The 279,405-nt window shown below is 54.8% G+C and overlaps 6 protein-coding genes and 2 long non-coding RNA genes across 19 annotated transcripts; 5 read left to right on the top strand and 3 right to left on the bottom strand.

Moving 5' to 3' along the window:
• Positions 1–122,423: 122,423 nt before the first annotated feature.
• Positions 122,424–128,732, top strand: RPL38 (ribosomal protein L38). 4 transcript variants are annotated; one of them, XM_035721010.2, is made up of 5 exons: positions 122,424–122,572; positions 122,783–122,822; positions 122,964–123,024; positions 127,160–127,282; positions 128,658–128,732. In XM_035721010.2, the coding sequence occupies exons 1-5, from the start codon at positions 122,463–122,465 to the stop codon at positions 128,681–128,683; spliced, it is 360 nt and encodes a 119-aa protein (XP_035576903.1). In that variant the 5' UTR covers positions 122,424–122,462; the 3' UTR covers positions 128,684–128,732. The 4 variants fall into 4 exon arrangements, with proteins under 4 accessions (XP_035576903.1, XP_025323665.1, XP_025323667.1 ...); XM_025467880.2 differs by having other exon boundaries at positions 122,518–122,588; XM_025467882.3 differs by having other exon boundaries at positions 122,541–122,616.
• Positions 128,733–133,351: 4,619 nt separating this feature from the next.
• TTYH2 (tweety family member 2) lies at positions 133,352–169,907 on the top strand. The gene is made up of 14 exons (XM_025467883.3): positions 133,352–133,534; positions 140,760–140,932; positions 145,682–145,793; positions 151,039–151,259; positions 155,237–155,332; positions 155,880–155,952; positions 159,725–159,794; positions 160,056–160,111; positions 160,375–160,467; positions 160,710–160,802; positions 162,309–162,451; positions 163,120–163,305; positions 163,740–163,818; positions 167,927–169,907. Exons 1-14 carry the CDS (start codon positions 133,406–133,408, stop codon positions 168,005–168,007), a joined length of 1,605 nt encoding a protein of 534 aa, XP_025323668.3. The 5' UTR covers positions 133,352–133,405; the 3' UTR covers positions 168,008–169,907.
• Positions 169,908–176,295: 6,388 nt separating this feature from the next.
• On the top strand, positions 176,296–205,386 carry DNAI2 (dynein axonemal intermediate chain 2). 2 transcript variants are annotated; one of them, XM_025467884.3, is made up of 13 exons: positions 176,296–176,420; positions 181,822–182,015; positions 183,452–183,613; positions 184,627–184,748; positions 187,845–187,987; positions 188,971–189,084; positions 193,500–193,639; positions 195,493–195,615; positions 198,334–198,557; positions 202,149–202,284; positions 202,741–202,887; positions 203,623–203,847; positions 204,627–205,386. In XM_025467884.3, exons 2-13 carry the CDS (start codon positions 181,833–181,835, stop codon positions 204,702–204,704), a joined length of 1,797 nt encoding a protein of 598 aa, XP_025323669.1. In that variant the 5' UTR covers positions 176,296–176,420; positions 181,822–181,832; the 3' UTR covers positions 204,705–205,386. The 2 variants fall into 2 exon arrangements, with proteins under 2 accessions (XP_025323669.1, XP_025323670.1); XM_025467885.3 differs by having other exon boundaries at positions 176,312–176,420; positions 181,825–182,015.
• A 5,641-nt stretch (positions 205,387–211,027) lies between these two features.
• On the top strand, positions 211,028–237,591 carry KIF19 (kinesin family member 19). Of its 5 annotated transcripts, none has more exons than XM_025467887.2 (20): positions 211,028–211,186; positions 213,021–213,101; positions 223,871–223,981; positions 224,639–224,726; positions 225,041–225,177; positions 226,303–226,428; positions 226,939–227,133; positions 228,383–228,529; positions 229,921–230,043; positions 231,467–231,632; positions 232,495–232,669; positions 232,807–233,005; positions 233,604–233,874; positions 234,004–234,125; positions 234,599–234,732; positions 234,991–235,096; positions 235,270–235,366; positions 235,974–236,368; positions 236,577–236,736; positions 236,972–237,591. In XM_025467887.2, the coding sequence occupies exons 1-20, from the start codon at positions 211,148–211,150 to the stop codon at positions 237,100–237,102; spliced, it is 3,003 nt and encodes a 1,000-aa protein (XP_025323672.1). In that variant the 5' UTR covers positions 211,028–211,147; the 3' UTR covers positions 237,103–237,591. The 5 variants fall into 5 exon arrangements, with proteins under 5 accessions (XP_025323672.1, XP_025323675.1, XP_025323671.1 ...); XM_025467890.3 differs by lacking the exon at positions 211,028–211,186 and adding an exon at positions 212,061–212,100; XM_025467886.1 differs by lacking the exon at positions 211,028–211,186 and adding an exon at positions 212,285–212,356.
• BTBD17 (BTB domain containing 17) lies at positions 233,249–244,751 on the bottom strand. Of its 3 annotated transcripts, XM_025467891.3 has the most exons (4): positions 243,747–244,751; positions 243,501–243,669; positions 240,812–241,088; positions 233,249–239,429 (listed from the first exon to the last, which is right to left on the bottom strand). In XM_025467891.3, the coding sequence occupies exons 2-4, from the start codon at positions 243,589–243,591 to the stop codon at positions 238,355–238,357; spliced, it is 1,443 nt and encodes a 480-aa protein (XP_025323676.1). In that variant the 5' UTR covers positions 243,592–243,669; positions 243,747–244,751; the 3' UTR covers positions 233,249–238,354. The 3 variants fall into 3 exon arrangements, with proteins under 3 accessions (XP_025323676.1, XP_048969896.1, XP_025323677.1); XM_049113939.1 differs by lacking the exon at positions 243,747–244,751 and having other exon boundaries at positions 243,501–243,735; XM_025467892.3 differs by lacking the exons at positions 243,501–243,669; positions 243,747–244,751 and adding an exon at positions 242,448–242,920.
• Positions 239,551–252,486, top strand: GPR142 (G protein-coupled receptor 142). Its single transcript, XM_025467893.3, has 6 exons — positions 239,551–242,058; positions 243,560–243,647; positions 243,946–244,271; positions 246,918–247,351; positions 248,185–248,343; positions 249,016–252,486. The coding sequence occupies exons 4-6, from the start codon at positions 247,327–247,329 to the stop codon at positions 249,885–249,887; spliced, it is 1,056 nt and encodes a 351-aa protein (XP_025323678.1). The 5' UTR covers positions 239,551–242,058; positions 243,560–243,647; positions 243,946–244,271; positions 246,918–247,326; the 3' UTR covers positions 249,888–252,486.
• A 3,942-nt stretch (positions 252,487–256,428) lies between these two features.
• Positions 256,429–268,117, bottom strand: LOC118355837 (uncharacterized). Of its 2 annotated transcripts, none has more exons than XR_004819062.2 (3): positions 267,936–268,117; positions 260,221–261,402; positions 256,429–256,724 (listed from the first exon to the last, which is right to left on the bottom strand). It is a non-coding gene; the product is annotated as an uncharacterized LOC118355837 (long non-coding RNA). The 2 variants fall into 2 exon arrangements; XR_007412814.1 differs by having other exon boundaries at positions 256,429–260,415; positions 260,750–261,402; positions 267,936–268,110.
• A 241-nt stretch (positions 268,118–268,358) lies between these two features.
• Positions 268,359–274,983, bottom strand: LOC118355718 (uncharacterized). Its single transcript, XR_004818764.2, has 5 exons — positions 274,005–274,983; positions 273,609–273,761; positions 271,224–271,419; positions 269,929–270,315; positions 268,359–269,443 (listed from the first exon to the last, which is right to left on the bottom strand). It is a non-coding gene; the product is annotated as an uncharacterized LOC118355718 (long non-coding RNA).
• Positions 274,984–279,405: the final 4,422 nt, after the last annotated feature.

The raw sequence follows: 279,405 nt of genomic DNA, 5'->3' as shown, positions 1-279,405 counted from the left end.
CCCCACGCGGGGTGGTGTGTGGTACACCCCTGCAGGGTGCGCGCAGCACCCGGGAGAGTCGGCACAGACAAGCTCTGCTCTCTGCCCACTGGGACGGAGCTTCTCATACCTGAACGCCCGCCAGAGGCCCTAGGGATGTTGTCAAAATGCAGATTCTGATCCAGCAGGTGTGGGAGGGGGATGGAGGGTCTGCCGAGGTGATGAGTCCTCAGGTGACGTTGCTGCTGCTGCCGCTGCTGCTGATCCGTGACCACACGTGGGGTAGCAGGGTTTGGATGTTGCTCTGGTGCTGAGAAGTTTCACCTGCCAGGCAGAGCAAAGTCCCCTCCTGGGCTCTCAGGGGGAGCTGCAAACCCCCAAGGCCTGAGTGGCCTCTGATGGGGATTCGGATGCCCCCAACGAGGATGGCCACGAGCGATCGGTCCTCGCCATGGTTGGCACTGCAATTGCTGGCACCAGAGCAGCTTAGGGTACCAGAGGGACAGAGGAAAGTAATATCCTCACAGCCTGGGGGGTGTAAATAATGAAAGTCGGATCCATAAGTAATTACTTTTTAATTAATTAGGAATGATGAATAGCGAAGACCCAGCGACTCCGGGCGGAGCGGTGTTAACTGTAATAGCCTTGTTCCTTTCCCTGCTGAAATTGATTTGCTGGGGGAGGTGGCAGAGGGGAGGGGACACTCCCGGTCTGGGGGACAGAGGAGGGTAAGGCAAGGAGGGAGGGACAGTCTCCTCCTAAGGCCGAGCCCCAGGAGCTCTCGGCGCCCCACTGAAGTGTCTCCTCCCCGGGGAAGGCACCCGGAGAGGAAAAGGCCACACTTCTCACTTCCAAGCCCTTCACAGGCTTGCCTAATTAATCTTCACGCTCTTCCTGGGGAGAGAGCCCAGTGCTCCTTCCTCTCCGCTCAGCGGGAGCAAAGCCGCCGTCTAGGGAGACAGGGACCCGCTCAGCCCCACAGCTCCCGCTGGCTCTTCAACAGTTGGGGGGGCACCCTTCCCGGAGGCAGCCCCCAGGACAGACGAGCAATGTGCAGGCTGGGAGAAGGAGCAAGGCCAGGTGACCCTCCCACAACAGGGCAGAGGGGTCCAGACGGATCGTGCCCTCCTCCATGCCTTCCTGTCTCCCGGGGCCCTGAGCCTCCTAGACACCCTGGGGCCCCTGCCACCTGCTGCCAGGGAACTAAACCAGAAAGCAGGTTCACTCTGGATCTTAACCCATCCCCCCACCCCACTTCTGGAAGGCATCACATCATTCAAAGAGGTAGAAGACCAGACCGCTAAGCATTCTGGAGCCTCGGTTTGAAAATGAGGCAGCATGGGACAGTGACAGCATCATCACTGCTTGCATCTACAAGTGGCTCTGACCACCCCTGGGACCCTCCCCTGCCTCTGAGGACAGTGGGATTGGGGGGGGGGACTTCCCTTCCCTGCAACGCAACCAAGGTGAGCCCAACTGGGGAGGCCGGCAGGTGGGACGACGAGGGGTAAAGATTTTCTTAAGCATTTGATGAAGGGCTGAGGTGAACCTTTAGCACAAAATTCAAGGGGATGCCCCAAATCTCAGTATGCTTCCTTCCCAGAGATGAGATGGCCAAGGGTGTCGCCATCTGACACGTGAAGAATCATTGCACATGTGGGATGCTGAAGGACCAGCTGTCTCACAGGCGCGGGGGCAACCAAGCTTTAAGCATAATTGAAGAAGGAAAGGAAAGCAGTTCAGATAAGAAGGGAAGTCAGGACAAGGAAAGGATAAGAAGCTCACGTTTATTTAACACCTTTGCACACCCAAGAGGGAAGCACTTTTACCCCATCTACAGGGGCTGGAAGGGAGGCTGACTCAGTTCCCCCTTCCTCCCCACTGTGTAGAGTAGGCCTGAGCTGGAAATCTATGGGAAACAAGATGTCCAGGTGTTAGAGAAAGACCAGATCCCCCCACCCCGGCACTCACCCCCCTCCCCTAATCCTTGCCCAAACAGACCCTGCCTTCATTCGGAATCTGAATAATTTCTTCATCATGGACATCTTGGACTAATTTTTATTTTATTTTTATTTTTTTTAAGATTTTATGTATTTATTCATGAGAGACACACAGAGAGAGGCAGAGACACAGGCAGAGGGAGAAGCAGGCTCCCTGCAGGGAGCCCGATGCGGGACTCAATCCCAGGACCCCAGGATCATGCCCTGAGCCAAACACAGATACTCAACCACTGAGCCACCCAGGCGCCCCTAATTTTTATTTTTATTTTTATTTTTTTTTTTTAAAGAAACTTTTATTTTATTTTATTTATTTATGATAGGCACACAGTGAGAGAGAGAGGCGCAGAGGGAGAAGCAGGCTCCATGCACTGGGAGCCCGACGTGGGATTCGATCCTGGGTCTCCAGGATCACACCCTGGGCCAAAGGCAGGCGCTAAACCGCTGCGCCACCCAGGGATCCCCCTAATTTTTATTTTTTAAAAAATATTGCATTAAAGTACTATCCATCTGGATTGCTGAGATTTCATCCCCTCCCTTAGACCTAGCAGCAAGGGGAGGCCTCCCTTCCCTCTCACGGTCATCGTCCTGCTTGGGGGCCATTCGGGACGGGGAACAAGGAGCGCTGACATTATAATCAGACACAAAGCCAGGTCCAGTGTTGCTGCTACATCCAGCCCAGCCTCAGTTCCTCCTCCATCAAGAGGGACGAGTGAGGCCTCTGCAGGGAGAGGGTGACCGAGGCAACCATGCCACCCCAGCAGAGCGGCAGGCTCGGAGCAAAGGTCCAAGAAATGGCAGCAAACTTGGATGCCACCCCTCCCTCCCACCCTCCGCCTCACCCCCACCCCAGCCACTGGACCGCAGGGGACTGGGAGCCACGGGCCCACAGAGCCACCCACTTTTCAAAGTCCCTTCCGGGTCTTTTCTTTGGCAAGTCCAGAAAGGAACTACAGATTCAGGGGGAGAAGGAACACTGGTGTCAAACCAATTTGTTTGTGTTAATTACAGCCAATTAAACTTACCCTTTTTTAAGTTACTCAGGGTCAGGCTATCTTAGAGAAGTTGATTCCTGGCCAGATGGTGAGAAATGCTTTTATCCACCCTCACGTGAGGTGGAGGGAGAAACATGAATTTCAAAGGCCCTCCAAAATGATGAACAGATGGACAGAGGGCTAGGAGGACAGGCCAGATGGAAACGGATGACCAGGACAGGCTGAGCACCCTGAGGGGTCCTGTGTATACAGCACTGTTCGAGAAGTGCTGGTCTAAACCACCCTGAGATCCACCCACCCTGGATCCGTCTGCTCGGACACCAAATATCAAAGACTTCTCCGAATCCCCCCATCCATTTCCAAACACCTGGCTGTTCACTAAGAAAGGTCTTCTTAATGGTTACACACACACACACACACACACACACACACCCGATCCCCCTGCCCCGCTCTGCCCTCCTGGGGGTCCGGGAGCTGACCTCAGGTGTCTGCTTCCACTCACACGAGGGGAGGCCCTGGCTGGCGTCCAGAGCCGGGAACAGAGAAAAGCAGGGGTGTTTATTCCCCACCTTCTCGCTGCAGAACTGCAGTTTGGCAATGACTCCACTCCTCTCCATATGGCCACACCTGGCGGGCACCCACTCCCCAAGCACCGGCTTGTGCTGGCCTCTATCAGCGATGCCCCCTCCTCGGCCTGCGGCTCCCTGGCTCCTCCCCGATGGTTCACTGGTCCTTGCTGATTCCCTTAACCCGGTTGTTTCAGTTGGGCTGTTTCTGCTGGGGGGCGGGGAGGGGAGGGGATGCCAACTGCCATCAAAAAGTTTATTATACTCAGGGCGCCTGAGCGCCTCAGTGGGCTGAGCATCCGGCTCTTGATTACGGCTCAGGTCACGATCTCAGGGTCTTGAGATCGAGCCCCGCATCGAGCTCTGCGCTCAGCATGGAGCCTGCTTAAGATTCCCTTTCCGAAAGACAAATGCTATTATGATTTCACGCATATGTGGAATTTAAGAAACAAAACAGATGAACATAGGGAAAGGAGGAAAAATAAAATGAAAACAGAGAGGGAGGCAAACCATAAGAGACTCTTAATCATAGGAAACAAACTGAGGGTTGTGGGAGGGAAGGGGGGGTAGGGGGCTGGGGTAACTGGGTGATGGGCATTAAGGAGGGCACGTGATGGCATGAGCACCGGGTGTCTTATGCAACTGATGAATCACTACATTCTACCTCAGAAACTAATAATATGGTTTATGTTAACTAAATTGAATTTAAATTAAAAAAAATAAAGATTCTGTTTTTCCCTCTCCCTCTCCCCCTCCCTTCCCCTTGTGTGTGCACACACAAAGCTCAAGCGTGCTCCTCCCCCCAAAAAAAGGTTTATTATACTCATAGATCCCAAGGTACACAGCATGCCACAGGGAGGCCACATGGAGAAGCACCAGAGTTGGTCATGAGGCAGAGGGAGAGGGAACTGTGGGCACGAGTGGCTAGCCTGAGAAACTTCAGAGGGCTCTGAGGCCATCCCGAGTTGTCTGACACCAGCCGCTGGAGTGCTGAGAGCAGGTGTCTAGTGGCCTGGCGTGTGAGAGCCCTGGTAGGAGAGGTGGCTGGGGGTGTAGGCTCTGAATTGGTTGGTTTTCATTTGAAACATACGCCTGTAGGAGGAGGACTGTGCCCACTGGAGGTACAGGGGTGACGGGGGCAAGGCCAGGTGACTCAGGCTGTGTCTGGCCCGTGTGTGCAGGGCAGATGTTAAAGCATCAGGTTTACAGAAGCCAGAAACGTGCCTAATGCACCGACTTCTGCCTCTAAAATGTTCCTTCAGGGAACCCTGTACGGTTAACCCTTTGAGGGAGTCAGCCACTACCCTCAGAGCTCCGAGTCTAAAAGCTCATCTTCTTTGACTCTGCTTGTCTGCAGACCATGAAGACACCAGCGTCTTCTTCACCTGGACCCTGGGGCCCTCGGTCATTAACAACACCTGTCCAGAAGTGAAGGCTCTTGAGAACACGTCTTAGATGTGGGTGCGTGTCCACCAGTTATTTTCCGGGGTGATTGCCACTCGCAACACGCGCAGAGAAGCCAGAAGGCTTGTGCACAGTTACACGTGGCAAAGCAGAAGGAAGGGCTTCTCTCCAGCCAGGGGCGAGAGGTGCACCGTGGGGAGACACCCAGTCCTCTCCCATCCCCCGGAGACAGCAGGGTCAGCGCCCCTCCCTCTGCCTCATCTGAACTTGATGGTGGGGCCAGGAGCTGGGCATGTGCCAGCATGCTGTCTGCAGCTTGGAGGCTGAGAATGATCAGATTTAATAATTATTAGCGATCTGCACATTTTCTGCCGCAGATGAAATAATTGTATAGGAGGGCTGGTGGAAGGGAAAAAAACCCATAAATGCCTTTCCCTTTCAGCCTTAAATAGCAAAGTTACAGAGCTTGCCACAATTAATTAGCACTCTGTCTTATTAGCACCTTTATCTACTCATCCCCGTACAACGCAAATGTAGAGTAGCATCAGACAGCTCGCTGCCTTGGCTGCTGCCGATTCACCTAGAGGAGTCCCAGGCCTGGGTAGAACCAGGGAAGGGCCTTCCCGAGCACCGGGCTGGGGCCTGGGGGAACCGTGTGTTGGGCGGGTGTTGCCTAAAGACAGCTGTGCCTCCCACGGAGCAGAAGACTGACCCTCCTGGTGCTGAGCTGGGTGGTAACCCAGCGAATCTTGCCTGTGCAAAGAAAAGCCAACTGCCAGCAAGTGGCCAGGGACGTAGGGCGATGTGATTGCATTTCTAAGAGCACACCAGCTCCAAGGCCACCAAGACCAGCTTCATGGGCACATGACCTCAGCTGTCATATAGCGCTCCATGCTCGAAGGGTCTCATCTTAAGTCTTAATACTTTTACCTTTGAACTCGCCATTTATACATGAAGTCCAGTGGGACAATGAAGGGTACTCTGGGGACCTCCTTGCTCCCCCATCTCCCTGGGGGTGCTTCTCAGCTGCCCACTCTCCCACCCTTTCAGCAACTGCTGTGGCCTCTCATCCCTGATGGGGGCCTGGGTGTCGGGGGGCGGGGGCTCAGTATGCACACCCACACACCGAATTGTGGGATGGGGCCCCTGTGCGTCTGCACCCACCCACAACTGTTCCCATAGGGAAGGAGTGCTACAAGTAAATAGCAAATAAAGACATCCTGACCCATGGAGAGAGGCAGAGATGGAGAGACAGAGAGAAGGAGACTAATGAAAGAAAGGAAAAATCGTCCTTTCTGCTTTTTTTTTTTTATCAAGGAGGCTTGCATTTTCAGGTTGAACTGGGCTGTTGAAGACATGTAGCTGGCCTTCCTGCTGCTTCTGGGGCAGAAGTAGGGGTGCTTCAGAGGGCTCACCCAGTCATCCCCACAACTGCTACATTCCACCTTTTAATACACACATTGAGACCCCGTGTGGCATTATTTATAAGTAGTTTGGAATTTTCTGTGGCTGGTGTGATTGAGTCCAGGACTGTAGTTTCTTAAGGGAGCTGTGATGTCCCCCAACTTTTTTAGGCGGAGAGGGGCAGAGGGAGAGAGAGAATCTTAAGCAGGCTCTACACCCAGGGTGGAGCCTGATGCAGGGCTCAATCTCATGACTCTGAGATCATGACCTGAGCTGAAATCAAGAGTCAGACACTTAACCTACTGAGCTACCCAGGTACCTCAAGAGACCCTCAATTTTTAAAGATTTCATTTATTTATTTAAAAGAGGGAGAGAATGAGAGAGAGAGAGAGAGAGAGAGCAGGGGAGGGACAAAAGGAGAGGGAGAGAAAACCTCAAGTAGACTCTGTGCTGAGCAGGGAGGCTCCCACGGCGCTTGATCCTGCCACCCTGAGATCATGACCTGAGCTGAAATCAAGAGTTAGATGCTTAACTGACTGAGCCACCCAGGTGCCCCCTTTTAAAAAATATTTAAAATTTTGTTTGTTTATTTGAGAGACCCCCAAATTTTAAAGCCCGGAGCCCTGGCTGGGATGTGGGAGGTGAGGACAGAATGACATTGTGGAGACGGTGTCAGAGCAGCTCAAACCTGGAGCTACCCCGAGGAGGGTAGCTGGGCGGTCCTGTCTGTAGTTGGGAAATAGGGAGGAGCTCGAGTCAGAGCCGGTTCAATTCCTGCCTCTGTACTTACCACGTGATTTTTATAAGTCCTTTAAAGTCTTGGAGCTCACTCTTCTCACCTATGAGTGCCCTTGACTCAGACAAATGGTGGATTAAACAACACAGAATGTGTCGCACCCAGAGGAGGTTCTCTAACTGTCCCAGTGAGTCCAGGCCACTACGACAAAGTATCACAGGCCGGGGGCATGGGGAGGGGGCTTGTAAACAACCTGAAGTTATTCCTCACAGCACTGGAGGCTGGAAGTCCGTGACCAGGTGTCAGCAGGCTCGGGTTCTGGGGAGGAACCTCCTCCAGTTGCAGACTGCTGGCTTCTTGCTATAGCCACCTGTGGTGGAGAGACAGCAAGAGAGCTCTCCGGGGTCCCTTTTACAAGGATGCGAATCCTGTTTGCAGGACTCCACCCTGGAGACTTGGTCACCTCCTGGTTGAGAAATTTGCCCATGGTTGGGATCCAGCTGCTGACAGCCGAGCTCCAGAGCCCCTGTCTGAAGCAAAAGCACATTCTTTCCCTCTGTGAAATGGGCCCAACGACCTCTGTGCTGGCAGGCCAGGGCTTTGGCCTTTTTTTTTTTTCTTTTTTTTAAAATTTTATTTATTTATTCATTAGAGAGAGAGAGAGAAGAGGCAGAGACACAGGCAGAGGGAGAAGCAGACTCCATGCAGGGAGCTCGACGTGGGACTCGATCCCGGGTCTCCAGGATCACACCCCAGGCTGCAGGCGGTGCTAAACCGCTGTACCACTGGGCCTGCCTGGGCTTTGGCCTTTAGATGAAATCCATATAAAGGAGAAAGCAGGTGCTCGTTGCAGGTGCAGAGAACCATTGCAGATCCTGCTGAGGAGTGCCCGCTGGAGCAGAGAGAGGACAAGAAGCAAAGAAACAGAAGTCAGACCTTAGCAGAACCCCAGGCATTCATCCTCCTCGCACCCCAGCAGCTGTCACAACCTTCAACCTAGGAGCCCCTCGCCCCACCCCATTCCTGGGAAGGCGGAACAGGTGGGCACAGCCAGTGGACAAGGGCGCTGACGTCCGGACTGCTTGTGATAGTCAAATCCTTCCCTGGGACTCATCCAGGAGCTGCCTCCCCTGGTACATCTGAGCCACAGCAGAAATTAAAGCAGGTGGCATCGACGCAGAAGATCGTGACATCGGTCCTGCCGACATCCGCGGCCCTCTCTCCCACCCAACCCAGGAAGCAGGCCTGAGAGCCGACTTCTTTGGCACCACGGTGCAGCCCGTCCAAGGAACACCACCCTCCACCATCCCTGCCTGGGGAAAAGAGACCAAAACCCCCTAACAGAGCCAGTTCCTGGGCCTGGCCACATCCAGTCCCAGCCAAAGCCTCGAGGCTGCCCAGGACCACTTTTTAATTCTTTTGCAATCAGCATTTTCCTTTCTTCATTTGGTGGTTGAATAATGCAGCCTGTAAGAAAAGGGCCCTCAGCACAATTCTGGTGCTCGTTTACAATGGAAATTGGGAAACGGCAAAACGCATACTGCAAAATGCATTTAAAAGAAGATGATTCAATTGGATTTGGCAGCTCTGATATTCAGGACCAGAAGGAGAAAATCTGTCTATGATTTGAACATGTATAATTAAGATGAAAGCCTTAAGTACCGGGTGCATTTCTTAAGATGTCACCGGCTCTGTTGACTCCGGGCGTTCTGATCAGTGGTGCAGAGCATTTATTTCTGAAATCTCAATAGCATGAGTGAGATGCCTTTTTAAAACCAGCCCTACGAGCCAAGTCAGACCCTGACACTGTACAGCTCGTCGAGCGGGGCGAAGGCAGGGGGCGGAAGGCAGCGAGGGTAAGGAGTGCCTGGGGCCCAGCTTTAATCTGCTTCCCTGCCCCGGGATGCACCTCGAAACCTTGCAGGCTGAACTTCAGGCAAAACTGGATCCATTTGGCGTGTCCTATTTCGGTTCTTCTTCTGGTGCCAACTGAAGTGCCAGTGTCCTAGGAACTGTTCCGTCCTGAATACGGAGAGCTCACTGTGGCTGCTGGAACCACCTGGCGCCGTGAGGAAAGCCAGGCCACCGGAGCCAGAGATGGGGGCTTAAGCTCCATCATCACTCCTCATTCGCTGTGTGATCTCGGGCAGCTTCTTGGGCTCTCTGTGCCCCAGCTTCCTCATCTTCCTCATGGGGCTGAGCGTTAGAACCTCCCTCGTAAGCGAGTTAGGACAGCTAAGTGCGGTTATCGGGTAAGTCGCAGCACCCGGCACCTAGGTGGCCCTCGCTCTATGTGAGCTATTATTCTGATTCTCTTTGGGCCTCTCCCTCAAGCCACTCAGAGTGACCGCCACTAGTCCAGCCTGCCTGGCCCGCTGGGCCCTCCGAGCTTCTGATCTTCGTGGAAACCGGAATGTCACGACCAACTCATTTGCTGGTTTGAGATGACTGGGTGACGGAATTTTTGGCAGCCGGACAGCCTTCTCCATGGAGGGTTGGGAGGCTTCCAGAAGATGATTCATGGACAGAACCCTGAGGCTCAGGCAAGCCACAGGATCATACCTGACATGTGACTTGGGAGCTCACCCACCTGAGCAGGGCTGGAATCCCTCCGGGCCTCCTAGAGTCTCCTCTGGTCCTTTCCAGATGGGACAGGAAGGAGGAGACCTGGTCTGAGCCCTGGCCCCTTCTACTTAGAGGTCTGGCCTTCGCCGGAGGGACCATGGCCGGACTGTGTGTGACAAGGCGCTCTCTCCATCCTCTACCTGAGCAGCCCGCCCTCTCCTCGGGGTGAGAGGTGGGGAGGCAGGGAGGGTGCATTGGGAGCCAGTGCAAGGAAAGAAAAGGAAGAAGGTGTGATGCAGGGAGTAGTTGCAGATGCCATGCCCACAGACACCTTCCGGGCGGTTGCCAGGCCCCCAGAGTAGAGCCGGCGCTTTCCTCCGCCTACCTGCAGCCGGCCCGGTGGGTGCAGCCCAGCCCTGATCCCCAAGGCTGACAGTCCTGCATCGCATGACCAGAAGAACCCAGCCTCCCTGTTTCCAGGGAGAAGCCACAGCCTGCGGGGTTTTCATATGGCCTGCAGGAAGCCCCTTGCACCGTGGGCGGCAGCTGGCAATGAGCTCAGGCCAGTTCTGCACAGCGAGGGAAATTGAGGCCTGCTGGGGTTCAGCAGAGGCTCGGGGCACAGCTCGGATCCCACACTCCCGGGCCTCATTCGGGTGCAGACCACTGAGCCACACTGCCCGCCTGGGTTCCAGGACATTGGGGTTGTATGCAGGTGTCTGCAAATCCTCCAGCTCTGCCTCTTCCCAGCTGGTGAGCTTTGGGGAGTTCCCTAACCCCCCCGCCTTTGCCTCTGTTTTATCACCCGTAAATGGGGGGACAAGTGCTTGCCTCCGGAGGTGTGCAAAGAACCTGGCAGGCAGAGGAGGCACTGAATAAACGTGAGCTAACCTTGTCTTTTCCCTTTCTTGACTTGCCTTCCTGTCCCATCTGCTTTTCTTCCTTCCTCAAAGCCACTGAAAGCTTGGTTACAGCGTGTCCCTGTGACTGCTCATCCTTCAGCATCCCACACACGCAGCAATGCCCCCGCATCCGACAGTGAGCCCCTCGGCAGTTTCATCCGACGGGGAGGCAGGGGCTGGAAATGTAGGAGGAGACGCCCTCTGCATCTTAAGGAAAGCCCCAGGCTTTATTCCCTAGGAGAAGTGAGAAGGGGCCCGCAGCCCCCCGTCCAGAGCCTCTGATGTAGTGTAGTGTGAAAAATTAATGTTTCTGGTTTCACAAGTTTTGTTTCTTGCCTTTTACCTTCCAAATCAGGCAGAGCTTATAAAAACCAAAGCAATCACGACGAGCAAGGAGAAACGAAGGAAGAAATCAAAGAACACGCTAACCAGCAGAGCACAGAGGCTCGGCCTCTTAGGGAAGGGACACACCGCAGTCACTTCCCAGGGCGTGCCTGTCGTGATGCTCAAAAGGTGACGCTCAGGAGGGGCGGAGGGCTAGCCTGGCTGCTGTGGTCCCGTAGAGCTGGGACGATGGCCAGACGTCAGGCTGCCCAAACAGGAGGGGCCGCAGTGGGTGCCAGCAGCCAGAGGCAGCACCCGGGCAGCTCTGAGGGGCCCGGCTGACAGCTGGGTGGCCCCGGGACAGTCCCAGAGGCCGGGGCTGCCGTCCGGGGCAGATCTGCGAGTTTGTAGGCCTCCCCCGCCAGAGGTGTGGAGTGTCACCCTGCCATCAGCGATTTTGTCTATCAGGGAAGCTAGACCAGAAAACAAAAGAGGAAGTGCCCTCTGGGTGCTGAGGACAGTCCGCTGGGACTCTATTCTTTGGAACCTGATAAGCTTAGAGAGGAGAGAATAGAGACTCACAGCCCCCCTCCCACCCACCCCACCATGCTGCCTGGATCTCCTGATGTGATAGAACATAAAAACCTAACATCTCTGGTTTCATGTGTTTTGGGTTTTACTTTGTTTGTTTTAAACCCTCCAAATCAATGGAGTGAGCAGGATGGTGGCCATTTATTTTTTTTTAAGATTATTTATTTATTCATGAAAGACCCACAGAGAGAGGCAGAGACATAGGCAGACTCCCTGCAGGGAGCCCGATATGGGGACTCGATCCCAGGACCCCAGGATCTCGACCTGAGCCAAAGGCAGATGCTCAACCACTGAGCCACCCAGGTGCCCAGGATGCTGGCCCATCTCAAAGGACAGAAACTGAGCGGAAAGAGCAAGGAAACACATTTTAGAAATATTTCTTTCAAAAGTGGTTAAATGTGAGGGATTTTCCCGCTGAGAGGAGAAAGCCCCTCATAATCAGAAATGTTCTCTCATCCAGAACCGCTGATTCCCTGGTCACAGTGATAAAGGCCATAGCAGAACTTTGGGGAGGTTCTCTGTGAGGCGGGGCTTGCCGGGAACATGGGTTTAGAGGGGTGCTCGGGGTCCTGTGTGTGCACCACCTTCTCCCACCCGAGCTCTTTGGCCTCCGAACGGGGAGGCTGATTCTGGCTCTCCTTACTCCCCCACTGCCTAGGGAGGGAGGACTCTGCAGTTTGGCTTAAGAGTTTCAGAGAGAATGTGCTCTGGGGACAACACAAACACCAACCGGGCACTCTTGGGTGATGGTGTTGGGCAAGGTACTCCCGCCACCCTCCCACCCTCCTTCTGCAAAGACCACCTCCCGCCCCCAGGGTTAAAATCACCAGGGACTCCCTTCGCCAGTCCCTTGTAGCTAGGACTGGAACATGTGCACAGCCTGGACGATACCCAGAGGACTCCACTGGGGTCTCTGGGAAAGATTGCCTCCCCTTACTGTTTTGTTTTGTTTTGTTTTGTTTTATGGAGAAAGAAAGAACGTGAGAGAGAGATCCCAAGCAGGAGGAAGGGGTAGAGGGAGAAGCAGATTCCCAGAGCAGGGTGCCCAGCGCGGGACTCGATCCCAGGACCCCGGGATCATGACCCGAGCCAAAGGCAGATGCCCAACCGACTAGGCCACCCAGGCACCTGCCTCACCTTATTTTTTAAGAGAGGAAGAGAGGAGGAGGAGGAAGAGAGAGGGAGAGGGAGAGGTTGTAGAAGCTGTTGCCCGCTACTCCTGGCTGCCTCTCAACAGATGGGTGAGGAGGTGAGTCCTGGGCTGCTGCCAAAAGGCTGAGAAAACTCCAAGAGGCTGTCCGCCCAGAGCACGGGCATCACTGTGCTGACGCCCCCGGAACATGCACCTCCAGATTCCCGTGGGAGGAGGAAGACGCTCCCATCTGCCACTTGCAGCTGGGCGCTGTTACTCACAGCTGGATGCACACCCTTCCCAAGCCCTCGTTGCACAACCACAGAGCAGGGAGGAACAGTACTGGCCATGGGACAGCGTGGCTCAGGTCAGGTATGCGGGAGGTGGTCCCTCTTCCAATCAGCCAAACCTAAGCCTGGGCCCCCCCACCACCCCGACCCCGCCACTCCTGTGAGGCTACAGAAGGGCAGCTCCCGGAAGCCCAGCCCGGTTGCCAAAGTGGCCACCCCAGGGGCCAGGATTCAGGGGGGTGGGGGGTAGCTCACGGGTCCAGAGCATCATCCCGGGAGAGAGCACCTGCCCAGCGACCCCGGGAGGCAGGAGGACAAAGCTCGAGGTCTTAGGAAGTGAGAGAAAATGTCAGGGAAGCGAGCCAGAGGTCTCTGAACGTCTGACCCCTCCAGAAAGTGCTGCTGAGGCGAAATGCCAGTCGGGCTTCAGGCTTCATTTTCAGCCTCTGATTGCATTAATAAGATAATGATGAGTCATTTAACTCTGCATCCAAAGAGTGAAGCAAATTACCTGTGTCGATATTGCTTAATGACGGAGGTACTAACAGGACCTTTGCGGCCTGCTGCAACTCCAACTGACCTATCACGGGACGCCAGCTTACGCCCGTGGGTTTGCCACTTGACTGAAGCCACCCATCAGGCAGGGAATGCACCCCCACCGGGCGCTCCACATCAGCCCATGTCCTCCACCTACCTCCCTAATGGGCTCGGGCTTTCTTAACCTGACGATCCCGGTACCATTAGTTATTTCCCGGACATGAACCATGGGGCCCCCATTAGCCAAAGCTCGGGCGTCCGGGTGTGAAGTTTCCACTTTGGCTACCTCCCCCCAGAGAAGTGTTCCTCTGAGCCAGGTCTTGGACTCCTTCTCCCCACTGGCAGCAAATGCTGATGCCCGCCCCCCCGCCCCCCGCCCCGTGGCCTTCGGAGCAGGTGATGGAAGTAATCAGGACGCAGTCGACCACATGAGTCTTCCAAAGGCCAGAGAGGCTCTTTTGGGATTCTTTTTCTTAATCATTTCAGGGTCCATAGACTTTTTTGATTCATTTCCTTTAATTAAGATATTATTTCCATAAAGTTGACCCTTTTAAAAAGTGGAATTGCTCCGGGAGTTTTAACAAATGCATAATCTTGCAGCACCATCACATGCAAGATGCAGCACCATCACCCCAAAAAGTTCCTCCGTGCCCTCTGTGGTCAACTCGTACTCCCTCCCCCAGGCCTCGGCCACCACCCAGCTGTCTTTCCCCACCTCCCCCGCCCCATAGCTTGGTCTTTTCCAGCAGGTCATGTGCACTGGGCAGCCTTGAGTCTGGTTTCCCTTGCTTAGAAAACTTTGTTTCAGATGCATCCATGTGGTTGTGTGCACAATCGTTGGGTCTCTTAGTGCCCGGTCGCTCCCCCTGTGTGGATGTAGTGTGGGTGGTTTGTGGTGGGGGGGGGGAGTTCAATGGGCACTTACCCTACCCTAAGCCAAACCCTTGAACGGCTGTGATTTCACTTAATCCTCAGAAAAAACCCGAAGGCAGGCACCATGATCTCCATTTAGGAATGAGAACAAAGGACCACAGAGCCAGAAAGAGGTGAGGGTGGCCTGGGCACCATATATGGGGCTGTCCGTCCACCTTCTGTTCATTTCTTGAACCAGCAGTTCCAGAGTTCCTCCTGGGGGCCAGGCAGCCTACAGGGTGCTGAGGTACCATGGAAAACCACACAGGATCCTGCACCCAGCGCGTAGGGCCCAGATCATCCCTCCGCCAGCCTTGCAGGGTGAGTGCTCAGGGCTCTCCTGCACCTGATGCTGAAACCATCCCCCACCCCTCATTTCATGGGTGTGTGTCCCTAGAAGAATGACCCTCCTAGGCTGTGCAGGGAGAGAAGATTCAGCCGTAAGACCCTGGGGGACCGATAGAGGAAAGCAGAAAGAAGAGGCAATTCGGAGATGTGTTTTCCTGGCACGTCTGTGCTCTTGAGACAATGAAATTGCGGGTTTCACTAGACAGACATGCCAGCCATTGCCTGTGAGTAAATATAGTTCCCCCACGGCCTGCTGCCCTCCCATGCCCACTCTCCATCATTTGTACTTGGGCCGTGAAAACAGAAATGGAGGCGCAGGGTGGGGTCGGGGGGGCAGGGGTACAGACCCTACAGTCTGGGATTTGCTGCCACCCCACCCCATCCCCGGACCCCCCACCTCTGCCCCTCACTCCTGCTCCAGGCAGCACTGCCCCGAGGCCGCTGCCCCACCTCACAGCGTCCCGTTGTCAGCCCCGGAGAAGTCCTAGGGCAGCACAGTATAAGCAACTATTTGCCAATCTCCATGTCCCCAGGGAGATACGCAGGAGCGACCCAAGGCCCTGAGGCCCTGCTTAGGCCCTTGAGGGTTGGCCTAGCTTTCTCTAAGCACTGACTGCCCTCTTCACACTCCGCTTCTCGGCTGAGCCGTCAGAGGGTACCCCAACATGGAGGATTCAGGACTGGGGGAGCATCACTGCGGATCGTCTTCTCCTGGGGTCCCAGGCAGCGCATCCACTGGACTTCACTCTGCAGGAAGGTGGCCTAGATAATATTCAGGGTTTTTTCCTCCTCTAGCTTAGGCCTAGCTGACAAGAAGCATCAGAGCAATATTTAATGCAGAAGGAAAGGAAAGGAAAGGAAAGGAAAGGAAAGGAAAGGAAAGGAAAGGAAAGGAAAGGAAAGGAAAGGAAAGGAAAGGAAAGGAAAGGAAAGGAAAGGAAAGGAAAGGAAAGGAAAGGAAAGGAAAAGGGGAATGAGGGAGGGAGGGAGAGAAGCTTCCAGAAACCCAGTCTCAGTTTCTTATTTAGTTGAGAAGAACGTGCAGCTCTCCAACACGGTGAAGAACGGGAATATTGGCTTCTATCACCAGGTTGGATCCCTGTTCTGCCACTTGCTAGCTTTACAAGCTACTTGACTTTTCCGAGACCAGGTTTCCTTGTCTATAAGACACCCATGCGTGGCTCTCAAGATCCGGAGGACCGCATGAGATCATTAAAGGGAAGACAGCCAGCATATGCACAGAGGAGCTGCTCACTCACAAGTGGCAGCTACTACTGCCGATCTGGGTTTGGAGAGAGCCCTCCTGAGCGGCCCTGGTGTAGGCCGGCCTGACACAGCCTGCGCCTCCGGGATGGCCGTCCCAGCCAGAGGCTCCCCGAGCCTGTGTTCCAGAGGTTTCTCCTGGAACCAGGCCCATGGGGCTGCATTCGGCACCTGCCCCACCTGTGAGTGGGAGGCTGGGGTGGATGGGGATGTGCGGGCTTTGTGGCAGCCCCCGGTCCCTGGGGCGGGCATCTGAGGAGGGTGCAGAAGTGCGTTATTAAAATGGATGTCAGAGCTCCGGTCAGCCCTCATCCAGCAGCTTACGCTAAATTATTAAACACTGGCAAGGACGCCGGGGGCTTTCCCGCTTGCTAACAGATGGCTTGCCCCCGAATCTCTGTGCATCTTCTTGATGTAATACCGACAGGAGACTGCACAGCCCCCGGGGGCTGCAAAGGTGCAAAGGGGAACCCGCTGCAGACCCCCACGCTCACGGACACCTCCCCAAGGTGGGGACTGCCCACCTCGTCCCTTCAAGCTCCTGTCCTGATCCGCCAACCCGCATCTGAGGTCGGGTTGTCCCCTTGCCGGGGGGCTGAGTCTGGAGCTGCCACCGGAATAACTAATGTTGCACGAGGTCCTACTTGGCGCTCAGTATTTCACATGCATTGTTTCATCTTCACGGGACCCTCAGCAAGTGAGATGCCATTAATGCCCTTGTATAAATGAGTGGTTACCTGCCCAGCGTTGCACACTTGCTATGTGATGGAGCCAGGGCTGAGATCTTGGCCTCTGGCATCAGCAAGCCTGCTCTTAGCCTCCTGGACCGCCATCCACAGGCTCTGCAGGCCCGTGCTGGCTCCCCCTGGCTTGCCAATACCCCAGCCCCAGATTTCCAGGGTCATTAATGTGCAGGGACTTACCCATGGGACTTGGGATGCCATTGTCTTCCCGGAGACCCAAGAGAAGGAGACAGAGGTGGAACAGAAAACTAGCCCTCCTGTATGGAGGTCCCTTCTCAGGAGGGTGGGACGCCAAGAATGGAAATGGTCTGTTGCCAGAACCCAAGACATGCACCCTCTGCCTTGTTCCCTGGTCTCCTGAAGTGGTGTCCAGCCCAGCCCCTGTCACTCTCTGGCAGACATGAGCAAAAAGTGTTATTTAAGTCATTTCCCAAAGATTTGTCATAAGGGAAGTAGGGCCGGAGGAGCGATCTGAGGATGGCAAATATTTAAGCCTCTCAGACTCAAGGGCCTTGCACGGGCCATGATTTTATGTACTTTGCAACCAAACAGAACCATCTTAGAATGGAAATCCCAGGCCAGTCTCAGGCTACTCCCACCCTTCCTTGAGCCCCAAGCACCGGGGTCAAGGGTAAGATGGCACATGTCCAGTACCCCCGGCCTGATGAGACCCCTGGGAGGCCTCAGGAGGGTCCTCACACTGACCCCAGCCCCTCACCCTGACCAGAGGCCCTGGTGGATGAGAAGAAGACCTTCCATTGGGTATCTGCCACATTTCACAGTGCCCACCCCAGCTAGGCTTCCCTGGGCCTGCTTGACACCTCTCTCTGGGAAAACCCATTTCTCCATGGAACCTTCCTACTAGAGAATCCACTTCAAACCCCCTGGCCCAGAATCCTCGGCCACTTGCTACCTTGCAGGTACTCCCTTCATCTGTTCTTCTCATTGGACACACACACCTCATCTGAGCAGAGCACATCCGAGCCAGGCCTTGGCCCCTGGGTGGGAAGGGCAAGTCTTTCTAGAAGCTGCCTCTGCCAGCTGCTTGCTTTCCTCATCTCACGACTCCTGCAAGTCACTCCCCGAAGGAATTATTTTTAACAGGTGCCCCACTGCCCTTCCAAACCCCCAAGGGGGAAAAAATCCTAAGGCAGTTGTTTATTAACGGCACCCGGTGTCATTAACAGCCAGGCATGTGGTAAAATATAGATTAAAGCGGGGAAGGCAGGAATCACACTGCCATTTGTCCTATTCCGAATGTCATTATGCGTTCCATCGCGGCGTATTACCGAGATGATTAGTGGCATCAAATGACTTCTGAAAAATGATTATGTGCCATTAAAAGCATTAGTCTGTCTGAAACCAGCACAAACAAATGGCCGTGCAAGGATGAGTCATTAGCTGGGGAGGCTGGTGACGTGTTGGAGAGCTGCTGGTGTGCCAGGCAATTAGTGCTGCCAACAGGTTGGGGAGGCAGGGCCGCACAGCCGGGAGCCCAGAGCCCTGAGCCCCTTGCTGGGGTGGGGGAGGGGGTGGGGGGCTTAGGGGGGCAGTGGGAGGCAAACTGCTCCTGGGGAGGCCTGAGGATCTGGGTTTGCTTTGAAGGGCCCACCTGACCCAAGGCGGTGGCAGGCATTGCCACGGCCGTCCCCAGGACGACGGCCACGTGTGGCTGAGGCTCCTGCAGGCCGCAGGAACCCGCAGCTGGGGTGAAACAGGGGCAAGAGGTAGACAGTCATGGAAATGTCAGTATGGAACTCCACAGCGGAGCCCCCCCGAGGTCGGCAATGGGGGTTGGGGGGCTCGTGCGATCACCGCGTGATTTACAACAAGAGCATATAGGGAAGCTATCATCGGAGAGATTAAAAAACACTTCTCAAAACTGCACCAATAAAATGGCTTTGATGCGACAGCAAAAGAAAGGATAAGTGAAAAGGGTTGTCTTTATCTGCTTTGTTAGAGGAGCCCAGCCCCAACCCCCCATCCTTAGGGGGTCAACGGCGGCATTCGTGTTGATTTGGGCTTATGGGGTCAGAGGCCTGGTTTTCAGGAGTTGTCAGGAACGGGTTCCCTTGCCTCCCCTCCTCTCCCCCCTCACGACAAGGGGCAAGGCCTGTTCTGTGGGTCCCTCTCCCTGGAGGGGCCACCTCGAAGCACGCCAGGCACATTCTGTCACTGGTCAGCGTCTAAAGGCAATCCATTCTCTCATTCTCTGTCTTACTCTTTCCTTCCCTTCCTTCATTTTCTTCCCTTCCATTCATACATCCACCGAAGTGTAGGCACAGCCTGCCGCATACCAGGCCTTCGATTGGATGCCGGGTTCGCCAACCTCAACCCAGGACGGGCCAGCCCTGCGTTCCTGGAGCATGCAGTCCATACAGGGAACCAATCACCACTTACCTCCATGTGCCAGCCACTGTCCTGAGCATCCTGTCTGATCTCACCTGTGAGGCAGGTATGATTATCACCTGTACCCTGCAGAGAAAGCGGGCCTAGAAAAGTCACACCACCGGGAAGCCGGGCAATCGGACTCAAGGCTGACCCTGCAGACCTCCGAGCTGGAGCCTGCCGCCAGTTCACCTGGGTCCCTGTGGCCACTGCATCGTCCCATGCAGGCCTCCTTCCCCTAGGGCTGTCAAGGGGCCCTAGCGTGACCCCAGTTACAGGGATTCAATGTCCTCAGCTATTCCCAGTGGAGAGGTCTGGGAGCAGGCCAGGGTGCTGCCTGGTGTCCCATTGTCCCATTTTGGAGGGAGAGTCTTTAGAGATTGTCAAGGGTCAACGTCCAGCTGTGTAGACTCCAGGCCTGGAGACTCCTGGCCTCCACCCAGCTAGTGAGAATCTCCTGGGAAAATTTTGCACAACCAGTCATGCCCGGGCCCTGCCCCTCCAGGGAGGAGAAGCACTGGTCTAGCCCACCCTCTGCCTGTTACGGATGAAGAAACAGGCTCACAGAGGGGCCGTGCCGCCCTGGGCCAGAGAGCCGCTCCGGGTACCACCAGGCCAGGAGCCAAATGCCCCCAAAAGCAGGCTCTAAACCTCCTGCCTTGCCCCTCTCTTGAATCCCACTCCGAGGCGATTGCAGCCAAGGCTTGAGAGGCAGCAAAGCCATGGCAGCTGAACCTAGCGGCTGTCAATGCTGATTGACACCTGTCACAGCGGCTCCGTGCACCTCTGAGGCCCAGGCCCACGGCAGCCTTCATCTGCTGTTGCTGCGGCCCTTCCGTTCCTAGAGCCAGAAGCGTCCACCACCTCAAAAAAGTGGCCGATTTCCAAAAGCCCTTCATTTCTCTCCCCTCCAGGCCTCACTGGGGACACGCAGCTCATTCCAGAGACACAGACGTGCTGTTCTTCATCTTTATCGAACTTGGCTTTGTGGTTCTTATTGCCGGGGGTGGGGGGGGGGGCCTGTGCCGGTAGCTCAGAAGTACGGGACTGAAATTGTTTTGTTTTTTTTTCCGCTCCTTACCTCATTCTATTAGAAAAACATGAAATCTCTTTCCTCCGCTTGTTTGTTTTATCCACTGCCCACCCCTTGTTCTCGCTAAGACAGAGAACAACGCGATGTTGGATGATGGCTCTGTTTGCGTCTTGCTCCCAACAGGTCATGAATGTCTGTGAGGTGAGTCAGCTCAAGGCCAAGCCCAGCTGCTGCCGAAGATTAAAAGTAGCCATTTGTCTCACCCCAGCTTCCAGGGCTGCTTGGCCCCTGGCTACCTCTTCTTGACACCCGAAAGAAATTGTTAAGACTCCTAACAGCCTGGAAGTTCTTCAAGACATCACACATCAGTCTCTCCTGCTGCTACTCAGTCTTCCGGGGTCACACCAATTCCCGTCCTCTCTGCAGAGGTTAAGGATTCACACGAATACCACAGGTAGTCTCTCTCCCCGCAGCCAGCAGCCACCGGCAGCCTTGAACTCGATCGGGACACTGATCTCAAGGCCTGCTTTTCTGGGAAATGCTGAAACAGCATCTGGGATGCTCAAGAGTTCAAAGCACTCCGCACACATGTTGACATCCTCTCCTGGTCTACACAACTTGCCTCGGAACAGACAAGTGGACTCAGCCTGAAAGATCCGATCAGTGCACCTCTCCGTGCAGGATCTGCGGTGAGTCGAGAAGTCTGGGGGACACCCCTACCGAGGGGAAGGCCTCAGTTCCTAGCCATGTGGGCCTTTCAACACGGCAGCTCGACCCATCAAAGCGTGCAAGGCGAGCGGCGATAGAAAGAGCCTACAAATGAGAGAGGAGTCTCTTGTAACCTGATCACGGATCCCATCCCTTGTGCCAGGTTAGAGGCAAGCAGGTGAGCCCACCCTCAAGGGGAGGGGATGCCACAGGGAACAGCAGGGATCCTTGGGCACCATCCTGAAGTAGTAAGATCCATCCAGGACCTTGCAGGTCACCCCCCAGTCTTACTGCAGACACTGTTTGCCGCGACTGTCTGCCTGAAGTGCTGCCCCAAGTCCTCCCTGGGGGCAAGCGGGGGACAGGGGTGTACAGAGTTGGGGTGTGCAGTATGCAACCTGTACAGCCGTATGCAGCAGCCTCACATCAAAGGAGGACTTGCCAAGAACCCAAATTAGGGGGCTCTTGATGGGGAAGGATTTCAGACAGAGCTGATGTGCCCAGTACTAGTAATAATAAGAACTGACCCTCCGGTATCATATTAGTTACTCTATCCCGAGGCCTGGTTAAGTTCTTTGCACAGATTAAGTATTGGTTTCTTTCTCGTACCTGTCCTTTCAAAGAGTTACTTTTATTATTCCCATTTTACAGAAGAGGCACTGAGGCACATTAACAAACTTGCCCAAGGCCACAAGGTCAGCAGCAGAGCTGAGATTTGAGCCCAGGCAATCTGGTCTCAAGTGGTTTTTTTAACCACTATACCACACCAGGAGTGACAGCCTCAGCTACCAGGGGATCAGACCGGTGTGTAGAATTTTGGAAGTCTGACTGTATTGTGTATTGTTTGCAGTTTGAATAGGAAGGTTTACATATCCTGTATAATTATTTCCTTTAATTTTTACTGAAATTCTTTGGGGAAATTCTAGCTGATATCAGGAAAGGGGGAAAAGGCAGAGAGAGATATGTAGGGTAGGTGGATGGATAGATGGATGGGTGAATGGATGGATGGTGTGTGGGTGAATGGATGGGTGGGTGGGTGGGTAGGGCATGGTTCCTGGGTGGATGGGCGGATGGATGATTAGATGAATTGATGGGTAGATGGTGGGGATGGTGGGTGAATGGATGGAGGATGGATTATGGATGGATGGGTGAGTGGGTGGATAGTGGGTGGGTGTGTGGGTGGGTGTATGGTTGTGTGGATGGATGGGTGGGTGGGTAGGGGATGGTTCCTGGGTAGATGGGCAGGTGAATAAGAGGATGGTGGGTGGGTGGATGGTGGGATGAATTGATGGGTGGATGGTGGGTAGATGATGGGTGAATGGATGATAAATGGATGGATGGATGGATGGATGGATGGATGGAGATAAAGGGACATGGATGTCAAAAACTGAAGTTCTAGGGGATCCCTGGGTAACTCAGTGGTTTGGCGCCTGCCTTCGTCCCAGGGCATGATCCTGGAGTGATTGAGTACCACATCGAGCTCCCTGCTTCTCCCTCTGCCTTTGTCTCTGCCTCTCTCTCTCTCTGTGTGTGTGTGTGTGTGTGTGTGTGTGTGTGTGATGAATAAATAAATAAAATCTTAAAAAAAAAACCTGAAGTTCTAAATGGGAAGAAATGGGGAAAGGTTGAACCCCTAGGCCAGGCTTGGTGGTCACCACAGAGAACAAAAGAAAGATAGAGGGACACCCCCCCAACCAAGGTCAGCCAAAATCCTATTTCATTTCCAAGGCCCATCAGAATCATTGTGTGCCCAGGAGACCCTCTTGAAGCGGACATCAAATCCACTTAAACAGAAGTAGGAGGCTCTGGGACTTGGGTTACCTTCTTGCAGAAGCGAGTGCATGCTGGGGTCTGGCACCCTCCTCAGAGGTCATCATGACCCACCGAGGGCAGCAGCATTGCTGGCAGACGGCCAGCCAGTAAGAGCTGGCTTGTAGGAGCAGCATCTGGCAGGTTGCCGTGGGTTCAAGAGTCCTCGCTGACAGAGTGGTTGCCTTGGGGACGTTGGAAGAGGCAGCCTTTCTGGCCAGTCCAGGTGAGCAGAGGAAAAGCAGGGGAGAATAAGAGGGAAATTACCAGGCCACGTAGGGTGCACGCACTGTTGTTTATGCTGCTGCTTCGTTGGTCTCTAAGAGGGGCACTCCGTCTCCACCAGCAGGATGGGAAGGATAAAGGGGTTGGGGTGGGGGGAGTCCTGTATGGCAGCCCTGTCTGATCCAGCAACTTGGGTTTGAGTCACTGGAGCCTGTTTGGATGACTCAGGAAAATGCAGAGGCAGGGCATGATGAGCTTGAGTAGGAGCGGGGAGGGACGTGGCCAGCTGTGTCCTCGAGCCAGGAAGGACAGCCATCCCCTGCCTCTGGCGAGCTCCTTGGTCACACGTCTTACCTGATAAAGCCCACGGTCAGTTTTCCAAGTCATCATTGGTCGTGTGAGCCTGTGGTGAGTCGGTCTGGTTCTCTCCAATTGCCCAAGACTCAAAGCCCTCTCCCGACATACCCACAGAGCCCCAGTGCCCCGCTGGCCCCTGACCCCAGACGCTATGTAGGATCACCTCGCCACCCTCACCCACCCCTCGTCAGCTGGCCAAGGTGACTCTCCTGCCCTCCAGCTGGCTTCCCAGGAACCCAGCTAGGTCGGGCGAGTATAAACCGAGGATGAGGGCGGAAGGGAGCACTGGGGGATCTTTCACCCTAAGCATGCTGAGCTGCACGGTCAATTTGGATGTGGTCGTACCCAACACCTAGCTAGGCAAGCACAAGATGCAACGGGAAAGACGGAGGAGAAAGTCCCATGAACACTTTCAAACTATTTCTGCTCATCCTTAGGTCAAAGCCAGGAAGAGCGAAAGCTAGGAATGCATTTGCGGTTAAAGCTGGCTGGGCAATGCATCAGGTACGCAGGCTGCTGTCTGACAGAGTTCAACACTTACCACCTGATACGCAGTAGGGCCTTCCCCTTAGCAGGGCGGACCCACTTTGATGAGATCACCGAGGCTTCCTCCAGTCCAAAGGAATGGATTCAAGCTATCGGAGAGGCCACACAGCTGAGGGGCCAAGCTGACAGGTGCAGCATGGAAGATGCTGTCCCCAGAGCCACGTGTTCACATATGCCTGGCCCAGAAATAAGCAGCCACACTCATGTTCCCACCTCTCTTCTGCGTTCCCCCGACCATCCCCTTATGTGTCCTGACAAGTCCAAACCTTGTCTCCATGTCACTGGACTTCCCCAAGCTGGAATTCCTAAGTCTGTGGCTCTTCTCCACGTTGAGTGCACTTGGGGGATGGAGGGATGTGGTCACTGACATCTCTGGAGGCTCTTAGGACACAGGGCACATGTGGCTTTGCTCAGAGAAGTCTCCTCTTTGGTGCCAGCCACATGAGCCCCAGAGAATGCATGCTGCCTCTTGTCCCTCCCCCTACCTTCCAACACCTGTGATGCATGACCAGGACCATCTGTGACACCAGCAACAACACCAGCACCGTGCCTGTGACAACGGCCCCCTTCACTGTGCGTCCCCTGTGTGCCCAGATGTGGGTTGGACACTTTCATAGGTTTCTTAGAAATTCTCACAGCATCGCCTGGGGTATGCAGTCAGTATTTCCCATTTTGTGGATGATAAAACTACGGCCCGGAGGGGAAGTAAGTGGATGAAGTTCACGCCATTAGGACACTCGAGCGTGGTGATTATTTTGTGGTCTGCTTAGTGAACATTCCAATCGCCAGACGTGTTGAAGGATAACTTGGCCCAAAAGGCAAGATTGCGACTGTCGTACCTTAACACATGTTAAAGATTTTATTTGGCTTAATATTAGTGATGGAACCAGGCAGATGTTACAGCTAATCCAAAGGAAAAATCTAAAAGGCATAAATTTATACAGAGCAAAGGAAAGTAGATGTGAATTTACAAAGGCTGCAAGTGACTTGCTCCTTAAGAAAGAAGGAAATCAATTGAACCACCAGACAGAATTTATTTGCATGTCTATAGACAAGAGTTATTTCGCACTTCTCTCGGTTATCCACAATTTACAGAGTCATAAAACAGCTCCAAGACACGGAAAGGCTAGAACCAGCCTGTGAGAACATGTTCTGAACTGCCTGGTTTTCCATTGGTGACACCGGTGATCTTTGGGCTTATTCCAAATTTCCTCTCAGGGATAAATATTTGAACCAGGTCTAGGCCATCTTAGCATCTCACTTGGCCTGATGATAGTGGTTAACATCAGGAGCGGACAGTCAGAATCCTTATGGGGGATTGATGGGTTCATGGGCTCAGGGACAAAAATGATCTCAGATGATCTGGTGAAGCTAAGGCTGCCTGTCGCATGGAGGAAAAGAATCTGACCGAGGAACTCTGACTCCCAACTTGACTGAGCATTTACCACATGTCGGGCACTACTCCACACGCTTTATATATAGTAATTCATTTAATTCTCCTGTGAGGAGGAGGATTTAATAAACCCAGGAGGAAGGTTGTATCATTATTCCCCTTTACAGATGAGTAACAAAGGTTCAGAGACGCTGCAGGGCTTGCCCAAAGTCACATTGCTAGTAAGTGGCAATCGAGGTACAAACATGGGCAGTCAGATTCCAGAGACATGGCTCCAAGCTCTGTGCCATCTGGCCTTACAAAGCAACCTAGAAGAGAGAGCAGAGATAGACAGTGACAGGTGACGACAGACGGCAAAATTGCAGGTGAGACTAGGGGGGGCCTTCCAACCCCAAACGTGCTGGAGACTTTAGAAGGTTCTAGAACATTCTGGAAGAGTTTAGAGCCTTTCCTTTCTAGGATTCCTCGAGCAACCCCAATGTCCTTCCCAGCTACCAAGTCAATATTGCCACCCTTTTTTTGCTTGAGCTCCTTTGAGTTGTACCTTTTTCCATGAAGAATCGTGGCTTATATAGCATTCAGTGACAGAGCTGAATTTCAAACCCTCAGCTGCCTAAAATCCATAGCTATGTCTCTACATTTCCTCATCTGCAAATGGGACTATTATCATACCCATCCCATTGGTGTGTTGTGAAGATTAGGTACATCAAACCATGGAAAGCTCTGAAAAGGATGCCTGACACCTACCTTGGATTGGTACTCAGTCCAAGTTAGTTTTATTATCAGCTCCATTTTGCGAATGGATAAACTGAGACAAAAGATATTATGAACGTGGCCTAAGGTCATGAACTTCTATATTAGCAAGGGACCGAGCCAGCAACTGAACCCAGGCAGCAGTCAGAGCCTGTCTGCTTCACCTGCACCCCAGAAAGGCCCTGGAGAAGTCATCTGGCTCTTTCTTCTGTCCAGAGCTGATCCAGCCCCTGTCTGGTAGCCTGGGCCAGGGCGGGAGGGCTCCTGAGCCTGAACTGGCTCCTTTCCCAGCACTCATGCCGGAGCTCGAAGAACTATAGGCAGCTGGGGCCTTCCAGAACTGCACCACAGCAGCCAGGTGAACCCAATGGAGGGGCATCGGCTGCTACTTCTCTGGGATCCTTATGCAAATGAATCCACTCCCAACAGCCTTCCCAGGTGCCTCCGAAGCACCTAACCTGTTGATGCTGCCACCACCTCTTATCCCCACTGTTTCCACTATATGGAAGCATAAATCCATTTAATACATCCAAAAAAAAAAAAAACAGAAAAATCAAAATGTCAGATCTGCAGAGATGGTTCAATTGAAGGAATATTGATTGTCACAGAGAATATTCTCACTTTATTCACCTACTTAGTCTGCTCCCCTAGGCACATATAAATTCATCAAATATTGTCACAGCACATAATAATGCTCATTCCTGACATTGTTGTGACTGCTCAGGCTTCTGTCCTGCTCGCCTTGCCAGTCCCAGTTGGGATGATGGCAAGGGGGTGGGGAGGGAGGAATGGGATGACAGCGCCAAGGGGTCACACCATGGCATTTTCCTCAGGACAAGGTGCTTTCCCATATAGCATCTGCTCTGATCTTCAACACAACCCTATGACGGGGTCTTGGAGAATATAGGCATTTCCATCTTCCAGATGGGATCAGGAAGGTTAAGCAATTCATCTAAGGTCATGCTGCCAGCAAGCTAGAATCTGAACTTTAGTTTTCAGACTCCAAATTTAGGGCCCCTTCCACTCCACCCTGGTCTTTGCTGCAGGTGGTGGCCCTGATCCAGCCAGGACTGGAGCTGGGTGGAATTCTCTGTTTCTGCCCTGTTCAGTTGGCACTATGGGTTATGCACCCATCATTCATTCATCCCTGGACATAGACTCAAGATGATCCCTGATTCCCAAAGGATCTCCAGATCAACATGGAGAAGTGGATAAGATGTTTGGAGACTAACATACTTGACACTATCAGAACCATGGACTCAACTAGGCACCATGGAGACTTGAGCCCTGACCATTGGAGGTGGTTTATTGAGGTGATCCTGGCACAAAGTAAAGGCTAGAGAACCATGAGAAAATAGCACAAAACTGAGGAGCATCTTGGCCCATTGTGACCCAAATGCTGAAGAACTGATCAAGAAGAGGGGTCTGAAGGTCAAGCCCTGGAATGCATTTGCACAGTAAATTACAGGTTATTTCCAGACACCTTCCAGGAAAACATAGCCCTAGAGTGCTTAGACCAGCATTTCCTAAATATGTCCCAAGAAATTGGGGTTCTACAGCTCTGGAAAGTTTTTGTGATTGAATAAATTTGGGAAGCTCTGAGCTAATGAAAATTAACAGATTGTTTAGATTCAGGGCTTCTCAGATCCTTTATCATCTTGATGATATGATAATGATGATGACAATGATGGTATAATAATAATAATCACCCAAGGAGACCACAGTCCAATGTTCCAAGCACCGTACACGTCGGTGCTGTTTTATGCCCATGTTACCGCTAAGTAAACCAAGATGCAGAGAATAAGTGACTTGCCTGGGGTCAAGCATCCTTGGGTGATGGGATGAGATGAGAGCACTGGAATCCACAGGCTTGGTCACATGACTCTAAGAGCTGCATGTAGAATGCACTGTTTCCCAAATTTTAGTGGCTCTGAATCTACTCCTTTGTTTCATCCCAGAGCATCTCCTGGGATGCAGGCTCTCTGGAACATTTGAGAACTCTAGTTTAAACAATTGCCCTAACTGGCTAGCTCCAATAGTTCTTGAGTTCCCTTCAATGTACATTTGGAAGCAAGAGCAGGTTGATAAGGTATATGAGTAGCTACACTCATTCTTGTTCCCCATGGCATCTCCTGGAATGCTGCTTGCCTGAATCCAAAAGTGGGAGCCTCTGGAAAAATCCAGACATGCTAGCTGGGCTGAGACCTTCTTTCTTGACCACCTTGAAGCAGGTAGCTGACAAAAGCAGAATGGGCCTCACTGTCTGCCTCCTCACCACCACCCCTGGCTGAATAGTTGCTCTGAATACTCGTTTTGGAATCTCCCAGCCACATACAGTAAGGAACTTCCCAAGGGCACCTGAGCGGCTCAGTCAGTTAAGCATCTGACTCTTGATTTTGGCTCAGGTCATGATCTTGGGGTTGTAGGACTGACTGAGCCCCACATCGGGCTCCTCACTCAGCATGGAGTCTGCTTGAGATTCTCTCTCTCCCTTGCCTTCCGACCCTGCCCCCACTCATGCTTGCTCTTTCTCTCTAAAATAAATAAATAAAATATTTTTTAAAGGAAAGAAGAGAAAAGAAAACTTTAACTTTCCAGGGGTTAGATTCAGCCCAGAGGAAAAAAGACGCTAATCGTTTTGGGCAGCTGTCTCTCTGTCCCCACCTGGGGCTCAGCCACACCCACCCACAATTTCTCGCTTGATTTAATAGCTTGGCTGGTGTACTCAACAGGTGCACAAAGTGGGGACTTCACTCCCAGGAGCCTTTGCCAAAAGCCCCATTCCCTCAGAGGGAGAGTGGAGAATATGGCCTCAGTAGCATATCAATAGGAAGCTATGGTGAGAAGACATAGTTGGCCAGAGCTGGTGATGGGGTAATTAATTCTACTTAAGCAAAATGTTACTAATAATTAAATGTACTAATTAAGAAAAATTGGATCAGCTGTTGTTGGTGTAACACAGAAGCTGGAGCTTCACTGACACATTTCTTGGGCAGCTTCCGGCTAGGACTAAATGCAGCAGACACCATCATTACGGAGGCCAGAAGAAGCCAGAGGAGCTGCGAGCTGGCAGGGCCTTCACAGAAGGAAGCAGCAGGCTTGGGAGGGTCAGGTCAGGTGATGGGTCCAAGAAGAGATGCTGATGTGAGACAGACCGTGATGGCCAGGTCGGTGATGGGACAGGAGGAGAGCCAGAGCAGAGGTCAGACAGGGAAAAGTACCTGATGGCCCAGAGTGGTTAGAACTCAGGTCAGGTGAGCAGACATCACAGAAAGATCCAGAACTAGAAAACAGATACACTAGCTAAGGCCAGGTTCTTCAACATAACATCACTGATATTTGGGGTTTCTCTGTTGTAGGGGCTGTTCTGTGCACTACAGGATGTTTCATAGCATTGCTGGCCTCTACCCACTAGATGCAAGTAGCAACTCCCAATCATAGCAATCAAAAATGTCCCCAGACTTTATCAAATGTCCACTGGGGGGCAAAATCACCACTGAGCTCATTTTAAAAAATAAATCAGCAACTTAACAAAGGTTTATTGCTTACTCCTACTGAGGTGAATGGGCTCTACTCCCTGCGGGTCTTAGACTCCTTCCAACTCATGGCCCACTGACCCCTCGTCCTCAGGGTCCCTGCACTAAATCACTCACAGCCAGCTGCACAATGAGCTAAGGGACAGAGTGTAGAGGATTGTTCAAGAGATTTTTAGGGGCCGGCCCTGGGAGTTTCTGACACCATTGGCCTTCCCAAACTGTGAAGGGTAAATGTGGCCCAGCAATGTGCTAAGAAGGAGACCTCAGACATGGGCAAACATCAGCCCACCAGAGCCACATCACCAGTCCTGGCTCTGACTCAGCCGCAGATGGCTCATGTAACCTGGGCCAGCTCCTCCTGCAGCAGGCCTGTTTCCTTTACCACAAACAGAATCTGGTTTGTCCATGTGGTGGAATATTACTCAGCCATAAATAAGAATGAAGCATTGATGCACACTACGTCATGGAATCTTGAAAATATGCTAAGTGAAAGAAGCCAGACACAAGCAGCCATATAGTCCATGATTCCACTTATATGAAATGTCCAGAATATACAAATCCACAGAGACAGAAAGGAGACTAGGGGCTGGGGGGGCAGGAGGTGGAATGGGCTGACTAATGGTTATGGGTTTCCTTCTATGATACTGAAAACTGTTTTGGAGCTAGATAGAAGTACTGACTGTCCAACATGGGGAATGTACTAAATGCTACTGGACTGTACACTTTGAAGTGATTAATTTTAACTTTTGAGAATTTTACCTCAATAAAAAAAATCCCCTATAAACTCTAATCTTCAGTAGTTGCTTAAGATCTAGGCAGGACAGGAACCAGAGGAGGGTGCCCAAAAGTAGGAAGATGGGTTCTGTCCTTTCTGAAAACATACCCCAAGTGAATTTGCTTTGGGAGGACCCTGATGGCTACTTTGCCAGTCAAGCGAGTGCAATATTAGTGAGCTTTGTACACTGGAAAGCTCTAAATAAATGTAAGCAGGGGGCAGCCTGGGTGGCTCAGCGGTTTAGCGCTGCCTTCAGCCCAGGATGTGATCCTGGAGACCCGGGATCAAGTCCCACGTCAGGCTCCCTGCGCGGAGTCTGCTTCTCCCTCCTCCAGTGTCTCTGCTTCTCTCTCTCTCTCTGTCTTCCATGAAAAAATAAACTCTTTAAAAAAATAAATAAATGTAAGCAGGGTTGCTTGGGTGGCTCATTCAGTTAAGTGTCTGCCTTTGGCTCAGGTCATGATCTCAGGGTCCTGGGATCGAGCCCCAAATCAGGCTCCTTGCTCAGCAGGGAGTCGGCTTCTCCCTCTCCTTCTGTCCCCTCTCCCCTGTTCATGCTCTCCCTCTTACTCTCTCTCACTCTCAAGTAAAGAAAATCTTTTAAAACTAAAAATAAAGTAAATAAATGCAAGCAGACATTGTTACTGAGGCACTCTATCAGATCTCATTGGTATTCTCGTAGATGCAGCTGGGACAGGACTGGACACAGAGAGAGTGAGCTGCATAAATGTCTGTGCATTAAGGGTGAGGCAGCGCAGGAGTTCTAAACACAGTGGTCCAGGACAGCCATTATTATTTAGGAGGATGTAAATTAATAATGAAGCTGCTAGTCCCTGTTTCCTGGGTGCTCAGCACTGTAAAACACACCTTACAGGCACCTAATCAGTCTATCCTCTGGATAGTCCTATAGGATAGTAGGATCAGGACTGTTTTGCAGATGAAAAATGAAAAACTGAAAAGTTAAACCATTTGCTGTCTTAGTTATCTATTGCTGGGTAACAGTTTATCCCAAAATTTAGAGGCTTAAAACACACCGTTTTTATCTCATAGTTTCTGAGGGTCCACACCTGGTTCATCTGCATCCTCCACCTTAGGGCTGCAATCAAGGTGTTGGCCAGAGCTGTAGTCTCATCTGAAGGCTTGAGTGGGGAAGGGTCCAAGTCCAAGCTCATGTGGTTGTTGGCAGGATTCAGTTCCTTCAGGGTTGTTGGACTGAGGGTCTCAGCTGCTAGCTGACTGTTGGCAGGAGGTCAGTCCTTGCCATGTGAGCCTCTCCAACATGCCAGTTTGCTCCATCAAAGCATGCCAGCCAGAAGGCAATGGAATTAACAATCGGCCAACAATCAGATTGAAATCTCATAGAGCCTAATCATGGAAGTGACATTCCATCACCCTTCCTGTATTCTATTGGTTAGAAGCCAACACCTGAGCGGTGGGAATTAAACAAGCACATGAATATCAAGAGGTATGGATCATGCTGTGTGTGTTGGGGAGGAAGCCACTTGCCCAAGGTCCACAGGTAGTAGAGCTGAGCCCCATAAGCCCTGGGTGTTTTAAGCAGACTCAGGTTCATACCTGCACTGCATGTTCTCCATGATCTTCAAGGGCGAGCAGGGGACAGGAGGAAGCAAGGAAGGAGACAGACAGGCAGACAGACAGAGATCTTTTTACACAGGAAAAAGACTGTGCTGAGCTCTTTCTGGCCAGGCCTCACTGGTCCTCGCTGGTCCTACAGAATGCAGCCCAGAGCTAGGACTGCCCCCAATATTAATGGTGTCCTCATTAGAGCCGAGTGCAATGCTGCATTTTAATTGCCTGGCAGAGCCCTGAGCACCTGAAGAGAAGGCTTTCCACATCCTTCTCATCATGACTATTAATAGGCTGGGAACATTTGGGCCTCCTAAAGCCTTGTGTTGGCAGCCCCTCCCAACACTGGTGGTTCAAATCTCCTTTATACCAGCTCCATAGTTCTGTTGTGACTAAGGGCAGCACCTGATCTGTCCCTGAGGTTGGCACCCAACACTTGGATCTTCTGAGCACCTGGGAGGCAGGGATGCAGGACTCAACCTGTCTCCATCAGAGCTGCTCAACGAAGGACCTCGTTTTACCCTTATAATCCTGGCGGCCAGCACAGTGTGCAGCAGGTGGATGTGACATGAATCAATGGGTCATCTGTGCAGATGTAGTGTGACACCTGTGAAGGCAGGTGTGAGCAGCGAGACCCAATCTCCACTCACTTCTTGTTTCTCTTCAATTCTTGAGTGAATGGGACTATTGACCTTCTTGCGCTCCAGAAATGTCACTGTACAAAATATGATCCTCCCAGTAAGCTCCCAGCTCAGGCTGGCAGAAATGCTGTACCTCTGTGTACCTCCAGCCCTGGCATCCAGCAGAGAAGTGAGTGGCTGTGCTGATTCTCCCCTCACCCCCCGCCCCCACCCCCTTCCTTTCCTTTCTCTTGCAATAGCCAGTCCTTAACTCTTAAAAGCCTTTGTGCCACCCCCTTCTAGCCACAAAGTGAGGCCATTGCTCTTCAATTTCACTTCTAAATAAGACTCTTAGATGAGCCTCGGGGTCTGCTGCATTCCCTCCCCATTCTAAGAGGTGGCCATATCACTGTGGCTACATCCACAATGAGTTCTCTGACTTCTTTCTCACTAACAGAGAGATGAAAACAAATTTCATATCAGGCAGGGCATCCTCTACTACATATGTATTGGTGACTGTCACCAGCTATGGACCTGTAAAAGCATCTCGGTAACAACTTGTATAAACAGGCAGTCTGACAGTTGATGCCAAATGAGTGATCCAGAAGCCCCCCTTCACTTCCACTGCCTCCTTAGGTTAGCCTGCCTGGTAAATATAATATTCTTATTTGAAAGATTGGATTAAATCTTGGAGGATGTGTTATCCAAAGGCCATGGAGACCTCTTGACTCCTACAACAGGAACAGGGGGCAGCTGCTGGCCATGAGAGCCTTGCCCTGGGTGCTGGAGCAGCCCCGCCCACCTCTGCCCTCCCCACCCCATCACACGCCTCCCTTTCCTTCCTTCTTTCCCCAGCTGCTTCCTCCTGCTTCCTTAGGCCCGGCTTTGCTGTGCTGGGAGCAAAAGCTTTATTGAATTTTTGCAAGTACTTTGCATGGCGTCTGATTTACAATTCATAACCTGGATTATACTGCAAGTTCTGCCTTCCGGGGTCGGTGTAATTTAGATCTCGGAAATATTTGCCATGCTTTCAATTCCCCTGACATCTGAGGGATTGGAAATGGATTCCACCCTGGAGCTTTACAATTTGGAAGGGGTGAGGGAAGGGGAAAAGGGGGATGAAGCCGGCACACAAAATGGGGTGGCGGGGGGTAGCAGCACAGAGTGAAAACTGCAGGGTGAGAAGAGAAAGTTGAACATGAAAAGGAGGGGATGGTAATATGTATGAGAAAGAGGAAACAGGGAAGGTGTGATCATCTCCTCAGCACATTGCCTCCTTATATGGCACCAATCTGACTGGGGACATGGGACAAGGGTCAGAGGAGACAAATACTGTCCAGGGGAGTGACTTAGCAGCATGGAACCACCCAAGGCTGTCCATCTTCTGGTCTGCCTCTGGCCCTGCCTTGCTGGAAGATGGGCAAATCCCCAACCACTTTATTTTTAGTTTTATTGAGATATATTTCACATATCATGTAACCTACCTTTTTAAAATATCCAACTCAATGGTTCTTAGGTTATACACAGGGTTGTGTAGCCATCACCACAATCAATTCTAGAGTATTTTCATCACCCCTCCCCCAAAAAAGCCATGTACCCTTTAGCCACTATCCCCTGAATTAGTTTTCTGGGGCTGCTGTAACAAATTACCACACACTCAGTGGTTTAAAACAACAGAAATTGATTCTCTCACAGTTGTGGAGGTCAGAGTCTGAAATCAAGGTGTTGGCAGGGCCACATTCCATACAAAGGCTCTAGAGGAGGATCTTTCCTTGACCCTTCCACCTCTGGAGGCACCAGGTGCTCCTTGGTTTGTGGTCCCACTCCTCTAGTCTCTGCCCTCATCTTCACGTGATCTCCTCTATATGTCTCAGTTCCAGATCGCCCTCTGCCTTTCTCTTACAAGGATACGTGTCATTGGATTTAGGGTTCACCCTAAATCTAAGATGATCTCATCTTGAAATCCTTAATTACATCTTCAAAGACCCCTTCTTCCTAATAAGGTCACATTCACAAGTTCTGGGGTTATCATTTACGAGCCACCATTCAGGGGTGCCTGGGTAGCTCAGTTGGTTAAGCACCTAACTCTTGATTTCAGTGCAGGTCATGATCTCAGGGTCATGAGATCAAGCCCCAAGTCGGGGCTCCATGCTGGGTGTGGAGCCCACTTAAGGCTCTCTCCCTCCCTCTGCCTCTGCCCCTGCCCCCATTCTCACACATTCTCTCTCACTCTCTAAAACAAAACAAACTAACAAACAAAAACAGAACCACCATTCAACCCCATCTCCCTCAGCGCCCGGCAACCACTAATCTATCTATCTCTGTAGATTTACGTATTCTGAACAATTCATATAAATGGAATCATACAATATGCGGCCCTTTGTGATAGGCTTCTCTCACTTGGTATGTTTTCAAAGTGCATCCATATTCTGATATGTATCAGTACTTGATCTCTTTTTATTGTCAAATAATATTTCATTGTATGGATATACCACATCGTACTTCTCCATTCATCCACTGATGGACATATGGATTGTTTCTATGTTTTGGTTATTCTGTATAATGCTGTTATGAAAAGTCATGTACAACATCTAACCACTTTTATTATTGGCAAAGCTGAGACTCTCACGTCTGCCTCCCCCAAATCCCGTGGCCATGGAGACTGTGGTAGGCAGCTTCTAAAATGGCTCTCAATGGTCCCCATTTCCTGGTATTCATGCCTTATGCAAAGGCCTCACCTGGAATGTGGGCTGGACTCAGTGGCCTGGGTGTCTAAGGAATGGGATACGGCAAAGATGTCATTTTCAAGATTAGGCTATAAAACACTGTGACCTCCATATTGCTCTCACTCTCTTGCTTGCTCACTTTCTCATTGTAACAAGGCAAGCTGCCAGGTTGAGAGTTGTCCTGTGGAAGGACCCACATGGCAAAGAAATGAGGGAGGCCTCCAGCCAAGACACAGAGAGGGACCGAGGCCTGATGATAACCACAAGTGAGCTTGGAAGTGAATCCTTCCCCAGCCAAGATTTCAGATGAGACTGCAGCCCCAGCCAACAGTTTGCAGCCTTGTGAGACCTCCTGAGCCTAGGGCCCAGCTGAGCTGCACCAGGATTCCTGACACATAGGCTGTGAGATAATACTATATGTGTGTTGGTTCTAGCCACTAAATTTTAGGGTAATGTGTTATGTAGCAAGAGATAATACAGTAAGGATAGAAGAAAAGATAAGTGTAGGGGCCTCTTGGCCTCTGGGATGATGGTGGGCCAGAGAGGAGGTTTTTGGGAATGAGTTCCTGAACCAGAAAAGCTGGTGTTTGGAGGGTTGTGGCTGTGGATATCACAGTCTTGATCCCATAAAATGATTTGATTTTCTTCTTTTGGATGGAGAAGTGCTGAGCTAACCAGAGTGGAAAACTCAGTTGTAATAAACAATCCTTTTTCCTCTGAAGCTCCATAATTCTGAAGGCATGGAAATAGAGATGGAGCAGTGAATAGCTCCAGACTGCCTCAGAAGCACCACACAGAGTTGAGTCAAGGAACCAGAGTTTGTGCTTCTAGGATACTGCTCTTCCTAATGGACTAGATTTCTCAAAGGGTGGGGAGAGGGTATCGTCTAACCCAGTAAGTACCACCAAGGGGGCTAAGAGGCTGACTATCTGAGGACAAGAAAATATCAAGGTCTACTGAAGGGATAAAATTATGGAAGATTATATTCCAAAAATGGCGGCAACAGTATCTCCCTCCTACACAGTCTTCTCATGATGTGACTTGCCTTTCTCCCATCAAGATGAAGAGTCTCTTTCCCTCGAACCTAAGTAGACCTTAGTGACTCCCTCAATCAGCATAGTATGGCAGGAGTGATGCTATGTGACCTCCAAAGCTAGGTCCAAAAAAGGCAACAGAGCTTCCATTTGGCTACCTGGGATGCTTCCTCTTGGAAGCCAGCTGCAATGCTGTGAGGAAGCCCACGCCACATGGAGAGGTCACGTATAGGTGTCCCTGCAGGCAGCTCCAATTAAGGTCTTGGCCAAAAGCCAGCATCAACCACCAGACATGAGAGTGAGGAGGTCTTCAGGATGACTCCAGCAACTTTCTGATTGAAATCCAAGTGAGAACTGACTGGATAACCCCCAAACCATGAGAGGCAGCAAGAATAAATGATTATTGTTTTATATCACTAAGTTTGAGGTGGTTTGTCACACATCTATGGATAACATGAACAAGACAAAGATGCTATAACCATGAAGATGGTACCTAAACATAAATAAAGAGGAGAGACAGAATCCAAGGAGGATTTACTATGTGCCAGACACTAGATCAAGTGGTTTACTGACATACTTCATCACAATCTTATGAAGTTGTATTCTTTAAAAGAAGAAGAAGAAAAGAAAAAGAAAGAAGAAGAAGAAGAAGAAGAAGAAGAAGAAGAAGAAGAAGAAGAAGAAGAAGAAGAAGAAGAAGAAGAAGAGAAGAAGATTTAATTTATTTATTTTTGGAAAGAGAGAGAGCACAAGCAGGGAGAGGGGCAGAGGGAGAGGGACAAGCAGACCCCTCACTGAACTCAGAGCTGGGCTCAATACCAGGACCCTGAGATCATGACATGGGTCAAAATCAAGAGTCGGACACCCAACCAACTGTACCACCCAGGCACCCCTATTTATTTTTTTAAGTAGTCTCCACACTGGGCTTGAACTCATGGCCCTGGGTTGAAATCAAGAGTCAAACGCTTCACCACCAGAGCCCCCCGGGAGCCTCTGAAGCTGATATTCTAATTCTCATTTATAAATATAGAAACTTAGGTTCGAAGAGTTTCAACAACTTGCCTGAGGTCACACAGCTAGAGTGGAGCAGGTTCTCCTGCCCCAGAGCCCATGCAGGGAGCACAGGTGAGGTACAGGGGGCGGGGAAGTTGAGAATGAAAAGTGATAGAGGTCCTAAGCCTTATAAACTCAAGCAGATCTTAATCAAGTGGCCAAACCAGCCTGACCTCTTTTCTGAAAGCCTCACTCTAAGATTTTCGTGGAGCACACCTAGCCCCTGGGGACCGGAGGAGAACCTATTTCTGGACCTAAAAATGAAGAACCTGAGAAAGAAGGTTGCCAACGATCCTGTTGTGCCATCTTCTGTCCTGGAGAAAAGATGGCTCAAAGAGGACAAGCTGCTTGCTATCATTGTGATGGTGATAGTAGTGGTGGTGGTGGCGGTGGTAGTTAAAATTCATGGACTTTCTTTGTAAGAAAGGCCTCTGGCCAGAATCGTGCCAAGTCCAACAAAGGAAGATGAGTGTAGCATGTGACATCTGTAGGACACAGCTGGTTATAGAGTCATTCCCAAACTCATCCAAGCAGCCAAGAACCCTAGAGCCACTGACACTCAACTTCTCGCCCAGTTCCTGTGGCTCAGGGGCCATTTCTGATCCTAACTGAATAGAGTACCCCAAAGCAGAAGGAGAGTCTTTGTAGGTTTAACACAGGATTCCCAAGGCTCAGTGCAGTGCCTGGCCTATGTTAGGCCCTTGATACACATTTATGACTAAGCAGACCCTCAGCAAACCACAGTCCGGATTCCCAAGACCTCACTGGAGCGCTCAGGAATGGGTGTTTGAGGGACAGGAGCTGGGCAGCAGGGGCCTCCCCTAGGACAGAGATGGCCTCGCAGTCCTAAGCACAGAAGAAACTGTCTCATAATCACATTATTCAAAGACGGAGGGAGGTTGATTGCTGACTGAGCCTTTTGTGTGACCTGGAAGATGCGGGAGAACCTATCACCATAACACAGAGTAGCTGATGTTTCTGGTGCTTTGTGATGTGCCATTTTAAAACTTCACATGAATTTACTTATTCGATCCTCACGACCACCCTGTGACGTTTGTCACAACATCATCATCATCATCATCACCATCATCATTTTTAGAGGCAAACAAGCAGCAGAGAGCATAACCAGGGGTCTGCAGTCCCACAGCTAAGTTACTGAGGGGTAGAGCTGGGACAAAACCCCAGACAGTCTAGTCCTAACCCCGCTCCCCGGGTGCTCTCTCCAGGCCCTGCCCTGCGTTAGACACCTTCCCACACTTGTGGCATTGACCATCACCACCAGTCCCCTGTGGCGGGTGGATTGTCGGGGTCCTGGTAGGAAGCTGGGGGCCCACCTGAAAGCGCTGATGGAGGAGGGTCAAATGGACGCGCCATTGATGGAGGTGGAGCAAGGCTGAGGGGCCCAGGCAATGGGAGCGAGATGGACCCACTGGGGGGTACCAAGGACACTGCAAGGGAAGGAAGCCATTGCACACCCAGGGCTGATGACGCTAAGGGAGAACTTGGAGGCAGAGGTGGCCACAGGGGAAAGGCCACTGACAGCCTCTGCCGAGCCAGCCCTGGCAGGGAGAGCCGAGGAGCCAAAGTGCCCCCTGCTCTGGCCCTCCCTTGGAGCTCCGGGTGGCGCCACACTCCAGCAAGCCAGAGGCCAGCCTCCCAGGCCAGGCACTATGCAGGTGAAAAAAAAGAAAAAGAAAAAGAAAAAGCAAAAGAAAGAAAAAGAAAAAGAAAAAAAGTGGGGAGTGGTCTGGAGAGCAAACAGAAACAAGGCTTCCCGCACCCAAGAGAACTTAAGTTGAGACCAAGGGAGGTTCAACTGCTTGCCTGATGTCCCAAGCCCGAAGGAGGCAGGTGGCGGAGCCAGGTTGACTTCACTCCAGAAAGCTCTCCCCGGCTGCCTGTGTGGCCTGAGTCACAGCAAGGAAGGTTTCGGTGTGTGCACATTGGTGTAAATGATCATCAACAAGGCTGCCAGCAGCCTCTGCAGTGTTTTTATAATGGGATTTTAATTCTCTCCCCCCATCACCCCGCTGAGCTGAAAAGCGCTCCTGTTTGTCTACTTCTTGTTAGGCTGCTGCTTAAGACAGGGAACGGGAGGCAGCCCCTCAAGTCTGCTTACCTCTGGAGGGGGGGGGCATTGGTACTCTCAGGGCCAAACCTCTTCCTAGGGTACCCCAGCAGCTCTGCAAATGCTGCCAACCTCCCTGCAGCCAGGGAGGAGAGCCACCACCTGGAACAGGGAAGGGAACGGGCCGTGGGGCTTTGGAGTCCACTAGAACCCGATTCCCAGCCCCGGTCCCCGTCATTCCCACATCCAGAGGCACCACCACTGTGCCCCCATTGTCAGGCCAAAAGCCTGAATGTTCACTCTCCAGTCCTTTGTCCATCACACCCACATCCAGTCTTCAGTAAGTCCTGGAGATGCCAACCCGCCATCCCCAAGGAACCCGTCCCACCTCGGGACACGCTGGGGGTTGCCGGGGTGGTTGGTCTTCCTCTGACTATTATAAGTGGAATTCCCTTGATACAGTGGATGGGCTCCTGCGCATTTGTGCTTAAACAGCATTTTTGTAAATTGAATCCCAGCACGCCATTGGCTTACTGAAGCTCTTTCTGAGATTCCCTCCCCAGCGGATCCATTTTAACCCTAGCTCAACCACTGGAAAAGTCTGGACTTTTCCCAAAGGCATTTTGTTGCCATTCACTCTTGTCTGTGATGCGGGTTGTTCCGTGGGGTTTCTTTCTATGTGTTGAGCACCTGGGAGCAGTTCCCGGAGGGTGCCCTCCTGGTGGCTTCCCGTGGTGCTGAGAAGGAGGATGTCCTGGCCACTCTTGGTTCCATTCCTACCCCATCCTACCCCCTGCCCCCGGCTGCCATTCCACTGAAGGCCTTCTTTCTCCTCTCTGCTCTGCACCCCGGAAGGGCCCCCTCTACAGGCCAATTGACTGGATCCTCTGGTCCCTGGCTTCTAGGTGGGTTTGACCAATCGAAGGCACTGGCACGAGGCTGAGGGCAAGAGGAGAGAGAGGTTGGGGTGTTGGTTCCACCCCCCTTCTTCCTGGCCTACTGCCGCTCTGGAGCACCCCCCTTCTCCAGGGCTCCAGACTCCGCAGGCTCCAGTAAAAACACCCCTCTCCCTCACCCCTTTGGCCGTCCAGGTGGTAAAGCCTCCCCCACTGGTGCTGGTCCCCAGATTCTGCATCACCGTGTTCGTTCCCTTAGCTCAGCACACAAGTATGTACAAACGGCCCCTTCATCAGACTGTCTTCTCCGGAACCCCTAGCTGGTGCCATCTGTTCGCGCGGAGACCCTGCCTGGTACAATGATAGTCACGGTGGTGACGCTGCCAGGCTCCAAAAGTCAAAACCTGACTCCCAGCTCCCACCCAGGGCCCCCTGGTAACTCACTTCTAGCCCGCGGGTAGGTTGGGAGGAAGCCCAGATGTCCCCCTGGTAAGGCGGAGACACCGAAGCTGTCAGCTTGGGCACTGGTGACATTAGGGGCCAGACCGTTCTTTGTCACTGGGGGAGAGGGGCAGTCCTGCATGTCATGGGATGTTTAGCAGCATCTGTAACCTCTACCCTCTCAATACTATCGTGATCATCAAAAATATCTCCAGACATCCCCCAATGTCCCCTGGGGTGGGGGGGAGGAATAATCACCCCCGTTGAGAGCAGCTGCCCTCCAGGAGGGTGGAGCTCAGGCTGAGGGCTGAGCGGGCTGGTTTGCTCCTTAGGGGAAGCGGGAGGATGGAGCGGGCACCTCAGGACGTCCTGGGGGTTCTTCCAGGAACTCAAGAAAGGTTCCACGGTGGCTGCAGCACTTGCCGCTCCAGCCCTCACTACCGGCCAAGTCCAGGCTTCGTGCACCCCACTCCTCACGTGCAGCCCAGGCCCCGAAGCCTGAGCGGAAGGACCCAAAGTGACAAGCACCGCTTGTGCCCCCTCCCGCTGTCCCTCACTCTCCCCTCCTTCTCCCCTCTTACCCGCCTTGAAATGATTTTGGGAGGCAGCTGGCAGCAGGGGAGTACAGCTGCCGCTAAGTTATCCAAACGATTTATCTTAAGATTCATGCAGAATTCATTGTGTGGGAACCAGGGTGGGTTGCGCTTTAATATTCATGCAGATTTGGAAGAAATGTTAATCACGGGTTTGGGTAATTTGCACTTCTGCTTAATTCTCCTCCCGCCAGGCGTTGGCCGGCCCCCTAGCCCTCTCCTCTCCAGCCCCCTGGGCTGCCTCCAGCCCCGCTGGCAGCTGGGGCTGGGCTCAGCATCTGGGTGGGGGGGGACCACCGGCTCCCCGGCGGGCCAGCCCGCAGCACCTCCCAGCAGCAGGGGGAGGTTGGGTGGACAGCGCTGGGGAAGAGCCGTGGGAGCTTCTGGGGCATCTTGACGGGAAATAGATAACCTGCTATAGCAGCCAGATATGTGCAAATTAGCATTGATTATTCTCAAATTAACAGCTTGGGCATTTCAAACCCAAAACAAGGCCTCGCCTCGGCTCTGATCTCCTCCTCCCTCCCTCCTGCTCCCCGCTCCCCGTGGCTTCCCCTGCCCCGCAGTGCCCTCTGTCTAGGCTCGCAGGGGTGAGAGGCAGGCTCCCAGGGAAGGGGCCCCAGGGGTCTCCACCCAGACCTCACCATCGCATTCTCGCCCCTTACTTTCCTCCACCCGTGGAGGAGAGATCCTTCTGGAAAGCATCTGTGGTTCTGACTGCCCCCTCCTATTCTGAGCCCTGCATATATGGGGAAGTGGGCTTTAGGAATTAATGCCAAGCTGCTTGAGTGAGTCTCTCCCGCCGCTCACACCTCCCAGATGAGGGAGGTGGAGCAGCTTTAGGGGATCACAGGGGCGCTATTAGGGGACCAGGGGGCCCAAGGAGCCCCCAGAAGAGCATCTAGAAAAGCCCTGCGTCCCCTGGCAGAGGGTCCAGGATTCATCAGGGGCCACTGTCTGGCCTTTTACAGATAGGAATAGTTGAGTCCAGAGAGGGACAGCAACTAGCCCAAGGTCACACAGCTTGCTGTTGACAGAAGAGAATTTCGCCTGAGGCCCCACCAGGTGATGGCAGCATCAGAGGCCAAGCAGAAAGCAGATGCCACTCTGAGGGTCTAAAGGGGAATCATGCACATGGGGACGTGGCCACACAGGTGAAAGACAACTGAGAAGCGCGGCAGCGGACGGTGAGGGGACTCAGGAACAGCGCGGCACAAAGCTGCTGCATCCCGGGTGGGAGCCACAGGAGGAGCCGGCTCCCTCAAGCTCAAGAGAGCAGGACAAGAAGCAAACACAGGAGAAGAAACACCCCCCATCTCCACCTTCCTGCCCTCAGCTCTCCCTGCCTGGGCCTCGCTGGCCGCCTTCATCTGTTCGGGCTGTTCTCATGGAAATCCCGGAGACTTGGGATTACACCACAGACGGCTCATCCTCACGGTTCTGGGGGCTGGAGGCCAAGATCAAGGTGTCTGGTGGAGGCCCACGTCCTGCTCCATAGACGGCCGCCTCCTCTCCGTCCTCACCAGGTGGCAAAGGTGAGGGCCGATCTGGGGTCTCCTTGTAAGGGCACGAGTCCCGCCCATTAAGGCTCTGATTCCCCTGGTCATGGCCTGATCACCCCCCCAAGACCCCACCTCCAAATGCCATCACACTGGGGGTTGGTTTTCAACATAAGAATCTGGGGGAACAGGAACTTTCAACCTCTAGCATTGGCCAAAACCAGCCAGGAGCCAGCCGCCGTGGGCAGCCCCAGTGATGCTGAGCAGAGCAGGGGAAGCATGAAGGGGGGCCCTTGGAGCAGCAAACAGACACCGACCAGCATCGGGGCTTTCACACCTGACACCGCCCCCCCTACTTTGGCCTCAGTGGGGGCTGGAGAAGAAGGTGCCAGAGGGCATCGCAGGGCCGTCCGGGGCACCAGAGATAGCAGAGCCGGATTTGACAGAAGGAAGACCCAGCAGCCGGTGTCACCTGTCACTGTCTGTCAGCTTCCCCTACTGCCACACAGCTGCCTCTGTCTGGGCCCAGAATAATAATCAGGGAGCTGCAGACGCTGTAGGACAAGGGCCAGAGACACAGCAGTGGTCCTGAAGATCGCCCTCTTGCCCTGCCGCCCCCTTGTCTGTAAGACTGAGAGTCCCAAGCCTCTGACAGTCACCACCCTCACAACACACACACGGACACGCACATTCACACACTGGGGTGTCCTGGGACTATGGTGCCTGGGTGCCAAGGTGCCACAGAATGCCAGCTAAAGCACAGAATGAATGACGTGGCCATTAGGGGAGCATTTTAGAGCCACCTCAGTCTCCCCCATGCCTAGCGGAGGAGACCTTAGAGCACCAAGCACAGACCTTCTTTCCAGAGTCCCTTGAAAACAAGGTGTGAGCTAGGGATGACTTCACCTGTCCCAGGTAAAGCGGATCGACTCCCTAAGTCATCTGGAATAGATGTCCCAAGGAGCCCCTCAGGACAGGGCCTGGGACGTGGTGGGCATTTGGGGAAAATATTCTTGTCTGCCTAACATGCTGTTCCATCTTGGTTGAGGCTCTTTGGGGGAACTCATCATTGCTACATGTGATTCTAGGGGCTTCAAACATGGTAGCCCGAGTGACCCCGCCTACTGGTTACAGATGTGATCCTGTGACATCACACATGTGATCACGAGGTTGAGCTGTCATGCTACTGCATTGCTCTGGTCAGAGTGACTGGTTCCAAGAAGATCACATGATCCAAGCCAGCCAATCGGAATCTTGCTTGAGACAAGTCTATGGATCCCATTAGAGTGGATCCAGCCAAGCCTCTCTGTCACCACACACACAAAAGCCCCTCCCTGGGGCCAGAGGAAGAAGCCCAGGAGAGCAGGCCTGGGAGACAGCATCTTCTGAGGTGAGGAAGGATGTAAAAAGTGGGGTGCTATATCTGAGGATGGTTCTCACCATGGCCGTTGAGGGCAACCTCCTGCAAAGCAAGACTCACTGTCCCCATTCCATCCCCCGGAGGCCAGGAGGCAGCCCTGACACTCAGTTCAAGCCCCTTGCTGCCCTCACCCTATAGCCACATTCCTCAAGAACATGCAAACAGGAGAGAGCCATGCACAGGCCCCGGGATGCCCGACTATCACAGACAGGAAGAGAACCCTAGCCAGCAGGGTCAGCAGGTCTAAGCTAGAGGGAATCTCTAGAATGTTCTCTAAGTAGCCCAGGTTACAGACAAGGAAACTAAGGCCCAGCAGGGGAAATGAGTCAAGCAAGCCTCCCAAGGGAATCAGCAATGGGACCCAGCTGGCCTGGCTCCTCAGCCAGTATCTCTTGCCGGCATCCCCCTCCGCCCCGGGCCGTGTTGGATGGTGCTCTAGGACTCTTGGCACAGCCTGGCATGCTGGGTGGCCTTAGAGCAGGGTAGAGGGTGTCAGGGGCCAGGGGCTTCTCCACCCATGACCCCGCCGCCTTCCTGCCCAGGGCTGCAAGGCTCTGAGCCCGCGTAATCTATCCCCAAGCTTCTGAAGGCCGTGAAGCTGCTGAAGCTTGGACCCCGGGAGCGCAGACTCAGGGGGGTTGGGGTTGAGCGGGGAGGAAGGAGCAGAGGGGCTGAGGCAGGCTGGAGTGGGATGGGCTGGGAAGCCAGAGAACCCCCTGCCTGGAAGCTGGCTTCGGGCTCAGACATAAGCCCCTTCCTCTCCTCGGAGGGCGCACACACAAGCCACCTTCGACCATGGCTTTAACTGGAACCTGTCCAAGTTTTTCTTTTTCTTTTTTTTTTTGTCCAAGCTTTTCAATGCGCTCATCCCAGATGCCCCCCACCCCCATCCCATCTTCTCTGAGCCGGCAGCAGGGGGGCTTGAGCTGGGAGCTGGCCTGGGAATGAGAAGTCCGGCCCTCACGACTGCTCTGCGGGAGGCGGCGTGGTTGGGCCAACAGGCGGGAGAGGCCCACTTAGGCTCTGAGGTCAGCCTGCCTCACACCGTGGCCCCCCACCGGCTGGCTGCGGGAACCCCAGCAAATCACTTGGCGCCTCTGAGGTCCGATGTCTCCACCTGGATGGAAAAGGGCAAAATCCCTTCGGCGCTCCTCTCCTCTCCTGTCGCTGCTGTAGCAAATGGTCACCAACGCAGCAGTTTAAAATGGCCCACGTGTATGGACTCACAGCTCGGTGGGTGCAAGGTCCCACCTTCTCCGAGGGCTAAGATCGGAACATCAGCGGGGCTGTGTTCCTCCTGGAGGCTCTAAGGACAATTGCTTTTCCTCCCTTTCCAGCCCCTGGAGGCCATGCTCATCCCTTGGCTTGTGGTCCATCTTTAAAGCCGATGACATAGACCGTCTCTAATCATTCCGTTGCTGTCACATCTCCTTCTCCAGCCACCCTCTTTCACTTTTAAGGACCCTCGTGATGACATTGGACTCGCCCAAGTAATCCAGGATGAGCTCCCCGTCCCGAAATCCTTAACTTAATCACATCTGCAAAGTCCCTTAAGCCACGGAGGGTGACATCTTTACAGGCGCCAGGGATTGGGGTGTGGACATCCTTGTGTGGTGGCCTGTTCTTTTTGCGACATTTTAAAAGGGCAGCTCTGCCGGCCTGGTGCCCATCCCAAGCTGGTGGTGCCCAGGCACGTATGACAAGCTGCCTGCTTGCTCTCCCTCTGCACCACGCCTGCCGCTGGCACAACGCTCCAGATGCTGCTGTGCATTTTTCTTCTGCCCAGACAGTTGCATCTTCCGGCCGTGATACAGATGTTTGCACAGATGCTCACGTGCCATCGTACATGTGTGCACATGCATGATCTGCTGCTCGGGCTCGACGAAATGCACACATACACACTTGCACACAGGCACACAGCCATATCCAGACCCCACCAGACCCCTGCTCCTCCACCCGTGAGCAGCTCTTCCTGTCCCTAAGCAGGCCCAGCTGCCTCCATGCCCTGGGTGACAGTCAGGTGGTGGCGGGACCACCCCTCCCCAAAGCCTACTCTCAACAGCCACCCCCTGCAGTCCTGTCCCGAGAGTCACCACCTCCTCCCTCTTGCTCCCAGAGCGCCGGCCCCATTGATTGGCCTTGCAGCTCGGCAGCCGGAGATGTGCCCCAGCTGGAGAAAAACACTTGTAATTTATGGAGTGTCTGATTTTTAATCAGTTTTTTGTTCCTGTGCTGTAATTGTCCTAATTAGATATACATATTTTGATGAAGGTTTTTCCAAAATAAAAATTGTAATCGAATCTTGCTTGACATTCTTTACACCCACTCGCTCTGATCCAAACTTCCACTGCAGCGGAATCAAGAAATTATGCACACGGTTAGGTACTTGCACAGTCCTCCTTGGGGCCACCACAGGCTGGAAGGGAGGCTGCCACGGGGCAGGACAGTTTCTTTTTGTGCTGGGGGCCTTCAAGTGCTTCATCAGGGTGGGACAACCACTCCCCAACCCCCACGGGCTCGGTAGCGGGACCCCCAATACCTGCCTGGGAATGGGGAGGGTCCAGGAGCCTCAGGCACCCATGTTCCCTCTCTCTGTCTGTACTTCTTGCTCCCTGGGGGCCCTCCACCCCATAAAGTGAGGCCACTGCAGTAGTCTCGAGGTCAAAGACAGACTCCTGGGATCCCCCATTCCTCTGAATAATCACCGTTCCTGCCGCTTATCATGTGTCTACTATGTGCCAGGCACTGTGCTTTATATGCGTTACCCCCAAACTGCATGATGGCCCTCGGGGGGCATTGTACAGAGGAAGAAAATCAAGACTTGAGAAGGTAATTCGTTCCCTCAAGGTCACACGGCAATGAGAGGGAGTGTTGCCATCCTGCGTTCTCAATCTTAGCCAAATCGCTGAGAGGCCACGGCTGCCTTCCTAGGAGGACCCAGGGGAGCTGCAGCCTTCCCGCAGCTCCTCTGAGTGGTGGTGGGGGGGAACCCACACAGCTCATCTCACCTCTGCACCCAGCACCCGGAGCACCCCGCGGCGGAGCGGCTGCACCAAAGACCATGAACACTCTCTGGAGCCTGTCTTCCTGAATCTCTCTAGGACCTGGAGCCCTGGGCCAGGTGTGTCCCCAGGATGTCAGCCCTCAGACTGGCAGGGAGGCTGTGGACATGAACTGGCTCCTAGGGTGCTAGGCTCCAGAGAGGGTGCCTCACAGCAAAGCAGTCAGGTCAGAGGATTCAAGCTAAAAACTCTGCTGGTTCTGTAGCTGTCGCCACTCAAGTCCAAACTTGAGAGTCACTCTGAGCTGTGAAGCCCTGGGCTAGGACCCCATTTCTGCTCTGCCGGCGGTGCCCAGCTAGTTCCCGCCAGCAGGGGGCCTTCAAGGGACCCTAAGACAGGAGGGAGCCGGCTCTGTGTTTTTCTCTTTGCTCCTTGCTCCTCTCAAGGTCACCCTGGCAGTGAACTGGCTGGGTTCACTGGCAGGTTCCTGTTTGCACCACTGGCTCTGGTCCTGTGCCCTCCCCAGGATCCAGCCCTGACCAGCCAGCCCCTGCCCCTGAGCTGGGGGTGGTTTGTAACCTGGGGAACCCATGGAGCGAGGTGAGAAAGCCCAGCACATCTGCTCCCTGCAAGCACACTGCCTTTGTGCCTGGCTGGAAGGATGGAGGAGCACACGGATGAATCAGTAGATGAACCCATGTAGGAAAGAAGAGTGGTCGGCTGTGGAGCAGTCCACTCCAGACCCAGCCACACACCCCCTCCAGTTCTTACGGAGCCTAGTACAGTAATCAGTAACTTATATTAGCAGTCAGCTCCAAAATCTTAATGGCTTAACACAATAAATATGTATTTTCTAGTCACTCGAAATTAAATGTGGATGTCGCTGATTAATTAGAACGTTTGAGAGACTCTCCTCCAGGTGGTGACTCAGGGACCTAGGTCCCTTCCATCTTGAGGCTCAGCTGTGCCTAGGACATCCTGGAGGACCTCTGTTGGAGTCTCTGCATCCAGCTGGCAGAAGAAACCAGAAAGCGTGGAAATCTTACACGCAAAGCTTAACTAACTACCTTGACCCAGAAGTGACAGTCAGCATTTCCATTCATGTTCCATTGATGAGAACCAGCTGTGTGGTCCCACGTAGATGCAAGAGGGGCTGGGAAACATGGTCCCTGGCCAGACAGCTATGTCCCAGCAAGGGTCCTACACCATGGTGGCACGTATTTTTATTGGTCAGCTAGCCATTTATGCCACCCCAAGGCATGGTGTTGAGTTTATGCTGTGATGTCAGAATCATACTAGACATAGACCCTGCTTTTGAGGGATGCAAACTAGAAAGAGTAGACAGATGTAAAACCATGAAATATGGTGCATGCACTCTCTTTAACATGTAAACCGCACACAAATGCTGGACAATGGGTAAGAGAAGAAACAGAGAAGCTACATGTCTATGGTCCCAGGCCTCAGTATGATGGACGAGACAAGGTTCGTGCCAGTGAAACAAGGAGAGACCAGTCCCAGACAGATGGGACCCACCAGGGCCTGCAGGCCGAATCGAGGTTCGTAAATGACTAGACTAGCATTTGTGGTCCCCCCAACATCCTTCTTTTTTCTTTTTTAATCACAGTTGGTGATCATAACAAGGCCCTTAAAAATCCTGTTATTTCTAGAAGAATGCTGCCTCCATCCAAAAGTTGAAATAGACCTTTCTTTTCGTAAGAAAACCCTAGATGGCCCTCCTGCAGGTCAGCTATGATGGACATGTGGCCAGCATCCCTTCCCTGAGAACTTGCTCTCCCTCACCTGGTGTCCCCATCCTTCTCCAGTGTAGGGCAAGGGTAGCTCCATGATCCAATTGTCATAGCCCATCTCTGTGCCAACCATGATCACTGGAAGGAGATCCAAGTTGGACCAATAAAAATCCTTCCCTAGAATTAAATTAAAGATACTGGCGGGGTTGGGGGCAGGGGGTGGGTGTGGAGAGGAACAGAATACCTTTCCAGTTGAGGTCAATAAGCCAAGAGAATATGAATTTGGACTACTTATGGCCATTTTCGTCACCACACTGAACTTTGAGTCCTCGATCCCGTTCCCAAAGACCAAACTCCTGCTATCTCAGGATCCCTTGCAGCTCCTGGACCCAAACATCCCCTGTTTGCATAGGCTAGTTATGCTGGGTTTCTGTGTCTTGCAAACAGATGAGTCCTGCTGAATCCACTGGCTGCATGGTGCCCCGCCCATCCCGTCCCACCTACACACCTCAATTTTCCTACGAAAAAAATAGCTTATCAACAGAACTGGCTGTGCAGCTCTGCTTAAAAGTTATTCTGGGGCCTAGTCTCAGACTTACTGATCCAGAATCTCAGGGGATGGGCCCAGGAATGTGCTAAACACAATGCCAACTCTGATGCACACACAATGCCAACTCTGCAGCGTGGGACCGCTGTGTCCCCTTGGCTGGTCACGGGGTTGAGCCCCTCCAGAAAATATTTCTCTGACTGGGTATGAGACTCCAGGAGGGGCATTGGAGGGCATGAAAACCAGGCCGACGAGGGCTCTGAAGCCGTTCCACCTCTGATGTGCTTCTCAGAAATCAGGGTGTTTGACCAGAGAAAAAGAGAATGCACGAGGGACATGCTAACTGTCTTCAACGGTGTGAAAGCTGTCATGTGCAAGAAGAACAGATTGACTTTGCAGTGCTCCAGAGGGCAGGCCTTCAACCAAGGGCATCTTGGTGCCAGATTTTAGCTAAACAAAGGGAAGAACTTTCCAGCAATTAGAGCTGCCCCGCAGTGGAAAGGCCGCCCCACAAGGTAGTGAGCTGCCCGTCTCGGCAGCGTACATGCATCAGTAACTCACCATATGTCATTTGCTGTGGCCAAGCCTCTTACATTGGGCAGAAGGTTGGATGAACTGTCCTCTCCTTGCCAGGATTGTCTAATTCGAGCATGTGGTCTGGGGATGGAGGAGGAATTATTTTTATAAAGGGGAAAAAAATCCCAGATATTTCCATGTTGAAAAAGTAATAGAAATAGTAAACTGGCCGACACCTACCAGGCATAAATGCCGGAAGCGAGAAGGGGCAGGGGCTATGGATGAAGGGGGCTTTCACACCAGGAGAAGCAGAGTCCGGAGCCAGGAATGCCACACTCCTCCTGTCTCCTGGGTCCTGCCCCCTTGCCCTCAATGTCGGCATGACCAAGACAACGTGAGTCATGTCTTCACCCAAGGTTTCTCAACCTTGGTAGTGCCCAGACATCTAGAAACTTCTCTATGCTACTTCATATGCTACTTTGTTTCTGTAGCAGGGAGAAAGGCAAGGGCCCCATGTCTTATCAGCACAGGGAAGGGGAGAGGGACAGAGAGGCTTGAAAAACAGACATTTGATTCTAATCAGGAGGAGAGAGAGGACAATACGGGGAATGTATAATGGAACCCTGGCCACTTGAGAGAATGGGGACAGGTGGGTGGGCCAGGACATGGCCTGTGAAGGCCAATATATCACTCAGAACTCTAACCTGCACGTGACTGAGAATGAGCTCAACTAGCTCCAGCTCTAGTCAAAGTGGAGTTTATGGGCTCTTGTCACTGGGAGGATTCGGAATAAGAAGAGAGATCACAGGAACCAGGACTTCGGGACCAATATGGGCCCTGCCCGTGCCTCAGTCTTCATCCCCACCTGGCCCTGTCTCCTCACCCACCCACCCCTGTCGATGTGCACATTTGCTGGTCGTGGCCACAGACAGGCTGTCTCTCACATGGTGGTGAGGATGGCCACCAGGCCCCCCACACGCCCAACTCCCCACACTAGCATCTGAGCAAGAGACGGACTAGCTCCGGGGAAGGACTTTGGCCCTGCTCTCCAGCCCTTTGGCTGAGGGCTGGGGTCCTGCGACTGGACGGCGTGAGTCACACGCCTATCCCCAGGGACTTGGGAAGAGTGAAGTTCATTAACAGTGACCTGCGTCATGGTCTGGGTCTGGGCCCACCTTGGGAGGGTTGGGGGGTTGGGGATTAAGGATCAGGGATTTGGAGGGTGGTCGAGGAGGAGCTTGGTGCAAAGAGGAGGAAAAGCCTCAGTGGGCTGACAGTCAGGGTGGCCTTCCTGCCAGGAAGTCAGTTCTGCCTTAAATGTGGGGACAGGCCAGTGTGGAGCTGGCTGTGGGTCGGGGCTTGCCCTGGGCCTCAGGGGTGGGGCTCAGGGGATTCTTGATGCTGGGGCAGGAGGTCCAAGATCCACCCCCTATCCACACAGGCACACACACGCGGACATTCACACATGCTCTCACATACAGAGACACACCTACACACACTTCAGTCCACAATCCCTTAGAAGGCGCAGATCGGAGTCACCAAACTGCCTCCAGCAGCGGCCCTCCTGGGAGCACCCTGGGTTCCATGGGAACAGCAGGGAGCGAGGGGGTGAGAGGAGCCAGACTCCTCCTGGGAAGGTCTCAGAGCGGTCACTCCACCCCCCTGCAGACTGGATCAGCTTATCCTGACCCTCCTCTATGTCCAAGCTCCAGAGGAAGTTTCCATTTCCAGGAAAGGAAAGGAGAGGAGAGAGAAACAGGTGATGGTCCCTAAACCGCACCAGCGGTCAGGAGCAGCATCCCGGGACGAGCAAGAACAGGCTAGTGACCGAGTCACACTGGCTGCCTCCCCGTCCCAGGACTGCCTCACGAGGCTGCCTCCTGGCTCTGCAGAAAGGGGCCCTCACGTCCCTGCCTCCCTCAGCCCAACTCCTCACCACCCCCTCCCCTGGGGAGCCAGTCCCCCAGGCGGACTCCCACGCCTTTGCCCTACTGCTCCCCTCCCAGAAGGCCATTCCTCTCTTCAACTCACTCAGCCACACCTTTGCTAAAATCACCCCTCCACGAAGCCCCCTGCAAGCCCTGGTCCTTAACCCCACCCTCGGGGCACCCCTTCCTCTGTCCCTCACTCCCTGCCCGGGGTTGAGGTCACTGCCCGCCCAGCTAGGTCCAGGCCCTCCCAGGTGCGCGCTGTGGCGCGGGACTGCCTCGGTGGCAGCGCTCTAGGATCTCAGGACGATGCATTTGGATCTCCCTGTAGAGGCCAATTATGGGAACTGTTCCCTCGTCTCTCCCACCCAGGGAACATGTCAGCTCTTGGTTTCCATCCAAAACATCCACTCCTCCCAGAGGCCACCCCTTTTCTGTTAGTTGATATTTATGGGTAATAAGCCAAGCACAGCAAAACCCGGGGTGAAATGCTTCTTAAAATAAATACTCTCTCCAACAAGTCAATCCATCCAGGCAGCCTGGGTTCTGCTGGCAGCCAGGCAAGTGCAGGCAGGACTGTGGGAGGGGCAGGAGGGGGTGCCCATGGCTCCCCAAGACACTGAGGGATGGGGGCCGGGGTAGGGGGTGCCTTCAGGAAAAAATGGAAATGGAGCGCATCGCTTCTCAGGCTCCGACCGCAGCCAGGGATGAAGCAGGTCATTTGAAAGGCTGGCTCTGGACTGGCAGAGATGACGAGCAGTGCAGATGCTTCTCCATTCAAGTGGGGAGGGGGACGAGTCAAGGTCACTAGAAATCAGCAAAGCCTCCTGCTGGATGGTTCCAGGACATGGGAGGAGATTTGCTGGACTACAGGGGTGCCCAGGCCATGGAGGGGCTCTCCAGGGCCCATTAGGTCACCAGGGCCAGCCCCCTGCCTCTTAGCCAACCACCTCATGAAACCCACCCTCCGTGTGTCCGGAGGATGTTCCACGATGCATCGGCTTCCCATCCTTGGGGTGTCCGCTACCTGGACACGCACCCCATTGGCTGCATCCCGTCCGGGCTAGGGCAGCTGGGGGTCCGGATCTGGGTCTTCATCCCTTTTCTGAAGACAGGGTTCTCCACTGGACCAGTAGTGTGAGAGACCCCGTCTCACTCACAGACTGCACTAGAGGTCCCCTCTGCCTCTTCAGCCACCCGAAGGCCGGAAGGCCAGGGTTCCTCGGCTTCCTTTATTCTAGCCAGGGTGCGCTGAGGTGTCTGTGGTAGCAGCTCGAGCTGTTGAGCTGGTAAGATCTCCTCTGCCCCCAACCTCAGTGCTACCAAGGTGGTCCCAAAGTGGACTCATCCCCGCAGGAAAGGACTAACCAGATTCTAGCCGGCCTGAGAATAGGTGTTCAGTGAGAAATGTGGAGATCACGAGTGAATGAACACACAGCCCTTAAGGAGAACCGTCTTCTGGTTCATCTCCTTTATTGTCCTCTTTCTCTCCCCACCTAGAGGTTCCGTCTCCTCTCTTTGGCCTACCTCTTTGTTAAACTCCCCTCCGCAGAGCAGGCCCCTGTTGCTCTGGAGAACATGCTCCACAATTCCATCCTCTTTTCCACAAATCCAATCTGGGGAGTAGCCAAGAAGAGGATTGGTGGGGAGACCTGCTCATCTGCCTCTACCTCTCCTGGAGCTCCCCACCAGCACCCCAAGCTGGGCAGAAGAGAGCCTCTGGCCTGCCTTGCAATCTCCCACTGTCATCTGTGGGGGTCCCAGGGCTGCCCTCCAGCCAGGACCTCCTGCACTGAGTGAGGGTCTCCCCCCACCCCACCTCCACAAGCCTGGCTGAAGCTAAGACCTTCCCCAAATCGTCACACCCAGTCCCAGCCCCACGTACAGCACTGAAGTTGGAGAATCTTGCCCTTGGCCCCTCTTCCCCTCTTGGCCAATCCCCCCATACACACACCTTGCAGCGGAGGCAACAGAAACACGAGAAGAAGGAACCCTCCTCTCCCCAAAAGCCCCATCCTGAATTTGGCGTCCCAGAACTGCCTCCAGGACAGTGACCCATTCTCCAGACCTCTCTCTCTCTGCTACCACGCTCCCTTCCGCTTGGAAACCTGCTCCCTCTTTCTAGGAGCTGATGAGTAAGTCACGCTTATCTCACCAATAACCTGATTCTTGCCCCCCTCAGGACAAGGGGCAGATGCTTTCCACCCTGGAAAGGTCAATGTTTTCCATAGCCCCGCCATGTCCCACTGGTCCCGGATGCTGGAACACTGCAGACACAAGTCCTCTGAGCCACCTCTGGGCTCAATGAGAACGCATGCCCTGATTGATTAGTGATGTCTGTCACGGACCTGGTAGGGGACAGTGATCACAGGTTGGCTCGGTGTTTGATACTCTGCAATTAATTCAAAGGAACGTCAGTGGGATTTCAGAAGCATGGAAAGTGGGCTTTTGTGGGTGCTGCTCTAACCACACCCACGGGGTAACCAAAGCCTGGCTCAGGCAATTCTTGCTGCCTCTGCTGCTTCTCCAACTCTCCACCCAGTGCGCTCAACTGAAATGAGAGAGAAGGATGCACTACAGAAGCCCACAGAAGCACGCCGGAAAGATGGATGACCCTGGGTCAGGCAAAGCTGAGCTCTCTCTGAGCCAGAAAAGTGGGCATGGGTGAGCAGCCATGAAGGAAAGAAGCATGACTTGCAGTCTCCTTCAAGGTGAACCAGGAGCAGCGGTTCTCAGGGGTGGCCATGCACTGCAATCACAGGGAAGCTTTTTAAAAAACACACATGCCTGAACCCCACCCCAGAGGTGCTGGTTTAATTGACCTGGGGCACAGCCTGGGCTTAGAGATGTTTTAAAAGCTCCCCAGGAGATTCTGATGCACAGTCAAGATCAAGGCCACTGTGCTGAAAGGAACATTGAATAATCACCTAGGCCAGTGCTTCTCCAAAGCAATACACATTCAGATCACCTGGGATTTGCTAAAATGCAAAACTGATTATACCTGGGGTGGAGCCCAAGCTTCTGCATCTCTAAGTAGCTCTCAGGTCATGCTAAAGCTGCTGGTCCCAGGACCACACTTTGAGTAGAAAGGATTTCTTTTTTTAAGATTTCATTTATTTATTCCTGAGAGACACAGAGAGAGTGGCAGAGACACTGGCAAAGGGAGAAGCAGGCTTCCTGGGGAGCCTGATGCGGGACTTGATCCCCAGACTCCAGGACCACACCCAGAGCCGAAGGCAGCCGCTCAACCACTGAGCCACCCAGGCGCCCCGAGTAGCAAGGATTTAGACCAGTGGTTCTCAAAGTGTGGTCTCTGGGACCACTGCACCATTATCACCTGGGAATTTGTTAGAAATGCAACTTCTGGGTCCTATCCCAGACCTACTGAATCAGAAACTCAGGGAATGTAACCCTCAGGGCACGCCTGAGTAGAGGAATGAGAGATCACTGAAAGGGACCCCAAACCCCCACATCCAGGACATATCTGTCCCCCGGTCCGGTCCACAGGATTCCTTTAGAAGAGCCCACTGGGACGCAGCTTCCCTCCTGGTCCAGCCAGGTGAGTGTCTGGGGGTGAGCACAAGTGTGGAGGAATTAATGAGTCTATATGTCAACTTCTGGCAGGGAATAAATGCACACAGCAAATGCACAAATATCTAGTTTTCAGACCCCGAGGGAGAAGGGCGGGGGGGAAACATGTGAAACACACCAGAAATACAGAGATGAGTTTCAATTCCAAACTAAAAGTACACATTATTTATCATTATCTAGAAGGAGATTGGGAGAAGGCCATTAGCAAGTATTTTCTGGCTGGTGCTGTTTTCAATAGCACGAGCAGTGAGCCAGAAGGGCTGTTGTCCTACATTTCGTCTTGCTGCAGAGGCCCTGCACCGCTTCCTTCCACCAGAAATGATCTCCCATGACCTGGCCTCCTGGCCCCCCACTGGTGGGGAGGGGATCGGGGCTCGGGAGGCGCCAGCTCCCTGAGAGCAAGGGCCACCACCACTTCCCAAGACGGTAACTAAGAACCAGCAGTGCCGTCAAAGGCAGGCCTCCCCAGGACGGGGGTCTGTGGGGTGGGGGTGGGATCCACTCCTGGTATTTTTGCAGAGAAGCCTGGCATCCTGGATGTACCCAAGTCAACTCTAAGGCCTTGGGCTTGGCCAGGAGGAGAGAGGAGCCTCCAGAGTAACTCAGGGAGGCTGACCCTGCCCATCCCCTTCCTGGGATGGGGGAGGCTTTGCCCAAGGAGGTGGGCAGGTCGCCCTGGAACCCACGTGGCCAGGCAGATATGAATCAGGACTGACCTTGGAAAGTGGGGAAGGACCCAAGGAGAGGTGGCCAGTTTGATGTACAGAGGAGTCAGCGTGAAGCGTCGCTGGGCAGGGCCGAGAGAGGAGAGGAAAGGATGAGGGGCCGATTCTGCCCCCGAAGAAGCCCAGGGGACAACCCACCTGGGGAGAGAGAGGGTATGGGTTTCCCTACAGACTCCACCTGGGATGCCAGTGACCGAGGTCTCCCGTCCCTGGGCCCACCAAGCTGAAGGTCAGAAGGAGTCCCTTGTCTCCCCACCAGAGCATAAAGTAGTGGGTTTGCGTAAGAACTCTGGGTCAGACAAACACGGGTTCAGAGCAGACTCCCCCATTTGTCAGCTGTGTGCTTTTGGACGAGTCACATAACCACTCTGTGCCTCATCATTTTCTTACCTGTATACTGGCAGAAAGAACTACCTCCACGCGGGTTTGTAAAGCACGTAGTGGGGGGCCTGGCACAGAGTGGGCAGCTAAGAAGTGAGGCTCAACTGAGTAGATGCAAGTCCCCCCTTGATCCCACAGCCACAGCTGCTCCCTCAGCTCTACAGTCTCTGTGCTTCCTGTAGGAGGGGCCTCCTCTTCCCTCGCCTTGGCTGCCTAAGTGTGAAGGGGGTAGGGAGGGAAAGGCACAGGGAGGGCAGAGGAGGGGAGAGCCAGGGTGGGAGGGAGGAGTAGGGGTGGAGCAGAGAGAACCGGCAGCCGGCACAAGGCCCTGGAAAGGCTGGGCACAGCCCCGCAAGGCCACTCAAGACATGAGTCTCAGCCACCCTCCTTCCTTCCCTCCCTACTTGCAGAGTGTAGGTGACACAGCTGGCCCCTGGGTCCCGGGCCAGTGGGGATGGGCACCCCTGGCTGGGCTCCTTCGGGTTTGCAGGGCGGGAAGGCTGCCTGATGGGAGAGAGCGTGGGCCCGCCGTGGGGGCTCTGGGGCCACAGTAGGAATGGGAGAGGGTCCCCACTCTCATGTGCACCTTGTTGATCTGCCTTAGATGTGCCCGTCCTATCTTTATAGGGCCCAGGACCAGCCCCGCTCCCAGAGCTTCTGTGACCCAGAATGACCCCCTTCCAGCCTCCAGGACGCAGGCTGTGTATCTCCTCCTGCACTCAACGTGGTGGCTGGTAGCCGACAATCTGGCTGCTCCTGGGCCCGCTGGGACTCCCGCCTTCATATGGCCTCGTTCGTCCATAAACCTCATTACACGAAATAGCCCGAGTGAGCCTCTGGGCCTGACCATCTCCAGAACCTCTCGTGGGCTGCAGGTCGCTTCCTTAAAACGCCGCGATGAAGACAAAGTGAAAACCGGTCAACAAGGACTGAGGGGTGGAAGGCACCGAGTGAACTCAGCAAACGGACCCTTAGGCGTCTTGGCGGGGTGAGCGGGATTTGGGGGAGTCGGGCTGCCCCTCCCCTTGGACACCCCCTCCAAAGCCCCCGTTTGGCTCTGGGATGCCCTGGACAAAGCCGGGAGCTGGCAAGCCTGGCCCAGCAGCCTGGCAGGGGCCATGGAGGTGCACCCGGACAGGAGTGCACCCCCATAGCCCAGAAACCCAGTAGGTCCTTAACACTGGCTTCCCAGCAACCTCTTCATTCCAGCCGTAGACTGCACCTGATGCTCAGGCCACTGAAGAAGCTCAGGAAAGACCTGGGGTCGAGGTGGGGGACACTTCACAGAGTGGAGACGGGGAGGAAGGGGCTTGGAGTGGCCCGGGGATGCTGACTGTTCCCCCGACAGCGGCCTGCACCATGTGGTAACCCGCCTCTGCCCAACCAAGTGACCCTGAGCAGCAGCTGACTGTCACCGGCTCTGTCTGCCCACCTGGGTGGGATGACAATTATGGTTCTTGGGGTTATATTGGGGTTTTATTTTATTTTATTTTATTTTATTTTATTTTATTTTAAAGATTTTCTTTATTTATTCATGCGAGACACAGAGAGAGGCAGAGACACAGGCAGAGGGAGAAGGAGGCTCCATGCAGGGAGCCAGATGTGGGACTCGATCCTGGGACAGGGATCACGCCCTGAGCCAAAGGCAGATGCTCAACCGCTGAGCCACCCAGGCTTTCCTATATTGGGTTTTTTTAAATAGCACTTTGGTACTTCCTACTGTTCTTCACTATCCGTCCTGAGGGCCCCCCACTCCAGCCAGCTGGTGTCCCGAACAACTGGTAAACTATTAGACACCAATAATTTGCTTTCTGCTTTCCTGAGCTCCGACCTCAGGGGGCAGGAGGATGCAAAGGTCTAGAAATGCCTTAAGAATATATACCAGAAGACCCCATCCACCCCCAACCTACGTGACCAGGTACCTGCTCCCACCTCTCCGCTGGACCCGCTTTTACCAAGGACAGAGGGGGCTGCCTTGATGACAAGTGTAATGGGACCTATGCCACCCCTTCAGAACTTGTTCGGCTTCTGCGAAGAAGGGGTGGATGCTGTCAGCTTTCTGGGTTTTCTCTGTGATGGCCAATTTCCTGTGTCAACTTGACTGCGCTAGGGGATGGCCAGACAGCTGGGGAAGCCTTATTTCTGGGTCTGTCCATCAGGGGGTTTCTGGAAGAGATGGAGCATTCCATTCAGCAGGCTGGGGGAAGAGATCTGCTCCCGCCGGTGTAGGCAGGCACCATCCGGTCCCCTGAGGACCAAATGGAACCTAAAGGGGGAGAGAAGGAAAGGTGAGTTCTCTCTTCTAGAGCTGGATGCCCGTCTCCTCCTGCACTTGGCCGTTGGAGCTCCTGGTTCCAGGCCTTTGGACCAGGGCTGAACTACACCACCGGCTTTCCTGGGTCCCCAGCTTGCAGGTGGCAGACTGCGGGACCTCTCATCCTCCAGAATCACAGGAGCCATCCCCATCAATCTCCTCATATACACATATGAATATCCCATTGGCTCTGTTTCTCTGGAAAGCCCTAATACATTCTTCTTTCCTGTTTCTTATCACACGTGCTCTCCTGCTTTTCACCCCTCTGGCTGCTTCTTTCCAGTTACCTTTTAAAAAGTTGTTGTTTCTGAAGGTATCATTTAAATATCACCAAATTGGCCAGATGGCTGAGACCCTTCACCCGAGCTCAGGACTTCAAACTCAGGATGTCTCCAGTTCCACTCATCAGATTGGCTCCTACTCTCCATCCCCTACCTGAGTGGACAACACCCCTGCCCACCTAGTGCCCAAGCCAGGGACCACCAAGCCGTGGCTTGCCATGCTCAACAGGCCTGAAATCCAAGCCCAGCTCTCCCGCTACTCTTGCAAAGCCCATCACCATCACTCCGAGCCAGGCTTCCTGCGTGCTTCCACTCAATCTTCCATCCCCTACTCCTGGCCACCCACCCCGACCCCCAAGTGACCTCCAATGGCAGCTGGCAGCTAAGACACACATCTGATCACCTGAAAATCCTTCAGTGGCCCCACAGACCTGGGATCACTCCAGTCCCCTTGTTGGGGTTTCATTAGGCTCTGTGCCCAGGCACTTTGATGATGGGCCTTGTGACTTTTTTTAAATTTTTTTTTAAGATTTTATTTATTTATTTGACGGAGAAGAGAGAGAGAGCACAAGCAGGGTGAGCAGCATATAGAGGGAGAGAGAGAAGCAGGCTCCCCGTGGAGCAGGGAGCCCTGTGCCAGGCTCCATTCCAGGACCCTGAGATCGTGACCTGAGCCAAAGGCAGAGACTTCACCAAATGAGCCACCCAGGTGCCCCCCACTTGTGACCTTTAAATGCAATGGTGGTGGGTGTTCCCAGCTTCGTCCCAATGATGCCCACCCAGACCCTTGGTGGGAAAAGGAGTCTCAGGGAGGACTCAGGGCAGCCACCGGTTGCCCCATCTGCTTCATATTGTCCCAACCCGTCAGTCTATTTCTGAACTGAATGACCCGATCGCTGGTGGGGGCACTGAACTGCTCCAAGCTTCAGAAACAAACAGAACAGGCCTCTGGGACCAACAGTTCCCTGCACTTCCCTTTACCGCATCTGGATGCGGAGACAAATAGGCAGCTTACCTTCTCATTTTGTCAGTTGTCTTGAGAGAGACAGAGAGAGAGAGAGAGAGAGCAGCTGGCTTTGCATCTCCAATGGGTTAAAAAAAAAAAGGCAATTCCATCTATTTATAATATAGGATTACAGTTTTGCAGAATCCTGCTGGGGCCTGGGGGAAACTTTGAAAACACATTCATTTTGTTTCATCCTTATCAGAGCTGCCTTCTCTCCCTTCCCCCACACTGGCCGACCTGGGAGGGAGCAGCAAATCTCTCCCCATCCCTCGGGCAGTGCTGCTGACCGTCCTGGCTCACCCACATGCCTGGTCTGGCCGCTAGTGGGGGAGAGAGAGAGAGAGAGAGGCCCTCTGGAGAGACAGAAGCATCAGCCTTTCAGGAGGGCAGGCCTGCAGGGTGAGTTTGACCCTGCCTCCCCCCACCTCCCCCCCACCCCTAGACCTTAGCAGTGCACCCAACCTACAAACCTGGGAAGACTCCATCTCCCTCTGGGACCCTGTTTGTCTGCATGAGAAAGGGACAGACACCGGGGAGCAAAGCAAGGATAAGGGGCTCAAGCTCCTGTGAACGGTGCTTGGGCTCCCCTAATGACAAACGCGTCGGGCAAATTGCAGCCTTACTGTGAAACAACTAATCTTGATGCAAAGCCTCTCGTCCCTGCACCAGAGGGGGGAGAAACCACAGTAAACAGGAGAGGGGAGGGAATTAATCCTTAATGTGCTCTGTTCATTGAGTGAGAGAATCACAACCGAGTCTGTCCTTTCCTGTCTTCTTTTAGCTTTGCCTGATCCCCTATCCCCGATCCCCACCTCCTGCCCCTCTCTGTCTCTCCCTCTCTCCCTCTCCTGAGGGGCTGACTCTGCCTGGCCAGGTGAGGTGGAGGTCTGGAGGGCAAGCGGGAGGAGGCAGGAGGCCGTGACCTCTAACTCTGTTTATGGGGGGAGTGGGTACCAAGTGGGTCCAAGCTGGCGGGAAGGAATCACAGCTTTGCGAGAGGCTTTAGGAGGCATCCGTCTCCACTGCCTTATTTTACACAATAAGAAAATGCATTTCAGAGAGGTTGAGGCCTAGACCAAGGTGGTTAGCTTACGGGGCGGGCAGGAGAACCAGCCTATAAATGAGCTAAATGAATAGGGAGGCCCGGTGCCCCCACGGGTCCAGGGCAGGTGCCACCCTGACCACAAGGAGGCCGCTCCCACAGCTCCTTAGATTTTGCAGCCTGAGGTCGAGTGAAGAGCTTTTGGAAGAATAAAGGCTCGTAACTCAGGCGCTGAAGTAATGGAAGCAAGAAGGAAGATCACCTCCAGGTTCTAAATCTCTGGGGGATGGTTGGGGGTGGGAAGGGGAGAGAGTAATGGGGGCCTACGATGTCCCTGGAACAAACCCACAGGAAAGTGCTTCAGAACTAATCGCCTCTTCAAGAGGGAGGGGCTGCCCTTCAGATGGTAAATCTCTCTATTACCAAGGACGGTTCCTTTACTGCCAATTTGCAGGCTCATCCAGGCTGCGGCCCCAGGCGCTTGGCTTCTCCCTGGCTTCGGAGCCCAGCCAGTCCTGCCCCTGCCGGGCGGGGAGGTGGCGAGACCAGAAGGAAGGCTGGTCCCAGGCACCGTGGTGGGGAGTCAGGAGGACCCCAGCCCCCCCACCCCATGCCACCTCCCACCTAGGGAAGTCACCAATATCTAGAGTTGCCAGATTTAGCAAATAAAAACACCGAATGCCCAGGTAAGTTTGAAAAATAGCTCTACCTGCATGACTTTGGTCATGTTTGGGGGCCAAAGCTAAATATAGGACATTCAGGGGGTTCGGACAGGATCAATATGGGCCATAGGATAAAATCATTGACACAGAACATGTCAGGTAGACACGGATGCTCCCAACATCCCGAGTGTCCTGACCCAACACGGGAGTTTGTCCACTTCTTCCAAGGTGAGCTCCATCTCAGCATCAACCTACAAGTCTCACTGTCTCCTCAGTCTCCCCAAGTCGCCGGGGTAGGAGGCCCTGAAAATAAAGGGTTCTCAAGACCAAGCGGATAACTTTATCCCAGGAGGGCTTCTTGGTGGAAGCAGGCTTTGAGGAAGGGAGAAGAGGGTGGATTAACAGAACACCCCAGAGCTCCAGCATCTCCTACATTTAAAAGTGTGGGGATAGTCTCAGAGAATTGGACAACTAGCTTTGGAATTAAAGTAACAACTTGTTTATTGAGCAGGGCACAGGGTGTGGGGGGATCCAGGCTCTGGGCGGGGGGGGCGGGGGGGCGCTGTGCAAGCTCAGGCAAATCCAGCTGATCTTTCTTTTTCTTTTTTCTTTTTAAAGATTTTATTTATTTATCATGAGAGACAGAGAGAGAGAGAGAGAGAGGCAGAGACACAGACAGAGGGAGAAGCAGGCTCCATGCAAGGAGCCCGATGTGGTACTCGATCCTGTGACCCCGGGGTCACACCCTGAGCTGAAGGCAGACGCTCAGCTGCTGATCCACCCAGGTGTCTCAACTTCTTGGGTCTTAATGGTAACAAAAACTAATCACAATCTTCAAGAGCTCAGATCCCCCCAGCTGATCTTTCTGAAGCTCCACTTTCTTATTTGTGAACTCGGGGCTGGAGACAGGCCTGCGCAGGCCTCGGGTTGTTTCATTCCGTCACCTGGGATGATGGAAAGACAAAACCTTTTAAATAGTCAACTACTACTGGCAGAAATATCAGCCTTCAGTAACATGGGGCATGTGTTGGCATCGGGCTCCACGCTCGACATCATCTGTGCTTTAGCCTCATGTCTCTGGATTAGCCGAACCTTCACAGGCTTGTGGGCCAATCTGTTAGCTCATCACCTGCAGCTCAAAGAAGCTCAGACGTCCCACAACCGCCTGGCTCTGTGGCTGGTAAACAAAGACACCCTGATTCCAAACCCAGTGCTCATTCATTCCTTGCTGCGATAACTACCTCGTGAGTGTTCACTGCGTCTGAGCGGAGCCGGAGGCCTCAAGGATGAAGCCAAAATCCTCACTGACAAAGCATTTCCCAGGCTCCAGGTGCTCGACATGCCGAGGGGAGCTAATATTTTTCCCATTTTACCAACGTGAAAACCGGGGCTCAGAGAGGTTAAATGGCCAGCCCAAGGTCACACAGCTGACCCATGGTGTAGACGGCGGAGTCTGGATTCGAACCCAGGGCGCCCAGCCCCGTTATATTGTACAAACCCAAAGCCGCCACCACCACTATGATCTTTCTGATTAGCAGAAGCTTCACCTGGACTCTCGTGATCAGCTAATAAAATGCCATGTCAGCCTTCGGAGTCCAGTTTGGGAAGTTTAGAAGAAGAGAATTGCAGGGTGCAGACTCCAGAAGCTGCGGCGGTGGGGAAGGATCTAACGCTTTCCTTGCGGGAGGAGGTGAGGAGTGCAAATCCGAGGCTTCGGCTCAAAGACGAGGAGGGAGAGATCAGAGGCTTCACAACACGCTCTGCAACGTTTCCACGTCTCATCTCCCCGGATCCCCTCGGAAGAGTGAGTTCCCGGGAAGAGCGAGCCAGCAGCCATCTATCAGCCGGACCCAGAGGCCCCGGAGTCAAGGAGAGGAGGGCGCCCCCGTCTCTGGGCCCCCACCCACCCCGAACACACCCTCCCTGCTGCGGCTTATTGGGGGGGGGGAGGTTGAGGGGGGGAATGCCTCAGAAAGCCTGTGCATTAAGAAGCGTATAATTATGCATAATAAAAAGACGCCGGCCCTTGTGTATATAAACACAGCTTTGACTGAGTACCCTTTCCCAAACAGCCCTTCTGGCTCACAACAGCAGCAATCAAGCATCCTAAACATATGGTTGCCACCCAGGCCTCCAGGCGGGTCTGGACTGGGGTGGGGATGGGAGGAGCCAGGGCTGGGGTGAGGCGGGCGGGTGGTCCTTGAAGGCTGTTTTGTTGGGGGAAGGGGCTGAGCCGAGGGCTGGCGGGCCAGGGGTAAGGACACGACCACCAGGATGTGATCTGGGGCAAGGATCAAAGCCCCCACCCTATGACAGGCTGTCCTCCCTGCCTCTCCTCCCTATCTGTCAGCCACCCCCAAGGACAGCAGGATGCCAGGCTCTCCGAGGGCCCTGCTCCCGAAGAGGGGAAGGGGGCAGCCCGGGCCTGCCCAGCAGGATTGTTTCCCAATTTTGATGTGGGGGGTTTTGCTCTATTTCTACCCATGTTAATTTGAGCACTTGTTACCTGCAAGGCACTGCAGGAGACACATGGGCAGGTAAGCTGTCTGGTGAGTCAGTCCAGCAGGTGGGGAGGCCCCCACCTTGCTCAAGCCCCCAGGGGTCCAGCTGTGCGCCCTCCCTGCCCCACCCCAAGAAATATGAATATTCCCTGTGCTACCAGCAGCTCCTGCTTGGAGCAGTGACCCCTGACCTGGTGCTCAGCAACTCTGGCCAATTCAGAGTCTGTACAGTACACACACACACACACACACACACACACAGCCCCGCACCCAGGGAGGGCCTGCCACCTTCCCACTCTGCAAGGAGCTGGTCTGGACAGGAAAGCCCGGAGAGCCCCTTGAGCTGGTGTCCTGCTCTGTCCTCACCAGTGGGCCATCTGCAGCAGGCCCTTGGCCCTGTGCGCTCTGTCCATGGTAGGTGGGGGTGGCGGTGAAGGTGAGCAGGTGCCGGAGGACATGGCATCCCTTCTTCCCACCTGCATCAGGTGCCGAGATCTCTTTCTCTGCATCCCAGACTGGGCCAGACTCTTGGTCTCCATCTGGGTCCCTTGGAAACAGAGGCTGTGATGAGGACTCCTGTGCACCCAGGAAGCAGGAGGGAGGGTCCAGGGAGAGTGAACAGGAAGGGAGAGAGGCAATGAAGGGTCCCACACCAAGGGACACTGGGCTCCCTGCACCTTACAGCCGCCCTGCTGACCTAAGCATGCAGCCCACCTATTCCGTCCCCACTGTCGGGCATTAACCCTCTTGCGCCCCAGCTGTACCTGTCCAGACGCTTTCCTCCTACCGTGGAGAAAGCCCGGGGAAGAGACCAGGAGGGACGTCAGAACACAAATCAAGGGTGAACAAACAAATGAATGAATGAATGGGTAGTTGTAAGAAGGTTCTAGAGCATTGGCAGGGGGCTGGAAAGAGCCACCGGCCTCCCTGCCTGAGCATAACCTCCCAGGGAGTCTCAGCTTTGCCTCTGAAAGGGGGCAACCCCAGGCCCTGGCCAAAGGGCCCGAGCACGCCTGATGCTGCAAGAGTGAGACGTGACAGGCAAAGGGCCACCGAGCACAGCCTCCGTGAGCTAGGGACGAAGCAGCAGGCATGTGGCTCGGCCTAGGAGAGCAGAGCAAAGGGTTCGGGCAGCAGGGCAACTCTCCCAGTGGGTGCCATGCTAAGGAGTTGGAACTTTGCCAGGGAGGGTAATGCCGGGGGTCCCCTACCCCCCAACCGTACTCCCCAGTGCAGACACACCTGAGCAGTGACAATGCGACGGAGAATCACAGCGAGGGTTTCTAAGGAAAGGGTCCGTCGGCGCTTATTTCAGAAAAATCAGAGTTAAGCAGAGAGTGGCTGAACCTGGCGGCGGTGACGAAACACAGTGCATCTCCACCTGGGAGGTGCCGTATCCGCGAGGCACACGTAACCCGTTGGGCATTTGTCCTCCTTGCACTGACTGGGAGGGCACTGGGTCAAGTGCGCAGGAGCCAAGCACCCTGCAAGGTGCAAGGCAGCGCCCCAGTGAGAAAGAGCTGCTCCACCCAAATTCTGCAGCGTCCAGGTGGAGAAGGAAGCCACCCAGGCGCATGAGACCGAGGGGCGCAAGAACCTCTCCGGCCTTTTGCAGAAAGGGGGCGGCCACGTCTGCAAAGTTTCTGGCTTGCATGCCCAGCTGGCTCAATTTTAGGGGCATGACGGGGACACCAGGTTAGAGGTGCCCGGGGAGGAGGAGAGGCCCCACGTGGATGGAGACAGTCTTGCTGTGCGCCACTGGCCCGGGGTCCAGGGTGGGGCTGCCCGGCGCGCGCCAGGCCTCTGCAGGTGCAGAAAGGGAAACCGGGCGAAGGGAACCCTTTGCTCCTCGGTGGTCCCTGGGCAGCACGGCCACTGCATGCAAGCCCCGTGGCTGGGAGGCTCCGCACCAGGGGCTGGGAGAGGAGGGAGGCACCCCCGCGCCTCCCGACACCTCTCTTCCACTCCCCACCGCAAAGCAGCCTCCTTCCTGTAACCAGTAGCCAGGGGGGACTGGAGATGCTAATGCATTTCATTAGATCCCAGCAGCCTTCGATTACAGCAGGCAGGGGGGAGGAAACAGAGCTGATGTGTTTTAAAAACCGCAGTTTTGCGCCGTTTTTAATTTAAAGCTGCCGGTAGAAGATGCCGCCTTGGAGTCGCTAATGATCGTCGTGAATTATTTTGGTTGATTTATACACCCCTCCGACTTTAACGAGGTCGAGGGGAGAGCCGGGTCCCCCCTGGAGCTGCGAACCTACAGCTGGAACACAGAGACTGCGGAGACCCAGGGGGGTGTTTTTCTCTGAATTGTGTTTCCTAGGGGTGGGGCGTCTGGGGGATCCCCCCCACCCCGTACCCTCCACCTCCCATCACTGGGCACTTACAAACAGGGCACAGACTTGGGACACCATTCCTCTCGCACCCTCCCCTCCCTGTGCCTTGTGGCTCCTGCGGTCACCGGCCAGATAACAGCAGCGAGTGTATTTGGGGTCTGAATCCTGCAGCGGATCTCGGGCGAGGCGTTTTATCTGCACCAACTCGGAGGCTCACATCTACGCCAGAAATCAGTGCAATTTTCTCTGCGCCTCTAGAAGTTCCGTGAAGCCCTGAGAGGTTGGGGAGCCTGTTCAAGGTCACCCAGCTGAGAAGCGGTAAGACAAGGCTCAAGCTTACTTCCTCCGTGAAAGCCAGAACCTTCTAGTTTGACTCAAGATTGTACCTGCAGGGCTGCGAGAAATGAAAGAGCAAATGAACCCACTTGTCTAATTAGGGGTCAGTGTCCATCCCCTTAACCTCCCAACGTCCACTGGGCTCCAAAGGGACCGTATTAGCCACAAAGGCCAGGACCAAAGACAGAGAGGAACCGTGAAACCCTCCCTCCAGACCCCCAGTACATCAGTGGAGGCCCCGAGGGTCCTGCACCTTGCCCCGGCACCCCAGGCACGGATTTGTCTGCCAGGGGAAGCAGAGTTTGGGGGTCTGAACAAATTCTCGAAAAGAGCCTCCATTTATCTTGATTCACTGCTCATCCCCACCAGGGGAAACAGCTCCTGTCTGCTGGTGCCCCCTTTCTTTCTCCTTCTATTCAAAATAAAATTAGAGGCAGCCAGCAAGAGCTTTGAGCCCCTTCCAAATTTCCGTTCCTCATCCGTCATGTCAGGACCACAGCTTCTCGGCGGCGGCACAGGAGTGAGGTTCTTTCTGCTGGGAGCAGCAGGTGGTGGGCAGGGGCTGGGCAGGCACCCCGTTCAGGAGCCGCAGGGTTGATGGGGGGGGTGGCCCTCCATCACCAGGAGGTCAGGGCAGCCGCATTAGTGATTCCGCGCAGGCGGCAGGCTCTGAACCAGGCTGGGCCAAGACAATCAGGAAAACAGCCCGAATCATGAGCAGAGAAATAGAGGCCCCAGGAAGCCTCGTCACTTTCCCATCAAAGGAGAAGCAATCAGTGTGTATGCAAAGTTTCCTGCAATTTCCATCACAGGCATATCACTGGGCTCCTCAAACTGGAAAGAGCACAGGCTACGAGGCACAGGTCCTGGGTTCAAATCCCAGCTCTGCCACTGAGTGGCGTGTGGCCTCATCCTGGTTATTGAGCTTCCTTCAAATGCCGTTTGCCTGATGTAAAGTGGACCGGCCAGGATGCGGACGGCCCCTGGCAGCGACCGGAAAGTTGAGCGAAGGCACCGGGAGAGGCCATTTGCGGATCTGGCGCAAAATGAAGATGTAAGCCCCTTATTGAAAACGTGTTAAGAATTTCAAGATGATGGGGATCCCTGGGTGGCGCAGCGGTTTGGCGCCTGCCTTTGGCCCAGGGCGCGATCCTGGAGACCCGGGATCGAATCCCACATCGGGCTCCTGGTGTGTGGAGCCTGCTTCTCCCTCTGCCTGTGTCTCTGCCTCTCTCTCTTTCTCTCTGTGTGACTATCATAAATAAATAAAAATTTAAAAAAAAAAAAAAGAATTTCAAGATGATGGGGATCCCTGGGTGGCCCAGCAGTTTAGCCCGGGGTGTGGTCCTGGAGACCCAGGATCGAGTCCGGCATCGGGCTCCCTGCATGGAGCCTGCTTCTCTCTCTGCCTGTGTCTCTGTCTCTCTCTGTGTGTGTCTCTCATGAATAAATAAATAAAATCTTTAAAAAAAAAAAAGAATTTCAAGATGATGACAGGGCAGCATTTGCCCTCCGCAGGGGAGGTGCCTTCTGGGCAGGGTGACTGCACAGGGCACCTGTCAATAAAGCTGGCCCTGGAAGGGACCCTTGCCATAGATGGAGGCAAGGTTACAGGGCCCACCCAGGGGCAGAGAAACGCCTGGAAATGCAACGGGTGTGAGTGGCCTGGAGAAAGCCAGAGACGTCACCTTGCTGTAGACAAGGCCTCCGAACGGGGAACCAGAATGGAGCCTTTGATGGAGGAGCCAGCTGTGACCTGGGAGGGGGAGTAGGGGATGCCCAGTCTGCCTCCCGCCTTTCCAGCTGCTGCCCTCTGCAGCCCCCAGCCCAGCAGCTTGAGTCAAGAGAGCCTAGGGGATGCGGCCTGCATAGACCTGGCCCCCAGGCTCAGAGCAGTGGAGAAAGGAGGACCATGAATCTGGGGATTGGTAGTCCCTTCCTCCACGTAGTTAGGAGGACTTGGTGAGTTTATGTGCAGGAAAGCATCAAGCACAGAAGGAGCCCTTGAAGGGGATACCTCACCACCACCTGGAGGTGGGGGGGGTTGATTACTGTCCCTTGTTCTAGTTCTTGATGCTGGGCCTTCCTCTCTCAGCTGTAGGTTCCCACCTGGGGGCCTCTCCATGCTCCCAGTGGAATCTCCCAGCCTGGGACACGATGGGTGCCCAGCAGTGCCGGGTATGGCATGAATCTGGTTGCACATGTGGGTGCTACCTCTGGTGAGCTAGGACATGGGCGGGAGAACTAGTGGGGGACTGCAGCCCTTAGGACACAGCAGCCAGACACAGGGAGGTGATACAAGGGCCTGGGAGCAAAGCAGGAGAATTAGAAGCCCGGAGCTGAAGAGGCCCTGGGCAGAGGGGGGAGGCTGGGTGGGACTCGGGGAACCGGGCACCAGCCACCACATGGAGGCTTCTGCATCTCTCTCCACCTGCCACCTCTCTAGGAAAGCCGCCTGGAGGAGAGCAGATGCTCTCGGCTCTGGGTCGTCACGCAATCACAGGCGCCGACATGCTGGCAAAGTGTCATCCTGCCCTAGAAGAGCATCCTCCAGCGCAGAGAGCTTTCTTCGACTCCAGGTGGAGCCAGCTGCAGGCTGCGAGCTGGGGCGGCCAGCCTCACCCCCACCCCTCTCCCTTTTCAAGGAGGAAAGAGACCCCGCGGAGTCCAAGCTCCAGGCCAGGGGCAGAACTTCCCGATCAGAGGTCACCCCACCTGGTGTGGCTCAGCAACGCTCCAAAACCGGGACCTTAAAAAAAAAAAAAAAAAAAAAAGACCAGGACCAGCATTGGAAAGCCCACAGTCCTCCCTGCCGATCGGTGAGGGTCACACTCCCGGGGACCTAGCTCCAGGATGCCCTGTGCGCACTGCCCAGCCCTCCCTCCGGGCCACTCCCTGGCGTGGGAAGCCCTCACTTCTCCATCTCTCCCAATCCTGCTTCTCCACAGTTGTGGTTTGGTTCCCCGAGAAGCAGGTCCTGGGAGAAGGATTTGAGAAGTACGGGGGACCCGGCAGGAGAGCAGGGAGGTGATCCAGAGAAGGGAAGGCAGCCAGGAAAGCGCTGTTAATAAACTGGCTACCAAAGAGGGGGACCCGGCTTAATCCTGAGGGACTACTCTAAGAAACAGTACGAAGCACATGATCTAGAATGATCCGCCCCACACACTCCATGAGAGGTAATTGTCCCTGATTGAGGGCTCCCCGAGAATACTAATGCAGCCTCTTTCTGGCTGCACGTGAGGGTAACGGGGCCTTTTCGAGGCAAGGAGCCACCCTGCAGGCTCTGAGAGGCCGAAGCTGGCAGGTGGACATCACCCTGGAGGGGGGCCCACCAGAATACTTCCCGCGTCCGCTTCTCCTTCCAAGGCCCAGCATGCCTTTGTGCTTTCCGCAGCATTTATGGAGTATCTACAGTTCATGCCAGACTCAGAAGCAGACACAGAGAAAACAAAGTTGTTCCAGAATGTGCTGCGGGATCGGGCACAAAGCAAAGTCATCCCAGCGCAGCGTCACAGCAAAGGCCCAGGCCGACGTCTGACACAGCCTGGAAGGGGAGAAGACGGAAAAGCTTCCTCAGAGGGAGTCATCTGCTCTGGGTGGCTTTTAATATCATCTGTAGGGGCGCCTGGGGGGCTCAGAGGTTGGGCATCTGCCTTTGGCCCAGAGCATGATCCCAGGGTTCTGGGATCGAGTCTTGCATCGGGCTCCCTGCATGGACCGTGCTTCTCCCTCTGCCTGCATCTCTCTCTCTCTCTCTCTCTCTCTCTCAGTCTGTGTGTGTGTGTGTGTCTCATGAATAAATAAAGAAAATCTTCTAATAAGAAATATCATCTGTATATTGACTCCCAAATGTATATCCCAGCCTGAACCGCTTCTGTGACTTCCAGACTTGAAGATCTGGAATGCCTACCCGACATTTCCACTTGGATGTTTGATACAGATCAGTACTGATTACCCACTAATGACCCCGAAACTTAGCAGCTTAAAACACGCGACATTTGCGATCCCACACAGCGTCCGAGGGTCCAGAGTCCAGGAGCGGCCTAGCCGGGTGGCTCTGGCTCGACCTGCATGTCCACTCCCGTGGCTGCTGGCTGGAAGCTTCAGTCTCTTCCCACCTGGGCCTCTCCATGGGGCTGCTCATAGAGGGGCTGCTGGCTTTCCCCCAGAGCCAGTGGTCCAACAGAGAAATCGAGGCAGAGATTGACACCCACAGGAGGTACAGTGTCTCACAACCTAATCTCCGAAGGGGGTTGGGATCACTTCTGCCATGTTGCATCGGTCACACAGAGAGCAACCCTGGCACAGTGTGTGGGGGGGGGGGGGGGCACACAACGGTGGGTACAAGAAGAGGGGGACGCTGGGGTCATCATGGAGGCTGTGGACCTCAGGATCTCAAACTGAACGTGCCCCAAATGGAGCCTCTGAACCTCTCCCTTCGTGCACAAACCCTCCTCCACCATCTTACATTGTAGTAAAGGGCGAGCCCATCTTCCATTTGCTCAGACCAAACCCTAGGAGCCGCCTTGGCTGCTCTCCTGCCATCCCCCCCCCTCCCCCGTGTCCAAGCCTTCAGCAACTGCTGGTAGCTGTGCCTTCAAAATATAGCAAGATTCTGACCACTGTTCACCACCCCCATCACTACTACCCTGGCTGAAGGTACTGGGGTTAGCACCTGTCCCCGGGTCATTGCAGTGGCCTCCTAAGCGGTCTCCCTGGTTTCATCTTTGAGCCACAGCGATCCTGTTCAGATGTGTTACTCTTCCACTCAAAACCCCCACAAGAGTAAAAAGTCCTGGGAAGGGGCAGCCCAGGTGGCTCAGCAGTTTTGCGCCTGCTTTTAGCCCAGGGCATGATCCTGGAGACCTGGGATCGAGTCCCACGTCGGGCTCCCTGCATGGAGCCTGCTTCTCCCTCTGCCTGTGTCTCTGCCTTTCTCTCTGCCACTGTGTCTCTCATAAATAAATAAATAAAATCTTTAAAAAAAAAAAAAAAGGTCCTGGGAGGGGTCCATAGGTCTACGCAATCTGACTGCCACCACCCTGGTCCCATATTCTACTGTTGCCCCTGCACACACTCCATCCAGTTCCACTGGATGCTCCTCACACATTCCAGACACACCACTGCCACAGGGCCTTTGCACTTGCTGTTCCCTCCACCTGGGGACCCACGTGGCTGATTCTCTCATTTCCTTCGTGTCTTTATGCAATGCCACCTGTGTGGTGAGGTCTTCCCTGGCACCTGGTGCTTCCTGTTCCCTTGTCTGCTTCGTTTTTTTTCCCCACCACTATTTGATGTTTTTAAATATTTTATTTATTTATTTACTTATTGTCTGTCTCCCTTGCTAGAACATCATCTCCAAGAGGGTAAGGATACCTGTTCATTTCTCACTGCTCTAATTACAGCATCTACAGTGTGGCTGACACATGTCAGCTGCTAGAAAATGTTTGGTGAATGACTCGAAGGAAAGGACGTGAAGGCCATGCTTCATCCATCCATTGCTTCGTAACAGATCCCCTCCCCCAACTGGGAGGCTCCAAACAGCAATCATTTCTTTGGCTTCTGAATCTGTACTTTGGGCAGGACTCGGGAAGACCCCTCATCTCGGCTCCACACGGCAGCAGCCGAGGTGGTTCGCAGGCTGGGGGCTTGACAGCTGGGGCCAGGACCATCTGAAAGCTCCCTCACTGAGATGTGACAGCTGTCCCTGGGGCCGTGGGCCCAAACGCCACACTGGCCTCTCCATGTGGCTCTCGGCTTCCTCTCAACGTGGCGACTGAGGCCCCGGAGTGACTGTCCCACGAGGCAGGAAGTGGAAGCCGCCTGCTACTCAAGGACCAGGCCCAGAAACAGATGCAGTGTCACCTGTACCGACATCTGTAGGCCAACGTGTGACAGAGCCCAGATGCCAGGGGAGGACACATAGACCCCACCCTTTGGTGGGAGAAGCAGCATAAACAAGTTAAGGCCATGTTTTCAGACTTCCCACAGGAAGGGAAAGGGAGGCAGCACGGCCAGGCACCTGCTTTGTGCCATGCTCAGCACAGGATGCGTCTGTTCATCGGCTCGGGGGCAAGAGCCCACCCCCAGGCTGCACGGTGGAAAAGTGACACACATGTGGCATGTGGCATGTGTCTGCTCCAGAACACGGGGCCCAGGGCTCTCTAGGGAGCACAGCTTCCTTCCCCTAGATCACACCACCTTTCAGAGAACAGAGAGACATTCCTGGTAGCGGGGGAAAGTCTGTGCCAAACCCTGGGGCCCAGAAAGAGTGTGGGGAACAGGGGGTCCCCTGCGGAAAGGCTCCCCAGTCCATCAGGCTCCTGCTCACCTCTTCCCGTTCTGAGGTTCTGGTTCTTTCGGAGCCAATCTTGGGACTCTGCAGAGAATCCGTGCCACCCTGGGGTGGGGGGAGGTTTCTGCTCTTGGGCTGTGAGCCTGTAAAAGGCAGGGTCTCCCCCAGAGACTCTGGCCAAGTGCAGGACGCCGCCGGCGGGGCAGCATAAACGTGGTGACCAATGGGGGCGCTGGCCTCAATGATCTAGCTTTTTCATTCTAAGATTCAAGGAATCTCAAGCAGTATTCTTTCCCCCCAGAGAAGGGAGGATCTCGGGCCAGGGAATTTTGAGTCTTTTCCAAGAAGGACTCATTACAAAAGAGCCAAAAAGATTGGCCTTTAAGGCGTGCTTTGTCGCCAGCCCAAAGAAAGGGCTGGACCAGAGTTTCTCGACCAGGCACGGTTGACATTCTGGGTCACGTCATCCTTTGTGGGGGTGGACGGCCGTCCCGTGCGTTCACTGTAGACCTTTACAGCATCCCTGGCCTCTGCTCTCTAGATGCAAGCAGCAAGCCCTCCTCCCCACCAGCTGCCATAACCAAAGGGCTCCAGGCATTACCAATCTTCCCCTTGGAGGCAAAATTGCCCCCAAGGATTGGATTCCAGGATGTTTAAAGCAGCTTCATTTGCAATATTGTCTCAGTTCTGGATCAAATGCTTTCTCCTCCAGCTCAGTTATAACTCCCGGCCCTTTTCATCTTCTGGCCACCGTGAACATGTTCATGACCATGCAGCTCCTTGCACTCTGATTATTGGAAAACTTTGAAGCAAACCCAGTTCAACGTCTAATGCACCCAGGCATGCCTTTTTTTTTTTTTTTTTTTGGTCTATTTCTGCTCCATCCTGCTTCCTTTCTTCTTTCCTTCAAACTTTGTATTTACATTAGTCTTCTTATATTTTATTTTTTTTTATTTTTTTTGTCTTCTTATATTTTATGCAGTCGCTTTGCCTGCTTTAAATCTTTTCTAGTAACAGTGAGGATACAAAGAGCAAAATAAACAGCTACTGTCCTGGTAAATATCCAAGGGGATGATGTCACAGAGAAAGCGGACACTCTCCTGGAGGGAAATAGGATGATCAGTAATGACCAATGGGGAACCCAGCAAGTCCAAGCTGTTCTTCAGGCCAGATGGAAGGTGGAGAGTGGAGTGGGGGGGGGGGGGGGGGCGGGCGGGGGGTGTCACCCAGGATGGCCTTCGGGACAAATTAGACATAAGGCTGGGATGGCCAAAATCCCTCCCACAGGAAAAGGCCATGTTCTGCTTACTTTTTGTTCATGGGAAGGTTTTATGGATGGTGTTCCATGGCCAACGACCAGACCCAATTTGCCGGCTGTGTGAATGAATTATTTCAAGATGGATCTTCCAGCCCCATCGATGGATGCTCGAGGAGCAACAACGGGCTGTCCCCACGCTGCCCACCAAGTCCCACCCAAAGTGCAGGGTCAGGAGCAAAATAAATGCTACCTGTTTGGAGACACGACGTTTTAGAGTGGTTTGTTCCACAACCATAGGTAAGTAGAAACCACTCCAAGGCCATTTCCTTATCTGGATGATGAGCCTCGAGGAGACCATTGATTGAGTCCCTGGCATGAAGAAGGGACCCCACTGTCACTGGTACTATGAGGGTTAGTGCAAGGGAGGGCAGGGGCAAAGCCAAAACACAGCCCTGCCTTCAGTACAGCTGGCGGGCCAACCAGATAGAGATCACGGACTGTACACTCATTCGCTCAGTGCCGCCTTCTGGAGCGCATACCGTGTGCCTGGAGATGGACTGGAAGGGGTAGAGAATTGCAGGCAGCACACGGTGCGGCGGGGGTGGGGGGGCGTCCCCAGCGCCTGGCGCTGGTCCTCTTTTCTCCCTGTCTTCTTTCTCTCCAGGGCTCTCATCTCTGCCACCCCAGTCTCTGTGCCGTCTATCTCCAGGCAAAGTCTCTCTTCTGCACCCCAGCCTGAGCATCCAACATTGCCTCCTGGGTGCTTCAAAGACCCTGACCTCCATCCATCCATGTCCCGGCTTATGTACCACCCACCCACCACCGTCAACTCGACATTCTACTACTCTCCCCAGCTGATGAGTGGCTCTGTCTAGGGTCATGAATCATAAACTGACCACCCTGCCTCCTCCTCCACCCCCCATATCCCAAATGTCACTGAGTTCTGATGGCTTTGCTTCCTAAATACCATTCAACCCGGTCCACTGCTCTCCATCCCCACTGCCGCCCCCCTACCATCATCTCCTACATGAACTGTTGCCTTGGTCCCCTACTGGCCCTCCTTACCACCATCCTTGTCCCCTCCCACCTATTGTCCACACAACGACAGTGAGCTTTTCTTTTCAAAAGGCAAGTCAAATCAAATTGCCTCTTTTTAAAACTTTCTGCTGGTTTCCTAGTGATCTTAGGAAAAAGAACCATTCCCTGACACCACCTATGAAGGGCCCTGCAAGGTCTCGCCCCTGCCCAATTCACCCACCCCACCTCAATCCATTTCCACCCACACTGCCCTGATTGCTATATTTTGGCCACACTGGCTTCTTCCAGTTTCCCAAACTCTCTGCACTCCTTCCTACCACTGGGCTTTTGCACCTGTTGTTCCTTCCACAACTATAGGTAAGTAAAAAGCTTGGTCGTGTCACTCAACCTGAGTGTCACTTCAGCCTGAGATGCTTTCCCACTCACCTGCCTGAAATACCCGCTTTTAAGAAGACTTTTCTCCTCTCTCTGACCAGACCAACCCCTCTCTAACCAGCCCCACTGGTACCAACTGGTATCTCTCCTTCATGAGACTAACCTCTATTTAATTTTGCATTCCTCTCTGCAACTCTTTGATGGATGTCTTCCTTCTGCACTAGACTCCGAGCTCTTGAGGATTGTGATTAGTTTTTGTTACCATTAAGACCCAAGAAGTTGGGACACCTGGGTGGCTCAGCGGTTGAGCATCTGACTTCAGCTCAGGGTATGATCCCGGGGTCCCGGGATCAAGTCCCACTTCAGGCTCCCTGCAGGGAGCCTGCTTCTCCCTCTGCCTGTGTCTTTGCCTCTCTCTCTGTGTGTCTCATGAATAAATGAATGAAATCTTTAAAAAAAAAAAAAGACCCCAGAAGCTAATCCGGTGCTCTGGCACATGGGAAGCACCTGCCAAATATTTGCTGCATGGACAACAGAATGGAGAAGAGGATGTTGAGGGGCAAGGCAGTTAACGGTCACCTGAAAAGTCAGGCAGCACCTCATGGGATGGGTGGGACTTGAGCTGACCTTGAAACACAAATAGATTGTGTAATGATGGAGACATCTGGAAGGGTGTTCTGGGTGTGGGGAACAGAATAAACAGTGGGGGGGGGGTGGGAGTTGGAATGAAGGGTCAGGCTAGTGAAGCTACAGGTTAGGGAAAAGTGTGACAACAGGTCAGCTGGCAGGTAGATTACTGAGGATCTGGAAGCAGACCGAGGAGTTTGTATGTGGAAAGAACAGGGGATTTCAGAGCAGCATGGTGATTCCTCCAGACAGGGATCCCGCAGGAAGGAACGCCTCCTAGCAGAGGGAGTGGGACCCGGGGCAGGGATGGCTGGAAGGCCAGTTAGGAGGCCAGCCAGTGCCCAGGTGTGCTCTGCTAAGGCCCTGGGTGAGGGCAGTGGGCGTGGAGAGGCCAAGGTGGACAAGAAGAAAGCCATCCACCAGCCTGGCGACCACTGTCTGCAGAGGACCCCAACCCAGGAAGGGTCCTCCTCTGCCCCGGAGTGTGCAAAGGAGCCGGACTGTCAGACACAGGGCGGAGCAGTAGTGCGGACAGCACTGCTGTGATTTCCAGACCCTCCGCCCCGAATGTTCTGTGCTCTGCTCTGTGTCCCCTCCTGATCAAACAGATCAATACCAGCCATCTGGCCTGATGCAAGGGACAGAAAATCCAGTAGAGCTGGGCTGCCTGGGTGACTTACTGTTTATTAATAATACACATATGTAAATGTGAGAGGGCCATATTGATCCTGACACGCGAACCATCCATCATGAAGGTGAGGACCAGGGTGGTATAAATATCAAATAATAAGCCTGCAGCCGAAGACTTATCAATATAGGTGGGCTAAGGCCAGAACAGGCCTGGAAGCAATTTTACTAATGAGAACAACTCCCAGCAGCCCCACCCAGTGTGGGGGGTTACATGGGGCAGGGGCGATGGAGGATGCCCCAGAGGGACAGTAGATGGACAGACGTGTGCAGGGATTCCAGAGAAAAATCCTCTCCTTCTCCCCTTCTCCCCTTCTCCGTGGGCAAGAGGAACAGTCATCAGAGCCCCCCTCCCCATCTCTTACTCAGGAGCCTACCAGTCTGGAAAAGCACCCACCCAGATGTGAAGAGGGTCCCCATCTCCACTTCTGAGACAGCAGACCTCAGAGGTTAGGCATGTGGCCAACATGGGGTCAAATCCTGCCCCCATCGTTTACTAGCTTTTTAAGCTGTGAGGGTTTTTTTTTTTTTTAAGATTTTCTTTATTTATTCATGAGAGACACAGAGAGATTGAGGCAGAGACACAGGCAGAGGGAGAAGCAGGCTCCCTACAGGGAGCCCGATGTGGGACTCGATCCCAGGACCCCTGGATCACACCCTGAGCCAAAGGTGGATGCTCAACCACTGAGCCACCCAGGCGTCCCAACCTTCAGAGGTTTAACTGCAGTTTAACTGCATCCATTTACTCATCTGCAAAATGGGGATATTGATACCAACCTGCAGGGCTGTCGGAGAGATCAAATGGGGCAATGCCTATAAAGGGGGTATCCACGGTGGTCGGCGTGACCGTAGCAGAGCGGCCAGGAGCTCTCCACTGCAGCAGACCCCTCCCCACTTAGGGACATAACACCGACTAGCTCAGTCCCCGGGGCCCCAGGGCCACCCCAGCAGACGTGCCCAGCCTCACCAGGAGGGTTCCAGCATCGAGGAGGGAGCAGCCCAACCCTGGCCACACAGCTCACTCCTGAACTCAGTTCGTGGACACGCAGGGTGTGGGACTGGGGAAATGGATCTTTTTTTTTTTTTTTAACATTTTTTAAAATTTAAATTCAATTTGCCAACATATAGTATAACACCCAGTGCTCATCCCATCAAGTGCCCTCCTTGGTGCTCATCACCCAGTTAGCCCATTACATGGTCTGTCTTCAGGAATTCCAAGCTAGAGATGGGGGTAAACGAATGAGCGCCTCACAAGTGCCGTGAAAGAGGGGCTCGGTGCCCTGAGGACTCACAGGAGATGGAGGTCCTGTCCAGCTGAAGGGGAGGCCCCTTGGGGAACCCTCTGCAGGTGCACAAAATGGTTATTAGCTCTCGGGGCCAGGATCGGGGTGAAGGCCAGAGAAACGAGTTATGCAAGTGCAGGCCTGGATCATGTTTTTATTTAAATGTCGATATTTTGTTGGTCATAGATATTTTTTGGCATTAATTTTGGCTCTTTAAAAAATATTACCTTGGGATGCCTGGCTGGTTAAGTGCCTGCCTTCGGCTCAGAGCATGATCCTGGAGACCCGGGATCTAGTCCCACACCGGGCTCCCTGCATGGAGCCTGCTTCTCCCTCTGCCTGTGTCTCTGCCTCTCTCTCTCTCTGTGTGTCTCTCATGAGTGAATAAAATCTTTAATATATATATTTATTTATTTATTACCTTAAAATATTATTTATCATGATTACTATTTTGGCCACACCCTTCTCTTCTGTGCCCAGGTGATGCCTTCCCCCACCTTCCCCTCCTCCCTACCCTGCCAGTGGCCACATTTCCACAGATCAGCTTTGCTCCTCCCCATCCAGCATCCATCCCGTGTCCAGCTGGTTCCAACTTGCCACAGCACCTGCCCAGTTTTCTGTCTTGGGTTTCAGGGCTCCGGGAGCCACTGCATCATTAAATGCCATCATATCGGGGCAACAGATGCTCAGTGGTTGAGCATCTGCCTTTGGTTTAGGGCATAATCCTGGGTCCTGGGATTGAGTCCTGCATTGAGCCCCCCGCAGGGAGCCTGCTTCTCCCTCTGCCTGTGTCTCTGCCTCTCTCTGTGGGTCTCTCATGAATAAATAAATAAAATCTTTAAAAAAAAAGAGCTGTCATATCTTGGTGGTGTAGGAAGGGGGGACAGTGGGCATTGCTGAGAGAGAGCACGCCTCTGCCAGGCTTGGTCTGGCCCCACTGTCAGCCCCAGGCTGACCTCATTCCCATCCAGCATCCCCTACCTCTCACCAGACCAGGAATGGGAAGCATCCCTCTCATTGGGTAGGCGGGGGACCCAGGGCCCAGAGAGGTAGTAGGACATACCCAAGGTCACAGAGCTGGCCGACCAGTGATCAGCCTGGGATGTGACCACAGCTCAACGACTGAAGGAAAGTGCTTTTTCACCAGCACCCAAAGCGTCATCCCTGGAAGCCATCCTCCGTGGGCTGCAAATTCATGAGCCTTGAACCAACAGGCTTCACGGTCAGCGAATTTACCCTGCTGGGAGGCAAGGAGACCAGACGCATCAGCAAGCTCAAGGTTTGCAGAAACCTTGCATTTAAAAAATATATATATTTTGTTCTAATTTAGCACTTTCCAGAAGTATTGGCTACAAAACTCTTTTTTCACAGAGCACTTCCCTGGGCCAGTGTTCCACTTTGTGCTCTTCAGGAAATGCTCACCTGTTTTTTTAACCTGAGCGTTTCGGGGCTGGTTCAGGTGAGTCCTGCCAGGATCCATGCCTGAGCCTTCACCTCCACGCTTCACCCCTGTTCCCATCTCCCTCTACCTTGCAGATGGGGAGGGAAGAGGCAGGAGGGGCTTCAGGAGAAGGCAAGGGTGAGCTTTCAAGTTTGGTGTTAAGTGTCTCTATATCGTTTGACTGTCTCACGGTGGGCATGAACCCCGCAGGGAGGAGGGGTGAGGGAGGGAAGGAGAGAGGCAGAAGGACAGAGGGAGGGAAGACATGACACACTCCCAGCACCTGCTGCCCATCCCCTTGAGCTAATGCCAACCGGCCAAGGCCAATGTCGGGAAGAAAGGGAGATCCTGGGGGAGCGCACCCCCACTCCTGCCTCTCCCACCTTGCCCTCCGGCCTGGCCCACCCAGCCCCAAGGCCTCGGCCCCAGGCACTCACTACCTCCCACATGCTAATTAAAAGCCCTTCCTGGACAGAGGCTGTGCCCCGCCCCGTGCCCCCAGCACACCCACTTCCATGGGCAGCAACCTCCCTTATCCGCCCAGAAGGAGGAGAGGGTGCACATCAGAGTCCCGTGAGCCCCGCCCCCACCCCAGGCACAGGTGTCATTAGTATTCAGCACCTTCACGGCAACGGGCCCTCTTCATGCCGGTTTGATTTTATTATTATGCCAACACACTTGCTTAATTCTCTGCTGTCTTTCTTCTGCACTGTTGATTTACACTGTTAGTGTTTTAATTATACAATTCAGCACTCCTTAAAACATGAAAAACTGCTCAACTTTTCAAGCAATTAAATGGCAGCAGAGTATATCAGCAGATCCGAGACGAGATAAGTAAATCAAGCAATTAAAAAACTCATTTGGTGAAACTGCGGCAAGCCACCCAAAATGGGTGAGGTTTGTGGGGGCCTCCTGTCAAGAACTTCCAGGAGGGGCCCCTCCTCCACCTCCACCTTGTTTCTGGGGCCTCCGCTCACCTGCTGCCTCCGCTCTGTGCCTGGGGCTCCCCCTACCCCCCACGGGGCCTGAGCTGAGAGCGGCTCAGCGCAGAAAGCCAGGCCCTGGGGGGGTCACCCCAAGATCTGGGTTCTGACCCAGCCCGGGGGCAGCTCACAAACTGGACGGTCCGTCATCCCCCTCTGGGTCTCAGCTTCCCATCTGCGACAGGAGGCTGCGTCATCTACATGGTGTCCTGTCTTCATTTTTATTTTGGTAAAATACGCACGACATAAAACTCACGGCCTTAAGCATTTTTAAGTGTTGAGGCGGGAGGTATGGGGCACGCTGCTAGCCTGCAGCCGTGGCCCTGCGTCCCGAACCCTTTCCAGCTTGCAGACCTGGAGCTCGTAGCCGCTAAACAGGAACTCCTTTGCCGGCTTCCTGCATCACCAGGTTTCAGGCTGGCCTCTAGGGAGAACCAGGGGTGCCTCACAGCCTCGCGGAGGGCCGCCGGCCAAGGCAGGGTGAGCAAGCAGGGCTCGCTGTTCTCCTGTAAGTGGGGGCAGCTCTAGTTCCATCCGTTTGAGCCACTGGGTTGCTGGGTTGGGTTTCATTTGCGTCCAAGACTGCAGAGGATCTCGTGTGAAGTCTGGAGATACCTGAGCGAGAAGACCTCGACACCTCCCGGATTGGAAGGAACCCGACTAAGGGGCTTGAGGTGCTCTAAGGAAAGCTCTGTCTGCTGGCGGGGAGGATCGGGGCCCTGCTCCTCGGGGTCAGGCCAGGACAAGGCCCCCAGAATGGGTCGGGGGCACCCCGTGTCTTCGCCTCGTCTTCTCCCCGTGAGCCTGTGGCATCCTCACCCCAGGCTCCGTGGGACACGTGCGTGCAACCCGACTCTTCCCATCACACGTCGGCTGGAAGGTGAGGGTGGGATGAGGCAGGAATGGGGACAGGAGGTGGGCAGCCCCATCTGTCACCCCGGAGCCGGAATGGCCGGAGGTGCCCCGGGAGACTGCCTGAGGGACCAGGCTCTCTGGGGGCACCCTGGCCTGGGTGAGAAGGGTGGGGAGGTGGGGTGGGTCCTGGGCCCTGGGCCTGGCACCAGAGGAGGTGGAGAGGCGGGAGGCGGCCTCGATCAGCGGCATCGGGTTCAGGGCAGGGCCTCCCGGGCGGACGTGCTCTCCCCATCCCTCATCCACCACTGACAGGATTCTAAATGCCCGGTGGCAGCGCCCGGAATCCCAACCATGCGGGTCTCCACAGGAAGAGACAGGCCACTGACCCACGCATTGGCTCTGCAACGCGGGTTCAGGGCCCCCACAAGAGACAAGCGCGCCCAGGAGAAGTGTCTGGATGCAGTGCCCCCCTCCCCAGGGGTCCCCATGAAGAGGACACCCAGGCTCTCTCTCCTTCAAGGAAACAGCCTCACCACCACTTTCGTTTCAACCCGGGTCATTTCCCTTTCACAGCACCCAAGGGACCAGTCAATCAAGCTCTGTAAACAGTGCCCTTCTAGACACGGCCCTGATGTGCTGATGATCCCTCTCCCCTCGGGGTCTCTCCCAGGCCCCCGAGATCCCCCGGCCCCCGAGTCAGGTGGGAAGCAGGCATGGGGTGCGACCAGATGCGGCTGAGGGGGGCCGGGTGCGCACAGAGGTCCGACCCCGACCGTCCAGGCCCTGAGCCACATCCAAGCTGCTGTCCAGGTCCCGTCTTGCCTCGGGTCCACAGAATGTCCCCAGCCCCAGGCCCACTGTCTCCTCAAGGTTATTCCCTCTGAACAGTTCCTGCTCCAGTTTCTACTGGTTGCTCTTGGTAATTCCAGACCTTCCATTAATCATTCTTAAGCTCTTTGAATGCAATATTTTCTCTAAGAACAGAAATTCCTCCGCATCTCTGCACCATCCCGCCATCTCCAATTACCCGCTCTCATCAGTCATTAACATAAAGCATTAGCATACCTATGACTTCTAGCCTCCTTGATTAATCTGGCTCCCAGTGTTCCCAGTGAGCCCTAACTGGCTGAGGAGTGACCAGGTTGGGGGGGGGCTTAAAATATTAGAGCACAGAGTCCTGAGGTTATTAAATCCAATTCTTATTGCAGACAATGAAACTAAGATTGAAGAGACAAAGTGGCATCCTTCCTCCTCCCACCTCCCACTCCTCCCCTCTCCCTCCTCCTCCCCTCTCCCTCCTCCCCCTCCCTCCTTCTGCTCCTCTCCTTCCTCCTCCCCCCTCCCTCCTCCCCCTCCCTCCTGCTCCTCTCCTTCCTCCTCCCCCTCTCCCTCCTCCTCCTCCCTCCTTCTGCTCCTCTCCTTCTTCCTCCCCCTCTCCCTCCTCCCACCTCTTCTCTTCCCCCTCTCCCTCCTCCCCTCTCCTTCCTCCTCCCCCTCCCTCCTCCCCCTCTCCCTCCTCCCCTCCCTCCTTCTGCTCCTCTCCTTCCTCCTCCCCCTCTCCCTCCTCCCCCTCCCTCCTTCTGCTTCTCTCCTTCTTCCTCCCCCTCTCCTTCCTCCTCCCCTCTCCCTCCTCCCCCCTCCCTCCTTCTGCTCCTCTCCTTCCTCCTTCCTCCTCCCCCTCTCCCTCCTCCTTCTCCCCCTCTCCTCCTCCACTTTCCTCTTCCCCTCTCATCTTCCCCATCTCTCCTCCCCCTCTCCCTCCTCCCCCTCTCCCTCCTCCCCCTCACCTCCCCCCTCCTCTTGTCCCACCTCCCCATCCCTCCTCCTCCCCCTCCTTCCCCCTCCTCTTGTCCCTCCTCCCCATCCCTCCTCTGCCCCCTCCTCCTTTTCCTCCTCCTTCTCTCCAGCATGTTTCCTCCAAACTAGTTGCCAGAGATGCTATGCAAAAAAGTAAAAGCAGGAAGAGGCAAGAGAATGCATAGATCCCAGAGGATCTGCAGTCAAATAAATTTTGGAAAGCTTAAATATTTTGTACCCTCATGGTATGTGGCAGCATAATACATGCTTTTGAGAAGTCTCACAGTTAAAGAAATCTAATTTTGTTTAATTCTAAACTCCTTTAAACCCTATCAATCTACCTATGGATATATATAAATACAAATATATACTGCTGTGTAAAAAATTATTCTGAAACTAAGCAGACTAAAACAACAAATGTTTATTATCTCACATAACAATGTAAACATCAGGAATCTATGAATGGCTTAGCTGGGTGGTTCCAGCTGAGTCTGGCAGGGCCTCTGGGAGCCGATTGGGTCATGAGGGTGGAGCCCTCATGAAGCAGATTAGTGCCCTTATGAGAGTCACCAGAGAGCTCCCTCCTCCCTTCTGCCTTGTGAGGACACGGGGAGAAGATGGTCATCAATGGCCCAGGAAGCATGACACACCAGACACCAAACCTGCAGATGCCTTTGTGGTGGATTTCCCAGTCTCCAGAACCACAAGAAATAAAGTTCTCTTGTTCATAAGATACCCAGGCTGTGATATTCTGTTTTAACAGCCCAAATAGACTAAGATAACTATATACTGTATAATTTACATGAAATTCTAGAAAAGGAAAAATGATATGATAGAAAGCAAATCACCAGTGACTGTAGGAGCAGGAAGAGGATTGGCTAAAAGAGACACTTTTGAGGGGGTGATGGGAATACGGAGGAGGAGAGAGAGGGGAGGAGGAGGGAGGAAGAGGGGGAGGGAGAGAAGAGGAGGAGGGAGGGAGAGGAGAAGGGAGAGAGGAGGAGGAGGGAGGGAGAAGAGGAGGGAGAGAGGAGGGGGAGGGAGGGGGAGAAGGAGGGGAGAAGGAGGGAGAGGGGAGGTGAATGGAGAAGGGGGAGGAGCATGGAGAGGGAGGAAGGGGGGAGGGAGAGAAGAGGAGGAGGAAGAGGGAGGGAGAGGAGGAGGAAGAGAGATGAGGGGGTAGAGGGAGAGGGGAAGAGGAGGGAGAGGGGTGATGGGAATGTTTTATATTTTGGATGTGGTGGTAGTCGCATGGGTAATTACATCAGTCAAAACTCAGTAAATTGTACACCTAAAATTGTTGAATTTCATTTTGTACAATTCATACTTCAATAAGTTCACTTTTAAAAATCTGTGGAATGCCACTAAAACAGTGCTTATAGGGAGATTTATACCTTTAAACGTCTTTATTAGAAGAAGAAAGGTTTAAAATCAAATATCTAAGATCCTACTTTAGGAAGCTAGAAAAAGAAAAGGAAATTAAAACCAAAGTAAGCAGAAGAAAGGAAATAAAAAAGATAATAAAATATATAATGTAATAGCAAGAATCCATGAAATAGAAAACATTTAACAAGGTTCAAAATTTGCTTCATCTCAAAGATTAATATGGTTGATAGTCCCCTACCAAAGCTGATCAAGAAAAAAAGAGAAAACACAATTTACCAGTGTAATGAGTGAGAGGATATCACTACAAATCCTACAAAAACTCAAATGGTAATCATACACAACATTAGGAAAAAAGTTTATCAACTTACATGAAAAGGACAAAGTCTTTGAAACACAGAAATTATCAAAGCTAACTCAAGAAGAAATAGAAATGAAAACAGTTATATACCTATTTAAGAGATGAAAATCCTACTTAAAAAAAAAATCTTCCAACAAAGAAAGCTCTAGGCCCAGATGACTTCACTGGTAAAGGTATTGAACATATAAAAAAGAAATAATGCCAATCTTACATAAAATTCTAGAATATAGAAAATAGGGGAACATTCTTTAACTCTTTTTATGCGATGAGCACGATCCTATACCCCAAACCTGTAATAGATGGTATGAGAAGGCAAATTACTGATCAATATACCTTATGAACATAGTTTAAAAAATTAAAGCCTCTTAATAAATGTTGGCAAATAAATACAGCAATATATAAAAATGTATAACACATTTTATGTATATGAATGTATAAATTCAATCAAATATAATTTATCCTGGGAATGCAGGATTGGTTCAACATTCCAATATCAAGCAATTTAATTCAGTGTATTAATGAATCAAAGGAGAAAATGCTCAAGATCTCAAAATATTCAGAAACTCAACACCCACTCCTTACATAGAACCCTCAGCAAACTAAGAATTGCAGGATAAATACTTCAATCAGATAAAAGGCATGTACAACATACCTACAATGACGCTTAATGGCAAAATACTGAATATGTTCCTCCTAAGACAGGGGGAAACAAAGATTTCTGCTCTCTGCCCTTTGACTTAACATTGCACTGGAAGTTCTAACCAGAGCAATATGGCAAGAAAATTAAATAAATAAACTATCTACTTCTTGGAAAAGAAGAAGAAAACTCTTTTTAACACTTGCGATAATTATTTATATTTTTAAAAAATGAAAGAATCTAATAAAAATACTAGAACTAAAGTTAATTTAGCAAAATTGCAGAAAACAAATCAATATACCAAAAATTTGTTTTTTCTATACACAAAAAACCATTAGAAAATGAAAACAACGGATCCAATTAATAATGATATCCAAATATGTAAAATATTTAGGAATAAACCAATAAACCTAGCAAAAGCTGTGCAAGACTTTTATATTGAAAACTACAAAACACTGCTGAAAAAAAGCAAAGTTTTAAGATCTAAATAAATGGATTATATAGGGATCCCTGGGTGGCGCAGCGGTTTGGCGCCTGCCTTTGGCCCAGGGCGCGATCCTGGAGACCCGGGATCGAATCCCACATCGGGCTCCCGGTGCATGGAGCCTGCTTCTCCCTCTGCCTGTGTCTCTGCCTCTCTCTCTCTCTCTGTGACTATCATGAATAAATAAATAAAATCTTTAAAAAAATGGATTATATACTATATTTGTGGATTCAAAGACTCTGTATTTTAAGATGTAACTACTTCTCAAATTGATCTATAGATTCAAGACAATCCCTATCAAAATCTCAGCAGGCTTTTCTGTAGAAAATGACAAGGCGAGTCTAAAATTTATATGAAAATGCAAAGGAACTAGACTAGCCAAAACAATCTTTTAAAAGGGATAAATTGGAAGACTCATATTACCCAATTTTAAGACTTGCTATAAAGCTATAAGACAGTATGTTATTGGTATAAGGGCAAACAAATAAATCAATGACATAGTCCAGGAATAGACTCACACATACATAGTCAATTGATTTTTGAAAGACACAAAGGTAATTCAATGAGGAAAAAAATATTTTCAACAAACATGCTGAAATAACTGGGTATCTCTATAGAAAAAAAAACCTTGACCCTTACCTCACACCATACACAAAATTATTTGAGAAGGCTTATTGATGTAAACATGAAAGCTAAAACTACAGATCTTAGGGGAGAAAATCTCCTATAAACTTAAGATAGGCAAATATTTCTTAGAAGAGACACAAAAAGTACTAATCATTTTTTAATGATCAAATTAAACAGTATCAAGAAACACTTCTCATCAAAAGATACCATTAAGAAAATGGAAAAACAGTCATCACAAGAAAGAAGCTGTAACTATACATGTGGTGATGGATGTTAACTAAACTTATTGTGGTGATCATTTCACAATATACACATATATCAAATCATTATGTCATACACCTAAAACTGATACGATGTTATATGTCAATTATGTCTCAATCTTAAAAAGAAAATGAAAAGACTCAACATCCTTAATCATCAGAGAAATGAAATCAAAACCTATCAGGATGGCTAGAATCAAAAGACAAGAAATAAGTGTGGATGAGGATGTGGAGAAGTACAAACACTCGAGAACTGCTGGTGGGAATGCAAATTGGTGCAGTCACTGTGAAAAACAATATGGAGGCTCCCCAAAAAATGTAAAATAGAATTATCATATGATCCAATAATTGTGCTACTGGATATTTACCCAAAGAAAATGAAAGCATTAATTCAAAGAGATATAGGCACTTCTATGTCTATAGCACCATTATTTACAAATGTTAAGATATGGAAGCAACTCAAGTATCCATCCATTGATGAATATATATATATATTCATATATATATATGCAATAAAATACTACTCAGTCATTAAAAAATGAGATCTTGGGCAGCCCAGGTGGCTCAGCGGTTTAGCACCACCTTCAGCCCAGGATGTGATCCTGGAGACCTGGGATCGAATCCCACGTCGGGATCCCTGTGTGGAGCCTGCTTCTCCCTCTGCCTATGTCTCTGCCTCTCTCTGTGTGTGTCTCTCATGAATAAATAAATAAAATCTTTAAAAAAAAATGAGATCTTGCCATTTGCAACAAGAAGGTGTAATGCTAAGTGAAATAAGCCAGAGAAAAACAAATACAATATAAGTTCATTCATATCTGGAATTTAAGAAACAAAACAAACAAGCAAAGAAAAAAAAGAAACCAAAAACCAAATTCTTAACTATAGAGAACAAACTATGGTTCCCAGAGAGGGGTGAGGATTGGGTGAAATAGATGAAGGGGATTAAGAATATACTTATCATGATGAGCAGAGCACTAAGTAATTATAGAATTGTTGAATTGCTATATTGTACACCTGAAACTAATATAGCACTCGAAGTTAGCTAGACTTCAATTTTAAAAAAAGAAAATGAAAAAATAGAGACTGAGAGAACATATTTGCCATATATACATACATATTTTATCTCATTCTGTATTTTTTCTTTTCAATTTTTATGTATATGTATATATATAAAATATGTAGAAATAAAATATATAGAAATAATTTTATTTATAAATTTATGAATAAATGTATAATTTATACTTATATAAAATAAAAAATATATACACATATGTGTATATACATGGCAAATATATATCAAAAGATTTCCATCCAGAATATACAAAGAACAATATCATCAATAAAAGAAAGACATACAACCTAATAAAAAAATATGGGCAAAAGGTTTGAACAGACACTTCACAAAAGAAAATATAAGAATTGCAAAATAAGGGCCTCCTGGGTGTCTCAGTCAGTTAAGCAGCCAACCTCAATTTCACTTTAGGTCATGAACTCAGGGTCCTGGGATTGAGTCCCGAGTCCAGTCCAGCTCTAAGCTCAGCAGGGAGTCTACCTGGGATTCTCTCTCTCCCTCTCCCTCTGCCCCTCCTCCCACTCACTCGTTCACTCTCTCTCTCTAAAAATAAATAAATCTTTTATTAAAAAGAATTGCAAAAGAAGCATAGGAGAAGATGATCAGGAGAAGATGATCAATATCATGAGTCATGAGAGAAACGCAAATTAAGACCACAGTGAGTTATTACCACGCATTCACTAGGACAACTAAAATCAAAAGGGCAAGAACCAGCATTGACAAGAACATGGAGCAAATGGGACTGTCACCCACGGGTGTCGGAGTTTTATAAAGTGGTCCGATCACCTTAGGAAATTGTCAAGCATTTACCTACCCGGTGGGCCATCCTCCCGGCATTTACCCAGGACAAATGATGACGTGGGTGTGCAAGAACATCTGTACAAGAAAATGCAGATCCGCGTTATAATAACCACAAAGAGGGAACAACTGAAAAGTCCGTTAGCAAGAGATGAACCAACAAACCGTAGTTTATTTGTGCAGTGGAGTGCTCCTCAGCAGTACAAAGAATGGAACTGCTGAAACCTGCAGAACATGCGTGAGTCTCACAGGTAACACGCTGACCAAGAGAAGACCGACACAAAGGAGTACTTACAGTAGGATCTCATTTAAGTAAAGTTCAAGAATGGGCGAAGCTAATCAATGGTGATGGAAATCAGAGCTGTGATCACCTCTAGAGGGGGTGAAATTAACTGAAAGGCGGCACAAGGGAATTTTTATAATATATTTTTTAAGATTTTTATTTATTTATTTATTAATGAGAGACACAAAGAGAGCCAGAAACATAGACAGAGGGAGGAGCAGGTTCCTTGCCGGGAACCTGATGTGGGACTCGATCCCAGGACCCTGGGATCACAACCTGAGCCAAAGGCAGAGACACTCAACCACTGAGCCACCCAGGCACCCTGGGAATTTTTATATTCTGATTGGAAAGGGGTTCAGATACACCAGTGTTTTCGTTTGTCAAAACTCATCAAACTGGACACTTAAGATCTGTGCATTTCCCCTTTATGTAAATTTTACCTTTAAAATATATTTTTTTAAAAATCACAAGTTCAAGAAAAAATGGAAAACCCTACTCTCTGCCTGGCCTGCCTGACCCTACAAGGATCAAGCCATAACTAGACTCGGGCCCTGTTTTGCATAACTTAGTCGTTTACTCACCCAGCTTTTGCCCGACCAGCCTTCCTTTCTTCCGGTTTCACCCACACAGCAAGTCCATACCCTCTTAGGGCCTTTGCATTTGCATGGCCCCCACTTCCAGAGCTCTCCCCAGACCTTTGCATGACTGTGTTCCTAAGAGAGATACCATCAGTCAGATTCCTGATAGAAAAGACATGGCGCAGTCAAATTGGGTCATTGGAGGCCAGTTCAATAAGAGGACCGCTTCCAAACCTAAGGGTGTAGCTAGACTGCCAGGTATAAGGCAATGCCTGGAGCTAGTACCACCCCTGGGCCTGATGTGGGGGGCAAGGAGACAGAGCCATTTCCAGAACTATCTGCCAGAGTGTTGATCTATTTGCCAGAGTGGGAATCTTGGGAAAAACCCAGCTTTACCTCCCTCCCTCCCTCGTCCCTGCAGATGCTCTCCACAAAAGAATCGGAGTTTACTTCCACTCAGCCCCCTGGACAAAGTGGGAGAGAGAATCTGGGGGAGCAAACAGAGACCATCCAGCACAGACACTGTTCCCAGCTTCTGACCTGAATGAACAGCATCGTGTACATTCCCTGTTTATTTTCTCCATAGAACATTCCACTGTCTCAACTCCTCGTATTGACGTATTGGGTTACTTCCTTGGTGCCAGACTCCCCATCTCCGAATGTAAGCTCTGGGAGCGCAAGAACTGTGTCATATTTATTACTGTCTCCCTAAAGCCTAGAACAGAGCTTCCCGTTTAAAACCGACATGGAAAAAAATAAATAAAATAAAATAAATAAAAAAAAATAAAACCGACGTGGAGCGCTCCCACAAATTCTTGAGAGAAAACCATTGGGCGGGTACACTGCCCCCACCAGGCTGGGACACTATAATAGGCTCCCACATTCTCTCCATCATGGTTTTTTAATTTTTTATTTTTGGAAACTAATAGACTTTCTTTTTTTAAAAGCAATTTGCAGAAAAATTGATCAGAACATACAGAAAGTTCCCAGATAGCCTCTCCATCCATGCCCATAGGATTTCTTATTATTTATATTTTGTGTTAGTGTGGCTCTTGTCACGACTGATGAACCAAAACTGATAACGTTATCGTTAACTAACATCCATAGTTTACATGGGGGTTGACGCTTTGTAACCAACGTACAATGACATGTGTCCATCACTGCGGTCTCATACAGAATCTTGCACTGTCCTAAAATCCTCTGTGCCTCATCCTTTCATTCTCCTCTGTCTCCCTCAAGCCCCTGGTGACCCCTGATCTTTTTACTGTCTCCATCTTCTTGGCTTCTGGAGAATGTCATATAATCGGAATCGTGCAGCGTCTCCAGTGTTTTTGATCCCTGTGGCCAGGCACTGCACCTGTCTGGCAAGTATTCTCCAAATACACAAATGAAGGGGTGAAAGGACTCAGGGATGCCCCCATTCCTCGGGGCTCCAAGCACATCAGGAAGGAGTGAGCCCAGGCCTCGTCCTTCTTTGGGGTGAGAAGCCTTCATACCCATTCCCTTTGGCCCTCCCCCTCCCCCAGCCTCACTCCTATTCCCCATCTCCTTTAAATTACACAGAGATTTCCTCGTATGAAAGCTAATTTAGGCGCCATAACAGAGACTATATTTAATGTAAATGGAAGAAGTAGAAGCAGAAGGATTTATGGTAATAATAACCTGCTTGTAATAACACAGAGTGGGTCACCTGCTTAAGATACAGTGGATTAAAGAGAAGGAAATTTACCTCCCCAAAGAACGCGGTGTCACCAGAAAACTGCAGTAGAGCCAAATCTTGGATGATCTTATTAAATCCCATAGATCTTATTATGCTTTCCTATTGGAGAAGGCTACTTTCTGCCCTGGTTCATGAGAACGGCCAGTGAGGCCTGAAGTGGAGCTGGGGGCCGGAGGGTGGAAAGCAGTTCCCAGAAAGGCCTGGAGTCAGAGGCTCCTGTCTGCACAGGGTCCAGCACGGGGCCACATGCTGCTGGGCACAGCACAGTCCTGGGGGCGAAGGGGAACCCCCCGGTGCAAGGAGAACAGGAGAGCAGAGGAGCATGCAGGAAGCAGGACACGGGAAGCGCTCATTTGTGAGGATGACTCTGAGTCATCAATCTTACCCTGTAGGGGCGCGACTGATAGGGTGACCAGGAGGCCATCAGCAATCTTCCAGAAAGCAGGAACAACACATGCCTCACCCCAAAGGGTTTATCCATAGCAGGAGGCTTTGATGAACCAGTGAGCTCTGCACAGCTAAAGACACTTGGGTCCAAATCCCAGCCCCCCTGCTCATGGCCTGGGTGATGCTGAACCAACCCACTCGTTTCATTCATTCCCAGTCTAGGGATTCCCAGTCTAGGTGGGATTCTCAATCTCATTCCGTCCCCTTTGGACACTGACCCAGCTCCTCTCAGAGCTGCCCTCACCGGGAGGCCTGGTTCAGAGCCTGGATGTCTTCTCAGTGACAGTGGGACCAGAGAACCCCTCCTTGTCTCATGAGGGTCCGTGTCCCCGGGAGAGATGCCAGCCCCACAGCCCTTGCCTTCTCCCCACATGCAAGAAGCAGGGGGGCATGCAGAACCCGGTCTGCTGTTAGCTTGAGCTGTGCAGTTGGTGGCCCCTGCCTCAGCCCCCTCCCTCCTCCTTCCCTCTTCCCCTCCTCGCCTCCTTTCTGTGTTAATGGTTTGTTAGGAAATGGGTAATCTGGAGAGGATCATTAATGCAGTGAACAGAGATATTGCACAAAAGGATTATGGCAGCTTCCCTAGTGCACTGCGGCTTTTTTAATGTGTTTGCATGAAATCACCCCATTAGGAGAATGTCCTCACAGGGGATGATAGGGGGAAGGGGCACCATGCCTGAAAATGAAGGCAAAGTCACACGTGCTGAAGGGAGGCTTCCAAGAGGCCCCAAGAACCCAATTTGGGATCCCTTAAATGACCACGTATGCTTCTGAGGTGTCACACTAAGATGGATGCTGTGACTTCCTGGACAAGAGACCAGTCATCTCCCTGCAGGGAAAGGACCCGGACCGAATGGACTTGGCCCTGGACCTTCTTTTCCCAGGGGCCTGAGTGAGGACAGTGGGAGCCTGAGGTATCATTTGCCAATAAGAACGAAGGATGGGCCACCCCCAGAGCTCGCAGGGCAAGCCACCACTCACCTGCTCCCGCTCATGTGTCTCCTTCTCGAATTGTCCCTCCCCTGACCACTTACTTAATCTATATCCTGCTCCCCTGCCTCCCCATCTTCCCATATCACTTGGCTTCTGCTCTTTCTCTTCTTCATTGGCTCCCGTGGCCTCCTAACATACCAGGAAAGTGACTCCGTTATTATGACTGTCGCATTCAGCTCCCCAGGAGAAGGTGAGCCCCATGAGGGCCGCCACTGTTACCTGTTTTGTCCATTGACATATCTCAAAGGACTACAATTGTTTCTGGAACATAGTAGATGCTCAATAAATGCTTCTTAAATAAATGCATAAATTGGGCCCCCCAAGAAACTAAGTGAGCTGTTGTCCCATTTGTTCCTGTTCCACACTCTTCCGGGTCTCCTTGGAAACTTCTGTCCAGGAGCAGAGTAACCCAAACCTAAACCACATCTCCGGACTAAACAGCATAAGGTCCTTTCTAAACCCAGTGAGATACCTTGAGACAAACCCAGTGTTTGCTCAGATTCAAAATTCTGCCATCAGGGTGCCTGGCTGGCTCAATGGGTAGAGAATGCGACTCTTGATCTTGGAGTCATGAGTTCGAGCCCCACGTTGGGCATAGAGATTACATTAAGAAAACCCAAACTCGGCTGTCTCACCTGCCTCACGTTCTGGGTTGGTGTCCTGCCCCATCCCCCGTACACCTCCGTGAGAACCTCACCGTCTGCTGGACACACATTCCTCAGTGACCAGGATGTAACTTGTATGGACTTTCCCTGTCACTTCCCAGCCAGACGCCCCTGTTTTCTCCAAGGAGAATAACCAAAAGGACTGGTTTGCCAGGATGGAGGGGATGAGGCCAGGATGAGGCCAGGATGAGGTCTTTCCATGCCAAAACCAGGAAAATCCCAGGCAAACAAGGTTGGTCAGCCTATTTCTAAGACAGTTAAAAGGGAGCTAATGGGATACCCTTCCCTGAATACCTGGAGGCTATCCCAAAAGCCTGGACACCTATTTGCTACCTGAGAGGTCACCTGAAAGCACAGCATCCTGACTCTTCCTTTTCTCTCATTGCTCCCCACATTTGTGCCCTGCCTACCCCATGCACTCCCTTCCTCTCTCATCTGCTCCCTCCATCCTGGAGGGAAACAAAGGTGACAGGTTGGGTCAGCCCAACCTAGCCCAGGCACCAATGCAGAAGAGTGTTATAGGTTGAATTGTGTTCCCCAAAAGATACACAGAAGTCCTCACCCCTAGTATCTGTGAGAGTGACCTCACTTCGAAACCGGGTCTTTGCAGATGTAACCGAGTTAAGATGAGGTCTTTAGGGTGGGTCCTAATCCATTAGGACTTCGTTCCCCATGTGAGAGGGAAATTTGGATATAAACACACACATGGGTGTAAAATGGCCAGGTAGAGATTGGAGCGATACATCCACAAGTCAAAGAAGGCTAAGGAATGTGGGGGGAAGAGAGAAGGCAAGGAAGGGTCCCTCCCATGGGTTTAGAGGGAGCATGGCCACTGACACCTTGACTTCTGACTCCCAGCCCCCAGAACCGTGAGAGGATGCTTTTTTGCTGTTGTAAGCCACCCAGTCTGTGGTTCCTGTTACAGCAGTCCTAGGAAGACTAGCACGCTGGGCAAAGGAACGGATCAGACTGAGAAACCACAAGGAAAGTTGAAGCCAAAAGAGAAAGCGGGAGTGAGGGAAGCCATCCTGGCCCAGCTCAATGTTACAGAGCTTCCATGACCGTGTCGCAGGGACAGGACTTCAGCACATTCCCATGCTTGTCCAGGCCAGAGCCCTACCTGTGCAACTTCAAGTGGCCAGGCAGTAGGTGACCCCCTGGCGCTCCTGAGCCCAGGTCCAGAGGCTCGGGTCACTGTCAACCTAAATTAGAAGAGCCCGCTGAGGTCCCTAGGCACTTTTCATCTCCTGCTTGCTGCATTGCCCCCTGGGAGTACCCCAGCCCAGCCTGAGAACTGACCTGGACCTCAAAACCTTAGCTCCTCTCTATTGCTCTGTTCCCCCTGGTGACCCTCTGAAAGGTAGGCATCATAGCCTGGGTTCTCCCAAAAGTAGAGCCTGAGATGAGGACATGGGTGCAGATATTTTCTTTGGGAGATGGCCCCAGGGAGCAGGAAGGAAGGAAATGACACAGGGACAGACTAAAGCAATCCAAACAAGCCAGGCCACTGAGGTCTCACCTCCTCCAAGACCAGTCCTGAGAATAGTACAGACTGCTCCTTGGGGTTGTGCCCGGGTAGCACTAGGGGCAGGAGCTATGCCCCATTGCCCCAGCACGTCCCCTGCACACCACCCCCCACCCCAGCAGGGAACAAGGGCCTGCCGAGCTCCGCTAGCATCCTCTGCAGCACAGCAGCCCTGGGGCAGAAACACAGATCCGTGCCCTTGCTTGAGGCACCACAGCAGGAACCGGAGGAAGCCTGCGGGGGACTGTCTCCCTGCCGGCCTGGATCAGAGGTGGGGCAAGTGGATGTGGGTCAGGTACCAGATGCCTGCTCTGTAGATGAATCTTCCTACGGACCTTGGAGGAATGACTCATCACTTCTACCCAGATGGAAAGTTTGTCTTCCCCTTCCGGGTCTCGTTCAAGAAAGAAAGAGAGAAGGTGGTACATCAGAGAGCCTCCCGTCTCTTGTTACAAGCCCAGGGAAACCCCAGTGGCCCCTGGGCGCACACTGGTACAGAGCGGGGGGGGAGCAACCCATCGGGAGACTGAGCTGAACCTCAGGGGAGCCTGGAGCAGGGAACTCCGCAACGGAGGAGCTGGACAAGCGAGGTCATGCAGAGCAGAAAGCCCCGCTTGCCTGCACCTGTCTTCCTGAGCCCGGAAGCCAGCACAGGCTGTCCGTCCCCAGCTTGGGAATAGGCCTGACCCCAAAAGTGCTTTGAAAAATCTGCTGTTTGGAACCTGAAAGCTTGGAGCACATCTTCCCATTAAAACAACACTATGCAAGGTCCCTGGGGCCCGGGCCAGCCCCCCAGAAGCCCAAAGCACCCAAGCCCCAAAGCCCAGCACCATGAACAGGTCAGCGTGTCACAGGGTCCCCGCGGAAAGCCCAGTTGGGGCTACTCCTGGGGGTCCAGGAGCACAGAGTCCCCTGGGCAGCGAGCTCAGGGGTCCTCCCCTCCCACCCCCTCAACCACGGGCAGTAGGACCAGGCAGTTTCGAAGCTCCAAATTTCCGATCGCGAGTCCTAGAGGTGGAGCAAGCGGGCTGGCAAACGGGCAGGACCAAGCTGGTGGAGGTTGAGCTTCCCCTGAGGTTAGCAGTAACCTGGAGCTGGGGGCATGGGTGCGAGTTGGGGAACGGTGACATTGTGACCTCTTTCTGGCCCTGTCCAAGGCTGATGCGGGCAGCCCCTGCCCCAAGACTGATAATCACCACATCGTGGCCTGCTCCTTGGGGCCAATGCCGACTCCCAGGCCTCCTGGATTCTCCACCTTGCTTGCTCATCTTGGCTCCCAAGAGTTCCTTCCATGACATCCTTGCGTTCTCCTGGGATTCAGTCCCCACCCACCTTGCCTCCCCAAACCCATAGCGCCGATGGGCAGACTGAGGTCCAGAATTAGCCAGCAAGTTGGCGGCAGGATCTAGACCAGGAAACCCCTAGCCAGCCCACCCATTCGCCAAGAAGGGGAGAGGGGACCCCGTGGTCACGGGGTAGTAAAGGCTGCCCAGCCTCTGTCTCAGGACAGAGTCTCGGGAAGACTGGAGCACATCTTTGGGGAAATTACAGGTATCACTTTATTTTCCAGGGGAAAAATAACCATGGAAAGCATCTGCAATTACAGCTCATCACTGCTGACTGTGTAACCTGCAATCTAAGTACCTGGTAATCAGAAGACCGGAGACAATGAGATTTTGGCTTTATTTAGCACCTTTCCCACTCCCCTCCTTCAGGCTTTCCTGTGTGATGTGACAAGAGCTGGGTTTCTGACTCAAAGCAAGCTTCACCCCCTACACACACACACACACACACACACACACACACACACACACTCCATCTCTCTATACAAAGATCAGACCACCGACCCTTGGTTGTGCTCAGAAATTTCAACTTCTTTTCCTTCCCCAGGGTCAGGCTGAGTGTCACCGGGCCACCCGGCCCCTCTCCACCCCCCTGCCGTCCATCACTCATGGAAAAAGGGGCAGGTAGCACAGCAGTGGACGTGCCAGGCAACCCTTGTCCTCGTAGGGATGATATTCTAGGCTGGGAGACAGACCGCAGACAAGCCAACGTATGAATGCAGGAATCACAGCATGTCAAGGGAGCACGAAAAAAACACAGGGGTGAGGAGCCACAGAGGGCAACACCGCAGGGACCCTTAGATGGTATCAAGGCACCTCCAAAAAAGTGACGTGTCAACTGACACAAGGAGGATGGGAAAGGGCTGGTTGCCACGGAGCGTATCGGAGCAACAGGTGCTGAAGGTGCATTAAGAATAAGTGGACAGACAAGACCAACAGCCCCCCACGAGCACCCCCAGGTCCACTGCAGCATTATTCACAAGAGCAAAGATGCAGACGCCACCTAAGCGCCCATTGATGGATGGATGGATAAAGAAGGTGCGGGCCACGTGTGCGCTGGAGTACTACTCAGCCATGAGGAAGGGTGACACTCTGCTTGTCACTCTGCTCGATCGTCATCGCATCATCACACACCTGCAAACACAGCAGCACCAGTTAGCCAGTGGCCCCCAGCGGGGGTCTGAGCCTGGCTCCACGCAGTCGCCTCAAGCTTCAGGGGGGTCACGTAACCCCCCTCTTTTGTGCGGCCTGCCCCAGAAGTGATGGCCTCTCTTTGCAGTTCCTGTGTCCCTGCTACCTCAGCGTTCTTTCTCTTTTCAATCTTCCACTGCATGGGTAGCCAATACTCCATAGCAAATTCTCGCTGCTAAAATAACTGACGTGGTGTCTGTTTTCCTGACCGGACTTCGACTGGTACAGGCAGACAACGGTCACTTTTTATTAGAAGCCTCCTATACAATTGGAATTTTTTTTTTGGACCTCTCAGCAGGTACTACTTTTTATTAACCTCTTAGAATTCCTTGATATAAGCGTTATGAGAGCACAGCACCATGTAGAAGGAAAACCTTGTCTGCACTGGACGGACGGGTCATGGAAGACTGCCTGGAGGAAGTGACATCTAAGCTAAATTTGAATAATTAATTGGACCTTTGTAACCTTGGAACATTTACCTGAGGACTATGGGGATCGTTCGGGAGTTTTCTTTCTTTTTTTTTTCTTTTTCTTTCTTTCTTTCTTTCTTTCTTTCTTTCTTTCTTTCTTTCTTTCTTTTTTTGTATAAGTTTCTTCTTTGAATTTGAGTATTTTATTTTATTTATTTTTAATAAATGTATTTTTTATTGGTGTTCAGTTTGTCAACATATAGAATAACACCCAGGGCTCATCCGTTCGGGAGTTTTCAACCGAGGAGGGGTACGGTCATATTTGCCGGCAGCAGACACCCCCAATGTCATTGTGATGACCTTGGGCGCACTGGCCCTCACTCTCAGCCAAGGCACATCTGCCTCTGGTGTTGGCCCAAATTCCAAACCTCTTTGTCTCCCCAGGTACCTCCTCGGAACACATCTGCGGCCTGTGTCTCTTCCTCTCAGGAAACTTGTTAGGGGCACTAGTTAGTGTGATAAACTAATTCACAGTGAAATGTTCGCAAACAAAAGTGGTTTATCTCTCCTCAGGGTATTTTCATTTTAATGGAGACTCAGTTGACAAATATTTACTGGATGGTCTATTACATGCAAGAAACTGTATGTAAAACTCCTGGGGGTGGTGGGGGGAGTCATGGCTTGACCTAAATAAATCAGTCTCTAATAATAGAACTTCAGGCTCATAGGGAACATAGTGTAGGCAGCAGATAACTTTCTTATCTCTGGTTAAACCACATAAGCATCTGTCGGGTGTGCCCCAAGATGCCCCCATCTCTTCCAATGGAGGCGACCACCATCCAAGCGGTGTTGAGTCATCGCCGCTGTACTGGGGACCCAGGAGCCGATCCCTATCCCTGCCTCAGGCTCTAGGATCCTGAGGTCTGCCCCTATGCGCTTCGGAGCGCACCTCCCATTCCTGGCCACTCTCTACCTGCTCCCCTATTCCTCGGTATCAACGACCTCCACCAGGCACACTCACCAAGGGCCCCCTGGGCACCTGGGACAAGGCCAGGTCTGAAGGATACTTGGGGAGGGGCAGGGGGGGACTGGAAGGATGGACCTCCCCAAGAGAAATGAGACTAAGGCTGCATTTAATTCACTGTGGGATGGAATCTGCTTTGGAAGTGGAGCCTCCTCAACCTGGCTGGCTCCCTTCTCTCTCCCGCTGCCTCCTTAGCCAGCCAGACCCCCTCTGGGTCTTCCCGCTCCATGTTGGGGCCGCCTTCACCCTTACCGGATGTGACTCACCAGTACCACCCCTCCCCTCTGGCACCTTCCCACTCGCATGTGGCTGCTCCCATCCCAGGCACCCCTGCAGAGGAAGGTGCTAAAGAAACAGGCTGAACCTGGGGTCCCTTGGCTCGCTGCGTGTTATCCAGAGAAACCCTTACTTATGCCTTGGCTGTGTTCCCTGAACTCACCGTGCCCATCTCTAAAATGGGCACAACTCGGACCCTCATCCCTTAAGAGTCTAGACCGTCCCTCTTGAGCATCCCTGCTCCAGACGCCCACCCTCCATCCATTAAGAAACACCGCCATCTAGTGTTCCGCGGGGGACCTGCAGCACAGAGTCATCCTCCAGGTAGGACAACTATAGAAGTACCTAGAAACAGGGAGACCCCTAGCCCACGCTTCCCTCTGCAATTTCCCTCCCCATCCTCTTGAAGTGCCCCCACCAAGGCCCCCACATAGTAAGGGGGTCAAGAACCACTGTTGAGGCCTGGGTGGCTCAGCAGTTTAGAGCCGCCTTCAGCCCAGAGTGTGATCCTGGAGGCCTGGGATCGAGTCCCACATCGGGCTCCCTGCATGGAGCCTGCCTCTCCCTCTGCCTGTGTCTCTGCCTCTCTCTCTCTCTCTCTCTGTCTCTCATGAATAAATAAATAAAATCTTAAAAAAAAAAACACTGTGGAAAAGGCTGTGTGTAAAAAAAAAAAGAGAGAGAGAGAGAGAGAGAGAAAAGTAAAGGCCATGTGTGCCTTAAAGACGGCCCAGAAGCATTCCTGGGGGGCAAGGAGAGACAGACCTTGGACGGAACACGTCATGGATAATCCACAAAGTGAATCACAGGAGCTGAGCACAGGCCAGATTCCAGGAGCCGGCTCAGGGAGGGCCACAGACAGCAAGATATATGGAAGCAGCTTTCTGCCAATCATTCATCTGCCAGCGCTCCATCATGTGGACCACAGATGCTTATTCAGCAGTCCCAGGTGCCCAGCACTGTACCAGGCAGCTGACTGTGTGTGTGTGTGTGTGTGTGTGTGTTTGCACACGCATACACGCATGCGCACGCTGCAGGGCAGGTATGCAAAGGAAGAAGATGCACGCAGGGTGAATAACTGGTCATCATAAACAGGTGAACCACACAATAATCTAAACTCATTTATTCAACAAATGCTTCCCGAGGACCTGCTGTGTGCCAAGCACAGGGAATCACCTCCTGAGCTGCAGAGGGCTCCCACCCCACCGCCTGCTAGCTACCTAAGCCTCCCCCCTCCACCCCCCGCCACATCCTGTAACTGACCTACTTTCCATAAATGCAAGACGACTTCACCATTGTCTTTCGTCTCTGCATCCCCAGTACCTAGCACACAGGAGGTGCCTAATAAGTGCTTAATGAAACCATTAATCCAGTACAGCCCCCTGCCCAAAGCAGGAATCCCATCTGATACCGTCACTGAAGGTTGCTCACCCAGCCTCCTTGAGCACTGCCACCAATGGCTACTCATTATTTCATACACTGTTTGGCAGCAAGTGACAAAAATGAAACTCAAATTCAATCGAGCAGAGAAGGGGGGTTCAGTGGCCCCCATAGATATGTCGGGAAATAAGCTGCGGAGCTGGGTGTGGGCAGGCTGGATTCTGGGAGGATGGTGTCAGGTTTTCCCCCACTTCTCTCAATCTGTCTTTCTTAACCCCAATCATCACGTCCCCGTCTCTAGCTTCTGCTGCTTTTTGTCACCAGCCTTGCCCTGTAATACAGCATAACGGAGGGAGGTGGACACGGGCCTCTCCAGGGAGGCATGATCCTAGCTCAGGGTCCTGGGGGGCTCTCTCCCTCTCTCTCTCTTTCCCACTGAAGACACCCCAAGGAATATGTCAGAGGTGACTCTAAGGGGACTCAGATCCCCAGTCCTGGGATCCATTTCCATGGCCCGAGAGACAGGTTCAATCGCCCAGGGGTCATGCGTCTGTCCGTGTGGCCAGGCGGATGGTGAAGGACACAGACACTGACAGCCCACCAGAATCCTGAGACAAAGGGGGAGAATGGGGCAGGCGATCCCCCCGAATGAAGGTGGGTGAGTTACCAGGAACAGGCAGGCAGACGCTCCGGAGGTGCAGTGAGTAGAATAGCGTCCCCTGTCCGGCAGCAAGAATGTCCCGTCCTCCTCAAGGTCCTTCCAGCCAGACTAAGAATCAAGTTGACACGAGACAGATTAACAGGAGAAAATCAAATTTAATAGCATACGTGCAGGGAATCCACACAGACACGGAAGTACCAAAAAGAGTCAGGTGCAGTGAGGTACATCTGTCACCCTGAACTAAGGAGGAGGGGGTAGGGGTCTGGGACTTCAAGCAGAAGAAATGCAATTCACGGGAAGGTGAAAAGCAGGGAAATGCTTGCTGGGCCACTCGGAAACAACGGGACAGAGAGGACCTGGGTCCAGGAGGCCCTGCTCGCTCCCACCCTGCTTGGCCTCCCTGGTCATATCCTAATAAAGTTTTCCATGGTGACAGCGTTGTTCCTGGAGCAGGTCCTCTGCCTGAGTTCTTTTTAGGCAGTGGAGGGGGAGGTGGGGTAGGTAAGGAACTTTTTCTGAATCAGCCCGGTTTGGATTGCTTTTTAACTCAAGATAGTCTTCATGCCAAAGAGGCCCAACTGGGGGCAGCCTGCCCTGACCCCTACACCCCTAAAAAGGCACATCCACCGGAAACCCCAGAGTGTGGCCTTATTTGGAAACAGGGACCCTGCTCACTTCTCCAAGCCACACCTATTGACGCGGCTCACTGCAGGGGACCCTTTCCTCCTCCGAGTGCCTTGGCCATGCCCATGTGTGAATGGTCCTGGGGGTTTCTTTCTTTTTTTCCTGGGGGGTTTCTAATTTAACGCCACCCCCCTCCCTGCAACCACCACCACCACAATGGGTAAACAGAGGCCCACAGAAGCTAAACAGCCTGCCCCCATTCAGACAGTGTGAGGGATTTCTGAATAAAGAGAAGAACCCTTGATAAACGATCTATTTCTTTCTTTTTTTTTTTTTTTTTATCTGATTAATTAGGAAAAACTGGAGTGCTTGCTAGTCATCGCTGAGGACACTGGAACTGTCAGAAAGCTAAGCGCTCTGGGGAGCCGGCGAAGCGCTAGAGACAGAGCTGCTGGTTCCCTGGCCTAAAAAGATGACAGGGTCAGCAGGACGTAAAAGCCCTAGTGGGTCTTCGCCCTCCTCGTTTAATTGTTTGGAAGTCGGAGAGTGCAGTCACCCTCTGGTCCCTTCCTCTCCAGACTGAAATTTCCATTCCTCGAGACATTTCCTTCCTTGATAAGGTTTCCCGACCCTCCGTGTGCTGGATGGATGAGGCCCATCTCTGCAGCCCTCCCCCAGCCAGTGGGCCAGGCAGTGCCCGGGGACCGGGGCCAGGGGCAGGCGCAGGACAGCCCCGAGGCATGGGGGGGTGGGTACTGGGTACTGGGTCTTCTCCATCAGCACCCCCCTACCCCCGCTGCAGGAGCTGGGCCTCAGCCCTCCCCACTGCAAGTGGGACCCCAGCCTCCCAGCCCCGTCTAGACAGCCCCTCTGAACCGGCAGCCAGGCGCAGCTTCTCCAAAGCGGACCCTTCCTCGGCCTGGTTCAGGGCCTCTGATCTGCTTCTGGCCCCCAGTTCAGGGCTTCGAGGTGCTGACTCCTCTCGCACCTGGGGAAGCTGAGAAGAGGGGAGCCCCGTGTGCTGTCCTCTCTCTCTGCTCACCATCTTAGCAGAACCCAGGCTGCTTCTTGACTGATCTGGGACCCTTCCTGGGAAACGCTCTGAAGCTTCTTCAAAGCTGGTGGCATTGTGTCCCGTCACCAAGTGGCAGAAAAGCCCAGCGTGGGGTCAGCCCCTCAGGGACCAAAGGAGAGCTGAGAGGCCACAGTTTCAGGACTGCGCACCCGAGGTCCCTTCCTCGGCAGCCAAGCTGCCCCTCGCCACCACCCCCCCCACCCTCCAGCCATCCTCCCCCCTGGGAGCCAGGGAGGTTCTTCCAAATAACTAGAAGCTTCAAAAAGAACTGCTCGGGAGCTGGGGGCCAGAAAACCAAGGCTGTGGCTTCCTGAGTTATTAAGGACTGGGGTGACCAAGGGCTCCCCGAGCTGGGCACCAAGGAATGCAAATGTGCTCTGCCTGGCTGCTGTCTGTGCTCCAGGCTCGGAGGCTGAGCCCCTCGGTGGGTGGCCTCTGGTTCCAGAAGCCTGCAGAAGCGGCACAGCTCATCGATTTGGCCACAGCCCAGCCAGGGTCTCAGGCTGGCTCCTCATCCAGCCCCTCCCCTTGCCTCCACCTCTTTCCCCCGGATCCTTAGTTAGGAAGATGCAAATACTCCTTGTCCATTAGCCGGGATCATTTCAACAGATGCCCGCAGGGCGCAGGGAGGGCCCCAGGCCTCCTCCCGCCCACTCTCCAGCCCCAGACAATGAAGTCTGAGGAGCGACTGTGTGGGGCTGCGGAGGGGACCCAAGAAGGCAAGATGCTCCCGGAGCCATCTCTAGCCCACCTGCCCCCTTAAGAACCCGAGCCCCCTCCCCACCCTCCGGCCTTGGCTTCCGAGCCTGGGGCTGAATCTCATCAACAAGAAATTTGAAGCCATTAAAATACAATAAAAGAGAAATTAAATGTAATCGCTCTGTAAATTATAACTAATTGAAACATCAATTGTAATTTTTATGATCTGCATTCGGAGTGAGTGATGCTACGGAGCCACGGAAGGAAAGTTAAATGATGGTGGGATGTCCTGAAATGCCCCCCACCGGCAGCCTCCACCTCCCTCCTCCTGCCAGCCGCCTTCCCTTCTCTTCCAGACCCTGCCCTAATGCATGCTTCCAGAAGCTTCCCTGGTGTAGCTGCTCCTCATGCCCTCAGAGGCCTCAGCTTGCTCTTGTTTGGAATCCTTTCTATGTAGGGCCCCAACAGGCCCCCATGTTTCCCTAAAAACCCAAAAAAGACCAGGCATCCTATGTCCATCCTGGTTCCCCCCATTTGGACCAAGACCCCAATTGCCCAGTACCCAGAACACAAGCATGGAAGTTAGGAGAGGGTGCCTGGAACCCACAGAGTCTCCCAGAACTTCCTTTGTGCAAGCCACACAGCAGACTCAAGAGTCCAGAAGACTGCAGGGTCATCGGGTCCATCCCCCTGCCTCCCTCCCAACTGGGCCCTGGGGTTTTCAGCACCGGCGCCAGCTTCCCTCCCAAAGGTCTGCCCAGGCAGGGACAACGTGGGTGACCCTGCACAGGCATGGGCACCCCACCACACACATTCAGATGGCTCTTCCTGCGGGTCCCCCTCCGCAGACTTGTTCCCCTCCCTCGGCAGGCAGCTCTCCGCTCTGTGTGCAGGCAGAGGGGGGAGCGCACACGGTGCAGGATATGCCTAGCAGCTCTGCATGCAAGCGAGGTAGCTGCTTCCCTCGAAAAGTGGATTTCCGCAGGGTACCCTAGAAATAGTAACACCCACCGAGAGGCTCAGTGCGGGGCGGGGCGGGGGGGGGCAGGGTATGACAGTATTTGCAACGCCCTTAGCATAGAACCGAGGCTGGAGCAGGTGCCCACAACTCCAGCCACCATCGTGATTGCTGTCATTATTCGTCCTGGCTGCAGACCGACTCTGCTCTGCTCAGGGGCCAGCAGGCCAGGTGCTGAGCGGCAGGTAGCCCCGACTGCGGGTGCTGCCCACACCTCTTCCTGCCTGCAAGCTCCTCTGGATTTGGCAGAGCCAATGGAGCCCCCGCGGGGCAGGGAAACCAGCCCCTGGTCTCCCTGTCTGTGAGCAGCCCCGCATGCCTTCCTCATGAAGGAGGGAGCCAGGCAAGAGAGCCAAGGCCAGGCAGGCCCGTCCACTCCCACCCTCCCCAGAAACAGCCTTTTTTTGGAGACATGTTTCAGGGGGAGGCGTAAGGACCAACTTCCAGAGTTTCCCAGACATCCTTGTACCCCATTGCTGATGAGCTGACTGATGCCCAGAACTGCCCATTGGGGAGCAGAGCAGACATAAGCTGATGATGCCAATGCTGAGCTCACCGCCGGAAGACAGGGTCCCCTCCCCGTGGCTGGAGTTCGGTTTCCTCATCTGAAGGTGAACTGGGTCCGTGCCATTCGGGCACAGGTAGCGCAGGACCAGCTTTTCAGTCACCCACCAGTGGGGGATCAATACTCTAAAAAAAAATTTTTTTAAGGCATAATTCACAAACCATAAGGCTTACTCTTTTAAGGTGTGCATCTCAGGGGTTTGTAGTATTTTCATGAGGGTGTGTGGTCCTCCCCACTACCTAATTCCAGGATATTTTCATCCCCCCAAAAGAAACCCCACCCTCATTAGCAATCATTCCTCAGCACCCAGCACCCACTAGCCTGCTAACCTGCTTTCTCTCTCTAGACATTTACTGAGTCTGGACCTTTCACCAAACTGGAATCATACACCTTTGGGGTCTGACTTGCCTCACGTAGCAAAGTATGTTCAAGCTTCAGCCACGTTGTAGCAGGTGCTACTGGTACCTTCCTTCTTGTGGCTGGAGAATATTCGGGGCATGAGTAGACCACATTTTGTGTACCTGTTCCAGCTGATGGACATTTTATTTATTTATTCATTTATTTTTAAAGATTTCATTCATTCATTTGACAGAGGGAGAAAGGGAGCACAAGCAGGAGGAGGGGCAGAGGAAGAAGCAGACTCCTCGCCGAGCAGGGAACCCAACATGGAGCTCGATCCCAGAACCCTGAGATCATGACCTGAGCTGAAGGCAGACGCTCAACTGACTGAGCCACCCAGGCGCCCCGATGGACATTCTAGGTTGCTTCGCTTTTTTAGCCATTAGGAATAACAGCAATAAACATTCGTGTACAATGTATATTTTCATATATAAACCTAGGGTATATATAAACCTAGAACTGCTGGATCATATGGTAGCTTTAAGCAAAGAGGTCATATGTTTAACGTTTTTAGGAACTGCCAAACTGTTTTTCCAAAGTGTCTGTGCCATTCCTGCTCTGTGCAAATAGTATAAACATGAATTGCTAGAAAAAAAAAATTCAAATAATTCACAAAAAGAAGCCTAATTTTTGTTACTGTTAAATCAACAGGCATGCAATTACCTTGTCAGTGGCTATGGAAGTTTTGAGATGCTTCCTCTCAATTTCTGCCTTCACCTGGTGGAGGACAGGCAAGGAGCAGCTAGGGGACTGGCCCAGGCCGCAGCCACACCCTGCATCATGATTCCACCAGCCTTATCTCGTGTCCAGATGGTCCCCAGATGCCATCATGGTGCTCTCCCTGTGTGACCTAAGGTCTAAGCCAGGACATTGTTTAGGGAAAGGAAGAGCCGCTAGTTATTATGCCAGGACAGTAGACATAAACCAGAACTATCCTGGGCAAATGAGGACATGCAGTCTCTCTGTCAAGGAACCAAATCTCAGCCAACAGGGAGGATGTATGGAAAGGATGAGACAAGAACACTGGAGACACTCACTCAGGCCCCAGCTGCTGCTCTGCTGGCCCTGGGTCTGGTCATCCTCCTCCAAACCCCAGCTGCTGCCACGGCCACTGTCTCTAAGTGTGGACTGTGTCCCACCTCCCACGCAGTGTCACCAAGCCTTACCTCCTGGACAGATACCCACCTCCCGTCTCATCTGCAGGGTTGCTTTTGGCTTAGACTTTGATTCAGGGTTCCAACAGGCTCGGCCAAGTCTTGGAGTCACGGAGAGCCCCATAGAAGAGAAGAGGGGAGCCCCTGCGGCCCCTCCCCTCCGACGGGGACCGTGAGTGGAGCATATAGTTTAGCAGCTTTCAGAACTGAGTGTTTCCCCTTCCCACACCCAAGCCAGTGAGCCCTCCCTCGGTGTTGGCCATGTGCCCAAAGGGAAGGAGCCCTGCTGCCCCTACAGCAGCCAGTTAGATGTCCTAGAAGCTAAAGGAGCTCTGGCTCCTCAGGGGCCACAGGGGGTCCATCAGTCAGCCTGGGAGTTATCTTTTCCTGCTGAAAACTGGAGAAAAGAGCAATGAGAAGCAAAAACCGTAAAGCCAGGGGCTCCCCCGCGTTCCCGGGTAAGGAGTGGCAGGGTCTCCCTGGGGCTGAGATTTGTGGTTCCTGGTTAAATGCTGGGGTTTAATGGGCTTGCTAGGGAAAAATATCTTTCAGTGAGTGCTAAATGTCTCCCTAATGCCTGCATTGGTAATTACTTCAGTGGGACAATCTCTCCTTAACGTGCTCTTAGCCAGCACATTGTGGGGAGGGGGCTCTGGACGGAGGAATCAGGCCAGGAAGCTGTGGCCTGAGGGCTCCCCCACACAGGAACAGCGAGGATGACAGTGGCCTGGGGAACCGGGGCGTGGGGCAGCCAGGTGCAGGTGCTTAGGTGTGCGAATGCTTCCAGTTAGATCATTCAGTCATTCCGCAAACTTTCACTAAACTGCTAATAATAACACAGGCCGCGCCCTTAGGTGCCAGGCAGTGTGCTAAGTAATTTGAGATGGAAAAAAATATTTTAAAACCATATGCAGGGGCGCCTGGATGGCTCGGTGGTTGAGCATCTTCCTTTGGCTCAGGGCATGATCCCGGGGTCCTGGGATCAATTCCCTCACCGGGCTTCCTGCGTGGAGCCTGCTTCTCCCTCTGCCTATGTCTCTGCCTCTCTCTGTGTGTCTCTCATGAATAAATACATAAAATCTTTAAAAAATACATGTGGCAAATATCATTATTATCACCCCCTTACAAAGGAAGAGCTGTCTGGGAGGGATTGAAGGTTCCAGATGAAAGAGACAGAGGACTATAGAGAGAAGTCAGACACAGTCTCCCCTTGGATAAGGTTAAAATCAAGGGCAGGGTGGGCCAGACTGAACAGAAGCCAAATCTTTTTACTCTTTCTATCGAATTGTGAAATACACTCAGACAACACACAGATCGTAAGCGCAGAGCATGGCGCATTCTTGCCAAGCGGACAGCTCTGTGAACCAGCTCTGTGAACCAGCCCAGAGGCCCCCTCTTGACCTTTCCTGTCACTGCCTTCCCCAAAGGTAACCGTTGTCTGGACCTGTGTCATCCTGAGTTAGTATGATTTCCTGAACAGCTAGCTTGTGTAGGGGATGACAAACGCGGAGGAGACCACCTGTATATCACTGTGGAGGGACGCGGCACACAGGCCGTGGCACGGAGACCCCAGAAGAGGTGATGTCTGAACCAAGTCTGGGGAAGAGGGTGTGTGTGACCATCCAAGTCCGATGGCCCCAAATCTCTCACCTCTGGCTACTTCTGTCCTTTCTGTTCCACAGAAAGAGATGAGCTCAAGCAGGGCTCCAGTTAGGGTTCCCCGACCCGCACACTACTTCCTGCCACTTTGGGCGAAGACCACTCTTCGTGCTGGGAGTCACCCTGCACCCTGTGGGGGTGCTTAGCAGCATCCCCGGCTCTACCCACTAGCGTCAAGCAGAACCCCATCCTCCCAAGTTGGGGGTACCCAGAAATGTCTGCAGTCACTGCCCACTGTTCCTGGAGGAGGGGGACAGAGCTGGCCACCCCTCACTGGGAACCTCGGGGTTCACTAGGGGGAACTGTCCAGCGGCCAACAGGAGCCGGGCACAAGGGACCTAGTGTGCGCTCTCGCAGGACCGTGCCTGGATGCGGGGAGATAAACAAGCTTAGCTCAGCCCAGGGGGGTCCCGGCACCGGTTGCATCTCCCAGCAACCACGCGGCACCTGGGAACTCTCAGGGGGTCAGCCGGAGAAGCCAAAGTCCCCCAGCGGGCAGCCAGCCAAAGGCAGGATTTGCTCCCTGCTCCAGAGAGATAAGAGGAGGATGGCCGCTCGCTCGGAGGAGCCGTCCCGCTGCCGGGATCGGATTTCAATTACAATGATTAGCACCGTTTATTTAGACTCCACATACAATCTACTGTGCATACAATCTACCCTGCTTTATGGTGAGTTTAAAGGAATCAAGGAGGGGAGTGGAGGGTGGGCTGGGGAGGGGGCGGCGATTCAGCCCAAATTGAAAAAGTCCTTCTGTAATTACGAGATTGGAGAATATCCACTGAGGGGATCAATAACAGGAAATCTAAGTGCCACTGTTTGCCGAGATTACAGTTTGCGAATCGCTCCTTCTTGGATTTTAATTTTCTGTCTCATTGTCACGTCGCCACAAGCAGTGATTCCAGCCTCATCTCCCAGCTTGAGAGAGGCGGGCCGCGGGGGCTGGAGCAAAGCAGGTCCGTCCAGGCGTATCTGACCCTCTGTACGAATCTTTTATGGCTCGGTAACAAATTGCCACAGACTTAGTGGCTCAGAACAACACACGTGTATTATCTCGCAGCTGCCGTGGGTCAGGAGTCTGGTCGGGGCCTCGCCAGGCTGCACTCGAGGTGTGGGCTGGGACTGGGGTCTCCTCTGAGGCTGAGTCCTCTTTCAGACACACGGAGGTCTTGGCAAAATCCATTTCCTTTCAGCTTTAGAGCCCTGGCCGCTGGCTGCCTCAAAGCCAGCAGGAGAGAAGCCTCCGATTTTCAGGTTGGCTCTGAAGGAGCTCCCCTGATTACGTCAGGCCCACCCAGGGTAATCTCCATTTTAATAAACTTAAAGTTAGCTGTTTAGAGAGACCTTAATTACATCTGCAAAATACCTTCACCTTTGCCATAGTCTATGGGTTAGAAGGAAGTCATAGGTCCAAGCCATGCTCCAGGGAAGAGGATCATACAATAGTGTGGGTCAATGGAGTCATCTTAGAATTCCGCCTTCCACACCTACCATCGGAGCCTGCTCTCCAAGCTCTACAGATTCCCAGAACCAGGCCACAGGAAGATGTCCCATCCTGAGCCAGCCTCACATCTACAGGCCCCCCCAGTCCCAGCCTGAGGAATTGCCCCACAAACAACCCAGCAGCCAGCCATGGCCGACTGAGGGCCTTCCAACACGGGAGAGGAAGTGGAGAAAACACCCACACCCAGCAATCTGACACAATCTGACTCCCTGTCCAGTGCTCTTTGCTGCAGACCAGAGCTGCACTCACGGGTCTCTGGTCTTCTCTATGTCCCAAGCTCCAGCAAGGATTCCTGGCTGCCCTGGCCCGGCAGCCGTGGCCAGGTACCTTCCTCTTTCCCAGGATGCTGACCACAGAACAAGATGCAAGCAGGTCTTCCAGGCTGGAGGAAGGAAGGAGCCCAGGATTTGGGAGCCCAGTCACCATTCCAACAATTACTGCACCACACTACTCCTCATGTGCCTCCTCCCCCTTCAAGATCTAGCCTCGATGCCCCCCTGGATTAACCTCAGGCAGCCTGCTCAGCGCTGGCTTCCATGCTCTGCACTGTGCTGGTTTGCTCTTTACTTTTATGTTTGGGCCTCTCTTTCACAGTGGTACATAGATTACTTAGGATTAGATTCAGTTGATCGTTGAAACCTAAAATAACGGAAAAAAGAGTTAGAGGCTAATTTCCCTCTCCCATTGCAACCCAGGGCTGGTCGAGATCTGCTCTGCACAGTCCTCCCAAGACTCACCCTTCTTCTGACATGTTGCTCCCAGCTGGCTGGCTTCCAAGTCCAACTCCAGCCATCACCCCCCATAGTTCAACCAACAGGAAGGAGGAACAGAAGGAGAAGGGCAGGAGAAGGGCCACTTCTCCTTATACCCCACTGGCTACAAGGTAGACACATGGGCATAGTTAACTGCAAAGAATGCTGGAATGTGTAGTTGTTATTGTGGGTTGACCTGTATGATGGAAGAATGGGGGAGTGGATTTGGAGATTTCTGGAAATCTCTGTTCTGATATCCCTGTCTGTCTTGTGTATGCCACCTAAGGGATGGGATATTTCTTTTGCATCCAAATCCTTACCCACCCTTTCCATTGCCTGGCCATGATTCTATATCCATTGATTGATTCATCTAACACAGAATTCATGCATTCTTTCCCCAGCTCCTCTGTCTACTCACTTATTCACTGGTCCATCCATTTATTCATTTCTCAAGAGACTCTCTCATGGCTTGCACAGTGCTGGGCATGTGGTCAGTATCCAGTATCCACTCAAGGTGCTTACAAACCAGTAGGGAAAACAGCCAGGGAAAGGTAGCATTTTAGCACCTTGACATAGGTGCTACGAGACTGTGCAAAAGTTGGCATGAAGACGTCGTGGGCCCTCACCCATGTGGGGCTGCGTGCAAGGTTTCCAGGGGGAAGTGACCTCCCCTCTGAGCCTTGGAAAACCAGGGTGCACAAGGAGCATGGAGGACATTGCAGAGGGTGGTAGCGCCGAACAGAGCTGTGCCCTGTGCGCGGTGCTGGCCCGCGGGGCCAGCCGGGAGCCCCGGGTGGAGGTGAGGTCAAGCCAATCCCTGTTTCGCACCCCTCGCCCACTCTGGGCCGGCACCGGGTGGGCAGGTGGGAGATGGCACTTAGCTACACGCTCCTCTTCAGAACGACCTTCCCGTCCCCACTCTCTGTCTCGCCTGTCAGTTTGTGACCATTAAATCTCTCATTAGCAAACGAGATTTGGATGGGCTCATTAAGATGAGGAATGGCCCCAAGGTGCGGCTGGCTGGGGGTGAGTTAGGGCTCCTCTTCTCCCTCTTCATCAGAAAAGAATGCACCTCACATTCTGTACACCCCTTTCCAGGCCTAATACCCGGCTCAGACCCTCTGGGGGTGGTTCAGGGGACCAATTTAAAGAAAGGCCAGGCCGGAGGACAGCAGAAAGCCTCCAGCTGCTGCTTCCCACACACCCACTGTCACCCAGTCAGGGCCTGGGCTTCCGCCACCCCGAATGGAAGCTCAAACTCCCAAATGTGACCTTCAAAACCCTTCCTGATCCTGTCTCAATCCTCCTCCTCGTCCTCCCCACCTATCCTCCCACATGCCCCCCCACACCCCCCCCATTCAGGCAATGGCACATGACCCGATGCGTGCCCTGCTGCTCGTGAAAGCTGCTTGCTACACATTCAAAAGTCGACCTCACACAGACAGTTGGGAATCAGCTACAGGGGGAGCACTTGCACCGTAGGAACTGGCAAATGCTACAAATTAAGAACTTTTTTTGTCAGAAAGCCAGATTTTAGGGGCACCTGGCTGGCTCAGTTGGTTTAGCATCTGCCTTCGGCTCAGGTCAGGATCCCAGCGTCCTGGGATAGAGCCCCACATTAGGCTCTCTGCTCAGTGGGAAGCCTGGTGCTCCCTCTGCTGCTCCCTCTACTTCTGCGCGCTCTTTCGCTCACTCTCTCTCTCTCTCTCAAATAAATAAAATCTTAAGAAAACAAAGAAGAAAGCCAGATTTTAAACTGCCAGCATACCCATATCAGAAGGCCCTTGGGCATGTCATGAGTCTCTCCCCATCTTTGTATGTACTGTTCCCTCTGCTGGGTTCTCCTCTCAGTCCCTAAAAAGCCTCCTGCCTCTCTTCTCAGCCTGCTGAGATCCTATACACTTGCTGAGGTCCCGAGGCAGGAGCCCAGTCCCCTCTCCTGTGTTCCTGCAGTAGGGGGATCACATGCCCCAACCACGACCTCTACCTTAAGGATTATTCCATTTCCAAAAGTGGGAAGCAATTCAAACCAGCTGCAGGAAAAGGTGGGAATGTGGGGAGGGGACCTCACCGTACCTGGGGCAGAAAGTTCTGTGCCTTCCCCCCATCAAAGAAGGGGCCTTTGCCTGCTCATTTGCATGAAATCCCAGAACAATCCACCACACACTAGAGCCTCTCGATTTTAATTCCAAACCCAAGATTGTCCCCGGGTTAGTACAGTTATCTGAGGCCATGGGGGGCAGTCACACAGTCATGGGGAGCAGGGCACAGCCACCCCCACCCCCTCAGCAGGAGCTGCGGAGCTGGCTCTGAGAAGGGCACAGGGCAGAAAGCCCATCTCCCAGGCTGGAGGGCTAGCACCATGAGGACAAAAAAAAGAAAAATGTGTCCATGTCTGTGCATCTCTAGAACCTCAGTCCCTGTGCAGATGAGGCGCTCGACAAATATTTGCAGATTAAATGAGTCATCTCAGTTTTGGCCCTTCTTTAGCAACTGTGACCCACCCAGTCCTTGGAGAGAAAGGCAAAAGGCTTTCCACAAGGGAACACTCCAGGCCCAAGCAATGAGGCATCCTTTGGTCCTCTAATTACTAGCTGTATGGCCTTGGGCAAGTAGCTTAACCTCTCTGTGCTTCAGAGGCCTCATCAGTAAAATGGGGATTGGAATCCTGCCTCACGGGGGGTGGGGGGGTGTTATTGTAAGGATTATAGGAGATGATCTTCATGGACCAGCTGGTATGGCATCTGATGCCTACTAGGCAGTCAACACAGTGGTAGCTCTTGTTCCCTGGTCTTCCTGAAGCCACAGGGAGAGTTCCTCATTCATGGCTGTCCCACCAGGCCTCCTCTCCGGGTCTCATGTGGTCATACCAGTCAGCCACACACATACCCAGGCTCTTCTGGTCCCACCCAGGCCTCTGCTCTTAGAAGGTTAAATTCAAGGGTTGGGCCATGTTGACCATGGACTGCGGCCACTCAGACCCTCTCCCTGGAGGTCTGGGATGAAGATACAGTTAACAGGCCAACTGCACCTATCTTGCTCCACTAATAGATCAGCCCGTCCAGCAAGGGCTCAAAGGGAAGTTTGTTTGTTTGTTTATTTGTCTTAGATTTTATTTATTTACTCATGAGAGACACAGAGAGAGAGAGAGAGGCAGAGACACAGGCAGAGGGAGAAGCAGGCTCCATGCTGGGAGCCCGATGCAGGACTGGATCGCAGGACCCCAGGATCATGACCTGAGCCTAAGGGGGATGCTAAACCACAGAGCCACCCAGGTGTCCCCCAGAGGGAAGGACAGAGTGAAGGAACTGCCATGTCCCCTCCACCAGGGCTCTGAGAGCAGTGGAATTGGTGAGGAAACAGTCACCCCAGGACGTGGGCCGCAGCCCCCGGGGAGAGCCCCCTTCCCAGAGACTTAGCCAGGCAGGACGGTCGCCGGGGCCCCTTCTGCCTCCACCCTTCCTTCTCCAAAGACGCTGCCATCCCGGAGGCAGCAGGGAGTGGTGTGGCTGCGGGGAGCCTCCCAGGAGGAGGCAGTGGCAAAGGCTTCTCTCGGTGGGCACCCCTGCCACTTTGCTTCTCCTTGCTCACAAGCAGGCATGCCCCTTCCCCAAACCCTTGGGATCGAGTCTGACTTTGTACAGACTGGTTCTCTCCCTGTTTGCAAACCCCAGAGAAGGATCCAGGGAGGATGTGGGAATAGTGACCCAGTTCCCACCCTAGCTGTGGGGCTGCCAGCCTCCGTGGCTACAACCCTGGCATCTCCCTTCCCCAGTTCTGGCTTCCTCTGCGGGGGGCGGGGGGGCGGAACTCACGCACGTGCTCTGAGGCAGGTACACGTGCACGTGGTCCTCAGACACAGGCAGCCCACAGACCCCTGGAGCCCCTGCTTCCAGCCACGCAGCAGCCTTGAGCGCTCTCTGTAATCTCCTCCCCTTGGGAGGCATTGCAGCCGTCCAGTAATTGCTTTTGGAAACGCGGTCACCAGTTTAATTGGTAGAACTTGTCCTGGGTGACGTAACACCGTGAAGCTTTGGACCTGTTTCTCTGGAAGCACAGGTGGCTGTGTGGCTGTGCGTGCATGCAGCCTCACCTGTGTGCAGGACGCATGCAGATGGGCTCACCTGTGTGCAGGACGCATGTATGCGGACTCACCTGCACACAGGATGCACACGGGTGGGCTCACCTGTGCACAGGATGCATGTGTGTGGGCTCACTTGTGTGCAGCATGCACACGGGTGGGCTCACCTGTGCACAGGATGCACGTATGTGGGCTTACCTGTGCACAGAATAAGTAAGTCTGCACCTGTTGACACACACATTAACCTGGATACCTGGCCTGGGTTTGGGGGATCAAGAACATGGGGACTTGTTTGGGTGATGCGCAGGAAAGAAGACAGCCTTCTGAGCCCTGGGGAACGTCTCTGTCCTGGACCATGAAAAAGACCCATGGTGACAAGGCCATAGGTCATAAGGCCACCCCAGGGTGGAAGCAGACCCTCTGTGGGGAGAACTAGTGGACGGGGTATCTCCCACTGTCTCTGAATCAACACCTCCACCCTGCTCCATGCCCCAAGGGAGACCACCATGACCCTGTTTGGTTCGGCCAATGGGGTGCCCTGGCAGGAGTCTAGAGAGAGAGAGAGGGAAGGAGGACCAGGGAGAGGACAGAGAGAGAGCTCAAGCGATTCATTCTCCAGCTCTTCCTGAGAGGTTGCTGGGTTGAGCTCGTCCTTTGGCTGGAGCTCCACTGAAGGTCTGAGCCCCAGTCACGCAGCCCTATCCTCCCCACAGCCCCATCTCTGGAAAGGTGACACCCCCTCCCACCTGCCTCCCTCCTTCATGCACCTGCCCACGCCTTCAAAGCCAGTTCCTTTATTAAAATTATCCTCCAGTCACCCAGTGCTGCACCTGTTTCCTGTCAGGACCGAGAAGGATGTAAAGGTGGGGGTGGGGATGGAGTGGTGGGAAGCGGGTCTCCCCTGGAGCCGGCACCTGTCGGCCTCCCACACCCCCCATGGGGCTGGCTCTGGGTTTCTCTTCTGTCGACCCTCCCTGGGCAGGTGGGTCTTGGGGGTGGTGGGGAGCATGGATGGGTGGGTGGGGACAGGCAGGCCCTTGGCCCGCTAGCTCATGCCCTTCTAGCAGTGTGCACGGCAGCTGGCCCGCTCTGGAAGGACATGCGGACGGACATCCTCGGGCTCCCCCATGAGCTTGCCATCCAAGGGCCAGAAGAAGGGACTGAACCAGCCCCCAGCCCCTGATGAGAGGGGGGCAGAAGGCAACCATCTCTGAAGCTGCCGGAAAAGCAGGGCAGGACGTGGACTCACAGACAGCAAGAGCCAGACAAACAGACAGGGACAGGAGGGGATGTGGGCACCACCTAGGGAATGATGAGCAGAGGCCAGAGCTTCATGGGAGGGAGCAATTAGGGAGCAAAGCACTGCCCACTGCCTCTGTGCAGCTCCTACCATCCACAGACCTGCCCCCCACTCAGAGGACCCCTCACACCCCCCCACACCCCCACCCCAGGTTATAAGGGCATCATCCACGTCTCTCTGCTTCCCCCACCCTCATGCTCCTCCCCCCACTCACCACCAGCTCCTTCAGAGGAGGAGGCCTCTGAGAGGCCTGCCCACACCCCCCATCCCCCCTGGGGACTCCCACCTGGCAGAGGGGGCCCCAGACCCAGGGTCTCCCATCACTCGCACCCAGGACGCTCCCTGAGCCTCAGGATTTATGGACTTTAATTTTCCCAGATCCTCAGTTGCATTCCTTCCTTCCCTCTGGTCTGTCAGGGTGTTTATCTCCCACCCCTTCAGCCCCTCTCCCCCTCCCCTGGTTTTTAATTTGGAGCATCCGTCTGGAGCATCCCGAGATGGAGATGGGGACGTCTGCAGTGTGAATGCATTGAGCTGCTGACAGCTCCATGATTTTCTCTCTCCCGCTGCATAATGCAAGATACATACAAGCCGATAGGCTGGCCCCTGTCCCTCACTTTGAAGGGACTGTGCCCTTTCTCTCTCTTACTCCCACGTCCCCTCACCCCTGCACACGTTGATATATAGGGGGGGTGACTGTCCTTTACGCTCAAGATGGATTCCCCTCTGCCCGGTATCATTTTCTTCAGCAGCGGATGGCACCTAATCTCTCCTTTTTACGGTAGCGGATTGGACACCATGGAAGCGGTTCGCAGACTGAGGGGCCCGTGCGAGGGGGGTGGGGGTGAGGAGGTGTCATCGGGCGGGGCTCCCGCCAGAGAAGCCCAGGCCGGCTTTCCGAGGGGTGCCCTCCTCCACCTGCCTCGCCCGCCAGCCCTGGGGAGGGAGGGACGCCCGGCCCTCGGCCTGGCCTGCTCTGCCCCAGGTGGTGGCTCTGCAAATCCGCTGGCAGCTCCTGCCTGGGATCGCATTCAACTCACGGTTCCAGAGCCAGCTGCTGGGCTAAGCACTTTCTGTTCCTCGTGTCTTCTGGTTTCTCATAAGCAGGGCAGCCGCAGACGGTTGTGCAGGTTGCGCAAAATTGGCGCGGTGGCCCAGGAGGCTTGGCAGGAGCGCAGGGTGCCCCTCCACAGCGAGACCGAGGCTCAGAGATGCCGCCGAGGCTCTACGTCTCCCAGCCAGACACAGGATCTGAACCTGAGACTGTCTCCAGAAATAGTTGTTGTTGTTGCTGTTGTTTTCTTGTCTAGGCTCCCATTCCAGCGTGGAACCCAATGTGGGGCTTGAACACATGACCCTGAGATCAGACTGGAGCTGAGATCAAGAATTGGATGCTTAACCGACTGAGCCACCCAGGCGTCCCGAAACACCTTTCTTCCCATCCTATATCCCAATGCCTCGTCCAGGAAGACCTCTTGGATTGATGCCACCCAGTCTGATCGCCTCTTCCTTCCAGCCCTCCTGGAATTCATCTGCCTTGAGGGTTTGCACATTCTGGCAGGCTGATCTGAGGCTGCAACGGGGCCGGAGGCGGAGGGGGGGCTCCTTTCCCTTGTGAATCAGCGTCATGGTGCCTTCCTCCTGGAGGATTTCCCTGGGGCCGCCCCATCCCCAGCCTGGATCAGCGCCCGCCCCTGCCCCACCCCGCCCAGGGCCCCCTCCTGGTCCCACCATGAGGAGCACAGACTGCACTTACCACCACCGCCCGCGCCAGTCTGGGAGTCCCTTGAGATGCAGACAGATCGGCGGGATCTGTGTTGTCACACCTGCAGGGGCCTGGCACAAAGCTGGGCCGAAAGGATGTCGCTGTGACAGGGAAAGCGCCCCGCACAGGGCCTGGCTGACAGCGGCCTCCCGGGAACTGGCTGGAATCCATTTCATCCGTGAGCTCCCGGGGCAGGTGGCCCTTCACCCCCTTACGCACCCCTTAAGGTCGGGGCGCGGGGTGGGGGGCCGAGAGCCCTTTCTCCCACCCCACCCACCCCTACACCAGGCCTCCAACCCACTGAGGAGGAGAATCCTCTTCCTACTTTTGTGAGCTTCCGGCCCCTGGGGCTGCCCTGTGTTCCCCGCGCCCCCCTGACACCCCGCCCTGCCAGCCGGCCAGAGCCCCAGGCAGGCAGCAGAGGAGGCTGATCCTTGGAGCAGCCCAGACAAAGGGCTAGCCTCCAGAACGAGAAGTCAGGGGGATCCCTGGGCCGCTCAGCGGTTTAGCCCCTGCCTTCTGCCCAGGATGTGATCCTGGAGTCCCGGGATCCAGTCGGGCTCCCTGCATGGAGCCTGCTTCTCCCTCTGCCTGTGTCTCTGCCTCTGTCTCTGTGTGTGTATGTGTGTGTGTGTGTGTGTGTGTGTGTCTCATAAATAAATAAATTAAAGCTTTAAAAAAAAAAAAAAAAAACGAGAAGTGACCGTGGGGTCAAAGATAGTGGGCTGTGCCCAGAAGCAACCTGGCCACAGGCCCAGGGGGACCAGACACCCATCATAATAATGAATATTCTCCTGGTCTTGTCCTTCTAGGCCGGTGGCCCTCAACAAGAAGCGATTTTGCCGCCAGGGGACGTCTGGCCATGTCTGGGGATGCGCTTGTTCGTCAGGGTCGTGGGGGTCTGGTGTCTGGTGGGGGCGGGGGGCAGGGACTGCTAACCCTCCTAGAACGATCGGCGAGACGCCCGCCCCTGCGGAGCATGAGCCAGGCCCAAAGGTGTGTGGCGCCCAGTTTGAGAGATCCTGTTCCAGTCTGACCAGTCTTGCTCTGTGGCTTTCGGGTCAGGGCCCCTGAGGTTCTCTCCGACTTGAGGGTGGTGGGTGCTGGAGGAGGGGGTCTCTCACATTCCTATAGTCTCGCCATCATGGGACCCCCTCCAAGAAGCACCAGCCCCAGTGCCCACCCTGGGCTCCTTCCCTGTCTCCCCATCCTTTTCCCAGGTAACCGGGTTCAGCCAGAGGGACTGCAAACTACCCCCCGCCCCGCTGAAAACCCACAGGGTTTAATACAAACACCCCCCTGTATCCCCCACCCCTGCCCCAAGGTGTCTTGAGGGCCAGTCCCGCCAGCAGCCAAAGGCAGGTGCCTCCTGGAGGTTATTAAATGAGATAGTAGATACGAAAGCACCCCATCAGGGATGAAATACCGTGCACACATTCCTTGTCACTTATATGAGTACTCGCAGCCCCCAATTCTGGAAGGCACAGGAGCATTTAATTTCCATGTCCAGGCAGGGCCTTGGTGCCGCCTTCCGGCCACTGTCGGGCACTACATCCAGAGCCTGGGGCTGTTTGCAGACCTCCTGGAGCCGATCTGGACCGCCTGGGCCTTAAGTTTTTCATGTATCCCATGGAGCCTTCATAGAAGCCCCATGAGGAAGGAGAGAGGTCATATCACCCCACACACTTCGCACTAGAAGCAAGTACATGAAGGAGCCAAGCCTGGACCTTCCAGGACCTTGAGGGGGCCACGTATTGTTGGGAAAGGGTCCTTTATTGCCGTCTAATAAAACCCTAGTCATGAGACCCTTCCAATGTATATGGGTGGGTCATATGCTTGGGGGATGATTGCCAATATTTATCTTGCGGGGAGGCGGGGTGGAAATAAAATTTCTCTTTTTAATGTATTTATTCATGAGATACACACAGAGAGAGGCTGAGACATAGGCGTGGGGAGAAGCAGGCTCCCTGTGGGGAACCCGATGAGGGACTCGATCCCTGGACCCCGGGATCGAGACCTGAGCAGAAGGCAGATGCTCAACTACTGAGTCACCCAGGCGCCCCTCAAGGAAATTTCTAAAGGAATTTTTGTGTGTTAAAGTAGACTTACAGGAAAAGAAAAAGAAAAAAAATTTAAAAAAAATAATAAAGTAGACTTACAGGATCCTGGGGGTCAGGCCAAGATTGCCTTTTGCCCTATAGCAAAGTATTAGCATCGAGGCAGCTGCGTCCCTAGAGGAAGGTCACTCTGCCTGTTTTGTGGACTTGTCAATGGGCTGTAGGTAGCGAGGACATGTAATAATTTCTCTTCTGCCTTTGTTTCCCACATCAACGTCAGCAAGGAGTACCTACCAGATGATTGATTGATTGATTGATGATAGATAGATAAAATCTCCAGAGTTATCAACAGAACGCTGAGCCCCATTCTTATCTTCAAAGAAAAGTCAGCACAGATGTCTCCAAAGTTCAAACTGTCACACAGTTTATCAGGAGGTGTGTGCAAGGACCTGCTGCAGGAGTGATAAGTGACAGGCAGTGGAGGTGAAGGGTCCTGCCGTAGGGGGAGTGGAAGCTGGGCAGGACTTAGTATCAGTAGGGACAGCACAAGCAAGCGCCTGGAACCACCTGGAAGGGTGGCTGGCTGCCTGTGGCTGAGCCTCGGAGAACAAAAGGCCAGAAAATCCTCAGCCTGGGATGGAGGACGACTGGCAAAATCAGGCTGTGGAGTTTGGGGATGTTTTTCTCGGGTCAGAGCTGAGGGCCCCATGATTCCCAGACTGGACCCCGACCTTCAGGCAAGGTAAAGTTAGGCTCCTCCCCATGAACATTTCCTACTGTTGACACCCAGATGGATCTGGAGTTAGACACACACAGCTCGGCTTCTTTTAAGAGGCTCCCTACACCGTCGGAGCACTTTGTGACCTCCCTGGGGCAAGGACAGCCGGTTCATCCCTCCCTGAATCCCCAGTAAGTCTAGGAAGATGCTCCAGCTGGGACCCTCGGAGGGAAGGAAGGAGGGATGGAGAAGAGTGAGGTCAGTGTAAAGTTCACGGCGAGGCGGTCCATCTCTTCGGGTGGGCCGCCGGGTGATGATAAACACGCAGCAATTACATCCTGTTGTGCAGTTATTAAACTGGGGGGGGGGGACAAATAGAATCAAACGTAGACGTTTGTAGAGAGATCGAAACATAGAAATCAAAGGGGGAGATAAAAGTAAAATCGATAACCTCGGGTTTCCCGGAGCCCGCCTGAAAAGACGCTTGTGCGAGAGCAGAGGGTGAATGCTTGTGGAGAAAACAATCCAGACACGGTATGGAGCTGGGGGGACCCGAACCCAAGGGGCAAAGGCACCGCTGCCTTCCCAGAGCTGCCAGCCCGGGTCTGGTGCACCGGGTCCCAAAGCAGCCGCCAGGAGCCGGGGCCTGGGATCTGCCCTCTGTGGGCTCCAATCCCGGCTTCACCCCTTCCTGCAAGGACAAGCCTTCCTTCTCCCCGGCGGGCAAAATTGGGGTGAAGACAAGAGCCACCTCTCCCCGGTGCCCCTGGAGATGGGAGACCCCAGGGGATAGATGCCCCATTTAAGTGCCCCATGAATGTCAGCGACTGGGAGGTATTAATTTACCCTTATGCACACCTGTTCTTAAAGGAACTGGAAGAGGCAAGTGGAAAAGAGGACCTTGCTCGCTCGGGACAGGTTAGAGGTCTGCAGAAAAGGTGACCACAAGGAAATAGGAGAAAGCCCTACAGAGAGGCTCACAAATGCACACAGGGGGGATCCCTTTATTTAAATGCGAAAAAGAAAAATCTCTGCAAAAGATGCTCAGTGCACACGTCTAAAGAGAGTGGTGGATAATAAGTGTTGGGTCTTTAAACCGGATGTGAGATCAAGCCTAGCAAAGCGGAGGAGGGGGCTGGGGACGGGGAAGGAAAAGACAGTGGAGGGAAGGGCAGCGGGGAGGGAGGCGGCCCAGCATTTTCTTCCTGGTCGGCACTATTAGTCTCGGCCAGTAGGGGGCAGAGGCGCTGCCATGGGAAAGGACGAACGCCATCATGATTCTAGACCCTCGGCAGACACCGTACCCGGTTTCCTTCGAGGGCGGGGTTAACCGCCCGGAAACGGAAGTCTCGCTCTCTTCCGTTCTCCATTCCTGCCGCCTGCCGTGAGTGTCTCTGCGGGTAAAGGGAGCCTGGGGGGCCATCCGGGGTAATCCGCGAGTGGGTGAGGCCTGGGGGCCCCGGGCGTGGGCCGCGGGTGCGGGGAAGGAGGCTGGAGCGCGGCGGCCGGGGCATTTCGGCGGGGGGAGGGGAGGAGAAGCGGGGTCGTGGCCGCTCCCCGCGCCCCGCTGACGCCGACGTCGGTGTCCCCGCAGGTGCCGGCCGCGCGCTGACCCCCGCGACCCCGTTGCCATGGTGAGTGTGGCCCGCGCTGGACCCCCTCGGGGAGGGCGGGGGGCGGGGGCCCCCGGTTCCCGTGAGGAGCTGGTGGCGGTGCTCGGGTCACGGCCGGAAGCGGCGTCCGCGCGGCTCACCAGCGCTGGCTTTGCGTTGCAGCCTCGCAAAATCGAGGAAATCAAGGACTTCCTGCTGACGGCCCGGCGGAAGGACGCCAAATGTAAGTGGTCGGCCCGGGCGTGCGGCCCTGGTCTGTAACTCTGCCCCCCGCCCGCCCCGGCATCCCTACCCTGGTCCTTCCCGCGTCCCTCCCCTGGTCTGTAACTCTGCCCCCCGCCCCATCTCGCAGCATCCCTACCCCACACCTTCCCTGCTCCCTAACCTTGCACCTTCCCGCGTCCCTCCCCTGGTCTGTAACTCTGCCCCCCCTCCCCCATCTCGCAGCATCCCTACCCTGGTGCTTCCCTGCACCTTCTTGCAGTCCCTCCCCTCCCTGGTCTGTAACTCTGCCCCCCCCCTCCCCCCCATCTCGCAGCATCCCTACCCTGGTCCTTCCCTGCTCCCTAACCCTGCACCTTCCCGGGTCCCTCCCCTGGTCTGTAACTGCCGCCCCCCCCCCCAATCCCTCAGCATCCCTACCCCACACCTTCCCTGCTCCCTAACCTTGCACCTTCCCGCGTCCCTCCTCTGGTCTGTAACTCTGCCCCCCCTCCCCCATCTCGCAGCATCCCTACCCTGGTGCTTCCCTGCTCCCTAACCCTGCACCTTCTTGCAGTCCCTCCCCTCCCTGGTCTGTAACTCTGCCCCCCCCCTCCCCCCAATCTCACAGCATCCCTACCCTGGTCCTTCCCTGATCCATAACCCTGCACCTTCCCAGGTCCCTCCCCTGGTCTATAACTCTGCCCCCCCCCCCCCCCCCCAATCTCACAGCATCCCTACCCTAGACCTTTCCCGCAGTCCTTCCCTGTTCCCTAACCCTGGACCTCTCCATCGCACTCTAGATTTCACCCCATCTCCACCTTGGGACCCCCACCCTGGCCATGCCCTAGACCTTCCCGCAGTCCTTCCTCTGGTCCCTAACCTAACCCTGGACACACACACACACCGTCCCTGTCCTAGACCTCCCTCCAGTTCCTTCCTAGACCTTTACCCCCAGACCCTCATTTCCGGAGTATCAGACCGAGGGCGGCTGTTGAAGCCTATGCCTGGCTGCCAAGAGCAGGGATTTTCTCCTGTTTCCCAGAAGAAAGAACTTTGTTGAGTACTGTGTTCCCTTCTTCATTGTGAGCATTTTTTTTTAGTTGTGAGCATTTTTTAATCCATCCTTATTTCAGAAAAGGTACATGGTCCGAGCAGAGTCCTTAACTAGGTGCAAGTCTGGAAACGCACGTCCGGGAACCCTGACCTTGGTGCCGCGATGGGTTCTAGGCCCGCTTCTCCTGATACAGGCCCCGCACAGGGAGCTGTAGGAGTTAGTTTCCCTCGCCCATGAATAAGGAAAAGGGGACGATGCATCAGAAGCCTACAGCAGCAAGCTTTGGGTGGATCAAGTACCAGCCCCCGGTGCCCTGTGTTCTCACTGGTGCACCCCTGGTGGGAGGGGGGGCTCATGCCTCGTACTGTGTAGATCTTGAATTCACATGGGGGGCTGGGTAGTCCATAGTCTTCATTTGCTGCCACATCAAATGCTCCTTAAAGCTTCCTTTCCTGCTCACAGATGTGTCATCAAGAGAACATCAGTCATTTGTGAAAGTAGAGCCGTGTTCTGCTGACAGCTTGAGGTGGCCAAGGCCCTAATGCTCTGTCAGTGGAAGGATGAAGTGGTGGGAGCGTGGGGAGAGCGCTGTAGTTGGTTCACGGGGATGCGGAGGGTCCTATTAGTGTCCCTCTGCCTGTGATCCTCTAGGGCTGTTTGGTTGTCATCTGTGGGAACAGGTAGGAGCATCTGCCCTGTCCAATTCTTTTTTTTTTTTTTTTTTTTAAGATTTTTATTTATTTATTCATGAGAGAGACAGGCAGAAACACAGAGGGAGAAGCAGGCTCCCTGCGGGGAACCTGATGTGGGACTCGATCCCGGGACCCTAGGATCATGACCTGAGCCGAAGACAGACGCTTAACCACTAAGTCACCCAGGCGTCCCATGCCCTGTCCGATTCTTCAGAGACCAGTGACACTGTCGTGCTATAAAGAGGTTATTGTGACTGTCTCGTTCAGACTGGGGACATTGGGGTCACTGCCTGGCTCCAATCCTAATCCTGTCAGGTAGCTGTCCTCAACACATGTAAACACAACACTACCTTTTTCCTCCATTGAAGGGGGGCTGATAATAGCATCTGTCCCAGGTATTGGTGCAAGGCTCACATCTTAAGGACCCTTGAGACTCCTCACTATGAAGAAGAACTGGAATTCAGGATCCTGATTTTAGACCGAGTGGCCTGTGAGGGTCCGGGGTTATGGTCCTGTGGACACCGTAGAGTGCTCAGTGTTTGTTGAGTCAGCATTTCAAAACATTCATAATTATAAATAGGCATAACACAAGCCTCACTTAGGTGTACAGTCCACTGGCACTAGGGACCTTTCGAGCTACATTTTCTGAACTTGTGACCTTGCAAAACTGAAACTACACTCAAACACTAACTCGCCATCCTCTCCCTCCAGTGCCCGGCTTCCTCCATTCTGCTTGCTTTGTGGATCTGACTGCTCGAGATGCTCCAGTGAAGGAAATCAGTGTTTGTCCTTGCATGACTGGCTGGCTTCATCTAGCCAGGGTCTTGGGGTTCATCCGTGTTGTGAAGCATTTGTCAGTTTCCTTTTTAAGGCCAAATACTCCATCATGCGGGTGTGCCACAGCTTGTTCATCCAGCGTGGACATTTGGGTGGTTTCTACCTTTTGGCTATTTCGAATCCTGGTCCCTTGAACATTGGCGTACAGATTCCTTGTTTCTGCTAAGTGAAGTACTGCGCAGTACGGTGGTGTGGGATAAAGCTTTTTCTTTTAAGAGCTCCATATGTCTTCCCTTACAAATGTTCAACTTAATTGATAGGCGTCCGCCAGCTGCTAGGGGCCATGCAGTGCACTTAGCTTTAAGAGGAATGTTAAGATAGCAAAACAGGTTGATTTGAATGAATACCCAGTTTGTTGAATTTACTAAAACAAGCTGAGGCAGCCATGGCCTTGGGCAGGCTTGAGTGCTTTCTCCTGTGATGTGCCTCATTTCTTCAGTTTCCAGCAGAGATGGAGTTGTGAGTCTAGGTTAATCTCCCTGCTTCTGTGAGGGCTGAGTGCGTGTCTGGTGAGGCACACAGGCTGAGACGCTGGAGCCTCAGAGTGGACCTTAGCCACCTGATTCATGATTGGCACTTTAGTGAGTTTGTAATAATGGCTGTTTTTAAAGTTAGAATGAGTGACGCCTGGGTGGCTTAGTGGTTGAGCATCTACCTTTGGCTCGGGGCATGATCCCAGGGGTCCTGGGATCAAGTCCAACATCAGGCCCCCTGCAGGGAACCTGCTTCCCTCTGCCTGTGTCTCCGCCTCTCTCTCTCTCTCTCTCTCTGTGTCTCATGAATAAATACATAAAATCTTTAAAGATGAGTTTTGATGGATACATGAAATAACTAACTTTCAGGAAAGTCAGTGTCCTCCAGTGGCCAGAGCCTGGAAAATGGGTTTTAAAATGTAAGGAAAAGCTTTAGCGCATAACTCGGGCAAGGGGATGGGTATCCTAAAGGAAGTGGTTGCCATTGCCCCAGGGGCGGAGAACCTATTCCTATAATTAGAGAGGTAGAAAGTTCTTGATCAGAGCAGATAATCCACTTCCTCATTTGATGAGGTACTGTTAATCCTTTAAAAAAATAAGATGGATAGGGACGCCTGGGTGGCTCAGCAATTGAGCACCTGCTTTAGGCTCAGGGCGTGATCCCAGGGTCTGGTAATCGGAGTCCCAAGTCCTGCATTGGGCTCCCCACTGGGAGCCTGCTTCTCCCTCTGCCTGTGTCTCTGTGTCTCTCATGAACAAATAAATAAAATCTTAAAAATAATAAGATGGATACAGAATGTTCTCGGGTGGTGTTCCATGTAGCAGATTCCTATGTTTTTGTGTGTAAACCAGTTACCGTTAAGTCTTAGGCTCTGACACTGATATAAAGGAACTAGGTTTCTGACACTCTAAAATATTGAAGTCTTAGAGGACCTCTGGTTTTCTGTTTCCACAAAGGGGACGATACAGGGAGGTAAGCACAGCCCTGACCACGGTTGCTGCCACAAATGCCGCTTTTCTGCATAAATTTAAAATGGGTGAACTGCGTGATGGCTTTTCTGCAATAACTTTAATTGCCAATTCTGGTCTCTTTGGTAGCCGTCAAGATCAAGAAGAATAAGGATAATGTGAAGTTTAAAGTTCGATGCAGCCGATATCTTTATACTTTGGTCATCACAGACAAAGAGAAGGCAGAGAAACTCAAGCAGTCTCTGCCCCCAGGTAAGCGAGCCTGGAATCCTGGGGGGCTGATCAGAAATGTGGAAGGTGCGTGCTTCACTGTTGCGTTTCTTAAGTAGTCCCCAGATTGAGGAAAGTCCATTTTGCAGCTTGTCTTAATATCTCTCTTGCTGTTGGTAGTGCAAGGAATGAATACTTGTGGTTCTCAGAGTTTACATCCCATACCAGAATGTTTCCCTGGCCAGAGGACAGTTTGTTTTACTCCTGTCCGTCCTTTTCTGACCCAGAATAGTAACAGCTAACACTTACTCTGGATAATTCTTCCTTCTCCCCACAACCCTACAAGGTAGATGCTGGTACCGATCCTCAGTTTTGCAGATTGGAAAATTAACTACTGTAGGCCATGAGCCTAGGTTTAGCCATCCTGACTGCAGGGAGATGGCCTAGGGTGCAGAGTGGTCTCAGAGGCTGCTGCTTCCAGTGGAAAGGTCTCCAGTGCAGCTTGGCTTTCTAAGAACTTCTTGAGAGCTCTTCATGAAGGCCGAGAGAGGGAATGTGTGTTTTGGTTGTTTTTGTTGATCAAACACTAACTTGGTTTTATGTTTTACTCCCTTAAGGTTTCTTTATTTTATTTTATTTTTTTTTTAAGATTTTATTTATTTATTCATAGACACACAGAGAGAGGGGCAGAGACACAGACAGAGGGAGAAGTAGGCTCCACGCAGGGAGCCCGATGTGGGACTCAATCCCGGGTCTCTAGGATCACACCCCAGGCTGCAGGCGGCGCCAAACCACTGCGCCACCAGGGCTGCCCGGTTTCTTTATTTTAGAGAGAAAACATGGTGGGGGTGAGGGGGGCAAAGGGAGGGAGAGTCCTAAGCAGACCCTGCTGAGCGTGGAGCCCCACATGGGACGTGATCTCACAACCTTGAGATCACAACCTGAGTGGAAACCAGGAGTCAGATGCTAAACCCATTGCACCATCTAGGCACCCCTAACGCTAACTTAATTTTTTTCCCCTTTTTTAAAATTTCTTTTTCTTTTTCTTTTTTTATTTTTTTTATTGGAGTTCAATTTGCCAACATATAGCATAACACCCAGTGCTCATCCCGCCAAGTGCCCCCTCAGTGCCCATCACCCAGTCACCCCAGCCCCCCACCTTTTTTAAGAGTGAGCATGCAAGAGGGGCAGAGATTGAGGATCTTAAGCAGGCTCCATGCTCAGTATGGAGCCTGATGTGAGGCTTGATTTCACAATTTCAATTAACTTAATATTTTAAGCACAACCACCATTTTCTGCTTAATTTCTGAGTTTTGTTCACCCTTATTAGCTTGAGTACAAAGTCCAGACAAGCAAGAGTAACTAAATAAAATGTGTATGTTCGAGGTGACTCACTTTTGTATCTCTTTTCCTCTAGGTTTGGCAGTGAAGGAGCTAAAATGAACCTGGCCCACTGATTTGAACTGTATTAAAATTTTAAAAATTCTTATAACGTCTTTTGTCTTTGAGGGTGGGAAGGGAAATATTACTTGGTCATGGCTTTGGGTGGGAACGGGGGCAAGGGGGGGGTGGCTCCTGGTTGCCACCTATTTGCATCCCTCATCTTACGCTGTGACTTCAGTGGACAAATAAAACCATCCTCTTAGCCTAAGTTTGAAAATAAGTAGATGGAAACAGAGATATTTGTGGAAGTAACCCAGGATGCCCTCATAGCATTTAAAAGTCCATTAGGTAAAGTGAGCTTCCTATTAATGAAGATGATAGTTACAGGGTGGAGTTGATTAGCTTCTTGGAAATAGCTACAGGCTGAGCCATCCCATCCTCCGAACAGAGCTCTGCCTTCATATCCACCATGTAGGAGAGGCTGAGGCTTTTTATTCAGACTAAGACCCTTTGTTTCCTAAGTGCTGCTCAAGGTAACGTGGAGCTTAAGAACATTTAGGGTGTGATAAGATGATTGGTAAGAGCAGGTGAGTGTTAGCCCAGCAAAGCGGGCCACCCAGGGAAGAGGAACCAGGAACAAGATCTGGGACTGAAAGACCAGTGTGTTAAATCCAGGTGAAAGTTGGGGAGGAACCAGGGTTCTTGCAGGAAGTGTGACCCTGGGCCTCATGGCAGTAGGGTGAGGGGTGTGAGTGGCCCACTGCTCGTAAGGGCCCAAAATCCCAGCATGAAGGCAGCCCAGGTCCCAGCCAGCCCCAACTCCTTGGGGATTGAATCCAGGTTCCGCCTGCCAACTAGCATGCTCCCGAGAAATGACCTCACTGTTGAGCGCTGTGCACCGATAACCAGCCCCAGGGAAGAACTGCAAGTCTCTGCCCAGAGTCACGGAAAAATCAAGAAGGGGACAGTTATCAGAAGAGGCCCTGAGATCAGCTTTGATGGCGGGCGACGGTGCCCCACAGCCAGCAGGCGGCGCCTCATAGAATCCCCTCCAGGGGCAAGCAGTGGGGTTGGGCCTCCTCCTCCTTTTGGTGCACGTGGTTTAAGCAGAGGAAACCGGGAACGCTGCCTCCACGGGCCGGGCGCCGTGCGCAGGGCTGGTTCATAGGCGGCCGAGTGGGGTCCGCCAGGCTGCCTTTCCCGACGTTGCCCGAGTGTCCGTGTGGTTGTGGCACATCCGGCATTGACAACCTCGGTCTATCGTAGGGGGGAATGACCTAAGAGTGACGGTTCCGTCCCCTTGTGGCACCTGGCAATTTGGAGATGAATGCGGGTCATGTCTGGACAGGCCGCCAGGTGGCGACACACTCCAAGTGAGCGGTCTCCAGCGCGGGTCTAGAGATGGTTACAGGATAAAATCCCCTCCCAAGTAGCCTAGTGCCTGAATTAGCTGCGGTGGCTTTTTTTTTTTTTTTTTTTTTCTCCTAAAGAAGTTGTAAGGCTGTAAGGGAACCTGAATCCAGTCGTGAGAGGCGTGGGTCTCTTCAGGGTGCTCAGCGACCCACCCAGGATGGAGCGGCCTCCGTGGCTTCCAGGCCTCCCCGTTCTCTGGGTGTTGGAGATTCCCAGGCAGAGAGGGAAGGCTTGCCACTTGGGCTCCCTTTGTCCCGGCACATTGTGCAGAGACAGGCCCCAGCTCCTAGGAGACAAGCCCTGCGGCATGTGTCTGGCCTCCGTGCCTGGAGAAGGCACCCTTTCCTGCCGGGGTTCTCAGCCCTGGCTGGTGCCTTGGAGCCATTTGGGGCGCTTGCTCAAAATTCGCCACGGTGGCCAAGGCTGACCGCAGACGTTCTGAGTAAGTTGGTTTGGTGCCCAGGTAGATGTTGAGCCCTCAGGTGGCCAAAGCAGTTGCCGAGGTCCGCTTGTCGGCCCGGGTGAGCCCAGTGCTGCTGCACACGGGCTGAGTGGCCAGGTGTGGGCCGCGGGGCTGGTTGGGAACGGGCAGGAGTGCTGTTCCCACTTCAGCTCCGTGAAGAGTCCCGGGAGGTCTCCTGCTCCTGTGCTCTGCTCCGCAGGCTCGCCTGCCTAGGTCAGCAGGCCTCTGGGGAAGAAGCCAGAAGGATCACTGTCTGGCTGGGTGCAGACTGGCAGAGCAGGTTTGGGTGTTGGTTGCTGCACCCACTTGGCTGCAGCGCTGGTCCTGAGGGCGAGCCTTGGTGGTCTGTCTTCAAGCCTGTGTGCAGGCCTGCCCCTTGCCCCACCTCCTCCTTCTCTGGGACCAACCCCCACCCCCTTGGGCAGGACTCCCCTGTACCAGGTTCAAGGTCAATCCCCAGGGCCAGCGGCTCCCAGGAGCCAGACCCTCCCACTGGTATCTTGCCCTCCCTCCCCTGCAGGCTTACAGCTACTGTTGTGACTCTAATCTTCTAGAGGAATGCCAAATCCCCAAACTTCCGGGCGCGTTCAGGAGGCAGGATCAGCAGCTGGGGCCTTCTGTGCTGTTCACAGGGAGAGAGACAGGAGGGGAGACTGTGCATGTGGCACCAAGCAGGGCCCATCACGGAGGTGCCAGGGCGGCATCGTCATGCCGGGTGTCAAAGCTCGCCTGCTGAGGGGGCTCCCAGGACATTGGATCAGATGCGTTGTCCTCTGCAGGCGGCTTCAAAGACCAAAATCCTTACCAGGCCCTTGGGGGAAATGGCCCTTGCCTATCTCCACCCACCCCCGCCCCTCCTTTTTTAAAATAAATAAATAAATAAATAAATAAATAAATAAATAAATAAATAAATAAATAAAGGTATTTATTTTAAAGTAAGGTTTATTGAGGCAAAATTTACAGTGAAATTCACCCTTCTTGGTGTGCAATTCTATGACTTTTGACAAACACTTAGAGTTGTATAAACACGCCTGCAATCAGAATTTCTGTTTCCATCACAAGGAAAAGTTCCCTCTTACACCACTGCCCTGGAGGGGGGCACTCAACCTCTGATTCCCCTTCTACACCCTTACACCCCCACCACCCGATCTCATAATGTACTGTCTCTACGCAGAACCCTTGCCCAGGACACCCCGTTACCAACACCAGACCTGAAAGCAATGAGTAGCTCATCACTGGGGGGAAGAGCTGCCTTTCCTCCCCTGGTAAGCTCCAGACCCCATGCAGACAAGAACGCAGATATTTCGTAGGTCACTGAATTCCCTAGAACCGAGACGGTGCTCAGCTAAAGTTTGTTCAATTCATGAAAAACCCTATGAGAAAAGGAGGGGTCTAGGGCCTTCTGTGGCCCCCTCAGCGGCTCAGCTTTGGGCATGCGCAGATGATGAGCCAGCCGCAGTCAGGGTCAGGGAACTGGGACCACCAGTACAAGTGGGGATCCCTCTCCTGGCCCCTGGACCTCTGGTAGCGGTCCTGGTAGGGACATCTGTGGTCCACGCCTCCTCCGGCAGCCACCTTTTCAGGGCACCACACCCAGCTCCCCGGAGCTGAAAACTCAGGAGTTTCTCTGGAGTCCCCTTTCTCAGCCACGTCGCTGCCCTTGACCCTCATGATCACCCCCCAGACTGTGTCCAACTCCAGCCCAATCCCTGGGGACCCCTAACTCCTCCGCCCCCACTTAGACCTCAGGTGTCCCTTTACCCTGACCTTGTCCTTGTCTCAAGCCTCACCTCTCCTTGCCTCCTCCCCCTGCCGTGCCCCAATAACACCACTGCTGTTTGCAGTTCCAGAACCTCCTTTTCATGCCTGGGGCCTCTGTGAGTGCTCAGCATACTCAGGGCCAGGCATCCACAAGAGTTTATGGATCAGCAGCTGCCCTCAAGCGCATCCTGGTCCGCTGACCCTGCTCGGCTTTTGCTTTCCGCCCAAGTGCGCGGCCGCCCAAGCACCGTACCCCTGGCCAAGGGTTTTCATCTGCCCTGTTCAGTGCCTGGCACATAGTAGGTGCTCAGTAAATGTGTGCTGTGGATGGCCTCGTGTCTCCCCGAGAAGGCCAGCCTTTCCGGGCACTCCCAGGGCTCTCCTCCTCTCCCTCCAGCCTGGAGGGCCCCTTCCTCCAGGAGGCCCGCCCCGGGCCGCTTGCCAGGAAGAATCACAGCGCTTTCCCCAGCTCCCAGTGCTTCCAAAGCAGCATCAGTTAGCGGTCGGGGCGGATGCACTGGGCGCTCCCGGGACGGATCCACACCTGACTTCTCTGAGGCCACGTGGCTTGCACAGCGGATGCTCCATAAACGACTGAGAGTGAATTTACAACCAGCGACCCAGGGGCAGGCTGCTGCTCTGGGCAGTCCCCAAACTCTCAACTTACTTCCCTCTGGAAGCCCTGGGAGCGGCCGCGTCGCCCCTCAAGCCAGGGCTGACACGCTACCTCCTGATTGGAGAACAAGCAACGAGAAGCCCGGGACCTCGAGGCGGCCGGGGAGAAACAGGAGCGTTGGGGGCAGTTCTCCCTTTTCCTCCCACCTCAATTCGACCGCGGGGCAAGGAGGGAATCCAAAACAGGATTCTGGATTCTGCGGGTTCGCGAGGACGGTCCCCGCCCCTGCTTGCAGCCCGGGGGCGTGCCCGGGGCGCGGGTCGGGCCCGGGAGGGGCAGGGGGCGGGGCCTGAATGGGAGGGGCCTGAGATGGGCGGGGCTGGCCTGGGGGCGGGGCCCGAGGTGGGCGGGGCATGGGCAGGCGGGGCGGGGCGGGGCGGGGCGGGGCGGGGCGGGGCGGGGCCGGGGCGCGCGTCCCGGGCCGGGCAGCCGCGGCGGCCGCAGCAGGCGGGCGCACTCGGGCACAGCCATGCCGGCCGCGCGCGTGGAGTACGTCGCGCCCTGGTGGGTGTCGTGGCTGCACAGCGTCCCGCACCTGGGCCTGCGCCTGCAGCCGGTGGACAGCACATTCAACCCCCGCGATGAGAGTTACCGGGAGGTGAGAACGCGCCGCGCGGACCCCGGCCACGGCGGGCCCCCACGTCGCCGCGCCACCCGAGCCCCTGCCGGCCCGCCCCCTACGCTCCCCCGCAGCCTCGTCACCCCTGTCCCTTTCTCCCCCGGGACGCTTGGCCTCGGGCCTCCGGAACCTCGTGGGCCGGGGAAGCTGGAAAGATGGGCGCTCTGCCAGCGATGGGGAACCGGGAGGAAGGGCGCGGGGGCCGAGCGCCGGGGGAGGGGACCTTCGTGCCCCCTCGTGCCTGGAGCCGGGGGGGGGGTCCCCGGCGCGAGCTGTGGGGATGCCAGGGGCGCCTCGGGTCCCCAGACGGGCGCGCTCTTTCCGGGGGTGCGTGGCCGGGGAGAAGTTGGAGCAGAAGCTGTTCTCCGAGTTCGACTCCGCAGCCCCCTCCTGCCCAGCCCCTGCCTGCAGGGCGGGAGCCGCCGCCCGCACCTCTGCCTGGGCCCCTCCTGGACGGCGGGGCTGGGGGCCTCCCCCCCGGGGGGGAAGCTGCACGGCCCTGGACCCTGGGGTCCCCGCTTCTGGGCCAGCCACTCCCCCCAGCCCTGCGCTTCTGCCCTTTCCTCGCCCTGCGGGCCCTTCCCTCTGCCGTCTGTCCTCCCCTGGGTGGGGAGGGGCTCCCCGGACCTCGCAGCCGGGGCAGAGCTAAAGATGCTCGGGTCTGGCCAAGCCTGCTCGGGCCCCTGTGGCCCAGCTGAGTCAGTGCACTGTTGGGTCAAAGATTCAAGCTGAAAAAACCGGGAGGGAGCCCACGTGTTGAGAGCAATGAGAGCAACGCTGAGGTGTTGGGACTTTGACCCCCGGTGGCCTCTACCTGCCCCACCCCGCAGGTCCGGGAGCGGGGGCCTCTGCTGAGTCTCTGCAGGCTGAGCCGGGTGTCAGCTGTTTGCCTCTCCCCTGACCCGGCCCTGGGCTTGCAGTGCACCGGGGACAGGGAGTCTAATAATAGCTCCTGTGTCCCGGTGGCCCTCAGGCCGCAGGCACAAGGTGCCTGCCCTTCCAGAAAGAGGGGAGAATGAGGACCCCTTCCTGCTGTCTCGGGGCGGTTGGGCGGGCCAGGCCCCCTCCTAATCCGTGTCTGCCCTCCCTCTCCCGAGCTCTGCCTGAGGAAGTCAGCGTTCCCTGAGAATGCCGCCGCCTGGGGATAGCTCCAGGGAATCTTCCGCTCCCAATGAATGCATGAAAAGAGGCGGATATGATTTCTGAGACAGCTGTGTTGTTGCTGTGTGTGTGTGTGTGTGTGTGTGTGTGTGTGTGTGTGTTTGTGTTTCTAACCCTGCGCCCTAGATCCTGTACCTGGGGTCTCCAACCATAATTTTCTCCTCTCCTAGGGAGGAAATCCAAACTGGCTGAGTCAAGAACACCTCTAGATGTGCGAGGGGTGGTGGCCGGGCACTCCCCTGCCTCGATGGCCCCAGAGACAGCACCTGTCCAGCCTGCAGCTGTGGCTGGCGGGGCCTGAACCTCCCCACCCCCACTCATCCCCTGGAGAGGTGGCAGCTGAGCCAGAGGGACCCGCTCACAGTCCCGGCCCTGTTCCTCTCCGTGTAGACGCTGGCACACTGTGCTGGGCATCAGATGACTCCAGAGGGCATCCCCTTCCCGTGGGCCACTGCTCCTGGCAGCCCGACCCTGGGAGGCCCCTCCCGGCCCTCCTCCTGAGGGCCCTGAGTGGGATGTGGTTGCAGTGGGCCCGGATGCGGAGTCTGGCTTGACGTGGCTCCTGTTTGGGTAAATCGCCCATTTGTCTGACCGTGGGTCTCTCCCGAAAACTCCCTTCCTCCCACGTGGCAGGTCAGTTAACGCCATGGATGGGCACCTTCTCCTGTCAGTCATCTGAGTACTTAGCAAACTTGATGAAGGCCAAATGCTGTGCCAGACTCAGGGTCACGTGATGCCCAGCGCTGCCAGGGCCTCGGCTCCAGGCTCCAGCAGCTGAGTAGGTAGGGCTGGGGCTGGGCCATCCAGCTGTCTGGGTTGAACTCCCGATTGGTTTTACCACTTACTGTGTGTCGTGGCAGGCGTCCACACCTCTCTGATCCTCACTCCCCTCATCTGCAAGTGTTCGATGAGATGCTCCATGCAGCGTGCTAAGTACCTAGTAGCGGGTCCCGTAGCACGTAGTAGGACCCAGGGATACAAACCATGAGACGGGCTGGCTTTGGGGTTCAGTCATGTGTCCAAGGACAGTACTCCTCGGGGTGATACAGAAGGAAGAGACTTTCTTCTCCCGACAGCGATCAGAGAATGAACTCTGATCACGCCCCAAGTGTCCAAGTGAACGGTACCGGCTTGTGGTGCGGTGCGTGCGTGCGTAACTAAAGACCGTGTGGGGATGGAAAGAGGCAGGTGCAGGCCTGGAGGAAAGCTCCGAAGGGAAAAGCTGTGCAGGGATCTGGAAAAAAAGCAGGGGAGGGGGGGTGGTTTTAGAAGAGTGGAAATGACAGACTAGCAGCTCGCCTGGTGACCTGGAATAATCTGAGCAAATTCAGCTCCCAGAACGTTCCTGGGGAAGCAGGGGCTCTTCCTGGAGAAAACCACTGAGCTCAGCTCTGTGTCTTTCCCAGAACAAGCCACTGGAGTTCCCTCCTCCGGCTTCCCCACAGCCCCCCACCCCCGCCCCCATTACAGGGAGGCCAGGCGCTGATGAACTAATGTACTCGAAATGTCTTAGTAAGCTCCAGAAGGCTGTGCAGATGTTAACGGTTGCCTCTTTCAAAGTGCAAGAGCCACACGTGTGCTTCCTGTCCCACGTCTTTCCCTGCTTCGTGGACCAGCCATTCTTTGGGGACATGCATGAGGAGATAGAGACTTTTTTTAACTTTTTACATTTAGACATGTATTTTCATGCGTTAACTTTGGGTGGTTCCGTTCCTAGGCTCCCGCAGAGAGTCCCAAGTGTGTGTCCTCAGGCCAGGGGAGCCGACAGGCTGGGGCTAGCCCCAGCACCACTGGGGTCCCCCCACCCCCTGCCTTGGGGGCAGGTCTCAGGAGGAAAGGCCAGGCTGGGAACCCAGCCCAGGAGCCCAAGTTGGATGAGGAAGCCCCATTCATCCCGCCTGAACACTGAGTCATGGTCATCGGACAATCACGCTGCACCCCTCTCCCCTGCTGGAGGGCCATTGGGGGGGGGCTTAACCCCTCCCTCCAAGGGCTCCAGCTCCCCTCCCTGTGGCTTCACCCCTAGGCTGACCCCCTCTCTAGCTGTCTCCTGACCTCTTGGGATGGGGGGTGGGGGTCTCAGGCTACCACCTCCTCCCCCGAGTGCAGAAGTCCCTCGGGGTCAGCGTTCCCAGAGTGCTGCCCCAGCCTGGGCCTGGTTTCTTGCTCTGGGTTTCTCATCACAAAGTGGCAAACCAGAACGAATTGAAGTCACTTCAGTGAGGTCAGAGGCTGGAGGCCGAGCCCCGCGGTGGAGCTGTGGGCTGAGTGTTGGGCAGGGCAGGGAGGGGGCACCCAACTGGCCCGGTGGAGGCACACCTGGGGTGGGCACCTGCCTGCCAGGCTCAGTCAGCAGGGGACAGGTGAGCAGAGCACCCAGCTCCCTCTGGAAGGGAAGTTTGCTCTCCCCCCCCCCACCTGCCACACCCACAGGGGCTTGCAGTGTTAATTAGGGGCAGGAAAATAATTGCCTATTAGATGTTGGCAGGTGACACCCAGGTGGCAGGGAGGGGGGGGGGACACTTCTGCTGCTACCACTCCCTCCTCCCTCCAGCTCCTCCCTCCTCCCTTCCTTCTGCGCCCTGCTCCCCCACCCCCGTCACCCAGCACCCCATGGGGGAGTCCTGGAGGCAAACTGCGAACCAAAGGGCCCTGCATTTGGGTTTCCCAAATGGGAATGTGGGATGTGCACCTACTTGAGGCCGGCTGGCTGGCTGGCTGGGAAGGCCCTGCCCCTGGGACTGGGCTGCAGCAGGGGCGGGGTGCAGGGGCCCGAGCGGGCTCTGAGAACAGAAAGCAGGGGAGCTACCGCACAGACCAAGGACACCAGCTGGCTGTGCTTTGGGGAGACTGAAACGTCACCAAGCCACATCTAGACTGCTCCTTGGAGGTGCTTCCTTGCCGGGTGGGACACGTGGTAGAGTCGTGGCTTTTCCTGTTTGGGGAAAGACTGGGACTGGGACTGTCCAGACCAGCTGGGAGGAGGTCTGGATGCTGCCCACGCTCTAATGTACACAAAAGGTCTGTCTGGGTCTCTGTTGCTTTTTTTGTTTTGTTTCATCAGGAACCGCTTACAGGAAAGTGCACAGCCTGAAGTGTGCACCTGAATTGGTGCATGAGAGAGACCGTCCCCACCCCCTAGGGGCCCCTCACAGCCCCCTCCAGGGCCATCCCCACCAGGGGTGGCTCCTGTGCCCACCCGTCACTCACTGTAGGTGCCCTTCTCTGACTTGGTGCTTTGTGTCTGCCGCTTGGCCTGGCTTGCGTCCCCCACCCTCCGGGCCTGAGACCATCCGCCGCCCGTGGTGGCTGTGGCTTTCTTCCTGCGGCTCCGTGGTATTCCAGCTCAGGGCTTCGGGCCACAGCGCGTCCTGTGTGTCTGTTCTCCGGCTGGTGGACGCTTGTTCGTTCCTGCTCTGGGGCTGGGACCACTGTAGGAAGCTGCCGTGGACACTCGCGTGTGTGTCGTGTGGGGAACACGAGCCTCCTCTCTGTAGGGTGGATGACCAGGCGTGGCCTTGCCGGCTCGTGGCTCGTGGGGGAGGCACGTTGCCCGGTGGTTTGCAGATTGGTCAGGGGAACCCCGGGTTTTAGCAGAGGGGCCTCAGGGGCCTGCACGGGGGTGGCCAGGACAAAGTGTGGCATTGCTGTCCTCTCCTCGGGTAGAGGAGGCCCTGTAGAGCCGGGCTCTGCTGAGCAGGTCTGTGTCAAGAAATGTTAAGCTTCTGGAAAAGGCTTGAGAAAGTCTGTTGACACTCATCAGTGCTCCCCAGACTCGAGTGGGACTCTGGTCTCCTGGGATCATCTCTAGATGCACTTCTGATTCACTAGGGTCCAGAACGAGGCTTGAGACTCTGCACTTCTTTTTTTCTTTCTTTTTAAAGATTTTTTACTGGACACCTGGGTGGCTTGAGCATCTCAAGTGGTTGAGCATCTGCCTTCGGCTCAAGTCATGATCCCGGGGTCCTGGGATCGAGTCCCGCATTGGGCTCCCTGCAGTGAGCCTGCTTCTCCCTCTGCCTGTGTCTCTGCCTCTCTCTCTGTGTCTCTCATTAATAAATAAATAAAGTATTTAAAAAAAAATTTTTTGCGTTTACTCATTTGACACAGAGATAGAGCCAGAGAGCACAAGCAGGGGGTGCAGCAGAGGAAGAAGGAAAAACAGGGTCCCCGCTGAGCAGGGAGCCCTACGTGGGGCTTGATCCTAGGACTCTGAGATCATAACTTGAACTGAAGGCAGATACTTGACCGACTAAGCCTCCAGGTGCCCTGAGACCCTGAATTTCTAACGAGATTCAGCGCTCCAAGAGATGTCCCTATGTGCCGGATGAACTTCACTCTGAGTAGCCGGCCCCTAACGCCCGTCCTCTTTGGCCGCCTTCGCCTTGGCCTGGCACTCTCCAGTGAGGGGGCATGGGCTGGGGGGCGCCCAGGTGGCAGCTCCTTTTCACTGTCTCACCGGATGGGGAGGGGGGCCTCCTGCCTCAGTCACAGGACAGGCCGAATGGTCCAGGCCGGGAGCCCAGCCTGGCCACACCATGAGGACTTTGGGGACACTTCAGCAGGAGTGATGTGTTTGGGTCCACGAGGCCATCCATGCGGCTGAGGGAAGGAGGCAAGGTCCTGCGGTACCCGTGACATTTATCCCAGGTGGAGGTGAAGCTCTTGCTACGATACCTCCACCATCTCCCAAATGAGCTATCCCTCTGGCCCTCTTCTGGGCTGTCCCCACCACTTTGGCCATTTGTCCATGAGGCTCAGAAGCCACAGGTCCAGATGGTCAGAGGAGCAGAATGAATCAGGTCCGAAGGCCAACCCGGGGCCTCGCAGACCTCAAGACAGGGCAGGCCCAGCAGGTGCCCCACCACTGAGGGTCTGCCCGTCCCCCCAAAATGGCCCTGGCCTGAGGACTGCAGGCCCACCTCTGTTTGGCAGGGTTGCCTCCTGTGTGTGCACCGTCCGACCCAGGTCTGGTCTCCCCCTGAGACCGGGAGGTCCCGGCACCTGCCCGACTCTGCCCGTTGCCACCAGCAGCGCTTGGGTTCCCTGCAACAGGCTCCCAGCCCAACAGCCCGCACTAGAGTGCTGGGGGGCTTGGGCCCGGGGACTGCCCGGGAGCACGTGGGGAGCAGGGTGAGGCTGCCAGCCAGGTCCCGGCCTGGCTGGTGGCCACCGATCCTCGTGCCATCTGGCGTCCATCTGGCTGAATGGAGAGACTGGAGGGCAAGGGGGTTGGGGGTTGCCTCCGGACGTCCTGACAGCAGCTCGCTTTGCAGGACCCCAAGATGCTCGGCTGGCCCGAGACAGCACCTCCTGCCCCCTTCAGAACTGGGGGCTGAAAAAAAGAATTGGGGGCTTTGCTGCTACCACCGGCACCAGGGTTGGGGGGAAGCGGGGAAGGGATGGCTCTCCCTTTGTGGCTGCAGTGAATGGGACCCCACAGTGCATGTTCTGACTCCCCCCCACCCTCTCCAGCACAGAGCTGGCTTCTCGCTCCCCGGGAGGGACCCCAGCATCTAAAATGAGGCTTGGAGGAAGCAGGTGCGCCAGGCCTCCCTTCCTGGCCCTGTCCTAGGTTCCTCTCAGCTTCCAAAACATCCTGCCCAAACCGGAGTCCTCCAGGAGCCCACGGCCCTCGGACCCTTGGGGACGGCCCTCCCCTTGTCTGCCCCCAGCCACGCAGCTCAGCACCCACAGCCCTCACCGCCAGCGGGTGGTTCCTGCCTTGTCTCTTGAACGGCTCGGATAGGCCCATGGGGCGGGGCCTGGTCTGTGGCTTCATGCAGGGGTGTAAGCCACCCACCAGGACCCAGCCTCGAGCTGCTCCTACTTCCCGGCCTCCACCGTCCACGCGGCATCCACCTGTCCTCCCGTCCCTCTGCCCGCCGGGCCTGAGCGCCAGGCACTGTGTCCGGCCAGGAGCCTCAACCAGGGGAGGAGGGGGGACAGCCACAGCCCCAGTGGGAGCTCAGGGCCCCCGGACGGGGCGCTTCTCGAACCCCGCCATGGGACCAAGTGCTGACACCGAGCCTCTTCTCTTCAGTCACTGCTGCTGCTGGGGCTGGTGGCCGCCATCTGCCTGGGCCTGAACCTCATTTTCCTCGCGGCCTACGTGGTCTGCGTGTGCTGCTGCAGACAGGACGAGGCCGTGCAGACCAAGCGGCGCAACCCGTGCTGTGTCACCTGGACGGCGGTGGTGGCCGGGCTCATCTGCTGGTGAGTGTCCCTCTGCCCGGGGCTCCGCGTGCAAGGGGTCGAGGCAGGCCTTGTGCCCTCAGATGGAAAAGTCAGCTTGTGTGGGCCTGACCCTCCGGGTCTTGCTGGTGGTTAGTCTTTGACCCTGATGCCCTTTCCTCTCTCTCTGCTGCCAGCCCCCACTACACCCCCAACCCCAAGTGGCTCATCTGCTCCCCGGCCACATTCTCCTGACCAAGCCCCCAGGTACCTTGATGGCAGGGCCTTCCGTAGGGTGAAATCTGTCCCTGTTCTTGCCAAGCAACAGGCATCCGATGCATGGGGGTGGTGATGGGGTCTCCCTAGTGTACCTCTGCCCTGAGCAGTCGTGTTCAGCCTGGCGGCCCCACAAGGAACACCTTGAGCAGTTTACCAGATGGCATTCCTGCACAGAGGGGGTGTCTGCTGTTTGCATCCTGGGACCTTCCCAGCTGCGAGGTCAGAAAACATTCGACTGCAGTCTACATCAATTCCATCTTCTCAAGAGATCAGTATCTCTTAGTGCCATGAGCTGGGCCTTCTTTGCTTTGGGTGGCCCCTGAGGGTTTCTAACCCCATGCAAGAGCCCACATTGCCCAGGCAGTACCCACAAAATATGCTGGCCCCGTTTTGGGGAGTTGGTTGTATTTTTTTGTTTTCATGGCAACAGATTTTTCCAAAAGCCTTGGATCTACCCTGAGATCCACCCTGAGATGCTCCTGGAGGTGGTCACTCTTTTGGGGTAGAGACCCTCATTGCTAAGCGCCCCATTGCATCCAAGAACCCACAGCGGGACTTAGCTCTCTGACTGGGCAGCAGGACGAGCGGCAGGCAGGACGCAGTGGCCTGGGAGTGAGGGCGCCTGGGCTGCTGGCCTCACTTCATCTGCGGTTTCTTCTCCGTCAGAGCATGCTCACATCCTGTCCTGCCTGCAGCATAAGGGTCCCTGAAGCCAGGGTAGGAAGCAACCGGAAGCAGCGCAGCAGCAATGCCAAAGTGCTGAGCACTAGGCCTGGGTTCTGGGGTGGGGGTGGGGGTGGGGGCATGCAGCCGGTCCGAAATCATAAACAACAAGGAAAGACTTCTAAGCCAGGAGTTCAAAGACGAGTCTTGACTCCCAGCAGAGAGGAGCTCCCACCAAGTAACTGGAATAAAAGCCTCCTGCTGTGGGGGTGAGCAGGGGGGGCAGGAGACAGCTGAGACACCAGTTGTGCTCACTACACAGTGAGCCCTCTCTGTGTGAACTCAGATTTTTTTTCAAAAACACGGCAAATGACCGAAGAAAACTTTAGGAGAGTAAGAATGACTTTGGAAGGTCCGTTCTAATAAGTAATAATTACCGGCCGTTTAAGGAAAACAGAACAGAAGGAATGCATGTGGCATGATTCATTCTTCAAAATTCTACATGCTCTTTGTACCAGGCAAGCGAGAGCCAGCGGTAAGCAGCACAGGCCCTAAATCTGCCTTCTGCGGCTCTTGGTCAGAGAGGCAGAGAATCACACATTTGTTTAATTTGAGTAAACTAGGGAATAAGTTCAGAGGAAAGGAACAAGCGTAGCTGGATGGCCTGTTTGAGTCGGGCATTCCTGAGTGATGGACACCAAGATCCACAGGGGGACCAGGCAAGGGTAGGGGGCAAGCTGGGAGGAGATACTTCAGGCAGAAGAAAGAGGAGTGTGTGCAAAAGCCCTGTGGCAGGAGGGAGCCCAGAACATTTAAGGAACTGAAAGAAGAGAGAGCAGGTGAGGGGGGCTAGGGTGGGGGTGCTACAAGGGTTTTGGGGGACCAGCAGTAAGTGGAAGGGTTGCCAGTCACCTTCTCTGGAGTTGTGCTCAGATCGGAAGGAGTTGAGCGGGAGGGTCGGGGAAGGGGAGTAGAAGAGGTAAAAGTAGAGGGATCTGAGGTGACATTGGGATGATCAGGAGGGAGAGATCGAGTTGAGCTCTGTTAGTAAGAAGAGGGGAGATTTGACCCATAAGAGGAAGTACCAACCGCAGGTTCCCAAAATGGCCAGAGGGATAGGAGGAAAGCTCAGGATTTTATACGGGGAAAGATGGGCAGAGCCACCACCACATTTATCCTGTCTTTTCCCTCCACCAGAATGGTCTGTGTGGCCCCAGTAGGACCAGTGACTCCCAGAGAGGGCTGGGAGTCCCTCATGAAACAGCCAGAGCAATTTCTGGTCCAGGAAATTTCTGGTCTTGGTGCCCTCCTGGGCCAGCGCCGATAAATCTAGACTATGGGAAGGCAGAAAATTAGAATATCTCCGGTCTCAAAAACAGGGCTAGGGATGGAAAGGCTTTGGCTGGATGCTGAATCCTCAGAAAACACTAGATCATGACAGTGTGCTCACAGATCACCAGTGGAGGTTATAAACAGCAAGGAGCAAACGAGGTATTTTTTCAGAGCATAATAAAAAAATAATAATGATAATAAAATAATAAAGTCACTAAATAGAAGCTCATAGAGCTACAGTACATCTCATGCAGGAGCATCTCAGCTGGACGTGTGGTCCCCATGAGTGCTGCGGAGAAGCAGGGACTGGACAGTGGTGCAGCTAAGTGGATTCAAAGCCAGTTGAACATTCTGGTTGGAGGCACAGAATACACAGCAGGATGCCGAACGGTAGCCAGCGCATGTGCGTGCATGATAACAGGCGCTCCGGGCGACTCCGTCCTGTGGTCCACGCACCACTTCTCAAGAAACACTGAGCTCAGGGCTGAGCACCCCCCGGGGGGGAGGTTTCTCTAAAACGTCCCCCCCGGGGGTTCCATCCCAGATCCTCCCTCTTGAACAAGAAAAGAAGACGTGCGAGTGTGTGCACGTGTGCATTCGTCGCCCACCCCCGCCCTCCCTAAAGTTAGTGTTCTGGGTGAAGACTCAGGAGGCTGCTTAGTGAACCTCCAGATGCCTGCTCCCCGCCCCCCCCCCCCCCCCCCCCCGCCCACCATCACCCCGGTGGTGCGCATCAGATGAAACAAGGCAGATGACGTAGGCGAGATTTGAGATGATTTGTCCAGGCTGGAATGTTGGACGAAAACCAACTAGATGCAGTTTCACAGGGATAGACTGAAAGTTCTGCTTTTGCTTAAACAAAACAGAAACCAGCGCAGCGCTACAGGAAGCAGGAGAGGCTGGGCTCAGTGGTAGTTCCCGCGAGGAACCCCACGGGGGTTGTAGAGCCACAGGGTCAGCGGTGCAGAGAGGGGGTGCCAGGGTTGGCCCCCAGTGCACGGAGCTGGATGGACACCGGCTGTGGGTGCCTCACGGGGGGGCCACGTGTAAGAGTGACAGTGACCGGTCGGAGAGGGGCTTGAACGTGGTGGACAGTGGTGACGTGGACCAGGGTCTGGAGGACATGCGTCTGACCCGGATGGCAGGAGGGAAGGGGGACGGGGAGCCGCGTTCTGATGTCGGAAGGGCATCCCGCAGAATTGGAGGCTTCTTTCGGGCTGCCCCCAAGGACAGTCAGGAGCCAGGAGGTGGGCCTCGGCTCAGTGTAAGAAGGAACTTTCTCCCAGCTGGAAGTTTTCAGTACAGCAGGCCGCCTCATGGCTGCTGTGGGGAAGCCGAAGGAAAGGGTAGAGGATGGAAGTGGGGTCCCCCAGCTCCTGGAAGTTTCAGGAGAGACTTTGGTGGTCCTCGAGCCTCCCGATGACAGTCATCTGGGAGCTGGTAGAGGTACAGTTCCCAGACCTACTGCCGCAGAATCCCAAAGGCCAGGCCAGCAGCCCCCTCCCCTTTGGAGCTGCTGGACTGGAAGACGGTAGTAGTATTCCCCGCCTAAAGGAAATGTTCTGTAGAGCTAGCCAGCCAGGCCAGGAACCTGGCCAGGAACCTTCACCTCTACCCCCCCCCCACCGGGGTCACCTTCCAGAACTCCCTTCCCTCCCATACAGCCCAGGAAAGAGCTCCGTAGTCCATAACCGACTTTCCATGGGTATTTATGGCAGCTTCGTTCATGATCACCCAAACTCGGAGGCAACCAAGCTGCCCTTCAGCAGGCAAATGGGTAAATAAACTGTGGTCCGTCCAGAAAAATGGAATATTCTTCAGTGCTAGAGAGAAATGAGGTATTTAGCTACGAAAAGGCCTTACATGCAGATCACTCAGTGAGCGACTCCAGTCTGAAAGGGCGCCAAACTATAGGATTCCAACCATATGACGTTCTGGGAAAGGCGAAATGTTGGAGGCAGTAAAAAGATCAGGGGTTGTGGGGGAGGGGGGGTGGAGCACAGATTTTTAGGGCCTGGAAACTACTCTGTAGGCTACTCTAGTGGTGGAGACGTGCCTTACATTTGCTCAAACCCACAGAATGCACGAGCCCAAGAGTGATCCCCAGGGTGGACCGTGGACTCTGGGTGATACTGACTTGTCGGTGTAGGTGGATCAGTGTGCGGAATGTACCGGTGTGGTGGGGAGTGGCGGGAGTGGGGTGGCTGTTAGGGCAGCAGGGGTATATAGGAAATCTCTGTACCTCTGCTTAACTTTGCTGTGAACCTAAAACTACTCTAGGAGCGCCTGGGGCCGGGGGCTCAGTCAGTTAAGCACCTGACTGTTGATCTCAGCTCAGGTCTGGATCTCAGAGTCATGAGTTCAAGTCCCACGTTGGGCTCCACGCTGATCATGGCTACTTATGATAAAATAAAATTGCTCTAAAAAATACAGGTTTTTTTTTTTTGTTTTTTGTTTTTTCATTTAACAACTTTCTCTGGGAGTCGCCTCTAACTTTGTTTGGGGTCTTGCCTGCAGTGCTGCGGTGGGTGTCGGTTTCTATGGAAATAGCGAAACCAACGACGGCGTGTACCAGCTCATCTACTCCTTGGACAACGCGAACCACACCTTCTCCGGGATAGACGCGCTGGTAAGGCTCATGGGCGGCAGCGGGCCGGGCCGGGCCGGGTGCAGCCCGTGAGGTCAGTGTGCTCAGAACAAGGGCCCCAGTCACATCCCAGCAGGCTTGGCTCTGGCGGGGAGGGCGGGGTGGCCTCCCCTTGGGGCTGCAGTTGGTCCTGCTGGGAGTAAACAGGCCATTTCTGCCCTTCAGGCAGGGAGGGGTGGTGAGGACACGGGTGAGGACCAAAGGACAAAGGCTGGCTGGGTCCAGCAGGGACATGGAGGGTGGCAGGGGGGTTAGGTGGCGGCCGTGGAATCCAGCCCTGTTGACCTCAGGAGGGCTGAGCACTTCCCCATTTGTCCAAGGGGAGCCTGAACGTGAAAATCCACCCCATGGTGTTCACTTCAAATGCTGTATAGGGAGTATCATGGGGTCCAGAAGATGTCAAGGCGTGAAGCTCTTCAGAGCCAACTAAGGCACCCCGAGGGGTGGCGAGGTGAGGTGTCCTCCAGACTCCGGTTCCAACTGGGGTCTCAGGACGGAGGATTGTGTGGTCTGGCCAGAGGAAGTGCTGCCCTTTGAGGGCAGGAGCCACGCTGCTGGGCCTCTGGCCTGAGTGAGACACCAAGCAGGGTTACCAGGGTTTTCTCCAACACTGACCTTGGCCTCTTGGCCCCCCGGATGCTTGTCACTTGCACCATAAATGGCAGGTGTTTTGGGCTGTTTCCAGATTGACCCCGTGCCCCTAGAAAAGCCCCAATGGAAAAGGCGAAGGGCAATTTTCAGGGAAGCCAGTCCCTGGATATCCATGCTGTTCCCCATCCCCTCTGGACCCCAACGGGGCGGGGGGGGGTGACCTCAGCAAATAGCCAGTTTGTGTCATCGGGCAGCCTCAAGCACAAAGTCCAGCCCCAGCCAGAGCATTTGGACATTGCCCTGGTACTTGCTAGAAGAGGATTCGACCTCTTTGCCCCTCCTTCTCCCTAAGCTCCTCTAAGGCCTTAATCCCTCAGCAGCCCTGGGGGTAGGTGGGGGCGCTTCTTAAAGAGACAGCCCTGCTGGTCCTCGCACCCAGGAAGGCCGCTGAAGTGCGTCTGGCCTCAGAGAGAGCCCTTCTGGGGAGTGGAGGGTCCCATGCCAAATCGGGACACACCTGTCCTGTAGCACTTGTCCGTCACCCCTTGTGTCCGCTGGTACCCATCGCTGGGAGACTGTGTCATCCAGACACTGGGCAGAGGCCACTCTATAGGGTGAGGATGGGGTGGCTGGGATGGGGCATTGAAGGTGGCCTCGAGGCCAAACAGGCCTGGGCAGCCCTGGAGGCATGGGGGCCTCACCCTCCCGGCCCCTCCGCCCTGGTGGAGAAGGGGCTCTGGTGGTTACTGCCTCTAGGCCCTGCCGCCCGCTCTCCCTCCACCCACCGGCACCAGACCCCCTAGAGGAGGAACCCAGCCCCAAAAGGAGAGTCTGCCTGGGGAAGCCCCAGAGCCATGACCTGCACTGGTTGACTTGTGACCACCATAAGGAATGGCCCTTGTCTCCCCCAGGGACCGAGGAGAGAATCCCAGTGCCATCCTGATGGGAGAGTTTGGGTTCTTTGTGTCCTTATCCCGTAAGATGAGAATGTACAGGGGGGCAGCTGGAACAAGCCCCCAGACTGGCCCATCTGCCCTGAGGGCTGAGTGCTCCAGGCCAGATGTGGACTTGCACAGCAAGCCGCACGTCTCCAAACTCTCCCATGTTCCCAAGGGGAAAGGTTCTGTGTTTCCCTGGACATCAGCCCCTCGTCTTCTCTGCGCCATTCCTGAAAGTCGATGACCAGAGTCCCAGGGTTTTGTGATGGTCCAGCCAGTTAGGAACTGCCTCCATCCTGACGATGATCACAGCCTGCCTCCTCTGGGTGGCCAGGCATTTGCTCCCAGTGGAAAGGCAGGGCTCTGGGGCCTCACTGGGAGACTGGTTTGGGCCTCGAGGTGGGCACACAACACTCCCGGTCCTGAGAGCTGCAAGGGAGGGAGCAGATTTTGGAGGGCTCCCCAGATTCGAGGGGTGAAGACCAAACAAACACGGGGGGAAAGGATGCTCGAGGACATAATATCAATGAAAGTGCCTGGTAATCTACAAAGCCCCCCGAGTGGGAGTGGCTGTGACAATGCGTGCCATTATTATAATTACCGTAATTATGTATGTTCCTCTAATTACCCTGAAGGAGACAGGAGGCTTGGGTTGGTGGGGGCTGGGGAAGGCAGGACTTGGAGCACAGGTCAGAGCGAGGTGGACCAGGGTTCTCCTTCCTGGACCAGAAGCTCCACCCTGTGCTCTTGCACCCTGAGGGCCCCAGTGCGGGGTGGGTGGGGGGTGGGTGCTACCCAAGGCTCAGGCAGGCCTAACAGGGTACTGGATCACCTGCACACTTTGATTTGGGGAGCTCATAAAGGGTCATTTGGGAGTGCCAGCTGGGACCTTTCTGTGGCCCAGTGCCCCCCATCCACCTCCCCTACTGCAGTAAAGGGGGAGCCTGGGCTCCAGTGACTCACTCAGGGAACCAGGCGTTCCTCTCACCCCTCGGGGTCTTAGCTTAACATAAGGGCCCCGTGAGCTTGGCTGACTCAGATTTGAGCCACATGTTCCAGTGGCCAGGGTGGCTCCTAGGGACTGTCGTGTTAGAGCCAGCAGTAAGCCTGTGGGCAGCCCTTGGGTGAGGAATCTGGGACAGGAGAGGTTACATTCCTGGCGCAGGGTTGGAAGCTAGTGTGTTCCGGTTTAGCCCTTCTCTCTAGGGCCCTCCCCCAAACCTGCACAGGCTCCACCCCTCGTTCCCCTGGTACAGCTGCCCTTCTAGAAAACCTCAGTAAGTGGAGAAACTTCCTCCTCTGCTGGAGGGTTTCCTTTTTTTGACAGAGAGGGGTTGGGGGATGGAGCAGAAGGGGAAGAGAGGGAATCTCTAGCAGGTTCCTTGCCCAGCAAAGATCTCACAACCCTGAGATCGTGCCCAGAGACAAAAACAAGAGTCAGGCTTATCCCACTGAGCCATCCAGGTGCCCCTGCCCTGGGGGTTTTCACACTGAAGCCTGCATCTGAATCCCCTGGAGTGCTTGATAAATGCAGATTGCAGATCACTGGGCCCTCCCCAGAGTTTCTGATTCTGTAGGTCTGGGACAGGGCTGAGAATTTATATCTGGTCACCCCTGCTGCTGCTGCTGGTCCAGGGACCACACCTGGAGAACCACTCTTCCATCCTATGGGGACAAGAGATTTGACACCTGCTTGCTCACAGAGCTCTTCCCCAGGGAGGAGAACTCTGCCCCAACTCCAGGGCGGCCCTGTCTCTTGGGAGCTCTGTGTAACCCTCTAAGGACCCGGGGTGGAGTGGGGACCAGGGAGCTATATGTAGGTCAATGTTGTGATTTTATTTTATTTTTTATTTTTTTTAAGATTTTATTAATTTATTCATGAGAGACCGAGAGAGAGAGGCAGAGACACAGGCAGAGGGAGAAGCAGGCTCCATGCAGGGAGCCCCATGTGGGACTCAATCCCGGGACCCCGGGATCACACCCTGGGCCGAAGGCAGACACCCAATCGCTGAGCCACCCAGGGATCCCAATGTTGTGGTTTTAATTTGTTTGTTTCCTCTGGGAGGACGACAAGAGGGGAAAAGAGGGCCTGGCAGATGTTTATTGGCTTCCGTTTTTTTCAAGGAGAGATTTAAGAATCTTTCGATCTTAAAATCTTTTTTTTTCTTTTTTTTTTTTAATTTTTTTTTTCTTAGAATCTTTCAAGGAAAGATTTAAGAAGTTAAAACTGTAGAGCTATGGAAGGAGGAAAAGTCGTCTTGCAGAAAAAGTTCCCAGACCACTTGTGGCAGCCCTTTGCTCTGAAGTCCGTTATCTGTAATAATAGGAACATAAAAATATTCTGATCTCAGCATGTGGTACTAGCGCCTTTTGGATCAATGGCTATAAAGCGCATTGACCTTACTGAGCTGAAAGGAGAGCTTATTGGGGCGATAGGGCATCTGCTTGTGTGTCTTTTCCTTCTGCGTGAAGCCGTAAGCTCCCCAACCCGGAGCATCCCTGCTCTCTGATATCTGTTAGTCCTTCACCAGCTTGGAAGAACCAGGGACAAGCCGGAAAATGGAACAAAGCTGCTGACATTGAAAAAACAAAACAGAACAGAACAAAGAGGGCCATTCTGTCTTCTGGAGCGGGGCGGGGCGTCACAGAGGAGCGCAGATGTGGAAGGCCACAAAGTGGCCCCCAAGCTCCCTACCGCGCCAGCCGTGGGTCACCAGGAGCCGTGTCTCATCGGCTCGTTGCTGGGCTGCCGCTGGGACGCTCCCGCCCGTTCCCAGTGGCATCGCATCTTCCTTCCAGACCTGGGGGAGCGACCCAAGCCCACAGACGGGGACTCTCTGCCCCAAGACTCGGCCTTCCAGCCACGCGTGCTTGTGGGTTTGGCCTACGGAACCTCTGAGCTGCAGGCTCAGCGCAGGCTTGGAGGGCCGAGCTTGGGGTTCCCAGGCCACGTCCCTGGGTCTGGCGGGGACCCTTTGTCTAGGCTGGTTGGCAGCACCTTCCTGGTACCAGGCCGCGTACCTGGGCTCCTTGTTGGAAAGCCAAGGACAGGACTGCCATCGTCCTTCCCTCTGTGCCATTGGAAGGAAGTCACTTCCTTCCAGGAAGGCCCTCGCAGCCCCAGCCATGGGAGGGAGCCTGTCCCTCCACCTGGCAGGACGGCTGGGCAGGGGTGGGGGGCTGCGTGAGCCCACAGAACAGGCCCCCCTCTCCTCCTGCCACATGTCCAGGCTCTTCAGAGGCAGGATCGGTCCCTGCGTGTCATTTCAAAGTCCTATTGTTCTGCTTTCACGCAGGCTCCGGACGCTGGGAACTGTTGCTAGGTCCACAACAAACCCTTTCTCTTGGGAGGCATTTAGAAATCCCATAGTGGGAACAAAAGGTCAGGTAGCGACAGAGGAGCTTTTCCGTTAAACGTCCTATCCTGCAATCTGAAAAAGAACTTAGAATCCAAGGTGTTACGTTTTAAGGGAATCGTCAAGGAAGCAAAATGGGTTCCCCTGCTTGTTTCCTCATCCCCAGATGAGCCGGGGTCTCGGTTAAGACCAGATCGGGCCTGCCCCGGATGCAGGGACATCAGGGCCTCGGTCCTCCTGCTGCTTGCAGGCCTCCTCCTACTCCAGAGTTAGGATCAGGATGTGTACCCCCTTGGCTTCGGCCCCCAGGAGGCCAGATTCACAACCCTGGCCCTCCCCCAGGTGTCCGGAACCACCCAAAAGATGGAGGTGGACCTGGAGCAGCACCTGGCTCGGCTCAGTGAGATCTTTGCAGCACGGGGTGATTATATCCAGACGCTGAAGTTCGTGCAGCAGATGGCCGGCAACATCATGGTCCAGCTCTCAGGGCTGCCCGTGTGGAGGGAGGTCACCACGGAGCTGACCGAGCTGGCCGACCAGACTGGCTACGTGGAGTACTACAGGTGAGAGGCCAGCGGGAGGGGCACCGGGGGCTCCAGCGGCCTCCCTCGTCCCAGCCTGCATCTGGGGGCCCAGGCAGGTTGGTGCTACTGCCAGAAGGCCTTCGTGAGCCGTTACTGAGGTCAGAGGAGTGTGCGTGCCGAGTAGTGGACAGCCTCCTGCAGGCAGGCCCCAGAGACCCAGAAAGGGGTAAAGGAGCGGTAACGTGCCAAGATCGGGCCCTAGGGGCTGAAGCTGGCCTCCAGGGACTCCTCCGAGACCAGCATCCTCTGTGGCTGGTGCTGGGTGAGATGCCAGTGGTCTATAGGTTCCTCGCCTGCCAGGGGGGTTTGTGGGGCAGGATTTCCCTGTGCCTACAGACCACAGGGGTGCAGGGGGCCAGGGGGACGCTGGCCTCTCCGCCTGCATAGAGCTTCCCCGGTGGCAGCTTCTTAGCAAACCCAGAGGTGCCCCAGCTTCACTTCTGTAGAACCTAAGGGATGGGAGGCTGAGGGGCACTACCATTGCCATACTCAGATACACAAACTCGGACCTCCGTAACCTTTGGAGTCCGTGTACGTCTCCCCTGCCTCCCCAGACACCATCCTGGGTGAAGGCGCTGGACACGGGTCCACTGACTGGAGACCCGCTGCCGCCCTCCGTGTGCAGGATCCTAGTGGAGATCTGGGGTGAGCCAAGGAAGGACGAGGCAGTCTTGGCTTTGGGTGGCTCCTGGCCTAAGGGGGCTCTACACTGGTGAAGTGCACATCTGTGCACCGCCAGGGCCCAGTGCCTTGCAGGGTGGGAGGCTCTGGGGAGGGATGGATAAATGAGTCCTGCAGAACAAGTATCAGCTCTTTGGATCTACCCCCTACCCCCTAAATGTCTTAGTTTCCTATCAAGCCATTAGCAAATGTCAGAGGCTTCACCAGCCCCGTTGCACGATTTACTCTGGTTTTCTGGATTCATTTCTCTTTTATGAGAAAACCCCACCCCAGGCTGACTAATAAGGTCACAGAGGAAACGCTTCTGGTTGGACACACACACACACACACACACACACACACACACACACACGCCCCAAACCATGTCCAGGGCTCCTCCTCCCCAACCCTCCCCCCAGGATAAAGCCAGACCTTTGGCAAGGGAAGCCCATGAAGTCAGCCCCCAGCTCTGGCTGGCGCTCCCCGCTCCCCACTCATCTCTGCAGCCCCTGCATCCCCAGGGTGTCACATCCAGCTTCTCACTAGGTTTTGTGGGGATTTTTTTGTTTTCCTTTCTCACATTCAAAACTGCCTTTCTCCCAAGCAACGGAAACTCCTGACACTCCTGACTCGGGACTGGCTGTGACCCCGTGACCTGAAACAGTGGCATCTGATTAGCCCTGTGACATGAAGGCCATTCGTTTCCGAGCATTGGGAACCTCACTTGTGGGGGAGGGGTGCGGGGCAGGTGGAGAGTGGGTGCCCGCTTTGACCCTGCCTTTCTCTGCAAGTGGGCCTGCAGCGAGGCCGTGTACATCTGAGTGCGTCGGACGTTGGACGCTGACAAAGATGAAATCGGTCAGAGTTTGCATGTCAAAAGGGACTTATTTTTTTTTATTTTTTATTTATTTATTTATTTTATTTTATTTTTTATTTTAAAAAGGGACTTATTTTTAAGATGATTTCATTAAAAATGAGAGGAAGGGTGGTGGCCGTGCATCTCAGCTGTTTCAGCATGGGTCACCGAGGGGGTCCCCTCTGAGCCCCCGTCCGCAGCTCCCCCATTCAGGCCGAGGCAGACAAGGCCTGGTCTGAGGACACCAGCACCGGTGGCTCCTGAAAACAGATGGTGTCGTGTCCCCTCCTCCATCTGCTGTTTGCCGGCTCCTCTCCCCGGGCTGTCCTGGAACAGAAGCCTTATTCCTCGAGCTAGCCAGCCTTCTGGGCTCCCCTGAACAGACTCCCCATCTTTGCTTTCCAGATGGTTCTAGAGCGGAGCCCTCCAGCTAAGCTAATATTTTTTACCACTTTGATTACAAAGACTAAGTATCAGAGGCAATAAAAAGCCAAGCCTCTCCGAGAGGCTCATAACGGGTGTGACCGAGGCGTCCTCGGAGGCCAGATCCAGGAGAGCTTTGGGAGTAAGGGCCTCGCGCAGCTCCTGCCGGAGCCAAGTTCTTGGTTAGAAACACATCTCGGATCACTGCTGGGTTCCTCTGGGAAAACACATCCGCCTCGCAGAGCTGTTTCCAGGAACTCCTTACAACACGAGGTGTGGATGCAGAGAAAACGCATTGAAACACGATCTCGAAGAGTGAGTTAGAGGCACTCCTAACCTGATTTCCTGCCCGTGGGCGCAGCAGGGAGAGGGGTAATGAGAAACCTCTAGGTTTGAAATGTGAAACCAGGGATTTGAGAGGTGCCTGGTGGCTGCAAAATGGGATCCTGAGGTCCCTTCCTGCCCTGACTCTGATTCTAGGAAAACTGGCTCCGTGATGGCGGGAGGACCCTGCACATCCCCCCACACCCCCTGCTCCAGTCCTGGGAGCCCCTGCATGCAGCAGGCCTGCCCCTCTCTGGGCAAGGAGTCAGGGGTCTTGATTAGCACCCTTTCTTGGCACTCAGCCTCCACTCATAAAGGCCGGAAGAACCTGGCTTGGCTGCCAGGTGGCCTCAGCGTGCTCCCCTCCCTCTGGGAGCCTCGGACTTCCAGCTCCACCCTGCTCCCACCCACAACACTCCAGACTCCTCTCCCTCCCCCTGCTGTTAATGGAGCAGCAAACCATTACTGGAGAGGAGGGCTCCATGGGTTTATTTGGCAGTTGCATCCAGAGAAATAATAAGGGTCCAAAGACTTCCTTCTTTGGGGGTCCCTTCGGTTTGCCCCCCCCCACCCCGCAGTGTGGGGCTGTTAGATGAGGCTGGTGCTCAGTTCTGAGGAACCCCTGGGGATCCTCTGCAGAAGAGAAAGGAGCTCCAGGGCTTTCCAGGGCTTTGCTTGGGCTCGGTTCAACGCCTTTGGATTTAGGCACTCTGGATTCCCCAGCCCGCGCTTTCGAGGACAGGAAAGCAGGGACTTGGAGATCCCTCGATGGCGTGCCTTATCAACCCTTTGGACTTAGTGAGCAAGTAGCCTTCTACCCAGCAGTAGAGGTTTGGAAACTGAGTCCCAAGGGAGGGAGGCAGCTCGTCGGGGTCTGCCAGCGGGTGTGTGACTGCCTTTCCCTGTCCACGCAGCCCTGGGGGTGGGAGGCCCGAGGCGTGAAGGGTACCCCGGGATGCCCTGGCCTGAGCTCCCTGGTGGTCAGGGAAGGATCTCCCCCGCCACCCCCGCATCCAGGCACCCCGGATGGCGCTAAGCCCCATGCCTGACACAAATGTTGGTGAAAGGAATGTACAGGCCCTAAGTGGTGAGTCCAGGCAGCTGGAGGGAAAGACGGGAGGCCTCGGGGAGGCCAGGCTGAGTCTTCGTCACAGAAGCAGTCATCTTAGGGCCTTTCTGAGATCTGCAGACATAAATGTCAGGCCTGATCTGACGCCGGTGAGAGTTCTCGAGGCAACAGGAACCAGGCTCCAAAGAAGTGCCTGCTGGGAGGCTGCAGAGAGACCACATAGACCTGCCCTGCCCGGCGCGCGCGGCCACTACCACATGCGGCACTGGGATTTAAATTACTCAAAAGCAGCTAAGATTAGAAATTAAGTCTCTGTTGCACAAACCATATCTCCATTCTCCAGATCCACCTGTGGGCCGGGACAGAGGCAGTGGGCAGTGCAGCGATCTAGGACATGCCCGTCACTGCAGAGTGCTAGCTGACAGTACTGGTTTAGATCCTCGGTGTGACCCCTTTGTCCAGGCAGATGGGGGGCGCAGCCTCATCTCCTCTGCTCGGCTGCTGGCTCGGAGCAGTTTGTCCTAACGAAGGGTTAAGTGGGCCTGGGGGCTTCTGTGCAGGCTTCCCCGCTGGGCACCAGGTGGGGTGACACCTCCCCCTGACTGTCGCTCCCCATCCACCCAGATGGCTTTCCTACCTCCTGCTCTTCATCCTGGACCTGGTCATCTGCCTCATTGCCTGCCTGGGACTGGCCAGGCGCTCCAGGTGTCTCTTGGCCTCGTGAGTATCCCCTCCTGCGGGGCCGGGGAGGCGGGCAAGCATGTGGGGTGATGGTGTCCCCATCATAGAGAGACGGGGGCCTGGCCAGGCTTGGAGGGTGGTGGGGGCAGCAGCCTGAAGCCACCATCTGACGCCTCCTTGGCCCCCAGCCGAGGGAGACGGCAGCCATTGACTTACCATCTGGTCACCAAGCAAGGACTGGGCTTGCCTCCATGTGTCCCCACCGTCCCTGAGGCCTGACCACTGAGCAGCTGAAGGAATGTGGCCCAAGCATTAGAGCCTTCAGGATCGCTAATCAACACCTCCCCATAGCTTGTGCCCTCCGGGCTGTTTCTCTTCGGCCTAGGAACCTATGCTCCAGGCACTGGGCTCTATGCCTCTTGCCCAGCAGGCTGCTATTAGGGGCCACTGCAAGAGTCTCAGGGGCCAGGGGAGGACAGGATGGTGTCTCGGAGGAAGGGCACTGGAGGTTGGTGGGGTGACAGCCATCTGGCGTTCCCGCCTGCCAGCCTGTGCTTGGATCCCACTGGCTATGCCTCTCTCGTAGGATGCTGTGCTGTGGGGTGCTGGGCCTGTTCCTCAGCTGGACGTCTCTGGCCGCTGACAGCGCTGCAGCAGTGGTGAGTGGGGGTGGGGGTAGGGGGATGGTCTGACCAGGACCGTCTCTCTGGTGGCAAGTTGTTGTGTCCCGTCCAGAGCCCCCAGGGCAGGGCCAGCTTCCGGTCTCTGCCCTAACCTAGAATCTCGGAACTGATGGGGCTTGGATCACCCCCACCAGCCCCCTTGCCCTTCCTATGGGGACAGAGGCCCAGAGAAAGGAAGAGGCTTACCCAAGATCATGAGGTATTGGGGGCAAAGCCAAGCTAAGACGTCTGATCCCTGACTCCTTTCCCGCCCCATTGGCCCATTCCCAGCCGCTGCTTGTAAGGCCAAGCTCGGATGGCCAGGTGACCTCTCTGGGTGTGAAGAACGAACCGGGTCTGATGGGGAGGGGCAGGGTCTAACCAGAGAAGCTTCAGAAGCACGCTCTTTGGCCAGCTTCCCTGGGCACTGGGAATGTTGGAATGTGGCATTTAGCTTGCCTTCCGTCCCGTCGCCTTGGGCTCACACACACGGCTGGTGACACAATGGTGTGTATTTCTGGATGTGGTGCCTGAGGGTGTTTTTAAAAAAAAACAAAACAAAACACCCAAGCCGGGGGAAGCTTCCTATGTGAGTATGTTTGGTCTTCCCTGCACCAGACACTCAGGTTAAACTGTCCACGCGTCATTCATTCAGCTGACTCTCTGGCCCTGTGGTGTTCTGTGGTGCCAGGTGCCCAAGGATCCAGGTGCCCAGCAGGACACCTTGACATAGTCTGAGCCTGCAGGAGAAAGACGTGTACGCAGATCACTGTGACATGTGAGAATGGATACCACGGAGGTGCATGCTGCGTGTGTGTGAGTGAGGGGATGGCCAGGATTTACCAGGGAACCCCTGCCTCAGGAAGAACTAGACAGGCATGAGCCTACATCCCAAGGGCTGGAGCCCCTCCAGATGCAGGGAAGGGCAGGAGGGGAGGCCCCAGGTCACGCCAGAGCATCCTGTCGTGGTCAGGAGCTGCGCGGGTCCATAGTCCAGGGAGCAGCTGCTGGCTAGAGCAACACGCACAGCTGCCTGGCCGACAGCCTCCCTTCTGGGGACAAGTGTGAACACAGGGAAGCTTGCACAAGGCAAGCTTTCTGGGGGGGCTCTCCTGCGCCTCGGGCAGCTCTGCCTTCTGGAAGAGGTGGAGGCTTCCAGCTTGCTGCCTTGAGCTGCCCGTTGGGAGACAGCTCCCGCCCAGCGGGGCCTTCTCCCTCTCCCCTGGCTCCAGTGTTCAGGGAGACCAGGGGCGATTTCATCTCCCAGCTGGGCGCCCCAGGGCTGCCAGCGCTGGCCTGGCGACGAAGGCCATTTCCCTAATTGTTGAGTCAGGCCTGTGTGAGAGTGTTGTGAGGGAGCTGAATGCGCCTTTGAGAGGGCCGCGGACCGTGCTGCATCCTAATGGGGAGCGGGGTGAGGACGAGCGGGGCGGGAGGCCGCCGGCACAGGCTGCTGTGGGAGCTTTTGTGTGGTCCTGCTGGCCCTGCCCTGGGAGGCCTGCTCTCTCCAGAGCTGTGGGGCCTGAGCACAGAGGAGCACAGCTGCTGAGCCCCTCCCTCCCCATTCCTTCCCTGTCCCCTCCAGGAAGGAGCTGTGCCCCTGAGCATCTGCTCCCGGTGGGAGCTTGGGGAGCTGAGCTCTGGGCTTTGGCCCCCCAAGTCGTGCTGTGCTGCTCACCCCCTTAACCACCCCGACGTGGGGAGGGGCTGAGGGCTGAGAGGGAAGAAAGCACCAGGGAAGAAGGAAGGGGGCCACGGGGGCTGGGGGCAGGGGGGAGGGGTCATCCAGGCACACGGGGCACCTGAGCAGAGCGTTCCCCACAAATCCAGCCACTGAGGGGGAGGCCAGACCCACTTCACTGAGTCCCGCTAGGCAGGTAGGAGGATGGCCTCTGGAACCTCCTGCCTGTTCCACATACCCTGCCCCCCGGCCGCCCGCCGCCCCAGTGGGGGCCCCCAGGAAAATCCTGATGCTCCCCAGACCTCAGTTTCCTCAAGTGTGAAATGAGGAGATGGGGAGAAGGGTAGCTCTTGCCTTCAAGGATTGTTGATGGATGAGGTGGGTCAGTTAACCCCCGGGAGGCGTATGGGAGATGTTCAATAAGCAGGAACCTCGTTGGTTTGCTTGCCACACATCTAGGTCGTTATGTGAGGGGCGCAGGGGACCCCTGCAGACGGTCACCTCTGCTCTCCGGAGCCGGCTCAGCTGGGCTGGACACTGGGCTTCTCTGCCTGTGCTCAGTGCCCCTGCCTCTTCCCTGGTCCCCACTGTGAGTAGTGCACACAGGGGCCTGTCTCTACACTGACAGCAAAGTTGTATCCTCACTGAAGGGTCTGGAAGGCAGACCTGCCTGAGTGGGGTGGGAGGCCACATCCCCAGGGGAGCCTCTCTGACAGGGGCCTCTTGTTGCTCTTTGGACCCCAAACTTTGGGGGCCGTGATCCAGGCCAGGCTGGCAGCCTCTCTTCCCCCACTCAGGTCTGACTCCCCGCTCTTTGCCACTCCAGCCACAGGGGTAGGGGTGCATCCCCGGGCCTGCTGGTACAGTGGCTCTGATCTGTAGTGATAAGTCAATCTCATGGATGTAGGTGAGTGATTTGCATGTGGAGCAATTCTCCCCGGGTCCTGAGCACATGGTTGGGTGTGAGCGCAGGTGTATGTGTGTGCGTGCTTGTGCAGACGTGGCTCTGTGAGAGCTCTGCATCTAAAGCGGCACTTTATTCCCCAACCCACCCCCTACACACACACCCTTTCCAGACCATAAGTACCCTGATACAGCTTGCCCTGTATCTCATGCCTGGACCAGCACGTGGCACCTAGTAGGTGCTAAATGTGTATTTATCCGCTCAGTGGATGAGTGCGTGAAGCTCAAGCCTGGAAGCCTGAGGCAGCAGCTTCTGAAGGAGGCACCCGCAGTGGAGGGCTGTGGGGAGGGGGGGGTCCTCTGCTTGGGGAGCATGTGCTAGAGCAGGGCACGTGTTCTAGGAACAGGTTGGAGGACCAGAGCTTCCCCTGGCTGCTCTGAAAGATGGGGAGGGGCTCCTTTACCTGGTGTCCCACTGCACCCCCAGGCCTGGCTCAGGGGATGGCATTCCTGCTGCCACCAATCCCAGGGCAGACTCCAGCTCCCTCATGGCCCTTAGCAGTCACCTCTCCAGGCCATGCTGTGGGGCCCGGGCCCTCCAGCTCATCACTGCCAGAGCCTGGAGCCTACGTCCCCTAACCCCCAGCCCCCAGTCTTCCCAATCCCCCATCTTATCCTGAGCAGAACCCATACCTAAAGGCCCAGAGATGGATTCAATGCCAACATAACTCTTTAGGAAGAGAGTCTGGGGCAAGAAGGGGGGATGCTTCATAAATCGACACCCTGAAAGCATGTGGAGCTTGATAACAACAAGACCGAAAACACAACCGAGATGAACGAGGCCCGTGGTGCAGTAACTCCCCCACACGCGTTGTACAATGTGCACGTGTCCCTGAGGTCTGTCCCAGAAGCATCGTTCAGACACAGAGTAAGAGCTAACACTGCAGAGTGCGAGCTCTCCGACACTCGCCTTCCTGGGTGTTTTACTTAGATTAATTCACAGGGAGGGTAGCGTTTTTCTCTCCATGTTATAAGTGAGGCCGAGCTAGGAAGGGGCAGAGCCAGGACTCGAGCCCAAGGAGGACAGAGCGGGGGTCCAAGCCGTGGGGCCTGAGGGCGCCAGCTCCCCGCCGGGGGCTGGTGTCAGAACTTTCTTCCACCGCTCCCCGTCTCTCCTTGGCTCAGGGCACCAGTGACTTCTGCTCGGCTCCCGACACCTTCATCCTGAACGTCACAGAGGGCCAGATCCGCACAGGTAATGAACCCTCGGAGCCTCTGCTGTCAGAGCCGCTCCGGGTACTTAGACCAGGTCCGCGGCCGGCCACACCTTTCAGCCCTGTGGTCCCCCCTCCGTCCCCCAACCCCCACACCTTAGGTCCGGGGGGGGGGGGGGATCTCTGGGCCATTTGTTAGAAGCGCCTCCTTGGGGAGTTTGGGGACTGGCTTGGCCACTGAGGAGGGTGAGGGCCCGGTCGCTTGAGCGCTCCCGCCCGACACCGATAGCTTTGCCTTGCAGAGGTGACCCGCTACTACCTATACTGCAGTCAGAGCGGAAGCAGCCCCTTCCAGCAGGTACGCCCACCCAGCCTGGTCATCACCCTGCCCACAGCCTCCTCTGCACCCCAGGTCCCAGCACCGACCAGTGAGCTGGGGGGTGGCTGGGTGCTTTTTCCTTCCTTATGAGGCTGACGCTGCTAGTCTGAGGACCACACTTTGAAGACTGTGCTGCTGTCAACCTGAGGGATGAGGGGAAAGGCAGGAATCAGGGAGGGCTGCCGGGGAACAGCTTCTGGGAAGCGGAGCCTCACAGCAGGGCTGTGGTGTCTCCCGGCCAGGCACTGACCGCCTTCCAGCGCTCGCTCACCACCATGCAGATCCAGGTGGCCGGCCTGCTGCAGTTTGCTGTGCCCCTCTTCCCCACAGCAGAGGTAAGGCGGCTGCCTCCCACAGCATCTGTGCTGGAAGAGGGGGAGCCCCAGCTGGACCCTGACCACCCTCCCCACCCCACCCCACCCCTCCCGAGCTCCAGGGCTCCGCAGAGCCAGGCTGTGGAGAGCGCTCCCTGGCCTCTTTGCACACGCTACTGCCTGGGGTTGTGTCCGCAAGCCCGCCCCCACCGCTCACTGTCTGCCTATCGGCCTCTCTGCGTGTTTGCCTCCTCCTGCTTCAGAAAGACCTGCTCGGGATCCAGCTCCTGTTGAACTCATCGGAGTCCAGCCTTCACCAGCTGACAGCCATGCTGGATTGCCGAGGGTTACACAAGGTGCTTGGGTGGCCCTGGGTGGCAGGCGGGTGGGGGCACCCGGGCACACCACATTTTCCCAGACAGAAGCCAGGAGATGCTAGGAGAGTGGTTGCCTGGGCTCCTTGCACAAGGCCCTGGCATGGCACAGAAGCCAAACAGTAGGAAGGCAGAAGAGGTGTCTGGCTTCTTGTTTCTCTGAAGTAGCTAAGATGAGGAGAGTCAATGAAAGGTACCAAGGGATGGGGGTAGGATTCACTCTAGAACACTGGGGGACCCCAACATACATGAAGGAGGCTATTCTCCAGTTGTCCAGACTCCCAGCCATCTGGTCAACCTGTCCATCTCCCTGGCTGCATGTGGACATCCCCTGCTCATTGCCAGGTCATTTCTCCAAGAGTTCGGAATACCAGAGAGCCTCTAATGCGGGGAATAATCTGGGTGTATGTGAGCCCCCCACCCCACCCCAAGCAGTAAGCCAGTGCTTGTGGACGCTTATCACATCCCATACAGATTTAGCATGAAGGGTCATATAATGATCACAGCTGCCATTTGTTGAGTACTTGATTCGGTGCTCACCTTGTTCTGGGCGGTTTGTATCCTTAGTTGTCACAGTTAATATCGTGAAATACATGTTATTTCGTGGGCAGTTTTATAGATAAGGAAACTGTATGCATGTGTGGATGGATGGATAGATACGTACATACAGAGCTATAGATCTATAAAGTAGCTCACTGAAGGTTCCAGAGCCATCAAGTCAAGGGTTTGGGTTTGGACCCTGCCATTCTGACTTGAGAGCGGAGAACATGTGTGTATCCTCTCCCCCTCTGCACCTCCCACATCCAGTCCCTCAGCAAATCCTAGCATCTAGACTCACAGGCGTATCTTGAATCCGTCCACTTTTCTCTCCCCACTTCCGCCACAATCCAAGCACCACCCTGCTCCCCTGGGTGACAGCCGTGGCCTCCTGACGGCCTCCACCTTCTCTTGCCCCCTTGCCTCCCATGACCTTTCATACACGGCGGTCTTTGTAAAAGTGAGTTGGGTCACATCCCTTCCCTCACATCCCGTCACCTTCTGATCAAATGCAAGCTGCTCACGTGCCTACAAGGCCTCGTGGGAACTGGCGCCACTCCATCCTGTCTCTTGCTGGCCTTTTTTCTTTTCTGAACATGTCATGCTTGTCTCCTTCCCTCATCTGCTCAAGGCACAGTCCACTCCTTGCCTTGCTGGCCTTAGATTAAATGTCGCCTGTCTTCTGGCTCGCCTGCCCCGCAGCTGTGTCTGTCATACCCAGAGCTGACCCTTGTGCACAGTAGGTGGTCAGCACGTGCTTAAGAAGTGAACCCAAGAAGCCCCTGCTGTTGGGTTCCAGAGTATGGACCTTTAATGGCTGGACAAAAGGCTTGGGATGGGGAAAGGTAGGAGATGCCAGGCCCAGGCCTGGGGACAGGGGGTGTCGGAGACAAGCTCAGATCCCAGGCTCTGCCCCCACCTGCCTTCCAGCTGCATGTCCTTCTCCTGCAGGACTACCTGGACGCCCTTGCTGGCATCTGCTATGATGGCATTGAGGGCTTGCTCTACCTTGGCCTCTTCTCTCTCCTGGCTGCCCTGGCCTTCTCCACCATGATCTGTGCGGGGCCTCGGGCCTGGAAGCACTTAACCACCAGGTAGGCTGCCTGGGGGCTTCCCCGGGGGAGCATGCAGGAAGCTCTGCTCTGGGACTTAGCCTGGAACTGATAATCTGGGACGAATGATGGCAGCAGGGGACCCAGGTATTCAGCCCGAACGGGCTGGCTGGATTTCTGCAGAAGCTTCTGGAAGAGTCCAGACAGACTCCAAAAGGAGATTCCAAGGAGCCAGGGCAGGAGCAGAGCTGAGAATGGTGACGGTGTGTCATTCCACAACCTGGTGTCCCCCTGCTTGTCCGCTTTTCCATGCAGGACTTTGTGGTGTGAGATAATGAGGGCTCTGGGTGCTGGAGGGGCAAGAAGGATAGGTGGTAGCACTGTTAGCGGGGCACCTACATTCTCATTGAGGAGGTAGAGGTGAGATGGTATTTCTGTGCCTCTGGGTAGATCAGACAAAAGGAAGCAGGGCAGGGAGGGTCAGTGTGACGGGGTCAGCAGGGGGCGCTTCCTGGAGGAGGGGACGTGAAGTTGGGAACTGGCGGAGTGATCTGTGTGAGGCAGGGCAGAGGACCGTGTTTTCCAGGCACCTGAAAGGGACACGTGTGGCCAGAGAGAGTCCTGGGAGCAAAGATTGGGAAGCAGACCAGGATCCCGCTGCCTCCAAGCCTCAGCCCTCACGGCCGGCTGTGTCCTGTGTGTTGTTCTAGGAACAGAGACTATGACGACATCGACAGTGACGACCCTTTCAACCCCCAGGCCCGACGCATCGCCGCTCACAACCCACCTCGGGGGCAGCTTCGCAGCTTCTGCAGCTACAGCAGCGGCCTGGGCAGCCAGACCAGTTTGCAGCCCCCGGCTCAGACCATCTCCAACGCCCCGGTCTCGGAGTACATGTATGGCAGGGGCTCCCCGGGCATCCCCTTGTACCTGCCCCCACACGTCGGGGCTGGGGCAGGGCCACCCCGCCTAGCCCCCCGGGAGCTAGCTCTGAGGACAGCACCTCTGCCAGACGAGGAACCCCCTGTAGATGCCAGGCCTTCCAGCATAGACACTCAGGGCAAATCGCAGGCCCCAGAAGCTGTATTTCTCCAGGCCGTGCTGCTCCTGGCCCCTGGCACCCCGTCACCCCGTCCGCTGCTTCCCTCCTGGGCCTCCCCAAGTGCTTTCCCAGATATTCCTGCCCGCACCTCCTCCCTGGCACATCTCCCTCCCCCAGCTCGCACCAGCTCATACCTGCACCCCCATGGGCCCCTCCTGTAGCAACCCGAGGACCCCGGTCCCCACACACCACGCCTCCCCGTCCTGAGCTCTCCTCTCGGCCCCGCAGGAACCAGGCCATGCTCTTCGGCGGGAACCCACGCTACGAGAACGTGCCGCTCATCGGAAGAGGCTCCCCTCCTCCCACGGTAACCTGGGCTCTCAGGGCAAAATCACACCTATGGCCCTTGTGGGAGAAATGATTAAAGATGAGCCCTCCTGCCCACCCGTTGAATCTCCTCTGCAAAGGTAGACAAAAATGAAACAGGTTTGTTGTTGGACGAGGCTGCCGTGCACATCCCAGACGATCCACTAAGGTCGTGGCAGACAGGAAGCTCGCCTCGTAGCAAGGCAGGCTCACCCCAGTGCATGCCTGTCCCCAAGCAAGACTCCACAGCACCTTTGTCGCTCCAGTCCATCGTAAGCATCTGCCGGTTAGGTTAGGGTGGCCCTCAGTGTCACTAGTTGCCACAGAGATGGGGACAGTCCTCCGTGATGCTTACCTTCCAATGAGATGGCTCCCAGGCCCTGAAGAAAATGTTCCCGGATCGTAAAGCTGGCAAGAGCCTGGTTTAGCCTATAAGAAGGTTTATATACATCTCAGAGGGACAGAGAAATCATTTGCAGTGATAAGTTTGCTGAAGGAAATAATCTAAAGAAAGAGTGCATCCTGTTTGCTCGAGGGAAATGGTTCGGCTTTGGGTCGCCTTTAACCCCTTGACCCCCTGGGCTGTGGGGTGGCAGCTGGGACACCACCCTTCCTCCAGCCAGGGAACAGAGATGCCGGGCCGGGGCAGGAGCCGGTGGCAGGAGCGGGTGGAGTTGCTGAGAAAAGGCTTTGTCCTCTCCCAGAGGACATTGTTGCACGTGGAGACAGGAGACCGTGCAGTTCAAGGACACGGACTCCGGTACCAAATGCCTGGGTTCACACCCAGCTCGTTGCTTATGACCCCTGTGACCTTGGACAAGCATGTCGCCTCTGTGTGCCTCAGTTTCCCCACTGTAGAAGGGGGATGGTAACAGCACACACCTCACTGTGGGGGGAATTTCGATCACTGTGTGTGTGTGTGTGTGTGTGTGTGTGTGTGTGGTGCCGTAGATGCTCTAAATGGGAGCTGTTTGTTTTACACCCTCTTCCCACCCCACCTTCTCCACAAGCTAAGGCATTTATAAGATGTGGGGGTGGGAGGGGAGCAGAGAGCAAGTCCAGGAGTCTGCGATGGGGAGAGGTTCGCAGCAGAGTTCTCAGCATCTGTTGGGGAGGCGCCCCTGCCTCCGCCTGGCCGGACACGAGGCACGTGAATTCAGGGGGTTTGGAAGGGGCCGTCCAGCTGCTGAGCTAGAAGCGCTGGGGACTGCAGGACGTGCCCGGGCCCTGAGAACCAGGATCCTCGCATCCAGTGAGTCAGCCCCAAACACAGATGGTGCTCCCGGGAAAGAGGTGGAGACCTAATCAGTGTCTCACAAGCACCTGTCTGACCTGCAGAGGGGAGGCTCTTGGGATAAGTGCTTTGGGGCCTGGAGGGAGGAGCTGACCCTCCTGGTCTGTGGAATCTGAGGAGGTCCGGTGCAGCAGGTGGCATGTGAGCCACCTCTGAGCAGGGTTTTCACCCCAGGGCTGTTTGTCCCCCAGGTGACACTTGGCCTGTCCGTAGGCATTTTTGATTGTCACAATTGGAGGGGCAGGTGCTATGAGCACCTAGCAGGTAGAGGCCAGGGATGCTGCTCAGCATCCTTCCACACACACCACATCCTGACCACACAGATCCAGCCCCACTTGTCCCCAGTGCCATGGTTGAGAGACCCCACCTTGACCAGTCCCCCTTCTTTCCCACCATCACCCCATCTTGCTGGGTTTTGCCCAGAGCACCTCCCCTGCTCTCCTTAGCCGCACAGCCCCAGACCCAGGCCCAGCTCTTGAGTCCCGGGGTCCTCAGGAAGGGACAGTGGGATGGTCAGAGCCAACATTTTAAATTCCCACCCTGGCTTTCTCTACCCAGATGCCTCCTGGGTTCCTTCTCCTGCTACCAGCTGCTGCAGGCCCAGGAATGCAGATTGATTTTAATAATAATCTGAGCGAAACATAATTAGGGGGAAATCTGCTGCTGTGCATGAAGAATCACTCAGTACACTGGGATGCCAAATAAAAATGGTTTTTGGATTACCTTCTGTTTTGAAAGATCCAGGCCACTCTCCCTGCCATTAGCAGAGATAATCAAGAGCTAACCTTATTTGCAAGGCTCAAGGACAGAGTCCCTCTCCTCCCCAGAGTTCAGACCTGCTCAGGAACTCTCACTGCTTCAGAGTTGGCTGCCCTGCCCCACCCAGCTCTACTTGCCCCAGGGAGGAACCCTCCCCACCATCACCTGCCATGCAAGGGGTGCAGAGGCATCGGCAGGTGGTGCTGACCACAACCCCTAGCATGAGGGTGTGGATGTTCACCCCCATAGATGGCACAGCTGGCTCTCCCTGCCCTCCCACTGCACCTGCTCTGAACACTCCTCAGTACTCGGCAACTGGCACATTTCATGTTTGGATGGTTCCCTCCCTCTGCCAGCCGCATCTCTGGCACAGACGGGGATTTCACTACGGGGGTGATAGCAAGCAAGGCAGTCGGAATGTACAGCCTGTCCCATTGGCTGGAAATGCGCCCCCCCCCCCCAGCTCTCCCTTCGAGAAATCCCTCGTGTCCTCTCAGGCACCATGTCCTAGACTTGGCGGGCAAAAGTGACCCAGGCAATTATTAAGAATATCAGTACCGGGACTCTAGGCTCGCTGAAGCGGACGATCCGGGGCGGCACCTGGGAAGTTCTAAGTGTATCAAGCAGCCAGTGATCCTCATCATCTGGGAAGTTTGGGGAATAGTACTTCAAGGAGACGCTCACACATGGGTGTGTGTCAGAATCATCTGAGGACTTATTGCAACACGGGCTCCTGGTCCCCAGGAAATCTGGGGTGGAGCATTTCCAACGTGTTCTGAAGGTCTGGGAAGCCCCCGGGGAGAACGTCAGTCTGATACAGGCTTCCTCACCCTCCACGCTATTGATGGGCCGGGTCATTCTAGGGGACGGGGATGCCCTGGGCACTGCAGGATGTTTAGCTACCTCCCTGGCCACTACCTGTCTGATATTGGTGGCTCCCCTGCTCCCTAGCCACCAGTTGGGATAACCAAAAATGCCTTCAGACATTGCCAGATGTCCCTGGGGGCAAAATCACCCCTGGTTGTGAACCTTTGGGTTGCAGAGCCCCAGCACCCACCTCCAAGCCCTCGCTAGCTGGAGCATGTGTTCCTCCTCTGGTGTCAATGGCCTGGACCTGGACCCCCCAAAACTTGCCTCTGGCCAGGAGACACTCGAGTCCTGCTGAACCCTGCTATTCCACGTCAGCAGACCAGCAGCATCTGGCGCTCGTTCAAAATGCAGAATCAGGTCCTGGGATGTGAACTGTGGGCACGTGGGAAGCCCCATCTCTGCCCAGAGCCGTAGCTAGACTGCGGTCAGAACTTACCTTGCGTTAGGTCACTGCTTCTCCAACTCGGCTGCATTTGGAAGAGCTTTAAAAAAAAAATGCTGGTGGCACCTTAAGATGTTGAAGTTCATGCGGTGTGGGTTTGGCCTCAATAAAAAAAATATTGGTGGGCATGGCCTGGGCATCAGGATTTTTTTAGGCTCCCAGGTGTTTGTAATGCACAGCCGAGTTTGAGAACCGCCGTGCAAGGGGCGTCACCTGTTTGCTAGCATCCCGTCCTTGCCCTGCAACTGCTGAGGGCACTCAGGTCCCTTTTGCGGAGGAGGCACCTGAGGCTGGCAGAGGGTGGAGAGCCCGAGCCAAGGTCCTGGGATGAGGAAGATGTGTCACTGGGTCACTGGGATTTGAATGTGGGTCTCTGAGTCCGTGGACCCATCCCCTCAGCCTACTCGCTAGGCAGGCTCCCCAGTGCACTGGGGCACTTGACATGGTCCTGGGTGCTGGTGGTGGGCCCCGGAGTGGACGTGGCTGCCATAGCGGAGGGAGGGTGGCTGGCCTGTGGGCGTCTTGCACTTGAGGCTGGGAGCCAGGTGTCCGGGTGGCTCAGGACTGGAGGCATGGCCAGCAACGAAGCCTTGGCCAAGCCACTCTAGTGCTCCCACAACGCCTATGATAGAGACCCACCCTGCCCCCAGTCCCCAGGGAGCTCCCGCACCCTCACTAGCCCGGGGTCTGGTGCAGGGTCCTGTGCGGCCACCCCTGACCGGACCCCTTCCTTCTCTCGCACAGTATTCCCCCAGCATGAGGGCCACCTACCTGTCCGTGGCGGACGAGCACCTGAGACACTACGGCAATGAGTTTCCAGCCTAACACCCTGTCTGCAGAGGTGCCTGCCTCCCCGAGCCGGTTTGGTTTTGAATGAAGGCCAACGCGAGCTGCGTTTCTTTAATAGAAACCAAAGGCATCTGGAGACTGGGCGCCGGCCCACAGGATTGTCAGGCTCTCGGGCTGCGGAGGAGCGTCAGCGATGCGGGGGTATCGACCTGAGCTCAGCCGAGATTCCCAACCGAAAGCCCAGGCAGACAGAAGACCCGTGACTCAGGCCAGCCTCTCCCTCTTCGCCCTCCTGTCCACGCCAGAAATGCCCCCAGGTGCTTGGCCAAGCTGAAGCTGGGAGCCTGGTTCCGCTCACCCCTACATCCTCTCCCTCACCAGATGGGAGCTGGCATCGAAGAGGGCCAGGTCGGGCATCACCTGAGAGATGTAGGTCCTCCTGGATCTTATTGCCGGGCCTCTGGCTCCCGCAAACCTGGCTCGCGGGTCCAGGTGGCCATTGTCTCCGAGTCCCCTCTCTCCTCCCGGCTGCACGGCTGGTGGGCAGCGTTTCCCTGCAGGTAAAGGTGGACGGGCTGATCAGGAGATTAAGGCAGGTGATGTCTCTGATACAATGGGACACTGTCCAAATCGATCCCCGGAGCCAGACGGACCCTCCCTGGACCACAGAGGGAAGGTGCTGGGGAGCTGTGCGGTGGGTGGCCCCAGGGCCGGGGACCATGGCTGCATCCCTGGAAGGCTTCCACAGTGAGACCCTGTGGGGATGTGGGCAACAGCTGCCACCTTCTACCCCTCTCCCACCACCCTCCACCACCTCTCCATTCCAGAATCAATGCTGTGAGTTTGTTCACTACAGATAGGGACAGTCTCAGGTATTAATAGACACTTTGAAAGCGACACTAACTCTCCCTCCCCCCACCCAGTGTTTTGAATATTTTGATTATCCAAAGAATTGAAACTCCTAGTGCATCCAGTTTTTACAATAGATGTAGGGCTCATTCCTTACCCCTGGGTTGTATGCCATTGCTTTGCAGATTTTGCTGGCATCAGCCAGTTCTTTATGGATCTGAAGGAAGGGAAGATTTATAAACAAAGTAGAGACCATGAGACATACTGTCCCGAGCTGCTGCTTGGTGGGGATGTGGGTTCATCACGTTCAAGGAGGGAGGCCCTTTAGGACAGAAAAGCTTAGAGGGACAACTGCACGCACTCTCCTGTCCTGGGGGCTGCCCAAGTGAATGTCCCCTCCCTTATGTCTTCAGGCAAGTTTGTCTTAAAGGTTTTAGCAAAGTGGGATGGTGATGTGTGTTGCCCTGAGATGGGCCTCTTCTTCCCTAATCCCATTCCATCCCGTTGTCCTGGGCCCCCTGAGCTCCACTTGCTCCGTGAGAAGTAGCTTATTGGCCAGGAGGAAATGACCCACCATCCTGCCTGCTGAGGATCCAGGGTTAGGGTCTCTGGTGCTTCTAATCTCCTGGCAACTTGGAGTGCACAGCACGGAAGCCCACGCAGCCTTGCACACCCAAAACCAGGGACACGGGATGACCTGGCTGGGAACGAGGGCTCCATTTCCATTTTCAAAGAGCCACTTTCCCATCAGGACACTGACAGCAGAGCAGCTCTTGGTGCCCAGCCACACCTCTACGACAGAAGAGGGCCATAAGGCAGCCTGGACTCTTGCCTCACCTGCGTTAACCTGTATGTACCGTGTACCATAAACGTATCTGTGTATGGCCACGTCGCACGCAGATAGGAACTCTGCGACGTCGAGATGTTGCTTCTTAACATTTTGTTGTTGGCGACTGTAGAGTTGTTTTGAATGCGTATAAACTAAACTAGAATCCTTTGGGTAGTTCCTGAAGGAGCCAGGTGGGCACACCTCTGCTTGATGCATGTGCGCCCTCACCTGGGGAGAAATAAACCACTTGTACTAAAATGTGCGCTCTCGTCTGACTTCCTCCGCAGCAGGAAATAACGAGAGTGCCGCAAGCTCCCTGCAGGCTGGGTTATGGGAGGGAGGGCTTCTCTGCAGATTGGACTGATTGCAGTGCAAAAACTAAAAGACAGGACTTGGAGCAAGCGGCCAAGCCCAGGTGTCCAACCCAGAGCCCAAGCCGGGCACCTCTGTCCAATTTTATGGGGTTGGGGCAGTGGTCACATCCCCCAGGTGAGATGTGAGGTTGCTGCAAGCTCACCCAGCTTTCCCGTGGGTCTTTCTTTGCTGCACTCTGTGCCAAAGTTGTGTCTCCATGGGGGTGTCTCTGGGCAGGGGCACCTGAGATGCTCTGTACCCTTCGCACAGGGTGGACACCAACTCTGTGCCTGTGGCCCTACACCCTGTTTACTCTTCTGCACAGCAGCCTAGGCTCCCAGAATCAACTGCATTTCAAGGAACTTCCTGAAGGGAGCAGCTTAGACATCCTTTGGAGCACTTGAGACGTGATACAACGGGTTCTGTACAGCAGAACATGCCAGCCTCAGAACTGCTCATCCCTCAAAGCTGAGCGTCAGAACTAGGGCGTTTCTGAAGTAGGAATGTTTCCCCCACCCCATCTAGCAGGACAGGTGCCTTTCTCTCTCGGCTCAGGACACCAAGAGCAATGGGGAAAAGGCTTGGAGCAATGGAGAAACCAATCTGATTTGTTTTGTTTTGTTTTGTTTTTTAAAGATTTTATTTATTTATTCACAGAGAGAGAGACAGGCAGAGGGAGAAGCAGGCTCCATGCAGGGAGCCTGACGTGGGACTTGATCCCGGGTCTCTAGGATCACACCCTGGGCCAAAGGCAGGCGTTAAACCACTGAGCCACCCAGGGATCGCCCTGATTTTTTTTTTTTAAGATTTATTTATTTTAGAGGGGAGAAGAAAACAGAGAATCTCAAGTAGACTCCCTGATCAGCACAGAGCCTGACGTGAGGCTCAATCTTAGGACCTGAGCCAAAATCAATAGATAGACACTCAACCTGCTGAGACACCCAGGTGCCACTCCCCCACCGCCTCCCCGCCCTCCCCCCGCCCACCCCCACCGCCAAATCTGATTTTTTTTAAAGGTAACTGCAATTCAATACTCAAATGAGATTCACTTTGTGGGCTTTCATTGACTCTGGGATCTGCAGAGAAGACCCAAGCTGCAGGCAGGCTCTGCACGAAGTAGGAAGGAGGCCACATGGGAGTGCACAAGCTCCAGGGTGGTTTGGGTCCCCACGTGTGATACCCTTCGAGCTGCATTTCTGCATTCCTGTCTCGAGGGAAAGGAGGGGGGTGAATAGGCCTCTCTGCCAAGCCATGCAGTCTTCTACCTGCCAGCCTGCCAGCTCAGTCTCACTGTTTCTAAACATCTCTGAACAGCCCCGACCCAGACCCAGGATCCTGCTCCCAAAGTAATGAACTTCATCGGGCCCCTCTGTAAACAGAGCCTTTGCCAGGAACAGGGGTGTGTGTTTGTCATTCAGGGCCAACTTCGCCATGTGGAGCAGTGGCAGAGTGGTCCCTGCTCCAAAGCCGACTCATCTCCAGCAGTCCTAAACTATGCTGTGCTGTGCGTTTTCCCTCTTCCCAAACTTCAAGGTCTCATATTTCAAAGCAGCAGGAGCAATATCACTGCCTCTTGGCTCTAAACTGCTGATGCAGCAACCCTCGAGAGACATTGTGTGCCCACTGACAGATACACACACATCAGGAGCATTTACCTTCCTCTCCTCTCCTTTTCAAATTTCTATTTTCTCCCTTCAAAAATGCATTGATTGCTTAGCACAGGGGCTAGCAAACTATTGCCTGTGAGCCTAGTCTGACCTGCTGCCTTATATGACCTGTAAGCATAGCTTCTATATTTTTTTAATGTTTTTTTTTAAATCAGTTATTTGCAACTGATTTTGACAGTAGAGAATACTAATTCTGAACTTCAGTTAAACAAAATGTTATCTCCCTTCCAAAGAATTCCACTCTTCTCATTAATAAGCCTGTATTACAGAAAAATTATATTTTGATTTGTTAATCAAGAATGTGTGGGAAATGTTTTCTCCCTTATCATATAAGTATCTACAAAATGTCTTTGATTTTCTTCTTAATCTGCAGCCTAAAATATTTCCTCTTATAGTAGTTTACAGTTTGCTGACCTAGAGAAGCACATCACCTTCTCTAAATTTGGGGACTACAGAAACATCTAAGGCAAATTGGCCCTTGACTTCACTGAGTTTACAAATAGGCAAGGCTTCCGGGTTCATAGATGGTGGCTCTTCTCTATGTTCTCACATGGCAGAAGGGACTAGGGAGTTCTGTGGGGTCTCTTTTATACAAATGCTAATCCCATTCATGAGAGCTCCATCACATGACTAATCACCTCCCAAAGGCCTCATTGAAAAGTGACATTTTTTGCAGAGATAGAAAAACGCATCTTAAAATCCATATGGAATCTCCTAGGGCCCCAAATAAGCAAAAGAATCTTGAAAAAGAAGGACACAGCTGAAAGACTCACACTTCTGTTTCCAAAACTCATTACAAAGCCACTATAATTAAGAGAGAAATGCTGGCATGACATCAGACACAGAGACCAGTGGAAAAAAAAAGAGTCCAGAAACAAATCCTCAAAGACATGTTCAAATGATTTTCAACAAGGGAGTTAAGGCACCAGGGTGGTGCAGTCAGTTAAGTGTCTGACTTTTGGTTTCAGCTCAGTTCATAATCTCAGGGTCATAAGATAAAGCCCCATGTCAGGTTCCATGCTCAGCAGGGAGTTTGCTTAGATTCTCTCCCCTTCTCCCTCTCCCCCACTTTCTAAAATAAATAAATCTTTAATTTAAAAAAGGAGGGGTCAAGAGCATTCAATGGGGAAAAAGGCAATCTTTTCAACAAATGGTGCTGGAAAAACTGGATATCCACATGGGAAAAAATTAAGTTGCTCCCTTACCTAATAACAAATACAAAAATCAACTCAAAACGGATAAAAGACCTTAATGTAGGACCTAACACTATGAAGCCCTTAGCAGAAAACATAGGGTAAGAGCTTCACAACATCAGATTTGGCAATGATTTCTGGAGCACGACCCTAAAGGTACAAATAATGAAAAAAAAAAAAAAAAAGAGAGAGAGACAAGTTGGAGCCACCAAAAGACACTTTGACAGAACAAAAAGGCAACCCACGAAATGGGAGAAAACATTTGCAAATCATATATCTGATAAGGGATTAATATCCAGAATAAATAGAGAAATCAACAACAACAAAATAAAACTTGATTCAAAACTAGATATAGGGGCAGCCCCGGTGGCTCAGTGGTTTAGCGCCACCTTTAGCCCAGGGGCTGATTCTGGAGACCCGGGATCAAGTCCCACATCGGGCTCCCTGCCTGGAGCCTGCTTCTCCCTCTGCCTGCGTCTCTACCTCTCTCTCTCTCTCTCTGTATCTCTGATTAATAAATAAATTAAAAAAAAAAACTAGACATAGGACTTGAGTAGACATGTCTCCAAAGAAGACATACAGATGGTCAACAAGCACATGAAAAGATGCTCACCATCAGTCATTGCTGGGGAAACGTAAATCAATGCTATGGTGAAACATTGCCCCACATCCATTAAGAGGGCTACTATCAAAACCCCGAAAAGAACAACTGTTGGAAAGGATGTGGAGAAACTGGAACCCTTGTGCACTATCAGCAGGAATGCAAAAAGGTACAGCTGCTGTAGCAACCAGTATGGAGGCTCTTCAAAAAATTAAAAATCAAAAAAAAATAAAATAAAATAAAATAAAATAAATTAAAAATCAAGAAATTCTGTGAAGTCAATAGAATGACCATAGAACCCAGAAATTAATTCTACTTCCCAAAAGAATCGAAAGCAGTCTTGAAGACATGTTTGTACACCCAGGTTCACAGCACCATTATTCCCAATAGTAAAAAAAAAAAAAAAAAAAAGTGGCAGCAACCCTCGCGTCCATCCGTGGATGAGTAGATAAATAAAAATAAAAAATGCCATCTATACAGATAATGGAATATTACTCAGTCTTAAAAAGGAAGAGAAGTCTGATACAGGCTACACCATGGATGAACTTTGAGGATACTGTGCCAAGTGAAATAAGTCAGACACAAAAGACGATGTGTGATTCCACTTACAATAGGTACAGAGAGTAGTCAAAATCAGAGACAGAAAGTAGGTTTGCGGGTGCCAGGAGCTGGGGAAGGGGAAAATGAGGACTTATTGTTTAATGGGTATAGAGATCCAGTTATGCATGATGGAAAAGTTCTGGGGATGGATGGTGGTGATGGCGGCACAACACTGTGAATGTACTTAATGCCACTAAACCACACTCTTAACTATGGTTACGGCGATCAATTTTGTGTCATGTATATTTTACCATAATAGAAAAAAGATTGGAAAAATCATAGTGAGGGTTGGACAGGAGTACAGTGGATCCTGGACAGACCTAGGGGTGGCTAGGGTCCGGGGCTGCTCTCAGCGAAGAATCTCAGTAGCCAATTCCCCTGTGATTGGGCAGACATCCGGGAGACACTGAAAGTTGTTTTTATCTGGATGCCTGGGCATCTCCTAATTCCATGACCTCATGCTGGCTTCCCAGGGTGGCTGAGATGACTGCTGCTTTGCCAGAGAACAGAGCTGTCCAAGGCCCTGTCAAGCATGCACCCTGCAGGTGGGGGTGGGGAACCTGTAATAAATCATTGCAATAATATGAAAAAGGCAGCCACAGGACTCCTTCAACTTTTCCCATTTCCCCATTCTCCACTATCCAGTGCCCCCACTTTCCCACCCAGGGATTAATGCATGTGCTGAGGGTCTCAGCTCTCCAGGGCTGGGGGGAGGGTGAGGAGGATGTCTGTGTTTCCAGTCCCAACCAGCCAATGCTCCATTGTGGAGCCGATCTGTTTCTTCTGGATGCTTTGTCTGGGTCTGATTCGCCTCTGACTGCACAGAGCCAGTTCAATGGGGCTTTCAGACCCTCACGCACCCAGCCCCCATCACCGCCCTCAGCACCCACCCCAAGACAGCCCTTTGCTTGGAGGCACTGGTGGGAGCAGGAGCTAAGGGAGGGGGGTTGTTGGTGGCAGCCGTCACTTTGGGGCTTGTTAGAATGGTTGGGAATTTTTTGCACCTGCCCAGTTAGAGGCAGATGGGTGGCGATGAAGACACATTTATGGAGAAGATGGGGAACAGGAGTGGGAGGGAATTTGCTTTCTCCCTGTAATTTCTCAACTCCAAAAACCCACGGAAGCTGTCCAGCTGCCTGAGCCTGCCTCTCAGAACATCCCCGCAAACTGGCCCAGCTGACCTTTGCAAATCCCCGTCTCATTTTCTCCCCTACAGGGACTGTCAACTCCTGCCACAATGATACATCCACCCCCACCCTAAATGTCTTTCTCCATCACGATCACCCTTCCCCCCAATCTGCAATGCTCTCCCCACTCCTTCCCCTGCAGCTCATCACCATTTTTCAAGACCAATTCCAATCCCCAATCCCACTTTTTGGCTGACACAGCCCCTGTCTACCCCAGTCCCGACCTCAAGTGCCCATCCCTGAACTTGGGTAGCCTGCTTCCCTGTGGTGGCAAGTACAGGGCTGGCTTGGGTTTGGGTGCAGACTCCGCCAACAGCACGGGCCTGGGCACTCCGCTGTGTTGGCTCAGTTGGGCCTCCCAATTCGGGGTCCCTGTCCCCTCATTTTGTAGATGAACAACGTTCGGTCTTAGAAAAACAAAGTAACTCTCCCAGGGTCATATGATGAGTAAGGAGTAAGTGGCCCCGCTGGGATCCAAACCCCTGTGTGCTAACCGCCGTGCTTCCAGTTTAGACCATCTCGCTTCATTGCCTCATCCCCGGGAGGAACTTCATTTTATTCACTCATGCATTCAGTGAACACTCAGTGGGCGTTTACATGGAACACCCACCCCTACCGCCCAGGAGCATCCACCCTGGTTGTGTAGTCAGGCTTCGTGGTTGTGCAGTGTGCAGGGCCTACGGTTGCACAGGGGAGATGCCCGCTGAGGGGTCGAGGAATCCCACAGGAAGGAGCAGTAAGACAGCCTGCCAGACCACAGGCCCATAAACAGCAGAGCCGGGCATCACCAGCCAGGGCATCACCAGCCAGGGCCCAGGACTTGCCCGGCGTGGACTACAATACTTTGCATTTTCGCAGGATCCTGCCCAGTGCCTTTCTGTAGACTTGGATAAGCACCTGGCAGAGATCCCACGGCCGGTTATTATCTCCGGTGTGATAAGAACCACTCACCCGGTTACTTTTTCTCCTAACTCTGGAGACCTCCTCCTCTAGACGCTGGGGGAGAGGAGGGTCACGTGCTCCGCCCCGCCCCGCGTCCCGGCCCGGCCAGGGTTGCTAGGCAACAGGTCAACTCCGCGGGTCGGAGCCGTTTGAGCAGCGCCAGGTGGGCGCAGAGGCTCAGGTGCTTCCCTTGCGGCCCCGGCGGCCACAGGAACGGACCGAGGAGGGTAAGGACGCGGGCCGGGGGTGGATCTGGAGGCTGAAGAGGAGAGGAGTGAAGCGGGGAGCCCCCGAGGGTGGTAATCAGCGAGGGTGCAAGGAGCTCCTCCTGGGGGCAGCCATCCGGGAGAGCTCTGGACGCTGGGTGCTGGGGGTCCCCGCCCCTCCGACCCGGCTGCCCTCACTCCTTCCGAGTCACAGGAGCCTGCAGGTTCTGGTCAGCTTCCCTCCCGCACCCCGTGCTCCCAGTCGGTCTGGTCCTGATCCACCAAGTCTCCTGGAGGCTGGGCCGGGGAGACCTCCACAGGGTTCACAGCTGGCTGGCTGGGAAGTACGTTCTGGGCTGGAATGGCAGGAGGTGGGCTTTCTGATAAGAAGGGTGGGCAGGGAATTCATAATTATTGATCACCGACTAGGCAGTCAATCCCTGAAATGCACGGTTTTATTTTCTCCTTGCCCGGAGCGGGACATTCTTGCCCGGGTTGGGATACCATGCTCAAGGTCACAGGGTCGCTTCCACCTTCCTGCAACGCGTTCAGAGTTTATCACAATGTCTGGAACCACAGAGGGGTGTTCTCGGGTTTTCAGACCCTGCGCTTCCCCCTCTCACATCTTCACCTCGCTGGGCTGTGCTTTTCTGATGAGAAATGGAAGAGGAGGGGAGAAAGGGTTCTGGGGGAGAACCCTGGGCCCGGGCTGGTACGCAGCATGGGAGCAGCATGGGACGGAGGGAGTGTTGGGCTCCTTGCTGCACCAGGCACTGGGGACAGGGGTGAGTGAAAAGTGCATGGTCTGCCCCCAGCGTCGTAGTGGGGGTATCGCTGGTAGACACCAACACAGCCAGCCTGGGGTCCTGGGGTCCTCCTCCCCATTCTGCTTGTCCTCATCATCCACGTGCCTCAGCTCCCCCCAGGTTGACCCCAGTGTGCCTCGATGGCGTTGCCCAGGTGGGATGACGCGGTGCTAGGGGGCGGGGTGGGTTCCTAGGGAGATCTGCCTCATTTGAAGGCAAGTAAGTCCCTTAAGACCCTAAATTCTGGAAAATCCGCAAAGACGTAAGGAAGAGAGAAGGAAGCCTGGCCGGGTGCCACACAGAGGCCATCAATCCCTGGCACAAACACTGGGGGCTGCCCCAGGGACCACGAGGAAGAGGAAAGTGTTCTCGTGTTTATATTACGTGGAGTCCGGCGTGGAGGGAAAGCAGCCACCCTCCTCTTGCCTCCCCACTAAGCTCCCACCCTGAGCTCCACCCCAAACTTGGAAAACACACTTTCTCATGAGTCAGGGAGGTTCTTTCTAGGAATCACTTTACTCACTGTCATTGCACAAGAGGAGTTTTTCTCATTGGTGAAGGTTCTGATCTGACCGTCCCGGGGTGTGGGAGACGGTTGCAGTTTCGACGCTCCCAGCCAGCACGCCTCCAGCCCTATGTTTCTTGTGTTTGAGACTCACTGCAGAGTCCCGCATGCCCCTGGGTCTCTAGGTTCCCACGGGTGGGGGACCGCATCCCCCAACTCCCAGAGGCCAGGGTTCCTGCCTGCCCCCTACCCCCCTCGGAGGTCCCCTTTGCAGACAGACAGTGCCGCCTGGGGAAGCCCAGCTAGTGGCACTTGTCTCACCAAGTGAGGAGAGACCTCCTGAGACCCCCAGGGCTGACCTCCCTATTCATCTTCGGGCTCTGCCGGCTGGTGAAAAAGAGCCCGCTCTGGGCCCCTGAATGAGCTGTCTTCCCGTCACCAGGCCAGCCTTTAAATGTCCCCTCTGTCTGCCTCCAGATAGAAAACAATGCCTCTGTTCTCGCTCCTAGCTTGGTCTTGGGAGGCACCGGGAAGGAAAGCAAGCTGTTTCGAATATGGTCTGGGCTAAAGAGGCTATTTTGTGTCCTTGGAGTTTCCTCATGCTCTTAGGCCTCCTTGTATGTCCAAAGAGCTGGCTTTTTCAGCAATTGTCTTTTAACAGAGGGAGAGACAGGCAGCCGGTCACGGTAGGGACCCAGGAGCCCCCCTGTGGCCCCACAACGATGTGCGGGCAGAGGCCAGAATGGACCCACTGGTTCTTCTTTACAAGATTGTATGTTTTTGCCCATAGAGAAGGAACACATTAGGGCCACCTCCTGCAAGTTGGACTTCTCTTCCCACCCTCTGGGGTCTGAGCCATTGCTTCTACCTCTCCTGGCTACAGTCTCCAAACCGTTAGAAAGAGCAGAAAATCCTGTTTTCTGTGAGTCTGATTCAGGTAGCGCCGTTCTGGGCCTAGGAGTGGGTTGGGGTGGTGCTGTCTTGGAGGAACAATGTATGTGGATACAAAGAGATCAAGGGGTTAACCTTCCCACCCTCACCCCTTCGCCTCTGCCTCAGCTGCTCCAAGGCCGAAGGCCACCTCGGGCACGTGCTCCTGGGCTGTCACACGGCCCTTGGCCCTATAGCTCAGGGGCCAGCCAGCCAGGGCCCACTGGTCTGGTTCCTTGCAGCCTTGGAGGTGAGGGGAGGCAGACTAGACATGTGTCTGGTCATAATGTTCATCCAGGGGAGATTGTGAAAAATACACACTACAGGCCCCAGCCCAAACACATGGTCAGCATTTGCGAGAGGAGGCCTGGGAATCTCCATACTGTGAACGAACGTCCCAGGTTTGAGACAGGCTGGCTGAGCGATTAAGAACCCTCACTTTAAGTTGGTAGTTCTTAACCTTGGCTGCATGCTGGAATTATCCTGGGGAGTTTGAAAAATTCCAGGGAGAGATTCTGATTTCACTAGTCTGCTGTTCAACCTGAGCAATGTGATTTTATAAACAGCCGCCCCGCCCCCCGCCCCCCGACCCCCGAGCTTCTACGCATGTAGCCAAGGTTAAGGATCATCACTTTAGAGCCAGATGGGCCTGGGCCCCGGCTCTGCCTCAACTTAAGAGCTGTGACCTTTGACAAGGTGTTTAAGCTCACTGAGCATTGGCTTCTTCATATGCAGAACAAGAATTGTATCTGAAGGGCCATGGGGGGCATGCAGTGAGGGCACCTGCAGACTACTGCTCACAGTGCCAAGGACCCCACAGGTGCCTATATATTCTAGATGCAAGTCCTTTTTAAGATACGATTTACAGATATTTTCTTCAAGTCTGACTTGTCTTTTCATTTTCTTAATGTTACGGATTTGGGGTTTTTTTGGCTTTTTTAGAGAGAGAGAGAAAGAGCATGAGCGTTTGACCTGGAGGTGGGAGGGGCAGAGACAGAATCTGAAACAGGTTCCAATGCCCAGTGTGGAGCCCAATATGAGAATTGATCTCACAACCCGAAGATCATGACCTGAGCCAAAACCAAGAGTCAGACGCTTAACTGACTGAGCTGCCCAGGAGCCCCAATGTTATTTTCTGAGGTGCAAACGAAGTCCCATTTATCATTGTTTTTTGCTTTATGGACCATGCTTCTGATGCCTTATCTAAGAAATCTGCCCTATCAGGGTCACGAAGATTTCCCTCTGTGTTCTTCCCCCTTAGTGTTATGGTTTTAGCTCTTACATTGATGCCTGTGATCCACTTTGCATTAATGTGTGTGTGTGTGGTGTGAGGTAGGGGGTCCACGGTCATTCTGTCCCATGTGAACATCCAGTTGGCCCAGCACTATTTGTTGAAGAGACCATCATTTCTCTGTTGAGCTGCCTTAGTACCTTTTTCAAAATAAGTTGGCCATAAATATAAAGGTTTATTTCTGAACTCTCAATGTTGTTCCATTGATATTTATGTCCGTCCTTATGCCAGTACTGCACCTTCTTGATTATGCTGCTTCAAGTAAATGTCTGCTGAATGAGTAAGTGAAAGAATGGAAACTGTAAGAACAAATATAAAGCATGAAGTCTGGCATTCACAAAACCTATGAATTCCTAAAAAGTCTATGTAATTAGATTTAAAAAATAGACTCACTTTGGGTTCCCCCGGAGGGCCTCCTTAGGCAAAAACTCCAATATAAAAAAAAAATAAAAATAATAAAAATAAAAAAACTCCAATACAACGTTGCTTGGGAAAATGAGTTACTCCTCTAGCATCTCTGTTGCATTTTTCATCTGTTTACTAAGTTTGGATATTTTTCTGTGGGTTTTACTTAAAGCAGGACACATGTCCTCCAAGAACGTTCCCACCAGGTCCCCCTTTCATTCAAAGGTAGCAATACTTGCTCACAGGCAAGAAGCTAAACTCTGGGTGACCAAAAACCTTCAGTCGTAAAACAAACCACAGCAAGGCTCTTGTACGGCCGTCTTCCCCACCGCTCCCACCCGCTCATCCAAGGGCTCCCTGCAGGCCCAAGAGCCTCACAGACCTGAGAGCCGAGCCCTGGGGAGCTTGCCATCACAGACACACTTTCTGAGAGTTAGGAGTGGCCAGCAAATGGGCAACTCTGCTAACCTCTATAGTGCAATGTCATAGACCTCATCAGACAGCCAGTCATGGAAGTCACCCCACAGAGTCTCCTGATGTGACAGGGGACAGTGCAGAGAAGAGCAATTTATGGGAACTGCCTAAGACTTCCAGTTAGCATCCGTGAGAGAAGCCTTCCCTGCATTACATACAAATGCTGGCTCTGTGGCCAACTCTCAGAGCCTTGCATTTCAGCAGCTCAGCAGCTCAGTGTGTCAGGTGCGGGAGTGACCCGGTGACCCAGCCATGGTCAAGCAGCTGGTGAGTGGCAGGGCCAGGACTTGAAGTCAGCGTTCAGCCCAGCCTGCCTGCCAATTCCCCACTGTGCCGTCGTGACCAGTTCTTTTAAAGGCATGTTGGGAAATGGTCTGGCTCTCTCCCCTTCCCAGGTGGACTCCCAGCCCCATCATGGTTGGAGTGATGTAGAGGGAGGAGGCTCTACATGGGGGGAGTGGTGGAGGGTAGAGTCCCATACCTAGAACTCCAGGAAGGGGTGGTCTTGTGGACAATCAGGTGGTTGGGAGGGAGAGTTTCCAGAGACGCCTGGGCTCTCAAATCTCTGTGCTGTATGACCAGGTCTAGTGCATGCAATGTAATCGCTTCAGTATTTCGTCCTGCCTCCCAATGAACATATTAATTCAGTAAACACTATCATTTGGTGAGTAAGAGCTGTGGAGTCAGTCAGAGTGGCTGCACCCATTATTAACTATGTGGTCCCAGGCAGGGCACTCAGGGCATCTCTAAGTATGAGATTCCTTCAAAGTAAAATGGAGATTTTATCATCCACCTCAGAGGGCAATCCCAAGAACTGAACAAAATAACCCATGTAGTCATTACTCAATAAATGATTTTTTTTAAAATGCTGATGCGGCTTCTGAACTTACCCCCTTGACCCCTCCCCTCAACCAGACTGGGAACCTGGAGCCACCCCTGGTGATGCCCCTGGGGACGGGGAAGCAGCCACGTGGGGCCCCTTACTGCACCCCCTCCCTCTGCCCCCCACAGCAGCCGGTACCATGGAGATCGTGTACGTGTACGTCAAGAAGCGAAGCGAGTTTGGGAAGCAATGCAACTTCTCAGACCGCCAGGCCGAGCTGAACATCGACATCCCGCCCAACCCCGAGCTGGCCGAGCAGTTTGTGGAAAGGAACCCCGTGGACAAGGGCATCCAGTGCTCCACTAGCATGTCAGAGCATGAGGTGGGTCCCTGCCCCGGGGGCCCAGACCAGTGAGCATGTAGCCTGGCAGGGTGGCCGGGCAGGGCGGTAAGTGGGACTGGGTGACTCTCAGGGTGACTGGGAGCCAGTTAGAGTGGCCCAATGCAGATGCTGGAAGTATGAGGCCAGAATTCCAGAATTGCCCCATGACCCACCGCGGTGCCCAGGGGCAGGAAAAGACCCCAGACCAGCCATTCCCTGGGCCAGATGAACATGAAGCAAGATGTTCTCTCTCCTGTGGGCTCTGGTCTCACCCCTAAGACTCTTGCTAGAGGCGTCTTAGGCGTGTGGTACAGCTGGGAGAGGTATCCTGAGGGAGTAGGGATTCAGATCTATAGGCACCTGCCCAACATGTGAAAAGGAAAGGGTACCATGGAAAGTTCTGGTCAGAGGGGCCTCCATGATACCAGAGTGGAGCCTCATGTTGAAGTTTGAGCTCCTGTCCGTCTAAAGCGGGTGTGTGAGCCGCCTCGCACAATGCCAGGCATCGCTGAGAGAAAACTAGCTTGAAGGAGGGAACCCACTTTGTCATGTCCCAAATCAACCCAGTGAAAGTCACACTTGACTGTGGGTGGTTCCAGTAACTCATGGTTCAAACACTGAGTTTCCTGCTTTCCCAGGGCTAAATGCTGTCACAGAGACCAGGGTGACATTGTCCACGGAGTAGCTAACTAAGCAGGATGGCCTTAGGGTCTCCTGTCGGCGGGTCCACCCCGTGAAGACTCACTGCTTTTGTGAGCCCTGGCTTAGAAAGGAAAGGAGGAGGGGAGCGACTGCTTAATGGGTTTGGGGTCTCCACTTGGGGTGATGAGAAAGTTCTGGAACTAAAGGGGGTGATGGTGATACAACCTCGAGAAGGCCCCTAATGCCACAGAATCATATGTTTTTAAATGGTTAAAATGGTAAATTTATATGTATTTTCCCACAATTTTAAAAATGGGAGGAGAAAATTAGAAAGGAGGCATAGCAACAAGTTTATGGGGTAAACTACATCTGTATCCACCATCCTCCCTGCCCCAGAGAACGGGGAGAAAGTTGCGGATTCCCAACTTTCCAAGTTTCAATTCCTGTGACTTTGTAAACGATAAAGCAGAGCAGGCTCATTCACTTCTTTTTCTTTGGGATCGCACAGAACAGACGGGTGGGCTCCCCTGGTCCATTAGATAAAGTCAGGACTGGATTTTCCACGGCCAGTGGCCTCAGCCGCAAAGCTGCTGGCTCCATAGGATGGCACTTTCGTGGCTACCTATGACCACCCGAGGACCAGAAAGATCCTTGCTGAAACCTGACAGCATTGTGGCTTTGGCCACATGGGTCCATCCCCGAGCGTCCAGGGCTTGGGGTCGATGGGCCCGGGATCCTGGTTGGTGGAAGGGACACAGGGGCAGGCATGTTCTCAGCCGTGGCTCTTTGTTTAGGCCAACACAGAGCGGTTTGAGATGGAGACCCGGGGGATTAACCACGTCGAGGGGGGCTGGCCCAAGGATGTGAACCCCCTAGAGCTGGAGCAGACCATCCGGTTCCGGAAGAAGGTGGAGAAGGACGAGAACTACATCAACACCATCATGCAGCTCGGCTCGGTAAGGCTCCCTTGGGTCCAGCCATCACTGGGGCTCCCCACCTGCATGCGAAGCCCTGGCCATGCCTGGCGCTGTGCTCGGCTCCCGTGGCTACTCGGGGAAAGAACACAGACTGCCTTCAGGAACCTTCCAGACCAAAGCAGGCAGACCAGTCCGCAATAGCAGGCCAAAGGGGAAGACGGGAAGGTGCAAGGGCTGGATGGGCTTCAAGAGGAGTCCAACAAGTGCTCCCTTTGAGCAAAGAGGACCCCAAAGAACCCCACCCAGCAGCCACCTGCCAAGAGGGATCATTCATTCATTCCTTCAACACTTTTGGACTGGGCTTCAAGCCTCTGCCAGGCACAGCAGAGACTCCAAAAATGAATTGTAATAATAATAATAATAATAATAGCAAAAACTCACATACATCCTGCCCCAAAGAGTGTGTAATCCCCTGGAGGCCAAAGACAAGGACCAAGATATCACCATATAATATAGAAAGACATGCTGGAAGATGAGGGATGACTGGCTATTCTGCTCCATAAGGAGGGAGATTTGACTTCCTGCTGAAGGGATTGGGGAGAGCTTCCTGGAAGAGGAGACACTTGAGCTTGGGCTTTTCCTTGTTGGACATCTGGAAAAATAGAGAGGGCCCTCTGGGTGCCAGCCAGGAGATAGCTGCTGCATATGGAGGGATCATCCTGTTTCGTTGCTGTCCCCCAAAGAGCCTTTTCAGACCTTTTTTTCCAAATCGCCTCCCCCATCAAATCTTAATGCCATTCGTATATTGCTTATGTCCTCTATATATGTCTGTGCTTTATACATAAAAAGTCCTATTATTTGACCCGCCCCCCCCCCCCCAACCAGCGTTTACCCAGTGGGAGGTGATGTCACCACCATTGAGAACACATGGGCTGGAAGGAAGGGGAAAGACCACTGGCTATGTCTTGTCCCTCCCAGACTCCATCACAGTCCCGCTCAGGCTGCAGGGACGTCCTCTTCCTGCTAAGATGCTCTGCATGTGTCCTCCTCAGATCATGGAGCACTGCATCAAGCAGAATAATGCCATCGACATCTACCAGGAGTATTTTGACGACGAGGATGCAGTAGAAGTGACAGAGGAGGCCCCTTCAGCTAAAACCATCAATGTTTTCAGGTACCTCTCAGATGTCTGGCCGATCTCTGTCATCCCTACGGGGTGGGTGCTTCCAGAGGTCACTACTCCTTGCCGACCACTCCATGCCGTGGGTACGATGCCATCTGCGCTCTGAGCTCGGTAAGGAGCAGAGCGATGGAACACCCAGCATCCAACTGGTCCCTACCTTGGGGGCAGGTCTGGTTGAGGGAGAACGAGGACTGACTCCAGAGAAAGACTAAGGGAATTTGCAGAGCTCTGTGCAAGGCGGGTCGATCCCTGCGGGGCAGAATGAGTACAAAATATGGGACATCCGTGAGCCAACAGCACTATGGGCAGACGGGACCCTTGTCCCACACTCACGGGAGTGTACCTGATAATAAGCTCCAAGGACAGCAGTGTGACACCAGGACCATCCCATAGATAACGTGAGTGTGGAATCACTGCGTGAGTGGACATTCACTGCCGCAGGGGGTGTGCTAGCCAGAGACTGGAAGCAAGCTAAATCCGGTAGGGGACTGCTTCCAGCAATTCGGGGAAGCCCACACAGCGGATACTACACTGCTGTCGGAATGAAGGAGGCGGGTGACGGGCACTGGGGAGGGCACTTGGTGGAATGAGCACTGGGTGTTATACTACATGTTGGCAAATCGAACTTCAGTAAAAACAAAAACAAAAACAAAAAACAAAAAACAAAACAAAAAAGGAATGAAGGAGGCAGCCCCTTCCCTGACAAGATTTACTTTGTGAAACCAAACCAGAACAAACAAGGTGCAGAACAGTACATAGGGTAGCACTTTCTGTTTTGTTTTTTTTTTTTTTTTGCTTGAAAAAAAAAAAATATATATATATATATATATCCCTGTGATTTTGGAAGTGGCTAGCCTCAAATGCCAATTCTGGAGAGATTCGTCCCTGAGGGTCCTGGGGAGCACTTGACCCAGTCCCAGCACAACTGGGAAGGACCCTTTTGTGATCCAGGGCTGAGTCACCATGTGCAGAACGGGGCCAAGGGCGGCCAGGAGAAGGGGGCTAGGGCAGGGCGCGGGCTGTCCTGCTGGGGTCTGACCTTCCATAGGGACACCTTAGCAGGACGGTGGGTTGGAAATCGTCCCATCCAGCCTCAACAGTTGACAGATGAGGGGGTGACCACCCCTAGGAGGGGACAGCTCCCAGGACACACAGTGGAGGAAGGAACTCTGGTCTCCTGGATCCCAGCCTGCACTCCTCTTATTATAACAGTGCTCCCGGGGAGGAGTGAAATGGAGGAACCACGGAGTGAGAAAGCTGTGTGGCTCCCCACTTTCCTTTGTTCCTTCTGATTACTTCAAGGGCAAAGTCTCAGTGTAGGCCTTTGCTACTTCTTGCTCGTTCTCCTTCCTCCTCCTCTTTTTTTAAATTAAGAGTTTATTTTTCAGAGCAGCTTTAGGCCTATAGCAAAACTGATTAGAAAGTACAGAGAGTTAAAAAAAAAAAAAAAGGACGGAGAGTTGCCCCACACCCCCTCCACCCTGCACCCCCACAGCTTCCCCACCATCAACACCCCGCCCCAGGGTGGGGCCTCCGTCACCCTCATGAACCAGCATTCAGGTGCTTAGTACCATAACCTGGGTGGCTTATAAACAACAGAAGTTTCTTTCTCACAGTTCCAGAGGCTGGAAGTCTCAGAACAGGGTGGTCGGGTTCTGTGTTGGGTGAAGACCCACTTCCTGGTTCACAGACTGCCATTTTCTCGCTGTGAACTCACATGGCGGAAAGGGAGAGGGAGTTCTCTAGAGCCCCTTTGTCGGGTTCTAATCCCATCCTAAAGGGCTCAGGGCCTCATCACCACCCATAGCCACCCCCCTAGTACCATCATGGAGATTAGGTTTCAACATTTGAATCTGAGGGACATGACCTATAGCCTATGGCACCCCAAAGTCCATAGTTTACATTAGGGCTCCCTCCTTGTGTTGCACATTCTGTGAGTCTTGACAAATGTATCATACAGAGTAGTTTCACTGCCCTAAAATCCTGTGGTCCACCCACAGGATATATTCATCCCTCCCTACCCTCAAGCCCTTGGCCAACACTTGATCTCTTTACTGTCTCCATGGTTTTGCCTTTTCCCAAATGTCACATAGTTGGAATCATACAGTTTATGGCCTTTTACAGACTGGTTTCCCTCACTTAGTGATGTGTGTTATATTTCCACCATATATTTTCATGGCTTTATAGCTCATTTCTTTTTAATGCTGAATAATATTCCCTTGCCTGGATGGACCCCAGCTTATTTATCCGCTCACCTGCTGAAGGATGTCTCGGTTGGTTCCAAGTCTGGGCAAATATGAGTAAAGCTGCTGGAAACATTCACATGTAATATTTTGTGTGGACAGAAGTTTGCAGCTCTTTTGGATAAATAGCCAGGAGCAATATTTCTGGATTCTCCACTTTCCCTTTTATTTCAATAGCAATGCGAAATCAGCCCTCAGACCCAAAACTTAAAGCAAATGAAAATATCGGACTAGAACTTAATATTTTTTTATTTCCATGGGTTTAGTATTTATCAATGCCTTTTATCTATGGCCGGTGAGAGTGGGTTTTTGATTAAAGGAGTCCCTAAACTTTGTTCTTTTTTTTTTTTTTAAAGAGATTTTTTTTTAAGATTTATTTATTTATTTATGATAGACAGAGAGAGAGAGAGAGAGAGAGAGAGGCAAAAACACAGGAGGAGGGAGAAGCAGGCTCCATGCAGGGAGCCCAACGTGGGACTCGATCCCGGGTCTCCAGGATCGCGTCCTGGGCCAAAGGCAGGCGCTAAACTGCTGAGCCACCCAGGGATCCCCCTAAACTTTGTTCTTAAAATAAATTTTCTATGGGGTGCCTGGGTGGTTTTGTCGGTTGAATGTCCAACTTGCTTTTAGCTCAAGTCATGATCTCAGGGTCCTGACATCAAGCCCTGAGTACGACTCTGCACTGGGATTCTCTCCCTCTCCCTCTGCTCCCTCCCCTGCTGTCTCTCAATCTAAAAAGAAAAAGAAAAAAAAAGTCTTTCAAAAAGAAATAATTGATTAAATAAGAGGTGTGAGGAGCCTTTCACTCCACTCCAGTCTTCTGCCCTCTTGCCCTCCGGTAAAGGGATCCCCAGGAGATCAAGCGGTCAGCCACGCATCTCTCCTGGCACCCGGATGGCAACAGGAAGTTGGCAGTGGCATATTCTTGCTTGAATTTTCAACGGGCACCTGAAGGCATGAGCCACGAATCGTACATCTGGGACCTAGGTGAGAAGCGAAGGGGTTCAGGTGGCTGGGAAAGCTGAGGGGGCAGGGCAGAGACCAGCATAACACAAGAGTGGGAGGTAGAAGCTACAGGCCGGGGACTCTCACAGGGCTGGTCCCTCACAGGGAGGGGCCAGGGACCCCAGAAAGCCCCTCATCCCTTCGCTGTCCAGGTTCAGGAGCAGCCAAACCAGAGCCACGTCAGAAGCAGGAAACTCCCTTCATTTCCAGATCCTTGATCAGGGCATTCAAGACCAGACCCCCCCAAATCCCAATTCAGATAGACTCACCTCTGTCCCACCTTTCCTGCCGTTTGTCCTTAACCCACGGCCAGTAGGGGCAGTGTGTCCACTAATAAGGGTCTGCTAATAAGGTCTCTAAGGGACAGACCCTTATTGACAGAAACACTGACTCTGAGAGCAAGTGCCTGGTGGGTAGCCAGCGACGGTGGGCTACACACTGTCAACCGTCCCATCTCTGTCACCATTTTGAAAAGAAACATTAGGTCTTATTAGTAGGCGTGGGTGCCAAACTCAGAACGGAGCACATGACGCTCTGGACCAGCCCAACAGATGCTTACAGCAACCCTGGGGGTGGATCCCACCATTAGCCCCACTATACAGACCAAGAAACTGGTTTGGAGAAGTCAAGGAGAGTTGGCTTTGTGTTAAAAAACAAACAAACAAACAAAAACTTGTGGTCATACCTGGTTTCCTACCAAACCTGCAGAATGTACACACACATGCACACACGCACACACACTCCTGATTACCAGAAATAAAACTACTAGAAGAGTCCCTACGGTCAAGAGTGCCAGATTCTGGCCACCAGGGCCTAGAACTTGCAGCCTGGAGAAAGACAGGAGGGGCTTCCACTTTCCCGCCATCCGCCGCTTCCCAACTCCCACCTCTAGAAGGATCGGGCTGTTTGACCCTGTCCTTTTCTTTCTAGAGCTGGTGGGACCATTTTGTTTGCTTGTTTTATAGAAAATCCCAATAAGCCTGAAATTGTCCTGAAGCCATCTTCTCCTCTTGTCACCTTGGAGTACAACCCCAAAGATTCTCACGTGCTTTTGGGAGGCTGCTACAACGGGCAGCTCGGTAAGGAGGGGCCCCGGGCTTCACTGGGAGCCAGCCCAGCCCCTGCTGCTGTCCACCAGGGCCCACATACCTGCCCAGGGCCACCCTTCGGGCACAGAGGGAAGTGGGAGCTTGCCACAGGGGATGGACTCCAGACCTCCGGGTGAGTCGTGTTTTGCTCATAGCTCAGCAGTAGTTGTAATAGTTCTAGTTGTCTCTAGTGGCAATAGTTCAAGTAAGTCTAAAACCAGTTCAGAACAAAAGTTTTAAGAAAATGATAGGTCAAGTATAAAATCAAGGAGCATTTACTGCCTACCTGCCTGGAGCTGGGCTAGCGTAGCAGGGGGCAAAGGGATAAGGAGACCCGTGGGGAGCCCCATCTCGAGAGAGGCAGGCAGAGACACCTGTACGGGGATGGGTGTGATGGATTCCCGCCACGCACAATGAGTGGGGATGCGTTCCCTCCTTCTTTGACTATTGGAAGAGTTTGGTACTAATTCTCCTTTAAATGTTCAGTAAAGGGAAGCCTGGGTGGCTCAGTAGTTGAGCATCTGCTTTTGGCTCCGGTCATGATCCAAGGGTCCTGGGATCAAGTCTCGCATCAGGCTCCCTTCGGGGAGCCTGCTTCTCTCTCTGTCTGTGTCTCTGCCTCTCTCTCTGTGTGTCTCTCATGAATAAATAAATGAATGAATAAATATTCAGTGGAATTCACCAGTGAAGACATCTGGTCCTTCTTTATCAGAAGTTAAAAACTGCTAATGCACCTTCATTTTTTGGTAAAATTCTATTTATTTATTATTTATTTATCTATTTAGAGCTTGTGCCTGGGGGAGGGGACAGGGGGGAGAAAGAGAGAGAGAAAGAGAGAATCTCAAGCAGACTGCACTGAGCACAGAGCCAACACTGGGGTTCGATCTCCCAACGCTGAAATCATGACCTGAGCCAAAATCAAGAGTCAGAGGCTCAACCAACTAAGCCACCCAGGCACCCCACTAGCACAACTCCTTCTTTACCTGTTCTAGATCGCTTCACACATTCTCTTTCTTCTTGAATCAGCTGTGGTAATTCCATTTCTCTTCCTTTGTGTTTCTCAGACTGGATCATCTCAAATGACCTACCTCCAGCTCGGTCTTCTGCCTGCTTGAGTCTGTTGTTGAGCCCCTCTACTGAATTTTCATTTCAGAGAATGTATTTTCCAACTTCAGAATTTCTATTTTGTTCTTCCTTTTAAGAAGAATTCCTATCTCTTGGGGCGCCGGGGTGGCTCCATCAGTTAAGCATCTGACTCTTGGTTTCAGCTTGGGTCATGGTTTCAGGGTGGTGAGATCAAGCCCCGTGTTGACTCCATGCTGAGTGAGGACTCTATTTGAGATTCTCTTTCCCTCCCCCTTAGCCCTTCCCCTGCTTACCATCTCTTTGTCTCTCTAAAAATAATAATAATCCTATTTCTTTATGGATATTTCTTATTTTGCAACATGCCATTCTCATACTTTACTTCTATAGATACTGTTTCTTGTAGTTCTTTGAACATCTTTAAAATTAATGATGTGAAGTCTTTGTCCAGTAAGTCCAACACCTGGGCTTCCTTGGGGACAGTCTGTATTTGTTGCCTTTTTTCCTACCTATATATTTTCTTGTTTCTTGGTATAACTTGCAACTTTTTGTTGTTGTTGTTGTTGAAAATTGCCTTCTGGGATCCCTGGGTGGCGCAGCGGTTTAGCGCCTGCCTTTGGCCCAGGGCACGATCCTGGAGACCCGGGATCGAGTCCCACGTCGGGCTCCCGGTGCATGGAGCCTGCTTCTCCCTCGGCCTATGTCTCTGCCTCTCTCTCTCTCTCTCTCTCTCTGTGTGTGTGACTATCATAAATAAATAAAAATAAAAAAAAAAAGAAAATTGCCTTCTTGGGGACGCCTGGGTAGCTCAGTGGTTGAGCGTCTGCCTCGGGCTCAAGACGTGATCCCAGAATTCCAGGATCAAGTTCCCACATCGGGCTCCTGGCAGGAAGCCTGCTTCTCCCTCTGCCTGTGTCTTTGCCTCTCTATGTGTGTCTCTCGTGAATAAATAAATAAATTCTTTAAAAAAAAAAAAGAAAAAGAAAATTGCCCTCTTTACCTAATATAAAGTGGGAACTTTGGAAATCAGACATTCATACCTGAACAGGGTTTGTTTTCATTGCTGTAGTTTGTTGTACTTGTTCATTTCTTCAGTAAATTTTCTGAACCAATTCTATGACGTCTGTACTCTATCGTGTGTGGCCGCCACAGTCTGCTTGGTTAGCTTAGTGGCTGGGCAGAGATTTCCTTTAGCACCTGCAGCCAACTAGTCTCTTTGCTAAGAGCTTGTGTGCAGCTGGCAACTGCCAGCCCTTCCTGAGCCTCTGCACAGAGCCTCAGGGTCAACCAGAAGTAGGAGCTGAGGACCTCCTCGGTTCTTTCCTGAATGTGTGCAGAGAACCGGGCACACACACAGCCCTACCCGGGCATATGGCCTTCCAGATCTCTAGGAATGTGTTGGAGCTTTGCAAAACCCTGACAGACATCTTGTTCTCCAGGCTTGCCTTTTTTTTTTTTTTTTTTCAGGCTTGCCTTTCAAGCTTAGTGGTTAGTTTGCTGTTTGCCTATCTGCTATCCACTACTTCAGGAAGCTGCGAAGTTAATCAGTTGCCTGTAATTGTCATTATTTCCAACAGTTGCCTCCATAATAAGACTTTTTTTCACTTGGCAAGTTCCAAGGCAGGTCGAATACAACTTTCAGGGGAACCACCAGACAGGTCAGATAGGAGACTGGAGACAGGAGACTCTGAATGAGCTCTGGCTGCTTTTCCCCTCCTGTGGCTGCCAGGTTACAGATTTTCACCAGGAAGGCAGAATGTTATTTTTTCAAGGCTACCGTGGGATTTGGAGAGTGTGGGGTCTTAACTAGGGAAAGTTAAAAATGCCACAAAACTCACTGTCCTTACTAGCATTCAGCTTTCTCCTGAACACTCTCTGGATGGCTGTAACACTTTGGCTACCTTGTTCCGAAAAAGCTGACTGGTGATTGTTGCCAGTTTTCTCATTGCTTTTATGCTTTTATGGAGGAGATTTTCAGAGATCCTTAGTCTACTGGTTTTGTTGATAGAACACCTAGAAAACTGGGTTTTAGATGCATAGGGATCTTGGAAGGAAGCTGCCCATGTGGGTCCTGCCTGGCCCCCAAGCAGCAGACACTCAGCCTCCGTGGCCACACCCCAGGCCTGACTCGACCTTGGACCTGAAAATAGCCCTCTACCCTTCTCCCTTCACATATTCTCTGCCTTCCCTTCTCTCCCTCCCAGAGTAAGAGCAGGATGGCAGAGAATCTTCTTAGACACTCTTCTGAGGCCTCTGACCCTCTCTCTAAGACCTGCCACCTCCTCCCCAAGAACAGACATAGGCTTCCACAAGTCTCCCTGCCAAATTACCTGGGTGCCAGGGCTTTAGAAGATGAGTGGAGCCACTGTGCCATGATTTATTCACGAGTCTTGCCTCGCTCATTATTCATAACCCCTTTCAAGGCTTTTCACGCCAGCTCAGAGTGGCCCTGACTCTGGGGCTCTGCTGCCTGTGGGAGGGACTGAAGGAGGGCCTACCCCCAAGTGGTATTCTGCTTAGGGAAAACCCCTTCCTGGGCCAGGCAGATCCAGGGGCCAATGCCTTGGACTTTGAGTCCATAAATCAAAACATGGATCACGTTTTTTGTTGCCGTTTTACAAAACTGGCTTTCCTAGAAATAGCTCTGTGTAACAGAGTGGATCCTTGCTGCACACTCATGGCAAAATGAAAACAAAATCTGCCAAGACAGAAACTGGATACATTCCGAGGCTTTTTTGGTAAAGCAGAAGAGGTGAAGTCTTAGTAATGGATCTGAATAAAGGGTCTGTGAGCTGCATTCCCATCTCCCACCAGAGGCAGCCAAGGTGCAGAGGACAAAAGGGAAGAGAAACTGGCCTCAACGTTCTTCTATTCAGGAGCCTTTCCCTGGGGTGGAGACACTCTTCTCTCTGGCTGGCCCCCCCCCCCCACCCCTATCCTAGACTCATCCTTGGTCCGTGCTCCTTCGTACTCCTTCCAGGGTGCTTGCCCTGACCATCCCAGCACGAGCTCTACTTGCCGATCCCTCCTCCTGTCTCTCAAGGAGAGGGGGACAGTCTTATTCCCAGAGGCTTCCCGAGGGCCTGGTGTGACGCTCAACCATGGTACGAGCTCAATGGAATGAGTGAAGCTTGCATAGAGATTGTGTGAGAACTTCGGGGGTTGATAGGAAACTCAGGCAGGTTTGGATCGAGTCCTGATTCTAAAAAACCACATACCTGCCAAACCAAGGGAAGCAGCATCCCTCCATGCTGTGCTCCCTGCACCAGGGAAGGGAGCCTGGACTTCTGTTCACCTTCCTCTCATTTCCTCCCCCCTGCTAGCCTGTTGGGACACCCGGAAGGGCAGCCTGGTGGCGGAGCTGTCCACCATTGAGTTCAGCCATCGAGACCCTGTGTATGGCAGCATCTGGCTGCAGTCGAAGACCGGCACTGAATGCTTCTCAGCATCCACAGATGGGCAGGTACCTAGCCAGCCACTGTAGGGGGCGGGAATGTGGGGAGCAGTGATACCTCCCTGGTTCCCCTTCAGAATTCCCAGGGGAAATATTTCCTTTTGCATTTTATTTTAAAATTGAAGAGTAGTAGGGGTGCCTGGGTGGTTCAGTCAGCTAAATCTGCCTTTGGCTCCGGTCATGATCTGGGATCCTGCTCAGCGGGAGTCTGCTTCTCCCTCTCCCTCTGCTGCCCGCCGCCCCCCCCCCCGCCCCCGCTTGTTCTCTCTTGCTCTCTCTGTCAAATAAACATTCTTTTTTTTTTTTTTTTATTTACTTACGTATTCATGAGAGACACAGAGAGAGAGAGAGAGAGAGAGGCAGATGGAGAAGCAGGCTCCATGCAGGGAGCCCGATGTGGGACTCAACCCCAGGATTCCAGGATCATGCCCTGAGCTGAAGGCAGATGCTTTAAGCGCTGAGCCACCCAGGCAGCCCTCTCTCTGTCAAATAAATAAATAACATCTTTAAAAAAAAATTGAGGAGTAAGTGCACATAGAACAAAATCCAAAAGGTACAAAAGGGCAGACAGGAAAACACCTTCCTCCCTCCTCTGCCCACAAGCCTCCCAACCCCCTCCCCACAGGTGCCCACCTGCCTCAGTTTCTTACAGCTGCCTTCAGAGATAGTCTCTGTATATAGGAGTGAATACATCTGTCTTCACTCTCTTTCTGCACACCTTACACATAGGCAAATAACTGCACTTGATATTTTTCACTTAGTATATCTTGAAAATGTCCTATTTCATAAAGCAGTGCCCCATGCCTGTTAAGAACTGCATTAGGGGGACACCTGGGTGGCTCATTCGGTTAAGTGTCCAACTCTTGATCTTTGTTCAGGTCTTTTTTTATTTTTTTATTTTTATTTTTTATTTAAGATTTTTTATTTATTTATGACGGACACAGAGAGAGAGAAAGAATGGCAGAGACACAGGCAGAGGAAGAAGCAGGCTCCATGCAGTGAGCCCGACGTGGGACTCTATCCCGGGGCCCCAGGACCACACCCCGGGCTGAAGGTGGTGCTAAACCGCTAGGCCACCAGGGCTGCCCTTTGTTCAGGTCTTGATCTTAGAGTAGTGAGTTTGAGCCCACACTGTACATGGAGCCTACTTAAAAGAAAAAAAAAACTGCATTGGGTATGCTATAATTCATTTAAGTGGATTTCAATATGTTGTCATCATAGGAATAACATAGCAAAGAGTATATTTGTATATAGGTTTTTGCACACATGCAAAGGCACACTGATGGCATGTGGTGGGATTTCTGGATCAAAGCATACAGGCCGGGACGTCTGGGTGGCTCAGCGGTTGAGCATCTGCCTTCAGCTCAGGGTGTGATCCTGGAGTGCTGGGATCAAGTCCCGCATGGGGCCCCCTGCATGGAGCCTACTTCTCCCTCTGCCTGTGTGTCTGTCTCTCTCTCTTTCTCTGTGTGACTCTTATGAATAAATAAACAAAATCTTAAAAAAAAAAAAAGCATACAGGGTTTACAACATTGCTATGTATTGCCATATTGTGGGGATGCTCTAAGAATTCAGATTCCAGAGCCCACATTTGGCCATTTTGATGCAGTAGGTCTGGAGTGAGGCCCCAGCATCTGGGTTTTATGAAGCTTGCCCATAACCCTGATGATCAGCCAGGGGGAGACCGTGGGCCGGAGTGGTGGTTCTTCAAAGTGCATTTGTCCTGTAGGTCGCGGGGCGCCTCTAACACCCACCCCTTTGGCCCCAGTGACTGGCCCCAGGAAGGTGACGGAGGTAGGAAAGGCAAAAGCCAGGGCAATGGAGGGACCTCTGGTCTCACAGTGGCCCCATCCTCCCATCAGGTCATGTGGTGGGATATCCGAAAGATGAGCGAACCCACCGAGGTGGTGATCCTGGACATTACCAGGAAGGAGCAGTTGGAGAGCGCCTTGGGAGCCATCTCCCTGGAGTTTGAGTCTACCTTGGTGAGTGTCCCCAGCTCTCCCTTCCAGGACTTTCCATCCCTGGGGCAGCTAGAGCCGAGGCCAGCCCGGGACTACTGTGTGCACCAGGCAGCTGCTCCACAGAGGGGCGGCCCCAGTGCGGTCATCCTGGACCTGCGTGGTCATTCCAAGGACTTTCCAGCAGGGGACAGCAGGGGACAGCAGAGCTCCTCGCGGAAAGAAGCCAATCAGTCTCAGTTGCACGAAGTCACCGCCTGGCTAGTGGCTGCACTGGGCGGAAGGCAGGTTTGGAAGGCAGGTTTTCACTGAGGACTGGATTCCAGAAAGGCCCCATTCTGGGGGAAGAGCCCTGCCGGAGACCAACACGGAGCGGCCAGGCCCTGCTTCTGCCTCGTGGGGGTTACTTCACTTTCTGGCGGGAAAGAAGAGACGTTAGGGAGGGAAATGAGGTCAGAGGAGGCTCCTTGGAAAACAGAGCACAGGCACAGTTACGGCGTTTAGCAAAAAGGAGGAGGAACCATAAAGAAATATCAAAGTTGACCAGTAAAGTGAATGTGTCAAAAGACAGAAGCTTCTAGAAGCAGCAAATGAAGACTCTCTCCAAAGCAAGAAATTGACTTTTCCAGAGGAGTCTTGTCTTGGGCTGATTCCTGGTTTATGTTTTGCTGAAGCCTAGGCCTGGCTCCCCCTTGGGGGTTATCTCTTGTTTACTTTCAGGTCACGTGACATCACTCCCAGGTCCTTGGGTGGTAGAGGTGCTCTGGCTTCACCCCTGCCCTGACAGTCCTCACCTGAGGCTGGGGAACCAGTGAGGGTGAAGTGGGGTGGAAGACAATTTAGCTGACCCCCACCCCTGGGTGTCATAGTGAAGGGAGAAATGATGCAGAGAAGCATCCTGTCCTGAAATCAGGGATGTCTAGAGCAGGTGCTGGATGTGGTGCCCATGCCCCCGCTAGGCCCCAGCTCTCCCACGCCTGTGACAGCACAGGCTGTGGGCCAGACACTAACGACTGTCTTGCACGACGAGCTTGTGTAATCACACACCACTCATCCATAAATGGATGAGTCTTAGTGTGGTAAGTCATGCGCTCTAGAACACGGTGCTCCCGGGGCTCAGACCCAGGGCTCGGAGTCAAGGCCCAGGCTCACCATGCCGACCCTGCCAAGAAGCCTGAGGCTGGCGGCACAGGGGCCACCCGGATCTGGGTGCTTCTCCCTGTTATGAGCTCATAGGAGCCGCACCGTGTACTTCATCACTCACTCTCCTGGGCCTTTCAAACTATCTCCTCATTTTCCTTTGACCTCCAGCCTGTAGTCCAGTTGTTTGTTTGTTTGTTTTTTTAAGATTTTATTTATTAGAGAGAGAGAGTAAGAGTGAGTATGAGCAGAGGGAAGAGGCAGAGAGAGGAGCAGAGTCCCCACTGAGCAGAGAGCCTGATGCTGGGATCATGACATGAGCTGAAGGCGGACGCTTAACCAACTGAGTCACCCAGGTGCCCCTTTTTTAAATATGTTATTTATTTATTTATTTATTTGAGAGAAACAGAGTGCACACGTGAGCAGAGGGAGAGGCAGAGGGAAAGGGAGAGAGAGAATCTCAAGCAGACCCCCCACTAAGTGCGAAGCCCAACACCTTGCTGGATGGATATCATGACCCTGAGATCATGACCTGAGCTAAAATCAAGCGTTGGATGCTTGACTGACTGAGCTCCCAGGTGCTCCTGTTCTTCCTTTTTCTTTTTTTCCTTAAAGATATTATTTTATTCATGAGAGACACAGAAAGAGAGAGAGAGAGAGAGAGACAGGAAGAGGGAGAAGCAGGCTCCATGCAGGGAGCCCGATGTGGGACTCCATCCTGGGTCTTCAGGATCACGCCCTGGGCTGAAGGCAGGGCTAAACCGCTGAGCCACCAGGCATCCCTGTTCTTCCTTTTTAAAGCCACGAATTTCCTTCCTTTTTAAAGCCGAGTGGTGTTCCACTGTAGGTACAGACCACATTTTGTGCAGCCATCCACGTCACTTGGGTTGGGACACCTGGGTTGCTTTTCCGTGTTCGCTGCTGTGAGTAACGGTGCTATGGCCATGGGGATGCAGTGTAGCCCAGGTCTGCAGGGAGTAGCTGGGGGCTGGCCGAGGGCCCTTCCAGCCTCATGTTTTACACTATTTATTCTTTCAGTCATTCACTTATCTGTGAACAGACATTCAGGATCTTTATGACAAAAGGCCTAGTGGACACAATGATGCTACATGCAGAGGTGTTCCTCATGTTGCTGCTGATGAGTCTCTCCAGGGCCTAGAAGAGTCGAGAGGGCTCCCTTAAGATAGGGCCCTTGGGGCACCGGGTGGCTCAGCAGTTGAGCATCTGCCTTCGACTCAGGGCATGATCCGGGGGTCCGGGGATCAAGTCCCACATTGGGCTCCCCGCAGGGAGCCTGCTCCTCCTTCTGCTTGTGTCTCTGCTTCTCTCTGTGTGTTTCTCATGAATAAAGAAATAAAATCTTGAGAAAAAAAATGGGGCCCTGGAGCAGGTGCTAGTGGAGGGTGGGATCTGATCGGGGAACAGGTGGGGCCAGCTCCTCAGGAGAAGCTGGAGAACAGCATGAGCGGAGGCCTTCACCAAAAGCCCTCCCAGTACCTCTGGATCCCAACACCCCAACCCCAGCAGGCCGCTCGCCAGGACAATGAAGCCCAGAGATGATGATTCATGGTGCCTTCCACTCCTGTGTCACCCCCTCCACAGCCAACCAAGTTCATGGTGGGCACCGAGCAAGGCATTGTCATCTCCTGCAACCGCAAGGCCAAGACGTCAGCCGAGAAGATTGTGTGCACCTTCTCAGGCCACCATGGCCCCATTTATGCCCTCCAGAGAAATCCATTCTACCCAAAGAACTTCCTGACAGTCGGTGACTGGACCGCCCGCATCTGGTCAGAGGACAGCCGGGAGTCATCCATCATGTGGACCAAGTAAGAGGGAGGGGGAGAGGGACAGAGAGGGCCCCGGAATGCCCTGAGCCTCTATGTGCAAAATGGAGAGAACACCCCTCCACACACGCCTGAGCTTGTGCTAGGAGTGGCCTAATGCAGCCACTTCCTGAAGGAGTGTGCCTCAAACAGCCTGGGCTGGCAATAATTACAGCCTTGGGGTAATTTTCATGCTCCTCTTGTCTGCGTCAGGGGACAGAACCAAGAGGAAGCAAGGCCACTTGCTCCTGGTCCCTCAGCTGGTAAGGAGCTGAGGTGGGGTCTGAACCCAGGAAGCTTGGATTAAGAATCTGGGCACCTCATCAGGACAGCTCGGTGGGTGTCCTCTCCCGTGACGGTGGGCATGTAGGAGCAGAGAGGGACAGAGCGGTGAGCTCTGTAGGAGGATCAGAGGAGCCTGAGGGCTCCCCGAGTCTGCTCAGAGGAGAGGCCAAGGGGGGTGCCGTGAGACGGATCCTCAGGGTGGCCCCACTGCCCCTGGGTGAGCCGGGGAGAGCCACATCCCCAGAGATGCTGCAATGACGCAGAACCAAGAGACCAGAGCAGAGGCATGAGGTGGAGGGACAGGCGCCCTCTCAGCCTTCATTTGTGTGAATCTGGGGTTCCTTTCCAGCTGACGCACAGACTCCTGCAGTGCTGGTGCTGCTGTGGACCTGAATGGGCATCTTCTTATCCAAAGGTTCCCAGATCTGGTTGCATCAGGATCTCCTGGGAAGGATTTTTTTTTTTAAGGAAGTTTTTTTTTTTTTTTTTAAGATTTTATTTATTCACAAGAGGCAGACAGAGAGAGAGGCAGAGACACAGGCAGAGGGAGAAGCAGGCTCCATGCAGGGAGCCCGATGTGGGACTCGATCCCTGGATCCCAGGATCACGCCCTGGGCTGAAGGCAGACACTCAACCGCTGAGGCACCCAGGTGTCCCCTTTTTTTAAGTCCAGATTCCAGGGCTGCTGTATTAGATCTTGCATTTGACCCAGGAATAGGCATGCTAAGGATTTCCCGGGGGGCTTTAGGATTCAGCCTGTCTTTGCTTTTGGAGCAGAAATCCAGTCCAATCTCCACATTCTACAGGGTGGAGGGAGAGGTCCAGAGGTAGCACTCTGTTCCCGGTCCCATAGTGAGTTGGAGGGCACCACACCACCTGCCCAGGTTCTGACTCTCCATCTCATACATAGCTATAGACTCAACTCATCTCACATATAGACTCTTTCATTTCATGTGCAGATACAGATGTTCACCCATTTTACTGAGGTGTCACTGACATGGAAAAGGCTGCACATCCTTAGTGCCCACAGCTCTCTGAGTGTGGGGATAAGTTGCACCTGTGAAACCATCACCACCATCAAAGCCATAAACATACCTATCACCTCTCTCCTACCCCCTTTATTATAAGTATTCTTGGGAGGGAGGGAGGGGGTAAGAACATGCAGCAGGAAACCTAACCTGTTAACAAATTTTACTATTTGGTACAGCGTCATTAGCTAGAGGCGCTACCAGATCACACTAGGTCTCCAGAACTTATTTATCTTGCATAAATGAAAGTTTGAACCCTTCGACCATCACCTTCCTATTTTCCCCTCCCCCCCCAGCCCCTGGCAACCAGCGCTCTACTCTCTGCTGCTGTGAGTTTGACTTTTTAAGACTCCACATATAAGTGAGATCATGTCATATCTGTCTTTCTGGGTCTGGCTCATTTCACTTAGCACAACGTCCTCCAGGTCCATCCACGTTGCTGCCAATAGCAAGATCTCCTTTTTCTTTTTTTAAGATTTTTATTTATTTATTCATGAGAGACATACACACAGAGAGAGAGAGAGAGAGAGAGGCAGAGACATAGGCAGAGGGAGAAGAAGACTCCATGCAGGGAGCCCAATGTGGGACTCGATCCCGGGTCTCCAGGATCACGCCCTGGGCCGAAGGCGGCGCTAAACCTCTGAGCCACCTGGGCTGCCCAACGTCTCCTTTTTTTAAGGCTGAGTAATATCCCATTGAATTTCCAGACTACATTTCCTTTATTCATTCACCTGCTGATAGTCATTTGGGTTGTTGTTTCCATTTCTTGGCTGTTGTGAATAATGATGCAATGAACCTGAGAGTGCAGGCATTGAGATTTTGATTTTAATTTCTTTGAGATTCTGATTTTTATCCAATTTCTTTGGATAAATATCAAAGAAATTTATCCAATTTCTGTGTTTTTTTTTTGTTTTTTTTTTTTTTTTTTAGTTTCTTTGGATGAATACCCAGAAGTGAGATTGCTGGATCGTAGGGTAGTTCTATGTTTTGTATTTTCAGGCACCTCCACACTGTTTTCCACAGTGGCTGCACCAGTTTGCATTCTCACCAACCCTGCACGACGAGGATTCTCTTTCCTCCACATCCTCAGGAACACTGTTTCTTGTCTTTTTGATCATGGCCATTCTAAGAGGTGTGAGGAGCTATCTCCGTGTGTGTGCTTTTGTTTTTCTTCTCTTTAATCTCTTTGTGGTTTTGATTTGCATTTGTCTGATGATGAGTGATGGTGAGCACCTTTTCATGAACCTATTGGTCATCTATATGTCTTCTTTGGAGAAATACCTGTTCAAGTCCATCGCCCATTTTTTGATCAGGTTATTTGCTTTTTTGCTATTGAGTTTTTTGGTAGGAGTTCCTTATACATTTTGAATAGTTACCCTTTCTCACATATAAGACTTGCAAATATTTTCTCCCATTCCATAGGTTGCTTTTTCATTTTTCGTACCCCACTTGTTTATTTTTGCCTTTATTGCTTGTGCTCCTGGAGTTATATCCAGAAAATGGTTGCCAAAGCCAATGTCAAGAAGCTTTTCCCTATGTTTTCTTCTAGGAGGTTTATGGTTGCAGGTCTTAGGTTTAAATCTTTAACTCATTTTGAGTTGATATTTTATATATGGTGTAAGATAGGGATCTGATTGCATTCCCCACCACAGAAATCATCAAAAAATCTAGATCCTACCAAGTAGGAAATATAGCACTCTTCTAATGTCAATATTGGGAACTTTTCTGGGCACACTCTTCCTCTGATTCCTTTCAGTGAGTCCCACGGCTGAAAGACTGGGCCCAGATCCAGCAACATGAGCCTGTTCCCTGGAGTTAGCTGTGGAGAAACACCAGTGGCTAGCCCCTGGGCAGGACGAGAGACTTTTTTTGTTTTGTTTTTTTGTGTTTTTTTAAGATTGATTTATTGATTTGAAAGAGAGAGAGAGAGAGAGCACAAGCTGGGAGAGGGGCAAAGGAAGAGGGAGGAGCAGGCTCCCTGCCAAACAGAGGCCAATTCAAGGCTCGATCCCAGGACTCTGGGATCATGACCTGAGCCAAAATCAAGAGTCAGATGCTTAACTGACTGCACTACCCGGGTGCCTCAGCACCAGAACCTTTAAAATGCCCACTGTGAACTGCTGGTGAGTGAGGTTGGCATAATTAGAAGTTAGACACAAGAAAGAACTTCCTACCCAGCAATGAGACCCTAGAGTCCAGGGGGCATGGATGAGTAGAGCCGTGGCTTAGTGGCCCCTCTGTCCCTCCCAGTCACAGCGGGATGACCCCAGGATCCCCACAGGTACCACATGGCTTACCTCACCGATGGTGCCTGGAGCCCAGTGAGGCCGGCAGTTTTCTTCACCACCAAGATGGATGGGACCCTGGACATCTGGGACTTTGTGTTCAAGCAATGTGAACCTGCCCTCAGTCTGAAGGTCATGTATACCCCACTCCCCATACAGCCAGGCCCTCAAGCCCTAGAGGCTCAGCAAAATCACTTGGGAGAAACTTAAAAAGAAAAGAGAAGCAGAAAGCCTGACCTATCCCTTCAGCAGCCCTGGGATGGGCTCCTGGCAGCTGACCCTTCTGTCCTCAGCTAATGTCACGTTTGCAGAGCTAGAGCTGAGCCCTGCTGCCTTGCACCATGGAAGGGTGTCGGGTTTAGGAAACTGCAGGATGGACATGGGGCTGGGGACTGAGGGGTGGAGTGGAGGAGGGCAGGGGGCAAAGTGTCTTGACAGCCATTCTCAGAGCCTGAGCTTCATTTTATGAGTCAGAGGAGTCCCTGAGGGTGTTTGAACACAGAGCTTGGCTAAGTGCGCCCCTTCCCGGGGCCAGATCATCAGCTAAGTCTCTCCTCCTCAACCAGGTCTGTCTGGCCCCTCCAACAGGTGTGTGACGAGGCCCTCTTCTGCCTCCGGGTGCAGGACAACGGGTGTTTCATCGCCTGCGGTTCCCAGCTGGGCACCACCACGCTGCTGGAAGTCTCCAATGGGCTGTGCACACTCCAGAGGAACGAGAAGAACACAGCTTCCTCTGTACGTGCCCCGGGCTGACCTGGCCCCCGGAGCAGAGGAGGCTAGCCAGAGAAAACTGTCGGGCTCCCCTCTCACCGCTTGGGAAATGCGGGGACCTCTGGGGAGGCCGCGAGGTGTCCTAAATGAGCATGGAGGTGGGGTCAGGAGTGTCTGAACCAGCCCTGGCTTGCCCACCCAGTAGCCCACGCGGTAGCCTACATAGTAGCAGAGCCACCCTGGGCCAGTCACCTCTCCCCTCCCAGCTGGTCACTGTCCAAGTGGTTTGATAGGACAGTGCGTCTAGCTTCACAGATGACATTTCTTTGCAATAGAACCTGTCAAAGGCTCAGAGATGCTGTTAGAGAAAACAGAGGGAAGGCGGGGACCCTGGGGAAGAGGGCTGGGAGGCTGAGATTGGGTACCACCCCCCCACCCCACCTCTGGGGGCCCCCCTGCGGTGGGGCCTCCCCAGCACTGTGCACACATACTGTGGAGCTGAAAGCCAACACCCTGGCTCTGCTGGGACTGTGGGCCCGGCCCCCAGCAGGAGCAGGTGTCCCCGGGGTCTAGGGCCCCCCATGCACAGCCACCAGCTGTGTTCTGGGAACCCCTCGGAACTGCGCAACTCAGCGGCTCCGCTCCTGCCTCGCCACCTCAGTGTCCCTCCTTTCTTGCCTTCGGGGCTGAGAGGAGTCCCAAGCTGGGAGCCGGCCACCGCCTTCTTCTCACGAGGCCCCCTGTCACCGTGTCCCCCAGATATTTGAGCGGGAGACCCGGCGGGAGAAGATTCTGGAGGCCAGGCACCGGGAGATGCGGCTGAAGGAGAAAGGCAAGGTGGAGGGCAAGGAGGACGACCAGAGGGAGGAGGAGCCCATCCTCACCCTGGAGGAGCTAGTCACCAAGGCCGAGGAGGAGTTCTTCGACATCATCTTCACGGAGCTGAAGAAGAAGGAGGTGGAAGCCATGAAGAAGTCAAAGCCTGTAGGTCCCGAGCGGGGCAGGGAGGAGGGATGGGGAGGAGGGACAGGGACACAGGGGGGAGCAGTGGGGAGGAGAGGTGGGGCATGGGGGAGGGGCGAGGACACTGGGAGCGGGGGAGGAGCCCCTGGCCTGGGTGCCCCCAGCTGGGCTCGCTGACCTCCTGGATCACCTCGGGCAAGTGGCCTCAGCAGGTGGACCTTAACTTGTCCACCCGGAAAATGGGAGGCATTATTCCCTTCCTCCTGAGAAATCCTAAGTCTCCAGGTGGGCTCCACACTTCCCATGGCCCTCCTTCCCTCTCCAGGCCAGTCCCGGGGACACGCATGTGGCCGCCAGATGGAGGCCCCGGGACCCAGTGAGCCCGAGGCCCAGGCAGGAGGGCCTGGGAAGGTGGAGGTGTGGTGGCCGGGCCGCCGACCCCGCCTGGTGTCCGGGTGCGATTCGTGCTGAGCTCATCCATCCGTGTCCCCCTCACCGCTAGGACTAGGGGAGCACTTTCTGGCTGAGAAAGTGGGGCTGGGTCCTTATACCCATTATTTCTAATCCGGGTCACAGCCTGCGAGGAATCACGTCCACTTTACAGGGGAGGGGGCCAAGGAGACTCAGGAGGAGCTAGCCCGAGGTCACCCAGGCAGCAAGGCGACAAAAGTAGGACTTGTACCCGAGTCTGTCAGGTGCCCTAGGCCGTTGCTGCCGTCCACACCCGCTGGCTCTGAGCAGCTCCCAGGCCCACAGAGCGGGTAACAGTCTCCGATTCTGCACTGTTTCTGCCGAAACAGGATCTGAAGGCAGACGAAGAGGTGGAAGGAGAGGACCAAGGGGAGGAAGAAGCTGCCCATGTCGAGACTCCAACCTAGAAGGGTCAGGTCAGCCGTGCCCGCGGCCCCACTCGCTCCACGCCTCCGTCTCCCACCTCCTGGCCCTGCACTGGCTTTGCTCGTGGGCCCTGAGCACCTCCCTTAAAGTGTCAGCGGAGGGAGGGCTGGGGTAGCAGGGCTACCCTGACCCGACCCGACACCCCGCAAAGGGCTGGCCCCCATTGACTCACTGAAGCCAGTCCCAAGGGACCCCTTGGACGAAGGGAGGAGGCAAGGCTCATGCCCGAGCTGGGGACGGCTCCTCTCAGCCAGCCGAGCACACCCTGGGCCTTTAAGCCAGGCCCCGTGTGTTCCCTTGGGTTCAGCCTCCCCATGGCTTGTGTGTTCCCTTGGGTTCAGCCTCCCCACGGCTTTTGGATAATCATTTTCCTTCAATGCTTGCAGAGCCTCCAGGCAGGCTAGCCTCAACCGTGGTGGGGCCTCCGAAAGACCCGTGCGCGGGGGAGAGGGGCTTCTCCTTCTCCCTTCCTGACCCCCCACCCACATATAACTGGGAAACACAGTCCGTCCACTTCTAAAATGTCCCTCACCACCCCTCCCCTCCCGGGCACGTTTACCTCTGAGAGGAGATGCGCCAACAAGTTGGATTATTCTTGGATGCCTGCAAGCTGTCTACTATCTTAATTCTTACAAAATTAAATTAATAATAATGGTGCATCCTGTGCTGAGAGCTTTGCGTGTTATCTCATCTAATTCTTTTTACAAAAATCCCCGGAAGGTTGGTATTCCAATTATCCTTACTCTGCAGAGGAACATTCAGATCCCGGGAGAAGTATGAGGACTCGCCCGGGGTCACAAAGCTAGCACAGGGCAGAGCGGGGACAGGAGCCCAGACAGCTCAGTCTCCACCCTGCACGACAGGCACACGCAGGGCCCATGGGGACACCAGGAACCGGGCACAGCAGGGCATTGAGGGACCATTACCAGAAACACCGGAGGCAAGGGGGCCCCCCAGAGCCGGCTTGCACCAGAAGTCCCCCAACTGCCATTCATTCTGTAGGTGTCGGATGGTCCGAACATTGACCCAAAGTGGCCTTTAAAAAATAGGGAGGGACCCAGGGCCAGCCACCCTTTGTGACCAAAGGAAAAACAAACATCAAGTTGCCCTTATGGCTAGACTTGGATAAAATAATCATTATGGGCCATATTGATCGAGTGCGTGATCTTCACAATAGCCCCAGAAGTGCGATACCCATCTTCAATCCCCAAGTCACCGATGTGCCACATGAGACACAGAGAGAGGGACCAATGCCTGAGTCCCAGGGAGAGGAGTGGGCTGGCCAGGATTCTGCTCCCCGCCTGGCATTGCCATCGGAGCAGAGGGCGCCCACACGCTGTGTGTCCCGCTCTGTACCGTCTCCCGCGATAGGCGCCTTAGTGAGCCCCCGAGCTGCCCATAGAGCCGTGGTTTCAACTGGGGGTGATTTTGCCCCCGACGGGACATTTGGCAATGTCTGGGCACATGCACACTTTGGATTGACATAAGGGATTGGGGGTGCTTCTGGCTTCCAGTGGGTGGAGGCCAGGGGTGCTTTCCAATATCCTACAAGGCACAGGACAGGCCTCGCTACAGAGAGTGATCCAGCCCAAATGTCAATACACTGAGAAACCCTGACTTAGAGAAAAAATATTTCTGCAAATGAATTGTCGGGGGAGAGAGTCACAGTGCCCTGCCTGTTGCATCAGCCCCAGGACACTGACGGACCCCTCCATGAGTGGCTAGGATGACAAACTCCAAGGGAGAATATTCTTTTCTATAATAGGATTTGAGCCTTTGGCAGGTGCTTGCAAAGGTGAGCCACCTGCTGGGGCGAGCCATCTGCTGGAGCCTAAAAACACCTTCAGAGAGCGCCCTGAGGCAGGGATGGAGTGGGCATGGCGGAGGACAGGACAGCTGTGACATCGCCGGGCAGAGGGCAGTGGGGGCTCTGTGGGGTGATGCCCAGCACTGCCTATCCTCACGGCCATGAACTTCTCCTCCCTGTGAACCGGCCTCACCCAGAACCGGCTTAGTCTTCTCCAAGGGAAGCAAAACAAGACCACGAAGCATCACTGGAGAACCAGAGGCTGCTGGAAACCCCCTCCCCCATGGGCACAGAATGCAAAATGTCAACGGTGGGGCCTGGATGCGGAAACACATCCGAGCAGGGCTGGAAAGTGGTGGCAACGGCAGCCAGCCCTGGGGTCCACAGCACAGGGAGGGCCCTCCCGTCTGTGTGTGCACACCTGCGGGAGAGCGTGCTGCTTCTCTGGGTCCTGTTCTGCTCAGCCGACTTGATGACGCTTCAGCCTGCAACTATGACCGCCCAGTGGACCGGGGGGAGGTCACTGTCCCACATTTACTGCTGGCTACTGTGGGGTACTGGCTACTGTGGCCCTTCGGTCGGAGGCCCCTGGGGGGACACTGACTGTCAGGCTAGGCAAAGGTGACTACTGGAAACCCCCAGGGTCACACCAGAACCCCTTTTGGCTCTTCCCTGGCTCCCAGAACCAGAGACCCCAGAGCCAGCTCCTCTGAGTGCTAAGAACCTATGGGATGAAGACAAAACAGTGGACAGAGGCAGTGCCCTCTGGAGCTTACCGGCAGGTGGAAAGGGTTGAGCTCCAAGGTCTGCACCCTGCACCCAACACCCTGCCAGGTACAGACCACAGACCACAGAGTGGTGAGCAAGCCAGACGCAGACTCTGCTCTCCTGGAGTTTGTACGCCAAATGGGAGAGACAAGAGCTGACAAATACACAGGGAAATATCGTACGACAATAGCACAGAGTGACATCTTCCAGGATGCACAGTATGCTCCGAGTGGGATGCTAGCAGGAAGGAGGGCTTCTTAAGAGGAAAATCCTCAGGGGACGCCTGGGTGGCTCAATGGTTTGGCGCCTGCCTTTGGCCCAGGGTGTGATCCTGGAGACCCGGGATCGAGTCCCACATCAGGCTCCCTGCATGGAGCCTGCTTCTCCCTCTGCCTCTGTCTCTGCCTCTCTCTCTGTGTCTCTCATGAATAAATAAATAAAATCTTTTAAAAATATATATATATAAAAGAGGAAAATCCTCGATGGATGTCTTGTTTCCCAGGGGCCTTTCATTCGCCCTCCCAGGCTATAGGTAGCCATAGCCTCTCACAAGCAGGGGCCGACTTTTGGCCCAGAGAGTCACAGGGCCCCAGAGAGTCACAGGGTTTTAGAAAGTGCTCAGGGCCCATCGCAACCAGTGGATTCCAGCTGCGGGCAGGTTTGGAAGGAGGTGGAGAATGTCACAGATTTCTGACCGAACATACAGTTGTTTCGTGGAAATAATGGTCACTGGTGACATCGACATCCAAGAGCCCAGCAGTGGCCTCCTCCGAGGGGAGCCTTTGGCCCACTGGAATCTTCAAGTAAGTGAATGAAGATCTGAAGAGCTCAGAAAAGGGGGAAAGGACGTGTACGATGAGTTTTGAAGAAGCCATTTGTCTGTGCCAGCCCGACAAGTGGAGGACGGACCTCCAGGGATGATCGGAGGGAGCAGCCCATCGGGAATGCTGCCCACGGTTGAGCACGGCCAGCGCAGGGGTAGGACGAGGGGATGGGCCAAAGATGAGGCAGAGAAGGCCAGGACTCCAGGCTCAGGGGCACGCTCCGTGTGGAAGGCAGCGGGGAGCCACGGCGGGATCTCGAGGGAAGTAACGATGCCGATCTGTCTTTTAGGACGATGCTGGTCAATTGACTGGAAGGTAGAGAAATCATGCAGGCTGCTATGGCCATCCAGAGGGGACACTGTGAGGTCCCAGCCCCCGGGCAGGAGCAGTGGGGATGCAGAGGAGGGACAGAAGCAACGGGAATGGATGAGGGATCCGATTCCCGGACGGACTCGGCGTGTGGAGGGTCTGCACTGAACCTGGTCCCTGCCCTCGTGGAGCTCACTCTCATGGGTCCCTAAGGGCATAAGTCGAGTTTTGTGGAGAAGAGGGGTCTGATATGGAGGATGAGCAGGAGTTTGACAGATGTTGGAAAGTGCGTAGAGGCAGGGGGACAGATGTGCGCAAAGGCCTGAGAGTGGGACCCAGGACCCGCGTGTGTTGGAGAACAAGCAAGCAGTCAGTGTGGGGGGAACCTGCATCTGTGATGGGCCCAGGGAGATGAGGCTGGGAGGAGGCATGAGGAGATGTGGAGAGAGAGGTAGTTGCCTTTGCTTATGCGTTAGAGCCGCACCTCCTCAAAGTGGGCAAGACCGGGGGCAGGGGCACCGCGAGGGGGGGCAGTGCATTGCTCCGGTGACAGGTGCTAAAAGCTGGAGCTCGGTGGGGCGGGGCGGGGGGGGTTGTCGATGGAAAGGCGAAACACTTGCAAAGGTAGAGGCCCCAGGATCTGAACAGAGAGGATGAAGAGAAAGGGGATGTGACTGATGTGACTGGTGGCTCAGCGGTGTCGTTGACAAACACAGAAGGCGGGTGGAGGACTCGGTTTGAGAACAGAGACAACGCTGTGACGAGTCTCTAGGTAAGGCGGGCTGTGGCCTCCTGCCCAGCAGCCTCTCCTACTTTACCCCCTTGGGCCATCCTGGGTGGGCTTCATGCATGTGGAGGAACAGAAAAGAAAGAAAAAAGAGCCCTAGGCCAAATGACCAGGGGTCTCGGTTGGCTGATCCAGATAGATGCAGGGTCTGGCCCACAAGCTGGGAGCGTGGTTTCTTTTTCTTTTCTTTTCTTTTCTTTTCTTTTCTTTTCTTTTCTTTTCTTTTCTTTTCTTTTCTTTCTTTTCTTTTCTTTTTTGTAGTTTTATTTTTTTATTTTTTGTGTGTCTGTGTTTATTTTTTTTATAAATTTATTTTTTATTGTTGTTTAATTTGCCAACATATAGAATAACACCCAGTGCTCATCCTGTCAAGTGCCCACCTCAGTGCCTGCCACCCAGTCACCCCCACCCCCCGCCCACCTCCCCTTCCACCACCCCTAGTTCATTTCCCAGAGTTAAGAATCTCTCATGTTCTGTCTCCCTTTCTGATATCTCCCACTCATTTTTTCTCCTTTCCCCTTTATTCCCTTTCACTATATTTGCACGGTTTCTATCCACATGCACATCTTCAGGCTTAGCTGATTCTCGCTGCAGCACGCCCGTTTGCAAACCAGCCAGCCGTGGTGTGCAGCCTCGGGGGCCAGAGAACAGGACAAAACCTTAGGGGACCCCCTCCCCGCAACGCAGGAGTGTTTGGTTTCCACCAAGCTTCACCGGGCTTATCCAGGTACCCAATCCAAGGCCACAGGTGGCTCCCTGCGACTGTTTATTAATAACTACACCGAACACAAGCTCCTCGGGGGCGGCCGGGGAAGCCAGTCCCAGGGTGCAGGCTGGCATCGTGCTCTGCCCCTGGATGCGTGCCAGGCTGTCTGAGACAGCCTCGGGGGGAATGAACGGCTCTTCCTTACCCAGCTCCTGCCGCGGGAAGAGATCCCGGCCTGTTTCCCTCACGCAGTCTTTGCAGGGGGCCTGCCTGGCTCAGCTTCACCGGGGGTGGGGGCGCAGGAGAAGAGAGATGAGCCCACAGGACCCGGAGGACACCAAGGCCCAGAGCAGCGACAGGAAACACCGGCTCTCCGTGGCTTAGCAAGTTGGATGCACATTGGAGCCCTGTTTTCCAAGGGCCTCCTGAGGCCGGGAATCTATCCACTAGGCTCCTTCCCTGTGCAATTGCTGTTATGCTCACCGACAGTGTAGACTGCAGCGTGCACCTCACACTTTCTGGCACAGGATGGTGGCTCTTTCAGCAGGCCGGGAGCCAGCAGGGCACACAGACCTAGGTTCTGGTTTACCTGTAAGGCCTTGTTCGGCAGCGGGGGACACTGAGGCAGGCTCTACTGCGAAACACCGGGAGGCATATACAGGTGCTCTCCGGCACCGGGCAGGGGCACGGCCTGGGCAGAGACATCTCTGTACGCCTCTGCCGCTGGACAAGGGGTGGAGACAGGGCCCCAGAGACCCCAGCCCCTGCCACGATGCGATGCGCGCTGTGCCCTTGGAAGCACCAGGAAGCCCAGACAGCCGCAGGCAGGCAGGCAGGCAGGCAGCAGGTGCGCGCGCGGCCGGGCGCCCCTTGCAGGGAGGTGGGAGGGGGTGCAGGGGGACGCCCAGGAGCTCCCAAACGGACGCAGGGCCCCCGAGGGCGGGAAGGACGCGCCGGCAGCGGCCGGGAGCAGCGCAGGCTCGGCGCCTCCCCGGCGGAGGCGGCCCACTGTCGGCTGCAGCGCGGGGGGCGGGGGCGCAGGGGCGGGAGGCGCCGTCGGGGCCCTCCCCTTGCCCCGCCCCCGGTCGGCGCCCTTGGCCGCGGGCGCGTTGTTGGTTTCGGGTTGTCAGGCAGCGGCGGTGCAGCCGGGCTGCCAGGGACCCGCGGCGGGCGGCTCGGCCATGCCCGCTGTCGCCGCCTGAGCCCCTCCACCCGCCGCAAGCATGAAGGACAGCGGGGACTCCAAGGACCAGCAGCTCATGGTGAGACCCCGACGACCTCCTCCTCGCCCCCATCCATAGCCCTGACCCGGCACAGTCACAGCAGCCCTGTGTCTCGAGGGTGGGGGTGCAGGAGGGAGCTGGAGGGGGGGAGACTGTCCAGAGCAACTTTCCCCAAGTCCTGGATGCCAAGAAGGAAGGTATCACAGCCGTCCTGCTGATGCCTGAAGGCAGCCGGGCTCCAACCCCACACTCCCCCTTTACACCTTCCCACCAGGGGACCCCCCCAAACCCCAAAGCTTGAGCAGAGGGGTCTCTGGGGCGAGATTGCTCTCTGATCTAGAAAAGCCAGGGGGAAAAAAAAAATAGAAAAGCCAGGGGCAGCGACGGAGAGCGGGAGTTTCCCCTAGCCCTGTGGGGTCTGGAGCTTAAAGGGGTTGGGAATCAGAGGTGGGCAGACAGGACCCCCCCCACCTCCCAGGTGCTGGAGCTGCTGGCATGGGGTTGAGAGAGGCTGGTTACTGGGCTGCAGCCCAGATGCTGTCCAGTATTTCAGAGAAGTGTGGAAGCAACCAAGACGCACCGCCTCCCTGAGCCCTGGGGGCTGGGGCAGATGAGGTGTGAGTGAGGGTCTCCGGAGCAAGTAGCGACTGAATAACAGACCCCTGGCGGTGCCTGGACGGCTCAGTCAGTTAAACATCTGACTCTTGCTCTCAGTCCAGGTCTTGAATTTGGGGTTGTGAGTTCAAGTCCCGTGTTGGGCTCCATGCTGGGTGTGGAATCTACTTAAAAAAAAAAAAAAAAAAGACAGACTCCCGATTATCAGCAGTGCCATGTCAAAGCATCGAGGGGGAGGCTCAGTGACCCCAAGGTCACTGCCCCTCCCCTCCCTCACCCTGGGGTGGCCCATACCCTAACTCCCAAGGCCTTGGAAGGGAGGACCGTGTCACCAGCAGGTGGGTGACAATCCAACTGCAGGATAATGCCACCCCCAGACACCCTGCCTCTACAGGGTAAATTTATGGCTCCAAAGAGGAGTTTGACCGCAGCCCCAAGAAAGCCCCAGGCTCTGGAATATTCTCTCTGGCAGTTTAGAATGTGCCTCTTGAAAATGGCTGCCTTGGCCTGCATGGCCTCCATCCCCCCGGGGCAGGGATGGAGGATCCTCCTCTCCCACTCATGGGGTGTGGGGTTTGGCCAAGGAGGCCGCCGGTAAAGATGATCTAGCAGACAGCAGAGGTCCCTTGGAGGGTGATGTTCTTACTTGGCGTGAGGTTCCATCAGGATACCCAGCAGGCATTTCCCCTTGGCCGGCAGAAGAAATGCACCCCCTTGTTCTCTGGGTCTCATCCTGAGACGCATGCACAGGATGAAGACCCACCAGCTCTTACTGGCTGGAGAGTGGGGAGAGGAGGGAGCACCCCCATGGTGCTGTGCTGGGTAGGAACGCGGTCACGGGTTGTAAGGACATCAAGGTGAAGCTCCGTGGGCCCAGCCTCAGCCCCGGCCCACCACCAACCGGGGCTGCTCCAGTGCCCAGGCTCCAGGTTCAAAGCCCTGGGGAGCTGCAGGTGCTTTATTTGGGCGTGTGACTGATGCAGGCTGGAGGAGCAGTCAGCTCTCTCCCCTGGGGCCTGGGCTCCTGGGGAAATTCAGAGGCTCACACGGTGCCCACCTGCCGTGGACCCTCCCCTCCTCCCCACCCGGGTGGTGGCCTTGAACCACTGTGTTTTCCTTAAGACCAAGGGGGCCTGGGATGGCCGCACAGGGGAGTACCCAGGGGGCTTGCCCAGGGGAATCCCGGGGTCCTCTCGTCCCTCCATCTGCCCCGCCCGGCCCTCTCCTTCTAATCTCGGGGATGTGCCTTCCCTCCTAGGTGGCACTCCGGGTCCGGCCCATCAGCGTGGCAGAGCTGGAGGAAGGAGCCACGCTCATCGCCCATAAAGTGGACGAGCAGGTATCCGGGGCTGTGGCTGGGAGCTGAAAGGGCAGGGCAGAGGTCTGCTCACACCTGGCAGGGCAGGCACCTGCTCACCGGGTGGGGCAGGAGGGTCCCCTGTGGCTTGCAGCATCACCCTTCCTCCATCCACTGAACCCTTAGTTGTGTCATTGATGACACTGTCAAGAAAACCAGGGTTCTTCTTCCAGGAAGCCTTCCCAGATTGATCCAAGGAGAGCTGAAAGCTTCCCTAGTGTGTGTGGTGGAGGGAGGGCCTGGGCTCCCCAATCCAGCCATAAAAATTTCACATACCTTCCATGGGCCCGACGTGGTCTAGAGCTCAAGCCTACACCCGGTTCATGTTTTGCAAAGACTGTTTGTGTTTCGTGAAGTCTTTGGATATCTGGTTGTTCTCCTGGTCCTCATGTCGCTGTGATGAGGTGGGCAGGGCGAGTCCCACGTCCGTCTGCACAGGAGGCAAATCTTTACCAAGTACCCACAACACACTGGGGCAGCGCTCAGAGCTGGAAACCACAGAGAGCAGAAAAGACCCTGCCCTTCCTCCGGTACCTTAGGGTCCCATACAGGGCGACAAAATGCTAATCAAAGAATTAACCCCAAAGAGGCCGGTGGAGAAATGCATGTGTGGTCCTGGGCCAGGACCCAGAGGTCATTGACGCAGAGGTCAGAGGTCGGGGAGGGCTCCCTCAGGAGATGGTGCTCGAGGCAAAGCAGGAGAGGCAAAGGGTACTTTGGACGTGCGTGAAGGGAGACCTTTCAGCCAGAGGCCATAGCACGTGCAAAGGCAAAGGGTGACAGCAAAGGCCGGTGTGGCTCAAGCAGGAGAGAGAGGGCCAACGGGGGACGTGGCAGGGGCCAGACGGCGCACTCTTAGACCACGGCCCGGAGGTCTGTTTGGGTAAGCAGGTGAGGGTGCAGGTGCCGGGGTGGGGGTGGGCACAGAGGTGGGGACGGCTCGGCGGCTGCTGCTGCTGGTTTCTCCTGACTGTCGGGGCTCATCGAGATGCCAGGATATCCTGGCGAGTCAGAGAAGTCCAGCGGCACTGCGCCGTACAGCGAAGGGCCCGAGTGGGCACCTGCTGGGCCCGGCGGGCTGGACTCAGGAAGCCCAAGGGCCGTGAGACGTGAGCTGGAGGCAGGCCAGCCAGCCTGCATGCCCGCCTGCCTCTGGGCTCCCCTAAGGACGGGTGCCCACCCCTGCCTCTTCTTTCAGCTCCGATGGGCACAGCAGAGCCCGGGCTCACCAGCCTCCTGATTTCCTCTTCTGGCCACTTTTTTTTGAAAGTTTTTTTTTTTTTTTTTTTTTATGAGAGATAGAGATTGTGAGAGAGAAAGGAGGAGGAGGAGGAGAGGGAGAGGGACAAGCAGACTATGTGCTGAGCACAGAGCCTGATGGGGGGCTCAATCTCGGACCCTGAGATCAGGGCCTGAGCCGAAACCAAGAGTTGGCTCCCTTAATGGACAGAGCCGCTCAGGTGCCCCTCCTCTGTTCACTCTTGGGAAAGGGTAGCCTTCCTCAGAGACCTCGGAGAAAGCAGGGGGTGGCTGGGAGGACCCTGTCTGGCTCCTGCGTAGGCCTGGCTGGAGGAGGGTGAGTACACCTGACTGGTGTGGGGTAGGTCCTGTCACTGCCAGCCGTGTGGCCTTGGGCAGGTTGCTTCTAGGAGCCTCACCCGCCTCATCTGCCGCCGTAAGGACCTCTCTAGAAGGTCTTTGTAGGTTACTGCCTGCTTGGTGCTTCCCTGGTACCTGGTACCCAGTAGGAGTTAATAGCTGTGAGTGGACAGCATCAATTAGCGGCCGAATTCTCCCCAGAGCTGCTGGGTTGGCCCACGAGAAGGAGGAAGGAGGAAGAAACCTCCTTCCAGGCAGGGGCCACTCCCTGTTTGTCCAACTTGTCCCCCAGAATATCAGGTCCTCGGGGCTGGGACAATGATGGTTCTCTTTCTGGGCTGCTCCTGGCTCCCGGCCGGAGTGGGGGCTGATGGATATTAACTGGCGTTGATGGAAGCACTCTCTAGGGCGCAGCCCATTGTGTGCCCACACACGCCACACACTGGCTCCTTTCTGTCCTTGTGAACAGAGAGGGAGGGTCCCGCCCAATCAGGCCAAGCAGTATCTCTAAGAAGGTTCTGGGCTGGGCAGTCCTAACAGGGCTTCTCCTTTGTCAGCTTAGAGATGCAGGGAGGCTCCTCTGAGCAGTATGGGCTCGAGGCTGTCAGCACAGACTCCGGGGCCTGTAGAGAAAGCTCTGGGCTTCTGGCCTCAAGCGCCTCCTGTCCCCACGGGGTTCGAAGAGGGCTTGCCTGGCCTGTGTTTTTGGAATAGCCACAGCACGTGGCAGGCTGGGAACCTCCTAAAACCCTGCCATCCCTCCACTGACAAATAGGGCCCTGGAAAGCAGGAGGGGGACACAGGGGTCCGAGAGGCCAGAGGGAGGGCCCACTTGCCTTGCCTTCCTCTCTGACCCCGTTTCCCACCCCCAGGCTTCTGTCCTTCTCCGGTGACCCCCACAGTGTGTCTGCAGGCCTGACCCTCCCAGCCTGTGTCTCCAACCCTGGGGGGGTTTCAGGGATGCAGGCTCCGTTGCCTTCGCTGACCGAGTAGCGCTGTTCCTTCCACCTGAGGTCTGGACCCTGGAGGGCCAATGGGGGGACCTTGGGAGCATCCCCAGGACACCATGGCCACAGAATCTCTTCCTAGCCAAGATGCAGGAGGGCCCAAGCGGCCTCATGGTGCCCTGCATGTGTGGCTGGGATGAAGAGTTGCCCCGTACCCACCGCTTTCCATTGCTCTCTTACTCATGACCACCTTGGTCCATGTGGCTCAGTGCCACAGAGGAGCTCCCCAACCCAGATTCTTCTAGCCTGGGATTCTGGGCTCTGCCTCCCCTCTGTGTTGGGTGAGTTACCTTTCCCTGGATGTTGCCGTCGCAGACCTGGGGGTGAGAGGAGCCGCTGAGCAGAGCAGCCCGGGGGCCACTGTCAGTCCTGGTGGTCAGCAGAGAGCCATGCTGCCAAGGCCCACCCATCGTGGGTTCGCAGTGGGTTCTGAGTCGAGAAAGGTGGACCGACTTGGCTTGGGCCACCATGAGGGGTCCTAGGACAGCCTCCCTCAGAGCTAGGCATTGTTCTGGAGATGCTCAGGTTGTAGCAACAAGGCTCTGCAGAGGTGGACACTCCCACAGGCAAAGTGTGCTCCGGGGATAGGAGGCCAGTGTGCCTGGATTCTGGGGAGGCTGGAGTGAGGGTGGAGATTCGTAAAGGGGATGGTCTGGGGGCCTTGGCAGGCTTGTGGTCTTAGGGTCCCCCTTGCAATCCAGCACCAGAATCATAAGACCTTCGGAGGTTTTTGTGGGCTAATGTATGCACAGTGCTTCCAAGCGCCTGGCACACAGTAGGGGTCTAATAGATGGTAGTTTATGTAAGGGCTGAAATACGGGATGGCTTCCAGCCTAGAGGTAAGTGACACTTGGCCCGCCTCCTGTGTCAGAGCTCTCACCCCAACGGTCCCCAAATGGTCACCTCCCCACCCATGTGTTCCTGGAAGACTGTCGGTAGGAGCTCGGTCTTCTACTAGTACCTGAGCGGGGCTGGACCCTGACCCCAGACCCCTCGGGGATCCCATCGACGACCGCGAAGAGAGAGCAGGTGCAAGCCGAGAGGCTGCTGGGGCCCACAAGATCCCGGGTAGGAGAAGCTCTACATCCTCCCTCCCGCTCCCCACCTCCAACCTAGCCCACAGCCTGCTGGCCCTCCTCCCTGCCTTCCAGGTGGTTTGCCTACAGGATTTAAGTCACCGACAATATGTGTAATCCCCTAATTAGCCTTTGTCTCCTCCAAGTCCCACTGTCACCCCTGGGCTCCTGGGGTCCTGTCCGAGGAGCCACGCCCAGGCCCTCAGGTCCTGGCCAGCCTCCAGCCTCTTTGTCCTGGTTGGAAGACTGGGCATTAAGAATCTGCCCCGCTCTGCCCGAGAGCTTTGGGAGGCTTACAGGAGATCATGGCAGGAAGAGCCCAGCCACAGGCACAGCTCCTGCGAAAGAGAAAGAAAGTGTAGGGTGACAGATGCCAAGGGTCACACATGGGTGCTGTGGGGGGCGCCCACCTTCAGCCCCCTTCCCTACCCACCCACCCTCCGGGTGCTTCTCGGCCCTGTTGCCCCAAAGAGCTAAGCCTGGCAGGGAGTGACTGGGAAGGGATCTGAGGGTTCTCTACCATGTGCCCCCCCACCAACCCTCTCCCCAACCATCTCCCCGGCCTCTCCCTGCCCCAGCCAACCACTCGTCTACTTTCCATCTTTATGCATCCGCCGATTCTGGACGCTTCATTAAATGGAATCTTGCACTCTGTGGTCCTTAGTGTTTGGCTCCGTCACTGAACATCACGTTTTCAAGGGTGGCCCCCATTCCCCACTCCCCAGTGTCGGCACTTCCTTCCTTTTTGAGGCTGGATGACATCCCAGGGGATGGATGCACCACATTTTGTTGGCCCCTCATCAGGTGATGGGTGTTCGGGTTGTTTCCCACTTCTTGGCCGTTGGGAATAAGGCTGCCAGGATGTAGGATCCTCACACCTAGTGACTGGATGGGTGCGAGGCAGGTGCTAGGTCAAGAAGCAGCTGCATGCGGCTGCTTCCCCAGAGACGCTGATTCAGTGACTCTGGGCAGTGCCTGGGGGTCGGCCTCTTGCATGGTCCCTGGGGGACTCCAATGGAGGTGTTTGCAAGCCATGCCGGATGCAGCCCTATCTACACCCTCGAGGTGAGGCCTCCCCTCATCCTGGGCCTCAGGGCCCCCAGAGTCCTGTAGGCAGGTGGGGGCCTGGGCAGGTGTGGCTCTGTGCTGAGCAGCCAGCTGGGCCTTGGTGGCTTTATGAGCTCGGCGGGCTCCCCTCCCATCCTTTCTGCCTAGCCTGAAGGGGACAGCCTTCTTGGGTTCAAAGTCTCCATTCTTGAGAGCGCTCCCAGGATGGTACCTTTACAACTAGAAACCCGACCAGCAACAAATTCTCCTTCTTAAAGAAACAGCAAACAAAAATCCAGAAGCAGCCTCACAAGGGCGCTACCCACCTGGAGTCAGCTTTAGTCTTGCCCTGGCATGTTTACACCCTGAGAATAACGGGGCTGCTTGCCGGGCTCCCTGGACTGGAGCTGGAATCTCCCAGACTGGGGCCTTCCCAGAGTCTGCCTCTCAGCTGGGGCTTCCTGAGTAGGCTGGTTGTGTTGGTGTGAGCTCTTCTCTCAAGGCGATGGCCCTGTCGGCCCTCCCCAACTTCTAACTGGAAAGAACTTGAGGCCCAGAGAGGTGATGTCGTCTCCGCAAGGTCCCCCAGCAGTGTTGACCCCCAAACCCGATTTATGGCACCCCTTTCCTTGGAGATCTTCACTGCCAGTCTCAAAGGCTTGAGGAGGAATGATGTAGGTCAGAGGTTTTCAGTGTCGGGGCGGGGCGGGGGGGGTGCTGATTCTTGCCCTCCAGGGGACATTTGGCTATGCCATGGCTGGGAGGAAGTTGTGTTACTGGCACCTGATGGCCAGTGATGCTGCTACGCGGCCTGCAGTGCACAGGACAGGTCCCCTAAGAGCGAGCCTGTCCCGAGTGTCAGTAGTGCCAGGACTGAGCAACCCTGGCCTGTGTCTCACCACCTGGAGGCCGGGAAGAAGCCAATTAAAACTGCAACGCTGAGCAGAGCGCAGGCAGCTTAGTGGCGCGTAGCGGGAAGAACTCGTGTTACGCTTTGTCCGAGGTATTTCTCACCTAGGAGATGCTGGGGAGGAGCCCCGTCTACACGGGGACAGAGTTTCCACACATCCGCCCGCTAGCCCGAGGCCCCGTCCTGCCCCATGGATCTTGGGCTTCCAGGCTCAATGTCTGGAACCGTGGAAAGGGCAAAATCTGACCTGAATTAAGAGCAGGTCTGAGAGGGAGGCAAGGGGGCCTCTGCTGAGCCCGGAAGCCTGGAACTTGGGGCAATTTGGGGAGCAGAGCCCGCCTTCCCGCTCCTGGCCCTCTCGCCAGCGTTGGGAGGCCCCTGTGGACGCTGTGTGATCCATGTCCCCCCGGAGCCTCCCAGGGGCAGGCGGCCAGCCTGCCATGGGCGGGAAAGAGGATGACCCGGGGATGGTGAAGGTGAGGGCCACCTCAGGGCTGAGGGAGGGGCCAGGTTCCGACAGACCGCGCCCCCCTCCCTGCAGCGGGTGAGGCTGCCTTGGGTAATGGTACACTTTGCAAGACCAAAATAACGAAATACCACAGACGAAACGACTTTAACCACAGAAATCGATTCTCCTACCATCCTGGAGGCCAGAAAGCCCAAAGGGTTGGCTCCTTCTGAGGGCCCCGAGGGGAGGATGCGTCCAGGCCTCCCTGCTCGGCTGGCAGACGGCCGTCTTGTCCCTGTGTCCCTTCAGGTCCTCTTCCCGCGACACGTGTCTGTGTCCAAACTCGGCCTTTCCAGAAGGACAGCGGTCGTACTGGGTTTAGGGCCCCCGCTACTCCAGTGTGACCTCATCTTAACCAGTTACATCTGCAGTGACCCCGTCTCCAAATAAAGTCACGTTCTGAGGTTCTGAGGGGTTAGGACTTCAACGTTTGAATCTGGGGAGGCCACAGTTCAACGCATAGCGGGTGGGCATTCGCCCAGCCAGGCTGCTTTTGCTCCGCTCCTTCACTCGGGAGGCAGGGGTGGTGGGTGGCCTGGTGCTCGGGGGAGCCCGGATCCTGGGACCAGCTCTGAGCTTGGCAGTGCAGCTTTGGGATATCAGCAATCCGATTCCCCATCACAGCGGAGGGATGCTGGGAGTGTCCGGGAAAATGTGTGCAAAGCACTTAGCACTGCGCCCGGCACACACAGAGCTCCCCCAAAGGCGGCTTTATTCAGCAAACATTCCTCAGGCATACGCTGGGCGCCGGCCAGGGTGACATTTAGGGGGTGCGTTGGAGGCTGCACAGGGAACAGCACGTGGCTCGCCTCTATGGCCATCTTGGGCTCATGCTCTGGAGATCCCGTGAGTGAGGACAGGAGGGAAGGCCCTGAGCGCTCCCCCAAACCCTGCATGTCTCACAAGAACCCCCTTGAGATTTCTGAGCCGAGAACCGATGCCCACAGCCTGCCTCTCACCCCATGGCCTTGCTCACGCTTTTCTCTAGAATGTTCCCCTCCCCTCCCGTCTCTCTGCCAAGGCCTGCTGATCCTTTAAGACTCCGTGCTGGCACCACCTCTTCCAGGAAGCCTTCCTGTAGCCGTAAGGCAGGATCAGTGGCCCTCCCTACACTCTGCCTCCTGTCGAGTCAGCCACGGGGACACCACCTCTCCCTTACTGCCTGGTATACACAGGGCCCCCCTGCCCTGCGCGCCCTGTGCGGCTCTCTGGGGCGGCAGCCCGGAGCTCCCCCTCCCCAGCCCTCCGCGGCTCAGCTCCAGTTCACCTGGCCGAGGGGCACAGGGACTCCGTTGTATGGCCGAGTGGACAGGGATGGGGGTGATGCTCGGGAGGGGGGGGCGTGGGCTGGGGACCAGGCAGATGGAGACCCAGACAAAGACCTCTTTAAGAGGGGTCACGGCAGCTGTGCTGACAATGTACTGATTCAGGAGCCTGGACTGCAAAGGAACCAAATGTCCGGGGTGCCTTGAACTCGGCAGTGCCCAGAGGCTGTTGGAAGGTGATCGGTGGGTGATGAGCATCTGTGCATGCTGCTCACCTCCCCCCTGCACCGCAGACCCCCAGAGGGTGCCCCTCGGCCGGCCGGCCCTCCCCGCGGCAGCAGGAGCGCTGGCGCCTCAGGGGTGAGAGCTGGCTCGGCTGGTCAGGTTCCTGCTGCACCCCACTGGGACCCATGCCAGGGGACTTGTAGGCGGCTCTGTCTTCATTGGGGTCTGAAACTTGATCAGAGCTTATGCTGTTGGCTTTGGGGCCTGAGACGGGAACCGGATCCTGGAGGAGGCTGGCAGGGCATTGGGGCTGAAGCCCTGAGGAGGTGGCTGGGGACAGGTGGGCACTCCACGTGACAGTGTGGGACCGGACGCCCTGCACTCACCTCCCTGTGGCCACCCAGCCTCTGGCAAGCTGCGAGCGGGCCAAGTCAGCGACCTCATTCTTTCCCTGCACAAAACCCCTGCCCAGCCCATCTGGAGCTTTACCCCACACCCCACCCCTGCCACCTGGTCTACCTGAAATTACCTGGTTGGATGAGACTTCTAGGTGAAACTCTCGAGGCTGGGCCTCCTGGGGGGGATGCCTTACCCACTCTGTCCTCCGTCCTCCATGAGAATCCCCGGAGAGGGCCCTGCTGGGATCCCCAGAGTCAGACCAGTCTACGCGCAGTGAGCACAGGTGTGTACCTACTGCCAGCATCCAGGTAGTGAAGGGGCAGGGAGTTGACATCAACACACACCTAGGTGCTGTGAGGAGTCTGGTGGGAGTCCCAAGCTGTGGCCCTTCCAGGACGGGACCTTCTAAATCCTGGCACTCGAAGGGGCTGCCTCCAGAGGGACCCACTGTGGATCTCCCAAAGGTATGGAGCCGGGCTGGCCTCCAGGCTGGCCTCCTGCTACCTCACTGTCAGCCCGTCTGTCTCTCGGGGTGATTGCCCCTCATGCCTTGTCTGTTCTCAAGCCCTTTTCAGGGCTGTCACCGGCCTAGGATGGGAGCTCTGTCATGGTCTGTGCAACCTAGGATGGCACTAGGACAGCCCATCCTCCTCAGTGCCTGTCCTCTGTTGGGACTCAGTTTGCCTCTTTGGTCAGCATCTCATCACCAGAGTCACATTAGGTAGGGCTGGTGGGCATAGTGGGTGCTGAGGCCTCACTTGGCAGGGGGACACCCTTCCACCACGACACCCCACCCTGCAAGGCCCCCGAGGGAGCAGAAGGAGCATTGAGAGGTTCACAATGGTGGGGAGGGAGCCCAGGAGCCAGGCTTCCAGGGCTCCAGTCCTGGCCCCACCATTCCTTAACTATGTGACTTTGGGCCCCAGTGTCACCATCTGAGAGTAATAATTACGAATTCATGTGAAAGCGGTGGGTGAAGATGAGCTATTGTTATTACGTGCCAGGAGGAGGGGCTGAGTGTGAAGGTGCCCACTCCCTCCCTCTTTACCACCCAGTGGGAACTGGGAGCGGAGGGCGCCTGCGACCACCATCGGCCCCAGAGCACAGCCGGGACTTGTTTTGCCCTCACTGTCCAGCATGAGCCTGAGTGCTCCTGAACACAGAACTGCCTCTCAGGCGGCACCCCAAGGAGGTGTGGGGTGCCCGAGGAGGACAGGGACCCAACCTGGCAGCTCAGCTCCCCAGGGAACTCAGGCAGGCCCAGAGCCCGTGGCATCCCGGTGGCCCCCTCCTCAGTGAGGGGGGGGCTGTGTCACCTGCATCATCCCCGCTGTCCCTCCTCACATCCCCTTGAATGAAGACCCTTGGGCACTTAGCATATGCCCCGTGCTGTGCCCACACACGCCACACACATCATCTCATGGGCTCGCCATAGCCCTGCAGGCCTGTCTGGCGGAGGAAGAGACCCAGGCCCAGGCAGTTAAAGTGCCCACTCAAGGCCACTCTGCTAACAAGGGTAGCATGGGCATGCGGACCTTGCCCTGACTTACTCTCCCACCTTGTCCTAAATGCCCCCTGGCTCCAGCCCTCCCACGCATCTTTGAATGTCTTCTGGCATTTCGTGAGTCTGGGCAGTCTCTCTCTCCTCCTTCCCCAGGCCAAGAACCTCTGGCCAAGACTCAGCCTCCTTCCTCCGCTCCTTCCCTCAGAGTCCAAGACTGGGCTTAGCACACGCAGGACACCCAGGTCAAGGGAAGGGCAGAGTGGAGCTGGGTGTGGAGCAGGCTTGGAGATTGTTCTGGAAAATAGGTCCCTTGATTACCTTGGAGCAGAGGAGGAGCCTGGTGAGGTCCCTTGTGTATCCTCCCAGCGCCCCCCACCCCCACATGCATACAGAGAGCATAGATGCCCCTACCTGGCAGGGAGGGGAGCCCAGGGATGGCCAACCTGTAGCATCATCCTAGCTTCCAACCCTGAGCCCCTCCTCCCACCCCCAGCTCAGGCTCAAGGCTGCAGGGACCATTGATAAGTCAACCCAAGCCTCCCTCTCTGACACCAGTGGACAGTCCCCAAGCCCAGCGTGCTTTCCTTGCCCCCGTCACCCAGCAGTCAGTGGCTCTTTGCTCCACCCCTGGGTCTCCCTGCTGACTGAGGGCAGGGTGCAGAGGGGTGAGGCAGGGAGGGTCTCAGGTGCCGCACAGAAGTGGGGAAGGGGCTGCAGGCTTTGAACCCAGATCCCGGGTTTTGAGTCCTGGTTCCCCCACCTGCTGGTACGTGAGCTTAGACAAGTGACTTCTCTGGGTCCCATGTCCTCATCTGTAGATGGGAATGATTATGGGCCTCACCACCTGGCCTTGGAGCGGGGGGTTGAGCAAGTCTATGTGTCCAAAGTGCTTAAAGCAGGTCCCGACACACACAATAAATATGTAATAAATGGAAGCCATTGTTGCTGTTCCTCCCCCTTCAGTAGAGGTACGTGGGCGTGGTGTCACAATTAGAGGAAGGGCCGCTCAGGTCCCTCATGGCCCTCTCAGCATCCTTGGGGCAATGTTAGGTGTTAGGAGGCTTCTCCTTGGGGCATCCAGAGCCAGGCACCCAGATCAGACACCCAGGAGCCGATGGGGCAAGGCTGGGCTTGGGCTCGGGAACCTATGACCTCAATGTGAGCCCATGGCTCCCTGGTGACAGCCAGAGGCCCCTCGGGGCCTTTTGCAGATGGTGGTTCTCATGGACCCGATGGAGGACCCTGACGACATCCTGCGGGCACACCGTTCCCGGGAGAAGTCCTACCTGTTTGACGTGGCCTTTGACTTCACTGCCACCCAGGTGAGGGAGGGTCTGGGCCTAGGGACATACAGGAGCCTCTCTCCAACCTTTGTCCTCCCTCCCATCCCCCCCACCCAGGACGGAGCCTGCAGGGGACCTGCCACTGACCCTCAGCCTTCCCTCCACTGCTTGCTCTCTGGCTTCCCACTCTCCCGGGGCCTCATGCATGCAAATGTGCCTGTACCTGCATGGCTTGAGCCCAGCCTCCTGCACCAACACATCTGAGTCGGTGTGCGGAAGCCACCCTACGTGGGCACCCACCTGCCACACCCCCGGGCTGGCCCCCACGGGAGCTGGAGGAGGGCGCGTGAAGCCCATCTGGTGCAGGGAGCAGAGACTCGGGGAAGCTGACACCCTCCCAGGGACCCCTGTCTTGGCCATCTGGGGGATGCTCCCAGGAGCAGATGTAATGCGTCGTCGGGGCAGGGAGGGGTAGGGAGCAGGTGTCTCAGGTGTCCTGAGCTCTTTCTCAGGCTGGTGTCCCCCATGGGGCGAAAGCAGAGACCCCCAGCCTCCACTCCCCGCCCCTGCTTCTCCTCGGGCTGAGAGCCCCAGAAACAGAAGCTGCCCGAGCTGGGGCCCAGGACGCGCCAGTTGGTATGCGAGCTCTGCCCTGCCTGTACCCCGGGCCCCTGACGGGTCTGCTCTTCCCGGCAGGAGATGGTGTATCAGGCCACTACCAAGAGCCTCATCGACGGCGTCATCTCAGGCTACAATGCCACTGTCTTTGCTTATGGCCCCACAGGTGAGGGAGGGGCCCAGCCCGTGGGACAAGACTGCATGCCCCATCCGTCCCCTGGAGGACCAAGCCCCCTTGGCCTCCATCAGGGAACTACTCTGGCCCCAGCTGAGGTTGGGGAATCAAGGATTGTGCTGATCCAAATGCCCACAGGGCCCTCTGACCCCAGAGGCCCCTTCCCCAGTCAAGAACGCCAGCCTCCCCACCCCCTGCCTCCCTGGCCATTTTCGGGGAGTTCCCAGGTTTGCCAGGAGCCCCTGTCCAGCAAAGCCGCGCTTCCGACCCCCACCCTGCTCACCCACCACCTTGTTCTGCCCCAGGCTGTGGGAAAACCTACACCATGCTGGGCACAGACCACGAGCCTGGCATCTACGTTCGGACCCTCAATGACCTCTTCCGTGCCATTGAGGAGACCAGCAACGACATGGAGTATGAGGTGTCCATGTCCTACCTGGAGGTGAGCCCTCCCCTGACCGCAGCTTAGGCAAGAGGCCCCTCGGACAGCCACACGCATGTCGGCCCCACTCTGCAAAAATCTGAGGTCCAGAGAGGTTACACCACTAGGCCAACATCAGCCAGTGAGCGAGGGGGCAGGGATTCAAACTCAGGATCCTAGAGCTTGAAAGCCAAGCCCTGAAAAAAATAAAATAAAATAATAAAATAATGAAATAAAATAATAAAATAAAATAAAATAAAATAAAATAAAATAAAATAAAATAAAATAAAATAAGAAAGCCAAGCCCTAGCCATCATGCCACACGTCAAAGTAGCCTCGACCCTAAGCAAAGCGTTCAGCCACCCTCCCAGATGGCTTAGCCCCTCGCCATCACCAAGGGCCCCTTCCCCAAACAGTGTGAGCCCTGCCACGCCATCTCCAGGCACCATGTGCATGGGGACAGGTGAGACCCACATACCCGGGAAGGCCGGAACCTGCCGGCCTTTATACCGGCCACAGCCCCCAGCGCCCAGCCGAGGGAGAGCCACCACCCTGCAGCCAGGGGACAGTGTGCAGGGGACAGAAGAAGCAGACACGCCAGGGGGCTGCACTCCGACTGGCTCCTGGCTGCCCCGACTCCCTCCTGGGTGACAGCTCAGGAAGGGCAGGGAAGCGTTGCAGCCTCAGCCAGCAGGCGTTGACTCAGCCAGCAAGATGCACCTGCGGGGGGGGGGGGGGGGGGGGGGGGGGGGGGGGGGTGCACGGAGAAGTAACGGAAGGGTTGCCTAGCAACAAGCAGGGCTGGCCATTGGTCAGGTCCCCCTCTTCTGCTCAGCTCCGGGCCTGCCAGCAAAGGGGATCCCACCTGGTCCTGAAGCTTCCTGAATCCTGGGTTCTGGCCGCCCAGGGTTTCCCTGTGGATGCTAAAGGCCCCTGACCCCCCAGCCCATAGAAAGGACGGGGTCTTTGTCCTTAACCAGAGTTTCTCTGGGAGGAGCCCGGAGCTCCCAGGCTGGGGCTCAGAATGTGGCAGCGCCTGTCCCCTTCTCGCTCAAGATGGATGGGGATTTGGTCCCTGTCTGGACCTCCAGCCCTTAGGCTCCTGGTGACACCTGTCCCCCGCCTCTCCCCCGGCCGCCCCCTCAGATCTACAATGAGATGATCCGGGACCTGCTGAACCCCGCCCTGGGGTACCTAGAGCTGAGAGAGGACTCCAAAGGGGTGATCCAGGTGGCTGGGATCACCGAGGTCTCCACTATCAATGCCAAAGAGGCAAGTCTTGTGCAGCCAGCGGAGCAGTGGAGAGGGACATTCTGCCCTGTGGGGCAGGAGGGGACAGAGGACTGCAGCCAGGGAGTCGCTACCCCCTCAGCTGGGACAGGGGCCCAGGCAGGGGCTGGGGCAGGGGCTGGGGCTGGGGCTGGGGCTGGGGCAGGGGCCGGGGCAGGGGGAAGGGCAGGGGCAGGGGCCAGGGGAGGGGCAGAGGCGGGGGCAAGGGCAGGGGCCATGGGAGGGACTGGGACGGGGCCAGAAGGGGGGGAGGTTGAGGCCAGGGTGGGGGCTGAGGCTGGGGCGGGGGGGCTGGAGCAGGGGCAGGGGCAGACACAGAGGATCCCGCCCCGAAGCCCCCTGCCCCTGTGCCCCCGCTGCGCTGACCCCAGGGCGGGCCGTAATAGGCAACCAGCCTCCAGACTGACCCACCCCAGCCTCCAAGATGCAGGGCGCGGGGGCAACCCCGTGGTCCCCCAACAGTGCTGTCCTCCCCACCCACTGCGCACCCAGATCATGCAGCTGCTCATGAAGGGGAACCGGCAAAGGACCCAGGAGCCCACGGCTGCCAACCAGACGTCCTCTCGCTCCCACGCCGTGCTCCAGGTGGCTGTGCGCCAGCGCAGCCGGGTCAAGAACGTTCTGCAGGAGGTGCGGCAGGGCCGCCTGTTCATGATTGACCTGGCGGGCTCTGAACGTGCCTCCCAGGTGAGGTCAGCTCCCCCCGGACTGGGGAGAATGTTCTGGGGGGCTGGGGAGAGGGCAGGGGTGCTGACCTCCTTGCTCCCCAGGGATCGGCAGGAAGCCATCCTGGCGGGGGGGAGCCTGGTAAGGGACTGAGGAGTGTCACAGAGGAACAGGAGGGGAAGGGGGTATCCCCACTGTTTGTAGGATAGGGCAGGGGATGAGGAGGGTTTCTCCAGGAAGGAGACTGGCGGCCCTGGAGGAAGGTCAGCGGGAATGGGGGTGCGTGGGCCCAGATGAGGAGTTGGGATGGGGGAGACGACCCTCCGACTCAGGGGGCCCTGCCTGCCACATTGAGGAGAGAGGAAGGCCCATCGCCAGTTCTCAGAGCATTTGTCTGGCCCCGCCGCTAAGCCCTGCTTACCTGGTGCTGTGGCCTGGGGGGGTGTCCCCGTTCCAACAGTGCCCCCCACTGGGTAGGCCCCGGGTCCTCCTCCTTCGGGCAAACCGGGAGGTTTCACGGTCCCCCCAGTGATGAGGCCAGGTGATGTCACTGCTAGCAAATGTCAGGGACAGGCCAGCGGCCAGGGAGATTTCATGTTCGAACACGTGGGATTAGGTTTAAACAGGGGGGTTCAGGAAGCACACCCCTCTCTCCCAGGAAGGCCTTCCTGGAGGGACACAGCGGAGCAGCAGCGGGGCGGGGGGGGGGGGGGGCCCGAGGCCGCAGCTCTGAGAGCCAGGCAGCTTTGAGCAGAGCCTCCTCCTCGGCCTTGACACTGTCCCCGTGGGCCCAAGGAAAGGACAGGAACCCAGCACCCACACGTACACTCGTGTGCTCGCACACTCATTTCCCTACACACTCACACACACACATTCTTTCTTCCACACACACACACTCATTCCCTCACATTCTCTCTCTGCCCCCCCCCATACACACACACACTTCCCTCCTTCCCCTGAACCCCGGGGCGCCCTGGAGCCAGGTGCCGCCACCAGGGAAGCCTCAGCCTCCTGCTGTGTCATTCTTGGGGCCCTGGGGCCAGTCCCCCGGGGGGGAGACAGAGAGCCAGACTCTCAACGGTCCTCAGAAGCCTTCCGTCCCTCCTGTTCTCTCACCCTCTTGAATGCCCTCGATGACCCCTGGGAGGAGGGCGAGACCAGGCCCTCGGTCACCGCCACATTTCTGAGCCCCAAGGGAGAGGGAGGGGCCTTGGCCCAGGGTCCCCCGGACAGCGGTGAAGCCCGTCCCCTGCCCCCGCTCACCCTGCAGACGCAGAACCGCGGGCAGCGCATGAAGGAGGGCGCCCACATCAACCGCTCGCTGCTGGCGCTGGGCAACTGCATCAACGCGCTCAGCGACAAGAACAGCAACAAGTACATCAACTATCGGGACAGCAAGCTCACCCGGCTCCTGAAGGTACCGCTGCACCGGCCGGGGCGCTGGGCACCCGGAGTAGGGCTGCCAGATTGAGCAAATAAAAATACAGGGCGCCGGGGTGGCTCAGTCCGTGAAGTGTCTGCCGTTGGCTCAGGTCATGATCTCAGGGTCCTGGGATAGAGCCCCGAGTTGTGCTCCCTGCTCCGCGGAGAGTCTGCTTCTCCCTCTCCCTCTGTCCCTTCCCACCCCTGCTCATTCTCACTCTCCGTCTCTCTCTCAAATAAATAAATAAAATCTTAAAAAATAACGGCCACCTAGCTACAGCTGAATTTCAGATAGACAACAGAATTTGTTTCAGCATAAGTATGTCCCATACAACATTTGGGATATACTTATACTTAAAAAAAACCATTCCTTGTTTTTCTGACACTCAAATTTTACGAGGTGACCCTGACCCAAGAGTGGGCAGCAGGGAAGGAAAGGCGCGGCACCTGACACCCCCCCCCAAGGGCTGCAGGTCTGAGGGGACCAAGACCTGCCTGGATTTGGGGGTTCCAGTGGTCGTCAGCCTCATGAATCAGAGTGTCTGCTGTCTGGGGACCTGCCCCTGGCTGGACCTCACCCAACTAGACTAGCTCCCTCCTTCCTGAAGCAACCTCGGCCGTCGGGGAAATACTATTTCCATTTACAGACAAGAAAACTAAGCGCAAAGGGGTTAAGTAGCCTTCCCCAGGGCCCACGGTAGTAAGTGCTGGAAGACAGAGTCTGTGGCCCCGTATAACTGCAGCGTCACCCCAGCCCGCCACCAGCCTGCCACCACCAGGGCGCCCACAAGCTGGGAGGTGGGACCGTGGCATGATTGCTGCCCTTTTAAAAAGCAAGGAAGCCAAGCATTAGGGAAGTGAAGAGCTTGCCTGAGGCCACTGTGCTGCTAACTCGGGGTGTGAGTCGGGGATCCCCACCTCCCACCCCCACTCCCCTCCCCTCCTCCATCCCCAGGGCTCTTCATATGGAATGAGGCCACATTCAGCCTTCATGCCCGGGGCCCCTGTCCCCCATCCCTCACTCCAGCCGAAAGGGCAGTACCATTAGCAGTCAGAAATGGGAGGCCTGGGGGTCACTTGAGAGGCTAGAGGTGATGAGAGAGGGAGCCCACAGGACACCTTTCCACTCGGGTTCCCAGCTGCCACGGCTGCTGCCTTTTCTCATTCTCTCGTATGAGGGGAGGGAAAGGGAAAGCGACGGGGGTGGGGGGAATGGGGGGGTGGGGGTGAGGACTGACCCGGGTCAGATACTGGAAAGTTTCAAATGGAAATTTGGAACAGAAACCAGAAGTGGAAGGAGGGACAGAAGGAGGGGGGGATGGCTGGACCCAGGACCCTGGGGAGGCGGTCCCGGGCCCACCGCAGCCCACCCTCCCTGCCACCCAGGATTCCCTGGGCGGGAACAGCCGCACCGTGATGATCGCACACATCAGCCCCGCCAGCAGCGCCTTCGAGGAGTCCCGGAACACCCTGACCTACGCCGGCCGGGCCAAGAACATCAAGACCAGGGTGAGGGCCCTTCCTGAGCCAAGATGCGGGCCCCGGAGGGCTCCCTGCCACCCCACCCCACCCTCTGGAGCCGGCCACCGTGGCACTGGCCTCCTTCCCCAGCCCCGTGTCACCCCGTGCCCTTCCCCGCCTGCCAGGAAGCGTGTGCACCTGCTGGAAGCCCACTGCTCCCGAGGGTCCCCTCCGCCTTGTTCAAGGTCACTTGAGCGCCCCCTGCCCCATCCCCTGCCAGCCTCGGTTTTCCTTTCCAGTTGCCCATTCGGACATTGACATTTTCAAAGCCCCCAATCTAACTGTCAGGCCGTCATGATTCTGAGCGCTTCCCTGTGTCGCCTCCTTTGCTCCTCAAGCGAGGCCCAACTCCCTACACTCCCATCTCCAAGTTTAGGGAAGTGAGGCTGAAGGAAGTTAAGTGACTTCCCAGCTGGGCAGTGATGGATGACACTGAGACCCTATAGAAGTGGCCCTGCCTGCCTCCCGAGCCCACGTTGTCACCCTCGGGCAAAGGCGTTAGGACCCCCGGAAGCCTCTCTCAAGCCACGTGTGTGGAAGGGTGGGAATGGACACGCGCCAGATAGAACTTAGCAACACTCCTGCAACACGACACTTCACAGCCACCGTCCCAGGGGCTTTGTGTGTTACCCCAGCCCTCCGGAAACTCAACGGGTGGAGGAGGCCTGTCCCTGAAACAATTCATTGATGGTTCAGAATATTATTAATAGTGGCAAGTGATGCCAACAGCAGATGCTGAGACAGCGAAGGAACGAGGAGATGGGGTGGCAGGGCCTGGTGGAGCTTTTTGGGGACTGTGAGTGGGACTCTGAAGGATGGGGAGCACATTCTAGAAGAGGTGGGTAGCAGTAAGTGTGTGGTTTCAAGGGCAGGAAGGAGATGGTATCTGTGATAGGAGTGGGGACAACAGGACAATTCATCAACCAGAGCAGAACGTTCCCGATGGAGCAGTGATCAAATGAAAACTGAGAGGAGTGCCCTGGTGGCTCAGTCCTGATTTCAGCTCAGGTCTTGATGTCAGGGTTGTGGGATCTAGCCCCACATGGCGCTCCCCGCTCAGCGTGGAGTCTGCTTGAGATTCTCTCCCCCTCTCCCTCTGCACCTCCCCTGGCTCGTGCATGTTCTATCTCTAAATTAAATAAATAAAAAATTTTAAGGTAGAAACTGAGATAGTGGTGGGTCCAGGTGAAGGAATTAGAGCATTCCTCCCAAGCAGTAGGGAGTCACTGAAGGTTGATGAGCAGAGGAAGCAGCATTTTGGGAGTCTGGGTCTGGTAGAGGCATGGAGTGTGATAGGTTGTGGGGTTGGAAGCCGGGTTGGGCGGGGGGAGAGAAAGAGAAGACACTGCAGGCTGGCCCCAGCATCCGGGGTGACTGGACCTGCTCTGCCCCCCGTGCTGTGCCCCCACAGGTGAAGCAGAACCTGCTCAACGTCTCCTACCACATCGCCCAGTACACCAGCATCATCTCGGACCTTCGGGGCGAGATCCAGAGGCTCAAATGCAAGATCGATGAGCAGGGTGGGCGGGGTCCGGCCCAGGGCCGGCTGGAGCGGGGTGACATTCGCCACATCCAAGGTGTGTGTGACGGGGGCGGGGGAGGGGGTCTGCGTTTGTGGGAGCCCATCTCGGGCAGCCCTCCTAGCCTGTCTCAGATTGCTCAGGGGTCAGGCTCAGGCTCAGGCTTTTCTGGGCAGGTAGCCTTGGGCTAGCTAATCACTCAGCCGCTCTGCACCTTCTGTCCTTCAAGTGTCAGACAGAACGGTGATCTCTGTTCCAGAGATTTAACGTTAATTAAGATTAGATGAGATCACACAAGTGAGACACATGTGAGCGTTCAGCTGCGGGGGGTGGGGGCCCACTCTCAGGGCTGTGAGGCTGTGCCCAGCGGAACGGGTACCTTTCTCTTGTAGATTTGTCTTTGCTTTGATGGTTTTCCAACAGAGGACAAGTGTCTAAGGGGCACCTTTTTATAGTTGGTGCTATAAGGGCTAGTGGAAGCCCAGTTCATGCAGAGGAGATGAGAGTCCCCCTTGGGCTGCAGCCTGAAGACTCATTGTGGAAATGGGGTGTGGGAGGAAGTAGTAATAATCTAGGAGGTCTTTTGAGAGGAGTTGGTCAGACAGGAAGTAGTTTGGGAAGAAAGGGAAGAGGGGGACGCCTGGGTGGCTCAGAGGTTGAGCGCCTGCCTTTGGCTCTGGCCGTGATCCCAGGGTCCGGGGATTTGGTCCCGCATCGGGCTCCCTGCAGGGACCCTGCTACTCCCTCTGCCTGTGTCTCTGCTTCTCTGTGTGTGTCTCTCAAGAATAAATAAATTAAATCTTAAAAAAAAAAAAAAGAAGAAGAAGAAGAGGAAAGGGATAAGGGCGGGCCCCAAATAGGCCCAGACCTTCCTGGCCTGACCCTTCTGCCTCCACTGACTTCCGCATCCTCTGGGCAGCCGAGGTCCAACTGCACAGTGCGCAGGGTGAGCAGGCCGAGATGGGACAGCTGCGGGAGCAACTTATCAGCGCTTTCCAGGAGCAGATGGACGTGCGGAGACGCCTGCTGGAGCTGGAGAATCACGCCATGGAGGTCCAGATTGACACCTCCCGCCACCTGCTCACCATTGCTGGGTAAGCACCCCCTGCCCCGGGGCCGTCCACGTCCCACTCTGGGGCCTGGGACAGAGGGGCTGGGAACTGTAGCCGCACGCTATGCCCCCCACCCCGCGGCCTGACTCCCCTGCCTCCCTGGGGTGGGGCTGTGACAGCTGGGAGCACGAGAAGTCCCGCAGGGCGCTCAAATGGCGGGAGGAGCAGCGGAAGGAATCCTACACCAAGGATGACAGCGAGAAGGACTCGGACACGGGTGATGACCAGCCAGACACCCTGGAGCCCCCAGAGGTGGCCTCGGCCCGGGAGAGCATTGCCGCCCTGGTGGGGGAGCAGAAGAAGCTGAGGAAGCAGAAGGTGCCTGGGACTGGGGGCAGGAGGGAATGGCCTGAGAGGCCCACGCCAGAAGGGGCTGGGGATGGGGTGCGGGAGGACTCAGACCTGGGAGCTCAGGCCTCAGATCCTCTGTGAGCTTGCTAAATTCCTCCTTTGTGACTCGCTTCCTCATCTACAAAATGGGAGTAGTCCTGGTGGGGTCCTGGTGGGGTTATTGGAGAGATTAAATCAATGCCTTTTGCATACCAAGAACTCAAAAAAAAAAATGGTAGTCAGTATTTTAATTAGGGTTTTTCCAGATAATGGATATCTTCTTTCTGTTCTGGAGCATACGCAAACCAGGGGCTTTTGGGGGGCCATGATGAGCCCTGAGGGGGTCAGAGGGGCTGGGGTCGGCCGGTATCCATGGAGCTGATTCCAGGGGCAGATTGTTTCAGGGTGGCCAGAAAGTGTGTCCAGAGGGGCCATTTGGGGGCAGCCCCTGTTGCAGGGCCCAAGACGAAGGTTTGAGGGTTAGGCTCAGAATGGGGCTTCAGCCTGGAGGGTGCTCGGGGGCTGGAGGGGTCGGGTGTGGGGGTTAGGACCAGCCCGGGCGCTGACCCCCCACCCCGGCCCCCAGCTGGCGCTGGAGCAGCGCTGCCGGGAGCTACGCGCGCGGGGCCGGCGACTGGAGGAGACGCTGCCGCGGCGCATCGGCTCGGAGGAGCAGCGCCAGGTGCTCAGCCTGCTGTGCCGCGTGCACGAGCTCGAGGTGGAGAACACGGAGATGCAGTCGCACGCGCTGCTCCGGGACGGCGCGCTCCGCCACCGCCGCGAGGCCGTGCGCCGCCTGGAGCAGCACCGCAGCCTCTGCGACGAGATCATCCAAGGCCAGCGCCAGGTCATCGACGGTAGGCCCCGCGCGCCCCGAGCCACCCAGGGGCCCCCGAGGCCCGCGGAGGGACCCGAGGCCCGCGGAGGGACCCGGGGCACGCGCTGAGCCCTGCCCCTCCCTCTCTCCACCCCCCCCCCCCCCCCAGACTACAACCTGGCCGTCCCGCAGCACCTGGAGGAGCTGTATGAAGTGTACCTGCGGGAGCTGGAGGAGGGCAGCCTGGAGCGGGCCACCATCATGGACCGGGTGGCCTCCAGGGCCCTGCAGGTGGGAGCGTGGGCAGGCCTGGGCTTGGGCATAAGCACAGGTAGGGATGGAGGGGGGGATGCCCCAGGCAGTGCCTGCAGGTCGCTGGGGTGCAGATGGGACCAGGCTGGCTGGCACCCCAGGGACTTGGCCCTCCTTCCTTCTCACCCCGCCCAAAGCCTCGACCCAGTAAGGTGCCTGTCCCAGGGCATTCTTCTCTGGCACTTGTCCCCACCCAGAGTCTGAGGGTCAGGATTGGTTATCTGAGCAATCACAAATGCCCCCCCCACCAAGAAGACCAGGTCATCAGGCGGTGCTACTGGGGATGCCTAGCAGACCCCAGTTTAGCCCCTGTGAGCCAGAATACAAACCCACTGCTCTCCTCCCCCACACCTAGGCCCTAGTCGCCTTGCATGCCTTTGTCACCCTTTGCCGTCACCTGGTCCAAGACCAAGTCTTCTGACTGTCCTCCCCCTGCCACCTTCCCTCCCCAGGACAGCTCCTTGCCCAAAATTACCCCAGCAGGAACCACACTGACACCAGAGTCTGACCCAGAGAATGTGAAGACGCTGAGCTCTGAAGTCCAGCGCCTGCAGGACAGCATCCTCCCTCCCCTCAGCGCGGAGAGGTGAGGCCAGAGACCGCTTCCAGCCAGTCCTGCCAGCCTGAGCCACCACCCGCTGAGCTGTATCCCAGGGATGCCAACCCAGTTTGGGGCTAAGTCCATGGGGCAGGAATGAAAGGGAGAAGGTGGCACAAATCTGGAGCCAGGACCCCTAGGTTCTCTCTCCCGTCACACAAACAGTTCTCCCCACCCTGGGGTGGAGTTGGGACCTTAGTGGGTCCAGCCCAGTCAACAGCCGCCATCCTCCTCTGCCAACCTCAGTGAAGCCAACCGCGTGTTCAAAGCCAGTCCTCGAGCCTGGCAGGTGAAGAGCTCCTCTGTGCCCACCCCACCCCCCATCCAGATCGGCAGCCTGGTGACCCAGGAGGTGAGCATGGAGCGCCACTGCCGGGGGTGGGGGCACAGGGTAGACACCCCGTGGTTGGGGTGGAGCCTTCCCAAGATGGCCTTCACCCCTGAGGCCCCGCTGTCTCTGCTGAGTAAGACACGAGGCCCCTGGTGGGTCCAATGCCTTTGTCTTCTCAACCACTTCACTTGCAGGCCCCCACTCAGGACAGCCTGGTCAGCCCCAGCAGCCAGATCACCTCTTCCCCCGACAGCAGCGAGAATCTGTCGGAGATCCCCTTGTCCTCCAAAGGTGCGCCCCCTGCCAGCCCGGTCAACGTGAGCCCAGCAGCATCTGAACTGTTCAGATCACCCAGTCCGTGCCCTGTGCGCTGCTGGATGCACCTTGTGTGCCTTTGTCACCCTTTGGTGACACCCTTTGTCACCAAATGGGTAGCTTTTGGAGCTACCCATTCTATACAGAGGCCCCAGTGCCCAGAGAGGATTAGCCACCTGCTCAAGGACGCACAGAGGGCTGAGGACACAATCAGAAGTCCGAATGGGGAGCACATGGCACTCAGGATCCTGTCCCCCCTTCCCACCCAGTAGTAATTCTAAGAGCAAATATAGATGGAATCCCCACCCCGAAGCCCACTTTCTCAGTTAGTCCTCACAGTAACCCTACAGGGTTAGTTTCAGGATGTAACTTCATCCCCAGTTACAGATGAAGGTAAAGCTCAGAAATTTGCCCCAAGTTTCTTAAATAGCAAGCGAGGGCTGGAATTGGGACCCAGGCCTTCTGGATCTGCTCATGTCCTCCTTTATTAGCAGGAGAAGGAGGGGGTGGGAGGTTGTGGGAGGGGGAGGGATATGTGGTCTTGACCCCAGGTTGGGTGCTCCTTCCTTCTGTCCCGCTGCAGAGAGGAAGGAGATCCTGACCGGCACCAAGTGCATCTCGGTGAAGGCTGCGCGGCGGCGCTCGCGGGCTTTGGGCAGCGAGGGGCGCCACCTGCTGCCACCTGCCCGGGAGCGCGGCAGCCTGTCTCCGCACTCGCCCAGCGAGGCTGACGAGCAGCCACCCGGCCCTCTGGCCTGCAAGCGGCCGCCCAGCCCCACCCTGCAGCACGCTGCCAGTGAGGACAACCTGTCTAGCAGCACAGGCGAGGCCCCGTCCCAGGCAGCCGGGCACAGTGGCGACGGCACCGGGCCCTGGATGCGCAGCCAGAAGAAAAGCCCGGGCAAGAAACGGGAGGAGTCACTGGAGGCCAAGAGGAGGAAGCGGAGGTCCCGGTCCTTTGAGGTCACGGGGCAAGGGGTGAGACGAAAGACTGGGGGATGACGTGTCTGCGCCCCTTTGCTGTGGATGGGAACCTGGGGGCTGGATTCCTCCAGAGGCCCCAGGACACCTTCAGTCCCTGTCCCCCAGGCTGGCATAGGAGGCAGGCAGGGGGGCAGGCATACAGGGCAGATCCGTGTAGCAGATCCCATACAGCCCCGACTCACCTCACTGTTCTCCCACACAGCTCTCCCGCCCCAAGACACACCTCCTGGGGCCCCGTCCCATGGAGAGTGTCTCGGATCACAGGGTGCCAGTGTGCGGACACCCAGCCCCTGGTACCCGGCATCTGGGGAAGGTCACGCTGCCTTTGGCCAAGGTCAAACTCCCTCCAAGCCAGAGCACGGGTCAGTACCACCCAAGGAAGGAATGGGGACGGGAGCCCTTGGCCAGCCCAGGGAGGAGGCATGTTGAGCTTCCCGTACCTATGGCTACCCATTGCTGGAAACCGGGTTCTCACGGAGTATCTGTGAGACTGGCATCTTGGGGTTGTGCCCCCAAGGAGTTCAAGGCCACGGGGTGACCCGAGAGGGAGTGAGAGGAATTCCTAAACCCCTGTTCCTGGCCCTTACCCTGTTGCAGGCCCCGGGGACTCCTCACCCCTCACTGTTCACTCCAACCCAGCTGGTATTTCCCGACGGGCTGCCCGTGGGCCCCGCCTGGCTCACGGCATAAGCACCCACGGCAAAGACGGACGCTTCCGGCATACCTGAGGGGTCCTGTCTGGAACCGGCCCTCCTGCCCCCAAGCCTGGATGGGGTGTAGCAGAAAATGGGAGATGGAGGCTGGGCAGATGGGGTCGCCTGTGAGCAGGAGCTCAGGCTCTCAGAAAGCTGGGGCTTCTGAGACCCAGGAATTATGAGGGTGTCTGCCCAGCAGCTCCATGCTTTCAGTGCCACTGGGGAAGGGAGGTAAGCTCAGGAGGCATGGCCAGGATGACAGGACTTCCTGACCTCCCAGCCCTGGATAGAACCCTGTTGCCAAAACCCTGTAGAGACCTGGGGCCGGACTCAGCCTTGGAGATGGAAGGGGGAAGGGAGCTGTTAGTGGGACGGGGTCCTGAGCCCACATCCGGGGCAAGGGCATCTCCGATGGTTGGGGAAGGAGCCAACAGTCATTTCGGAAGAGTCTGGTTGGGGCAGAGGAGGGAATCTGGTTTTGTTACTTGGTGGTGTAACAATAAAATCCCATTTGGGTCTTGATGGTTGTGTTGGAAACCAGACCTTGTCTGGAATGTAAGGGGGGCCATGACTGATTAAGAGGCAACCCAGCTGCCTTCCTCCTCCCTCCCGACACCCCATCCCCCTGTGGCTGGTGACACTGCACCAACCTACAAACACCTGAGGGGGAGGGGACGGGTTTTTCCTCTAGCCGGTTCCTAGGAAGGGTGAGGACGGCAAAGTCCGTTCATGCCCCACCCCACAAGCCTTCACACCTTCCTCGCTCCCTCCCATGGGAGGTCAGAGACCTGGGGTGGCTCAGACCATAAAAAGCCTAATTACCTAGACGGGGGTGGGAGGTGGTACCCTCTGGAAATCAGGGCTCTGAAACTGCCCAGCTAAGTAAGCCTCGTGGCTTCAAGGTGAGAAAACTTGAGCAAGAGGTCCTGGAGTCGTCCCCCACCCCCCACCCCCAGTTTTCCCAGGCTGGCCCATGTCGTTGCTCTTACCTGCCCTGTTCCAGGTGGGGGTGGGGGCCCTGGGTAAAAGCTAATGAAAGATGGGGGAACCCGCATACCTAGGAGGGCTGCTTTTACCTGGAACTGGGTGGTACAATCATCCCCTCCTCTGCTCTCTGAGCATCGATTTATTCAACCAAGAGCGCAGCCTCCGAGGCAGCTGTGAAACGGGGCACCTGCTGCACCACCCTGCACCCCAGCTCCGAGGCCACCAGCACCGGGCCACCCAGGGGACCGGCCTGAGCACCCCGGATGGTGCGCGCCCCTCCCCGCCGCGGCCCGCCTGGCTACTTGGGGGTCCGGATGAGGGTGTGGTAGACGGGCTTGACGATGAGGTGGAGGTGCAGGGCGTTCTCCACCAGGTACTCGGAGTTGCGGCGCTGCAGGTCCGCGTGCGCCAGGAAGTCGCCGGCCTCCTCGCTGCTCTGGTGGAAGCTGTAGGCGTGGCGCACCAGCAGGCGGCCGTGCTGGCGCGCCCCCACCAGCACCGTCTTCTGGAAGCTCACGCCGGCCGCGTCGCCACCGCTGCTGGCCGGGGTGACCACCAGGCGCGGCCGGCCGTCCTCGGGGCGTGCGGGGGGCAGCGCGGTGCCCGCGGCGTCCGCGTAGACGGGCCGCAGGCTGACGGGCAGCCAGCGCGGCGAGAAGAGCACGTTCCAGGTGACCCGGCGGCCCGCGTCGTGGCCGCTGGGGCCCAGCTGCGTCTGGAAGCTGGTGCTGCGGTCGTCGCGGGCCGGGTTGCTGATGACCCACGGGGCGCCCCAGGCGGGCGCGAGGTAGTTGCGGGGCAGGAAGGCGCTGCCGTTGACGTCGAAGAACTTGGCGAAGTGCAGCGGCGAGGCGGCGTGGAACTGGTAGGCCTGCAGCAGCAGGTCGGCCACCGCGGGGCCGTGGCGCGCCAGGGCGGCCGAGCGCGCCTGCAGCTGGAACAGCTGGGCCGGCGGGATCATGGGGTAGCGGATGGCCCGCAGCGCGCGCTCGGCCACAGCCGGGGCAGGGCGGGTGCGGCCCAGCCACGCCTCGAGCGCGTGGAACAGCTCCAGCTCGTCCTGCAGCACCAGGTCCGAGCGCGGCAGCAGCTGCGCCAGCAGCTCGGGGCTCACGGCGCCCCACTCCGCGCTGGCCGCCACGGCCGACAGGTTCCAGGCCAGGAACTGCAGGCAGCTCTGGCGCAGGGCCTCGTCCCCGGTGCTCACCGCGTAGTGGTACCAGCCGACCGCAGGGCCCGCGCCGCCCGCCAGGTGCGCCCGCATGTAGTCGGCCACGCCGCGCTGCAGGGAGGCCACGCCGTACTTGGTGGCCAGCCGGTGCAGGGGGATGGCCTGGGCCAGCAGCACGGTCAGCTCGCCGCAGTACAGGTACCTGCGGGAGGGGCGCAGAGATGGGGCGGGGTCAGGGCGCCCCCCCTCCACCATGCCCCTAGACACCCCCCCAAAGGGGACCCAGCCTTGGATGGAGAGCCTTGTGGTCAGCCCCACCCACCCACCCACGAGGCTTCCTATCTTCCTCTCAAGGACCATTTCTCAGGGGGACACGGAAAGGATGCATCGTTACTGGGCATCTACTAGGCCCCAAGCCTTAGGCTACAGGACAGACGAGGCTCCACCCGTCCTGGGCTTCACAACCCCAGGCTCAGATCCATATTGTGCTTGCAAGTGCGCAAGTCATTTAACTTCACTGAACCTTCTGCTAATCGTCCGGGGAGAGGGGTTACCAGGGTCGTTGTGACAGCTGGGGGAGAATGAACTGGACTGGCTACAAAGCAGGCCCTCCACACAGGTTAATTCCCTCTACCCGCCCCCCCCCCCTTCTTGCAAGCTCATCTTTCTCCCTGGATCTCTTCCGGTGTGGCTCTTGCTCATTCACTCCCTGTCCCCATCTGCTCCCATCCCTCTGCTCACCCTTGCCAGGCCCCACGCTCCATGGGGATGTGGCGAGAGCTGCCGGGAGAGAGAGCCGCACCAACACCGCCCCCCTCCCCAGTCTCCCCCTTCCTGCTGCATTTTAGCCCAACTATTTGCTTCTGGGAATAAAAGATGACTCTAAGCCTCCTTTAGAGTGGACATGGCCACGTGACTAAATTCTAGCCAATCACCTTCAGCAGAGGCACAGTATGGGGTTGGGAGAAGACCTCTTTCATGGAACTGACTGGTGGGGGGGAAGACCCTTCCCCTTCTGTGTTATGCCTCTTCCTGCTGCCTGGTATTCTGCAGCCATCTTGTCTAAACTGTTAAAACAGGGTTACTTGCTCTGACTAGAGTGTGAATGGTGCCCCCCCACCCCGTACAGCACACCAGCAGGGAGCAGGAGATGAGAGAGAGAGCACTGGCTTATTCCCTCTGGCCCTGCAGTTGGAAACCTGGCTAGATGCTAAAACCACATGGAGGCCTGAAAATAAAAAAATCACTGCCGAGCCCAACCCCAGACCTGAAGCCAGATGACCCAGACCGGGGTCCGGGAATCTGCAGTTTTTAAAAGCTCTCAACACCAGGTTTGGAAACAGCTCTGAGAGCACTTGGTAGCTGGCATCAGAGCCAACGGGACTTGCAGGCAAGGGCAGGGAGTCAGGCTGGATTTGTGGGAAGGGCAGGGGGGGAAGGGACGAATAAAAGCGAAGACCTTGGGGGATGGACCTCTGGGGGATGCACATAATGTCTTCTGAGAGGCCAGGGCTTCTGGGACCCCGTGAGCGGAGAAGCCAGGGCCCGGGAAAGGGAGGAAGCCTTCCCCTAATCCGCGCCCACCTGATGAACTTGTCGAAGACAGCAGCGCAGTCCCGGGGCTCCTGAAGCACCACCTCACTCTGGTTACTCAGCAGCTCCCGGAAGAGCTCGCTGTGTAGGCCCAGCAGCAGGCGGTGCGTGTGGAACACGCGGACCTCGTCCGTCCCCGCGGCCTGTACCCGCAGAACCACGTCGCTGGCATTGCCCTGCCGCAGCAGCTCCTGCAAGCGTTGGAGCAGCGTCTGGGAGTGGTTGATGGAGGTGCCCGTGGACTCGCCACCAACATCGGCTCTCTGAGCTGCAGCAGGAAGGAAGGCAGCACCGCTGAGAAGGCCCCTGGGCCGGGGGTGCCAGCCAGGGGTGCAGAGGGACCACCTGGGGATGCGTGTGCCTGGGTGTGGGCGGAGGGCTGCTGGGCCTAGGGAGGCTGTGTGCATACTTGTCTGCGCCCCTGGAGCACGCAGAGGTAAGCGTGCGCGCACACAAGCACTTCCCAGGTGGGGAAGCTTATGAACCTGACCCTGAGCAACCCCTGAGAGGATGCTCTTGCAAGAGGGGGGTAGATTCCTGGCGAGGAGAGATCATGAACCGGAATGCCTGGGAACTGGTCTCCGTGATGCCAGAGCACCAGACAAGGGTCGAGGAACCCCACCGCGCTCACCTACCGAGAAAAGCACCAACCAGCTCCTTAGACAGGCGGTAAGTACACAAATAAGCACTCTAGTTTGGGATTGTGATAAATAAGGAAGTGACGGTAGTCAGGATAGGGCTGCTTGAGGTGCAGAAATCCTAGACGGCTCCCTGAGGAAGTGACGGGAAGGAGCCAGCCAGAGGACATGCGCCAGCCCTGCAGAGGCCCTAGAAAAGGATGGGTTAGGGGTGCGGGGAGCAGTGAGGGTTGGGAGGGACCAGAGCACAAGTGGGACGACCGAGGCAGAGCATGAGGGGAAGCCGTTTCCAGGCCCAGCTGCCCTCCTGGGTCCTGACCTCTGAGGCTGAAGTCCACTCGCAGCAGGTGGCTTGTGGGGGGACCAGAGAAGACACAGAGGGCGTGCTGGTGCTGGAAGGGGACTCTCACGGGACCTGAGTGTTGAGCCCGGCCTCCCCCTTCCAGGCTGCCCACCCCGGGTCCTTCTCTTGGGCTTCCAGGGATGTGTGAGGGTCAGATGGGGACATGCACTCCCGTCACAGAGAACTCAGTGACAGGAAACGCTGCCAGCCGCTTCCCCAAGCAGAGAACAGTGTGAGGAGCCTCAGAGGGAGACTAGGTGGGTGTCTGAGAGCAGCGGACGAGCACCCCCCGAACACACGCGCACACGCGCAGGCCCCTGGCCCGTGGGGACAACCAGAGAGGAGGCTGACACGAGAGCAGAGCATCTGTGTGTAACAGAAAGGGAGGCAGCGGGAGAAGGGGAGGGTGAGGGCCGGGTGGGTGGGCCGTTCACACCCCAGGCTGCCTGGGGCCACCTGTCCGGCGTGGGCGGTGGGCTGGTCTTCCTGTCGCTGAGACCCCTGCTGCCTCCCAGCCCTTCTTCCCTCCGCGGGGCGGGCGCGATCAAATCTCCCGGCCTGCTGGACACCGCCCCCTCCCGGCGAAAGGTCCGGCCTCTCCTCCCTGCCCTCCACCCCCACCCCACCCCACCCACTGCCCACTCACCGGCTCGAGTGGCCAGACCCACCAAGGTCAGGACGGCCCAGAAGCTGGCCCAGGACCCAGGCTTGGCACAGCCCAAGCGAAGCATCTTCGTGCCCCGCCCCTGAGCTCACTGGAGGGGCAGCGAAGCGCAGACCACTGCGCTCACATCCCTCCTCCTTATATAGGATTCAGCACAAGGGATGGTGCCCCCCTTCCCAGCCAGCTTCCCTCCCCCTGATCCAGCCTCTGCCGAGGATTGGTGGAAACTGGCCCCAGTTGTTGCCCAGGCAACCACTTAAGCCAGGGAGCAGCAGCCTGGGGCTATTGTGTGGCCCGCGGGCCCCCGAGGGGGACAGATCCGGCGAGCTCCCCCACGTCTTCCACCACCCAGCAGAGCTAGCCCGTTGTCTCCTGGGGGGTTTAGGCTCTCCAAAGGGCAGGCCAGGGGCTCCAGGACCTCTGGCAGCTGCTGGCCCAGAGGGTCCCCAGTCCCCTCCCCCAACCCCCAGGCCCAGTCTCTGTCCTGGCACAGAGCGTGCTTGGCAGCAGCTTGGCTAAAGTGCCTTGGTGAGCGGGCAGCAAAGGGAGGGCCTGGAGGAGAAGTGGGAAGTGGCGGCCCAGGCCCCCATCCCTCCCCTTCTTCCATTTTGGGGTGGCCTAGCTCTCAGAGAGCAGGGCAAGGGTCTCCAATAGGGACCCATGGGATAACTGGTGTTCCTTTCACGTTCCCCTTTGAGGCCGGCCCTGGCATGCCCTGGGGAGGGTGATGGGCCTTTGGGGAGGGTCCCCTGGGGACTGTGACCGTCATCCCCCAGGATGAAGGTGAGCTAGGATGGTGGGGCCGGGCACAGAGCACTAGCACTCTGCACCGTGCACCTGTGCATGGGAAATGCTCTGCCCAGAGCCGGGCTGGCCACCTTGCAAGAGGCTAGCCCTTGGCAGAGAGCGCTCCCTACCCCCACCCCCAACCAGTACAAACCTGGGCTAGGAGCTGGAGATGCTGAAGTACCCACCTGTCTGCCCTGTCACTTCCTTTAATTCACCTTCCCCAGTGCCTCAGGTCTCTCCGCTTACCTCTTAGAAGGCTTCTTTTACCAGCTTCTAACTTCCAAATATAACACTTCCCTTCCCAGAGTTCCAAGGACGCACACAGCAGACCCAACATCCCACCCCGATTGTAGGAGAAATTGAAGCAGAGAGCCAGGTCACCATCTCGACTGGGTTAGTGCAGAGGAGTGCTCTTCTAAATCCAAAGGAAAAGGGGGGGTGTCAAGAGCCCAAGGGGAGTAGGTGTGTCCGTGTGTCCCGTTGAGGCCTCACCTTTTTGGGCAGCAAGTAGGGCCTGGCCCAGCTCTTCCAGGGAGGGAGTCCTTTAAGCTCGATGAATCGATGGACCCAGAGATCCAGCACAGTTTCCCCCAAGGCTGGGTCCTTGACCTGGGATGGAGCCTGCCCTCCCCTGCTCTCTGGATCCCAGGCACCAGCTCCATGCATTGATTTCTGCTCCCGGCTGGCACAGAGACGCCGACAGCTCCACCCCCCTCTCCAGAGCTGCGGAGAGAGCAAGAATTGGGTCTGGCACCTGCCTCGTCCGGGTTGGCAGAGACGGAGCCATCCAGCCCAGCGGAAACCCCTCCCGGCTGCCCTGACCTTCACGCCTGGCTCCCCTTGTCCAAATCCACCATCCCCTGGCTGCCTGCCTGCCCTTCCCATGGACTGTACACCTCCCCGGCCTGGCCCAGCAAGACAGAGCCGCAGTGTGAGGGGGTTCTGGGCCTCGGAGCATCCCTGCTTCCACGCGCAGTGATTTTCTGGAAGAACGTTATCGACGATAAAGAGACGTTGGTAAGAGAACCCCGTACTCAGGAAACTGGCTTTCAGTAAACTCTTTTCATAACTCCAGCTTCCCTGGGGCTACATCTGCGTTTCTAGAAGGTATAGTCCACCTATGTCGCAATCTCTCATGCTCTACTTAGACGCCAGGACGCCTGTAATTTTCTAGGCACGTTGGGTGACTGTCATGTACACTCCAAGCTAAGATTTACCTACTGGAGTTAGATGGATGCCATTTCCAGCGTGCAGGGATCGGGCGGCCCCAGATTACCAAGAAGACTCGGAAGGGGATCCCTGGGTGGCGCAGCGGTTTAGCGCCTGCCTTCGGCCTGGGTGTGATCCTGGAGACCCGGGATCGAGTCCCACATCAGGCTCCTTGCATGGAGCCTGCTTCTCCCTCTGCCTGTGTCTCTGCCTCTCTCTGTGTGTCTCTCATGAATAAATAAATAAAATCTTTAAAAAAAGAAGACTAGGAAGGGTCACCTCAAACCCCACCTCCTAAAATTGCTAACTTCATTGTCCCTGAACCCCCTCTAATGATTTGGAAAGTGGCTTTCCAGAAATAGGCATTCTCTGTTCTCTGCTTCTTAGTCTGAGAGTTGCTGGAGTGCGTGCCTGCTTCGTGTGTGTGTGTGTGTGTGTGTGCGCGCACATACACCTGCATCATGTGTGTAGTGTGTGTGTGTGTGCACATACACCTGCATCATGTGTGTAGCGTGCGAGAGTCTTGGAGCCAGAGAGAGAAAGGAGGGCATTTGCCCTGCACAGCCGTTGAGATCGAGGATCTGAGACACTCAGATTTATTTTGCCCTGTGGATCTGGAAGCTCCATCCTTCCTTGAGAGCGAGTCTGATGAGCTCACAAGCTAGAACAATTCCCAGAGAGGAGTGCTACTTCCTGCCTGAGACAAAGCGTGTTTATAACCTGAGTGACTTGTCTGAGATCTCACGGCAGCCTGAGTTCAAATGCCATTTTTCTGCTTGACTTTTTTTTTCCCATGACCCTACATGGGAAGCTATTTCAGACAGATGTGATTCCCAATGGGCAAGGAACTTCTAGTGCTGTGAAAGCCACTGAAAATTCTCGCAAGCTTGGGGCAGGATGGTTTTCTGAATCTGCAGAATGGGTGATCAGACGCCGGATGGGGGCAATACTCACCCCAAAGCAGTGGGCCCCCAGACCCAGCCCTACCCAGAGTGCAGGCTCCCTTACATCTGTAACATCTGCCTTCCTGAGCTAGGGTGCCTTCAGACACTTAGACTGGGGAGCAAAGGATCATGAGTTTAGGTTCCAGGCCCGTGTACTCGGTGGGGGGGGGCACGCTAATAATAAACAAAAAGGAATATTTCCCTGAAGTAACTCACAGGCTACTGAAAGCTTCCGGGAAGCCAGGCTGTCCCGTTATGGTGGCACATCCACTCTCCAGCCCCAGTAACCTCTACCACGCTACCCCCACACACACACTGCAATGCCCCCCCCCCATCTGAGTGCTCTGTATGACCCACATCCCCTCCTCCCAAAAGCCTGAGCCCTCCCTGGCCTCTTCCTGCCTGTGCACCTGTTCTTCCAGGGCAGGTTGCATGAGGGAGTGACAAGTGCTTTAAGGGAGCAACAAACCTCAGTTCAAATTCCCACTGTCACACAGTGGCTCTGTGGCCCTAGCCAAGCTGCTGAACTTCTCTGAGCCTCCGTCCCCTCTTATGTGAAATGGAGGTCACCAGGGTTAGCTTGTGGGGCTGCCGTGAGGGTGACAATTGTAGGAACAAGAGTAAGTGCTTGGGAACACGCTTGGTCCTTTCAACGTGGCTGCCAGCAGCTCCTCGTTCACCCACAGCCTCCTGGTGCAGGGAGGTGGTGGCCTGAGGAATTACCTGGGCTTCTGGAATTCCCCAGACCCGGGCGGAGGTCCCGGAGACAGCCTGGGGATCTGAGTGGGTCATGCTGGTTCTGGTCCTGCCTTGCCACCCAGAGGACCGGGCCCAAGGCCGGGGACTGTCAGAGTTGTGCAGGGTCGGAGCACAGCCACCAGGGGGCAACAAGTCCCCTGTGTTAGCCCAGGGTGGGTGTGAAGGTGGGAGTGGGCTGAGGGTCCAGCCCCAGCCCCAGACCTGGGCTCTATCTAAGGGAGTCCGGAAGCTCTGCTCATTCCCAGAGATGGGCACGGCAGGTGATTCCTGACTGGAGTCAGGCCACGTCTTTGTCCCTGGCGCCCACTGTGGGCTGCACTGGTCATTTCCTCACGGGGCTGGGGGGAGCCAGTGGCCACAGATTCCAGCCTCTCCAGAGTGCTCGCTGCACCTGCTGCTGTTTATTTGCATATTCCTGGGGGAATGGTCCACTTCGCCACAGCAAGGGAAACAACAGCTCCTGGGGGCCTCTGGGTCTTGGATTCCCAGGGCTACTGGCGGCCTGGTCAGGCTTCTCCCGATGGCCACTGCCACCGCGGCCCACAGCTTCCTGCCACCCTTCCAGGCCCAAACCCCCCAGGCAGCCTCCTCCTCCCACCCCCTGCCTCCACCGTAGGACTGAATCCTTCAAACCTGGCGTGTGAGGCCTCTCTCTAGATCTGGGCTCTGCCCATGGCAGCCTCACCCCTGCCCTGCACTGGGTCCCCCCCCGCCCCCCCGCCTTTATGCCCTCCTCTCTTTGATGCCACAGATGGGATCCTTCTGCCTCGTCCTGAAGTCCTGGAACCCAGGGTGTCAATGCCCTGCCTGAGCCCAGGCCAGTCTCCAGAGTGCCCTGGGGCACGGGGCAGCCTATCCAGAGCCCCAGGCCAGCCACCTCCTCAAGGCCCCTCTCCCAGCCTGAGCACCCTGGGGGATCCCGGTTTGCTCCAGGCAGCATCCACTGTGTAGACTCATTCCCCTGAGCCTCGGCCCCACCCTTTCCTTCCTCCTCCTCCCTCCTCCCACCACCCCACCTCTCTGCACTGACCGGCTCAGTCTCAGTGCTGCGGGAAGAATCGTGGGCCAAACCACCCCTTGGAGAGCTGGCGATGCTGGGAGGGAGCCGTGTGGACCCCCAGAAAAGCCACAAGGTGACCTAGGACTCGGGACCCAAGAGCATGACGCTTGAGGGGCAGGAGACAGGTAAAGTATCCAGAATGAGGGTGGGAGGACGGTGGCAGGCAGGAGAGGAACAGGTGAGGAATCAAGAAGCTTGAAGCTGATCACCCATGAGCGGGGGGCAGGAAAACTAGGTGTAGCTAGGGTGGGGAGAGGGGCGGGGACGACTGGGTGGGGGGCTTCAGCAGGAAATCTAAAGCTGGACCTTGAAACCAAAAACCTAAAGTGTGGGCTGAGAGGAGCAAGGGCCAGAGTATGTGGTCACTTCACTCCTTTGGACTGTTTCCCAGTCTGAAAACCAGGGCCATCCCAGCTCCAGGACTGCTAACCTACGAGGAGGGCTGCTCTTTAGGGACGAAGAGCAGGAAACCTAGTAATGTCCCTCCGTAGAGACGAGGCAGCTGTTGAGGAGAGCCGGGTGGCCGCTGTGAGTCACCGTGGGTGAGAATCACCCAGGCCGCTCACTAAAGACACAGCTGCCCCAGCCCCGCTCTGGAGCGCCGTGCAGCCTGCCTGCAGAGCCCCAGGAATCTGTATGCTGAAACAGGGCCCCCCTGCCCCCCTGACTGTGCCTGCAGCCTGTTTCAGGGCCCTGCCTCCCAGGCAGAAGGGGTACCTCCAGCAACACAATGAAGAAATAGTGTCCACGGCAGCAAAAACGCCACGGAGGACTTCTTCCCTTTAACAGGGGCGTCAGGCCACGGAGGGGTGGGGTGGACCAGGCCGTAGGGATTGTCATTTGCTGGGCCTGACCAGGGTGTGTTCAGAGAGTAGGGGTGAATAGATCTCAGGGGCAGGAGCAGGCTGGAGAGAGACCTAAAGCTCGAAGCCCCACTCCCCCCTTCTGCCCTCCCTAGCCGGCCCGCTCCGAACGACCCTGCTGCCCACAGCCAACGGCAGTAGGCCAAGCCAGGAGTTGGAGGGCCATTGGCCAGAAATCCCAGGGAGGTCCCCGTGTGTGGCTGGTGTCATCCCTGTCATCTACTACAGCATCCTGCTGGGCCTGGGGCTGCCTGGTGAGTGGGGAAGCTGGGGTTGGGGAGCTGAGGGTGGGCAGAAATGGGAGGAGTCCTTCTTCCGTGGGTGCCCATCCTCTGTGCTGACCCCTGAGACCCAGAATCTTAGACACCAGGATACCCTTTGACTTTATAGGGCGATCCAGGTCTTTGGGGAGCAAAGCATAGCAGGGAGTAAAAGTGAGCGGCCAGGTTTTGGGGTGCTCAGCGGCTAAAGCTGAGGTTTCACCAGAAGGGAGAGCCAGCCCCATCGCCCCCCCCGGCAGTGGGTACTGTGCTCGGCTGACTAAGCTCATGTAGGGCTGCTTGGTTGAAAGCTTCCCGTACCCTCCACTGATTCCAAAAGCAACAGAGCTAGGGGGCAGGTGGGGAAGTGGAGGCAGGAAAGGACAGGTGGTCTCAGCCTTGCGGGATTACCCACCCCTGCCTGTGTGTAAGGCAGAGGCCTTGCCCCGGGGTGAAGTCAGTGGCCTGTGGTGTACAGATGGACAGGGCAGGCCTGGTCTGGTTAGCCTCCCTGATAAAGTGAGCTTTAAGAAGCGTCTGGAAAGAGGAAAAGAGGCGCCCGGCCCAGCAGGCAGAGAGGGACGATGATAACGCCTCGGAAATGTAGGCTGAGCCGCCCTTCTAACGCCTCTGCCCTCTGCCCTCTGCGACCTCTGCCGTCATCAGTCAACCTCCTGACCACGGTGGCCCTGGCCCGGCTGGCCGCCAGGACCAGGAAGCCCTCCTACCACTACCTTCTGGCGCTCACGGCCTCGGACATCGTCACGCAGGTGGTCATCGTGTTCGTGGGGTTCCTCCTGCAGGGGGCCGTGCTGGCCCGCGAGGTGCCCCGGGCCGTGGTGCGCTCGGCGAACATCCTGGAGTTTGCCGCCAACCACGCCTCGGTGTGGATCGCTGTGCTGCTCACGGTCGACCGCTACAGCGCCCTGTGCCACCCCCTGCACCACCGGGCCGCCTCGTCCCCGGGCCGGAGCCGCCGGGCCATCGCCACCGTCCTCGGAGCTGCCCTGCTGACGGGCGTCCCCTTCTACTGGTGGCTGGACGTGTGGCGGGACGCGGACGCCCCCAGCCTGCTGGACGAGGTCCTCAAGTGGGCCCACTGCCTCACCGTCTACTTCATCCCCTGCGGTGTTTTCCTGGCCGCCAACTCGGCCATCATCTGGCGGCTGCGCAGGAGGAGCCACGGTGGGCCGCGGCCCCGGGTGGGCAAGAGTACGGCCATCCTCCTGGGCGTCACCACGCTCTTCGCCCTCCTTTGGGCGCCCCGGATCTTTGTCATGCTCTACCACCTGTACGTGGCCCCCGTCCACCGGGACTGGAGGGTGCACCTGGCCTTGGACGTGGCCAACATGACCGCCATGCTCAACACCGCCGTCAACTTCGGCCTCTACTGCCTTGTCAGCAAGACTTTCCGGGCCACCGTCCGAGAGGTCATCCACGACGCCCACCTGCCCTGCACCCCGGGGTCGCGGCCAGAGGGCACGGCGGCGGGCTCTGTGCTCAAGCCTCCCGGCCTTCCCAAAGGGGCAGAAATGTAGAGCAAGGGCCCAACCAGGGTGCTTGGAGGTGGCTCAGGGCCAGCTACACTGCTGCCTTCGTGGTGTGCCCACTAAGACGTGGGCGGCGGGGGAGGCTCCCTCCTGTGGGGGTGGCTCCCCGGGTGCAGGGGCGTACAATTTATCCGACCCTCACCTTAGCTTCACCAGCAATCCCCACTTCCCGGCGCAAGGAGAGGACTCTGTCAGGGACAGGCTAGTTAGTAAGTGGCCGGTGCTACAGGCATTCCTTTGTGACGGACACTTCACCTGGCACGTTCTGAAGGCTGGGTGAACGTGGGTTGGATGAATGAATGAACGGCAAGATGGGTGGGTGGATGGATGGACATGAATCATTTCCAGCCACCCCCCACCCCGCCTCCGCACCCCCCATTGCTTACCTTTCATTCCCGAGTCATCGCTTCTCTGGCTTCAGGTGGCAAAGCCAGGATGCAAGGAAGCTAGGTGGGATTCCAGGCATATTCAAGGCTGGGGAAGCCAGAGGTTTTGGCCCGGTAAGAGGTGGGGGGGGCGCTGCTTGGGAAAAGGGGTGATTTTAAAGCAGATTAGATGTCCCAGCCCTAGGGCGACACCACGGCTTGAGTCTCAAGCATCCTGCTTCCATTCCACTTAACTCCCTGCCCTGGAGCCAGGACAGGTTCAAGGACCCAGAATAGCCCTAGGGTTTTCATTGTCGCTGCCGCTGAGACAGGAAGTGCCTTCTTGGCCATCCGGCTGGGGAGGAGGGGATGGGAAGGGAGGACTCAGCGGGCTCCACTTGGAGGAAGGCCTCTTTCTCCACCACGGGGTGGAGGGCCCAGCAGACAGGTCCCCAGGGCTCTGCCCAGCCCCTCCCAGCCTCTCCTGGGCCCCTCGCTCCTCTGGGCCGTGGTGCCAGCCGGGAGAGGCAGCTGGGAGAGATTAGCAGATGGACCTCCCACCTGCTCTGGGCTTTGGGTAAACACATTAGTGGCTGCTTTCTGTTTCCCAGTCAGGCAGAGCCGACCTTTCCCCCCGAAGGGGAGGTCCAGGCCTGGAGTCCAGGCTGTCCAGGCTGGGGCCCACCAGCACCCAACTCCTTAGTGGGACGGCCTAGCCGGAAGAGCCAGAAATGCATGAGCGGAGCACATCGTCGGTGCAAAATAAATGCTCAGCTTTCCTCTTCTCGCCGGAACAGGGGACTTTCAACCATACCCAGAACCATACCCTCCATCCTTTTTCCATAATTCTAAACTTTATCCGTAATTCTAAAGAGTTCCGAAAACCAAAGCGTTTGTCCCAAGCTTGCCACAGTCACATTTAGCGGCAAAACCTGACCTGACCTGAGGCAGGACGAGCGAGTCTGGACACAGTGGCTCCGCGGCTACACGCTGCTGGGATCGAGATCTAGCATATAGGACAGGCCGCACGTGACCTTTCTCTGTTCGGAAAAGTTGTGAATTCTGGGACATATCTGGTCCCCAAGAGTCCAGGGAGGAAAAAAGGGGGCCCTGCAAGCACCACCACTGCTGGCAGAGCGTGGTCCAGGCTGACCCTGGGTACATTTGGGACACAGAGGGTCCCCACCATGTGCACACAGATGTGTCTGTGGGCGGGACTGGATGAAGCAGGGCTTCCTGCCTTGCTGAAGGAGGAGGGGGTGCAAGGGCAGGTACCTGGGGAAGAGCAGTCCCTAGGGTATGGGGGACAGTGCTTCTGGGGGGAAAAGGCGCCTTTTTGATACAGAACCAAATGGAACACAGTGGAGGAGCAAACCTCTTCCCACTCTGTAAGAAACCTGTGAGAGCCCTCTAGAATCAGAAAAAAACATTGTCGCTGGAGTGACCAATGACACGACACTCTCTGAACCGGCCAGTGGGCTGTCCTGGGAAAGACCGATTTACTCCCCAGTTCCTGAGCACTGGCGAAACCAGGAACTTTCAGAAACAGGTGGGGAGGCTTTGTGGAGACAGGTAGGGGAGGGGGGTGCTGGAGCCACCAGAACCAGGGTGACCTCACGCACACCCTCAGGATGGGACGACATCAGGTTTTCCCAACACCCCTGCGTCCTGGGTACAGTCATCATCCTACAGACTGAGGAAGACTGAGGATGCGGGAGCCCAGAGGGGTTCGATGAGGAGCCCCCTTGGCGCCCCCAGCCGGAGAAGAGCGAGTCTGCTGGTCTGGTTCCTGCTCCTCCGCAGACTGGGAGAAGGGCCGCTGCAGGGCCGCTTTGTGTCACTTACAACTTTTTGGTCCTGGACCTAGCCAGAGTTGGAAACCACGATCAGAGCTTCCGGACAAGATGGACTGACAGTTCCTCTTATATAACCGTGTAACCCTTAACAAAATGAAGAGCTCGCCACTTGGAGAAGCAGATCCCCGACAGGTGAAGTCCTAGTAAAACTGGGCTTGCGGGACCCCTGAGTGGCTCAGCGGTTTGGCACCTGCCTTCGGCCCGGGTGGGATCCCGGGGTCCTGGGCTCGAGTCCCACTTCGGGCTCCCTGCATGGAGCCTGCTTCTCCCTCTGCCTGTGTCTCTGCCTCTCTCTCTCTGTCTCTCATGAATAAATGGATAAAATCTCCATAAAAATTAAATAAATAAAATTGCCCTTGAAGCTTCCTTCATGCATTTTTATTAGTAACTCTCAATGGCTTCTGGAAGGAGGACAGGGCCACGGTGGCGCGCTTTACCCTCCTCTCCCTCGCCAGCCCGGCTGCTGAAATCTCTTCGTGTCCCACAGTCAGCTGCGGATCGTTTCCGGTCCACACTGGGAGCACCTCTGAGTTCAGGACAGTTTTCCTTATGTCCTTACTCCTGATCCGGACGCTGCTGCTCCTCTTCTCTCTTGTTCTCGGGCAGGAGAGCAAATGTGCCGCTGACCGGTTTCCCAGGCCCCCAGGTCACAGGGGCTTCTCCGTCCCGCTGGGGCTCCCGAGAGGCTCGCAGGGCTTGCCCGCCTGCCCACGATCCCCTGCTCTGCTGTCTGCGCTCAGGTCTTGGGTTCTCCCACGGGGGCGTCAGCACTTCCAGGGCAAGCTCACTCCCCCAGGCCTGGCACTGCCTCTGCGGTTTCCTTCCAGCTTTCTTGAGCTTTCCCCTCGAGGGGCTCTATGGCTCTTTCCTCTTTGCCTTTTTGTCCCCCCCAAAAGGGGGCAGGCTGGCTGGGTAAAAGGGGCTCACAACTGCCCCCATCCCCTGGGATGGAGAGTGGGAGGGGGCAATCCGAGGACAAGGGGAGAGGCTTCTAGGAGCTGTTTACAGCACCCAGGCTGGGGAGCCCCCCCCTCCCGCCCCCCCAGAGAGCAGGACTGACTGAATTAAACACGGAGCCCTTTGGGCAGCCAGATTATAGATGTGGTGGCAGGGACGACGATGAGACGGTCTTTGACTCCGGAGTCTTGGGGATGTTGGCTTTCCCCGCGCCCACCCCTGTGGATGGTGACACTTGAGCTCCTCGGAGGGACTTGGGCCCCCCCCTCTTTTTGCCTGTCGCTGGGGGCTAGGACAGCAGGGGGCACTGCAGGACTGGCCACTGGGAAACCCTCCCACAGGGCTTCAAGCCAGATTTGTAGGAAGATCCAAGATACTGTGGAGAAAGTGCCTGCCCAGGGGCGCACAGCCAGCCGTCACCAGGGGGAGTGGCTGGGTGGGAGGGATCAGCGGGTCCCCTTGTCACCCTCCTCCACCCTGAAGCCACGCCAGCTGCCACGCTGGTTGGTGAGCCCAGAGGGCCCACAGGTCACTGCAGTTTTCCCAGATCATTCTGGTGGTTGGAATGGTTTCCTGTGCGTGGCACTGTGTAAAGGGCCCTTTCATTGGCTTCTCCCTCCACCCACGGCAGGGCACAGCCAGCCGCTCCTGCTGGCCTGGGATTCTAGAACTGCCTTCCCTGCTGTGGGGAGCCTGCCTGGGTTCAGAGGCCCAGGACCTCCATCAGAGCCTGGGGGGGCCCACTCACCCCAGCTCAGTCCCGCCCCGCCCTGGACCCACCTCCTGGCCATGGCAGCCACTTGGGCATCCAAGGGAGTTTGAGGCTTGGCAGTGGCCCCACATGACAGGGATGGAGGGAAAGGGGCCGGGGAGGTGAGGAGGGAGGGAGTCATAAGCAGTGAGTCATGGGCAGAGGTGGGACCCAGGGTGGTTCCATCCTTGCCTGGAACCTTCCCTGGAGCCCACTGAGTTCTTCCTTCCGGTCGCAAAGCAGGAGGGAGAGTCTTTTGCCTGCCACACCTTAGTCCTCATCCCACCCCTGCCAGCCCCACTGACCTCACCAGTCTGCAGCCCCCCATTCCTAGCTAGGACGGCCTGGTGGGGCCCTGGGAGCATGCGTGGCACAGGCAGGAAGGCAGGCCTGGGCTGGGGCTGCCGTGCTGGGGTGCTCACCCACCACATAGGGAGGAAGGGAAGGTGGAGGCTGATCCAGGGCCAACCTGCCATGAGACCCTCACCTCCTGTCTGAGGGTGTTCCTAGGCCCTCACGCCTCTGTCCTGCTCCCCCTGATGCCCCCATCCCTACCCCCACCCCAAAGAAGGTGGGCTGCCTGCCTGCAGGGCTCTCCCTCACCTCTGTAAAAGGAGAGCTGAGTGGATTAGGGCCTGATTTAGCCCCAGGCCACCAGGAGATCTGAGCAAGGGAGCCCCCACCTGCCCACCTGCCCTCCTACTAGGCAAGAGTGTTGACAGGGCAGGGGGGTTGTGAGGGCACAGCTGGGCTCCTTCCCACAGGTCCCCACCTCCAGCCCTAACCCTAAGACCCCCATCCCTCTGGCCTGCTGTGAGGGGCTGGTCCTCCTGCCCTCCAGCTAAGCCTGGGCAGAGGCTCCTTGGGCACCCCTCCACCGAATTGCCAGCCCCACCCCGTCCATGTCAGCCCTCTGGTGGCTGCTGGAGGTGAAAGAGTTAACTGGTCTGTGGTGTTTCCTTCCCGGACTCGCTTAGATGTATATTTAGCCAGCAGAGCTAGGAATGCCAAGATGCCCTGGCACTGCAGCCCCTATTTGCCACAGCACCCCTTAGAGTTTGGGGGAGGGCAGTGCAGTGGAAGGGGGGCAGGTGCCGTGGGGGGTGGGATGGTGGAAGGAGCGAGGGTCCACTGGAGGAAAGAGGGGCAGAGACGTGTTAGTGGGGTTGAAATGGAAGGCTGAGTGTCTGCGCCAGGGTGTCCCTCCTGGTCTGGGTGCCCACCCGGCCTGCGGGAGGTGGCCAGAGGCGAGATGGCTGGTGAGCGCTGTGCTGGGTGCTGTACTGTCCCCCTGGGACGGCAGACGTGGAGGGGCTGGGGATAGGGTCCAAGAGTGATTCCCCACCGGGATGGGGAGAGGGCCATTGAGGGGGTGACCCTGGGGGCTGATTGAGTATCTGGACTTAACCTGTGCACCAACAGGACTCAGTTCCTCCAGGCCCTCAGACTACTGCAATGTTTGGTCACAGGGCCCATGTTTTGTTGGCTCACTTGTTTGTTTCTCAGTGGGGCGTCTGCACCATCCTGGGACCCCTGGAAAATTCTGCAGATCTCGGCCTCGCAGCCCCACCGTCACTGCATCACAGAGCAGGACAGAGGGCTTGCCCCCACCCCCCTCATGAAGGGAGCCACTCAGACAGATCCAAGAGCGCCCTCAATGTGTCCTGGAACTGACCCACTGACCACTCCCTGAGGCCTGACGGTCCTGCACCACCTGCCAGCAGAGGGATGGGCTCTCACTTTGCCCCAGTGAGTGGCGGGCCCTGCCAGCAAAGATCCAGGGATCGCCTGCCACCAAGACATGCCAGCTGTTACTGGTTTTAGTCTGTCTTGGTTCTATTGACCAGAGGGTAGCACCCTTCTAGAATTTTCTGTGTCACAAACTGTCATGGAGGCAACTAACCCAAACCCCTTCCCCAGAGTGCCCTCTCTACACACAATGAAGACCGCTGGCCCTTCTCCGACACCAATGCACCGCATGACTGTGGGTAAAGCCGTTTCCAACCTCGCAGGGTCAGTTTTCTTGTCTGTGATATGGGGAGGTCGGACTAGTTGGGGCCTGGGTCACTTCCATGGGCAAGCTCCTCAGTCCCAGATGTGGCACCTTGTAGAATGCGTAGCATCTTCTGAGCGCTTCCCATGTCCCAGGCACGAGGCTGTGTTTTAGACGCACCATCTCATAGAATCCTCACCTAACACCACCAGGTAGGAATTATTACGTCCATTTTATAGATGGACATACTAAGGGTCAAAGAGGTTAAGAAATTTGCCCAAAGAACACACAACTGGGGACTCGTGGGTGGCTCAGCGGTTGAGCACTATCTTTGGCTCAGGTCGTGATCCCAGGGTCCTGGGATCGAGTCCCACATCGCGCTCCCCACGGGAAGCCTGCTTCTCCCTCTGCCTGTGTCTCCGCCTCTCTCTCTCTCTCTCTCTCTCTCTCTCTCTCTCTCTCTCTCTCTCGGTGTCTCTCATGAATAAGTAAATAAAACCTTTAAAAAAAAAGAAAAATAGAAAAATAGAAAGAGCACGCACTGGAAGAGGAGCAGGGCTTGGATCCGAGCACGTTTATCTCTGGGCTTTGTGCATCTAACCATCGTGCAGGGCTTGGGGAGATGCTGGAGTTGGCAGAGAGCCCAGATCCAGACGCGACGTGCGAGGGGAAGTCTACACGTCCAAATACACGCAAGCACATGCCCCTTTATTCGAACTCTTGGAGTCAGGTGACAACAGCGAGTAATTTGGCGTAATGTTGGAAGAGCGGGCTGGTGCCGATGTGAAAGGCCTCTCTGTATGGCATGCTGAGCTTCCGAAGGTTCTTAGGATTGATTGTGTTCCAGGAAGATCCCACCGGTGGCATTATGGAGACTAGATCAAGTCAGGAAACTGGAGACCCCTGAGAACAGTGGCCAGTCCAGGTGGGAGAGGGTAAGGGCAGGATGGAGGGGCCCCGATGTCCCTGCAGGGTCTGCTGAAATTGGAGGAGGCCTGGGGGCAGAAGGAGAAAATGCCCCCCCCCCCCCACACACACACACACACTCTCTGTGGCCCCTGGAGCACTGCTGGGGAGAGAAAAGCTTCCACCACTATAGGGATTGGGGGCCTTGGCTCTTCTAACCTACTGACATCCTGTGCCTGTGGGAACTTAGCCTGGGTCCAGACATTCAGAAGTGTTCCTCCAGACACTGGACACAGACCCAGAGGTAATCTGAAGGGAAGGGGTAGTTGCGGATGGGCTGGTAAAGCCACCTGCCCGGGGGCCCTTGGTAGCCGGGCCTCACTCCCCACATCTCTGACTTGTTCATTTTGCTGCCGCTGGCACTTCTAGTGCCAAGGACACTGAGGACTGTCCTTATGGTGCTTACGTGGCTGCACGTGAGGAGAACAGGCCTGGAGGAGGCAGCCCCAAATACCTCCCACACGCTCAGATCAGTGGCCCGGAACAAGTTCAGGCGGTGAAGTCAAGAGGCTCCAGCCACTTACCTTCTCGGAACATCTACTCACGTCCTAGCTGGGAATCTTTCTACCTGGAATCTTTCCCAATCTTATGCTTCTAGAGTCCTGGGCTCTTAACCAACTCCCACGTCCCCTAATTTCTTTGACCCCAGTATGGGAATAAATGAAAGCCACCCACAGGAGAACAAGCAAAGGCTAATGCTTCAGAGCTTACTACAAGCAGTCGGCCACCATCACCTGTGTTTTGACAGGGACTCGAGGGAGACAGAGAGCAGGAAAGCTTATAGTGGCACAAACAGAAGACCTCAGATGTGCCCTGATGACAGGCTAGTGGCCAGGGCAGCTGCAGTGAGGGGCCTCACTAGGCATGGGGCCTGATTGAGTGGTTGCATACAGATTTGGTTGTCTCTGGTTGGTCCCAAGCAGGGACAAGAATTAGGGAAGCTGTCACTCACTACTCACATCGGGGCCATTTAGGGCCGATTGTTATGGGATTATTGTTTGGCTTCTGGGACCAGTTGCTAGAGATAGTGGTCCGATTTCCTGCACATCTGACTCTGCAGCTAGCAGGCTGGCTTCCTGGGCCGCTTCCTACAAACCACGATTGGATTCCTGAGCTGGTTGCTGCAGATTGTGGGTCACAGTTCTATTTTTATAGATGGTCTGGCCACTGTCCATCTGTATATTCAGTCTGTCACCAACAACCTGCGCGTATCAGCCCAGTTTCTCAGGCAAGCAAACCAAAAATTGGAAAGGTTAGGTGACAGCTCAGTTGCAGAGCCAATACATTTCAGAACTTAGACAAGAACCCACTGGCTTTGTGCACAACCTTCTCCTTCCAGTCTTCTGAAGGCAAGATTCCTGTCGCCCTGTCTCTTGCTCCTATCCCAATACCTTAAGCATGGTCTCCATAAATATTTATTAAATGAGTGAACACTAATTTTTATGATGCCAGTGAGGAAATCAGGTAGAAATGTAAAAAAAGAGAGTGGGGCTGTCCTGGCTGCCAAGGCACCTACACTTAGAACTGCTGGGTTCTGGGCTCTCTCCCCTCTGGCATCCTGCGAGCATCCCTGAGCTCCTGAGTTGAAAGTTGAAACCACAGCCTGAGACTTGTGGGTTCCTGCCAGTTGGGCCAGAAGAGAACAGGCCTCTGGGATGCAAGAGCAATCTGCCGCAGGTCTGTCCACCCCACTGCCTGTGCCGCTGTTATAATCAATGTATTGAGGATTCTGATCCATCTCACTGATTGACAGGGTGTAAGAGGCTATTTCCTGCCAGGAGCTGGCCTGGGGGTGAAGGTAGGGGGGATGGGAGCCTCAGGCCCTGCGGATGGCAGATTTCTAAGGTGACCCCATGATCTCCATCCCTGTTCTCAAGAGTGACTCTTTGATTATTGTAGAGGCCACTTTTAGGCAACAGGTTTGAGGATTAAGAAGTTGAACAAGGCAAAAGGGTGACCACCACAGTGACCACCGAGCTGATGAAAACAGGCTCATTAAGAGCCAGTTCCTGGAGGACACCTGGATGGCTCAGTGGTTGGGCATCTGCCTTTGGCTCAAGCCATGATCCCGGGATCTGGGATCGAGTCCTGTGTCGGGCTTCTTGCGTGGAGCCTGCTTCTCCCTCTGCCTGTGTCTCTACTTCTCTCTCTGTGTGTGTGTCTCTCATGAATAAATAAATAAAATCTTAAAAAAAAAAAAAAAAAAAAGATCCAGGGCAGCCCGAGTGGCTCAGCAGTTTAGCGCTGCCTTCAGCCCAGGATGTGATCCTGGAGACCCAGGATCAAGTCCCATGTCAGGCTCCCTGCACAGAATGGAGCCTGCTTCTCCCTCTGCCTGTATCTGTGCCCCTCTCTGTGTGTGTGTGTGTGTGTGTGTGTGTATCTCATGAATAAATAAATAAAATCTTTTTAAAAAATTAAAAAATAAAGATCCAGTTCCTGAGATTACCAAAAAAAAAGGAAAATCTCACCTGTCCTCACACTCCCTCACTCTACCCTATAGCCCCTCACCACCACCTCATAGCAGACAAACTCTCCTCTGCTGTCCTGCCCACTGCTCCCTTGTCATGTAGTCCATAAACTTCTGCCTCTTTTGTTCTGCCTTGGGGGAATTCTTTTACACCAATGCCACCAGCCTCCACCCCATTGGGATGCCCTGCAATTATTTTATGTAGCACAGTAAAAAGGATTTTCCACATAGGGAAAACCACACGGCAGGAGAAGGGCAGTGGTCTGAGAGGTCAAGTGACCTGGAGGGTAGGGGTCAGACATCCTGGGAGGTCAAGTGACCTGGGGGTCAGGTGATTTAGCTGCCAGTATGTATCCTGTACTGGTCCCAGAGCCCCAAGCTCTGCAAGCCCCAGTTTCTATGTCTGCAAAGTGAGTGGCTGGCTGGAGTAATCTAACTCTACCTATTGTGATCTGGATTCTTTTGAGCCCAAGAGAGGCCGGGATTAATGCCAACTCCCTTGGGTTATGCTGGTCAGGTGGGTCGAGGTGGCTCCTTGGTCCCTTGGAAAGAAGCAGAAGAAATCACTTCTGAATGTGGCCGCTGGGTCTGTGGCCCCAGCCACAGGTCCTCTCCCACCTGGGGTGGATGGGCCACAGCTATGAAGGGAAGAGATTTGGGGTGAGCAACAGTTATGGCTGTTGAATTCCAAGGGCTTGGTTCTGCTTCCTTAGGTCTCTGCGTATGTGCGCGCGCATGTATGTGTGTATACACACTCACACACACACACAGACACTCACACACAGGAGGGGTGTGGTCACAACCTGACAGAGACTTCTCAGTCCCAGAGCCTGGGAGCCATGCAGTCAGTGGACCTGCTCATTGCACACAGGCTGTGCATCGGGAGGCCAAGCCCGGGGAAGGGGATGCGACTGGCCCCTCGCTGCCCCCCGCCACGGCTCTGGCGCCCCGACTTTGGCATACTCGCTGCAGGAGGGGGCAGTGGGCAGGGGCCCTCCACGCAGCCTGGAGACATTTCAGGGGCCCTGCATCCAGCCACTGCCTTCTCTCTTCTCTTTTCTTTCTTTCTTTTCTTTCTTTCTTTCTTTCTTTCTTTCTTTCTTTCTTTCTTTCTTTCTTTTAGAAGGGTGTCCAACGGAGGGCTTGGCCCCTGAAAAGCTAGGGAAAGAGGCAGGCATCAAGGGCTGGGGAGGAGGAGGAGGAAAGAGAGAAAACATGCAGAGGTTTGAGGATGCAGAGGGGAGGGAGCCCAGGAGGAAAGGGAGCAGCACCACAGGGGACAGAAGCAGAACCGCGGGGGACCAGTGGAGACAAGAGGAGAAAACGTGGAAAGAGAAGGGCTTGAAGACAAAAGTCTCCTTCAGCAGAGCCGCCTGGTGCCAGATCAGATTTAGCATCATTTTCTTGGCAGACTCCATCGTGGACTGTTGGTGCTTTGGGGGAGGAGGGGCCTTGTCCACTGGCCTGTCTTCTCTCCAGAGGGTCCCCTCACCTCCTTCCTCCAGACTCGTGCTTGAGCCCTCCTCCCTTGTAGCCAGAGCCTTCTTTCTGGATGCAGTCCTGGCCTTGTCACTGCACAAAGCCCTCCAGTGGCTTCCCAGTGCCCCAGGATGACATCCTGACTCCTTGACAGGTCAACCTTCTGGGTCTTGGCCCCCAGCCTCTCACCTCTTCCTCTCCCCAACTCCCACCCGGGGCCCCAGCCCAGCAGTTGGCCTGGTCCAGTTGACTCCTCAGTGTGGGACACATGCACGTCACTATCCATGCGTCTGTGAATGCACGCTGGATGCACAATGATAGCCATCTGGCCAATCAGATACTTCCTTTTCAGCTTTGAAGTTCCACATCGGGCCAGCATCACATCCAGGCACACCGCACTGATGAGCATCCTTGTAGAGCTAATCCTGTCCAGCGGGCTGCATGGTCCCAGCCCCATGGAATGGGGAGGGCTCCCAGAGCCCGCTACCACCCACACTCCTTGTTGCCTGTAGAGAACCCCGCCATGTCTCCTGCTGTCTTCCATGGGGCTCCAGGGCAAAGGCAAAGTTGCAGGTCCCAGCAGCTGGCCTCGCATGGAGCTTTGGGTTAAGCCACTGGACTGGACTCCCAAAGAGGGGCCCTCTTCATTCCTCCAGACCCCAGAACCTGCCAACAAGAAGGGAGACCAGGGTCCAGTCAGGTGGGGCCAAGACACCAGCTCCTCACTGGGAAGGAGAGGGGGCCACACAAAGGATCTCTCTGCCCCATGGCCCCAAGAGACAGGCCCTCGGCCAAGAAAACATTTTCAGTGGTTTTTGCTGCAGGCACCTACATTCCTGACTAGCTGGAAGGGAGCAGGCCCAGGTGGAGGGAGAGGTGGCCCCCCACCTGTCTTTGCTACAAGGAAGAGGCTTCAAAAGGATCTAGACACATGTTACAGAAGGTGCTGGGAGCATGTGAAGGGCAGACCCTCAGGGAAGCTGGGCCAGCTGACAGGCCAAAGGCAGGGCTAGGAGACAAGGTGGTGGGGCCTGGCTGAGAGGCAGCAGCAAGTGGCCCAGTGGGCAGGACCTCCTCACCCCAATCTCCCCTGCCCTCCCCAGTGGCACGCCATCTGTGGGGGACAAACCAGGAGCTGCTTCTCTGGGCCAGGCACCTTCTGGGTGGCCAGGAACTGGGCCAGGGAATGCCAGGGGAGCTGCCAAGTCCTGAAGTCACAGTGCCTGGGCCTGCCTTTCCCTGAAAGGGCGTGTGAGGGAGGGTTGAGGCAAGAGGGTGGTGAGGCTGGAGAACTTTGGGGCTCTCTTCAGGGCCTGAGACCTGAGTGCGGTGGAGGCAGGTAGAGGTGTTGAGGAGGCAAATCAGGCCATTAGCTCTGAGCTGTGAGCTCCCATAGCAGAGCCTGCCTTTAATTCTTTCAGATGCAGAGCCTCTCTTTTGGGTGTGTGTGTGTGTGTGTGTGTATGTGTGTGTGTGTGTCCCATTCCCCATGATGCTTTGAGAAAAAGGAACTGGCAGGGGCAGCGGTGGGGGGCATTTCTCTGTTCTTAGACCTCCCTTGTATATGTTAAGAGCTGTGGCCAGGCCTGTAGGTCAACTTGTGGATCAACCTATGGGCAAGGTGCTGAGGCTGGGTGGAACCAGGTAGAGCAGCTTTGTGACCAGAAGACAGAAGTCTCTTTAACTCCAAAGGATACCACTCTAAGATCCCAGATGCAAAGCCTCTGGTCCTATGGAAGGGAAAATTCTAAGATGACCTCCTCCCTTGGGTTTTGCTCCCGTGGTTATATAAAATTATACAGCAAAAAGGGATTTGCATTGGAATTACAGTTACTAATCAGCTGACCTTCAAATAGGACAGGCATGTGGGTGGGCCTGACTTAATGACATGAACCCTTTAAAAGCAAAGTCTCTGGCGGCTAAAGGAAAGTCAGGATTCCAAGCATGGGAAGAATTGATGGTCTGTCATGGGCTTTGAAGGTGGGGGATCTGCATGGAAAGGACTTTAGGGCTGCCTCTAGGAACTCAGATAGACCCCCAGCCAAGAGCCAGCAATGGGGACCTCAGCCCTGCAACCCCAGGAAGCTGGTTCTGCCTACAACCTAAATGACCCTGGGAGCAGATCATTCCCCAGAGCCTCTGATGAGAGCCCAGCTTGGCCAACACCTTGACTTTGGCTTTGAGACCCTAAGCAGAGACCCAGTCAAGTGCACCCCAGACTTCTAACCTACAAAACTATGAGCTGCTAAATGGCTCATGTGGAGCCTCTAAGTTATGGTGATTGGTTAGTGAGCAATAGAGAGCTGACACAGGGGCCAGCACAGGGACAGCTCCAGGTTGTACATGCTGACCCCCAGTGAGAAGGCAAGGGCAGCATTGTGATTTCACCTCAAACCCTGGGGTTCAGCCTCACTCTGCACTCTGTGTCCCTCGTCCACACATAGGCATCCACATCTTTGTCCTCGTAGCCTCTGCCAGAGGCCCCAGTTCCAATCTGAGGGCCAGGAAGTTTGGACACAAATAATTTATAGATAGACCAATTGGAGGTGCATTGAAGCACAGCTTCTTAGGCCTAATGATCCAGGTTTCTTAGAAGTTCGCTTCTCTGCTAACTCTCCTGTAGTTCTGCCCCATTCGAATGCTGTTGGATCTTCTAGTCCTTGGCAAAAGCAAACTCTCTTCTTGCCAGTTATCAAAGCAAGACTCCGTACTTTAAGACACACACTATTCTTCCGGGTAGTTCCCTAAACTTAGAATGAATTGGTGTCTCTCAGTCATGTGACCTGTCTCAGTTTCATCCTCTAGCAGAGACAGTTAGAGGCCCACCAGAACCCATGCATGCATGCTCCCCTTTCAGAAGTTGTTATTAAGGGGCATAAACTACATTTCCCAGCTGCCCTTGCAGGTAGGTGTGGTCATATGACTCATTCCCACCAATAGGAAGTGAGCAGAAGAGATGGGTGCCACACCTGAGCCAAGCCAATTAGAAGAAGGTGTGTCTCCCCCTGCTTCCCTTCCTCCTCTGCCAACTGGATGTAAACACCAATGAGCCCCCCGGGGGAATGTCAGAGAACCCAGATGGAAAGAGCCTGGGGCCCTGGAACACCACGTGGAGGAAAGCCACTGGCCTATCAAGAATACCTGCCTTGGGCAGCCCTGCTGGCTCAGCGGTTTAGTGCCACCCTCAGCCCGGGGCCTGATCCTGGGGACCTGGGATCGAGTCCCACGTCAGGCTCCCTGCATGGAGCCTGCTTCTCCCTCTGCCTGTGTCTCTGTGTCTCTCATGAATAAATAAATAAAATCTTAAAAAAAAAAAAAAAAAAAGGATACCTGCCTTGAGGGGCAACTGGATAGCTCTGTCTCTTAAGTGTCTGCCTCCAGCTCAGATCATGATCTCAGGGTCCTGGGATCCAGCCCCACATCAGACGGTTCTCCCCATGCCCCTCCCCTACATATTTTCTCTGTCTCTAAAATTAAGTAAAAACTTAAAAAAGAAAAAGAATACCTGCTTTGGTGTATTATATGAGTAAGAGATATATGTCTAAGATATTTGAGTCATTATGCCATTATATATATATATACATATATTTTTAAGATTTTATTTATTTATTCATGACACACACACACACACACACACACACACACACAAAGAGGCAGAGACACAGGCAGAGGGAGAAGCAGGCTCCACGTGGTGTCCCGGGACTCCAGGATCACGCCCTGGGCCGAAGGCAGACGCTTAACCGCTGAGCCACCCAGGCGTCCTCCCATTATATATAATTTGAACCATAATATATAGCTTGAATGATTATTACATATTTTGAGGTCCAGTACTGATTTTTAGCCTACACTTTACAAAGCACATATATCCCTCGGCTTGGCCCTCAACTGGAATCAAGTAGCACAAGGTGCTGACTAACCCGGATGAGAGCCTCTAAATATCTCTGTAGTTCACTTTCCTTGGCTGGCTCCCACCCCTGCCTTGGTTCTCGCTGTCTGCTTGCTCCAGAGTCTGGCTGACTCAGCTGGCCTGGGCCACCATCCATCTCTGTCAGTGAGGGCCTGGCTCGCAGAAGAATGCACATTTATTCCCCTCAAACATAGGGTTCTTATTTTTCAGCAAAGGAGGTGCAGCAGTATATTTGGAGAAGCGAGCTGCTGTTCAGCGCATGGCTGCTGGTTACTTTGGGACGCCGCCAGGGAGCACAGTCCTCAGCCCTCATTTCTAAGCAAGGGCCTCTAGTGGTTGGGGAAGAGGTAGAGAGGGCTACTGGAGAGGAGAGGTGACAATGCTCTCGGAAAGCAATTAAGCATTTCTTGGTGCCCTGGGGGACAACCTCAACTTTCATACATTTCCCCCGGGGAGGCTGGGGGAGGCGGTGGGGGCGACGAGGAGAGCACCTGTGGCTACGGTTCTTGAAAGTTCTGCTTTGTGCCGTGGCTAAGACTGGAGGAAGCTCACTGCAGGAAGGCAGAGCTCACCCCCACTGCCCCTTGCCCAGGGATGCTCCCCCTGGCACCAGCAGCTGGCGTACAGAGCAGCAGCGCACGGGGAGCCCCGGAATGGACCAGAAGTGGGATCCAAGATACAAGGGGGCCCCCACTCTCTGTCCACTGCTGAAGAGCAGCTCTGGATCACCAGCTCCAGCAGAGCAGACAGGCTGGGCTGCGGACCAGGTTGTGGCCTAGAACGGGCCCCCGGCTCTACCACAGCTCACAGGTGCCACAGTCCTGCTCTCCTGTGGGTTCAGATGGCCCAGAGGTCATCACGCACTCACACAGCAGCCCTGAGCTTATTCGCGGGGCTCCAGGAAGACTCTGCCTCAGCAATCTCCAGTGCAAATTTGCATTTTGTTTGATTTTGGAAATAACGGCGGCAGACTCCCCAGGGCCCAGGAACCTAGCCACTGGCTCCTCTTGGCATCTTCCGTCTGGGAGCAAGACGTAACTAATGCATAGAGTGGCACTGGGGTTAAATTACAAGTTGACTTGGGCTGCCCCACAGATGCCAAGCCACCTCACAGAGATGGCCAGCAAGGGTCCCCGGCCTCTCCATGCCTCTCGTTGGTTGCACCAGTGGCCTGAATCCTCCAGGAGCACCAAGAGGGTGCTCACTTTCAGACCCTGGGCAGGGCTTACCATGAGCCTTGATGTGGTGAACTGAGCAGCTGAGGCTGGGGGCATCTCACACAAGATGCCTTTGGAGATTTCTGGTGAGAATCTCTTCCCAATTTTCCCGACCCCTTCTCTGTGGCTCACCGCCGATCCTTTCCCAACAACTAAACCCTCCCTCCCCTGTGCCCAGCCTGGCTCCTCTCACTCTGTCACTTACAGCTTGGGACTTTGCTCATTCGTTCCTTCCGAATGTCGCCTCTCCAAGTCTAGCTGAGACTTTTTCCATGCCTAGTTTGTGAACACGCCTGCCCTGATCCCCACCTGCACACCCCCTCTCTCCCAGGCGGACCAGGGAGCCCGGACTTGACAGGTGCAACAATCTGGTATGCATGGGTGCTGGATGCCTGCAGAGAATGCCAGGGACCAAGGTCTTCCCAGGACTGGCAGCTCAGATGGCTCCCGGGGCAGAAATAACCTGAGCCTGCTGCCCTTTCCTTCTTGAGTGACTCAGCAAGAAGCTAGGGGCCAGAAACACAAACCTAGTCCCGGATCTTGCAGAGGAGGTAGTGGTCAAGGCCACGGCCCTCGGCTTTGTGTGGAGAGGAGCCGGTCCAGGGCTGGGCACTCAAAAGATGCTCAACCTCACTTGGAATAAAAGAATCAAATGAAAACAACACCCAGGCCCCATCTTCTACCCAGCAGATTGGCAAAGATCAAAGGTTCGACAATGCACTGAGCTGGCAAGGATGGAGAAAGGCACTCTCATGCTTTGCCAGCAGGACTCTAAACTTGCACAACCTCCACAGAGGGCAATTTGGCAATATCTACTGAACGCACAAATTCTGTGACCCAGCAATTCCCCTTCTAGAAGCATAATGCCCAGCTGTGCACGTTTGTGAAATGACCTAGGGACATTGTTTATAAGAATGACAAGGGAAAAAAAAAAAAAAAAAGAATGACAAGGGATCAGAGGTGCGCTCCATAGGCGACGGATCCCACCCTTACGGTATGCCCAGGTGATGGAACACAGCAGCCAGGACAAAGGAACCACTGATATATGGATCTGGACACACGTCCCAGTTAACACTGTAAAGTGGAAAAGCTGAAGAAAAGCAAAGCAGGAGTAGAACAGGCTGCAGGCCTGGCTGGTTTTGAGTCTCAGCGAATGAATGAATGAATGAATGAACTGACAGGCTACCATTTGGGTAAAAATCGTAAAAGAAAAACAATGCATATGCTTGTTCGGTTGTGTGTGCTTAAGAGCATCTCTAGATGGGGACACTAGCCGGAGCGGCTTCGGCTCAGGGTGAGACCCCAGGGTCCTGGGATCTTATCCCGCATCGGGCTCCCTGCATGGACTCTGCTTCTCCCTCTGCCTGTGTCTCTGCCTCTCTCTGTTTGTCTTTCATGAATAAATACATAAAATCTTAAAAAAAAAAAAATAGAACATCTCTAGATGGATGGATACCCAAGAAACGGGTTTCATCTCTTCCACGGGAGCCAACATTTTCATTATATACCTTTTTCATAACTTTAAATTTTTGAGCTGTGACGACAAGACCTACTGAAAAAGAAAATACAGTTTCAACTATGTGGGCCCCACCTCTGGAATGTAAAGCAAAGGAAAAGAAAGGAAAGGAATGGAATAATCCCAGGCCTCGAGGGGCCAGCAAGTTCTGGGACAGAATGAGGTGGTGGACGGGAGCTGTCATTTCCTCCTGCACTCGCGCAGTGTGTGACATTTTACAGACGGCTTCATCTGTGCTGTGCCTTCAATCCTCAGGGCAGTCCCTTTCTTTCAGATGACGAAATAGAAGCCCAGAGAGGGGAAGCGGTTTCTCAGAAGTCACACAGCAGGTTGGTTGAGCCAGGACTTACTTGCGTCCAGGTTTTCTGGCTCTCTCCGTACGCCTTTTCCTACCTCCCGAGGGAGTACTGGGGACTCACATCACTGCCTGCCGTGATGTCTGCCTAGAACATGATCCAGGCCACAGTGCAGACTGGTTCAGGCACCAGCTGTGATGTCAGAGACTGGCCTCGAACTCTGGGTGAGCGGCATCCTACCTGGGGGACTCTGGGGAAGTTACCTCTTGAGCTGACCCTCAATTACTTCATCTGTGAAGCAGGACCAGACTAGATGAGACCACCACCCACTTCAGAGGGTTGTTGTGAGTTTGAAAGGAGCTAAGTGGGAAGGCCCCACTGTGAGCTGCCTACCTCTTCGGAATCTTGCATGAATCACAAAGAAAAGTGTTCTGCATGTATTGCAGTGCTGCTTCTGCACAGAGGGGCTGGCGCCTTCCTCCTGACATTCTGTTCTCTTTCCCTTTTATTCCCACCGTCTTGTCCCTCCCAGCTCCTGGAAGGATGGCCCCGAGATCCTGCAAGGAGCCCCAGAGCAGCCCCCTGACCCCCAACAAACAATGGAGGCCACTTGTTTGTGGCCCTCTGCCTCTTCTCATTCCTGCCCCCTACTCCCACTGAAATACCCCAGACCTGTTTTCTTTCTTTTTTTTTTTTAAGATTTTATTTATTTATTTATTTATTTATTCATGAGAGACACACAGAGAGAGGCAGAGACACAGGCAGAGGGAGAAGACTCTCTGCAGGGAGCCTGATGTGGAACTCAATCCCAGGACCCCGGGATCATGCCCTGAACTGAAGGCAGATAGATGCTCAACTGCTGAGCCACCCAGGTGTCCCACTTTATTTTTTAAATTAACATAGAATAAAGCTGACTTTTAGCTGCTTTTGGTGTTTTGGTGTTTAGACTTATGGCACCGTCCACTGTGGCCAGGGCAGGACAGTTCCCCCACCCGCCCTGACACCCCGCTGCAGGCCTGCCCTTGGGGAGTCGCACCCTCTCCCCACTCCTGGCCTCCCCACCTGGCAACCTCATGCACTGCAAGGAGTGGAGGTTGTCTTTTTGAGAATAGGTCATAGAAATGAAAAGTCTATGGCATGTAACCTTTTGACTGGTTTTTTTTTTCACTCAGAATAATGCCTTTGAGATTCCTCTCATTGCACCTGCCGATAGCTCCCTTTACAGCTGAGTCGCGTTCCATCGTCCCAGTGCCACAGTTTGTTCATCCATTCATGTGCTGGAGGACATTTGGGCTGTTTCCAGTGTTAAGTGATTATGAATAGAATGCTGTAAGCATTTGTGCACAGGCTTAAGTTTGTCTTTTCAGAGGGCAGGGGGTCTCAGCTGGAGGCAGTTCTGCCCTCGGGGGACATCTGGCAATGTCTGGAGACTTTTTTTAAAGATTTTTTAATTTATTTACTCATGAGAGAGAAAGAGAGAGAGGCAGAGACACAGGCAGAGGGAGAAGCAGGCTCCATGCAGGAAGCCCGACGTGGGACTCGATCCCGGGTCTCCAGGATCAGGCCCTGGACTGAAGGCAGCACTAGACCCCTGGGCCCCCCCGCCCCCCGGGCTGCCCTGGAGACATTTTTGATTGCAGTGCACTCGGCATAGTCTAGTGGGTAGAGGTCAGGGAAGCTGCTAAACGTCCTAGGATGCCCAGGACTGCCTCATAATGCAGAATGATCAGGCTCCAGATGGTCACTGGCACTGTGGTCGACAAAACTTGGCCTGGGGTAAATGTACAGAAATTGAGGTCGCTGGGTCATAGGGCGTGTTCAGGTGTAACTATAAGAAATCGCCAAACTGTTTTCCAGAGTGACTTTACCATTCTGCATTCCCACCAACTATATAGGAGAGTTCTAGGTGTGTCGCATCTCTCTGCCAGCGCTTAATAGGGTCAGTTTAAAAAATTTTGGGCCGGGATCCCTGGGTGGCGCAGCGGTTTGGCGCCTGCCTTTGGCCCAGGGCACGATCCTGGAGACCCAGGATCAAATCCCACGTCGGGCTCCCGGTGCATGGAGCCTGCTTCTCCCTCTGCCTGTGTCTCTGCCTCTCTCTCTCACTGTGTGCCTATCATAAATAAATAATAAAAAAATTAAAAAAAAAATTTGGGGCCATGTAAAAAAAAAAATTTGGCCATGTATGATAGGGGGATAGAGGTATCTCGTTTTGCTTTATATTTACACTTGCCTAATGGCTAAGGATGTGCTTACCTGCTACCTGTATGTCCTCTTTGGTGAAGTGTCTGTTCAGGTCTTTTGCCCCCATGGAACTGGGGAGCTTCGTCCTCCCGGCATGTGGAGGCACTAGCCCAGAAGCTTTTCAAGTCTTGTTCTTTTATATAGCCCCTCATCCGTGGAAGGGGCCTCTTACTGTCTAATGACTTGCTCTGTCTAATGTCTTGTCTAATGTCTAATGACTTGCTTTATCTAATGACTTGCTCTCCCTCATATCCAGCCCCAATCCACAGGCTGCGTAGGGACCCCCACACTAAGTCTCCACTTTAGCACAAGCTCAGTTGTGATCCAAAGGGCTTGTTGCAAATAACAAAAGCCCTTTCTCTCACTTAGGAAAGGACAAGGACTTTAGGAGTTCTGCACCTGGAACAGAGGACAAAGACAAAATACATTTTTTGTATAAATAAATAAAATCTTAAATATATATAATATAAATATATATTACATAAATATAATCTTAATATAAAAATAAATAAAATCTTAAATATATATAATATAAATATATATATATATTTTTATTATTATTTATGATAGTCACAGAGAGAGAGAGAGAGAGAGAGGCAGAGACACAGGCAGAGGGAGAAGCAGGATCCATGCACCGGGAGCCCGACGTGGGATTCGATCCCGGGTCTCCAGGATCACGCCCTGGGCCAAAGGCAGGCGCTAAACCGCTGCGCCACCCAGGGATCCCTAATATAAATATATATATATATTGCATATATATTTATATATTTTTTAAGATTTTATTTATTTAAGAGATAGAGTGTGGGAGAAAAAGCACAAGCCAGGAGAGGAGCTGAGGGAGGAGAGGCGGAAGCAGACTCCCCAGTGACCAGGGAGCTGACTGCAAGACTCAATTCCAGGACCCCGAGATCAGGGCCTGAGCTGAAGGCAGACGCTTAACCGACAGAGCCACCCAGGCGCCCCTAAATATTTTTCTTATTACTCCACAGGTATAGACTTACAATGATGCCCCAACTCTCTTTGTCCTAGCGAGGACTTTCATACTCACTTCGGACTTTGTGTAGGCTCTAAGGGAGGGGAGAAATGCTGATTTTATAGAAAACTTAAAAAACAGCCATCCCCTTGCTTCCTGGGAGAACAGATTGTATTTTGCCTGAGGAATAAGACGAATGCAAATTTGCTTTCTTTTACTCACTGTGGAGTTGGTAGGTGTTTATAAAAAGCTTCACAGACAGCTCCCCACTAGCTCCCAAGACGAACTTGTGTTTTACTCTGACAGCAAAAGGATTGTAACACTTCTGACTTACCCTGCGCATTATTACTTATCCGTTTGAAACACGGCTTTTCATCAGATCAAATATCGTGCCAGAAAGTGCACACATAATCTCATCCAAAGTGGAGTGGGAATCCATCCTGTCGTGCTCTGTGATCGTTGGGTCTGAGTGCACTGCCTTCCAAGTCTCTGGATTCTAGGACAGGTGAGCCTGCGAGTCTACACCAAAGCTAGGAGGAGAGTAGAAGCTGAAAGTGGGTTCCCTGATGCAGGGATCCAACCAGCACTGGGGATTGGGACACTGGATGCCACTGGCCTCCTTCCTGGGACTGGAGACCTCCCTGCCTTCAGCCTTTCCTCGGCTCCCAGGGTCTTGAGCCTTGCCACGGCCCCATTTTGCTGCCTGTAAACTGGCAGCTTCCCTATCTGACCTGCCCATCTCATGGAATTGTTTCCAGACACACACAGTGAAGCACAGAAAATGTCTGGAAAGCTATGGCCAAAACTGGCTTCTCTCTAAGGGAATGGAATGGGGTTAAACGGAGAAGGAGGAGGGAGGGCCCGTTAGGATGTCTTTCGTGTTCAAACAACTCTCACATTTTTTTAAAGTATGAATTCCTTTTGTGATTAAAAAAAAAGTTTATATATGTTCACAACGATTATATATATTAACATAATTATGTATTTTGTGGTCTTCCAGAATTTTGCAGCCCTGCTACTCTTCTACTCCCGTGTGTGGGTCGCTTGGCCCAGTGTGGCCACTTTCCATCTGAGGGTGCCACTGAGATCGGTCAGGAGGAGGATCTGGGATCCAGGGCAGGTGACCGAAAGCGAAGGGGTGGCTCCCCGTTGGCTGTGAGTCGGCTCCTCCCTCCTTCCTCTGAACCCCAGGTATGGGACATATGTTCCTCCCTGGGTATCTGGCCAGACCAGCCTGCAGGCGGGCACCGTGGTGCCAGAGGGAGGGATGCTTCAGGACAGAACGAAGTCAGCACAGAGTACATTAAAAAAAATCAATTGCTGGGGCAGCAGCCCACCAGAGTAGCGGGGGGCTGGGTGCTGAGGCGGGCCTCCCAAGGAGCCAGCTTGCACCGGGGTTCTGGGCATGCTGACGGCCCAGCAGGCGCTGAGGCCAGCCTGGGCCAACTGTATTCGGTGGCCAAGGGCACAGCCAGGGGCTGGCATACCTTTACCGGACAGCAAGGAGGAATGGGGCCGTGTGCATTTGTACTTGTTTATTTGTGTTTGAAGCTGCCTGGGTGTGGGTGCTGACTTCTCCAGGACCCTTGAACCTACCCAGGAGGGGCCCTCCCTTGCTCACAGCCCCTCCCAGGGACATAATCTTTGGGGATCCCAGGATATCCCATTGAAAAGGGACCACATAAAGAGACCACCATTGTTTCTAATAGGATCAGTCTCCACCGACGGTCACTCTGCCCTGTCACTCTGCGTGTAACAGGAGGACAGGTCCCCAGGATGTCCCCCCGGAAGGGGGAGACGGGAAGGAATGGTGGGGCGTCTGGGTCCCTCCAGCTAGCTGCATAAACCGGGTCACTTTAACAGCTAAGCTCAAGTAACAGAGGCTCTCAGCCCCTCTGCCCGGGACACCGGGGACCTCGGAGTCAGTAGTTCTCTGCTGGAGGCTGCAGCTGCTCAGTGCCCAACGGTGGACTCGGGGTTGGGGGGAAGAGTAATCCAGGCCTTGAGTCAGCACTACCTTAGACCCTGACCTGATCTTGATGTGAGCAAGCCCACCTGTCAAGTTGGGAGAGACACTAACACCCGCCCCCAACAGGCTGTCCTGACTCAGAACAAAAAGACTCTCTTCTCTCCCCTATCAGCCCAACTAGAAGCCCAGACAGAAATCATCTCAGAGAAAAGTAGCCTGCCTGAGGACTTCCCTAATTCAGGGGTGGACAGTTTTCTATAAAAGGCCAGACGACAAAGATTTTCCACATCATGGCCCGGGTCTCCATCACAATCTCCCAGCTCTGCCATTGTAGGCAGCAAGAAAGCAGACAACAGATTTGTCAACAAATGGGTGTGACTGTGCTCCAGTAAAAATTTATTTATAAAAACAGGCAGGGGGCCAGATTTGGCCTATGGAATGACGTTTGCCCTCCGCGACCCCTGCTGTAATCCACCAGAGCCCTGCTAGGGCAGGTCTGAGCAGCCTTTAGGATTAGCCATCTTTCCAAACACCTCGGGACCTGCAGTCGGTATCCCAGGCTCCCCGAGAGCCTGGCTGTCCACCACTGCAAAGGGAAGGAGAGTTTGTGTAGAGGGAGGGGAAAGCAGGTGTTTGCTGAACTGACCCCCACCCCCGTCCCCATCCATCACTTCACCTTTGCCCACTTTTTAAATTAAACCTGAACAGGGATCTCCCCAGTGAGCACGATCACCAAGGTAGGCCACTTACGGAGATAACAGCGAATGATCCATCTCCCGGGGTATGTGAGTCTAGAGAACACGCTGGCAGTCAAGGTGGGGGTCACAAGGGGCCCCCCATTGGGGCCCAGGAGCCAAGATATGTTTATTCTTATGCACAGCGCCTCGGGGCCTCCGGGTCAGGCTACAGTGGGAAAAACAGGGTTTCGGCTCAGAGCTGTTACCACTTACTCACTGAATGACCTTGGGCAAGTTACTTAATCTCTCTAAACTTTAGTTTCCTTGTTTTATAAAATGGAGATAAAAATAGTACCTGGTTCCTGGAGCACTGAGGTTTAGCTCAGATAACACGCGGAAAGCCCTGAACAGAACACTTAACGTGTAAGGGCAAGGCCAGGCCTGCGGCCGTGGCTGCCGGCTGACTCACCTTCCATGGCCCGGGCCACGCCTGGAGCTGCTAAGTTAAACCTGGTTCATCTTCAGGGCAACCCTATGAGGTGGCTTGTAGCATCCTTGCGTTACTGGTAGGGAAACTGAGGCTCAGGAGAGCAATCCCTTGCCCCAGGGCACACAGATGTAACTATGATTGCGAGGGGAAATATGAAAGCTCAGATCCAAGAAGAGCAGGTGGGAGTGCCAGGAAGCCTGGGAACCGCATCAGGTGTGTTGGAATAACTGGGTTTCCACGTTCCAGAGGAAGGGGACAGTGGCCACTGAGTCACCATCTCAGTGGAAGGCCCGTCTCTCGTGTACCCGCCTGCCTTGCCCCAGAGAGCCGAGTGTCCTGGTGGGAAGATTCTTTGGGGGGGCAGTTTGGGTGAACACTCCATGCCTCCGTGTCCTGGCTTGAATGCTGTCTCTCAAAAACTCATGGCCACCTGGAACCTCAGAATGTGATATTATTTGGAAATAGGGACTTTACAGACATAATTAAGGTCAGACACAAGATCATGCTGCATCGAGTCGAATGGGAGCGCTCCTGTAAGGACCAGAAAAGGAGACACGGGGACTTAAGAGGAGGCCTGGTGAGATGGAGGCAGAGACCAGAGTGATGCGTCCGCAAGCAAGGGTTGCCCGCAGCCACCAGAAGCCAGGACAGGGGCATGCAGTGGGTGCTCCCTCAGAAGGATCCGACCCTGCCCATGCCTTGATCTTGGACTTCTGGCCTCCTGACCTGGGAGAGAATCTGTTTCTGTTTCTTCAAAGGTGTGTGGTGGCGGGTTATGGCAGCCTCGGGAAAAGAACACACCATGGGTGAATATTTGCAGGTGGTTCCCGGTGACCTGGTGCCCAGCACCCTGAGATCTCCAAGGACACTAGTAGGAGGGGACAAAGGTCAGGGAAAGAATGCAGGAAGGTTAGAAATCAGCTGGTGGCCTGCTCTTGCTTTGGAAGGCCAGGGACTGTGTTATAAGTTTAAGGGGAGCAGCTGCCCTGAGCCAGGGAGAGATCTGAGGTCAGGAAATAAGCAGGAGGGGCAAGGCTGGCAGAGCAAGGCTCCATCTCCTTGGCGCCTGAGAACTGCAGCCGGACGGCGCTGGTGACAAGGTGTCTGTTAACCAGATACAGCCACACAGCGGAGGCAGGGAGAGGCCTGCCTGCTCGGCTCCCTGCGCCTCTTCAAACTGCCCTTCGCCCCCACATGGGGGCCTGGGCCGCACAGCTGTCCAGCAGACGATCCGAAACCGCCCCTCTGAAGCCATCCAACTGCTTGGTCAGAGCTGCGTCAGGATGTGGGAGGGAGGCCAGGCTGGAGGCTGGCCACGTTGAGGCCTCTATGTCTCGGCCTTGACCTTGGCACCCAGGGCTTGCGGTGGCCCCGCATTCCCCTGGCCCAGGGCAAGCCAGCAGCACCTGGGTGATGGGGGGGTGGGGGCTGAGGCTGCCCAGTGGCTTTTCGGCTGAAGGGCTCTTTGTGTCCCCACGCTCCAGCCAAAGCCAGGCCCTCTGTGTCGTCACAACTACAGTCCATCTCAGCTGGGCAGTTCAGGAGCCTGAGGAATAGGGACCGTCCCTTGTTCTGGGACTAAAGGGAGCAGACACTGGTTCCTGCCCTCCTTGGACGACCACCCCATCGAGAGGCAGAGTCCGTTCCTCCGCACCGTGTATCTAGACTGCCTGGTAACTGCTCTGACCGGCAGAATATGGCAGAGATGCTGAGCAGGATCCGCTCCCAGCCCTTGAGAGGCCTGGGATTCCTACCTGCCCTGGAAATCACGAGCTGCCACTTGAGAAGGCGAGGCCATACTGCTGGGGAGAGAGGCCGCACGCAGGAGCCCTGAGCTGCATCTGGGACTTCCAGCCCAGTCGGGCCTTTGGACAACCACAGCCCCTGCTGGTGTCTGAGAGAAGACCACCTCCTCCACCAGGGGAGAATCGGTCAGTTGAACCCCGTGGACCCACAAAACCATGAGAGATGAAAGTAAATTGTTTGAACCCACTAAATTTGGGGTGCCTTGCTTACACAGCCCTTCATGAAAGGAATACTCGGATTCATCCCTTCATCCCTTCATCCTCATCCCCAGGCTTATTCATGGGCTACTTGGGGCATTAAGAATGCCCAAGCTCCAAAATCCGCAGTCCCTCATTGATGATCAGACCCCATGGTCTTCCTGGTCGTCGGCCCTACTTATGCGGGCCTACACATAAGTAGGGGACTGGTAGGAAACCTTTACATTAAAATCAATGAGGGAGCAGCCCGGATGGCTCAGCGGTTTGGCGCCGCCTTCGGCCCAGGTTGTGATCCTGGAGTCCCGGGATCGAGTCCCACGTCGGCCTCCCTGAGTGGAGCCTGCTTCTCCCTCTGCCTGTGTCTCTGCCTCTCTCTCACTCTGTGTCTCTCATGAATAAGTAAATAAAATCTTAAAAAAAAAAAAAATAGAATCAATGAATATCCGTAAAGCAGCTAGGATGTTTGTGACACTCTGAGGAACTCAAAGAGATACCCGATGCCTTTTATGTGAAGAGCATTAAATTGCATACCCAGCACTCCAACATACTGAACCTCATTTCACCCATGAAAACCATGAAAGTAGCAGGCAGGCATTATTCCCTTTGTTCTAGAACAGGAAACTACCTAAGACCACACAAAGAGGAATGACAGAGCCAGGGCTACAAGCCACGTCACCTGGCCGCCCATCCACGGGCTTGCTTTGTGCTGTATCCCTGTCGTGCCCAAACCATCCTGGAGGGCAGCAGTGGCCTCCATCAGGCCCATTTTCTGGGTTGAAGGAGCAGAGACTTGAGGAAGAGAAGCTGGCTGCTGACCGACCGTAAGCATGGGTTATAGACCTGGCCCCGCGGCCACCTTCCCAGGGACAGGTGTGGCTCTCCGCTGCGATAACTTGGCATTTACTCACCTGGCCACACCTTAGCGTCTGCATCTGTAAAGGAAGATGCACACCAGCAGAGAGCTAGGGTGAACCTAGGTGGGCTTTTGTGACCGCCTCCAATGACAGAGCACCATGGAGGTGACCCTCAGTGATGCTGGAAGCTGGACCACAAAATGCAAGTTCTCTGCCTTGCTCTCCACGAGGCGGTCAGACCTCTGAGGGTGCCGTGCTGTGAGGAAGCTCTAACCAGCCCACATCAGGAGGTCACGCAAAGAGGCCTTAAGGCTGCAGGAAGGAAGATGACTGTCTAGGCCCGGGCTGCCTCAGCTCCGTGTTGTTTCAGCTCCATCCACTCAGCTCCATCCACTGTCCAAGCCAAGCCCATCCAAGCCCCTCCCGAATTCCTAACCCAAAGAAACCATGACAGATCAGAAAATGGCAGTTGCTGTTTGAAGTCACTACATGTTGGGATGGTGTGTCACTTGGCAATAAGTAACTAGAACAGGATTATTTAGGGGTTTGGAGGATTGCATGGTATCTCCTTCTTTCCCCTAAAAAAAAAAAAAAAATCCTCAGAATACGACCCTATTGGAAAAAGAGCTTGAGATATCATTAAGATAAGGATCCCAAATATCAGAAAGGGAGACAGAACATGAAGACTCCTAACTCTGGGAAATGAACTAGGGGTGGTGGGAAGGGGAGGAGGGCGGGGGGTGGGGGTGAATGGGTAACAGGCACTGAGGGGGGCACTTGACGGGATGAGCACTGGGTGTTATTCTGTATGTTGGCAAATTGAACACCAATAAAAAATAAATTTATTTAAAAGAAAGATAAGGATCCCAAAATGAGATGATCTCAGATTATGGATTAAGGTGAGCCCCACACCCAGGATGAGTGTCCTTATAAAAGACGGGAAAGAAGACCCAGAGACACAGAGGGAAAGGCCACATGAAGTCAGAGGCCGAGAGCAGAGGGACATGGTCACAAGCCAAGAGGAGCTTGGAGCCACCAGAAGTTGGAAAAGGCAAGGGATGATTCTCCCCATTGAGCGTTCAGAGGGGGCACGACCCTGCTGACACCTTGATGTTGGACTTCTAGCCTCCGGAACTGTGAGAAAGTTCATTGCTATGGTTTGTAGCCACCACGTTTGTGGTAGCTGGTTAGGGGCAGTCCTAAGAGACTGACACAGGGGCTAGAACAGTTCAGAAGGTGCTGCTTTCATGACCCTGACCGTATTTTATGGCTCCTAAATCAGATGCTGAGCTGACAAACAGAAGTGTTCCAGAGCAAGGACAAGAAGAACAGGCGTCTTCTGATCAGGGCTCCTTGGATGATGCACAGTGCCCATGTGCCACAGCTCAAGTGTGGCCAGAGCAGACAGCAGGACGGGAGCAGAGGACCAGTGTGCCTTCAGGGGTGCTACGTACCCACCACAGTTCCGTGTGGAAAGGTTCACATAAGATAAGCACAAACCAAGGTTAGGAATGACTTGTTGGGTCTCAAGTTTTGGGTCTGAAATCAGGTTACCTTCCTACAATCCTCAGAGTTCAACTTTTTTTGGGGGGGCACCCCGGTGGCTCAGTGGTTGAGCATCTGCCTTCGGCTCAGGTCATGATCTCGGGGTCCTGGGATCAAGTCCCACATCGGGTTCCCATGGGGAGCCTGCTTCTACCTCTGTCTATGTCTCTCTCTCTCTCTCTCTCTGTCTCTCTCTCTCTCTGTGTCTCTCATGAATAAATAAATAAAATCTTTAGGAAAAAAACATCCGGTGGATAAAACAGAAGATTTCTATAGGTTGAATTGGTACTGAGGGTTGTTGGTTGTGACCTCTGGATTTGTGGCCGTCCAACTCAGCCTGGCACTGAGCTTAAATCCCATCTCTGCTCCTTCTCTCCTGGACACTCTTCCACCGGTATTCCCAGCTAGTACCGTGGAGTCCCTCCACCCTCGTCTTTGTTCCCATGGCACCTCGTGTATAACATCCTGTATCTCATTGACTGGTTGACATTACTCTTGCTGATTAGATCATAAATGCTTAGAGGCAGGGAGGGTGATTCAGCTTCCTTTGTGCCCCATGCCTGGCACGTTGGGAGTATTCAGTAGGTATTCACTGGAATACACCTGACGAATTCAGAGGCTATGGTAGGAAGAGGTGAAGAAACTTGCTGGAGGTCACCCAGCTTGCTGGAGGCAGAGCTGGGACGGGAAACCACTGCCCAGCTGGCAATTTTCTGACGCACATCACCGGGTGCCTGGCTTGGCTGAGGAATCAGCGAGTGCCAGGAACAAGGGGCTGAGTGGTGTTTCTTGGGAGGGCACCAGGACTCCACCAAGAAACAATTTTTAGAGAAACAGGGGCTTCAGAAACAGAGAGGGAGACATGGGCCAGGGAGATGTTTGAGGCAGTCAGGGGAAAAAGCCGTGGAGCAGAATCAGCCTCAGGGGAATGGAGTGTCCAAGGAAGAATCTGATAGAGATAAATTCTGTGGCTAGACT

The sequence above is a fragment of the Canis lupus genome, chromosome 9, assembly GCF_003254725.2.
Source record: "Canis lupus dingo isolate Sandy chromosome 9, ASM325472v2, whole genome shotgun sequence".
NCBI classification, from domain to species: Eukaryota; Metazoa; Chordata; class Mammalia; order Carnivora; family Canidae; genus Canis; species Canis lupus.
This window is presented reverse-complemented; position numbering and strand designations above follow the sequence as displayed.

What these genes read in the sequence shown, in the direction of transcription:
- RPL38 (XM_035721010.2), top strand. Translation starts at nt 122,463, where the DNA reads ATGATTCTAGACCCTCGGCAGACACCGTACCCGGTTTCCTTCGAGGGC. An exon ending in CCCGCGACCCCGTTGCCATG is followed by an intron (nt 122,823 to 122,963) that starts GTGAGTGTGGCC and finishes TTTGCGTTGCAG; the next exon opens with CCTCGCAAAATCGAGGAAAT. An exon ending in CCGGCGGAAGGACGCCAAAT is followed by an intron (nt 123,025 to 127,159) that starts GTAAGTGGTCGG and finishes TCTCTTTGGTAG; the next exon opens with CCGTCAAGATCAAGAAGAAT.
- TTYH2 (XM_025467883.3), top strand. Translation starts at nt 133,406, where the DNA reads ATGCCGGCCGCGCGCGTGGAGTACGTCGCGCCCTGGTGGGTGTCGTGG. An exon ending in GTGGCCGGGCTCATCTGCTG is followed by an intron (nt 140,933 to 145,681) that starts GTGAGTGTCCCT and finishes TCTTGCCTGCAG; the next exon opens with TGCTGCGGTGGGTGTCGGTT. An exon ending in ATTGCCGAGGGTTACACAAG is followed by an intron (nt 160,803 to 162,308) that starts GTGCTTGGGTGG and finishes CTTCTCCTGCAG; the next exon opens with GACTACCTGGACGCCCTTGC.
- DNAI2 (XM_025467884.3), top strand. Translation starts at nt 181,833, where the DNA reads ATGGAGATCGTGTACGTGTACGTCAAGAAGCGAAGCGAGTTTGGGAAG. An exon ending in ATCGTACATCTGGGACCTAG is followed by an intron (nt 187,988 to 188,970) that starts GTGAGAAGCGAA and finishes CTTGTTTTATAG; the next exon opens with AAAATCCCAATAAGCCTGAA. An exon ending in AGAAGAACACAGCTTCCTCT is followed by an intron (nt 202,888 to 203,622) that starts GTACGTGCCCCG and finishes CGTGTCCCCCAG; the next exon opens with ATATTTGAGCGGGAGACCCG.
- KIF19 (XM_025467886.1), top strand. Translation starts at nt 212,300, where the DNA reads ATGGAGGATCCTCCTCTCCCACTCATGGGGTGTGGGGTTTGGCCAAGG. An exon ending in TGTCCATGTCCTACCTGGAG is followed by an intron (nt 225,178 to 226,302) that starts GTGAGCCCTCCC and finishes CCGCCCCCTCAG; the next exon opens with ATCTACAATGAGATGATCCG. An exon ending in GCAGCCTGGTGACCCAGGAG is followed by an intron (nt 235,097 to 235,269) that starts GTGAGCATGGAG and finishes CTTCACTTGCAG; the next exon opens with GCCCCCACTCAGGACAGCCT.
- BTBD17 (XM_025467891.3), bottom strand. Translation starts at nt 243,591, where the DNA reads ATGTTGGGTCTGCTGTGTGCGTCCTTGGAACTCTGGGAAGGGAAGTGT. An exon ending in TAAAAGAAGCCTTCTAAGAG is followed by an intron (nt 241,089 to 243,500) that starts GTAAGCGGAGAG and finishes TTCCTGCTGCAG; the next exon opens with CTCAGAGAGCCGATGTTGGT. An exon ending in GTCTTCGACAAGTTCATCAG is followed by an intron (nt 239,430 to 240,811) that starts GTGGGCGCGGAT and finishes CCCCTCCCGCAG; the next exon opens with GTACCTGTACTGCGGCGAGC.
- GPR142 (XM_025467893.3), top strand. Translation starts at nt 247,327, where the DNA reads ATGACGCTTGAGGGGCAGGAGACAG. An exon ending in GCTTGAGGGGCAGGAGACAG is followed by an intron (nt 247,352 to 248,184) that starts GTAAAGTATCCA and finishes TGCCCTCCCTAG; the next exon opens with CCGGCCCGCTCCGAACGACC. An exon ending in GCTGGGCCTGGGGCTGCCTG is followed by an intron (nt 248,344 to 249,015) that starts GTGAGTGGGGAA and finishes TGCCGTCATCAG; the next exon opens with TCAACCTCCTGACCACGGTG.